General features: G+C 42.8%; 4 protein-coding genes across 6 annotated transcripts; 1 reads left to right on the forward strand and 3 right to left on the reverse strand.

The window, feature by feature from the left end:
- Nucleotides 1-38,435: 38,435 nt before the first annotated feature.
- Nucleotides 38,436-123,468, reverse strand: RPS6KC1 (ribosomal protein S6 kinase C1). The gene is made up of 16 exons (XM_058801544.1): nucleotides 123,364-123,468; nucleotides 118,784-118,819; nucleotides 114,422-114,542; nucleotides 107,426-107,541; nucleotides 105,370-105,463; nucleotides 101,612-101,671; nucleotides 100,458-100,820; nucleotides 86,222-86,340; nucleotides 78,744-78,836; nucleotides 67,983-68,030; nucleotides 66,307-66,439; nucleotides 56,730-58,307; nucleotides 56,369-56,458; nucleotides 45,009-45,091; nucleotides 44,197-44,292; nucleotides 38,436-41,040 (listed from the first exon to the last, which is right to left on the reverse strand). Exons 1-16 carry the CDS (start codon nucleotides 123,466-123,468, stop codon nucleotides 40,930-40,932), a joined length of 3,246 nt encoding a protein of 1,081 aa, XP_058657527.1. The 3' UTR covers nucleotides 38,436-40,929.
- A 5,961-nt stretch (nucleotides 123,469-129,429) lies between these two features.
- On the forward strand, nucleotides 129,430-144,987 carry ANGEL2 (angel homolog 2). The gene is made up of 9 exons (XM_058802152.1): nucleotides 129,430-129,555; nucleotides 131,157-131,593; nucleotides 133,715-133,968; nucleotides 135,195-135,264; nucleotides 137,011-137,432; nucleotides 138,374-138,500; nucleotides 139,153-139,213; nucleotides 141,071-141,234; nucleotides 144,381-144,987. The coding sequence occupies exons 2-9, from the start codon at nucleotides 131,164-131,166 to the stop codon at nucleotides 144,533-144,535; spliced, it is 1,683 nt and encodes a 560-aa protein (XP_058658135.1). The 5' UTR covers nucleotides 129,430-129,555; nucleotides 131,157-131,163; the 3' UTR covers nucleotides 144,536-144,987.
- A 1,044-nt stretch (nucleotides 144,988-146,031) lies between these two features.
- On the reverse strand, nucleotides 146,032-180,700 carry VASH2 (vasohibin 2). Of its 2 annotated transcripts, XM_058802236.1 has the most exons (7): nucleotides 180,389-180,700; nucleotides 175,230-175,318; nucleotides 172,869-172,925; nucleotides 163,732-163,806; nucleotides 154,804-155,185; nucleotides 152,812-152,927; nucleotides 146,032-148,324 (listed from the first exon to the last, which is right to left on the reverse strand). In XM_058802236.1, exons 1-7 carry the CDS (start codon nucleotides 180,698-180,700, stop codon nucleotides 148,255-148,257), a joined length of 1,101 nt encoding a protein of 366 aa, XP_058658219.1. In that variant the 3' UTR covers nucleotides 146,032-148,254. The 2 variants fall into 2 exon arrangements, with proteins under 2 accessions (XP_058658219.1, XP_058658220.1); XM_058802237.1 differs by lacking the exons at nucleotides 163,732-163,806; nucleotides 172,869-172,925 and having other exon boundaries at nucleotides 180,389-180,484.
- Nucleotides 180,701-190,753: 10,053 nt separating this feature from the next.
- FLVCR1 (FLVCR choline and heme transporter 1) lies at nucleotides 190,754-204,913 on the reverse strand. Of its 2 annotated transcripts, XR_009274538.1 has the most exons (11): nucleotides 204,275-204,913; nucleotides 201,105-201,249; nucleotides 200,447-200,587; nucleotides 200,083-200,150; nucleotides 199,737-199,840; nucleotides 198,529-198,639; nucleotides 197,404-197,509; nucleotides 197,078-197,189; nucleotides 196,493-196,560; nucleotides 194,460-195,143; nucleotides 190,754-194,420 (listed from the first exon to the last, which is right to left on the reverse strand). XR_009274538.1 is itself a non-coding variant. In XM_058801347.1 (10 exons), exons 1-10 carry the CDS (start codon nucleotides 204,911-204,913, stop codon nucleotides 195,081-195,083), a joined length of 1,557 nt encoding a protein of 518 aa, XP_058657330.1. In that variant the 3' UTR covers nucleotides 190,754-195,080. The 2 variants fall into 2 exon arrangements, 1 of the variants encoding a protein (XP_058657330.1); XM_058801347.1 differs by having other exon boundaries at nucleotides 190,754-195,143.
- Between the last annotated feature and the right edge of the window lie 13,596 nt (nucleotides 204,914-218,509).

The raw sequence follows: 218,509 nt of genomic DNA on the forward strand, positions 1-218,509 counted from the left end.
TCTGCACCATCTGAAGGCCAGAATTATCAGCGCTCAAGCAGGGACACGTGGTTCTACATAGGAGCACACCAGGAGCTTCAGCCAGCTGGTATCTGCACACACAAACGCACATAGCCGGCAGAATATCCAGATATGATGCAGGTGGCTGGGAATAGGCCACAGAGGTTTCTGAATTTGGAGTACTTCTGAAGGGTCTAAGCAGGGCTGGTATCACTGAATCCACTCACAGTCTGCCCTGGCACAGAAGTTTGAGTGGTGCCTTGCAACCACAGGTATATGCATGCCTTCAAAATAAAATGTTTGGGACAATGTTATGATGTGTAAGGAAAGAAGAAAGGCACTTTTAATGATGTGTCCTCCATCACTCCAGTTGATGTTAGTTAGCACAAATGCAGTAACACACCCCAAACTGTGATATATCCCTACCAGTGCTGCAGAAAAGAATATCTCCCAGAGTACTGTAATTACTAAAATGAAAAGCACAGTCAGCATTCTAAAAAGGGAGTCTTGAGGTTTGAGAAGAGAGCAAGAAATGTAACCTGTAGATGCTAATGATTACATCATTAGCATCTACAGGTTAGATGCTAATGTTTACATCTCTTACTTTTCATCCAAACTGTTCATTTGTTTAGATCAACATCTCCTCAGATCTTTCTGCTGCAAGATGTTAAAGGATTGAAAACAGTACGGGAGGAGAAATTACGGAAATAAATATGATGCTCCTTTCCTCTTTTTCATTCCTCCTAACAAAACACAGCTGAAACCCTCAATAGTAATAATGGGTGAGACATTATTAGTATTTTTTTCTTTTCTGGCAATGGTAGGGCCGCAGTGCTCTCTGGTTCTACCTGACAGAAACACTGCAAGAAGCACATAGAATAAAACTGGAGGATTTATGTAATTTCTTTCAAAGCAGTCCTTCACCTCACTCTGACTTAGAAAAGCAGCACTCCTGAGCATCTGGAAGGCTACACACCACAACAAGCATGTCAACAGCATGTAGGCCTGCCTTAGCAGCAGGAGAGAACAGAGGTGCTGCATGCTCCCAGCAGCACATCCTCAGTGAATGCTGGCCTGGATCCTCTGATCCAGCACAGGCCTCTCAATTCCTGAAAAAATAGCTTTGTTTGAGCACATTACAGCAGCCTGCCCACATGGTGACAGACACACAGGAAACTGCCACAACCTCGTGATACAGGAAAGGGCAAAATCTGAACAACCCAACAGAGAGACAAGAGGTGTGTTCATATGGAAGCAAAGGAGAAAATTCAGCAGAATTAACACAAGATGAATTAGCACTTCTTTCATAGGTTACGCAAAAGGGGCAACAACAATAAATGGTAGTTGGATTTATCTGGGTAAATTTTCCCACTTTATGAAAGGCACCACAGTGCCATGGGCGCCATGTGAAAGTCCTGTTGGGATAAACATTTTCTAATCTGTGTTGTATGGCTCAATCTTTGTTGCAATCCCAATCCCAGCAGCTCAAGTACCCAGACAGTATTTTCATCTTGCTCTACAAAAAACCATTGTAGAACTCTGCAAGAGTTCCAAGAACACCAAATAAATTCCACTATAATATAATATCATCAATAACTCTCAATAACTCCCTTTCACACAACACCTTTATATCTAGAAATTATCAAAATACACTTGTTTAGATTCATCCTTGATGCAACACTACCAGATCTGTCAGCAACAAAATTATATCAGGTGTGGTTTTGGCCCTAGGGCAGCATTCAAGAAAATTTCAGTGCATTGAGGCTTAAATGCACCAAGAGGAGAAATAACCAATCAGCTCCAGAAATTCCAGGGATGCCTTCATCTTTCTGTTTTCCCTGTGCTTTTATAGAATTTTATTACATATGAGTTACAAATGTGGGAAAACATTAAAGTTGAGCCAACTAAAAAATAAGCTAATATCTTGTGTTTTCTAAAAAAATGCAAGCCTAATTAGAGTTTAGGTAATTAAAGCTTTCACAGTTATAAAAAATACAATACATTCATTTATGCAAATCTGCCACTGAGTGTGATTTCAGTAAAATACCATGTAATGCGCATAACGTCAGAATTTTGGTTACAATTGAAACGTCTGCAAAGCAAGTTCTCTTCCTAAATTTCAGGCACATGCACTGTAATTCTGTTGCATTATGGATTTAAAACTCAGATTGCTTTGTCTTCATTTAAAAATGATTAGCAGTTTACATCGGATTTATGTGCTGGCATAGCCTTTGTATCATTGAACAACTACAAGCTGATTTACAAAAGCCCAGATACACTATGTGTATATCTATGTAACTACAAAGTAATATGTGATGGCAGGCATAACCAGCAGACATAATTTATAATTAAGTGATTAGCAATATAAGCCACTATTATTAATTAATGCGTAATGCTGACATTGTGCTTGGGGCTGTATAAACTACAAGTGTAAGGCAATCTCTGCCTTGGAGTGGCAAGAGGCTAAAATGACAGGCGACATCCCCCAGTCCCACAGCTTCCGGAGAGCTGGGAGAAGGCAGGACCCAGCAGGAGTCCTGGAGCTGGTTTGGCACAGCTGGGGGGGCTCAGCCAGACACAGGCCACTGCAGGCTGCCACAGCCACCAACACCTCTGAAATTACAGCAGAGGCAAAAGCTGAGAGTCCTTCTCTCTAGTTCAAAAGCAATGAACACCAAATGCATAAAGACTCTCCAGCCCTTATAACCCTGGAAAAAAATCAGTAAAATTACAGAGAAAGGCAGACCTGGTGTCTTTGCCTCTTCTTGATGGGGAGCAAGTGGGGAGAAGTCTCTTTGGGAGCTGCACTGATGATCTTTTCACCACTCTGTCACTCCAGAGCTGAGATTGACTTGAAAGCCAAAACCTAACCATGCTTCCTAAAAGATCAAGAAAGATTCACAGCATATAAGATCCCCTTAAAACCCAAACACCCAGTTCTCATGAAAAAGCACCAAATGCACATCTGCACAGAAAAATAGTAGTTCAGAAACACAGTCTGAAAAGTGAGATGCCACAACCAGAGAAGCTAATCAGGATATGTAGGAGCACAAGAACAGTCACTAAATATTTGAGGGAAACATGACTTTCCAGGTAGAGCACATATTTGGGGTTGATCCTTTCTTTCAAATTTAGATTGGGATTTTAACAGGAGCAGTACATAAGAGAGCTATTTCTAGTTCACAGCACTCACAACATTGCTCTGGGAGTAGTCAAATTTCCTTGAATTCAGAAGGCCGAACGATATGAAACTTCTTGCCACAAATCAGTACAGCTCCAACAGTGGTAAACACCCAAGAAGGAATAAAAATCCCTTTCCATATAAAGAAGGATAGGGAGAGATTTTAATATTTGCCCTATGAATTAGCCAGGTGAAGTTTTCAGTAACTAAAATTGAGGTTAACATTTTTTTGAGGGTAATTAAACTTTGGAAAACAGGTCTAACAGATACTGCCACTAGTTTTGAAAATCCTCTGCTTCTTTCATGCTTAGCAATCTAAATGGGAAAAAATCCAACTTGGAAGTGTCCTTCATAATTATTTACATAGGGCCTTACCTGCTCTTTTGTTGATAAATCGAAAAGCTGTACTTGCAGCAAAATAATGATAATATCCAGCTGCATGGGCAGATTACGAAAAGCCAAGCAGCCAGACAATTATTTACTGTGCTGCTATAAGACAGGCACTAACTTTCTTTACATCAACAAGTTTTAAAGCTGTCACGCAGCTTTTAATTGCCATTAATAAGGTAGAGATAAAGCCCTCTGGGTCTTAATCCCATCATCATGGTGTCGCAAGTTAATGATATGTTAGCCAGTGCTTTGTATCACCAGCTTACAGAAGGGTCAGGGGGAACATTTCATCCTAGGCCATCAAGACTGTATTCCATGGGTAACCTCTAACCTGTTGGGGCTGTCAATCAGGGAGCACTATGCATGAACACCATGCTCCTGGTAAATCTCCTTTCTTTCACACCTAAGAGTTTTGTCAGTCATCATCCATTATTAACAGTTCTTTCAGTTGCTACACCTAGACTTCAGTTGCCAGATCTTTTTAGGATAGCAGAGGATGATGGGCTATTGATCTTATCTCAGAGAATTAGGGATCTACTCATGGGCTTGGCTAGCTGATGGCACTGTGAAAGGTAGAAGATTGTTTGGCTTGCTTTGAAGGACCTCAGAAGGTTCCAAGAATACAAGAACTGTAAGAAACCTGTAAAATATTGAAAGGGCTATCAAGGAAACAGCTTCAGATGAATTTAGCTAAGAGATGAACTGGGATCATAAATGTCAGGTCATGGAAAGTAGCTGGGCCCCAGTAATGAGCAGGACCTCTAAAAGGTATTGTCACACAGATAATAGAGATCTGCATCCAATCTACCACAAGATTCATTGGCACTTTGATCAGATCTATGTCTCCTGTATAGATAAGGGCAAACAAAGAATCCAAAGCAAAGGCCATTTTCCCTAGCTTGCTATTGAAGTCTTTTTACAGAAAAAAAATACTCTGGAGACCAGGGGCTCTGTTGAATAGTTTTACATAAGAAATAGGACTGGAAGAGTCCTCCCAGGTCATCCCCTGCTACGTCTGACACATCATATCTCATTGATATCACAACATCACAATCTCATTGATAAATTTCTCAAGTTTTTTCTTGAAACCAGGTAGTTTTCTTGCCCCTGTGACTCCTATTGGAAAACTGCTCCAAAACTTCACGTTATTAAAACCTTCATCCCTTTTCCAAAGAACATTTATTCAGTTGGCTCCTATCAATTGTTCCTATGGCATTCAATACACCCTTAATTTAACCAGTTCTCTCTCACCCTTACCCTGATAATATATCTATAGGGAGAAATATATCTCTACTCAGTTTTTGTTTTGCTAAACTAAAGACACAGTCCTTTATCCCCCATTTCCTATCTCAATTTAATTTCCCTTCTTCTGTAGTCTGTCTTTTTTTGGATGTCCCCAGTGTCTTGTACAAAAGTAGTCAGGAATCCCACATGTTTCCTGGATATGCTTCCCCTGATGCAACATCCAGGAGAACATCTCAGGGAGAACTTCCCTTCCCTGCTGTTGCAGAGCCCCAGCATTTGTCAATCATTGGGAGATTCAGCAAAACACTTCTCTCTTACTTCCAGCTGATGAGCCCCCTGCTCAGAGCAAAAAAACATCTGCATGACCTTGTGGTTTATTAGTACTTCATTTTATCCGTTTTCCATTTCTCCTGTTGTCAGGGTCAGTCCTTCTCTTGAACTGTCAAGGCCTCTCAGCTGTTTCTTTATAGACTTGGTATGTGCACAGATTTTCTGCTGCAACTACAAATAAAAATGTTCAGATAGGTCAAAAGACTGATCATTTAATAAACTTTGCTAGTTACTGTTCTTGTCCCTTGGCAGTTCTTTTAGTTCAGTTTTCAGCAATCTTTCCTTAGCCATTTCTTTACATTTATTGTGCCATATCTTCTCCAGCCCAAATAGTTTTCTTCTGTATTCCACTGTATTAAACATTTTATAGAAATCTTGATGAACTAAAATTTCGACTATTTCTCTTGGTCACAAACTCAGGGAAATCTATCATAGCAATGTAGCAAAATTTATCTTTGGTAGGTATCTATTGCTGTATCATTTGTTAATTAATCTTTCTTCCAACAGATCTACACAAAGTTCAGTGTCCATGTATTATACTTCCAAAAAAAGGTCAGCTACCCCTAATCTCAAACTGCTAGAAACAAAGAGCTTAAAAACTTAATAACATTACTCTGTGCAAAAAAAAAGATATAAGAGCTGACTTGCCTTGGAACATGAGCCATTATGTAAACCCATAACAATAAAATAATTTATAGAAATTGAAAGGATTTACCATCTCAAAATTATGACACTATTTATTTAGAATCAAAATAAGTTGAAATGTCCCTCCAGCCTTAGATATGTTTTGAAGTTTATGACAGGAAGTATCATTGGTCACTGTTGTTAAGCTAAGAAAACACCATTTAGTTGCATACAGCTACTTACCCTGGAGTGTGCAAAGAGAGTAGAGCAAAATTTACTGTATTGTCCTACATAATCTCTAACTTTGCCTTAGCAATTCCCAGGTGCCAGTCCCTCTCTAGTTATGACCTTGTGTTCTGCAGGACATAACTTCAAAATTACAAACATGCACTGAGCCCATGCTGCTGTGTGTCTTTTCAGTCTGCTACTCATGATGTTAATGGAAGCATAATAATATGGACAACTGGCTGAAAATTACATTCCTTTGTGAACTCCTCTGTCTCACCAGGTCAATTTAATTATTCAGACAAGATTGACAAAGAGAGGAAAAAGTCCCATCACTAGACCCCAAACCATGTACCAACCACATCCTTCTGCCAGGAGAGAGGATGGCTTTGATTAAAATAGAGCAGAGAGACTTCCAGTGCGATTCTGGATGTCCTTCATTACATTGGGTAAGTCATTTGAGCTCTTTGTGCCTCAGTTTCCCCCCATGTAAAGTCTCCATCATGACAGCACACATAATCACAGACTCATTCTGAGACTTTTAGATCCTTAGGTGAGAGTAGCTAGAAAGTATTATTGCCCCAGTAAGTATGTTCAGAAGTAACAATTCTGATTTTCAGCTGAGTCAATAAGGCTGCCCCTCATATGAAGCTTCAGTATAGCACTTCTTAAGGGTTTAAAGAGCCTGAGTTACAGCCTTGTTGAAGTAGCTTGAAAAAACAACAGCAATGTGCACAACCTAGCAAGTGTTGACACACTTGTCACTGGAAGCCAGTAGATGTAGGTGAACATGAAGGTGACAGCAGACAGATACCTCAAACCTTGACAGAACTAAATGGTAGGAAATGTTTTAGCAAAGGTCTGGCATTTGCCTACAGGCCCAACACTATGAAATGCAGGGCACTGTTTCTATGACAGCCATTCACCTAACCCTCACTACTGATTCACTCAAAGCTGCCCGAACAGTCTAAAACATTTTCCTTACAGTTATACAATTTCTTTATTAAACTTCTCAGACCTGGGCTTGTATGAAATCCAAGTCAAGTCACCAAAAATTCAGCATGTAACCTGCAGACCTGTGCAGTATGCCTGACTGTGTTCCTGCTAGGTGTGCATAACTCCTGTTGTCCAGCCTTCTCTAGAGAAAGAGGACAAGGGGAAAGTTCATTGTTTCCTCAACAATTTGCAAGAATATCTGAATCAAAAAATGAAGTTTTGTCATTTGCATGGCAAAGAGAGCAGGGAAAGAGAGGAAGTATTGTTAGGTATTGGTAATGTAAAAACATAAGTATGCTGTTATTTATGTAATTAGTTATTGCTTTCATTATGGGTGCAGTCTTAATGGTTATAGTATTTATGTATAATTACCTTAATATTCACTGAAATTTCCAAGTAGCTCCCTAATTAACTGTCTCAAATATATAATTACATTGCATCTTTACGCAAGACTTGCCTAATTAATGTAGTTACACCACTTCTTTGTGAATGTGCATTATTAAATGCTCTTCGCATCATTCTTCTGACTTCTTGTAATTCACTCTTTACAAAAATTAAGACCCTGAATTAGAAACCTTCATGAGCAACCAGCTCCAAAAGCAAGCGCCAGATGATCTTTTCTTAACAAAAAACAAATCTTACTAAGCCTCATTACCACTCCTTTCAACAAAAGCTTTCCATCTGGATCTGAAAGAAATCCCAGGTACCATTGTCTTTTAAGAGGGCATAGAAAACATGTTATACATAAATTTAAAGAGAAGAAGACTTTGCTGCCATCAAGGGTCCAAACTCCTGGACTTCTAACTCATCCAACAAGCCCATCTAGCAGAGGGATCAGGTGACTGTTTGATAGCACCCGTATCACTCGACAGTGTTAGGTGACATTTTCAAAATACAAAAAAGTAACAAAAGATTTTGGGAGGCTGTCATTATACTCCAAAACCAGGCGTGACTTGGTTTAAATCAAGAACTTTGAATTCCTTTTTCCTAAGTGCTCCACCTCTGTGCTTGGCACACTGCAAGCCACTCTCAAGTGCCTTGCATGTCACAAATTAGCAGTGTCCCACAGCTTAGGGGCTCTTCTCTTGAATTCAGCGCCCAGCTCCATGCGGAAAGGACTGAATGCCACCATCAACCAACAACACATGTGAAGGGAAAGTTTCTGCTGTGAAGAATTTAATTGCATTTATAGATTGAATTCCTCTGACCCTCAGCATCCTAGGCAGCCCAGGTAGTGACCAGAGAAGAAGATTAAGAAGAAATTCTGGGACCTCTTTCTGTAGCAAGGTTTTTCTCAGGGGTAATTTGTGCCCAGTTTAGGACATTACCAAGCTACTGAAGTGGCAGAGAGGTTAGGCCAGACACAGTTTCTCTAACCAGGAGTAGATGCACAGGGAAGTAGCAGAGCCATGGGTCAAACTTTGGATACATTGCACGCAGAGAATCTAGCTGGCAATAAGAACATGAAAAGCCCTACAATGTCCTCTAGTAGCAATGGACTCAACCATGTTCAGCTGGTTTAAAGGCAGCACATTTTTTACACACTGGGTCTTTTGAATAACAATAGGGTATTCATGACAGACATTTTCCAAGCATGTATGTACTGGTTAGAGTTACTCCAACAGTTGGGATTTAGAGAAAATTTTCCCAAGTGTATTTGTAGACACTGCGAGTGCTTCAGCAAGTGACATCCACCCGTCAAGTGAGTGAAGTGGGGGAAGAAACATGCTTCAAGGACATTTACTCAGAAGATGTTCACCTGCAGAACTGAAGGGAAGGCTGACAGAACTGTGACAAAGATAGTTGCTGTCAGTTCCAGATAACCTGGGTTTTACATTAGTTATCCCTTTCCAATGTGAAATTTGACTTGACACATATTCATGGCAACTGAATCTCAAAGATAAATTGGCAAAACCTCTGGAGCTTAGGACCCAGGCTTATATGTACTTACCTTTGCAAAGTTTTCGGCAATGAGCTGTCAAATACAAGCATTACAGGTATGTAAAACTGAGCAGCTCATCCCATTTCAGCTCCAGGCTCAGTCTCTATATACTAGCATCAGGATACACCACATCTAAACTACACTATACAGGAAGAAAATCTGATCCTGGTAAGTCTGCTTGAATACAGATATAATTACTTTGGTAAGCAAAGAGTTGGCATGGCTGAGCTTTATGAGGCAGGCTGATATTTTCAAGTGTAGAAATACATAGTTAGTCATCAGAAGTCAGAATAAGACCTGCTGTGTGCATCTTCAAATATCCTGCCCTAGGCCTGTGTATTTTGGCCATTTAATAAGTCCTAAACTACCTACATCAGACAAACCTGTGCCTAAACAGGTTCAAGCACTGAACAAATACTAAATCCATGATTGCCAGCAAATCGTTGCTATTTTAAAAGAGCCTCTTGCTTTTCAAAATAGCAGATGCCAACTCATACCCTGAATGGACACAATAATTAAGCCCTTTGTATAGCAGTATTTTAGATAGATGTTTAACATATCAGTTGAACATGTTGCAACCAGCGTGCGACACGCGCATGGAAAATACGCTATCATTCCAACGTGGTGTTTTTCCACTGGCCTTTTTTTTTCAGTTCTGTAGTACGCAAAGAGTTACTGAAATAGCCAGCCATACAACATCTGGGAGAAAAAAAAAAACACACACACAGGAAAATGCAGCAGAAGGGCAAGATTCATGAAAACAGGAAACATTAAGAGGAGAGTGAAAATATGTCAAAACAAAGGAGGTAATAGAGTGTCAGAACGAATGAGTTCAGCAATCGGCAGAAGTTCCTCAAGAGCCTTCAGAGACCAGCCAGGTGACGTCTGCCACTCCTGACACAACAGGACAGCAACCTTTTTAACCTCCATTCTGAACACATATGAAGGATGGTGGTCTGCCCACAGACATGCCCATTCCACACAGAAAGGTCCATTTGCTGAGCCTGTGCCTCTGATAGGAAATGGTAGCATCTAAAGAGCACTGCTAACAGCAAACACAGATGGCCACAGGTGCCCAGCATAGGTGTTTGGACCTAGTTAAAGCACCATTTACAACATGCACATTGCTGAGGCCTTTTGCTTCCAACTGTGTCCATACCATTTTCACTAGTGTTGGCACAAATATCCTTTTATTTGCCCAAAGTTTTGCCAGTGCTTCTTGCCTTCCAGGCACACAAGAGTATTTATTTGCATTCTTCATCTTCCTTCATGTTTCCATTCAGAATAGTTTAGTCCCTCAGATGTTAGTGCTAATATTCTGTGCATTGGGATACCCTCACAACAGAAGAGTAAGTGGTAAATACCCAAAGTGAGCAGCCCTCACTCAGACTGAGAACTGCTCACCCAAGCTCAGGCAATGTTGCATTGACAAATACAAGTGTAGAAATCAGGACATGGTGCAATATGAGGAGCTGTGAAAGCAGAGGCCATTCTGCAAGAGATTACACAGACTTTAAAGCCTGTCAAAGCAAATCTCCCCCCGCCTCTCTGAGGGGACCCTCGGATAGAGGGAGCCTTTGTAAGACATCATCAGCTCTTGAATCTCTATAACTTTAGACAGAAAAGCAGCCAGGTATCATCTGTACAAAGACAAGTTCCTTGTGTGGATTTTCTCAGTCTTCTTATCACAAAACTATCTAGGAGGATTTCAACTGAGGAGATGAGGTATCTCAATGCTTTGTAACAAACCAATTCCCAGCCTGCGAGAAATGAAGGATGGGAAGGCAATTTAAAAAACAAAACAAAAAAAAAGACCAAAAAAAAAAACACAAAAAAACAGTTCAGTGTAGCCTCACCCATTGGCTTTCTTTATCACTTGCAACAGATATGTGGGCTCTACCCATTTCACAGTATTTCCCTCACACACAAAGGCCATTTAGATGTGTAACTCCTGTTGACTTTCAAAAGAAAGTAAGCACTTAAATGCATTTGTGCCTTCAAAAATCTCCCCCTAGTGACACAGCAGTAAAATTAAGCCTCCAAGACTTGCAATAAAATGTGTTCACCAGTGCCCCATGAAACACCCCAAATAAAAATCACACGTACTCATGGGAATGAAAGCAGTGCATGGAACAGAGCATTACTTTTGCTTTTCCAGCATAACTAGCCCTCTGTCTTCACTGACAGAAAGGGGAAATGATCCTGGCACAGGATTTGCCCTGCCCAGGGCAAGGGGAGCCATCAGTTGGGCCCCACTTCTCCTTGGGGCATGATTCTCCTTCCCCTCTGCACAGGGGGAGGAGTGAGGAAACCTTGGGACCAAAGCAACTGTGGGCCATGGGCACTGTGGAAGGGCTGAGGGGAGGACAAGGAGGACAAGGTGGACATTGGCAGCTGTACAACAGAGGTTCTGGCCTAAAAATTCCATCAGCTTCAGTCCCAAATGTTGCCATCTGAAGGGCACACCATCTCCATGAACCTGTATCAACACATGGCCTCTAAAAGGACTACAGGAGACAGGTTCTTTGGAATAGCTGCCCCCACAGGAGCAATGCAAACAGTTGTTAGATGCCAGCCTTGGCAAAAGGTGTCTTCAGTTTATCTCCTTGGAAATTGTGATCTTGAGCTCTCCCTCCAGCACTGCAACTACACTGCCATTGCCATGGGTGTTTCATTTTACTTCAAGAAATGTTAAAGAGTTTCACAATCTCCAATTTTGGCTTCAAAGGTACCCAAAAATCCTGTGCTGTGCAGTCAAGATGCAAACACGATTGCAGAGTAAAGTATTGTTGCTGGGCATCTGTCAGGTTGCAGCAGATGTTGGCCCAAAAGACAAATGACCGCAGACCCCGAAAGTTCATTGTAATCCAGGACCATGTCGTATTACATAAAGACCTGCCCCTCTCTGCCCACAGATGCCCACAGTCATCAGGCAAACAAGGGATACCCCAACTGCCCCAGATGAAAGAGCAGTAGCAGCTGCCAAGGCTGCCCCGTAAATGCACAGAGAGCAGCACACACTTGAGAGCCAGGCATCGGGAGCTGGTGTGACCCCACTCCAGCCCCTGCGAGTGAGCAGTGCAGCGGAGCAGCACCGTGCTCAGCAGGACTCTGGGAAGCGAGTCCCTAACCACACATCTCATTTTTACAAAGTTAATGCTAACCATTACCTGAAAGGCAGCTCTTCCACAAAGTGTTAATCATTCGCAACAACAATGAAACCAGGAAACATTCAGGGGGTTAGGAAAGGAAAAAAAAAAGGAAAAAAAGCCTCTTAATTACATACAGTGCTGCATGACTTCACAGAGCAAAGCTTTTCTTTAAGATCTTAAGACCACCCACAAGCATAACACATGGCCTGGAACCTGAAGAGAATATCTGAACAGGGGTCTCAGCATAAGGATGGGAGGGGGCAGTTTTGCTTGGGCATATGCAAATGTTTGCTTCTATGGGATCAAATAAAAATTAACTATTTGTTGTGTCTGGTTATCATTTGTCAGAGCTGGGAGCTGCTTGGTAAAACAGGGAGAAATAAACCTTTAAAACCTGTGACACAGGAGGATTATTTGTCTGTGCAAGGCTTTAGTCATGGGTTTTGGTGGTTTATGTATGGATATTGTGCAGGAACAGGACAACAAGGGCTTTGTTCAACTTGATCATCTCATCAAACAAGGCTAAAAGAATAAAAGTTGGGATGCAGGACTAAATGGATATGATCTGAATGCATATTTGTGTTACATCTAATACAACTAGCATCATAGATGAACAAGATCAAATAAATGGTAAAACCTGACAAAGAGAAGAATAGATGGTGTGTGGAGCCATCTGTTTTGGAGGACACCCAAATCTGTCTGAATCAGGAAGGCCAAACTACCAGCTATTCTAAGATCCTCCATTCCAAGAGTGGCCTAATACGCAACTACACAATCAGCTTCTCTCACCATCACTTTGGCTGCAACTTTTTTGTGCAATTAAGTAATTTATTCCTTTCTTCATCCTCCTGATTCTAATGAATCCAAGCCACAAACAAGCCCCAGTTGCTCCTATTCAAGGAGTCTGATTGCATCTGGCAGTAATTGCTGAAAATCCTGAAGAGGAAACAGGGAAGGAAAGCATATTGTTTGTGGGGGTAATAGGTGAAGACCTGCCTCTCTTGACCTATAATACATTAGTGTCAGTGAACATTTGGCAGCCTTCAGATGATTAGCAATGAAGATGAATCAAGCAAAAAAAGAGGTAGAAATCTGCCTCATCTGAATCGCCAGAACTGCATAAATTTGCATGTTGATTAGCTGTTCTTTTGTCTGTGCTCCTAATTATTATGACACATTATGTCTTCATCATGCAAGATTCTGATCTGTCTTGTTCAAAATGCATGTAGAAAAAAGTGCTGTTTATTGATTCAACATGTAACTTTAATTTTTATGTTTGCTTTAATTAAATACATATTTGATTGCCTTTGACTGGTGCCTCCGATTTTTTTAACTCTTATTTACTTCATCCTGTTGACAAACAAACAGGTAACCTTTCTTTATTCTCAGATCACTTGCTGATTGAAAACCTCCCCACCCCCAGCCTTGTCTTCACTCACAACAACCTTTGCTTCCTTGTTAGAGCAAAGATTACCAAAAATACTCCTTAGGTGGTGAAGTGTGGTATCTACAGCACTGAGCAGGATTGCAAGGACCTTAAAAGCGTTGACAATAGGAAAGAAGTGCACACACTACAGGGTCAAGGGAATTTTCTCATGCCACAGATTCATCAGCAACAAGCCCAGGGAAGTACCTCAGTCTGCAGACTTTTTGATTCCCAGGATTGGCTGCAACAGGACAGATCCTGCACACACATTTTTCCACTGACTTCCATGGTAGCCAGCTCAAAGTCCAAAGCTCCTAAGCCCAGAGCAAGTGAAGTCCCCACTATTCCATTGACTCTCCTAACTGGTTCCAATAGTTGGAATATTTTTTCTGTTTCTGGGAAGTGGGAAACTTGAAATTGACGTTTATTCCTTCAAGCTTTGTTCAAGGGGCTATAAGCAGCCAAACCTAATCAAAGCCAAATCAAAAGATAATATGCAATCATTAGTTGCTTTGACCTAAAATAAGTTTCCAGAAGTTTTCCTTTGTTAAAAAATAAACATTAGCCAAAAAAAAGCGGATTATACCATCCCGGCAAAAAAATTTATTCACTCAAAAAAGTTTAATGTCTATTTAATCTCTTTCATTTTACTTTTTTAAATAAGCCGGAAGAAATTTTGAAAATGAGATAACATTTGGAGTTGTGAAATCAAAGTGTTTCATTGTAGAACATATTGGAATGTTTAGTAATGCTGAAATGAAACAGGTTTTTGGCCATTTTTTTTACTTTTTTCCCCAGAATGAAGCAACTCCCTACAAGCAGCAAAAATTCATTACTCTCTTTGTTTGACAGAAAACTGCATGTTTTAACCAAGAAATCAGTTTCAGATTAAACGTTTGACCCTCTCTTCTGCTGGCTAATATTAGTTTACCTTCATTACATGTGTGCTTATTGTGAGCTCTGACCTGTTTGTAATAGGGCAAACAATACTTTGCTGGAATTTTTGTTTGTTAAATATAAATAAATATAGTATTGTAATTTAGAAAACTAAATAGCTCACAGATCTTTTCAAATAATTCTTCAGATTCTGGGTCAAATATGAGGATCATCAGCATTGACTGACTTCCTCTAAACATAAACATTAGATTTTTTTTTTTTTTAATTCCAAAATCCACCTATTGGACAAAAATAGTGAACAACCTATTAAATTTTCTCTAATGGCAATCGGAAAATGCCAGTCAATGTATAGATATTAATCAAAGCTGTGCTGATAAAGATGCCTGAAGGTGAAAAACCCTGTATATTCAAGCAATTGATTTAGCTGTTATTTTTTACCATCATACCCTTGCCAAACCAAATGAGATTTGAAACAACAGTGCCTGCCATTTTTCACTGTTAATGGCACAGGATTGGCTGCAAGTGTAATCAGTTGCTTGGTACCCACTAATCATCTTGAAACACAGGTAAATGTAAATCCACATTTATAAGAATATAAACACGTAATTAACATGTAGCTGCAGAAAAAACTACTCAGACATAAAGACTTAAAGGTTTTTACATTGATCCACAAGGTAGGAAGGGAAAAGTTGTTGCATATTCAGGCTCTCTGTGTTTATTTTTGTTCAGTGCCAAGTGCATTTGGTCCCAAGCTGATGGTACACAGTAACCACCCCCATGGATTTCCATTAAATACTGACAGCCAGAAGGAACCAAGGAGCCAGAAGAAATCTTACACATAGGCACAAATAATCACAGGGAGCTCAAATGAGACAGCTAATAGACTTTCTCCTTTCTGTAATTCTCTCCTTGAGGCACTTCAGCACACACTGATCTGCACAGAGGCGCAAGAGCTCTGGGCTCACCCAGCTTCCACAGCAACCAAGCAAAGCCAGAACAACTCAGTGTGCTGCAAGCTGGGGCCCAGTGCAGTGGACAAGTGGCCTTTTACACATGGCCAAAAGCTACCTTCATTTAAAAATCCTAGGAAGTGCTCTGACCCATTTGATTAGAAGGAAAAGTGTTTAGCAGTGTGCTGACAGGACAGGGCTTCTGGCTGCAGTGACTACACCTCAGAACTCCTTCTTGTCCTGGATTTAACCTGGCAATGTTGTCGGGATTCCTCATGCTGCCATCTGCGCAAGATTGTTCCAGAGCCCAGCCCAGAAAGTCCAAGTCTTGAAGAGGGAAGACGGGGAACACCAACTGAGGAATTACTGACACGTTGGGATTTGACTGTCACCTAGCCTTGAGAAAATCTACCCTGCGGACATGAGTTCTTCCAAACCAATATACAAGAGGGTTCCCAACTATCAGGAAATTTCCTACAGTTTCTAGGCAAAGGGCAGCTTGAACTATACCTGCTAAAGGTGAATCTTTTAAATCTGGCACAGTCTGGATTGAAGCCAGGACATGGAACTGGAGCTGTTCAAGTGGCATGGATGTATGACACCCTCCTGTCAGTGGAGAGAGGGCAGGCATCCATCCTCATCCTCCTTGACTTCAGCATTAACCATGAGATATTGCTGTCTTGCCTGATGGGTGGCAGAAGTCAAGGGTAATGTACTAAAACCATTTTGAATCATTCCTGTTGGTACACACCTCCTGACTTGTGAAGAGGTGTTATCTCCAGCACTACACTCCTCTCTCCTGTGGGCTCCTGATCTGTATTTGTTGTGGTGCCTCCCTGTTTCTACACGAAGATGCTGAGTGATACAACATGGACTGAATTGCCAGGTGAAATACAGCTATACCTAAATTTCTCTGTATATACTCACACTGCTACCACAACATGGCAGTGAAAGAAAAACAGCTGGTTAAATACAAGCAAAACAGGGGTAAGACAGATGGGAGACAAGAAAGGTTCTCTAAGACCTTGTCACTTGAGTGCACTATGCGTGGCTGGATGGTGTATTTCCCCAAGTGGTGTGCTGGTTTCGCAATTTAGGTGTGCTCTTGGATTTGCTACTGGCACCAAGTTTTCCCATGGCAACCACTGCAAGAAACACTTCTTTTCAATTGGTTAGGAGGCTCTGTGCCACCCTGGCAGGTGATGACCTTGTCTCTGTTATTCATGGCTATGTCACTTCTCAGCTGGACTACAGTCATTTGAAATACGCAAACACGCAGCATTCATGCTTAGAAAACTTCATTTACTGCTGCAATGCATCTCTTCAGTGACAAAGGCATATCAAACCTGGCATTGGGCCTGGGACCAGCTTCCTGTGGAATTCTTAATTGAGTTCATGGTCTTCATTCTTATAATCCTCATCACATCTAACCCTGCATGAAGCTGCAGCAAAGGAAACATTTGACAGATTCACTCGGTGGAGTGAGCCCTATGAGCTCTCTGCAGAAAGAATCACACACATCTGTCCAGAGCCCGCAGCTTGAACACCTTCAGGGAATGCAAACCTTCACCAAACTTCCCCTCCATCACATGGCATATTTGACTTGCATAAATAACAACATCAGAAACACAGAAACACAATACTCCATTACATCCACTTCTCCCTTGGCAGGAAGGTGGGAGAGGGAATCAATGAGCGACTGATGAATGGACACAAGGCTCACTGTATGGTTCTGGGAGCTGGCTGTTATGAGCATGACCCACATGAGCTCATTCCCCACCAGTACTACTGCCCTCAGCCACCAACAGCACTTTTATAGGCCTCTCTCCCCGTAAAAGTGTCCTTGTTGTGCGGCGTGGTTCCACCAGAAAAGCCTTTTCCACAGTGCCTGTTTCCCATGAGACTCTCTCTGCAGGTAGCAGCAGTCCCACCAGCCATGCCAAAGCTTGGTACAGCTGGCTGGCCTGACCCTGGCACCAGCTGTGCCACCCCTCCCAGGGAAAGGGTGGGCACTCGGGGGGAACCAGTGTCAGGGCACACCTTTGGGTCAGGAGTCCATGTCGGACCTATCGTGCCAGGGAGTTAGCCTAGATCTGACTGGAAAGAAACCAGATCTGTCCCACTCACATTGCATTCACCATTTCTATTTTTATTGGAAATATTGTTCCAGTTCAAATAAGGAGTTTGCATTAATTCTATACTTTGCCAGCTTCTTAGGATGGATATCAGAATTGTTTAAACTGAGAGTTTATACATGCATCTCAGCATATTAAACGTGGTTTTAAAGGATGTTAGCAGGTCATCTGGCCTTTAAAATCATATGCTCTTCTCTGAAGTATAAACTTCAATCCAAATAAGGCTTTTTAAAATTGATTTTTCAAGTGCTGCAGTATTTTTAAAGCATTATTGTAAATCCCATTTCAAATACTGAGTTATCTCTGAGTCCCAAAATCTGAAAAAATCGCAGCAGATGATGGTGAGATAGCAGTCACACTACCAGGAAGCACATGGAAACTATTTACAATACGAGAACTTGTAAATATAATGAAGACCTGCATAAGGGATGAAAGCATTTTGCTTAAAAGCACTTTTCACTGAAATTCACACTGATTAAATTATTGTGGCAACAGTCTCTTGTTCTTCCCACAAGCTTCTTCCCCACAGCTAACTTACAAGTCACTCATAATATGGTTCTTCCTAATATGTTTTTATCTGGGAAACTGAGTACTGTATTGCACCTACTTTTTTTGCTGTAAATAGTCTTTACCTTCAAGAAAGATTAATACTTGTTCCATACTCAGATTTCTACCAATGTAATGGTCAGTTAGACATATTTATTTTGCCAGTGCATTAAAACTGGTACAATTCCTAATGCACACCAAAACAGAGCATTTACGCAGTACAAATCTACTTGTGTTGTAAGTAAGAAATCACTACCGTAAAACATCTTTCTATGAATTAAATTGCTCTCACACAATGGAGGTTGTGTTAATTTAATCAGGCTAACGCGATCTGAGACAGATCATGCAAAGCTTGCTAAAGTCACTGCAGCTACCTGCTTGTGGTCTTCCTTGGGGAGAAGGATCACCAAAGTTCACATTGGCTGGAGCGTTTCCAACTCTTTTTGTTAGTGTGGCTTGCCCAAATCTCAAAATCAAATGAGAGGGGGAAAACAAAAAGACCAAAGGGCCTTTCATCTCAGAGGTGATAAGACCTGTGTTGAAACTTTGGAAAACAGGACTTGGCCAGAAAGTTTGCAGATATGGTCTACCCACTCAGTAGAAGAGAGCTCAGGGTCTGGGGGAGATGGCACTTCCTGACCGTCCGATATCCCTGCATAAGGGCCTTACCTGGTTTTATCTGTCGTTGTGCTGTCAGAATCCCACCATCTCCTGTTCCGCTCTTCTCTCAAAACCTGGAACAGATCAAAGAGTACATGGCTGTTTCAGTCTCCTTATAATCTTAGTGTTTGTTTTTTTTTTGGTTTTTTTTTTTCTGAGGAAAGATCTCCAAAAATCCACACCATACTCCATGCCCTGCCACCCCTGGCCCTGAGGCAGCTGGAGGGGCCCTCATCTCCACCAGGGGCCTTGGCCCCGCTGGGGTTGGGACAACCCAACAGGTTCACCAAACTCCACCCCCCTTTTCTGAAGTTTTGGAAGGAAAGGGAAAAACACAAACCTGAATCTGCTGAATTACCACAGGCAGCTGGGCGGGGCTTGGCTCCAGGGCAGGGGCAGTTAAACACTCTGAGGGACAGACTTACAGACAGAAATATATGCCAAAAAGCGGTTGGCAAATTCCTTGAAAGTGAGGATTTGCAGGGCACTTCAGCTTTTCTGCTCTCATGGGTCCTGGGCAGCCCTGAAGTGAGGTCACTTCAGTGACCCACAGCCATGTCCCCAGGCAGGAAAGTGACAATGGCATGGCTCTTGCCATCAGCAGTGGTGAGAGGAACACCACTTTAGGGTGCGGATTATTGTTCCTCATATTCCTTTGTTTGCCATTGTAATCTCAGCATTCTCCTTGATAAACAAACAAGTGAAAAGATGCAATGAGGTGTAAGAATAGATTTGCACAGGGCAGACAACTGAACATTTAATTTATTTACCTCTCCTAACAGATACCTGGGGTGACATTTATTAATAAACGGCATTATCAGGTGTCTGATATGTAGCTCACAGAAATTAATTACCCAGCCCATGGTAAAACCATAACAAGCCTGCAGTGCTGTAACATTTGTGCTAATTGAAAATGAGATAAGTGCTGTGGGTGCAATTTGCATTCAATGCAGTGTATTAATTATCTTCAGTTCTCTTCATGATAAATATACCTGACTGAACCACTCTGCTAATTTACTGGGTAATAGAGTCATAAGTGGATTCCCTTAGGTGACCAGCTACAGGCATGAGGCTCTTTGGAACATCAAGGCCTTCCCCTTTCCTGAGCACTTACATGGGTTAGCAACCATGGATCGCTTTTCTTGCAGGCTGGGCTGGAAGTACATGGCAGCAAACACTTCTTGTGACCACACAGCTGTTCAGTACAAAATTGGGAAACAACACCCCTCACCCCAAAACTTCTGCACTGAAGAGAAGGCAGTTTGCCTCTGTTGATAACACGCCGTGGTGTCTGATGGCAGCTCCATAAGGAAAGGATTTTCCCACCCTTCTCCTCACTCCCCCCTTCTTCATTTCACAGTCAGGTTATCATGGGATTTAATTACATTTTGTGTGAAATATAAATTAATTGACTCTTGTAATACCCATAATGATCAGGAAAATTCAGATTTAAAGATACTGTGTAGTCCCAGTAGATTAAGGCACTAATTGTTCTGCTCTCACCAACTATGATTTATGTGGGGATCAGGTTACAAAACCAATATGTGCTCAAGTTAAAGCTCTGTGGTACCATACAATTAGGGCTAAAGCTTTTTGTAAATGGGCCCAATAATGCAAAAAAGCTCTTTGCTAATCCTGGTCTTTTAATTCAGAGGTCACGCATTGTCTAAGGCAACCGCTTATACTGTACACAACCACTGTCCTTTATTCACCCTCCCCATGTAGCTTGGGTATCTGAATTTGCCACTAACCTTGGACGTGCTGTTACTAATTTCAGGGTAGGTGATGGCAATGCAAGAAGATCAGGGCCAGCGCTTTGCCGCACTGCCCCCGGAGCAGGCTGGGCACGCTGTGACTGAGAGGTGATATCTGCCTCCCCAGCTCCCCTTCAGTGCGCAGCCCGCCGATGGGGTCAGCCCTTGGGCTCGGCTGTCAGGCAAGCAGACGTCCGGGGCAGCAGACGGATGGAGGTGACAGTCACTCCCACAGCTGACGGGGGCAGGAGGTGGTGCAGGCAAGGAGAAGGGGCAGCAACGGAGGAGGGGGCAGCAACAGAGGAGGGGGCACAGGCCCTGCTCCCCTTCAACCCGCCTACCCCACGGCCAGCAGCACTTTGTAATCTTCATGCAGACAAGTGCTTTTCCATCATTTTGTCCTTGTCCCTGGGGTGCTAAAATTCAGCTCAATTTTCCCTGCTGAGTATTACTAGGACAGCTCTCCATCACTCTCCATCAAGTACTGGATTCCCATGTAGTGAACGTGTGTGTGCTTACAGGACAGGAGGTGGCACAGGACCAGCACATGGTCAGCGTGCCAGAGGAACTGAAAGGTGAGAAAGATCAATTCAGTGCCAGAAGAATCAGTTTGCTTTTTCAACAGATCATCTAAGTAGGAGCAAAAGAACTGGAGATAAGGTGTGTGTCTGACAAAGATGGGTTCACATGTTCCAATGTAAGACAGAGGAAGTTCTCTGAGCTCTTACTCTGTCCATTTCTAAACACACCAACAACAAAAACACGTTGTGTGGCTGCCCAAATCCTCCTTGATTCTTGAGTTTGGTCAATTTAATATGAAAGGAGCACTGTAACATTTTGAAACTATTTTTAAGTTGCTGATATTATCTATGCCAGAGACCTTAGCAGTGACATCTACAAAGGAGGCATCAATTATATCTCTTCATCCCTTTCTTATTCTTTAGTAAAGAATTCTTTGGAAAGATGCAATCAAAGAAATCTTATTTCTTAGAAAACTCTGTGTGTTAGCTTAGCAGTATCACTTGGTTCAAACGATAGCCCCAAACCAGATTTCTTATTTTTCCCTTCAGTAGGCAGAGAAGAGGAAAGCCTGGTGGAATACTGGTTCTCCCAATCCAAGTAATTATCTCACTACAAGGACAAGGGATGAAGAGGGATCTTTTAAAGGTGGAGTACTGGGGTAGTCCTCAACCCAGAGCAAAGGCAGGGTTATCCCACTGACACCAGAGCTGTCTGACATCACGGACTTGTGGAAACAAGCAGGCATGGGACAACATTCACTGCAGACACCACTGCTTTACCATCACCCAGGTCCAAAATGAGTTCTTCTCAGCTGTAACACCTCATATGGACTCCACATTCTTTTTCTGGAGAAGAGAAAAAAGCTCTGAGGGGAAGGAGAGCCACAACACATCTGCAGTGCCTAAGGACCCCAGCACAAATGTCTGAGCTGGCATCCCTGAGTGAGATGTGCTGCAACACCTGCCTCTCTCGGCACCATGCAGCCCGCCTGCATCTTTACCACCATGGAGTCGACCAGCAGCTTCAGCAGTGTCACAGCCCCTCCTGGGGCAAGCAGGATGGCTGCTGTGCTGTGCTGGGAGGGTGTCAGCATCCCCACCCCTTGGGCAAACAGGACACAGCCGAGTGCAGGCACACAGCTTGCCCAGGGGTGCTCAGAGGGCAGCACCAGGGCTCAGGCAATGCCCTGCCCTGCCTCATCCTTGTATTGCTCTCAACATGCCAGACCTCACTGCCTTTGCACAGGTGCAGTGGGTAAAACACTTCCCTGCTCTTTCAGGCAAGCCAGCACTGCACAGAATAGGACAGGAGATGCAATTGAAATCATGGCAGGGAAAACATGAACAAAAAAAGTCTTAACTTTTAGTGTGAAGCACACATTTGCTAAATAGAATCCTAATGGCATTATTGTAGCTAAAAACAGAGACTTGAAAATGCTGTATACATTATTATGTTCATTATCTACCAACTGCAAGAATGCTGTACTGAAACTAACTCAAAACACCTCAGGTAAGGTAATTGCTACTAATGGATTTGAAGTGTGCAAAATTGAGCATTATTACACAGACATCACATTCTCAACTTGGTGAAGCCGTTGGATATTGTAGCTACCAGCTCACTCATCTCTCGATCAGGGAGAGATTTGAGGAAAAGGGCAAGCTCTCTTTCATGTGGCACTGGAAGGAAAATTCAACAACACGATATTGCAGCAGCCTGTTTGCACCTCTGTGGTTAAGAGGGGGTCAGAGCTTGCTTTCTGAATCAATGCTTCAGAAAAACATCTACAAAAATTTGCTCCAGGATTCAGTATCTCGGGAAGGACCTGAAAGTAGACTTTGCATTTATAAACTTTTGCAACTTGTAGGTCAAAAGAAAAGAATAGCAGAGGAGCCTGGAAAATTATGAGGGGATCCATAAATCCTGTGTCATATTCCGATGCAAATTAAGGGCTGGCTCTTCAAGATATTCCATGCCACTATAAAGCCCTCCTGCCTAAAGACAGAAAACAATTTTAATAGACTCCCTGCTATGCTAGGACATGTCTGTGGGTGAATCACAGCAAATCTAAACTTCAGCAAAGTCCAGGTGTGCTTGAAACAAGATACTTGATTCACCTGCTGGAAAAATCCCATATAACAATATAACTAATACATTTCATTTGCTTGATATCTTGGTTTTCAGAGAGGGTAGGATTAATTTTTTTTTAAATTTGTGACTCTGCATAAAAATCTATGATTCCAGTTTAACTGTTTGTAGCTGCATCAGTAGCCCCCAGGTTATCCTCCAAAAGGGCCTCCCAAGAGTTTTGCTCTCTTTCATGAAAACAAAAATTGAACTCTACCAGAGCAGATTATTTTTTCTAATCTTTGAGAAGTTAAGTTGCTATCTTATAAATTATTTTAGTAGTAACATTAAAGCCAAGATATAGTGTTTGGATAAAATTATATAAAACATTGTCATTTCAGTTAATATGTAGAAAATATATGTGGCCAGGAGCTAGTAAGCTTCAATTCCTTCTGATTATGTTGAGAAAAAGAAATTAAAAAGGCCATGTATGTTCAAGATTAAAGCAGCCTCTATCCGAGTACAGAAAGCACAAAGAAATTTGAACTCGCAGCTGCAACCGAAGGCAATGGGAGCTGTGCTTTGAACAGATAACAAACTAAGTCCTCTGAAAAATCAGACCATGCATCTCAGATGGGGAACTTAAAATTAGTGAATACTTTTGTACTTAATCTCTTTCTGCCTCAGTTCTTCATCATGAAATGGGGATAATACTACCACCCAATGCCTCACTGCAGTGCAGTGAAAATAAGTTCATTAATGTTTATGAAACATTCAGTTACCATAGTGATGAGTTCTATAGAAAAGCCCATGTGGAAATTAATATTTCTGTCTTCAGAGCAGGGTTTGAATAGAACACATTTAGTAAGGCCTGGGGCCACACAATGGGGAGAAAAGTAAACAGTAAATAACTTGCCATTGAAAGATAAAAACAATAATCAAATCAAAATGGCCTGTTAAAATATTTTTTAAAGAAATCTTTTATTTCTATAAAGTGAAATTTTATTTTACAAATTTTTACCAATTTCTTGGTAAAAAATCCCAGCTGTTTTGCTTTTAACTTTCCCTACTCTAGTTTTCTGCTTTTGTTTTCCTAGCCTAGGAGAGTTTTTCTAAGGAGATTATTTAAATAATCTTGAAACAATTATCTTCCACTTTTCAAAAATCAAAACTTTTACTGATTTGCTTTGGCAAAATACCGGAAAAATTAGTGACATTGGTGGCCTCAAGATTGCCAAGACGGGTTCCTGAACAATCCTGACCCATTCAATCCAGCAATTCTTCTCATCAAGTTGGGTTGCAAAGTGGGGACTATAGGGTTTATATTTTGAACCATAAGCCCAGGTACTTGGTTTGGATTGGTTGCAGGTATATCAGGTGCTGATTGGGCAATCAACACAATTATCTCTGAATTTGAGTCATTAACCTCTTGGCCATGCGTAAATCACAGGCAAGCACAACCTGACTCTGCATAACCTGTGCAGATAAATGTGTAGATGAGAAGACACCCCATTTTAAGAGAGATGGTTCTGGCAGGAGAAGAGTCTTATCAAGAAACTGTCCCCATGGCCAATGGCAAGTTCCTATGGCAGGTGCTGGGTGACCCGCAGCAAGCACAGATCAGGGATAAATTTGCTCACTTTCCACCATTTCATAAGCTGCTTTTGAAACTAGATCCCATTTTTTCCCTTCAAGCTGTTTTGCAGTCAAAGGCATTGCCTTTCCTTTATGAGAGAACTTTTGCCAAAAAGCAAAGAAGAAAAATCTGAATACACCTACCTTTCATGGAAATCAATTATTTAAGTCTTTCTCCCACCTGTCTGCTTTAGTCATTGCTTTCTCACACATCTCTGCCATTGTGCCCAACAGAAATGTCACAGAATCATAGAATGCTTTGGGTCAGAAGGGGCCTTTGAAGGTCGTCTAATCCAACAGCCCTACAATAAGCAGGGGCATCTTCAGCCAGAGCAGGTTACTCAGAGGTTGGAGGTTACTCAGGTTACTCAGATCCAATGGGATCTTGAATGTTTCCAGGGATGGGACACCCACCACCTCTCCAGGCAACCTGTTCCAGTATTTCACCTCTCTTGTAAAAAAGTCTTCCTTCTACCTCTACCTAATCTGAAGCTCTTTTAGTTTAAAACCTCTACCCCTTGACCTACCTGTCTTTTTAGAAAGTTTGTCCCCAGTTCTCTTGTAGCCGTTTTAGGCACTGGAAGGTGTTATAAGGTCTCCCCAGAGCCTTCTCTTCTCCAGGCTGAGCCCCAACTCTCTCAGGCTGTCTGCACAGCAGAGGTGTTGCAGCTCTGTGAAAATTTTCATTACCCTCCTCTGGACCTCCTCCAACAGTTCCATGTTTTTCCTGTGCTGAATATAGTGGTGGAGCCTTCTACAGCAGCTTCATTTTCATTTAGCAACAATGCTTTTTTCTGAAAAATGAAGTTTCAAAATGTTGTAGGTGACAGGATTGAGGCAGGGATAATAAACTGCTGGAATTATGTACTGTGCTCATTTATTGAATTTGATACCGAGCTGGGTTGCTCACCTGCTTTTTTCTTTCTAATGAGTAACACTGTTGTCCTGTTAATTACCAGTTATTTTAAAGCTATGATTAATAGTTTTTAAATATATAATAACAGAATTAATAGAATACATTTCTAATGTTCCTATGTAGGAAGCAAAGGATCCTGTTCACTCAGAATTTCCACAAAGCCTAACCTCCAAGGAGTGTGGCTGCAACTGCTCTGAAATTCTTGTTGTCCTCAGCTGTGCTGGGAGGTGCTTCTGCTCCCTTCATTAGCACGGGGTGACTCTCCTACCATGCAGGAATTGCTTTGGAGCTGAGCCTGGGAGCCAGCACTCCAGGCAAAAGACAGCATTTCTAGTTAAGCACAGCATCAAATGGGCTTGTGCAATCCCCTGTCACAAAATCCCCTTAAAACCAAGACATTAATGGGATTTTAAAAACAATAAATAAATATTTAAAACCCAATAAATTTTAACAACAGTTCAAGCAGATCTAGTTAAAGCTGTTCAAGTAAACAAAGGTACGATGGGTATAATCTTCCACATTTCAAAGCCAAGTCTGAAACTAATTGGACTTTGCAGGGAACTCCACCTACAGAAAATTATGTCATGGTTCTTTATTATAGAGATGCAATTCTCAGGCAGGCCTGGTGCTGAAAAAGAGTGAGGAGCAGGCACTCAGGGCAGTGAGCAGTGATTTTATTTCAGAGTGCCTATGTTTCTCTATGCCACCTACAGCTGAGGAGGCTGCAGCATCGCTGGTGCTGCGTGTTTGCTGGGACACGCAGGGGGAGAAAGAGCAGCTGTGCCTGGAGCCTTCACTATCCTGTCACAGGAGTGGCTCTGCCTCACAGGCAAGGAGCAAACCAGCCCACAGCTACAAACTTGTCCTCTGAGACAGAGAATCATGCTGTCCTTTTGCACAAACCAGGGGGCTGCACCAGGATTACAGAAGCTTTCAGGTTTTCCTTAGGGAAAGCTCTTCTAAACTGAGGTAGCCTAATTATGAGACCTGAGTCTGCTACACAGAGCTCTTGTACCAGAAATGATGAGAGGGCCAATTGCCAGGAATAAACATTTACTGCATCAACAGGTGTTACATGTTATGCATCAATGAGGTGTACATCACCGAAACATAAAGACCCAGCAAGCCAACAGCACAGCTATCAACCAGAACAACACAGCTATAAAATCCTAATTAGCCTCATACACATGTTATGGACATTTTTATTTATTGACATGGTCAAATTAACAGGCAGCAGCATTTATTTTTAATGATAGCCTTGAAATCAGCCCAGGAAGAAAGTTAGCATTAATGTTCAGAATACTGCATGCCATCCACATTTTTCCAGATGAAGGTATATTTTAAAATAATAATTAAATATTAACACCCTAATTAAGTTACCTTGAGCAGGTGAGAGAAATCCAGTTCCCATTCAATGCAAATCTTGTTTGTCCTGTTCTCAAGCTGTACAGGAAAACTACCCAGCAGGAGAAACTCAGCAAACTCCATGGTTTTAAGTGTGCACTTAATTTAGATGAATGATAAGCTGTGTCTGTAAAGATTTGTGTTGGTCACCACGGAATGGAAGATTCCTGTGAAGCAGACAAGATGTAATTGCCGGTAAATATCAGTGCTAGCTTGGCCACACAACATTCACAGAGCAGGAGGGAATATCTTGGTATATTTGTTATTACAGTGGGGAATTTTGACAGTCACCCTAATCACTCTTTGAGACAGGTAAAGAGAAAGGAACTGGGCGGCAGCACAATTATCAGCTGGGTTAGAGGAAGCACACAGAGCAAAGGAGATTGAAGAGCATTTCACAGGGTATTTTAAACAGGTTTACATTTGGATGAAGATATTAGGAGTTTTTGGATATTAAGCACTTGTGGAAATAAAATAATTGCTTCAGGCATTTAAAATTTACTTGCTAGAAGTGCCTTCACAACCAGACTGCCCACTTTAAAACTTCTGATCTACCCACCTTAAACAAGAATATTCCATAAATTGCAAAGAAAGACTGGGAAATCATCTGTGTGTAATAGCTGAACCAAGCAATTTGCCTGTTTTCATGAATTACTGTAATGTGTTCTGCTTGTAATTTCACTTGTGTACAAAGGATCACAGTTGCAAGAAGTACCAACATGTCATGTTCAAAAGTGATTCAAGAGTCTAATTTCATAGTCCAAAATGCTGAGACACTTAAAAATTAAAAGTTGAAATCATTGTTCTCTTCATTGCACTAGAAAGTTTTGCACTAAATCCTGCTCAGTGGCTTAGATATGGGGTGAAAATTGGAGGAAGAGGAAAGCCCTAAACCAGGACACACTATCAGAGGCTCCTTGGTTCTTTTGACTTGGCATTCACGCATGTGCATGCTGTCTCAAGCTATTAAAAAAACAAAACAAAATAAATACATCAACCCCCTCCCCCCCCCAGAAAAAAAACAACTAGAAAATTCAATTTTCACTGAAAGATTTTGGTTTTTTTCAGGGAAGTAAAGGTCTGTAAACTTACCTGAGAAAAAGTTTCTCAGGTGATTTTATTTTTTTAAAATGGTGATGAATGACCCACATTAAAGGTGGGGGAAGGATCCAATTCCTGCCCACAAGGGAGAAGAGTGAGGCATGGTGGGCATCTTGGACTGCAAGAGCAGGCACAGGATAGGGCATGGGCTCGCAGGGCGGGTGCCTGTAGCTCCTGGCCAATCTCGGCCTCTGTGGGGTCTCTGAGAGGGGCTGAATTATTGTGCCCAGGGAGCTCCCCCCCATCCTGGCCAAGTCAGGATACATTTTTTTAGCCTTTCCTCAAGTGATGGAAATATCTAGGGGAGGGCAAAAAATAGGGGAGGGGGGAAAGGGACGCAGTTTCCAGTATTTGTCATTATTATAGGTTATATATACAGGAAGAAAGTTAATTAAGCTTTAAAAAATCCATCACACATCAATGGGTGCATTTTAATGAGTACAAAAAGTTGAGATGTTTACTGCCAATTAAAGTGGTTTTTAAATAAGCATTAATTAACACGGAAATTCAGAAGAAAGTTATACCTTGTCAAAGAAAGGCCAGTGCAGTCTATGCCCACTTCTGCTCCCATTCATACTCAGATAGTAATTACCACCAACCCTATATTTTCCATAATAATGAGGAGAGGCTGTCATGGCTGTCAAACAAAAACAAAACAAAAAAAAAAACAAAAAAAAAAAAAAAAAAAGAAAAAAAGGTGCTACACAAAAATACTCTCAATCTGAAGTAAACTTTTGTTTTTAAATATATAATAAAAAGCCACAGGAGACAGCAGTGTAGAGCAAGGCAGTGAGGGGGGCAGTCAGGCAGCCATGCCAGGGGCAGCTGCACACACATGGCTCCTCCCTAGGGAGCAGAGACTTTGGAACTTGGGAGGAAGCCTCTCCAGACAGTCCAGCTGAAGAAAGACCCAAGAAAAGCCAAAACCAACCAGTTGTTCCATCCCTAGCACTGTAACTCGTGGAGGAGCTGATTCCCCTGTTAAAGCTAGAGGAGCTGGTTTTTTCCACAAACAAGTGCTGACAGACCAGCTCCATGCTTCCCAAAGTCAGATCAAAGCAACCACTGCAAATAAGTTCAGCTTCCATGTGCACTTCCAGCTGGTCCAACTGGTGACATGGGAAACAGTATGACCCTCAATTCTGTCGCTTCTCCATTCTTAAGGATTTCTTAATAATTGTCAGGAGTTTCAGCTCTATTTCAGCTAGTGTCAAATCCTGAGGGAAGAGCAAAGGAAGTGATTTCTCCCATTGTTAGTCAGGTGAATGTTTAAATATCTTAGGAAAACCTTTCCTCCCCCAAATGAATCTTAGGCACCAAGTAAGATTTTCAAACGGCCTTATTGAGAATGGCTTCTCTCCTCACTTCCCCAGCTGTGGAGAGACAAAAGCCCCACTGCCTTTTCAGCCAGCAGAAGAGGCAGATCCCATTCCCAGTGGCCTAACAAATTTTGGACAAATATTTGGTGTAGTGTTTTTAAAGTTAATTTAAAAAAATATCCAAAAACCCAGAAAAGAAGGCTGTAGATATGCACAGACTCCTGTTCCTGCCCTTCGGCATGTCACTCAGACAGTGTGCAGCCTCTCTGTAGCTTGTGTCTATCAGGGAGTATCTGGGAGCCTTTTACCTACTCCGTGTCCACAGACAATATCTGCAATGAAATAAAAAAGGAGAGCATTAAAAGCCATGGAAGTTTTGTTGAACTTAGCTGGATAGGGCCTTCAGGTCTTGCACTAATCTTTCTAACATACCTGATGGCACTACAGAGGAATATTTTATTGCTAGAAATAGTTGAGCGATTACTTCAGAGAAAGGACGGACGTAACACAAAAGAGTTTCCAAGAGCCGACAGGAAGGAGTGTTGCTCATGCAAAATTCCACATTAGGTGTTACAAAAATAATAAAAAAACCACCGGCCCTTGTGATGTCTGAACTCCCTGACACTGATGTATGGACAGGGGAACAGAGGAGGAAAACGACAGGGAGAGCCAAGCAAATACACCGGGATGCTTATGAACTGAATACAGGAGACAAGTGTCACAAGTTGACCCTCTGTGTTTGCACTGAAATTTGACCACTCCAGACAAAATTCCTTCAGTGGGTTTTACCTGGTTCGAGTTCAGTTGATAATGGCTATTTCTTACAGTATTGTGACATCAATGCTGTTAAATCAAGACTTCAGAGGAGGAGTTACAACTTTAATTCCTAAAAAAGCCATTGTAAGACCTTTATGTTTTCCTTAGAGGGATGTGACCCAGCTCTGATTAAGGGCTGGAATAAATAAGCATTTTGCATAGAGTGGCACACCAGGAACACAGCTTCCTTTGTAACAAATGAGCTGCACACATCCAGGGCAAACACTCTCTCCATGATGACTGCAGAAAAGCCCTGTTGTATTCCATGCTAGAAAATCTCTGACTTCCTGTAGAAGAGCTGGCCAGTGCTCAGGGTGGATGTACTGTACATCATCCTCTGGGACTCCTATGGCAGCAACACCTGGACACCAGCACAGGAGGTTCTTATCATTCAGGAGCAAGGAAAACAAGCAAGAAAGTTGTGGTGGATATAAATCATCTACACCTTTGTTATTAGGGTGAGGGTGGCACTGGGCTGGGGAACATCTGGGAAATATCAGGGACCTGAAGAGAGACTGAAGAGCTCAGTCCCAGCAGGATCAGTGGTACCAAACACTGTGGCTTCAGCCCCAGTGTTTTTTCAGGCCCTCTGATGTGAGACCATTAGAGCTGTCAGTTCTCTGGGGCTGAGAATGTTCCCTCCTTCAGGCTTCCACATGGGTTGGATGAGATTGTAGCATAAAGACAAAATAGTGCTACCTCACTGAAGACAGGAGTTTTTCTCTTATCTATCAGACTTTTGGGTTGGTGTCCTTCTCCAGCTGGTCCAATTCACACTTAGTTGGAATGGGGACTATACAAACCCCACTACTGGCAGGAATTCTTGGTGCTTGGGGTTTTGCATAATAAAAAAAGTTAGCCTCCAGCCAAAAATCCTGTTCAAAAAAACAGTGGCAACAACAGTCATACTATCAACAGCAGGCTTAAAAGATGGAAACCTGAAGAGACCCATTCTGCTTTCAGTCATCTTCTGGACACTGTACTGACCCAGCTCTGAAGGTGGACTCTGAATTCAACTGACTGTCAGAGCTCTGCAGTTAGTCTCTTAAAATGATGAAAGATGAAGGACAGAAAGAAAGCTTTTGTTTAAAAAGGCCTAGCTGAAGGTTGACTTAAGCTTTAAGCTAAAAGGGATTCTAATTCTTCCAAAGCTTCTAATCTCATTCAGAATATTGAGATTTTTTTAATATTTCTCATTCATATAGGAATATTTTAATAGCCACATAAACTTGTACTGCTCTTGGCCTCAACATACAAGCTGTAAGGATGTACTAAAAAGAAGGGAACATGCTTTTAAAATGTTAGAATGGAAAGAAAGCCAGCATTTCTGCAGCAAACCACCCTTTTGGTGGCTAGGACACAAATCAGAACCAAGTCCATCTAGAAAAAGACTAAAAAATAAATGAAAGTAAAAACTGCTGTCATGTGAATGAAAAAACCAACATTCAATGAATAACTTGGTTGCAAATGGAACCCCCTCAGGAGGCACATATATGGAGAGAGGAGGAGGAGATATTCCCTTGGAAGTAATGTAGGAGCTGTCCAGGCTCCTGAGGCTCTGAGTGAGGGTGCCTGGTCTAGCCAATAAGCAAAGCTGTGCCATACTCTTAAGATTGTATTTTATGCTGTTTTGTTTGGTTTTGTTTGGTTTTGTTAAATCAATGGAAAAAACCCCTACCTGTACTCTCTGAAATCAGTGGAAACCTGATTTCTTTGCATGCTGATCTCTGCAGCCTCAGCAGACCCAGCTGGCCAGGTGAAATGTCCTTCCACAGGGCACAAGCATCATGACACAAGTGTAAATCTCAATATAACCAATGTCTTGCACCAACACCAGGACTTAAACCAAAATGAAAACATCAGACAATGTTGGCTTGGCCTGGACTTGCTGGGAAACTGATAAAAAGTCTCAAAACCCAGGAGCATCACCGGGTTCAGCTCCATGAGCAGTTAAAGCTGTAGGACAGACAGCTTGCCTGTACCAACCACTTCAAGCATGCACAGCTTTATTTGTGATCCTGAAAGAAATGCACATGTCCTTCACTGCCACATAAACATAGTGATCCATCTCTCTAAAAACCAACTTGACAGTTCTACATTTTTTGTACAACTGAGCAATAGGTTCCCATTTCAGTGAGGCCTTCTCTTTTGGTCTCCCCTCAATAATGCACCTTTTGATTCAAAAATCACTTACACACCAGAAACATTTTGAAAGGACTAAAGAGATGCCACACTGCAAAGAGGGTCCAAAGAAAATCTCCAAAGACATCTCTCTTTTTTGCCATTGACTGTGTGGCAGGAGCCCTGATTTACACCTCTCTACCTGTTCAAGTGACAAAGGTCAACAGAAAATTTCCAAAACGGAAACAAATCTTTAATTTTAGATACTACATTTCCAGAGATGAGGCAAACAATGTGACAAGATAGTATGCTGGTATGAAGGTGGATATTATTGTGAAATGGGTGGGAGGTCAAAAAGCCACCCCCGAGCTACAGACAGGAGGTGACCAGTAGCACAGGTTCCATATCCCTGTGCCAGAAAAGCCAAACCAAAACATAAATCCTCACGTGCCTTTGCACACGTGCTGCAAACCAAGGTGTGGGACTCCTAAAGGGGTCGTGCCAGTGCTGGTGTCACATCACACACAGGACCTAAGGTCTGCCAAGAGAGCTGCTACCTCCATTGTAAATTCAGCTTGCCAGATATTTTTTATTTGAAAACCAAAAATTATACACTTTCTAGAGGGAAAAAAAAATGAGAGAGAAAAATATTTTTCTAAAATCTAATTGACATAACAAAAAAAATAGAGTACTGTGTTTCCAAGAGAGTCTGAATAAAAACACACCCTGAAAACCTCACGTGAAACAGCTCTGAGCATTTAGAGGTTTCTCATGCATTGTATTGTAAAACAGCAGCTCGTTCTTTTCAGAGCAGCAGAAGTAAGAGCACACAAATGATTAAACAAGCAGGTTTAACTATCTTGCACTGACGAGGAATTTGTCAACACAGGCTCGGTATTTATGCAGCTCTGCAGCAAATACTGTGTGGCTGCAGGAGTCAAACAGCTGTCTGTCAATAAAGCTATTCTCCTCGCTGGAACATAATAGCACAGACTCAACATGACCCTCAGAGGCCTCTTTAAGCTGCCTGGCTGTCTCCTCCTTCTCCATCCCTCCAGAGTCCTTCCCCAGCAAGCTCTGAATTAAAAGGGAGAGGGAAAAAAAAAAGAAAGAAAAAAAAGTATTGGAGTCTTTTCTACCCATCTTAATATTAAAAGTGACTTAACCCTGGGCAAGTCAGTCTACACACACAAGCCTGAGCTAAAGCAAAGTTAGGGAAAGACAGCTTTGATTCACCGCACGTGAAGGGCTACTGACAATCCCTTTTAATAGAGCTTGCAACATTAATGTAGCCAGAGCCACATGTGACACCCATTAGGGCCAGGGAGAGCTCCCACGCATATATTTCAAGGAAGCAGTAGATTCCCCGGTCCCAGAAGCTGTCTTCATTACAAAAGTCTAATGCATTTTTTATTATTCAGCCTTCAGTGGAAATGTCACCTTTCTAAAGCAAGCTGTTATCGTGTGTTTCCCATGCCAAACACATGGCCTCTAAGGAGAGGGTTTTATCTCTACATTTTTAGTGATTTGTATTTCTCTTTCAAGGAGCTCCATGCCTTAAGGCACCTGAAACGCTCACAGCACAAGAAGGTGAGGTTACGCGGGATGCTGCCGACGAGGACAAAAAAACCCAGGGCCGGGAGCCGGCGCAGCTCCCAGCAGCAGCCGCCCCAGCCGATAATTCACCTCCTTTAGCAGATTTAATTATTATCCCTGGTCTTGCTTGGGACCACATCCTCAAAGAAGCAGGGCGCCCACCAAGCGCCGCCACGGCCGCCTGACAGCGCGGCCAGCACCACTGCCCGGCGCCTGCCAACCAGCCAGATGCTGCCACATATTGGCATCTGGGGCCTGGAAAAGCAACTGCGGGCTCCGTTTGGCGGCCAATCCTGACCCCGACAACTGAAGGAGACAAAAGGAAGATAGACGGGAGCGGGGGGCGGAAATCTCTCCTGACAATTTCACTGGTAAAGATTTAGACAAAAACCTATTGTTTCATCGCTCTCCAAATGAATAAGTTTCGGAGAGGAGAAGAAAAAAAACCCACCCGGCATATTCTAAATGCTGTCAGAGTACAGGGTGCAAGGACAAGGGATTATTTATGAAAAGAAATAATGAGGAAACCAGATGCCTGCCTTTCTCAGCCCTCTGTGCTCCAGTCACCCTAACCGGGCTTGTGCAGCCCTGCTCATCAAAGACTTCTCAGCCTTAAAACGCAGGGCAGGCTCTCAGTAACTCTTCCCATCTCTGCCACCAGGCAAAATGCCCTCCCTGTTTTATAGGGAGGCCCCCACAGTAAATCAGAGGCACAGCAAAGGCTGAGGGAAGACTAGCAGACCTCACCCCAGCCAGGGAGAGTAACTGAACTGCCATATTAACTGCACCCACCAGAATAGCAAAGAAACCAAAACAACATTAAAAAAAAAAAAAAAAAAAAAAAAAAACCACAAAAACAATTAAAAAAAATACCCCATGCTTATTTCACTAACACCAGGACTGAAACTGCATGGGTGTGCTTAAAGTAGGAAAGCAAACAAGCTTTCTATACCTGTTTCCAATGAAATTGGCTTCTCTCTGTAATTGAAGGGTAAGCTCCTGACCCCAGAAAAGTCAATGGGAAAACTCCCAGTGAAGTTAATGGGGCTGGGACTTCACACTGTGAGGTTGCTTTACCCTGGGAAGGTGATTAACTCAGGACTCGGCAGTATCCCAGAGCACCTGTCAAGGGCCTGCAAGGAGCCAGAGCAGCCAGGGTCCTTCTCAGGGGAACTCCCCTCTCACCTCACCCTGCTGTGTGCTGGGCCTGGCAGGGGCAGATGGCAGGGGAGTTCTCTAAGGCCAAAGAAGACATGAAGCTGGAAAGGATGGAGACCAAGGCAGCAGAGTAGCAAATTTTAAAATCTGGAGAAAGGGTATGTGCCACTTGGCTCATGATCCATGCTGTTGAAGTAGCTCTTCTCCATGCCTGGTTTGTAAAGGAAGATTATGAGCTGGCAAATGTGAGTCCACAGAGCACTAGCAAGACCCCAAGTGGAGCGTGGCTGGCCAGAGCCGTGCTCTAAATCATGGCACACCACTGGTCTCTCTCATGGAGGCTCCTTCCTTGTTATCCCAGCGCTGCACGAGGTGCCATAAAACTCTCGTTACTCACACACTGCTGGGGGAACCAATTTCCCAACGCTTTTACAGTCCCTGTACTTTCATATTGTGGGAGTAACCCTCTCTCTTTGCTTCACCAGTGCATGGGGATAACAGCTGCATTTAATAATCTGCTCCTGTGTGCCAGCATTTTGGGGCAGCATTTCAGAATCAAGGGCACAGAGAGGGTAAGAAAATCTGTGACCAAGGCTGAAGGATGTAACACAGGACACCGATGGAGAGAGCTAAGGAAACCTAGAAAATACCCTGTAAATAAATGGCTCAGCTCATGGAAGGGAATGGGAGAAACTGGCACAAGTGAGGTTGTATCAAAGCAAAAAGTCTCTTCTCCAAGGCAAAGAAAAAAGAGGTTAGCAAGGCTCTGCTAAGACCACTGACCTCAACAACTGCTCGTTCCTTATCTGGTCCATCTTTATCCAGCTCCACCACTTGGCAACAGCCCAGTCTAGCTTATTACCCTGAAAAGACTTTTCTCAAACTTGCCACCCTTAGGATCTCAGCAGCAAAGCATCAAGGTAACCACCCACAGCCTACCCAAGACAACACCAATTCCTCACTGCCCAGGGCTGCACATGTCCCCAGCCTTCCCACACATCACAGAGCCACTGCAGTCCTCTGGCAGCAGCACTAATCCCTCCTGATGGGTCCCTGGGCCAAGAAGATGGAGACAGAGCAGCCTTTGGAGAAGGAGAGCCTCTGATCTGCCAAGAGACAGTGAGGTCCTGTTGGGGCAGCACATCAAGCTGTTGCCCGCTGCCAGGAGTCTGGAGCATCCTCTCTGCTGTACCCTGATTAGCCTCCTCTGCCCCACAGCAGGGGTGCAGGAGATTTCACTGCACGGCACCAGCGAGCGGTGGGATCACTTCCACCGCTTTGCCACTCACAAGTTGGGATTTTCTTGAGGACAACACAACCTTTGGGCCAGGGCTGCCCAGCTCTGCTCATGCAGATGGCTCAGGCAGGAACCAGCCCTCCACCAGCCCCGCGGCGCAGCAGCCAGCCCTGCGCTGCCAGTCTCAACCCCTGCTGCCAGCAGCAGCTGCTCGGCACCTTTTAAGCAAGTCCCATTTCCCCTCTGGGAGTTGGCTCTGCCACCCCTTCCCAAACGGCAGCTGGAGCCACGCGAGGCACCCTGTCCCAAGGGCTGCCAGCATCCCTGCTGCTGCTGCTTGGCCCTGTCCCTCACTCCCCCCCTGGCCCCAGACCCACTCCCCTAAGCAGGAGCTCACCCCAGCCCGGTGACCTTGCCACAGCCCTGTCCCCGCGCAGCGCTGTGGTGTGACACCCACAGGGGCCCGGTCAGAGGCACAACCACACAGAAGGTCCTCAGGGTGGCCAAAGTCCCAGATCTGGTCCTCACTACACCCTAAGCTACCCTTTGCTGGGGGCACATGCCAAACAGCCACCATTAATGCCTGTGATGCCACAAACTACCACAGGGCAGAGCCCACAGGGCGGGAGCATGGCTGAGGGGAACAACAGGCCCCGGCCACGCAAGGGCCTTTCCAGTGGCATCTCCCACAGTCCCCTCAGGACACCAGGCAGCAAGCACGGCACTCCTCAGGGAACAGCCACTGAGGGAGGGAATGGGCAACATTCAGCAGGACCAGGCAGCAAGGACGGCACTCCTCAGGGAACAGCCACTGAGGGAGGGAATGGGCAACACTCAGCAGGGCGCTGCTGCAGCAAACCAATCCCGCACACCAAACCAAACCTCTCGGGGCCTGCAAAGAGCTGTGGGGCTCTGATGTGAAAGCCACGGGTGGCTCAGCTGACGCACAGAGCTGAGGGCTGGCTGCCAGAGGTGCTGCTGACTGGAGGAAGGGATGGTGCCCAGCCACAGGATGGCACATGCCGGGGCCCAGGAAACAACCCCTTACATGGAGCACAGGATCAGGCAGCAGCCAGGAGCCACAGCACTCAGCCCACAGCACAGCCCTCACAGAAAGCAAAAACCCAAAGAAACCAACAATTGTACTTTTTCATTTTATTGCTAAAATCCCTACCATAAATCTCACCACAGAGGAAGTTTCTGTTTCTCCAGCTTCCTACTCAGTGTCCTTGAGAAAACAAATGATACCACACTCAAAAAAAAAAAAAATTCCTTTAGTGGTTTACTTCGCACTTCCCTGTACCTTGTTATGCTGAGTGCTTCATTTAGAGAGAGCTGACCTCCCCAGCCTTCTTCATCCCAGTGCCCTTCACTGCAGGGACACACCAAGGAACAGGTTAGCACTGGCGAGAGGAGCGGGGTGGATGTTCCGGCACGGGTAACCCTGCCAACTCAGCATCCCAAAGGTGCGCCCGCAGTCAGCGTGACAGTGACTGCTGTCTGCCAGGTGATTTTCACAGGAGACACAGGAGCTGTGCTACAAGAACAGAAGCTGTGAATACAGCCATTCAAAGTTATGTCCCTTGTATTTCATGAGATGCACTTTCTCCTATAGGTCTGGGCAGGGGCCCAGGCTTACCTCACGGCAATTCTACCTAGGGCAAGCCTTTGAACATTTTGTATCCCAGATTTTCTTAGTAGGACACAAAGAATATTACAGGGTTCAACGGGGTGCAAAAAATTACCACTTTGAGGTGCCCCAAGTGTGTAATCTGCTGTACCTGAACATCCAGAGGAGAATAGGAAAATCTATAGGTTTATTTTACCATGTTTTACATAGACTGTAGCTAATTCTTGTGGGGAAAAAAGGCACTGATTTGTTTTGCTGTTAGCTACTAGGTGTAACAGAAGGAAGTGGGAATGAACACTCATCCAAATGGAGGTGTGCATCACAGGGCTTTGTGACAGGCACCAAAAAGAAGGTATCTAGAGCATTTCAACCAATTAAAGCAAAGGACAAGCACTGATAGGTAAGGTCATTCTTCAAGAATGAAATGTGAAGTTCAGAAAGCCAAGGCCTGAATTAGGTTTGAAAGGTTTTGTTTATTAAAGGAATACATGTAAACACCAATACAACATAATACATGTTCAAGGAAAAAATAAAAATAGAAGCAGGATTGGTTTTGTGCAATTAACTCCAGACCGTGCTTCCCTTGATAAACAATTATCTGAGTCAGTGGTAATGTTACAAATACTTGTAGCATCTCAAAAGCTCATTTCTGGCAAGTCATACTGCCATTCCTTCTACTTTCCATGATCTAGATTTCCTCACTACTAACATACTTGAAAAAATATGTTGATGTCATTAACTAAACCGAATGCTTTGCAGTGAGAGTGACTGATCATCTGGTTTCTGCCAGAACAGGGTTCTCCTGCTGCTGCTCACAGAAACCAGTTTGTGCTCCTGTGCTATCTTATCCTGCCTTTGCTTACAGCCAGCACACGAGCACAACCTGAACACAACCGCATTTCCAAGTAACATGGAAAATACTTTTTTCTACCATTATCACCAGGCAAATGCAATGGGACAGATCAACACAGGCAGGGGCATTATCTGATGGCTGGGCTGCAGAGCCCCAGGGAGGGAGGGAGTCAGGTGGCCAAGGGGAGGGAGGCTTTCCTTGAGCAAGGAGCCCTCTCCAGAGTCCCAGCCAGGGCAGTGCTGGGAGGAAGCCGGGGATCAGTTTGCTCTCTGCATTAGAGATTTCCGACACAGGAAGTTGTTCCTGTGGCTCACCTGAGGGAGTTCCTGTTATGAAGCCAGAGGGTGGCGAGTTGAAACGCAGCTTCTGCGGGTGATGTAATCTTGGACAGCCCTGGCTAGGCAGTGATACCAGTGACCTGGTTACAACCTGCAGTGTTGTGACAGCCCCTCTGCTGGCCTGGTGATCACAAGAAAGGGAAGAAAAAAAAAAAAAAAGAGGGGAGTGGAATAATTTTTAAAGGAAAAAGAAAAAGTTTCCAGATTTCCTTTGTTTAAGTGAAGCATTTTCCTTTTCCACTTTATTTGAATACATCGACCTGGTGTCTAACAGATGGAGACTGTACAGATGCACTTTTGGGAGTGCCCATAAAATACACTGCTAAAATACAAATGGAAGGATACCTCTTTTTTTTTTAGAGTTGTAAATTCAGTAATCGTTGCTGTCACCTCACTTTCCCAAAGGAATTTGCCCTTTGTTCTCCGGATAAAGCTGGGCAGAAGAAGAAAAAGGGGGGGAAGAGAGTGCAAGCAAAGGGAATATTTAGGAAAAAACCCACGGATACATAATCTGTACATTGCAGTGTACAGCATTTATACATCAGAAACCCATACAGGCATGGCTGCTTAGCAGCACTAGCAGCACTCAGCAAAATATTCTGCATGTCTTATATTCTTCTCCCATTCTCCAGACATTTCTAGCAAACAAACAGGTCAGCTAATTGGCTCCTACCCATGTCTTACCCACTAGGGTTTGCTCAGAGATGTCACTTAGTCATTTGGCATGAGCAAATCCCAGGCTTCTTCCTGTTCAAGCAGCAGAGTGGGTGAAGGCTTTCTTTGATTTATTAAGACTATTAACAAACAAACTGGGGAGTTCAGAAGCTTCCTCAAGCACAAGAACACGAGCAGAAAGGTTTTTTTCCTGAAGTAGCAGCTAAAAATAGGACACTTAGAGGAAGTAAAGTTCATTAAGTGATAAAGCAGTGGCTGCAGCGATGAAAGAAGAGTTTTTCCTTTTTTATCTATATATTTATTTAGTGTTATGTGTTCTTGCTCCTTATTAGAGTGCTAAAGCAGTGTTTATCCAGCTGAGGAAAAGAAGATTTCCCTTTCTGTAGTGACTTTAACATGTAGCTCACCAAATACAATAGTCAAGAGTTTTAAACAGACATTGCCAGCCAACAAAGTACAACATTTGACAGCATTATTTGCCTTTCATATGCTCTTTCCAGAATGGGAAATGATATGCTATTTTCAAGACACATTCTGCAGTATTATGCAACAGTTTTCTTAATTTTTAATGGATATATTATTTTTAATGTGTCAACTTTTGCATAAAGCATTTTAGTATTTTATTTAGTATTTTCTTTAGCATATACCGTTAATAAATTATTTGCTTTTTCCTTCCCTGCCCCCCCAAGAGCTGCACTTAGCATAGGGAAATGGTCTATTGACACAATAAAAAAATACTTTCAACTGGCACAGTCTATAGACACCTCCATCACCAGACAAAGCACCAGGAGGACATTCCTGCCCCTGCTTATCTGGCAGTGCCAGACATGCTGCCCAGGAGTTGCCTCACAAACCTTCCTTTGATGAAAGGACTCACACACACGTAGCAACCAGCTGTGGTAAAAATAAGCCAGCACCCTGTACAACCAGTGATTCCTGTTAAAAGTGTTCACTTCTGGCTCTGTTGCTCCAGCATCCTTTAGCCATTACATCCAAGTGGTTTGAGACATCCAAAGGAAGTGAGTCAGGGTGCTCCTGTGCCAGAGAAACTTGTCCAGTTGACCTGAGTTTGTTCAGAGGGCACGTGTCTCTCATCTCTGCAGATCTGCCCATTCTATAAGGGCAAAAAATGGATGAGATTTGATGTCTTCAACACCAGCAACGCCAGCACCAAGACGCTCCGCAGGATTAAACTGCAAAAGCTTGACATAAAAGAAAAAAACACATGATTCAGTGAGTAAGAACAAAAACAACTGCTTAAAAGTTCCAGAAAGGTCTAAGGTAAGGGACATCCTACTGTTTTCCTGCTCTATGAATTACTTTCAAGAGTGCAAAAGCATACTTGAAATTCCTAAAATCCAGTAAATGGAAGAAGACTCTCCTTTCCTTGAGTATCAGTCTTACAGTCTTCAGAGACTACTGATCACAGCATGCAATTCCCTGAAGCACTGCACACTGGGACTTCATTTCAAGTGTAACCTCATTTTAAAAAGAGACAGCAGCAGCCAGAGCCTGCATCAGTAGAACTCTGGACGCTGCGTTTGCTTCATGTTAACCTTTGCTCACACCACTGTGTTATGGCTACATCAGGGACAGCAGTCTGTAACTTTCCGTTTCATAAATTTTGAGCTGATCCTAAAATATCAGGATAACATAGCCAGCTCTCCATTTCCTAAAAAGAAAAAAAAAAAGTTTTAAAGAGTCCTACAAATGGCCTAAAACTGAAAAGTCAAAACCCCAGTGAAAGAAACAAAACAGCCTAATGGCTTCATGGAAATTTCCTGAAACTCAGCACCTCATTTGCTTTTTAGTTGTACATCACATGCTGAATTCATGTGAGAAGGAAATCACAATATTTACATCTGTTTAAAGATACCAATCCATATAAAAGGGAATGCAAAGGTAAACTCCAAAGAGACTAATAAAGACACACAAACATATTTTGCAGTTTTCAAGAAGTGTTTATACTCTATTCAATTACAGCCAGTACAAAGGCAGGATCTCTTGCTTGCTTTTTCTGCAACAGCTAATAGGATAACTTCTCCCAGTTGTCACTTGGAAAAATGTGTATTCATATCTTGATGCAGTCAACATCTAAGTGAGCCTACATCCATAAACATAGGAATTTACACATTTTAAGATGGCTCTGCTATTTGCAGTCACAGTGTCACACAGTAAAAGTAGCTTGCTGACAGTGAATGGCGCTGCTCTGGTATCTCCCACAAGCCACAAATGCAGCCAGGGTGTATCAGTCTTCCCTGGAAATACAGGCAGCACCAGCACAGGAAAATCACGCATGGTCACTTATTTTCTGGAGTCTGTCCTTCCAGAATAACTTTAATTTCAGAAAACAAATGTAAACTGAAACAGACACCTATTGAAAAGTCACATTGCATGTTTTGTTGGTAGTAGAACTTGAAGGTTCCTGAAAACAAAAACCTGAGTGCAAAATTCCTAACGAACATAAAAAAACCACTTTATCTTTCAGCAGAAATAAACAGATCTCTGTTTTTCAGATGCTGGCTAAATGAAGATGATGTTTACAATGAAGTCACCTGGACTGGATGCCACAGCAGGAGACAACTCCTGACACAATTTTCTGTATAGCTGAACACTGATCCCGGAGAGTTACTCTGTGATGTTTTGACCTGTTTACCCTTGGCAGTGGGGGGAAGGAAAGTCGCAATGACAAATTGCTATCCATGCCAAGAGAGCTCTCTTCCTTTTCCTGACAAGGCTTCCTTAACAATGAATGGCAGCTTCCTTGGATAGTCACACAACAAAAATGTGATTTACTGCTTCATATAGCCAAACCTCCACCAGATAAGTCACCACCCTACACGAGACAGCTTGATCTAACAGGCACTGGGGAAACTGTTCTCTGAACAGACATGGCCTTGTAACACAGCTGTGAGGGGCAGAAATACATTTGCCACTTAAACCCACCAGTGGCAAAAGAGACATTCTTTGGCATATGTGAAAATAGGCAATACATCAGAATTATACTAATAGTAGTACTAATAATACTATTAGTACTTATAATACTATATTAATTAGTATTAGTCTACATCCAAAAACAATCCTGCAATGGCAGGGACACATGGACTGGACGACTTCATTTGTCTTCTAGTCTTAATGGGAGAATTCCCTTCATTAAATGTGATTTTGCTTTCCTCCAGCTATTTGTCTCTTATGGCGTAAAAATTTGCTACCGTCCAACTATATAAATGCAGAATATATAGAAATGGATTTTTCTTTAATCATTTCCCTTTCTACCTTTGCCAGACATGAACTTTCACCTTCAGTGACTTCATGTCACTTAGTCAAAATAGGTGGTGTCCAAACATACAGTTCCATTTCCACTAATCATTTCACAGTAACAGCACAGAAATCAATCTGTCACTGGATCTTCTCACTCACTGAATTTTCAAATTCTGTTTCCTTTGTTTTCTTCAAGAAATACTTTTTCCACTTTGCTCTGTTGAAAACTACATCTAAGTCATGCCACTATTTATGCACCCACTAGCAAGATCCTCTTCAAAGCTAAACAGCACAATTTGCATATGTTGTTGCTTCTTCTCAAGTGGAACAGGTCAGATCTAGGCACCACATCCACAGCTATGTCAAAATTAACTAGCAGGAACATTGCATTAATTGAATTTCAAGACCCTGAACCATATGTGCAGTTATGACTACCTAAAGTTAGAGTAAACTAAACCCATCAAACAGTACTATTCCCATTAATTTTAAAATGGTGTATCAGTCTGGAAGATTGTCTGTATCTTACAATTTTGCCTTTTGTCCAACCTACCCACTTATCTTCTGACTACAAAAGTCATTGGATTCACCATTTAAAGTACTTTTCTTTAAAAAAGTACATTTCTTTAAAATGGCATCCAGAAGGTTTCCTGGAGGAGAGCTACACACTTTCAACCACAGCAAGGTCATAACTTCAAATCAGTGTGCTACAGGTTTCGTAGCACTTTGAGCTATTCTGCTGAATTGGCATCAGCATTTTTACTTTATTTCACTACAATGTTTCCACGAACATTTAGGGCAGAATTCCTAAAATGTTCGTGCATCACCAGCAGGTGTTTCCAAAGCATTTGCCAAACTTGTTCTTTGAAGAAATAGCAAAGCACTCCAGTTTTCTACAGACCCAGCTGGCAGCAGAAGTCAAAGTTTGCAAATGCAACAAGACAACTGGGCAAAATTCATCAGTGCTGACAAAAGGGCCATCCACGTTCCTACCAGCAGCTTACTGGTTTTACATTTACTTCACCAGAACAAATTAGGTAGGTAAGTATTTGTCCCATCCACACATGCACATAGACAAAACAAATTCTCCCCTCACCTACCTGCTGAATCAGTGATCTGGCCTCCTTCGATACATGGTCTGGTATATTCAAAGAAGTATGAGTGTTTATTCCTGATGGATGGCACTCAGCCAGAGACTGGAGGAGAAAAGGAAAAACGGATAAAATAAATCAAAGCAGGAAGGCATATTTATTGATTTCAAAACTGCAGTGTTGGATTATCTCCTACTATCCATGCAAATTTAACACACAAAGCCAAAATTCAGTGCTTCCTAGTGTGAAGTACTGGTTCTGGGAAGAATGTCTACAGGTGCTGAGGAGCTCCCTGAGTTAGAGCTTTAGAACATTTACATCTTAAAGCTTCTGTTCTATTGCTCAAATTTGAAGAGCCTGGAAATTTGGTGGACTTTGCTTTCTTTGTGCAGAGCCGTCAACCAATCACCAGTTTGATTTGGTCGATCACTCTTTGCCTCAAAATACTGAATTAATGTGTAACAACAATATATGGCTTCTACACAGTCTCAGGAAATACTACTGGAAGTATTAGGGCAAAAGTTTTGTACATGTACAGATGGAATGTTAGAGAATTTGGATTTCACTGCAGCTAAGAGGGCATCATGGTTTTGGTTATTTTTTTCAGTCCTTAGTTTGGTACAGCTCTATTAAGTTGTTCTGCTGAAGGCTGAACATGTTTTGTTTCTCTGGTCCCATGCAGACTAAGCAAATTGAGAGTGCTCAGGTTGGCAAAGCTCATCAGAGAAATACAATCAAGGGAATCACACCTGGGCACATCACTGGTAAGAAACTACTGGCCAAGAAGTCACTTTTATGGAGTCACTTGCCCCCAGCCCTACCTTCCCAGTGAGGAGTTCAAAAAGAATGGCACCCAGGCTCCACCAGTCACAGGCTTCTGTCTCTTCTAGGATAGCACCAACCTCTAAACATGAGACATTTCAATTAATATTAAAAAGGTCAGTTACACCTTCAAAATTAACATATATTTACAAGGTGACTGTTTAATGCTGACAGAACATATACTAAACACCACAGAGCTTTCATTATGCCTGCAATTTAGTTAGCCCTTTAGCCACCTACAGATTGCATTGTTCAAGCACAGCAACACCATACATTTCATGCATAATTTGTATTTTCCATGCACACATAGGCACTTTCAAGACTTGTAGGCATTACAGTTATGATTTTTCTATTCTGGACAAAACTGAACAATGACAGACAGTAAAACAAAGCATATTTAGAGAATTTACCCTGGCCACAAGAGCTGGACACATCAGAATGGCCTAATCCAGAAAAGCAGCTCAAAGGAGGGTGCAGTAGTTTACTGCATACCTTAGTTTTGCCTTTGAGGGTAGGATCTGTCTCATGGAAAACCCACACCATTTACTGAGATCCCCATGGGAGATCTCCATGAGCTTTTGACAATGGTCTCATGGAGAGATATCAAATCTGCTTCAAACAGCATAACCACAGCCAGTAACCGTGTATTGCTACAGCCCAGCCCAAACTGTACATTGGTATAAAAAGTTGTTTCCCCTTGCATCCAACCCAACAGTGCTATTGCTGCACAGGCACAAGGGACAGCAGGGAGGGGAGAGGGGGGTGACAGTCCCTGGCCATATACACACACCTATTCAGTGGCATGATGCATGCAGAAAACTTGGCCTTCACTGACTCAGGCTTTAAACTGCAAAAATTATTAAATACAAACACACCACACTGTCTGCCCTAAAACAGGCAGAAAACCAGATTGCAATGAAGATGAAATCTTCATTATGACTGTCAAAAAAATGCAGAGGCTGCACTAAAATAGCTTTGGTGGCAAAAGCCACACCAGCTCCCCAGCAGAGGACAACAATTAGCATACAGTCACATAGCTGTTGCTGTGAAAAGCAGTGCAGCATGGGCAGAAAAATCCTGCTCATCATTTTATGGAGCTTAGCATGAGCATGGCCAAGAAGAGCTCCAGATGAGTCCCAGCCCAGGGTCAGGGAGAGGGAGGTGTCACCCCGGAGCTCCCCAGAGGCAGGGAAGCACAGCCACACTGAGCTCAGGGATGTGCAGCTGCCACACAGCTGGAAGAGGCTCAGCACCTCCCAGAACTAAGCTCAGGCTGCTGTTGCAAGAGCAACAAGGAGGGATGGCTCAGACATTGTCTCTTGAGGTAGCACATCCCTCACACTGAAAAGTTTACTACACTTAATGGCCTTGGAACGACCAATACATCACTGTAAGGGTGCCACACAGCAGAATTTATTCCTCTCCTTACAGATTAATGCTCCTATCAGCACCAAGAAACTTTTACAAAGATGGAACAGCAACTATAAGAGGAACTGTATCAGGATAGTTACATCCATTTTTAAAATGTTTTAAGATCCCATGTGAGCACCAGGATGAAGCTGAAGTTACAGTAAACTGAGAGAATTTGTGTAAAAATCAAAATGTGTTCTTGCAATTTAATTTTAAAGTCCTTCAGAAAGTCTAACCTTCTAGGTAACTATCCTTTAGAAAAAGAAAAAGAAAGAAACCCCAAAGTTGGGCCTTTCTACACAAACCAGCTGGTGAAAGGTATTCAGAGCAATTCTCAGTGAAACCTACTACATGGAATTGCCTTTTCAGCTCAAGGAAGATTTCTTCCCAACAAGTGAAGATTTTTATTTTTAAATTAAATTACACACTTATTACAGAATAAGGACAACAAAGCCAAGAATTAGTAAGATTGACTACTACATTCTCAGTTCCACTAACTATCCCATATTGACACACCTTAAATTTTAGAATAATGCCACAGAAGGAAATAATTCAATTTTCCCAAAGGTGTTTAGTGGGAATGGGCCTTATGAGTTACAGCCCAATTGAAAAAAAATTACCTAAATGTGAAAAAAATACATCATTCAGAGTACAGAGAAAAGAAATTCTAAAAAACAAATTTTACTCAGTTTTGGTGCTATTTCTCTTTATGCTGGCAATCAGAGATGCTGATCCAGTTTTCTAAAGAACCAAAGTCACAGTGCCTCCTTTCACAGAACTGTTCATTACAGGAAGCAGCACTGATGAAAATGGACATATATAGAATAAGAGTCAAAAAGCAAACCAGAGTCCACTTCCTCAAAATCCAAGCTCATATTTTCAACTGGAAGAACACTTTCAATATATGCCAAGCCAAAACAAATGTCACTGCAGTTCTCTGACAAGAGCAGCACTGAACTGGTCCATCCACTTTTGGCCATCACCAAAATGACATGAGTGGAATAAATTAAGAACAGGCAAGTAACACGGATTTCTCCCAGGGCTGAAGGGCTCTGCCTGGGTTCTCATGCACAAGCAGAAGCTGCATAACAAGTCATCTGAACCAACACAGAACACAAAATGGAAGACTCAGCTGAGGGCAACACCTGAGTCCCCTTCTTTACAAAAACTAAATTTTAGCTCAACTTTTTTCCTATTATGCAATGTCTGCCTTCCAGCTGCTTTCCCTATGTTCCGAAGTTTCCTTATTTCATGTTAAAATAAACGTTTTCCTTTAAAAAAAAAAAAAAGAAAATTTAAAAATCACTGTGTACACTACAAATAAACATATGTTGTTTACATTTCCTTCCTTCAAACAGGTCTCATGATTTCTGATGCAATACTGATCATAATAAGTCCAGGATACCACATCAGTATTACTGCATTTTATCTTGATTAAACATCATGGAAAATTTAGAAACTGTAGATTATGAAGTGCTTTTGAGGGACACAGAGTAGCTGGCTAATGTAATATACACACAGGGCATATGCTTTTTTTAAAGCTTCAATATTGCAATAAATCTGAACTACAATATCTGCCTTCACTAAGAAAACATTTTCATCTCAATCCATCAGCAAAGTAATTTAGACAATAAATGGTAGTGACACATAAGCTTAAGTGAATAACATGGGGATATTTGTGCCAAATCTTTCCTTCATGAACCTTGAAATCAAGGACCTTACCCAGATTTGTACAAAAATAAACATGTGTACACATGTACAGTGTTGGTGCTTCTAGGACTGGCAGAACAACATTTGCAGAAAAAAACATTCCTATCATCCTCAAATAGAAAATCAGAGAAATAATAAAGTAGGGTGAAAAAAAGTTAATATCTCTTTCAACTCTACTGCAATTTCATTAAAGAGAGAGCTGTCCTCTTTCTCCCTCCCAAAGCCATGACATCCAGCAGCACGAAGCACAAGTCAACAGCAATGCTAAATTCCTGCACAAAGCAATTCCAACGGCAGCCACTGGGATAACTGAAGGGAAGGGGATTTGTAAAATGCTGTCAGGTTTATACAGAGACAGATGGTGCAGGTAAACACCTTCACTACCCTGCACTGTCCTCCTTCCAGAGCAGCTGGTCTCAACTGAAAGGCCCTTTCTTTATGGTTTCCATACTTATCTCAATATTTGCATTACACACAGCAATACCTTACTTCCTGATAAGGGAGACATAGCTGACAACATTTTGTATTTTAAACAGAAGTGCCAGTTCTGAAGAAAAAGCAGAACTTCCCTTCTCCTGAACACACATTCTCAATAAAGCTATTGATGGCAAACCAAGGCTTTTCTCATTCTTTACACAGTAACTTGAAATCTATACCCTATATATACCCCTCTTGCTGAAGGATTTCAAAAACTGTTACTACAACACCTGCCACATTTTCTTCCAAACACAGTTTCCTCCAGGGCTGACAATAATGCCTCATGACCAGCACAGGCAAACAGTAGTTAACATGGAAGAAGCCAGGCTTACAGGAGGCCTTAGACATTCTCTGTGCAACTCAGGCCAGATGGCTCATGAATCACCAAGAACAAAAACTTCATCAAAAATTTTGTAGGACAAGCAGTAATTAAAAAAAAAAAAATTTAAAAAAGCATCTCCAGTCAGCTCACAGAAAAACTGGCGCTAGGTGGATGTAGTGCATCCCCAGACACCCAGGAGTCAGGAAAGGCTTACCCCTTACGCCACACTGCAAGCAGGAACAGCATACTCTCAAGTATCATTTCTGCACTGATAGGAAAATAGGGAGACTCATCTGAACTACCATCAGGTGTCTGAAACTGTTCATGAGGAATTGGACTTGTTCAACATCCTGAAAATAAATACAATGTTTTCCCCTTCTGCGGCCATTAAGATAAACATTGCATGAAAAACCATTAGAGACTCTGTAAATTCTATTTACCTTACACTCACTTAATTTTAAAAGATTACTGTTTTATCATCTTTTGATATCTATATATGTAAAGAAACATTTGCAGAGAATCAACTAAAATAATTCCAACCTAATTCACTCGCAACAGACTCAGTCAGCCAAGATACCATAAGATACAGTCACTAAATAGAACATCCCACAAGCAATCTGGCCATAATGCTTTGCCTAAAATGCTTCAGCAATTTATAAAGCACAGTATTGAACCATCTATATTTAAGTATAAGAAGTTTATCATGGTATTTAAACAATAAAGTAGTGAGGCAAGTCCAATGGACATTTGCTAAGATCAAATGGAGTATGAAAATAGGAAGTTTCATCTAAAAGTTATTCAAAAACACAAGCATCTGTGCTCTTCTTTGGGAAAAAAAAAAAAAAAAAAAAGAATAAAAATAGAGGGAACTGTATTCTTTCTTTCTTTTAGTAGCCCAAGATGGAATCAAAACTTCCTCTAAAATAATCATGTGACGAAAGAGACAAAGTTTTATGACTGTTCTGTTATCAAAACAAAGCAAACATTAATTAACCTCACAGCCAGCTCCGTTTATTTTCACAAGGCATCTTGTATGCTATCTTCAAGGTTTAGTCCCATCTGTAATGTTAATACTACTAATAACAACAGACATAAATAAACACAGGTAAGTACAGTTTCTTCTGGAGTTAACAACTGGCATTTATGACAGCCAGACTAAAATATCAAATTTTTACAAATCAACAGCTTGGTACATCTTACTGCTTATTCTAGTTACAGAGTCTAAGAAAAACCACAAGACCATGTGCTTCACCTGAAACACACTGTGTACTTACAACAAGCCTGGGATCAGATTTTTTTCAGAAAGTACCTGATGCTCTCCCCAGACCTATGCCTTCAATTACCAACTCCAAGTTCATGACATTTTGCTATTCAGGGAGCAGTCAGTTGTCACTGTTTTCTGTGGGACACTCTGGGGTCTCTAGAGAGCTGTCCCACTCCAAATAGTTGCTGAAAAACTGCTACTCCCAGCTTCACAGGAATCAGTACTTTTTCTGCACATTCAGACCTTATTCACACCAGCCATTTATTTTTCATGCTTGTGTTTGATCCTGCTTCCTATTGCCAGGGTTTTTCAAATCTAGCTCATCCTTCTGATTTTGATGTCCAAAGCTCCTTCACCTATCCAGATATTTTCTTTTCCTTTTTGGATAATCCTGAGACATCATCCTGAGACATTAATGTCACACAAAAATCTAGGACAGAGTTAGAGGCAAAAAGCAGGAAGTTCAGTCTTACACTATAACTACGAGACCAGCCCACCCCTCGACACATCTCAGGGTCAATGGCACTTTAATCCACCACAGTTATTTTGCTTCTTAAACAATCTACTCAAATTAAATTACTATAATACAGAATAGCAGATTTAATGAGTGTCTGCAAACTCCTACTGAAAAACACATACACAAATAATATGCAGGTTTTTCTGCATCAAATGTCTATTTGGTAAACAGAGGCAAATAATCTTTTTCCTTATTCAGTAAATAAAAATTATAGCATGCAGGCTAATAATATCAACTAGCAATTTTTATTTTCATGCCATCTATTTTAGGTGACCAGCTGCACTGTATTTTCAATTGTTTAAGAGCAAAAGTGACATCTTTATTTGGGAGTACAAAAATCAGGTTGTACATTGAAACATTTTTGTCTTTTTTTTTTTTTGGAACAAAATCCTTTACACACAATTCCTTCTTTTTGCTTAGGTTTTGCACTGTGCACAAGTAACAGCAGGTTACATAAAGCCAAATTCACCATATATTTATTTGTAGGCTTCTGTGAATGCTACTTTGTGTAAATAAGACTTGATTATAGCACACAGCTTATGAAAGCCTCAGAATAATATGAAGCATTACTGATGGCCAGTTTCCTACTTACATTTTCTAGGAAGCTAAGCTCCCTTTGGCTTTAGGATCTCAAGTAGCAAATCTCCAGTTTTTAGTAAACACAGTCTGGTGAAAACTTGTTTAAACAAGAAAGAAAAAAGACTCTAAAGGCAGCCCAGTTCTGAAACCTTGTCCTCCAAAAACACTACAGGGATGCAACAGAAAGCATCCCCGCTGCTGGAACAAGAACTCGGGGAGTGTAAATAAAACATCTCATTCACACATCATATTTACACAAGATGTCAGACCAGCAAGCTGCTTCTACAAGGTTCACAGGTTAGACTGAAAAAGTACCTTAAAGATTTCTCTTCATGAGAAAATCCTCAACTTAATTCTGCTTTACCCGAAGATAGCCTTGACTAGGCAACGGCTGTAGACAATTCTGTCTTTCTCACAGGTATTCTCATACTGAGAATGGCTTTTTACAAAAAAAGTTACCAATTTTATTTTTTAAATTGTGACTGTCACGGATGGAATACAATTATTATTGTATTTAAATGTTAACAACTCTTTATATTTAAGATCACAATGTTGGCAAAACCAATACTTAAAATAACAGAAGGTGATAATTTGCATTTCAAAATTAATCTATCTTGCTTTTCTCTCAATTAGACCAAAACATGTTGATTCACAGGTTAGTGTGTATGTGTGTGTGGGTTTCTTTTTTAAACTTATTTATAGAGCAGAATAATGGCCCCCCTGCTAGGCTGGCATTTGCTCAAGTTTCTGTCCATGTAAATTGAATCTGTTACTGGAATTTTCCCCCCTTCAGAATACCAAGGCACATTAACCAAGAGATAAAGAGATACATTGCTGATACTATCAGCCACCAGGCAGGTGGATAAAGCAAGGGATTTTTTGTTAGTTTTCATGGGGATTTTTTGGACAAATATGTGATAAGAGTTCTCAGGGGGCATGGAGAGCAAAGGGCTGTTTAAACAGAAGTGAATCATTCTCATCTGATCTGCTAATAACTTTGTATTCAGACATCAGCTGCTCAGCGCACTTTAAAATGTTCAGAAAACAAAATTACTACAAAGAGGGGGAAAGTTAAAGGAAACAAAACACATAAGCCTCACTATAGTCACCTTAGCCATATTAACACAGCAGAAATTCTCAGTTACAAGTGCTTAATTTCTTCTTTAAAAGCAAATAGGTCATTCTTAGCCAAACCTCCCACAGTTTTGTTTGAAGTGGTGTTGAGTTTATACGGTATGATTTATAATTTAACATTTCCCTTGTAAATTAGAGAAACAACATTTGACTTATCATAGGTGAACAGCAAAGATTTTATTTGGGCATTAATCAAAGCATAGCACAGACACTACTTTGAAGCATCTGCAGACAGCTTTGCTGGTGCCAGAGCTGGTTCAGGAACTTTTGGGTTTTTTTATATTGAGCAGAACTGTACAGCAGTAAAGAGTAACCCAGCCACACCAACAGATCCGGCAGCACCGTAACACACCACCAGCTTACGAGCACAATTCTTGATGTGCAAATCATTACAAATGAGCCGCATCTTCCGTCTCCAGTTCTTAGGAGAAGTTAAGCAAACGAGGGGCAGCCAGGGCGACAGCGGCATGCATTAATGGTACAATGCCACCTCCCGTCGGCAGCGGGGAAGTGCCGCTCCTGCAGCACACGCAGCCCCGCTCGGACTGAGGCACCATGCGAAATAACCACTGCTATTTCACACAGAACTAATCATACTGCTCGCAGGGAGCGCGACGCAGCTTTTCAAACTGTTCCCTTCCCTCGTCCTTTTGACACTTCTGCATTTATAGTCGTTGCATTTTATATATGCACTGCATAATGTCTTTTTGCCTCTCCACCTCTCCCAGGACAACAGGAGCTGAACAAGCCCCTGCTCTTCAGGGATCTGATCACTGCTGCTGTACCCACTCTGCTTTGCTTTACCTCAATGCAAGGTTACACTCTGGTGCACAGAAAGCCTTAAACACAAAATCCTACATCCCACGAGCAAGTTTCACACAGGTGGACCTATTATCCCTTGGCCCTGCAAAGCTTCATCACTAATACATTACTATCCCTAGCCCATCCAGCAATTAGTTTTCAATATATAAATTGCAGAATTTAGATTTTATGGTTTTTTTCAACAAATAAAACAGCTTAAGATTTAAATACATCTTCATGCACTTCACTGCAAATCATTTTATAACTTACACTGTAGAAAAACAATACCTGAAACCTCAACAACTGAAAAGACACAACTGTTTCAAATACATTTAAAATTTTCACGTAATTCTCAATACAATTTTCTACCTCTTTTAAACTGAAGATATCCTGCAATGTGTTTAAATTTCACATTCATCCTCCCCTTTTTCTGCCTGCAAAATTTGCTCCTCAAAAATCAATGCAGAAAAAAACTGCAGCCCTAAACTCATCTGTTCTCAGTCTCCAACAGCAAACTCTAAAAAGTAAAGTTTACTGATAGACACCTTCCCTTTCTTGCATACTATGAAAGAGTGCACTAAATTGTTGAAATCAGGTAGAATGCAAGTTATCATATCCAAACCTATTCTGTCTCAAACTCTGTTAAAAGCACACAGCAAGCCAAACACAAAATTTTTACAAGACAAGTTTCACTGCATCCTTCAGCAGGAGAGAAAAGGAGAAGGAAGGCTGACTATCCAGAGACAGGGCAACACAGCACATAATCCTGAAAACACCAGGAAAATTCAAAACGAGATAAAGACTCACTTTGAGTCACTTATTTTAGACACTGTGTTTTACTACAGTGAGAAATCATAAGACGTGATAAAATTCTGTGAAGATAATTGTTCACTTCTACAAAACTACAGCATTTCCTTCAGGAAAAAAAAAAAAAAAAGGCAAAACCAGACTGTGAAAAACACTTATTAAAAAGAAACTTAAAAAATAATATTGAAACCTCAAAACTTGTTCCTAGTGTACTGAACTGAAGGACAAATATAATTTCAAAATCCTTATTGGAAGAAGCAGCTTGAGGAGAAATGCTTTCATGATAAAGGGGTTCTGGGACATAGTGCACTCCTCAAAATGAAAAAGCTATCATTCAAATGAAGTTTTTTTTTGCCCCCAGTAATATTGGAACCTAGAGAAAGGTTATTAACGTGATTATTTCTTTTAACACTGCTCAAAAGTTCTAAAACATTTACCAGCAGCAGTAGCCCTAAGAAAGCTACTGTGGACACAGCTACACACCATTACTGAATCATTCTTCATAAAAGAATGACACTTGAATTAAAAATATATTTTGTGCTGCAAAGTTATACCAATTACTCTCCTACTAAAAATTAACATGTAACAGTTACACTAAAGTACCAGCATGCTTCACAGAGGCAACATTAAGATCAAGAAATCTGAAAGGCAAGAATCATGGAGCAGTACCAATTCATCCACCTTGAATACATCTAATACTTGCGTTTGCAAATCCTCACCTTGCAGACACACAAAGCAAATGCAGCCTGGGGTAGGGCAGAGAGGGCAGAGAGGGGAGGGCAACTCCAGCAAAAAAAGCCCGGATGGGTACCACACCTGTGCTGTGAGGTGGAAATAATGACGGTGTGCAAAACTTCATTCCTGCATTCGGGGACTTCTAAATATTATTTCAACTGCTCCCTAAACACTTAATTACTGCAAGAGTTGGCTGGTTGGGGCTTAGGGGGCAAAAAGCACCTCTCTTTGGATCCTCATTAAAGTACAGAAAAATTAAGCTTTGACTTTCACAGCTCATTAATGATGACAGGGTGGGAAAAGGCTGCACTTCCATCTTTGCTGGAACTCGACTGGGGAGCGCTCTGTTCGTGGCTGCATTAGGGAGGCAGGAAAACACCTCTCTAACAGGTTGTCACACAAGTTGGCCTCCAGGACAGCCATCTATTTAACAAACACAGTAATTGCTGGGATCCCCAATTATCTTGTTCTTGAATAAAAGTGCCCTGAGGGTAGAACGAAGGTGTTGGATTTACTTTGATAGGTGAAAAGAATTATTTTCTGTGATACCTGCCCTTTTGACTTGCATAGAAAAGATTTTATTTTTCACTTATCTCAAGAAGCTGACATTCAAAGTTTGTTGAGACCCTACCACCTTTATTCACAGAGGCAGTTCCTTGCAGCATTTCACTTGAAGAACAAAAACACAGAAGAAACACCTAATGCCAAACTAAATTCAGAACTTCCATGGCTGGTAACTCTTATTCTAAATTTTTCTAAACACACATTTGCAGACTCTGAGCTTGAGGACTACCTGCATGCCAAGTTGCAATGCCTGGCCAGACCATGCACTCTTCAGAAAGTTATGCTGGCATTTCAAGGTTGGAATGAAAACGTAGTAATCTCCAGTCTAAACATAGTTTTTATAAGTTAACTATGAAATTTTAAAAATATTAAGCTGTACATGAAACACCTGATTTTTGGCTGTCACTGCCAAAAATCACAGACCACTGTATTAGCAGAAAATAAATTGGAAAAAGGAAAAGAGGGAGGGCTCAGTTTCAAGTGCCATCCTTGCTTTAAGATCCCAAGAGATATTGATTTTATCACCCTCATGATTGATGAAAGCAGTTCTAAGGAAAGAGCTCTCTAAACTATTTCAAAGCCCACTGTAGCTCATCAAAAATGTCAGAGGCATCTCTGAGCCTATTAGGGTTGTATTTTTCAAACCTCTGTGGTTCTCCCCCACCACCCATGTCCTTTGCATGTATAAATTTTTATATTTTTAAGGGTCTTAGCACCACTTTTTCAGCCTCATTTGCTCTTTTCATTTACCAAGATGTACTCACACACAGGAAATAACTAGAAGAAAACAGAACATTCCTAACTTGCTTAAACAAGACATTCAGTACAATTACACGTTATGGAAATGACATAACAAACACCACCACAGTTCAACAATAAAGCAGTTATGAGCCCTGTAGCTTTTTAAAACATTAAGAAAAAGAGACAAAGAAAACTCAGATATCGCATGATCTCAAGCTGTATGCTACAGAGACTACAAGAGAAAATGAAAGCTGCTAATCTACTTTCCAAGTGAAACATTGTAGGTGATTGCTCTAACCTGGGGCACAGTACATTCTCTCTATGGCATCGTTGTCACAGGAATCTTCAACCTCCCTCCACCTGCTAAAATACGTTAGCTGAATGTGTCCTAAAAACAAAACGACAGGAGAAATCAAAACATTTTTCCCTTCCATTTTCTGCAGAAGTGAACTGTAATTACTCCTTTTGTAGCTAAAAACAGTATCATTAAGAATAATGGCATCATTAAGTACTAGAAGCTATTACTGGGGGTGAATTTGCTGCACTGATAATGAAGCTCTAGACAGGAAATGAAGATACTAATTACAAGATAAAACGCCTACTCAGTTAATTGGAAGCAACAGCGAATAAAAAGAAATGCATTTGCAAAAGTTCCTGACCTCTATCATTCAATAAGATGTTGTTTGGGTTCAAATCGCGGCACACAATTCCTTCTCTATGTAAAGCATCAAGGGCTACCACCATTTCAGCTGCCCATCTTTGAATGCAATCCTCTGGGATATTAAACCTGGAGGTTAGCGCTAATCTTTCGTCGAGGTCCTGAAAAATTTGATGTATTTCCTTCTGCCCTGCTCCTGCTATTTTGTCTTCCTTCTTTGGTGCAGTCTTTTTACTTTCAGCTGCTGGTGACATAGCTGAGTCTGCCTCCTCTTTTCTGCTGTCTTCAGTTTGACTGGAAAACAGCGACACTCCTTCATTCCTTAGCGTGTCTGTGTCCCAGCTAACCTCTGGAGCACCTGAGAGCGGGTTGGAAACACGTGAAGTTTCTTCTTTGCTTGCCATGTTTAAGGAGCAGGCCCCAAGCTCTTGGAACAGAGCCCCATCTTCTGAAGCACCTACCTCTTGGTCAGATGAAAAGAGGGTCCCAAGAGCTCCCTGAGTGACACCACTTTGCTCATTTTCTTCCTTGTGGGCAGGATCGCCCACTTCTGGTGCCACATGATTTGGCTCTTGATCAAATGCTTTGCATGGCTCTGCAGAATTATTTAATTGCAAGACATCAGGTGTTTCCAACAACTTTACTTCTGACACGTCCCTATCAGATTTTGTAAACTTTGCCGGCCTTGACACAGCTGGCTCCTCTGTTTCATCAGACATGCCTGGTAAGTTTATTAGGAGATCAGGCCTTCCTTCATCAATGCTATTCACATCATCAAAAGCAGCATCCTTAAAGGAGATGACTGGCACAGAGTCATTTGAACCCCTGCTCACAGTGTCATGAGCTTTCACACCCATCTTGCTCTCCAGGGCATCCAAGCTTCTGTCATGATCTGGAACAGAAAACAATGGCTTTAAAGGCTCTGATTTCAGGTTATACAACTTTTCTCCAAACTCAAGCCCCAGGAGCTCACTAGTGCTATCTTTGCTGTCTATCCTGAAGAGCTCCATGGGGCTGTTCTTGGATCTAGTCAACGAGTCCAGTATCCTAGTAGGGCTGGCTATTTCTGACTCGGCATCGTTGATGAACAGCTTTCGTTCCTGAGGCGCAACTTGGGAGGTGAAGCTGTCACTGCCAACAACGCTGCACCTCTGCAAGGAACTCCTCTCTTTGGTGTGCAGCCCTTCACTCTCTGCTTTAGCCACTGGTTCCTCACTTAGGGAGCCAGAGTCAATTTTTTCCTGCCCATATTCATTGCACAACGTTAAATAACTAGTGGTGCACTCTTCTTCTGAGCTGGATGCCGAGTCCATCCACTTGGAACTCTCCTGACCATCTTCCTGGGTGCTGCTGTCATCCTGAGAGCTTGGTGTCAGGCTGCTCCTCAGTGGCACCACCTTCAGCGTGCTCTCTCCATAGCTTTCTCTGGAATCAGTGCTGCTACCAGTTTCTTTAGGAGTTGGTGTTGGTTGCTCCAGGTAAATTTTAGTTGAACTGGATGTTCTGGATTCAGGAATTTCAAAGCTCTCTTCAGGACTTCTGTTCAGGAACTTACTGACATAAGACCAGAGTTTACCTCCTGAAAAAAAAAGAAAAAAGGGAGGGGTTAATTTCACTCAAAAATAGAATTATTTTTTTTTATGAAACAGGAAAATATCCTCACTGTCACTGTACCCTTACATCCACAGAGTTATTTGGATCTGCTACCCCAGCAGCAAATAATTTCAAGGACTACAACTTGCTTTTCACGTAGATTTGTATTATTACATAAACATTTAAAGAGCTACATCTGAGATTCAGATGCTGCTTTTTTGTTTCTAAACTTCAGTAAAGTCTCATTACAGAGCATGTCTCAAGTTGCAAAGTGGTCCCTACTCTCCACCTGCTGCCTCAAAAGAAGCAAAAACCAGGAAAGATCAAATTGTTCAGTGCTCATCACCATCTCTATCTACCCTGAATAATTCTGTAACCCAGCTCTAAACTCATCAGCAGCATTAGTGGAAATGGACTGAAAACTAAACAGCAAGTTCAGTAAGGGAAATTACCATATTAGCTGGATATTTTAAGGGTCTGTGTCTCTCTTTGAAGAAGTTGGGGATTTTAGTTAAATACTGATATAATTCTTCTATTTACTTTAGAATTTCAAAAAAGTTTTTTATGCTTGGCTGCACCAGACAAGAATTTATCAATACTTTAATGTACACAGGCAAAAAGCTCCTTCACAGCATCTAAGAAAGCGGTATCTCCAAAAATAAGTTACATTTAAAAAATACAAACCAGGACTCTTCATCTTTCCAAATGCTGCACACATTAAAAAAGCTCACAGACTTCAAAACGTAATTTTAGCAAAATAAATCAGGAAGTTACTGTACCTCTTGTATGTGCCAAAGAATTTGGCTTAAAGCTAGCATGTCTCCTTTGATAACTTAGGGAGAAATGCAATGTCAAGACATTTCAACTTCAAAGACTGTACAGAAATTCTGGAAAATGCAGGAGTTTGAACAAAATCTTTGTAAAAGAAATAAGTATCCATCCCACTGGGCATCTGCAAAGTTGGTGGGGTTTTTGTTGGGTTTTTGTTACTTATTTGGATAAACCAGAGTTTTATATTTTTCCAAAATACATTCTTTAATAGCTTGGGGTTCTTAACACTCTCTTTATAAGGCAAAATTCCTTTAAAAATTACAATAAAAGAAGAAACTATTTATCATTGCCTAGGAACAGATTTGCTATACTCCCAGGTATTTCAAATAAAACTTACCAAAGACAGAAAAACCTTGACACTTTAAAAAATTAATTTGAATAATATAATGTGAAGTTTTCCTGCCCTCCATCCCCCTGGCTAAGACAAGACTTGTTTTTCAAGGGGAAAAAAATATCTCACTGGTTGTGGTGAAAGTAAGTATATTAAAAACACTAAAAGGGAATTCTAACAGCTTGAGTCCAATGGTAAAGATGAAAATTTAGGTCTGTTAATCACCCTGGTTTCTGCCCAAAGTACAAACAGAGCTAGCACCAGGTCAGGATGACTCTTGCCACCTTCCAGAATGCGGTGAGAAAGGATGCCAGGTAAAGCAACAGGAGCAAAGGGAAGCAATGCTCACAGAGAGAGGAACAAGAACTGCTATAGTGACCACTGTAAACAAAAGCACTTCAAATTCTTACCCAGAGGTGCATTCACAATATGCACCCAAAGTGTGCCCTGCCTCAGCAGCAAGCACAGCCCCTGGGTCCCTCCCAGCACAGCTGCAGGGCAGGGACTGGCTCCGAGCCTGCCTGGGCACAAGTGACCCCAGGCCCTGTGCTGGTGACACCGAGGGCCCTGGCCCTGCCAGAGCTGCCTCACAGGAGGATCTCAGCCCTGTGAGAAGCAGGGAGCCCCTGCAGGCTCTTCAGGTGAGGCCTCTTGCTTTAAACACAACAGGTCACACAGCGGCGCAGCAGGGCGAAGGCAGCCTGCCCTCGGAGCCCTGCAGCTTGCACAGCAATCCAGGATTACTGCAGCTGATTTAGTGAATAAGAGTTGTCCATCCCATAATCACCAGCAGTTCTTTTCTAATGTTATACTTCTACATTTATTCATATTTTTGCTATAAAACGGCAGGGAGATTAAAAAAACAGAAAAGTGAATGAGAAAGAGAGTGAGAACATACATAATTTTTACATATGTGAGAGTTTGTCCTCTTTTCACACTTTTATCCAGAAGAATTAATTTCCTTTAAAATTTCAATTAAATTACTTCAAGTACTTTACCCAATTTAATAAAATAACTATTTTTATTATAATTTATTTTTAATAAAATAACTTTGCCCAGTTTATTAACTAGGCATGTAATGATTCATGTCCATTTCATACAAAACAATAAAATCTAATTTGAGAACTACCTACTACATTTAATAAAACACACTATCTAATAAAAAAATTATATAGTCTCCCCATCCCACTTTAATTAATGATTAATTAGTACAAGCTAAATATTTTCATCTACATATTACTAGTGTTTAGTCACAAATTTATGCTGAAAACACAAATCTCAGGTGTCAAAGCAGGTTCACAGACCATGAAGACTCACATAAGATATTTGGAGTTTTGGGAAGTGCCTGGCACAACACCACCTCAGCCTCCAGGTATGGCTTTAATTCAAGTATGAGCATCATCAGTGCTTCCCCTGAAGGAAGTTGTAAAAGGTCTTTGTAACAGAGGCCTGCCTTGAGCTTTGACCTAGGGAGACAAAGCTCAAAACCGTCTTCCTGTGCTCTTTTGTCACATCTTTTTCCTGTGTCATTACTGGACACCAGGTGGGCTTTTACATGTGACTCCTGAATGGCTCTCACTGACCCAAATGTTTTGTACCCCTACACTGGTAGAGGGTACAAAATAAGATAAGAAGGGGCTGGGCTGCCCACAATATGAGGAATGCAAGAGTTATCTGTGCACAACTTAGGTTTTTCACCTATTGAGAAGTTCAGCTGCTCTCAGGACAAATCCTGTCTGCTGCTCCCTCTGCCTCACTTCATGGAAGATTTCATGCAACCTCCACTAGATTTGGACTTCTACTTGGATTACTGCAGCTTAAAGGAGACCCAAGAAAGATTAAGGAAGGAAAAAGAGACATGTTGGGATCAATACTTCAAAAATCCAATGAAAAATCACTGGCAGATTTGAGAGGTTCAGTAAACACAGAAGTTGCAAAAGACAAAAAAGAAATCTCTTTATTTTTACAGTGTTCAAGAATTCACCACTGTCCACTTGTGAAAACAGGAAGAACTGCAACAATTCATTTATTTTTGCAAATCTATTATCTTAGGTTTTCAAAAAGAAGTTGTTCGTTATTCATGACTTGTATTCTTGTATTTAAAAACCACACTGGAAATGACTACTTATTGCAACTTCACTTAAGAGTTAAACACAAGTAAACAAAACAAAACAAAAATTATGTCCAAATATGTTAACATACAAATATTTCAAGACTGGCCTCCTGGTCAAGTGGAAATACGTAAATAAATGTCATGCAATAATTGTGTTCTATAGTGAAAAACAATAATTTCATTCCTTTTTGCAAACATTCAATCCAGGGTCAAACAAAAGTGATATTTGTATCTGCGTATGCAATTATGCCTTTATGAATGACATACTAATAATCTTTCCCCCTCTCCCCATGTGTTGTGTAAGATCAAGAAAACCCATTAGCAAACCATGCTAATATAGTATCAGGAATCTATAAAAACTAAAATTATAGAAATCAATCCAAACAAGTAAGCTTCAGTCACTGTCAGATAGTCCAACAGACTAAATAACTATAAAAGCTACAGTATTAAGCTAAAGTTTATTAGTGTTTAATGCAATTTCAGAACTCTACTATTAGCATAACTAATTATTATGTTTGTTTTCTTCTACCATGAACTGATTCTACAGTCAGTCTAGTTCAGTCTTTCTGGTTTTATAAGCACATGAAAATCATCAAGTTTCACATTCTTCTGCAGTTATTCAGTGAGAAATTTCTTATCAGCAGTGCTATACTTAACCACATTTCCAGTATTCTGGAGCTTACACCTTTGCTTCTAAAGGCAGAATCTAAAAAGTTAGTGTCCAAAATAAGCAACAGAAAATTCAGCATAAAGTGACCAAGTGATGAAGCTGACTAGAAATCTTTTATATTCTTTCAAACATTTCTGCAGCTTTTTTATTAATAGCACTTGATGTAGGAACACCAAAAAGAAAATACAGAGACTATAATAGTACATAAGACAGAATGAAACGAAACCTAACAGATCAGCACATTTGTCTCCTAAACATGTTTTTTGTTCCAGCTGACAAGAAAAATTCATGACCAGTTGGATTCTTCTTTACCCAGTTATCAGACACTTCCCATTTCAGTTTCACATCCTGAAAGACTGCCTGACTAAGGAGATAATATTCCAAAATAAATCAATCGCTTTTGCTACCTTGGTCCATGAGATTATTCCCAATAAGTACTGGGAATAATGTTCTGCAATTCTCACAGAACTGGAAGGCAGCTAAGAATGTAGCAGTCACTGTATTTAGGAAATCCCAAACAAAGTCAAAGTGAACAACCCAAACTTCCAAATAATTGTGATGTGATAGGGAAGAAAATAGTACTGAAAGACATATGCCTGAATTATTCTCCAAAACTGGGCCCAAGTCTCTACATCACCACATAAGGATTTGTATATGGCCAGGACTTTCAATCCTAAATCATGCACCTCACGAGAATTATTAGCCTTCCTTGCTGGGAAAGGAACAATTTTATGGTTTTCAAAGAATCACTGTCCCCCTTTTGAACAGAGACATGCCCTGGTAAACTTCACCATCTTAACGCAACAGCTACAAAAAGTGGGGCTTGCACAGTTCCTAGGCCAAAAGCAAAGCAGACACACAGGCACTGCCATGGCACAACAACAATATTCCACAGCATCCCGAAGGCACGCACAGTGGAGCTGCAGCTCCACACAAGCAGGAAGCTGAGCTCCTGCCTAATCTCCAACATGACAGTAGTTACAAGCACCAGAGTCCTGCATCTGCAGTCCTGTACTTCCAGTGCTGCTGGTGAATCTCTGCTGCAAGGTTTGCTAGTTTAGGCAAAGTTCCAATGCACTTGGAGCAAAAGCTACTATTCCAAAGCAGCCTCCTGAAAAAGTCACTTGCCAAGGAGCGTATCACCTTCCCTGCATTTTCTGATTGCTCTCAAATATTTACAGCTAGCATTATCTCCTCTCCTAACAACAAATCCCCAGCTTTGCAAGCCAGAGCGCTGCCGTGGTGTTGTCTATCAATTGCTGCGTGCGGCAAGCCTCTTCAGCAGGAAGTTTCTTGAGTGCTCTCCAGATTGATAGGAACTCCAGCTTGTTTATGCTTAAAGAGATTTGACAGCTTCTAACAGCCACTTAAACTTTGATGTCCCATGGAAGCCCCCCAGCCTATTTTGAAGCATCTGTTTCTAAAATTTCAGTTGTTAGTAGTGCCAGGAAGAAGCGAGGCCTTATTAACATCAGATTGGCTCTCTCCCACACTAGAACTTGGCAAGTGCTTTCCAAAAAAGCTACAAGATAACTTTATGGACTTTTGTGCTTCTGATGCTTCTGTCACTGCGGAGGGGAGAAAAATCTCTAAAAGAACCCAAGACCTCACTCACCAATTCTAGGCATGTTACACCATCATGATTTACAAACCAACCAACCAAGGCCCTCCTCTTGAGTCAGTGGTCAAGCTTGCAGAATTCCACACAAAACCCAACAGTGCTGCTCTTAATAATATAGATAAAATCTACTATGAAGCAGTGAGCACCTTAGCAAACATATATTGTCCATTCATAACATTAAAACCTTTCAATTTGCTACTATACGAGCCGCTACCCATTTAAAGTAGTATATAATGGGTATACTAAATACACATTTGGTATTTTACCCTTCAAACTCACAGTGGTGGAGCTAACATACCTAACATCATAAATCAGCACCACTTACAAATTTGACTGGCACAATCTCATTGCTTACAAGAATTACCTGGAGTATGAATATTTAGAGCATTCATAAGTCATTAAATAAAATTTCAAGAGACTATTACTTAAAAAGTACTGTCTTAGAAATTTTTATCTTTTCCCAACATCAACTACAAGCACCTTCTCTATTCATATCTACTCTGAGATGGACAACATTTTAAGATAGGTTTGTCTATAGGGATTCCTGGTGTTATTATCCTTGTAATTTAAAGAATGAGTACTACTAACATAAGACTGATCAGATCAAGACCATCACTGGGGTGAGCAAGACTACTCTGCAAATAGTGCAGCATAACTTCAGCCCTATTTTTATTTATCCTTTATTCACACAGAGTTAGAAGCCTTTCTCCTGAATCTCTTCCCAGCATCAGTGTCACAGCAGGGTGAGGAGCAGTGGCCACTGCCCCAGTTTGGGATTTGGAATCAGGCCCTACATCTGCAACACACTTATTGAATACATTCTCAGGCAATTTACTCATCACTGTGTACCCCAGCTACCACTCTTTACAGCAGAATATATCACTCTTCTATTCCCTTTGTGTGCTCTGAGCCCAGACAGTAGGTTCTTGAAAATGAAAGAACTCTGTTCGTGCAATGTCTCTATTTTTCTTATTGTTATCACAATAAAATTAACAATTCCAGAAGATTGCCATTGTAAGCTGCTCACATTAGGCCTTCCTTAAAACTTGTTCTTACATCTGACCACTTCTCCCACAAATATCACGACTACTCCACTCACTTTTCCATCTGTCTCAAGGAAGAACATTCTTCCTAAAGGGAAGACCAAAACTGTAGGACTTCAGAAACTGCAGAAGTATTAGGAAGGCTTTTTAAAGTTATGTAATTATGCTAGTTTTAAGGGCAGCTGGTATCTGACAAAGGTTATGGGTGGGATTTTGTGTTTGGTTTGGAGCTTCTTTGGTTATGGGTTTTTAAAAATACTTTTTCTCTAAACAAAATATAACAGCTTATATGGAGATTGCAGCCCAGGTGAGAATTTCCCAATTATTGTGTCTATTATTATATACACACCTCAAAAAAACTGCTGCACTGTACAGACCAGCACTGTAAATTCCCAAGATCACCATCAGGCACTACTGCAATGTGAGGCTTTTCTTCCTGCATCAGTGCTCATGGCAAAACCAAGTCACACATTGCAGAAACATTCATTCCTGTTGCAAAGCTAACTTTAGCTGGCCTCATTAGACAAATTGTTCATGAAAAAGCCAAAATCTAAGTTATTAAGGGGGAAAAGAAATAATATTCAATGTAATAAAATTATCTTCTCTATCAGCCAGCTTAGTTTCTTCACATCATCCATTCTGTCTGAGTTATTAACATTTCCTAAAAAAATAACTATTAGCAACCCCAAAATTTATATTCTGTACTCATTTTAAACAAATATGGGTAATTACATTTACGGAATATTTAAATCCAGGTGTTAGACAAAAAAATCAAAATGTAATTATTTTGTGCCACCTGTTCCCTGTACATTTAACAGGAATTTTATAAATAGTTTGAAGGCACAACTCTGTGGTTCTGCTTTGAACTCCTGTGTGATGCCACTAGCTATTTTCTTAAAAATCTAGATCAGAGCAATATTAATCAACAGGAAAATGTTCATGGTTTTTAGCAGAGCTATTAAATTCTTGTGCAAATACTTGTCATTTTAATTAGAAGATGCTAAAAAGGTTTACTAGTTAAAGTTTACGAAAGTAGCCAAAGAATTTATCTATGAGAGCTAAATGTAAATAATGCAGATCGTTGTTGCAGTCAAAGCACTCCCTCTCCTGTAGAAAATAAACAGTTGGAAGCCTTCGATACTGCTACAATTCAAGGATTTGAGGCCATTTGAAGCAGGAATCAGATTCACTGCGGAATGACAGGCGAAAAGGGAGGGACAGAGGAACAGAGTAGGGTGTCTTACATGACACCTCTCTGCCACACTAAAATATTTTAACTGGATGTATGAGAGATTCATTTGACAATGAAGTGCACCATTGATTAAAACTAAAAACCTTTGACTCTTTTCAACAATATGCTTAAAGGAGAGACAAACCTTCTGCGTGCTGCAGCACAAGGAAGACAGACTCGTCGGAGATGATGTACTTGTGCAGACACACCATGTTGGGCACGCAGCGGGGGATGATGGTCGTTCTGCTCCTGCTGCACTCACTACTTTTCCTTAGACCCTGACAGAGAACAAAAAGGTCAGTTGTACCCTCAGTTGCCTTTGGAGCCTGCTGTGCTCTGTGTTTATCAACCAAACTAATCTATCCGAGTTACTCTGGGCTTCAGAGAAACCACTCATCTGCTGCTCTATGCCCCTCGGTCCCCCGAGGCTGTGCTGATGGCATCTGGCGCGTTTCCAGAGAACAGAAGATGGCACAAAGCTGCCATTAAAATCAATTACATGGGTCAATGTTTTTATTAGAATCTCTCTCAAACTAAGTCATCAGGATGACACTCAGTTATTTCCCTGTGACCTTTTTTTAAAATTTTATTTTTGCGTGTGACCAAAAGACACTATTTAAAAAATTCAATTCAAGTCTTAAAGACAAAAGAATGCCTTAGCCTCACAGGTAATCCTCACACTTCCATTTTACTTTACTAAAGACAGCAACCACCTCAATAAAAAGGAAAGGAAAGGATTAGTCTCCTTGAGAGGCAATGATTTTTGGGAGGGATGAAGTTGCCAGAAGTGAAAAAATTGATGTGGGAGGGTGGAAGGGAGGGGAGAGAGAAAGAGAAAAAAAATTATGTCAATAGTGTGACCTATTACAATATTGATAAACATAGGCAGTTACATGGGAAATTCAATGTTACCCTATCTGCCAGTAGATAATGTGAGGTTCTAATATAAAATATTCACAAATGAACCTTTATGAGAAACAAACAGGTTTGCTGTATCCTGCACATACAATTTCAAAGGCCGATGCACGAAGTTAAGGTGGGTTGTAAGCCAGATCTGAAGCAAAGTCACAAAATGTTAACAAGTAATTAAAGCTTCATGTTTGGGACATAGCTTTTTTTCCATCCTTCCTGCCATTAGCAGTGGAATTCATGTCAAGGGGAGCCTGAAGTAAATGGCCACAAAAACAATACTCATAACTAAACCAATTCTCAGCATCACAGATGCTCTTGAGTACATTGGGGTCTTGATCTGAACACTTACTGAAACATAAAAGAGTAATGCAAAAATTTTATGCTGACCAAATAACTGTACAGAAATGTAGTGGGTTATCTCAGTTATCTCAGACTATTGATGTAAAACATAAGGAAACAAATTTGAAGAAGGTCAGTTGTACATTTCATCCAGAACCCACTTAGGCCAGCAGGATATTCCTCAGCTACAAAAGACCAAACACAAAGTGCAGTGAATGTGCTTGGATTAAGGAGAATTTTCACCTTTGTCAGAAGTCCTGAGCCACCAAGGCTTCAGAGATGTTTTAAAGCAGCACATGAAATGTGTGATTTTTTACCAAAGTCTGCAAAAGTGTTGGCCTCAATAACCAGAAGCATCTCAGGTGACTAAACCAGCACATCTGAGCACTAGGGATGTTAGAAATAAAAGGAAAGGAATGCAACCAAACACTGACAAAAAGAATTCCAGAGCACTTAAAATGTATTACCATAAAACAATATATTGCAGGGATACCTCTATAAATTACATACAAACTGATCTTTGTGTGGTGGTGTAATTTCAGAGGCCATAAAATAAAAGATTTTACTCACCTTCAATATAAAAGTCTGCTGTGTTCTAGTGTCCATTACAAGCAAAACCTAAGCAAAAAGTAATCAGAATTTATTTAGGATTCACAGGAGTAAGCGAACATAACTTCTAGTTATAGTTCCTAAATCTAATGCTGAACACTCTTAAAAAGAAATTATATAATCAATTTAAAAATTAAACCCCTGCAGCATACAGACTTGACAACCAGTCTTCTTTTTTTTTAGCAAAAAAAATGACTGAGGATATAGGTCTCTAAAATTAGGGTAACAACAACAAAAAAGAGGATTTATTTAGAGAGAAAATAGTGGATGGGTTTGCTGCAGAGACAAGAACACCTACAGCTGCAAAGAGCATCTCTTCTAGCAGTGCATCACCTCAACTGAAAGCACGTTAAACACAACAATGAGAAAAGCACTAAATAGCACCTATACTCCTAGCAAGCTCCATTTGGTTATGTGTTGAAAACAAACAAAAAAAAAAGATACATGTGTATATAAATTTAGGAAACTGCATCTTTAGAAAGCTGGAACCCTCTGCCTTCAAGTCACCCTGCTCAGGAATTAAGTGTTTTCAAACCCTAAGAATACAGATGTGCTTGAAAAGCACCAGCTGCAAGACAGCCACATGAGCAGCACAAGCACAAGCTCAACCCTCCTCTAGGAACAAGTGTGCCCTCATTGTTTATTTACAGCAGACATTGTAAACTTCCAGTATAAATATTCACATACAGTTATAGCAAAATATTTAGGCTGTAAAATCAAACTCCTAAAGGGCTTCTCTCCTTTGCTGGCACTGGGGTTACCCAACACTGGGTTGAACGAACAAGGAGCAGTGAAGATCAAGTCAGAGAGTCAAAGACTTCTTGCAGAGGAATGACACACCAGGAGCAACAAGGCTTCATCAGGTGGCAGAAGAATCCACCCAGCCTCTCTGAGCTCCCTGCTGCAAGGGGCAGCAGTGCAGCCATGCTCTGCTGTCTCTGGATGGCAGCATCCAAAACCTACTTCTCTCCCCATTGCATCTCGAACATCAGAAGGAGACCTGAAGTATTTTCTAATCATTTCACTCTCACGATATTTCACCAAAGTAAACGAAGTCACAGACTCGTCCCCATTTCAAAGACCTCCTCATTTACTAGGGTTGCAGACAATTTTAAAAGCTTTCTGTATCTTTGAGGGGGAAAAAATATCAACAGAAGTTGGTGCTACTGAGATTCTTTTAACAAAGGAATGACACACAGTTTCCATTTCAAGGGCATGGTAAGGAAAGGCAAATATTCCCAGTCTTTTGAGTTTGCCAAACAACTTTTTAGGCCTCTTACATAGGGCTTCCAGAAACAGAGGAAACCAACTCAATAAATAATAACTGCAAAACTGGTTTTGTTATCCTTGCTTAACCAATAGGTGTAAAATTAAAATTTAAGAAAAACACAAAACCACACCAACCAACCAAAGAAAATCAACAGAACAAGAGAAAATATAAAAGCCACTTTACAAGAAGATGCCAAAAGAAGATAAAAATGGTTTGGAAACATGTATGTGTTTACAATCACTCTCCTTCCTCTTCTCCCAAGTTTGTTTGCAACTAGACACTGTTCACACTGAGGCAATAAATACGAGAACATATGTGATTTTTTTTTTTAAATGTGCCCTTTGACTGTCAATATCTCCCAAACAGGTGTTGGCTAAATGATTATAAATTGGCCTCTGGATACACCTCTTCAACTGAGCCGTACAGGACTGGCGATAATATAATTAGACCTAAAAACATCAGGCTGGTGAATGCTTTCCATCTGTTTGGCAATAATGTTTAGTTAACAATAGTCTTTAAAAGAAGCACCTTCAACTTCAGTTCTTAAAGTTATTTATAGGGCCATTCTTAACACACCAGCACTCTTGCTAACAAGAGCTTTAGCCACTTGGAAATTATTAGCCATACGGCTGTATATGAAAAGGAATGGCAGCATTTAACATCTGTATCTCTCCAGATTTACAAGCATCAACCTCATTTAAAGTCATTTCTTAATGAACAGTTCCGTGGTCTGTATTAATATTATAGTTGCATGCACAAAGATCATAAGGAGCCAAACATTTTTTTAATACCAACAGTAGGCCAATCAGTAATGAAGCTGTCAGCATAAAGGACAGAATAATAGCTTCTTTAACCCTCAAACAGGATTTGTTCATTTGTAGAGTAGAAGACACCAATTTAAAAACTGCTCATGGGTTTGCTCACCTTTATAAAGACAAAAATCTAATTTGGTACTAATTTGATACAATTGTCTTTCCAATAAAAGCCTCCTAAAGCCATCTTTTATTCCATGATAAAACAACTGCTATAACTAAAACTGTCATGAAATAATTACCTTTGATAGCATACCTTATTGCACAAATACAATTAATGTATTCCTCCCTTTCATTTTTCACACTTGCTTATCAGCACTGTATTAGCATATGGTGCAACAGAAGAGATTACTGAGCCCTCTCCCCGTAAGTTGAGGTACAGAACCACCACCACCACCAAGGCCAATAAAGCAGGCAGCAGCTCCCTGTAGGGTAACTTCACCTGCTGCTATATTGCAGCATCAACACAACTGCAGCAGCTACACTTTTATACTTGCAATAACAGCAACTAATATCCCTGTGCCTTTGAGGTTAACTACCTGCATGGGCTACCCAGTCCAACTGACCAGCTCCTCTCTTTTTGCTTCCTATCAAGCATCCTCCCTTCCCCGAGTGACTAACACCTCATTTACAGCTCCACTTCATCTTAGGGACAATTATTTCTTTGTTGATTCAGTACCAACCTTTGGCAAGGCTGTTTACTTCAAAAGGGACTTCAAGAAGCCCATGAAGAGCCTTGGAAGTAACTTCAGAAATTCATGTAGTGATGGTCCACTTCGCCCTGGCAGACTGCAGACTTTACAAATCAAAAACTTGTTTCAAGGGAAAGCAGCCTGCACACATTATTACAAAGATGTGGTTTAACCAGATTCTCTCAAATAATTAAAGGACAACATGAATGGTGAAGTCTAATCAGAAAGCTATTTGAGGAAGGGGTAAGTCCAGGAGAGAGAGGGTCACAAGTATATTTGCTTGAATTTTTATCCCTCACCCAGAGCAGAGAAAGGTCAGCAGCTCTTGGATGCATTGCAACAGTGCTGCAGAAGGGCACAACTGACCCAGGTGCCAACTTACTCTCCTCACCTCATGCTTTACAGCCAATTTATAGACAGCAGTGCACCAAGTCTCCTGTTTGCATTCCTTCCCACTTGCTTCCCGTGGCAAAAGTGTTTTTGTAATTCTAAGATTCCTTTTTAAAATGCAAAGTGACAAGTCCTCATCCTAAAGGCAGGATGGGACAAAACAGGATTCCACAGAGCATTCCCTGGGACAGAGCTCTGCTGTTCTCCAGAGCAGATCACACAGAGATGCTGGCATTAGCCAAGGCTGCTTCCAGCTCACAGAGCTGACAGAACCTCTTTCACCATCTAAGTTGCAATATTTAACTTCTCCTAAGAACAAACTGCCAGCTGTAATATTCAGCATCCTGTCTCAGAAGAGGGAGAAGAAGGCGCAGCAGGCCACTCCTGGGCACTGAGCAACTAGACTGTGACACAAAAGGAGACAAGGCAAAATCCTATTTGTAATACTAATGGAGGAACAGAGTCAAGGTCCACATATCATGCTGGCTCTTACAGCTCTGTTGCTTACTCATTCTTTCTCTATTTTTTTGCACTAATGACAACCTCAACATGGCCAAAAACACTGACACACAAATAGCAATCACCACAAATAAATATCTAATGTAAATAAGTGTCTTCAGCAGCACAGACATCCTAATTTTGTACAAGTACTGGAGCTCTCAGGAACATCCCAAAAAACAAGTGAACACAGCAGCACTGCATGACAGCATCTCAGTAAAGTGCAGACAGCAAAACCCCTCCATGATGCCAAATAGGATTTCCTACTTGTGAATCTTTTTTCCTTTCCTAAGTCAAGAGTTAATTCTGATGCTGACAGCAGCTACTTAAAAAAATTAGCGTCTTAGATTTGATTTACAGTGTACCCAACAGCTTAGAGGAAAATAAATTCAATTGAATTCAATATAGTAGGTCCAATTAGTTGGAGAAAAATAAAATAAAACCTGCTTGGTAAATAACCATAGTCTAGCTTTAAGAAAACAGTTCATTTTAAGATCCTCTAAATGCACAGAAATTAGCAAATGTTTCGGTATGCTAATTTTTTTTTAATTAAAAGATATTTCTGCAGTAAAAGCTCTTTCATATGCACTACTGATTCTTCATCAAACGTTAAGTTTCCAACTTAACACCAGTATAGCCGGTGGCAGCCTGAAGGTTTACCATCTGCTGCCACCCAAAGTCACGGTGGCCACCTTCAGAACATATGCATCAAAGCCCTGAGATAAGAGGCTGAAGGAATACTGCACAAGTCAGCAGAAGGGGGAGCACAGAGCCAGGGGCAGGCAACAGGCAAGGCACCAGGAGAAGAGAACATGGTGAAGCAGCAGTCACCCAGCGAGCAGCCAGCCAAGGTCACGGGGGACAGCTCTGGAGAAGGAAGGGCTGCTCTGAGCGCTGCTCTCCCGCCGCTGCCTCTAACACCAGCACACAAATCCCAACACACATTTGCTTCCCCAGTTCTCTCTCCTTTTCTGGAATTGTTCTTCTTCCCTTCCCTGCCTGATTTTTTCCCTAGTTTCTGTTCTTCCATAGCACAGAACACACCTGTGCTTTTTATTTACCCCCAGCTTTTAACACTAATCAAAACAAACACATCAACACACTTGCTTACAAAAATGTGACTTTAGGTTCACTAACATAAGTGAAAAATAGCTCATGCCTGATCAAAGAAAATTGAATAAGATCTCTTACTGCAGAATCAGACAGCAGAAAGGTTTCCAAGACAAATCACAGCTAAGAGATTACTTTAAAACCAGCTCCATTTTGTTATTAAATTGCTGCTTTACACTGAAAACACGTCATGTAAATGTTGCCACCAGTGGGCCATCTATGAACTCTGGTCCTTATCTTATGTAAACAAATGTACCCTTATCATAGGATAGATACTCTAGCAAAAGTCCTACAAACTTGAATATGTATCAGATGATCATCTAGGATTTCTTCTCTTGTGTTTACCCCACCAGCTGGAAAATGCTGTAGTGAGAGATGACAAGGAAGGAGACAAGTCATCCACCTGATCCCTAGCACGAGTATTTGGGACTGCAAGAAAACCTCAGCTGGGGCTGGAGCTCAGCTGGGTGCTGCACTCAGGACACAGCTCTGTTGATGGGCAGGAGCAGGGGTGCAATTCCTCCTGCTCTCCTCAGCTGTGCCGGCTGTCACAAGGCTACCAGGATTAAAAGATCTACTTAACACAGATTTATTCTTGTCACTTTTCAGATTACACCACCCAGACTCTTACTCATCTCCCTCTGTCGTTACAGAAAGAGATTACATTTGGCTAATATGTATGAAAAATGTGATTATTCCTTATCCTTGTACCTGTGCAATATGAATTATCTTCAGTTTGCAATTATTCCTCCTTTCAAACCATTATTCTAAGGAACTTACAGCCTGTATATTCTATGACTTGGAATAATAGTGTACTTATAAGACAAATGGTGCAGCTTTAAATAATGAAAATGCTAAGAAAGCAGCAAATATTCAAATTCGAATTTTTAAATACTTTGAGTCGGTTGATAACAGAGAGGAAAGTCCATTTTCTTAAAGTAAACTAAAAACTGGCCAATAAATTACAAATGGTGAAATATTAACCTAGAAAATATATCTGGCAGGTTTTACTAATGAAAGCATTTTACAATATGAAATGCCACTGGCATCCCAGAGTAATTGCCTGGCACAAATTATGTATTAAGCAACTCAGTAACAATTAGGAAGACAAACTTATATAATCTTGGTTTAAAAGAAAATATCTCAATAATTTATTTCTTTCTGAAGGCCAGAAGACATACAGTACAACCTGTAGAAGAACATTCAACAATGTAATTTCTTTTTTTAAAGGCAAGGGCAAAATTTGCGTTACTCTACCAAATCTCACCCAAGTCAAAAGAAATTTTAGTGAGACAAACAGGAAAGAAGCTAGAAAGAAACAAGGGTCACAACCACAAACACTGAGAAATGCTCAGATTTGTGTAAATGGAAGGATTTCAGGAAAACAAGTGGCAGGTGTTTGGGGGCAGGGAAGAAGGGACAGGACCATTTCTAGCTGGCAGAAAGACTAGGTTTTAAAGTTGAGCAAGCTTTGTTAGTTGGGCTTGAAATCTGACAGTAGCTTAGGAATAATCCCACAGCAGTAGGGAAAGGAAGGTGGTGAGCCAAGAAATCACTTTCGACAATAACTCTGTAGCTGGTTTGATTTTGTAGGACTTGGCAAGCCCCTTAAGAAACTAAAAGGTTATCAAAACATCAAACCAGCTCTTAAAAGTTTATTTGTATGAATAGTTACTATTATTACTCAGTTTCAGATTTTCAACGTTTTTCTACTGCTATTTTCCATTCTGCCCTGTTTGTTTGTACATTCCAGCTCCCTTTCCCCCACACCTCTTAGGCACACACAGCCACTCAGTCAAATCTGTAAGATGATCTAAAGGTGCTCACAGAGCGCACCGGAGAGCCAGGGGAGAGAAAACATCTGCTACAGTCAACTCAGTTTCACAGCTGCAACAGTCTTTAATCTCACCTGACAATAAAACGCTGAATATTTAAGTTCCTAACAAACACTAACAGGACATAGTTAGCTATGTCTGTTACTCAGGCACAACACCACACATGCTGCCATAAGTAGGGACTATTCCTCCTACCCCTCTGATTAAATTTCATTAGAACTAGCCATAACCTGTTTGAACTCAACCCTGGATCTGCAGATTATGCCTGTGAAGTTGACATATATTCTACCTATTTTTGCCTTTTGGCACTTTCACTCATTAAGCAAGACAAGTAGTGATCACACTTTATAAATAATTAATAATATTAATTTGGTTCTCTTGCGTATTTTTTAAGTCACTTCACCAACATGTACAGCCACCAGAATTAGGAGTTCTCAGGACAGCATGGGAGACACAAAAACCCCTATACCCGCAATTAACAAAATTGCTTCCATTTTCTAAAAAATGTTATCTATCTCAGAAACTCCAAAAATAATTTTACCACAAGGCCCTGATGAGAGTATGTGATTTTATTAGGTTTCATAATAAAGCTTAACAGTGTATTGAACAACAAGCTGAGATGCATGGACAGCTGTGAAAGAACTGAACACAGCCAGTGCCAGTACCAACAGTGTGCCTTGATGGGGAACAGGGAGGGGATAGAAGAGACATAAAAGACAGCCATTGGTTACAGAGGCATAGTTATTACTTAATGCACTCTGCTTTCAAGGTGAATCTTTAAATTGAATGAATCTAAATAACAGAGGGTTCTAAAGAATAAGAAATTGGGTTTGAAGCAGCATTGTGAAGGTATCCAGCAGCACCATAACAAAGTCGTTTCTTTAGGGGCTGGTTGCAGCTTCAAAGGACAGATTTGCCTAGGGCAGAAACTCAGCACAGAACCTGCAACCTTGATTTTTAATTAGGCAAATTTTGAAAGCAAAACTCTTCCCTATTCCAAAAAAAAGAAGTTTCCTACTTTAAGGTACATGAGATGATAAAGTAATTGATCATTTGTAGTTGGTGATAACAACAGCTACAATATTTAGCTATTTGTTTCCAATGCCGTACCTCTGGTAACATTAATAAGAGCCTTGCTGCCCAAACAGCAGCACCTCACATTTCACAAGGTTTGCAGGACAAAAGCCACCTTTACAATTAGATTACACCTCCATTTTCAGAAACCTACTCACGGCAGGCTCTTTACATATTAAACATATAAAATACCTGCAAACACCACCTCGTTACCTTTTGACACCATGAAGTGAGCAAACACAGCAGCAGCAGAACTCAAAAAAAAAGAATGGCTTCCTCAAGGAAAATATAAGTTCACTTTGGTCTACTAAAATAGTTAGATTTATACTACAGCCTTTACATGAAAGGAAGACAAGGCACATATGGGCATACTTCCCTGAATTCTCATTATAATTTAAGGAGCTTAATAATGCTAAGATCTCTAACTCTCACATTTAGCAGAAAAGGGCCAAAGCAACAAAAATTATTGAGGTGACAAGGAAGGTGAGAGGGCAGACAGGGAAAGAAAGATTGCATATTGGGAATAAACTAGGCTAAAATTAAATATCTAATCATTCTGCCTAGTCTAAAGCAGTTTGAAAAACCCAGAGTTTCAGGTAGCAACAAGCATTTTGTCCATGAAAATGAAGCCAATTCAAAACACTTGAAGTGGCTTCAAAAGAAGAACAAAGAGTGACATTAGTCTAAGGGAAAGCACTGAACCTTTCAGCATTTGAATGAGGGAAGGTTAACAGCTGGTTTTCTCGAGGCAGCGCTGCAGCAGGCAGACACCATTCTGGGCTTCAGCAGTGGGAGAACAAGTCAGCAAACCAACCAACACCATTTTAAGTCTGTGTGTTTAAGCCAGTCTTGCACAGGGTTAGTCAAGCCAGCAGTTACAATGCCAGTGGCCCATTACTACCCACACCTATTTTCTGCTGAAACCAAAGCAGCTACCTTAGGGTTAGAATGGAAGATTATTCTCAGGCAAAACTCTGCATGGTGCTGAACCAGTTACAGCCTTGTGCCCAAAAGCATGGCATCTTCAATGCTGGCCCTGAAAACCAAAACCCATTGTCAGGAACAAGCACACTATGTCATCTACTTGGCTGCAGCAAGGATACTTACACATTGATTGGATTTCTCCATGATGAGAGCTTTAGGGCATATGGAAGCAGAGAAGGAGGGAAATGACAGTGATGGTGAGGAAGGAAGGGAGATGGTGCTTTAAACCAAAGACAGGGACATCATCTCCAGCCCACAGACACATCTGCACACTTTTGTTTCATATTCACATGCATTTTGTGTATGCATTATAAAACCAAATAAAATATTCTCTGGGCTTAGAGTGGGTTTTCATTTGCCTCCCAACTTTACAGATCCCTAAAAATATATGCTAAAAAGCAGCATACTCAGATAAGGCTAAGATTGTGACGTGAGAATCTGGAAGAAGGAAAGCAGAGTACAAAGACACCTGAAAGAATCTGGCTCCCTTTTCTACACAGTAATTAAACATGAACTCTGAGCCCTATGATACTGCTTACACAGGAGCATTCGAGCTGTGTGCACAGGCCTGCTACTCCTTGCATACATCTTCAGCTCAGACAATCCTGTGTTTTTGTCATCATGAGAACCCTGATTCTCCCCGGTTCTCTTTCAAAGGTCTGGACATGTTCAGCTCACACCTGGGATGCTTACTGAAACTGCTCAGAGAGCTAAGGAGACCTGGTACCACCAAGGACTGCAAAAGCTTCACTCTGGTCAAGCATCTTTTCCAGTAGCTGTTCATTAGCACTACACAAGAATGGAGATATTGAGAAAATCTTTCTTGATCCATTTCCAGCATTTCTGCAGGCTCACTCTGTCTGAATAATTCACAAAATCCATGCACACTGCATCCATTTAGTGGCTACTAACTTAGTTAGCACCTACTACCAGGTGCTACAGATAGGTGGTCTTTCCAACATGTCTCTCTGATATGTGTACAGAGTGGAATACAGGCTAAATTCTGTACTTACAACTGAGGAAAGAAGATACAATGAATATGAAGTCAGAGTTTAGAAAACCTTGTGTGCTATAAAAACAACGATAATACCTATGTATACAGCCACCTAAGGAGAAGTTATCAACTTATGCACACAATTACAACGGAACAGGCAAAGAAAAACAAAAACCAGTCCCAATAGCTAGGTTCAGTCCAACAAGAAAAAGCAACCAAGAAATACAGACCTCAAGGGATGAGCCACAGGTTTTTGATGCACGTTACAAATGCATAAATTGACCATGCATCAGTAGCTCATGCACAAACTACGGACTACATGAGGAACTATCAAAAGGCACAAGGGATTTGGCACAGCAAAAAGGAAACGAGCCATTACAGTCTGCATTAGCCACTGTCACACTGCTGAATAATGCATCATCTTAAAAGTATTTGGTAAGGTGGTAACTAATCAGCATTATCAAAACAACCCAACAATTCTTCTGGTCTCTTAATTAGGCTTGCAAAAAAATCCGTATGGTCCTTTACTGTTTACAGATGGGTATTATCCTGGGATTCTGGAAGACATTATTTGCATGACTCCAAAATAAGCTTGGCTTCATTGCTGCATCTCTGTCTTGGCAAGGGATTTCAATTCTGAATTCTCAGGGAAGGAGAACAGTCGTGTGTGTCCCCAGCTCCCATTTCAAGTAAGAGTTCAAAAGTAAGAATTTCTACCCTTCTGTATTTTCAGTGTCCACCAGACTGTTCAACTGAAAACACATCAACTTGTCCTTACCCCAGAACAGCAACCATGATTGCATTTTTGAAAAACAGGCCCCATCCTATTGAATGCTACCAAACATGTACCTCATCCTTTAGCTCAAATACATTTTGCATGACCTTACATGAATTGCTTAGATAAAAGCCTTTTTTTCTTCTACTTTTGTTATTTTAAAGTGCAGATGCATTTGAGTCATTTTCCCCTTTTGTTTCATATCCTTAAGATCCGCAGCTTCAAAGACAAAATGTCAGCATGCAGTCGATTTATGACTGAATTCTTGAAGAGACACTGAAGAATTACCTTGTCAATCACCCCAAGGACTCTGAAGGTCTTCAGTTCCTCGGCAGGGCTCCTTAGGTTCCAAGAGGGCCTTGAACTTAGTGATCCTGGAGGCTAATGGAAGATATCAAAGATTATACATCAATCAGGGTGGTACTTGAAGGAAGACTGCCTGCTGAAGCAAATGCCAGGCCGAAGGAAACTAAATTTATCATAAATCAGAGAGACTGAAGATGAAAGGAGAAGTTTTCTGTTTGTCCTTAGTGGGGGGAAAAAAAAAACAACTTGCAAGTAAATAAAAGTCAAGATAACACTGAAAACAAAAATTTAAAAAAGAAAAAAGCAATGAATTTTTATATTTTCTATGCTTAATGGAACCCAGAAATTGATTACTTAGTTCTTACCACATAATAATAATCAATCAAAGCCTTACAGGTATTCTGGGTACAAAATAATTCAGAGATCACTGAGGAGGAGAAAGCAAATTAGAGGCTTTTTAAGCCTGAAGAACATAAAATATAGAATTATAAATGGGGTTCTCTTGCTCTCTAGTGAGCTGTATGAAATCTTTTTAATAATAAGGTGCACAACAGAAATTATTCCTAAAGCTGCCTTAGAAAAAAAGTAACTAACTATGGATCATTAATCTAGAAATTAACACCACAGCAAGGAAATTGACAGGTGCTAACTATTCAAGTAGTTAACATGCTAATATACATAGATATTTGTCCATACTATGTTTTGTAGTTTCTCAGAGCAAATTCAAAGCTTGCATGCCAGAGGGGGAAACAACATTTCAACTGGAAGTCTTTTGGGACAAAGATCAACATTTTAAGCATCCCATATACCTCTGGCATGTCAACAAATATTTTCAGCAGTTTCTAGTTGCCAGCTGAGAGAATTTATTAGATCTTCCTCCAAAAATTCAACATGTAGCTTCTAGTAGAACCGCAGACCTGCATCTCTTCCTCAAAAATAAGGTAACTTCATTTGCAGAGCTGCTGAATGCCAAAGTCCTTTGAAGCATAACCTGGCCTCCCCAAGTAGATTTCTATCTCACAAAGGTGCAAAGGAAGAGGGAGGTCAGAATTCTGAGGCAATATTTAACTACTATGTCACAAAGGAAAATGGTTGGTAAGCAAATACACTGTGGATTAAATTCTTAAGTATCAGGAAAAATCAAAAATTTTTCCTATGTGATGAGAAACTCCAAGATCCTGGCAATTTCCTGCCACCCTATTTTTCCCCCCTCAGGCATCCTTACTGCGCTACCTTCCAAGGCCAAAGCAACTCCTTGAAGCCTTCCCCATTCACTCAACAACACTCTTTCCTTCCAAATTCTTTCCTAAAAATCAGTATTTATTTAAGTACTGATTGCCCGCAAAATCCAAAAGAAAGGACCATAGATACATGTTCAAAAAGCTTCGAGAAAAGTGTGCTTTTCTGGGCTCCCAGTGTTTGGGAGTTTCTTAGTTACCTTCATTTTTTTGTATGGATCTGGTAATTGTTTTGTCACGTAAACCCTGCCAAGCAGGAACACCAATACCAGTTAAGAGAAAATATCCCAGATTTTACAATCTAAAACTAAAGGCTTTAACAAGAAGAAGAATAAAAAAAAAGAAAACTGTACATGAACTTTTTTCTCCAAACCTAATTCCAGTTCCACATTTCAGTGAGCTGTTGAAAGTATTTTGAGAGTAGGCAATTTTTCTGCAATAATCAAAAACTTCCTTTGAAACAAAGAGTTGTGCTAACACAGTTTATTCATGACAAGATTTCAAAAGCATTCTAAGGAAGACATTTAAAGGAAGAGAACATTTCCTAATCCCCTAGACTACTATAAAAGACTTTCACTTCTATCTGCTTGCTATTACATTTTATAACCATTCCTCAATAATCACACTTTTAATATTTTCTCTTATGAATAACATTTCAACCATGAATTAAGTTCATACATCTCTGCAGAAGTTAATAGTTGTCTAATAATGCTATACAATCAGATTTCTGCACCCATCCTGTCCAAAGAGCCAAAAAGCCCCAGTATATATATTTTAGGTCCTTCTCTAAATGTGACCAGTGGTGGCACAGTTGGTAATAGTGTGTATACACACTGATTTTTATAAGTGTGCTCTACAGTTACTTCTTACCTTAAAGGGATTTACAATCACATCCACAGCTCCCAGCAGGCTCTCCATTTTTATCAGTTTTGCTCTTTACAGTACTTTGGTTTCACTGTTTCAAAAGTCTAACAGAAGAGCCCAATGATGGGAAGGCATCACATTCTGTTGTGAAGCAGGCTGGAAGCAAACTCTAAATTCCCAGAACAATTCCCAAAACTACAGCAATTAAGCACTCTATGAAACAGCCTGCTCCTCTGAATAGAGTAAAAATCCAAGCTCAGCATCTAGGCAGCAAGAAGAAAAACAACTAAAAACCCTCACTCTCATCAAAAAACAGAGGAACAAAAAAAATATAGGAAGGAGGATAACAAAAAAAAAAGCTTCATTTGCCTTTAGAAATGAGACAAATATTCAGAACAAACTGTCAGGCTACCTCTGCCTGCAGAAGGCCTTCAGCAGCCTGGCCAAATGCTCAGCATGCTGCTCAGGTATCCCTGGATCTTCTCTGTTGTGGTCATGCCCTCTCTATTTCCAGGCTACACTCTGAGCTGCACAGCTGGATTTATCCAGATTTAGGACAGGCATCACCAGATCCTCTCCCACCATCACCTTTTACACCATGTGCAGATTTCAAGAGGAAAAGGCTGATGCTGATTGTGATGCTCCTGTGGCCACTGCTGGCCTTTGGAAAGCTCTGGTTCTGTAAGCTACACAAGGAACATGGGCAGAGCCCTTGCCTCAGCTTTGGCATCACTGCCAGCAGGAGAAGAGCAGAGGGAGGCAGAGAACTCCACCAGCCAAGTAAGAGAAAGGGCATTCCATGTTAACCTCACTTAAGGCAAGACCACTATCCCTAGCCCAGTGACACAAACACCATTTGATGGGAAATCATGGAATATCCTGAGTTGGAAGGGACTCACAAGGATCCAGCTCCTGGCCTTGCACAGGGAAACCCCAAAAGCCACACCATGTGTACATCCCAGGCTGGGGGCACCCCAGCATCTCTGGTGGGGTTCCTTGCACCCTTTTCCTCCTGGGATGCAGTGAAACATGAGGAATGGTGAAGTCCTGGTCCTTCCTTGGCTGCTCAAAGCAATCCACGTGCTCAAGCAGTGATGCCCCTTGCACTGGTCTCTCAAAGCTTTCCCAACACAACCGCTATTTTCCCTGGATTTCCCTCTAATTAAATATTTGATCTTTATTTTCCCCTTTTCATTCTTTCACCCAGAAAGCTCTGCTAATTTAGCTGCTCATGCTGCCACCTTTGACATCAGTCACCACAGATTCTCAGGATAAGAAAAGAGAACTTTCATGTACACCAGTGCAGACCTGCACATCAAAATGCAATCTCCCTTTGCCACTCAGAGATCTGAGTCTGATATTTCAATATCTGTCTACCTGTAGCATAGCCAGATCTTCACTTGCAGCAAGGAGATGCCTTGTTTTGATGCAGATATACTAGAATCTGCCTCATGGCTGTGACAGTGCTTCCAGCTCTCCTGGTATGGCAAACATCCTGGCTTCTTCCTCTCTCTGCACCAGGAGAAAACCAGGTTGGATTTCTGCATCTGGACCAGACAGAACTACAGTGTGCTTCAGGAGGCCCTCAGTGAGCACCAGCTGGGGAATGCACTCTTCCTGAAGCTGGGACACACCTTGGATGTGATCCTAGAAGTTGAGACTGAATCTCTTATGTTAAATTTATATCTCACAGAACTACAGCAGTGCATTTTCTTTACACTTCATGTAATTTTCATGCACATTTAATGAGAATTTTAGGAAGATATCTTATGGAAACCACAAAGACTGCTTCTTCTGTTCAGGCATCAGGCTTGCATTATCTCTTGTTACTAAATTGCTTTGAAAAATCAAAAATAATTGACATTGTGAAAGACAACAACTTTCATAATGGTGAAAAAAGAAACAACTCTGAATATGTGAAGTTAGCGTAAGTAGAATCAGAACTAATTTCAAAAAGGGAATAAAAATATGCTTTATAAAAACTACCAAAGTTAAAACTGCCCCACAGCCTGTACCAGCAGCTGTGCTGGGCTTTGCAGCTGACAGCTATGCAACACTCCAGCTTTCTGATGGTCAGGCCAGTGGGATTTAGAGGCTGTTGCTGCAGCTCCCACTCAGGCTTGGAGATGGCTCCCCAGAAACACTATCAATAAAGGGGCAGAGGAGAAAATGCAGCTTGAGAATCTCCAAAATGACCCAGTGCTGCTCTCACACAGTGCTCTGCAGCACTTGTCCAAGAGACAGCCCTTGAGGCTGCTGTGCTGCACCAAAGGAAGAAGAAGAGGACAGCATTTGCTGCAGGTTGTTTTTCCAGAAGGTTCATGTGCCTGTTTAAAAGCTCCAAAAGCTGTCTCCACATCTCTTACTCTTATGGGTCACAGCAAGGCTTTTCTCAATGTTTACAAGACACTCAGATGAGCTCCCAGCTCAAGGGCACAGCTGAGTCAGTTCCCTATGTTTCTTTTAAGCCCTCTACCCAAAACCTTTCTTTAACAATGCCAAGGATTCTCCAAATACCATCTTCTTGTGCTCCTCTCTCGACCACTTGAACTTGCAAGCAGCAGGGTGGTTGCTAAGGGTGCTATCCTTGAGAACTGCACTGCTGAAAAGTAACAAAGTAGTTGTTCTTCATTTGGTTTCCATGACATCAAAGGAAATTTTGCTTCTCAGCTCTCAAATACCAGACTTTTGCCTCTTTAGGGAAATCTGGTTTTGGAAGAGGCGAGGGCCTGGCATTTCCAGCCATGAAAGAATGGCTCACTTCCTCCTTGCCTGGGCTCCCAGAGAAAAGCCAGGCTCTGTGCTTTATCTTCACAAGGTGCTCAGATGGCAAAGGGCACATTTAGTGGGCACAATCTTTTGAGACTGCTGCAGGGGGCTCAGCACATGGCTCAGCACACAGCTGGCATCCCAGGCCTTTGGGAGATCTGACAGGCTGAGAAGTGCAGGACAATAACTGAACCTGCACTTCTGAGCTTGCCCCTTCCCTTGCTGGACAGGTCTCTGGCCTGGTGGAGGAGAAGGAGGTAAAATTCCATGTGTAAGAAGGACAGGTCAGCCTAGTCCTGATGCCCATGACTGCTCCTTTTAAGGGCACCACAGGAAACACAAAGCCACCTCCAGCAGACAGGGGTGACAAAGCAGTTTTGCCCTGTGACACCAGGTCATGAACAAGAGCACTTTGCCTTAAATGCCCACACCCACTCACTAGCCAGACCTCTTCCTCCAAGGTGCAAATGCCCAAGACATTCCCTGCAGAAAACCATGCTTTCCATAGCAAAACTGCACTCTGCCACTCCTAACAGGGGCCCAGGTACTGCACTAACTTTGACCATCATGCACTTAATATCTTTAGGAGAAGGACACAAAGTATGTGCAAGTTGCCACTGGTATCTCCCAAATGCACTTATCACTGTCCATATGGAGTGGAATAATTCATGCAAACTCCAATATAAACTATCTTGGGAAGTAAAAATAATAAGCAGTAACTAAAGTGCAACAATTCAGGCCTGCTCAGCGGCCAACACATGGGAACAGTCACATTCCTTATTTTCCTTAAGACATTAAGCAAAAGCACAGAGCATGCCAATTATTTGTGGTCCCTACCACTACCCTCACATAATTTTGGGAGTTAAGTTCTTCTCCCAGGTAACTTTCAGCTATGAACAAGAGACAAGCTGTTTCTCACCACAACTATCATGACCCATAAAGACCTTCTGCCCTCAATTTCAGCAAATTCCAAAATTCTAATATAAAAGTAAAATTCATGCATTATGAAGAGCAGCAAATAAAGGACATTAAAATACATTTACAAACTTAGGGAAAAAAACAAGGCTAAATCATGGCTGCATGGCCTTTTTTGTAAACAGGAGAATCACCAAGGTGCAACACTTTGTACAAAACAAGATTTGCCATGATTGTCAATTTTGAGTCTCAACACAGGAGAAAGGTTTTTTATTCTGTCTGCTTTATTTTTTCTTGTCTTATCCCAATTAAACCTGCTTTTCTTTGGATCTGCAAAGAAGGCATGTGTCTTACTCAGTACAGCATAAAAGAGGAAATACTTTACCTCTCAAGCTCACACAGAAAAATGCAACCTATTTCTTCCTCCTTCCCAACCACAGTTAGTTTTTAAACTTATAAAAAGGCAAAAATAGGTTGTTCGTGGTTTTTTTTCTCTTGTTCTTCAGTTTCCAAACACACTGAGGATTCCATTCAATACAGCTTCTTCCCCATTTTCAGGGGTGTTTGACCCAAAGAAAGAATACCTAGTAGGAGTTCGTATCTGTCCAAAATATTAAATTGTTCAAAGTACAGTTCATAGCAACAGCAAGACTCCAAGCCTCACAAAATATATCCCATTTGGAACATCCTCAAAATTGTACTTGTAGGCTCTCAACATGAAATAATCTACCCTTAAAAAATCAGTGTCTTTGCTTTTTAAATTTACTTATTAGATAGACAGCTTTTAGAAGGCTTTTAGAATTTTTGCAGCAGTTGTCTCCTTAAAACATTTTTAGATCTGTGCAAAGTAAGAAGCAATAATCTTCTATCCCTTTTGTTATCCCTTGATATTAGAGAGTCAGGAAGTTTGCAGCTTTTATACTTACTGCAATAGGGCAGTCATTGACAATAACACAGTTTAACATGACTGCAGTAAAAGTCTAAAGTAGAAACAGATAAATCCTAAAGGAACTGTTTAAGCAAGGGCAAGTTAGATATTTATGGAGGGTGTCTTAGAACAAGCTTTGTTTGTCTTTTGTACAAGCACAGATAAAGGTGTTCTGCTCAAGAAATTAGCACAAAAACTTCTCAAAAATCAAAAAGGAACTGATCCCACAAGCATATCCAAGAGAGACATTTCAAAGGATCAGGAAGAACCTTTGCTCTGTTAAGGACTTGTTCTGTGGAAAATTAATTTGATCCCCTCTACTCTGTGCTTGACTCACTTGTGATACCTCACTATGTGCCAGGCTAAAGAAATCAACAGGTTTCTCCCTCCCTACAGGACCAACCAGCATTCTCATGGAAAAGTCAAATGAAATGTTACACTCTAGAGTGATTTTTTCCTTTACCTTTAGATTCTTCAGCATGATGAAAAATGTCTACATCATCAACCATGAGCAGTAGGAAAGCACATGAAAAGCAGTCCTGTGTTAAACCAAGCACTCCTCGTACAATTATGAAGAATCAGAAAGAATGGCAACTTAACAGAAACACAACATCAAAATACTCCTCCAGCCTCCCAAAAGAGAAATTCTAGACAGCTTTTGAACCTTAAGCTAGAATATGCTTTGCTACTTAATTATAACAAATTCTGGAAAAAAATAATTCAGAAAAAAATTAATTAAAGCCTACCATAGAAACAGATGTATCTTCAGAGGTTTTATGGTAGAGACTGGAAATTTTTTCAGCACGCATAAGGTATTCTGCAGTCTTCCTTTTCACTGCTTCTCGACGAGTTGGACTTGATTCACCTCAATGAAGAAAAAAAAAGTCATGTTTTCTATAAAGAGAGAGGTACTAAGTAATCAAAGCACATGACTACTTTGATTCTACCTTTTTGATTTGCTTTGGGTTATTCCTAATCAAACCTAAAGATATGCATCTTCTAAAAATCTAGTACTATGATCTCAGAGTTCTACAAAAATAACAAATTAAGCCTTGCTATAGACTATGGTAAATAAAAAGCGTTTCCTAATATTTCTGTTATTTGGTATATGTTCCCATGGTAACATAGATAAGAACTGAAACAAACCACTGATCCAAACCCTGCATTCCAAAAAGGAAAATCAATTAGGAAAGACAGAACAAGATGATTACAACAAAACAACAAATTTTTCCTCAGGCTGTCATCCTGTTCTTCTAAAGTTCTCCTAATCCTTCTGATGTTTACATTTTTGTAATAGAGTTTCTCATACACTTTTCATCAAAATAATCATTATTTTGCATTACTTTCTAGAAGAGGAGAGAATTAGTAGACTGTTAGTTTGACCAGTGTGGTTGGAGAAGTAGCAATTTCATCCTCAAATCCATAGTTACTTTTAGAATTCTATAAATATCAAAGTCCAAAAATAAACATGCTTTTTTGCCTTAGACATCCCAGCATGTGAGTGTCATTCATTTCATGTCATATTGCGACATCAAGCGTCCAGTATGGACTCTCCTAATTATACATGAAGCCTAGAAATGCTATTGAAAGCAAGAAGGCAACTGAGGAGAGGCAGTAAGAACTCCTGCTCTCAGCTTTTCTATGCTAGACATTCCTTGCCTCTTGTCTTGGGGTAACATGAGAAGAAAGCAATAAGCACTTGCACCAACTACTTCACTTTCCAGATGGCTAAACAACCACTGCATTATTTCTGATCTAGCCAAACTCTTGGTGAGAACCACATGGCACCACACAAACACTGAATTCACTCTGAAGTTTTCAGTCTGGTTTAGGCATTCACATCCTGAGTGATGTATTGCTGTAACAGACTCAACCTGTGATGGCAACACCCAACCAACCTCAACCAAGAGACTGTGAGACACAATTGTTATAACAGAGACATGAGAAAATTATGCTGAAAAAAGACAGAGACAACTGTCCCAGAAGAAGACTGAAGGACAGCAGAGACTTGATATGGCCCTGACAGTTTCTCCCAGCCCTAACTGAGGCCATCCAAGACTCGCAGAAACAAAGCCTTGACTGTGACAGGCTCTGCACTGCCAGGTGCAAGCAGCACCTCTCAAACCGATGCTCAACAGGGCAAGGAACTGCAAGGATATCTGTCCAACAGCTACTCCACATGAAAGACAAGGCAAGGAACAGGAGAGGCAATAAATTAAACACACAGATACACAAACCCCAACCAACAGCAGATAACAGATATTAACAAAGGCGGGAGCTCGTAAGACACCGATCACCGGGCCATGAAAGGAACCGAGTGTAACCTTGAAGGAGTTCAACCAGAAACTTTGTAACTGATAAGAAAAAAAACAGGATTATTGTGGGTTATCAAGAATCAGTCTCATAAAAAAGGGCAAGCTTATTATGGAACTTCTGATAGAGAACTTACTGTGTGAATGCCTGCATTCAGAAATTACTGCAGGAGGTTTTCAGGGGGCAATTGTGGCAATGTGTAAGACATTGTGAGATTTTCAAGGACAGAATGAAAGGCAGGGGTCAAGGTGGATTGTTTTAAAATAGAGACTCCCATTCCTTTCATATCACGACTAGAGACTACCCAAACACACAGAACCATCACACCCAGACTCCATCAAGAGTAAGCAGAAGAGACTTTGGGTCTACTCCAAGTTCTGAGATAAGTGGTCACTTGTAAATTTTACTATTCACCTCACAGCAGGGGGAAAAAGTGATTGTTCCCTCCCTGAATATAGACACGAGACTGCTCTGCTAAAACCTTTGTCTACACTTTGTTTGAGACAGACAGAAATTCAGTGCACTTTCAGCATACGAAATTATGGCTATTTATCAATATCTCAGTAATTTCTCTCATTCTAAAGACCTCAGGAAATCTTGGTTAAAAATTGCCTTCCTAAGACTGCCAGTCTTATTCCCACTTAGGATAAAAACAAAAAAATAGCATCACTCAACTCTTTGAAGTTGAAGTTGGCATTATCAAAAGAGAATAGATACACAGTATTTTTTTTCAATAAGCCTGTGTTGCAATTTCCTAAAACAGGACTAACTCTGGCTTTCATCTCTGCAGGTAGTGTGAAAGCACCACCAAACTTCGTCGTGCTGCTGCACTGGTGAGCACCCACGTTCTCTCAGACACACCAAGTGGCAGCTGCTCGGGGAAAGCAAGACATCTGCACAGCAACAATAAACTCTGCAGCCAGCATTTCCTTCAAGCTGCTAGAAAACTGCTAGGTCAGTGTCTAAGGCTATCATAAAAGTCAAGCTTACTGCTTAATTGTTAGTTATGTGTATTTAGTTTGGATGTTTCTTGCTTTTTTCCAATGCTTCAGTAATTTTACAGTAATTAAGGCAAACCAGCTAGGATGTCCCCTCAGAGCTGTCTTTGTTCTCCCTACTTTCACAAGACATTAATTCCAGTTTTCCTTCTACTTTTCCTTCCCGAGTAATTTGTTAAATAACCTTTGCAAGCTGTTCCTCTCATTAAAATCTTCAGCCATAAAAAAGGGTGTGAATTCAAAAAATAACATTTATTCAACAAGTTCTCATATTGTATTTGTGGATAAGATCATTAACAGTTCAGTCTCTGAATACTTTAACAGGTGGATGACTGAGAATTAGGTTCATGGAAATAGGATTTTGGCTTTTTATTTTTTTGCATTAGTTTAACCAAGAAAATGTAAAAAACTACGTTGCAATACAAATTCCCATTTAAACAGCCAATATCTCACAAAAATCTGTAAATAAATACAGGATATAAATTTAATAAACAAGTAAATGCTACTTAAAAAGCCTCAAATACAGACAGTAACAATAAAGACCCCATTAAGCTAAAAATAATCTTTAGCATTTGTGCCAAATTCGAGGTCATAGAACTGTTCACTTAAAACCAAATAAATCACTAAAACACAGTACTAGAACAAATCCTTATATCTGACAGATGTCAAAGCTGTGATTCAGACTCCATGGGTTTTTCTAAATGCAATGTTACATTTTGTCATGAAATATTGGTTTTGGTTAAGCAAAATGTATTTTCAAAAGCATCAATTTAATTTTATAATAAATTAGGAATAATCATTTATTCCTAGTTAAGAACTTTTGATTTAAATATTGTGTGAGCATATTGAGCTCCTATTTCCACTCTGTGGTTAGCTCACAATAATCTAAAGAGGTATCTCTCTAATTACAATTTAAACTTGAAAGGCATTTTTCTTAAAATGCCAGCAAACAGGAAATGTTTAAACTGTGTCAAAGCCTTTGATGAATCTTTACAACTGCTCATAAAAGCTCATCCTGCTTTAAATAATATTGATTTTTCATTTATTTTCCTAGATACTAGAAGATTTATGTTTCATCTGATCAGGATCAAAGCTTCTCCCCCCTCCTGAACACTGGGATTAAATCAGCAATGTCATTTTACACTTTTAAAAACTACACTGCTAAAGCAAGATATAAAAGTGCAGCAAGGCTGATCATAGGGACCTTAGAATAAAAACCCCTCAAGATTCCCCATTTCTCTCTCTCTGCTTTTGCTACAGAGCAGCTGTGCCTCACACAGATTCACATGAATGAAAATATTAAGGCGAGAAACCACCCACTTAGTTTATTTTCCATATGACTTTCCTGTAATTATTTTGTAAACTGTTCACACAACAATATATAAAAACATCTGCAAAAACAGGTAATTAATGTGTCAAGCTAAACTAATGCATTTTTTATGGTGTCCATGCTTCGTCAACTGTAATTATAACTCTTTTTAAGCAAATGATGATGTGTTTGTTGCAATGTGCAAGTGGTTATTTTAGATGCTCTGTTTACTATTACTGCAAACAGAATATAAAAACTCTACAGCTACTTTGTTACACATATAAGCCTTCATCCACACACAGAAACACAAGCAGGCTGCTTCCTCATTTTCCAAAGGCTTTGCCTATTTCAAAGAAGTAAAAATATCCTAAAATGAAAATTGGCTTTGGAAAGGCTGACCAGGCCACCCGCTGACCAAAGTAACAGTAAGCCAGGACATTAGGACAGCAGCCAATGATTTAAAATTTGTTCCTTAATTTATATTTCTAAAGACAGCTCAGCTACAATATATTTACAAACACAGATACTCCTAACAACACTCAAATGATTTTGAGGGTTCGACAGAGGAAAACCACAAATATTGGAATAATTGTGCCAGTGAGTTCTTCTGAGACTTGTCTAATTGTCTGCCCACAGTGCACTGATTTGAATAAAAAACACAAACAAGGAGCACTTCCATAATGTATAGCAGTGGCATCTGGAAAACCAGCAATATTTATGTTTGTCTTCTGCTCAGAATCTTCACTCACACTTCACAGTACCTCAGAAGAGGACACAGCTTGGAGAGATCAGCTAACTTAATGCTCAAGTGTTCAGCTCAGGTAACTGCTCATTCACACATCAAATCTTCTGTAATTCTATCATATAGTAAAACTACCAATGCTTAGGTAGTAACAGCAAAAAGCTATTGAAAGGGGGCCATATTCAATAAACTTAGACAAATAAAAAAAACTGGGTCAGTAAAGACTGTGGACAAAAATCTGTCCCTTTTCCTCAAATAATCTGGGATACTACAAGGGGAACACATCTCAGACACACAGAAGTGCTGTCAAAGTTGCTCTGGTGTGTAACTATTCTCTTCCAAGGATCCAGGAGGAAGTCATGGGGAAGATCTGTTTCCCTCTGGATGACAAAGATAGTTCTAGTTGCCACTTGCTACTAACATATACAAAAAAACCCAAAAATCATTAAATCATTAAATGTAGCACCCACCCAGGAATTCTAGATATCCCTTCCTTTCTTTGTGCCTGACCAGTTCCAAATCATACCCCTTAAGGTGTTAAGAGGTTTTCCTCAGCAAGAGTTAATCTGTCAGGGCAACACAGGTGCACTCCCTACTTGAGTAGGTGGGTGGCCAGGACAGGAATACTTTCAGAGAAAAAGTAAGGCCATAAAGTTAATATTACTTGTCCCAATCCTCTGTGACCTCCTCTTCCTGCTTTTCTCTCAGACTTACTAAAAATATATGTGGGCTGCCTTCCTTTAAAGAAGATATCAGAAGAGATTTGCTCCAGGAAGGAATATCCTCTTGCAGAACAAGCTACAAGGAACTTGTACGAGACTGCCTGTTGTGCCAGCCCCAAACTCCACAATTTAAACAGTAAAACTTTCTCTAAATACTGAAATCTTCAATGAAACATTTATAATTGCCAAATCTAACAGCTATAATACCATTTTTTATTTTTTAAAGTTTCTTTATCTTCTTCACAGTCTTCCTGCACATATCACCCAGCTGGATTGCTGAATTTTTCAAAGAATTGCTCTCTATAAAAATGCAAGGGAGTAAGCCTTAAAAGATTTATTTCTTCTCACAATGAAAAGAGGTTTAGCAGCACCTTCCTTATTAGTGGGTAGCCCAGCTGTTATTTTTGCCTAATTGGTTCAAGAGGACCTCTGTTCTTCTTAGGGCAAACACTTCTTACATCATGTGAAGCAGACTCCTTTGTCCATATTAGCCAAACAAAAGCTCAGGCACACCATAAGTGACAATGCGACTCATAATCCAGCACGGGTTTGTGATGACTTTGGACACTGTTTTATAACCCCAAAATTTATTTCAGGAAGGGGAAAAGCTGCTGATTTTGGAACGAGTCTCCACCAACTTTCACAGGAGGGAGGGTAACCTTTAATTCTCAAACAATTACTTAAGTGAAATGTGGCAGGTGCCGGGGTAGACGGATACTGCAGCATCAAGGAAAGAGCTATAGATTTGAGCAGCAGGTGGGGCTTGGAATTGTGAAATAAGACCACTACCTCATCAGCTCTAGTATGCTTTACATTATATTAACAGCGAGTTACTTTGAGGTGCTGATCAAATTCTGCTGCTGAAAAAAACCTGTAAATATTAAATAATAAGACAAAGGTTAAGCCCATTATGATAAAACAGCTTGAAGTGATCTTTTTTCTTCTTTTTATTTTTTCTTAATGTTTTGAGAGAGACAGAATTTATTAAGATGCAACACATTTATCAGAACCATTCTTTCTTGCTTTTCTGAAGATTCAGGACAGTACTGCACTCTATCAACCAAGAAGAAAAGCCACTTAGAAGTTAAACCTTTCACACTAAAGCACAAATTTGTGACCGTGAGTGAATGCCTACAAATTCTTCTTCCAACTTTCCAGTGTGCTGGTAACTATTATGTCCGTATGTTACTTACATCATCTTCACTGCAGGTAGCCTGAGACCCCTAGAGATCTATATTTCCTAGGAAGTTGCCAGTTCTACATCCTGTAGAAAACCTATGGCTGGCTACACACCTGTCATGTAAATGGCTAGGTAAACATCTCTCTAGGGAAAAAAAAAATGTTGGCACATTTGCCAAAGTTAAAATTACACAGAAGATGGTGTGGGTGAAATGTGTTTGAGTGACCAGTAAAGGAGTCAGTAACACTGAAGATGTTGTAACTTGCCAGAAATATTAACCAACAAACATCTGCTTCTAGATAAACTCTCATGTTAAATCCACAAGGTGGTGGTAGCTTTTCATGTACCTGGGAAAAATAAAATTAATGGTCACAGCATGCAGCACTTCAGGGAGGAAAGTCTTAACTTCCCATCTATCTGCTAATACTTGTAGTCTTAACTGTAGGGTATTTTGCCCAAATAAGACTTAATATGACAAATATTCTTGAATGTTCTTCCATAGAACTACACTCTAAGTGTTTCAAGACAGAAGGACAAGCAGTGACATTCTAGCACAGAGGAGGGAACAAAATGGTGACAGCAGCAGCAAGTCCTCCAACACAAGCACCAATGGAACAGGGGAAGAACACTGACAGCCAGGGCAAGGATAGATGTTATCCAGGCCACCACCATGAGTGAGAGGAAATTTCCAACTTCTCTGCACTTCTTGACTAAAAGGACAAGTTCAAATTAGAACCAGCATCCACAAACTTCCTTGCTTCAGAGCAGAGGGAATCCAGGCACACAGACACCTATCCCTTCAAGTAAGAACAGTTTAGTGCATGGGAAAAAAAAGAAAAAGGCAGATTAAAAAAACCCAATTATGAGATTCATAAATCCTGACAGTCTAATATTACTCCTATTTATGTATTAAATGCAATTCATATGTATTTTTATATACTGCTATGGGAAACGGTATTTTTCCCCGAGCACTCACAAGAATCTCTAAAACAGAAGACCCAGCAGCAGGCCTTAAAGAGATCAAACCCATACTAGTCCTAGACAGCTCTGAAGCTAAGGAGGCTATTTTAAGATACCGGAAGAGTTAAGAGGAAAAGAGGACAGTAAAAGAGAAAAGGGGGATGTGAAAAGAGAGAAGCTGTATATGCAAGAACTGTTTGGGAGAGAATCAGAGCACTGATTATCATGCAGCATCATGCCCTTAAACCTATCTATGCAATTTTTCTATTCCAGTAATTTGCCTCAATTCACCTACAGTGCCTAAGGCATTGAATTCTGCAGCCAGAGACTTCAAATTTCTCACCTGCGGACAGCAGCGGCACTGCAACCTAATCAGTCTGCCCTGTCTACCCTGCATGCTGCAAGAACTGTGGCAGCCCTACTGCGTCTTCTGATGGGAGGCAGAAACCCCACACAGCTACAGTCAAAAAAGATTCCTGCACTTTGCAGCTAAGTGTTGTGGCTAACAACAGCTGAGATAAAAGGCAGTGCAGGCTGGAAGAGATGTCTGTCAAAGAGGCCAGGCACAGGCAGCAGCCTGGCAAGGAACTGCTATGAGGAAAGACTCCAATCTTGGAAAGGTCAGAACAGCACCAAGTCAGTGGAGCTAGCTGTGTCCCAAGAGGGAAGGAAAATGAGATTTCTAAGGCTCACCTGGTCACATATTTATTAATTCTTTAACAGTTACCTGCTAAGTAACCACATTCAGAGTCATCTCTGCATCACACCCTACACACTGGCTTGCAGGTATTGCTACAATTCACTTTTACATGTATTGCAAAGCTCTAAGCTCTGCAGCATGTACTGAACCTCACACCTTTATCAGCCTCCTGGTGCAGACAAGTCCTGCAGTTTAAATGGAACTCTGCCTTAAGTGTTCCTTTACATAGCCAAATCTGGCTGTATTTATACAGTAACCAGTTGCTGGCATTAACTACATACATTAACCATACTTTACTGGCACACACTGTATTTTACTGCTTTGCCACAACGAGGTGTCTAAACCCAGCACTTCCACATAGGCAATGACATCACTCAGGGTAGTCCATGCAGCACCTACTGCACAGTGAAGGATCTACAGCACTGATCTGCTCTGAAGCTCTGTATGGTCTGCAATGGGCTTGGAGACAACACATTCCAATTATGAACATACCAGCATGTGTTTCAGCATCACTGGTAGCATGGTGAAATGTGACTTTTTTTTCTTTTAACCAACCACAGTATTTCCAGCATCCATTCTTAATCCAGCTGCTTATCAACAGACAAGTCCTGTCACACACTTTTCTTCTGAAGCAGCAGCTGTAATTTCAAGGTTGTATGAAGCACTAGAAGGGAGGGAGCACTTTGTAGCATTGCTCAGAAAGCTCAGCCCAAACAGCTCTACAGCAAACAGGTTGAGTGATAACACACCATAGGAACACAGAAGCCTAAGGTCAGGGCAGGGGGAATGACACTTGCATCAGTCATCCCATCACCAACCTTCCCTGTGGAGTTCAGCACAACTCTGAGGGTTTCCCTGCAGACATCAGCTCACACCCCAACTCACCTTCTCAGAAAACAGGTCTGTTGTTTCCTTAAAGACACTGCCACAGCCAGACACATCTGCTGGACAGCTCAGAAACTGTTAACAATCAATGAAGAACACTACTCAGAGGCCTTCACAAGTGAAAGGAATTTAAAATAGCTACTGTGGTAACAGAAGTTGTCTTCACAAGTGCCATTCAACAAACAAGCAAAGGAAGCCAGAAATGCGCTGGTGGAAGGCCATGGCTGTTTCCCTTTTCATAAAGTACTGTCTTCTTGGCATTCTGTCAAGCATGCTCCTGTTTGCATCCCTGGCTCCATCACAAGTTCAAATCATAGCCCATCATAATCCCAGTAATTAGGCACAAGTTGGTTTGTTTTCAGTATATCCAAAAATATCGTCTAGTTGTCCAAAGTATTCCCAGCATTTCATTGTACATGCATTTCTGGGTTAAAAGTCAAAGTCATTTTAGCAAGGTTCCAGTAATTTGTGTAATTTTTGTTCCAGCTCTGTTTACTGGATAAACATTAAAATAGCAAAGAGCAGTGCAAAACTGACATTCACAGCCTGCTTTCAAAGACACCAGCAGCTTATTCAGAACTTGTGGATCCCTAACACAAAACAGAGATACCTGAAAACAGCTTGTGCTGCTGACACTCCAGAGGCATCACATACTTCATGCAACAGGGTTCATGCTGCCTGAACTAAATCAATATTCATTCTGCCCAGCCACAGCTGCTACACACGTGAAAACAAACATCCCAAAACTCCGATGGAGTAAATGGGTCGTCTCCCTTCAGATGTTAATGTGCACATGGACAGACCAGCAATAAACACATTTGGTTTCTAAAACACATTGAAGAGATCCTGTACTTTTCTACATGAATTAGGCTGGCCAGGTTGTGTAGCATTCTTGCTTCTTCACATGCCTGTGTTACTGAAACACAGCAATAAGCAGCAGTGTTAACTCCATTTATCACACACCTCAGACTGCCCAGATCCATAATGGATATATCTAAAGAAAGGCTGCTGTTGTAAAAAGAGAAGCAGTCTATACAAACAGGACTCCCTTCTTTATTACAAAAAAAACTCTATATAATTTCAGTCTCGTGATCTGCTTCTTCCTATCATAAACTATGCCCTATACCAAAGTCAGGGAATGCACTGCTTTGCATAAAACAGAGTTAACTTCCAGCTGGAAGTTGGTGGCTTGCTATTGATTAGTGCATTTTTTTCCATCTCTAGGCCTGAAGCAATGCACTGACCTCAAAGTGCTCTGACATACTAACAAAACAAAGGAACAGTTATAATTGTCAGCCAAAGTTTCTGTTAGTTCGCATACTCAGTATGCTTAAAAAGGCAGAAAACCTTGAATTCTAGGTTTCAGCTCCTAGAGAATTGTTGAACCATGCTACACAACCTGTCTTACAAGAGCTTCCAAACCCAGCACGCAGCAATGCCCAGAAAAGACAAGAGGAGCAGCAGCATTAGTACATATTCAGAACAAAAAGGAAATTATGGCAGCTACTCCCTGTCACTGCAAGCAAGGCAGCTCTGGTATATATGAAACAGGAAGGCACAAAAGGTGCAGTTCCAGGGCTACACTGCCAGTCCAAGATTTCATTCTTCTTCCCACTGACAACTGGTTAATACTAAAGATGAGTATGGAGCAGAAGTAGGCCAGACATGTATAAGGAGCAGATCCCAGAGTCCAAGGTATACGCCAGTCTCTGAGCACGCAGTCTTTCCCCAAGGGACACAAATTGGGTCTCTCGGCAGGACTATAAACAGGACATGAAAGGATTTAGTACTAAACTCTGCAAGAGACTAGCAAAAGAAAATACTTGTGCACCTTGCCCAGAATAATTAACACCACTGTACATTTGAGAGCATGTGCACAGAGCTGAAAACAAAGTCAAGATGGCCATTTCTCAAATACACAACACCTGCCTCACCCAACACTAGTGCCAGCAGCTCAGAGAGCTGGAAAGGCATCGGGAATATAACAGGCTCAAGTGTGCTCAACTGCCTGTAGGGAAGCACCTACCTCAAACTAACCAGCAAGGTCTATAAACCTGCAGCACTGAACCTTCCCGTGCATGGTTTTGTCAAGAAGATCTTGGGCTGAGCCTAAAGGAGTGACTGGTGCCAGACACAGCCTCACCCCTCAGACCCACCAAAGCAGCTCACATTATATACTTTTACTTATAGGAGGGTCATGAATTTTCATTCTGATAGCAAAGGAATTTGTAATTTGTTGTAGACATGGGTGTCAGAAACAGGCGCTGCACCTGAGCGAGTGCTCTGCTCAAAAGCCAAGCTGGAAGCACAGAGGATGGGCGGCATTCCTTCCATGTCCGGGCGCTGCTACAACCGCCCGATTCCAGGTCTCGGGTGGCAATTTCTATTTCCTTGCCGCCACCTCGTGGCCACGGTCTGTATGTATTCCTGTGTCACTGCATTTCCAGGGAAAAAGCCACCTGCAGCCCGTTCTGCAGAGGCTGTGCACAGAGACAGCGGCACTGCACAGGTGAGTAAGGATGGATGAACACTGTGTTTCACTCTCAGCTGTTACAAAGTCTTATTTACACTGAAGAGGTGCAAAATAATCAGTGGCAGACGACCAGAAGCATTTTGTAATAATTGCACCATCCTTATCTTTGAAAGGAGTATGTGATTACCCGTGTGAAATACATAACTTGGGGTGTTTAAATAACAAGTAATTAGGTAGAAGCTTTGTGGGTTTTTACTGAAATATACATTAAATGTTCACGTATTTACGCTAAACACACTGCCTTCACAAAGCAGCTAGGTTAGAAAGTTTTGTTTGGGGTTTTTTGGTTTTTTTACTGCCCTCATAGATCAGGAGATGGCACGTTTTTAAGAAGACGTTTGGATCAGCCCTGCCATCATGAAGAGGGCAACAGTGTCTGTCTGCCAGACTTCATAAGCTTCAAGGAGAATGGGACAAAATTAGGTGGATCTACCCAAATCTAGTGTGAATGCCCAGAAGAGAAGTAATATTCCTTCACAGCCATGCAGGGGAACATAGAGAAATGAAAAATTAGCTGGCTGCTAGGAACTACCCTGTGAAGAATCATCCCAAAGGATAAGATGCCACCTAAAATGCAACTCATTCCCATTACTCCCTCTTGTGTGCAATACAGATACAATGCCAGGGACTGAAAAGAGAAAGGTGCTGGTGGTGGTTACATGTTTCCTCATCCATCAGGAGCGCTGACACACCACACAAGTAACCATCACTAAACATTTATTAGCAACTCCCACTGCAGTGAGTGGCATCAAGAAAATCAAGCAGAATATCACAATTTTCTAAGATCCCTTGAATTTCTTCCTAGCCTGAAAAGCAAGGATAAGTGGGTGATAGAAATGGATTAACAGTTTTCTGAGGCAGCTGGAAGAGAGCCTAGTCAACAGCAAAGAAGAAAAAATCCTTGGCGGAAATTTTGGTAAATATAAATAAAAAGTTCAACCTACTCTGGTTTAACAAGTTCATATGCATAAGCAAGTCACTTATATGCAAAAAGTCTTTCATAACTTTAAAGCAAATGTATTACCCTAAGAATTACCATGAATTCAAAGCCAACATGTTTAACCACTGCCACAACGCAAGTATACACGGTAATTACCACAGCAAAACCGATGGCAATAGACTGACTTGTTTTCATGCCCTAACAGTTTGAAACTATTTAATAAAGAAAGCTTTTGAAGTTGAAGTTTGAAATGTCAGTTCAAAACAGCATCATGGCAGCCTTGCATCATGGCTGGCCGTCAGAGTGTTTATGACAAAATAGGATATCCTTCAGAAGATCACAACTGAATGGCCCACAGGTCTATGAAAAAGTGTACTTGCAAAGAAAGAATAGCTGGGCTCTCCAAAAGAAGACTGCCAGCATATTCAACACTAAGAATGAAAAACATTTTGACAACACAGGCAAGGAAAGGAAGGATGCTATTGAAAAGCCACAACAAGCAGCAAAGCAGCAACCCTACTGACATCACTGAGACTTGAAAAGAGGTGGATTTACTTTTGCCAAAAAGTATAAGACACTTTAAGCAAAGGCTAAGCACATACCTTGGCTCACACCTCTAGTTCTCATCAGTAACCTACCCATTATTTTTTGCCAGGCCCCATTAAATCAGCTCAGCAGGTAATTTCCATTGCTAGAACTGTTCAGAAGGTCTGGACCACCACTGTGCATCCCACTGGGATGCAGCAAAGGCTTCTTGCTTGTGTGTGTTTGGTACATTCATGTCTAAGTCCAGATCTGGAAGAGCAGAATGCACCTGTGCTGTACACTGTCAAACAAAGGCACAATTCTAATCTCACTCATTTGATCTGTGTGGGACAGAAGCACAATACACAGACCCTGAATTCACTCCAGGAAAGAACAAATCTTTCCCTGTACTTTATAGTTTTAAGCCACTGTTGGACAAAACACAGATTACATGAGGTTATCACTTGAGATTCTCAAGAAAGAGAAAGGAAAAAATTTTCTCCCTTACTGACAAGGTGCAAGGAGGAAGAAGTTTGCATGTAGTTGCATCCAGTCTATTAACAACAGCTTTTGCAGACATATATTGACAGACCAAAGTCTTTTGAAAAGGTAAAAAACCCTGTTCTCCTCCAGCAATGCAAGCATTTAAGTTTCTATGCATCCTTTAGCTAGAAAAGGAGAATAGTTTAATGGAAGAAGCAAGAGGCTGTGAGACAAGAGCAATTCTAATCCTTTTGTGATTGGGAAGTTAACCTGAGTCTGCCTCTTCCCAAGCGTAAAATGGGGATAATTAATCCTCACTTAACCATGTAAATTAAATAATGTTTCAACAGTGCTGCAAATGCCACATATTAATTAATGGCTAGGCAATAAAAAGGAAAGAGGCAAAAGTGGAGTACTTTGCTACTTACCTGCAAGTTGAAGGTTGTGCTGCAATTCTAACAGAGGAGATACTGGGCACTTGGAAGATGAGACCCTAAATTATCATTCAGTCTTAGAGAGAAAAGTTTCTCTCTCACACACACACACACAGCTATCAAGTACATGAAAGCCAGGCACGTGTAACTCTGCATTTCAGATCACTTCTCTACAATGCAGTAAGCTGATGTTAGCCATGGAAATGTCATAAACAAACATAACCAAGGAGAAGACAAACAGCATGAGAAGATCCATACCTTGAACACCTTCCAGAAGCAGATCAACCCCCTTTCTATAAAAGCTTAAGGCAGTTTCATAATCTTCCTCTTCCTCCTTCTTCAAGGCCAGTTTTATTAACTCGCCTGCTTTCTCCAAGTAATCTTGTTTGCCTGGCTTGGATTTTAAGCTTCCAGTAAACAAACCATGGCTTTCCTTTTCTCCTTCAGGTTTGCTCCACTCCTGCTCAGATGCCAGCGTGCTTTGGACTGGGGATTCAGAAGTGACACAAAGGCCAGCAGCTCTACTGGGAGAACTTTGGTTAGATGCCATTCCATCATCTACCTCGGCGAGAGAATCTACATCCACTGTCAGAGAGATCAGGTCACTGTCACTGGAGAAGCCTGGAAGTCAGAAAGGCATCCATTACTCTGGATTGCTCACATACCTTAGAAGCCTTCAAAATTCCTTAGCCCATGCAAAGATTTCGCTCTTTTCACTTATGCAGTTTCCTCAGAATACCCACAGAAACTCCCTGATCGCAATGCTGCCTCTAAAAAAATTTTTGTACCTATAGAAACATAATTTTAAAAATTAATGACAAACTCTGCAGAACAACCAGTCTTCATTTCAGTACTGGGAATGAAGAGACCAACATCTAACACCCAACTTAAACTTCCAAAGCAGCTCACCATTGGGCTCCAGGAAATTACAAAACTAAACCTGTGTGACAGGAGCCAAATTACTGTTGCAAGAAATCCCAACATACTGTTTATAATCAGCAAGATGAAGCATCATCAAAACAGTAAATTAGGAGTTTGAATTAACACAGAGTTACTGTCAGCTTATGCATCATGCAGCACTCAGCTGACATGTAATACATATAATCTTCCTTCATTGCTAACACATGGTAAAATAAATTACTTAGCACCTCTTTCATCACTCAGATCTGAGCTAACACATTTTATTTTACATTTGCCATAAGTCACTACACCCATACTGCAAACTGACCTTCAGTATCTAAACCACAGGTACTTTTCACATGGTTATTTGGGAATAAAAGGCAACAATGCTATTTTACATATATACCATTTCATTCTGTAAGGATTATCATCCATAAAAGGCATTCATTCAATTAGGGTTTTCTAATGATTTAATTTCCACAAATGTAATGGAGACAACTTCTAGATCTCACCTCCACATTCCGACTGGCTTGTAAGTGTCACATCATCAAGCCCACTTAAATCCCTTCGAACTGAAAAGAAGGACAAAAATGTTTCTGACACCCATGTGTACAACAGATTACAAGTTCCTTTGCCATCAGAATGAAAATACATGACCCTCCTATAAGTAAAAGTATATAATATGAAACTGCTCTTTGACTGGCTATCAGAGATACCCATTTCCTACCACACCATTAAAAATAGGTATTAGGTTTGCCATTTCTGACTGCTTCCAAGATTTAAAAAATAAAACACAGGTCTTGCTTGAACAGGGGATTATTTGAACCTCACACGCCACCTCATTTCAACAACAGCAAGACTATAGTCCCTATCTCTCACTGCTCTGACGATTTACAGCTAAGGAGATGTAAAACAGGAAAGTTTTCAAAGCTGGGACCTACACACAAGGGAAAAAAAAAAGCCAGCTTTCAGTCTCAAAAACGTCATTCCAGAACAGTACTCTGCATGAGACATATGGAGCAAGCCACAAATTTGGCAGTGCCACCTGGATATCAAGTAGCAGTTTGTTTTATCACCTTGGCACATGTACCCACTGAGGCAATAAAACAGGCAACAAGGTCAAGACATTTAGCTGTTTGCATGCACAGAGAAAGTAAATTCTGAGCTCAAACCTGCTGTCTGCTTTCTCCTATATATTATTGTCAGAGTGATGAGTTTAACCACATTTCCAAGTAACATATTCTGACTTATTTTCAAAAAGTATATGGCAGCAGCTAGAAGCTGACTCAAAGGCAACTAACTCCCAACTTTCTTTTACATTTTGCAGCTGTAAAGTTACAGGAGTTTACAATTTATGGAAGAGGAGTAAGAAGGCACTGCAGAAATACTGCTTTTCCAAAAGCCAGCAAGTCCTTAACATGAGTGAGAGGAAAAAGACATGAAGGACAACAAATTACCAGCCACCCTTTGTCTGAAAAGCAAGGGACAGTGATACTTAGGACACTATACTACTTCAGAGGAAGGGACAGGGTGCACAGGAGACAATGTTCCTGATCTTCTCAGGGAAGGGCCATTAAGGGAAGTGTACAGGCAGAGAAGAAAACTGTGTAGCCCCCAGTCCTGCAAGAAAAGAAAACTCACAACAGAAAAGCTGGAGGAGGGCAGAAGATTCATTAACTAGCATAATAATAATAATGGGCCATTCACCTGCTCAATTTAGGGGCAGCAATATCAAATTTAGGGGTGGAGAACTGAGCATTTATTAAACATCATTTAGAGGTACCAGGTGATGAAAGCAGATCTGATTGATGGACAAAGAGTGCAGAGAGAAACCATGAAAGGAAAAGCTGGGGGGTTTGGAAGGGTGTTCTGGTCATCCAGATGAGATGAATCAGAGCCCATCCACACAGCAGATTTCACAGAGACTCAAGTTCCTTTCCCTACAGGCCAAACAAAACCACGTTTGCTCTTGTCTGGTAGCCAAGTGGACCAAAAGCTCTATGAACACAGCTAGCATGGCACAGAGCCTGAGCTAATAAACTTTTCTTTAGGTCAGGCTTAGAGTCCAGAGCTGGCACCACACAACTATAGTCATGGGGTTTCCAGTCAGCTTATGGGGTAGAAAGCATCTCAGGTGCACAGGATTATTTCTGGAAAGATAATGTGTACATGGTAAAACAGGAGAGAGGAAAAAAGAGAATGAAAATAAATATATACTTCCTGATGAAGTTCTCTAAAGAATCTGGTAAGTTAATTAATATAGAAAGATTTATGATGAGCAAGTGGGACATCTGAACATCATCCAGTGTACTCAGAGAAGACAAAGTGACTGTTTATCAGGAATATAAAATGAGAATAATGATGCTGAAATTGAACACAAATCTCTGTACTAGTCTGAAAAAGATATCTGAAAAGGAAACACAGTTTCCAAAAACTGGTGGAAAGCCTGGGTAACCTGGCCTCTTGAAAAGCAGATTCCTACAAAAGCATGAACTGCCAACCTCCTTTAACAAGCAAGATAATTGTTGCTTATTTTGGTACAAAAACATTCCTACTACTGTCAATTTGCATCTTCCACCATTAATGTGCACACCTTCTGCAAAATGAACTTTGTCTGGAAAGAACAGATAAAAGTGAGAAAACACAACCCACCCTCAAAAGCAAACAGCAGCACCTGTTAAGGGATGGATTTGCTACTTCTCAGCACCACAGCTTGAAGGAGCAGTGCCCACCTGGAGGCCCTTGCATGCCCACAGAAGGTGACAGAGTGAACCAGGCACAGTTAATTGCCATAATCAGACTGGGAAAAATCAGCTGCAGGCAGGAGCTGTGAGGAGAGTCAGGGAGAGGACTCAGGGCCGAGTGTTGCCACTGCCATCTAGAGGTTTTAAACACAGACGTTCCTTCTGTCCACAGCCTCCTGCCCACCAAAATCTGCTTTCAAGCATAAGACAATGTGAGCTGGAAGACACATAGGTTTTTAGAAAATGTAACTCCACAAAATTCACATTCAGCACATCCAACTCCTGTGCTCATAGCTGTTCCAAGGATCCTGTAAAAGCCCTCCAGCCGATTCAGAAGGGTATCAAAGAATTTTTCTACTTTACAGCATTTTTTTTCTTTTCAGTATTTTATCTGACATAAAGGAAGTGGTTTTCTTCTGCTAAAATGAGGCCCTTGTGAATAATGAATAGATACGTTCACATTAAGCACTTTTAGAAGCAGTCTATTTTATAGGGCACAGTGTAAAGTGAGTGCATTGTCAGAATCTGAAATGTTAAATTTCACAGAAATCATTAAAACCCTTTAACACTAGTTAGTGCTATTTATCATAACTGCCCTCTTCAACTAAACAATTACATATAAACATATATGTTTATATATAAATATATATGTTTATATATAAACATGGCGTTTTATATAAACATAAATCTAAATGGTTTTATATATAAACAACAACAACTTCTATACTTTTCCCTTCACAGAACAAAATATTGTGGGGACATTAGTTCATTAACATCTTAGAAGGTACTACAAAATAAAATGCAAAACTCACTTCCTATGTAGAATATATTGTACAACTAAGTCCAAAGTTATTTACACAGAGATCCCAGTGCAAGTCATACAACCTCAAGTGAAAAAATTAACCAACCACTGTCAGAAGACAAAACCCATGTTTTGTCCTGCAAGGATTGCTTTATCAAAGCAAATTCTAGGCCAGAATGATCAGATCCCCTCCTAAGTAAGCTTAAGAAGTGTTTGTATAATAATGTGGATTTATACATGAGTGCTAAGCAATTCCAAAGGAAAACTTAAGAGTTGAAGAAGAATTTCATGGAAATCACAAGGACCAAGAATAACTCAGAAATACATAAATATCTAAAAGATTGCATGGTACACAGAAATGCTTCACTGACTCAGCCTAGAGGCAGGCAAGAAGCTCCAGTACAGTATTTATTTGGGCTGACTGACCCTTCCTTACAGCTCTACTATTTTTTAGTGCAAGTGAACTGCCCCTAAAAGTGCCACTAAAATTACTCTACACATGGTATCCAAGTCAGCATGTACACCTTTAGAATAAAACTTCCAGAGGTGCAGACAGCTCTGCTGAGCCCAATTTCTCTCTTGCCAATCCCAGCTCAGCATTTTTGCCACAACAAGCAAACAGAAACTGGAGGCCAATGCTCCATGAAGAAATCTGCCACTTGCCATTTATGAGCTGCTTTAAAACAGATCATGCTATGAGGTTATGTGGGAAAAGAGAGCAAACCTTCAGAGCTGCAGTCAGACAGGTTGTCAGTCAGAGAGTCAGACAGAGGCTCAACAGGACCAATCAACTCAGAGCCATCATGCACCTCTCCACCCTGAAAAAAAAAAAGAGGCAAAGGAATTACTCAGCTGCTGTGCTCTATGGAAATTCTCATTGTACAGAAGTGATAGCCAAAATGATATTTTTTTTTCTTATCAGTGAGTGCTCCATTACTTTAGAGTTAATGAATTGAATTAAACCATATAAGTCTGCAAAATTAAACAAGAACTTTCAGTTAAGCTATATTTGGTTGCCACAGACTGACTAGATATCTAAATATTTAGCCTACTGCAGTGTCAGAATTTTGAACCACACAGACCTGCACACCCAAGTCTAACAGGGAGAGAATAACAATGCTCCTGATCTATTGTGTCACATATAGTCTGTGCCCTTCAGTGGTGCTCCCAAGCACAGGACTGTCCATCAGACTAATGTCCCACCCATGACTCACTATCTTGAGTTCAATCACAGCTGAGACTTTACAAAGATACAAGGAGGACATTCCTCTCCAAGCCTGAAAGGAATCAAAGCTAAGAGAAGTAACAATAGCATTAGAAACCACCTAAATATTTCAGTATTTTCTTAAATTTCTGCTTCACATACAGGTGCACACTTTCCATGCCACTTTAACAAAAAGTGCACCATTTTCAAAATCATATTACAAACAGGCACTGCTAATCTGTCTTGAACCAGCCCAGCACATTTTCACACAAGCCAGCTCATTCTTCTGGAGTTTATAGCACATAGATGATCAGAACACTCCCTTCAGATGTTTCTAAGAATTCATTGTCCAAGACTCTCTCTCTACAGCCACAAAAATCTGAAAAGGAACAAAACCACCCATGGGTAGAGCTAAAAGCACACAGGCTGAGCTGGTGACAGACCAAACCTAAGGCTCTCTTACAGGAAAGCATGACACGACATCAGCTAACAAATGAGCCTAAATTATTGCATTTGCATAACCCCCCTTGAAGACATAGTTTGTCCTAAAAAAACACTGGTTTTCTAGTTTTATTCATTTCCCTGCAAAGCCAGAAAAGATCCATTGGGAGACTAAAACTAACACTTTCATTAAGCAAAGGAAGGAAAGAGAGGTCTGAAAAACTACCCAAAACCACAGAAGTATTTCCAAAGAACTGAAAAAATGCAAATAAACCAAAAAGTAAAATAGTCTAAACTCGGTCTCCCAGTCATTTATTGACACCAAAGCTTAAAAAAATATTATTTTAAGTATTTTAAAGAACACTGCAATAACTCCATCACGAAAACAAGTGAAGAATCTTAAGCTTTGATAAAATTTTGCTCTAGCATATAGATATCATTTAAATATATTAAACACATTCATATGTTTAAGTCCCATCTCAGCCAGATGAACATTTCCTTAATTCCAGAGGGTTACTATCATGGGTCCATGTAAATTTATGCTTACGAGTTTGCAGTACATTAGGCTAAGCTACTGAAAATAAAGAGGTTTGAAGGAACTATTGAACAGAAACTGCTTCAGCTGTAATAAAGAGCAAGTCCATATCAATGTACTGTCCTAAAATTTGTTATGGGGACTGGTTCTCACAGCACTGTACAAGCAGCAGATTGGACCAGTTACAAGACAAATTTGTTGCTGTGGACCTGAGTCCACAAAGACCATAAGGAAACAGTGTAAACAGTCTTCACTCCTTTGGTTTCAAACTATAAACATCTACTGAAAATATAGGAACAGTGACAATATTTTTATTACTTCCCACTGGAATTTATCATCACAAGTTCTGCTCATCATTCATTAAAAAAAAAATTTAAATCTCTTCACCTGAAGTTCCTGTAAAACTTTCCACCTTGTAGAGGTGTGGCATGGGGTTTTTTTAAAGCCACAATTCCAGAGTGAGCGGAAAAGCCCCAGTCCCATCCCAAAGCATGTCAGAGCAGCTCACTGCCATTCCGTGGTTTATAAAGTAAAGCAGAATCAGCACTGCACTTCAGTCATGTCGGTAAGAAGCAAATACTTCTGCAAATACTAACCAACCTTAAAAAACTCTTCCAGCTGTTTGCTGTTATAGAGAGCAGGGATATTGGCAGAAAACTGCAAGAGATCTTCAGCACATTGCCTTCTTTCTTCAATCACAGTTTCATCAAATCGCCCTGGAACAGACACACAGATTGACAGCTTTAGAAATAACCACACATTTATTTTGCAATAACAACTACAACGAAAGAAAACAAACGAGACAAAAGCAACCTTCTGGAGACAATGCCCTGAGTCTATGAAAGTCACTCCAACGCTTCAGGAGAACATAGCAAATCTTCAAACTTCCTATTCTCAATTGTCCCTAGAGTCCCATCTTCTGCAATCCGCTCGGCAGATGAAAGCTGGCAGCTACGACAAGAATCCTTCGCCCTCTCATCGTAAGAATATGTGAGGCAACACTCTTGATTAGCCAAGAGACACTAACGGATGTCCAGTGTTATCTGACAATAAATGATACATGCACAATTTGACAATATGCCAGTCAGTGTCAGCCTTGATTATGGCCCAAATCCTGTAAGGAGCTGAGCAATCTTCACGTATTCTCAAGAACAACGCACAATATGAGTGGGTAGTAAACAAAGTATTGCTAAAAGCCCCCAAACAGATCTTCAATTCCAAGGTGCCATTTATGGAGGAGACAAAGTGTAGGGGAGATGGTGAAGCCCTGCTACCAGACACTGAAGCTTTCCTCTGAAGTAACTCCATGCAGACAGGGTCTCATCTCCTTCTGGATTCAAGAGGTAAACAGAGCAGGAAGCAGCTCATTTACTAAAATGTATGATCATTCCTTTTTCTCTACTCAGCACCCAAAACATTCCAATTAGAAAAAACATACTTAAAAACAATCCCACAGTTCACCTGAAGAGATTTGCTTCTCAGGAGAAAACCCTTGGGTTGCTACCTTAAATTCACATCCTTCACAATTGCACACAACTTATTTTAGCTTTTTATATCAACATCACTTTGTTGTTGAAATAGTTACAAGTTTACAAAAGAAAAAGGGTAGAGGTTAACAGTAATAATTGGAGGAGAATAGAGCAGATATTGCAACAGCTATACAGAGGGGAAAAAAAGGACTGGGAAGACAAGTTCAAGAAACAGTACTGCTGTAACAGCATGACCAGAAAAATAAGAACCACCTGTGACAGCTCTGTGGCATTAACCTTTGAAGAGGACAAAAGAAACATTGAATACAAAAGCAAAATTCATTTATACTTAGAGCAAGCAAAAAAATAATCCCAGAAGAAAGTATCAAAGCAGGATTCTTTCCAGAAATTCTTCAAGTAAATAGCTCCTGCCCATGCGGTATCAGAAAAAAGAAAATAAAACTAAAAAGACACACACATACTCACAAGATCACAAACAAAGCTTTTAGGGCTTATTTTTCCCATGAAAGAAAAGAAAAGACATCATTGGGCTAATTTTCAGCTGGACTGGTTCCGTGCCTTGCCCACCCTGCCGTTTCAGCTGTACAAACAGGAGCAGCTGCACAAAAGAGTGAGCAACAAGCAAGCAGAAAGAAGGCAAAAGCAATACTACCACAGTGAGTGGGAACATTGAAATCAGGCCCCATTAAACTGCTCACAAACTTCCTAAGTCTTCAGAGCAGCACTGGGGGTGCATTAGGGCTCTTGGCTCATTACATGCAAAACTGGACGTCATGGAAAGAAAACAACTTCCCTCAGCAAAGCACAGCAGCATGAGCCAGCTAAATGAATCTACAAATTCACACAAACGCTGTTACAATGCAGTAGGAAATCAATGGTGAAGAAGTAAACACCTAACAATACCAAAACCAGAAAACTTTTGCAAGAAAAAAATTCTGTAAGATATTTTTCCTCATTTCTCAAGAATTTCTCCCTGTTTCATTTAATCAAGCTCAATAAAAACAAAGTTTGCTTATTTACATCTTCTCAGTATCTCCACTGGGCACCAGATAGGGCACATCAGGACCAGCCCTGTCAGGCTGGCCAGTGTGCATTCACTGATTGCCAGGCAGCTGCAAACCTCACCGGTATGAGCTGAGCCTGCCTGGCCCTCAGCAGCACCAAAACACATGCTCTCTCCTTACTCAGCTGCCATTCCATTTCACAGACTTTGCAGAGGTATAACTACATTTGCAACCCCTTCACTCTCAAATTTAGCTGGCATTAGCCACATCAGTAAGGGGTTTGACTTTCTAAAGGCACAATTACACAAGCCTTAGCTTCTTAGGACACTGAGCTAAAAAAACAGAAATACATGTTAGAACAGAACTGCTGAAACATTAGTCACCGTCGCATTTTCCAGTCCATTAGCATCATGATAGCATCAGGAAAACTGCTTCTAGAACTAGAGGGCTTTAGGGGAAGGAAGAACATTATTCAGTACTGGTTCAGTTCACAGACCTCCTGGCATCTTGCTGGCAGTTTAATTCCCAGGCAGCCCTGCCCACCTCCTTCCTCCTTTTCCTTTTTTTGTACTTTCAAGCAATGTTGTATTGCTCAACACTTTCATTGTCACTCTTCTCAAGGAAATGCTCAAAGGTGCTTACACAGCCAGCTGACTCTTCCAACATTTCTATCAGGATGTCATTCTGCATCTAAATCAACATTATTTCTGCTAGTCTTAATTCTCAGACATACACGCACTTCATTATAGGGATCACATCTTTCTGATATTTTTAAGAAGTGTCAACTACAACTTCAGCATATAACACAGTTCTTACTCCTCCAGCAATGATCCATTCAACGTTTCCTATTTACATAAAAACTAAATGTAAGTTCCTGTTAAAAGAATCCACAATTAATTTTGTGGAGCAGACCTGAACAACTAAACACCCAGCAAAGTGTGTGTTTATGTTTCAATCAACTTCTCACAAGACTTCCTACTGTACATGGCACCAAATTCATAAACACATTACCTCATTCAGTGTCTTCAAATACACAGAGCACCCTTATGTGAGCTTTATAATGGAAATCATCTTTCTGACTCACTGCTAGCAAGTTATCAATATCTGGGGAGTTTCTGTTTCCTTTTTGGTGGGTTGGGGGGGTGTAGCATTTTTTTTATACTAGATACAATACATACAGATTTACCCATATTTTGGTAAAATGCCATGTATGGTCAACAGATGGAATTACTACCAATGTCCAACAACAACAAAAAAGAAGTAGCTTAAAAGTACTGGAAAACATTGTGTTAATGCATACTAGGATAGGACAGTAATCATGTCCCAGATAGAGGTATCATAATTTCAGCAGCTGGTTATGTTAGAACATTTTAGATTTCCATGATCAAGTTCACTGAGGTTTTTCCTACAAAACAAGTGGAAAATGTTCAAGTGAAGTACAGAGAAAGTCAGATGATTTCTTTCTCCCATCCATAGGATTTTTCTGCTTTGATACAAGCAGCTCTACTACAACAACATAAAAACACACACACTTTGTGGCAAGTCCTTAGTTGCATGAAGTATGGAAGCACAGCATGACACATTTGTTTTTAAATACATCTCAGTTCTCCACACCATCTCCTGAAACTCTCAATGCTGAACTGGAGATGCTCCTCAGCTTTAACAATTCTACTACAACTAAATTCAACTGTCAGAGCCAACAATGCACATTTTGCAAACTGCACCCTCTGCAAACAACAGGTACATACATTATTTAAAGCACAGGCATCCAAAAAAACCCCAACCAATCAAAACAAAACAAAAAAGGGACAAAAAAAAATCACAGAAAAACCCCCCACCAGTTGCCAACAATTCTACTCACAAGTTTAATTAGAAACTAGTCTAAAAGCTGCAACAATTGTAACATTGCCACAGGGAAGCAATACTACAGAAATTGTCCATCAAAGCAGCATGGAAACAAAAGATCTTGAGAGAGATGGACCTTGCAGGTCATCCCTAACAGAATGAGACTGAAAACGAGTTTTTCAAAACCTTGTTATCTATAAAGATTGCATTTTTCCTCTAGTACAAAAAAACCCTTAGGATTTTTATTTTAAATTAAAATAAATCATATGGCAGCTACTATGTGCAGAATTGCAATGGAAGGATGCACAATAACATTTTATATTGTAAATACAAAAATAATTCTTAAATCAGAGAGTCAAATAGGGCTGTTCCTTTCAGATATGTACCAATCATTTAAAATTTGCTTTTACATTATTCCACTTTTCTGTATTCTTCTGTGTCTCAGCTTCATCTAAATGTAGGGGGGTTTGTTTTCGTTTAGTTTTAATTTCAAAGCACTTTTCAATAAATAACTGCATTGAATGTTTCTGTGTATTTCCTTCTCTCACAAAGTACATTTCTGTCACTTTTGTTCACTAAATACAATAGAAGGAGGATGTTTTTCAGAAGGGATTTCACTCAATTCTTCCCTTGCTTACAGAGCTAGTGTAAAAAGAATTAATTTGCATTTATAGCAATTTTAAATTATTTAAGACATTATTAAGGACACCTATACTCTCTTCCACCCTGATTTTGTTTTACCCCTCCCCTATTCTCCCCTATGAATAGCTATCATATCTTCTACCTGAAGTTAAATTATGCTCTGCAAATACTAGCTTTGTAAATAATTTGTCCAGTGAGATCTCTACTTGGTAAATCAGACTTAAAATAATCTCAGAATGAAACTAATACTATATGCTTTATTTAACAATTATTGCCCATGCTCTGACATAGCACCAAAACTTACCCCACATCCAACTTCTTAAATAAGCAAAAATAAAATTACATGAAACTTGGATACAATTTGGCTATGTGAAATACAATTTAAACCAGGAATTTCACCTAGCAGAGAGGCACAAAATCTACATCAGAATTCAGCTTCATAGATGCAGGCCAACAAATGTGAAACATACTGGATGCTAAAACATACCAATCTAAGCCACACAGAAAATTTGGGAAAATAGCCTCTAGATGACTGCCCAACACTGCTAAAAAATGCCACACAAAGAAAACCTGCAAAAAGCAGCACTAGATGTGCACCAAATAAACACCAAATACTGTCTGGGTGCTGAAACGTGCACAATACATCCAAACCATGCAAAAACATATATGGCAATAAACACAAAAAACAGACACAACACATGGGAACTGCAAATACACAAAGCATGTCCTAGAGGTGTGGTAAAAAAATGCCAAACAAGCTCAACACTAAAAATGCTAAAAATATGGGAGGGGAAAAAAAAAGGATGTGGTAGCAGAATGCAAAAGAAAAAAAAAGGCAAATCCATGCTGAAGTGTGCTGTATGTTTAAAAAAACACCAAAACATATCCAAAACACATGGCACTGGAAAGCAACGCTGCAGCAATGCCTAAGAAATAAAAGACTATTTTTTAAAAGTGCAAAAACTTAGCAGAAAAAGAGCACGTTGGAAATTCACGCCAAAAGATTCCAAACATACTGGACACCTGAAATACCACTGCAATAATGCCGAACATACTGGGACAACACTGTAAGAACCAAAATCCACCCCAAAAAACACACAGAAATCCCAGTCCAGAAACAAGAATATATGGCAGATGCATTTTAAAAAATGCCAAACATCCTGGACACTAAACCCCATACAAGGTGCACAGAGAAACCATGAACACAAATGAATGCTAATTAAAAAACAAAACAAAACAAAGGAAAAAAACACCAAACTAAACCAACTTGTAAACACCATAAAAAGGATTTAATATGCCCAAAACGCCTTAGGTTCTGAAAAGGATTTAATAAACCCAAAATACACCTCAGAAACTGAAAACCTCACCAAAAAGGATCTGGTGGATGCAAGCCAAAAAAACCACCAAACATGTTCAAAGATTAAAAACCATTAAAATGCCTAATTGTAAATTGCACATGGCAAATTCATGCTAAAAAGGCCCAGCAAATATACTGGACACACGAAAAAATTCCACTGGATAACTCATAAAATAACACACTGAAAAATCATACTGTGTGTGTATATATGCAAAAAGAACCCACTAAAGAAATCCTGGACAGAAATAACATCTTAGCCATGCCCGAGGGACCAAAACCACACCTAAAAATAGTCCACACTGGAAACCTTTCAGCCCAAAAGCTCATGCAAAACCAAACCAAATGTGTAAACAAATGTCAAACACTTTTTAGACACTTTCAAAATACAACTTTAAATTTTTTGGGAAAAAGGTTTCAAATCAGGTGGTAAATGTACACCAATAGCAACAGTCAGCAACACTTTAGAAATGCCTCAGAAACACTTGCAGAGCAAAAAAGATACCAAACATGCTGAACATACTAAAAAATTGTTGAAAAACACTTAAAAACACAGTGGACATTGTGTGGTGATATATATGTACACAAAAACATAGCTCCAGTTTGTGCTGAACATGAAGAACATACACTAAAAAAAGGTGATTTTATAAACACAACACTGCTAAAAAAAGTGTGGCAGGTGGAATTCTGTACACTCACACCACTTCACTGGAAGTCCATCTACAGCTCATTCATGAGAACATACACATCAGGATCAAGTTAAGACCTATAAGAGCTAATTTCCTTTTTATCACCTGTTTCTCTGGCAGATTATTTTGGTGAAATATGTAAAACTGATCTCAAAAGCCTAGCTAGATAAAACTGACAATTGCAATCGAATTGCCATAATATTTTTTTCTGTAACAACCATTTAATACTTTAATACAGCTCATCACTAAAAATCAGATAGCTCATATTTAAAACATTTTTTTTGCTGTTAAAGGTAATACAGACTTTATGCTCCTGAAAACAGGGAATGTATGTGGTAAAGATACAGAACATATACATCAATAAATATCTCAGCAACTATGTCTAACTTGGAGGCAAGGACATAAACTCTTATCCATTACAAAAATAAATAAAAGCATCAAGTTATGATACCAGCACACCTACGAGTAGGAAAAGCACAAGGAAAATTTTTCATCCAGCTACAAAACAAGATGTATTTATAGATATTGAGTTATCAAAGAATTTCAGCAGGTCAGGAAGAAATTATGCTTACCAAACACTATTGCTTTGGCAAAAGGTGGAAAGAGCTCTGTGTGTCTGCATAGGTTTTTATGAATTTGCCAAAGATCTTTGTGCAGTTTCTTAAAGTCACTGTATCTCTTCCAAACGATTATCTGAAGCAGAGAAACCAGAGAGAAGCATTAGTGAGGTTCATTGTTCATATTACATCACACCACAAATCCACTGGGTTAATCACATCAGACCACTAACTCCAGCAAATTTGTTTAACAAAAATATACAGTCTGAACTGCCAAGTGTAACAAGCATAAAAAAGGCCATTATCTGTCCCCAACCCACATTGTGGCTAGCAACACTTCAGTGCATAAATAAAAACTGAGTAAAATCTCAAAGGAGGGCAAAGGAAGCACTGCTTCAGTCATTCTGAGATCCAGACCTACACAGGGAGCCAGTAAGAGAGAAAAAAATGCTGAACAGGAGTTTTGCACTATCCAACATTCAACAGCACACTGTGCCTGGTGCAGCTGCAGGTGTGGAGAAGAGACAACAGCAAAAGAGAAAACCAGGGAAGAGAAATCCCAATACAAGCAAGGGATTTTTAGGGACACTATATTGAGCATCCAGGACTAGAAAACAGCTCCTAAATTGTGTATGTAAAGAGGGGACCAGATGTAAATGCTAGCCTCCATCTTAAAAGTTTTCTTGTAATAACACAAAAAAACCCCCACAGTTTGTTCCTTTTGTAATCTAGACAAAAAAACTCCATTTTAGGAATATAAAGATCAGCTATTCCTGATGCCTCCTTTCCAGAAAGTAGTCATCTCTCAGTCAGGTATCTACTTCAGGTATCTATCCTTCTTCCATCCCATTCTTTCTATTCAAGAAAATAGGAGTACCCAGTAGGAAAATCAAACCAATGAAAGAAGTAAACAATAACATTTACACTTGACTGCTACTGGATTTGTTATCAGGATGAAAAGATATTAACACAGATTTTTTTTATATCCTGACCTCATTTTTGGTCAGACTCACTAAGCCATCACAATAAACCTCAACACTGATGTAAAGTGATTAAAGTAGAACAGAAGGGAAAAAAACAAGGAGAGTGCATGCATTCAGCAGTTGATTCCACAGTTGCACCAGTCAAATATCTCAATTAACTTAATACAACTAACTACAGCTTTAAATATTCCACAATATTTCTGAATGATTTACCAGGTTGCCTTCTCATGAGCCATCATAATTGATTAAGTTGAATGTTTTTTCAAGCAAACCAGATTTTGAGCTAAGCAAAAGGTTTCAATTTAGAACATTTTTGTGCTGTTGTTTCTCTGGGTTTTTTTAATACTGCAATCAGAGGCCTTCTAAGTTTCAGCAGATGCAAGTCCTACCTCCAGAACAATGCAGATATAAGGTAAGAGGTTTGTCAACAGTGGACATGCAAAGCTTTAGTGTGGCAACACATTAACCACCTTATAAATTTAGCTATATTTAGCAACCACCAGTCCTGATTTTGACTCCCTTATTGGCACACATTTTCATTACTTAATTACAGCTGGTACTCCTCACACACAAGTGAGGAATCTCAAGAAGGCAAACCAGTCATTTTGCTATCAGAAATAATATTTTTTCAATGCTGTACTTTTATCTAATCCAATAACCAGAGAGTGCATGATTAGCACTTCTTGAGCAGTGTGCATATAGAACACAAAATTGCTTAAGACGGTGAATTCTTTAAACATTGAGTTACTGTATTGTTAGTACTTGGAAACAACATGAAAAGCTGCCAGAAAATAAGAGCATGAGATTTCATTCCACTAAAAAGCATCATTTTTCACTGCTACGATAAATGTCCCTAAGTAACTCGCATAGCAAAAGCAGCCAAAGTTATCCTAAAACCTTCCAGAAGCTCATGGAAAACATGCCTTTGCATGCATGTGGCCCAGCAAAGTTAGCAAAGTTCTACCACCCTCATTAGACATTAGATTTGGAGGAAGGACACATTGTACTTTGAGGCCCAATGAAGCACAGCAAGTATATCATAAAACATATGTTAGACTTGTAATGCAATAAGGTGCTTGTCATGGCAAGAGCCAGTAGATCTCTATTAACTCATGCAACTCATCTGTTCCACAATGAATAAGCCTTTCTCCTAAATGAAAAGGAAAAAAAGAACCACAGGACTACCCTAGATGCAATTGCCTTACACACCACATTTCCACCATCAGTCCCCAGAAGCAAGGACATTAAAGTTAGGTCCACTGGCCTTTCTCCATCTGCTATCCCCACACAAAACTTCACATTAATCTATTTCATTCTTTCTAGAGGAAAGCCCTTACAAGGTTCTCTTCCTTCCTGCCCCAACAACAACAGCTGGGATTACCCTGAGCTCTAACTGGCTGCAGTAGTAAAGGTTTGTATCCCAAAGGGCAGCCAAAAGATGTGACAGAAAACTGGCAAGTGGAGTTGAGGTCACAGCACTCAGCCTTACGAGCAGCTGCACTTATGTAAAGAATGCATTCACATCACAGCAGTGGCACTAAGGGACACCTGGAGGAGGAGGCAGGCACAGCTCACTGGTCCTACATGGATGTGGGAAGCAGGCTGCATGAGACACATCCTAAAGCCATGAGGTGGTCTTGTGCACAAAATTTCCTATTTAATTCCTCATTCAGCATTCTGGAAAACTGAGGTAAATTTATTTTCAGTGGGAGCAGGTTAAGGGCATATTCTTTTTCTTCCAAAGACTGCCCACAATTCTTTTTTTTTACTGTACGAGGCCATGTAACAGAAAAGCTCTCAACATATGAGGGTTTCTGACTACAATTCCCCCTTATGTCAACTAGCATTTAGGATATTCCTTGCAATAACCAACTATTTTCAGATAATGCTTATAACAGATTCACCCTGCATCTAACATGCTATCACATGCAGAATAATTAATAAGGTACAATGCAGGGTGGAAAAGGACAACTATTAAAAGTTCATCTCATATTTATGTCCTCTTATTGTCGAGAGCATGTGAAACTCTGCATGGGTAACCTATAGCCACAAATCAAAGCAACAACTAAAAGATATGGTTTTGCTATTGTGTCAAAACTACTTAACACATATTCATGCAATACTCTAGCTGAAAGACACTTACAATATATTTTTCTGATGAATGGACTCATCAACAGCTCTTATAAAGTGCTTTTCCTCACAAATGAAGATTAAGGTAATGGCAGAATGTGCTCATGGATAGGTTCAATTCAGGAGTCTCCCTGGAAAAGGTGAACATCAAGCTACAAACTACAGTAATGCAGTTCTAAACTAGATCCATGATCATCTCTGATTCTGATAGGTTATTTTAATCTCCTAGAGATTAAAAAAAATGCAAAAAGTACCAATGTTCATGCTTGCCTGATTCTCAAGATTTCAAAGAAAGATGCAATAAAGGGGTGTTAGATGTATTAGCCAATTCAATGATGCAATAAATTCAGTTATGAGCTCTTCTTTCATCAACTGTGCAGGTTCTCCTTGGCTGCAGTAAGAGACTACACCAGAAACTGAACATATGCATGTGTTACACAGTGTTTGAAAAACCATAAGGGGAAGATTTTGCAGGTACATAGTATAATAGTAACCATGTCAAGTCACTAGTCCAGGAAAAAATCAAGGCAGGGGAGGGGGAAGATTTCCTAATTAAAAAGAAAAAAAATCTACAATGCACATACATGTGGTGTATTTTTCTCCCTCAACAAATGACTTCTGTGACAGACTTCTGAGATATTTAAGATGCACAAGAATAGATCAGACCCTTATTCGTAGACTCATCAGAAGAGGCAAATAAGTAGTTTTAAAGTTCTGTCAAAGTATATCACTGGAAAATACTAAAGGAGCCTCAGAGAGATAGGCATAACATTTATGACTTGCAGTCTAATCTCTCTCAACAACTCCTAGACTCCTCCATTCTCCCTCTTCACTAACAGACAGTAATGGTGTAGGCTTTTCAGTGAAGCATTGGTTAAAGAGGAAAAGAGTACCTACAGCTGAGACCTAAGACTTGAATTGTGGACTGATCTCTAATTTTACCAGTAGGAGTTAAGTAACCATCAATTTGCCAATTCCAGCCCCAAGAAAAGAGTTTGTTAAGTTATCAAAGCAGTTTTGTCATCAAAAGACACTTTAGTCCCTAAGACTCTGTTTCAAGTCACCATTCATCACTGAGGGATGAAATGCATCATGTTACACTAGCTACTGTTTTTAACTATGAAAGCTAAAGACAAATGGAAACACACGAAAATTGTTGGCTCAATTACAAGGACAAAACACACAGAAACTGCTAAATTACATCAAAGATGCTTCAAAGGATAGTGTGATTCATAAAGACATTTGCACAAGTTTAAAATGTTACCTCCTGGACATCCTCTGGATTTTTTCTTGAAACAATCTGAAAGGCAAAACAAAAATGAAACCACGTAAGTCCTTGGATTTTCAGTTTGGAAGTTAAAGAGTAACATACAACGATTTGTTGCTGAAGAGAAAAGTCTGGGAAAAGGCAAATAGCTGCATGGTCCTGTGCACTCAGGAAGTTTTGATTTAGTTTTAGAGAAGTCAAATACCCAAAGACAACACAGTGAGGGATTTCAGCAGCAGTCAGTTGTGATTACACATCAAGACAGACGTACATTCTAGGCAGAATGGCACAAAAGGCATCTCTCAAAACAAAGCTACACTGAGCACATCTCCTATCATCTTTCCAGTCTCTTCCTATTAATTCATATTATGGCCACATTATTCCCAATAAGAAGAGCTCACTAAGACTACTTGGCTTAATATAAGCTGCAAACAACCTCACTGAGAATGTGAGGATTTGTATTTAGTAAGACAGTATTTCCACTTTACTTACAATCACCAGAGCGCAAACACCTCTGACTATCCTGGCGTATTTGTTTGTCCTTAAAAACTCTTGGCCCAATTAATTATAAATGACTTAGTCCAGGGGAAAATTGCAGTGAAAATCAGGCTTGGCTGCACACCATAAAGAAGCCTGTACTTCATCAAGATTTGTTTTTCTTCTTTAAATAAATATCGATCACAAAAGCCTTTGTAATCCAAGTTTTGTTCTGGTCCTATAAAGAGCAGTAAGAGCGTATCCCCACAAACACACAAACCAATCAGACACATCTTTAATTCATAACTGCAATTATCTTGTGCAAGTCACTATATCCTTCATCACAAGAGCCAAAGCTGTTTAACAAAATAATTAGTCTATTGTTAGCTAAAGCAAAATAGGGCATTCCCAATGCAACTGGGACTGTCCCCAGCACCACACCCCGGAATAATTGATGCCCTGAGGAGGTGATGCGTGCAGGGAAGCGCAGGGAGCCCACGGCACGGGCACCCCAGAGACTCACACACCGTCCCGCTGCTCCGCAGGCATCACGCAGCTGCTGCTGAGATGGAAGCCACTGAATCCACACTCTCCTCTTGCTAAGTGACAATAGCACACCTCTTACATCTCCCACAAACTCAGCTCTCTTCCTCACTTCCATTTTGCAAGAATCCTTGCCAAAGCCTCCCAGATTTTGTACCATCCGTTTACTACAGCCCAGCCGGTCATCTCTCACACATTTTGGAGGAGACAAGACGGAAAAGAGAAGTGTTTCCTTCTCTAGCAATCTCCCAAAGACATGAAACGTTTTCCTTCACAGCTCCATGTTCTCTCTCTCTCACCTTGCACACCAAAGTCCTCTTCTTCCAGCGTAGTCTACATTGACAAAACCCTTCTCAACTTTTCCTCACTCTTGAGTAATCTAACATTTGGTAACTTTACCAAATGTTAACCTTGGTGGCTGTTGCTCTTTCATTCACTACCAGGCAGTTTATAAGAGCAATTGGTGAAATAATCCTAACCTCCTTTTCTAATAGCTGGCGTACTTGATGCAAGGAGTCTGTAGAGCTGGGGAAAGAAAATATCACAGGGAACACCAAAGGGCAGACACCAACTGCTCTGCTTTGCAGTTCACCTTTAACTAAAGCCTTGCAACAGTTTTGGCAGCTAGGGAAGTTACCAGATGGGCAGAAGGAGACCCAGAGAGATGAGTAATTACCCAGCCAGTTAGTAAGAATCTGGAATAAAACCCAGAGGCCCTGTTTCACACTTGTTCTTATGTTACATCGCCTTCTATATCTCCCAGCCATGCCAACTTTAAGTCAGTATGTAATAATTTATGTGTTGTCCTACTTTGTTCTTCATATCCTTTTCTGAAGGTCAATCTCACAAGAGGTCTGCCCCTTCCTCCCAATCTATAGTCAACCTAGACACTTGGCAAAGATGACCCAAACCCCTAAATTTTCCATGTACTTTTTTTAATCCTTCCCCAAGGATCAATGCAGTCAGTTCCTTCTGCAAATCTGTAACACAAGCCTATTTACACATCTATAACCTATTTTCAAAAATATCATCAGGATACCCACCAATGAGCTAAGCAATGTGTAGTTACTGCACCAGACTCCGGAAACAGAGATATTACAAGGACCCTCAACATCGAGAAAAGCATTTCAGATTACCTCATTCTTCATCTGACCTGCAGGTATCCAACATAACTCATTAGAACTTTAATTATCATTAATGATTTTAACCTTCCAAATTCTCTAAACTTTTATTAGTGGCCTATATTTTCAGGTATTGTTAAAGAACACTCCTCATCACAACTTGCTAATATCTATCTGTTTCTTTGCATTTGGAAACGGGTATTGAAAAGCTAAAATTCATTTAAACTTGTCTGCATTTAAAATTATGCTACAGTTTATGAGAAAATACATATTCTTTGCTATACAAACAAAACCTTTAAGAAAAAAGCTGCAATAGTGATATTAGCACTCAGCAGAGACTGCATGGGTAGTTATGCCTTGGGCCAGATGTTTAGGACACACTAATACAAGTGCTTTCTTATCCATGATTATTTATCTACATTGCTTAGAAAGTTCCTTCAACTTCATTTCACAAAGGATTCTCTCACATACTGCACTAAGGAGCCACAAATCTCCACTCACACATCCTGACTACCCTAGATCTCAGCCAGAACACAACACAACAGGAAGGCCCACCTCACTTCTTTCCTGGCGGTCCCCCAAAGTTGCTGAGCTGATGCTCAGCAAATACAGCTGGAGTGCTGTGATATCAACCATGGAGCCAGATCACCACAGGAACAGGAGGAAAGAACCAGAAAGGGTACTTGATATGTACACTGAATCCTTTTTAAATCATTTTATTCAATTTCCCAAATCCTCACTTCAAGTACTATACAACAGATTACCAGACAGAGCCCTGCTGAAAAAAAAAGTTATTCATATTTCTGCACTTGGGAGTCCAAAGCATCCTTTACTGCAAAAAAAGGGAATAATTTTTCCCTTTGGTGATTTTAGCTATCAAAACACCATAAAAAACTAATGATCTCTGGTTCAGTCAGTTGAATTTGGACAGCTCACAGACTGATCAGCTCCTTGCTCTGAGCTAAATCACGCACACCAGCTGATTCTGCACTGTCTCACTTGGAAAGGTACCAGAGTACTCTCAGTTTGCGGGACAAGGAGAATGACATCCCCAACTAGCCAGCCACAACTCGATTTTGAACAATTCTACAGAAACCAAAACATCACAGAGAAATTTAAATGGCTTTGGCTGGTAAGAACAAAGCACCAGAGCAAAATAAGCAGCAGAAGTCTTGGCTCATTCCTATTAGTCCTTATTCCACTGACACAACGTTTTAGTACACACACACACACACTTGGGCCATCAAGAACAACTGCAGAAGATGTGACAGTATTATCTTCTTCTCTGCATCTATTTCAGGAGAGTCTTTTTAAATTGCAGCATCATAGGAAAAAGCAGCTCTTTTTTTCCTATTCACAAATACTACATTGTATTGGACAAAAAAGAATAGTTTAAACCTATTTGTGTTTGGTGAACTTGGAGAGGTAGGTAGGTAGGTAGGTAGTTGACCAAAATTTTTTTTTTTAATTTTTAATTTTACAAGTCATACAAACTGATCGTAGGCTAACAAACTGACATTACAATCTCTGTACATATCCAGGATGTTGCATTTGAATTAAGAGGAGGGTGCTTACAAGCATGCCTTGCTCACACAGGCAGGATGCCTACGGCTGCAGCAGCTACAGGATCACGGGTCATTTAAGGGAACTCTGTCTCTCTGTGACACCCCTACTGATGCTCTCACTATATCCCACCACACCTGTGAGCTAAACTGCCACTCCTCTTGAACCTCTCTCCACATACTTACTTACTCGCCTCCCTTTTTTGGTTCAATAGGAAAGTGGAAGAGAAAGCAAGGGATTTCCCTGGGAGAACACGCGGAGCTTTCATCAAAGCCAGCAACACCTCAGCAGCTCTCCCAACATCTGCAGCAGCTTCCCAGCCTCTGGTGCTAGGCCCGAGTGACCCGGAGCGCTGTGCCCGCCGTGCTGGCCGCTCCTGGGCAGGCCGAGCCTCCGTGTGTGGCTGGGGCCGCTCGGTGCTGCCGCCGGGGGCGTGCAGAGCCCCGCACCCCGCCCGCTCCCGGCTCCTCCCGGGCCCGCCGCTGCGCTGCGGGGCTGCAGCAACGCTGGGCAACCCCACCGCCACCCACACACCGCATCTGGGCCGGAAGAACGGGGAAAAGAGAAGGAGCCGTTTGTTTTTAAGCTGCTCTCGCACGCCCTGCCACGCGCAGCGAGGGAACGGAGAGTTAATCGCAAAGCGCGTCTGAGGCCATTGCAACGTTGCGAGGCTACAAGTTTGCAGGAGGCGAGCGGGGCTCGGCTCGGGAGGGGCCGCCTGTTCCACCTGCCCTCCCTCCCTGTCTCCCACCCGTGTCCCTCACAGGGGCTGGCACGGCAGCCGCGGGTGCTGCTCCGCACCCAGCGGCGGCTTTGCAGGCCGGGCGCGGGGAGCCGCGGGGGCGAGGGGCTGGGCGGCGACCGCCGACTCACCCGCGCCGTGACCTTGTAGACGGTGTGGCCGCGGGGGTGGCGGCGCGGCTCCGTCACGGTGTAGAAGCGGGCCAGGTCGGCGCCGCGCTCCCGCGGGCTCAGCATCCTGCTGCTGCCCCCGCCGCGCCGCCCGGCCGGCACAGGCGGAAGCGGCGCCCGGGAACGCCCCGCCCCGCCCGGGCGGCGCCGGGGCCCCGGCCCGGGGAGCCCCGCCCGGCTCCGCGGGATGCTCGGATCCCCGCTCGCGGTGTGTCCCCGGGGCTGGGAGCCCGCGCCGCCGGGATGAGGCCGAGGTGGCGCGGCCCAGACGCGGCAGGAGCGGCCCGGCGGCGGTGCGGCCCCGTTCCAGGGGCTCGGCAGGGCACGGCCGTGGGGATTTACACTCGGCTGGGCTGACCGCCGAGCCCCTCACTCACACAGGCGCCCGTGGCCTCTACAAATCCGTAACGAGCCCCCGGTACGCCGCTCCCAGCGTCTGCCGTGGGCTATTTTAGGCTATGCTGCCCTAAATCCATAGGCCTGTAACGCAGAAATGACTCACGGATTTTAAAGAGGAATGCTACCAGAAAGGCAAGTTAGATTGTTACCGAGTCACCATGCTTTGTGGGTTGTGTCTCCTCCGGGTTCTTTAGGCTGCACCTGGACTTCTCCCTGCGGATGGGCTCTCTGCGTGCACAGGTCTGCGGGACACTTTGGTGTTAGGAAACCCTCCAGGGTTTGAGGGGCATTGCTGCAGTTCTGAAGAGCTTAACTCTGTGCCACAGGACCCTGTCCTTTTGTAAGATTACCTTCAATTTCTTGCCTGTAGTGGGGTCTGTACCAATGTAGATCTCACACCTCAGATCATAGAAACTCGATTTTTTTTAATCACTGGGTGTTCATTCATTTAATTGTAGATGTTAAAAAAACAGCTTTTCTTTACCAGGTTATTAATATCTCTGCTCTCATACAGATTTTTGACATCAAGTGTTTAACAATACTTAACCACGTGTCTTTTTGAAAGATAAGAGTTTCTTGTACTGAAGTTCGTAGTAAGCACGTGCCTCTCCTTTGAGGAACATTTTCTTAAGGAAGAGAAAAAAAGAGGACATTGGTTTTTAGCAGCTCACTTGTCACTCTCCCTTATTTTCTGAGAGGGGAAGAACATGTCTTTTACATCTTGTGCTGGTACACAGAACTGCATGGATGTTCTACAAGTTACCAAAAGTTCGCAAATTCAAGTACTTGGGGGAGAAAGTCAGTGAGTAACTAAAGAGACAAACACATCAGGCTTAGGAAATGCACGGAGCTGAAAACAGCAAGAGGCAGGGAGAGTGTTCATTTGAAGTGTGCCCAGCCCCTGCACATTTCTAGGCATCTGCTGCTAATAACGTTTAGAAAGCAGGAAACTGAGCTCAGTGGACCACTGATCTGAGCCATCGTGGCTGTTCTTATGTGCAGAGTAATCAATCAAAGCATCCCTCAGTGAGTCAGTAGCCTCCATTCACTAGGGAGTTTCAAAAGCTCAAATGACTCATAAAATAATTTGGCTTCTACTTACAAATCAGAATTTGGAGATATCTAATTCTGCAGAATATCTTTTCACATGGTATAGCCAACACAAAATAATAATTAGACAGGAATAAAAACCCCACAATTAAGTGTTACTGGCTTATTTAGACTTTTCTAGGTCAAGGCAAGAAAATCTAGCAACACTGAGATGAGAAACAATTTGCATCATATTCACAGGCTAATCTTTTTCTTCTCTTTTGTCTATTACACAACTTCCATACTTTTCAGCACATCTTCATTTTCATTAAAACCCAAAGCTTCCATCATCAGCATCATTACTGAGACTACTACTATGTAAAAACCTTTGAAGTGACAGATCAATTTGGGTGTCCCTGTGCAGGTCACATATAGAAAATACAGAAAATACAGAAAATAACTGCATGTTATGTGTAGATTCTGCTCCTAGAAATAACAGCAGTTGTTGTTGCTATAGCTATGGCTTACTGTCTTCTCTCCTAAAAATACATCTAAAAGATAAGAATACAAAAATTCAGAAAAGAACAAACCACCAAAACAAGATGGTCGTGAAAATGCAGCTGGGAGATCCTTTACTACACATGTGTTAGCAGTTTCATTCTCACATGGTAAAGAAACTAACAGAAAATGGATGGGTATTCTTACCTCTCACCAGTAAGTTGTGTCCAAGAAATGGAAAACCCAAAGTGGATCTGACACATTGCCTAACTAGCATGCTCATCACTGCATTATTTCAATTCCAGTCTTCCCTACCACTCCTGGGAAAACTTTGTTATTTAAAGTCACTTTTATGACAGATATAAAAGGAATGCAGAGAAACAGTATTTTACTTGATTGCAGTTCCTGCACAGCATCTGCACTATTCAGCACTATAATTTTTCATATGCATTGTGCTACGTTTCCTTACAGTAAACAGGGCCAGCATTTCCCCTGTCCTCAGAAGACCTCCAGAAAGCGTTCTGAGTGCTTATTCAAGCAGCATCAGCAGAGGCAGAGGATTGTTGCTGCAGCTGGTAAGCAGCGGTGGGTCTGTCATTGGGGCTGCAGGGCAGACAGGTCTCCCACCCTTCTCTCAGGCCAGCTCTCCTCAGCAGAGCCCCTTCAGCTGCATTTTAACACCTGACAATGTTGAAATACTCGCTTGGGTGAACGGGGTTTCTGCAAACACTAAGCATCATGATGCTGCCCTGGAAATATACTATGGCACCTTGAAATATACGGCAGCTCTTTCCCGGCCCCTTTGACCCTGCAGGAGCACGCGGTGGTTCCAGGGAGAAGACCACTTATGGAAATTATCACAGAATATGCTGAGTTGGAAGGGATCCACGAGGATTATCAAAGTGCAACCCCTGGCCCTGCACAGGACATCCTCGAGGGTCACACCACGTGCCTGATAGCGTTGTCCAAATGCCTCTTGAATTCTGCCAGACCTGGTGCTGCGACCACTTTCCTGGGGAGCCTTTTCCAGTGCCCGACCACCCTCTGGGTGAAGAAACTACTGCACTGTGAAAAGTGCATATTATATGGCTCTTTGCAGATATTTACTATATGTATTTTGCTGTATTGATTATAGTGCTATATTAACATTTTAATAATATGATAAATGTAGTCTTGTAATTTAAAAGGTAACTTTTGTAGTTAAAATAAGAACTATGTGAGGTTTTTTTAAGAAAGGAATGAAGCACTCGCACCAGATAGCAGCCACAAGACACCTAAATCTTTCAGAGAAAAAGGAACTTATTGTTCTCTTATCAGAAGAAACTGAATTCCTCCTGCCTAGCTAAAGATCGAAGGAGCCTTAGGATTCCGAAGAAGTTGACACTGACCAGACCGAATCCTTTGTTTGAATAGAATTTATGCATCATGTAAGAAGTGTATGAATATGCAACAGGCTATTGTTTTTAAGGGTTGATCCTCTGTTATCGTGTGTCCTTTTTCGGGCTGCGCTGCCCAGAAAAAGGTACTCAGACGTCCGTAACTCTGTCTCTATTGTCCCGTATTGTCACAGAATCACAGAATCACAGAATCACAGAATTTTCAAGACTGGAAGAGACCTATAAGATCATCTAGTCCAGCCGATGTTCTAACTGTTCAACTAGATCATGGCAGCAAGTGCCACATCCAGTCTTTTTTTAAATTCTTCAAGGGATGATGCCTCTACCACCTCACTGGGTAAATGATTCCAGTTTCTGACCACTCTTTCTGTGAAGTATTTCCTTCTTACTTCTAACTTACATCTAGCTTGACGCAACTTGAGACTGTGTCCTCTTGTTCTATCCGTTGTCGCCCGGAGAAAGAGGCCGACCCCCAGCTCACTACAGCCACCCTTCAGGAAGTTGTAGAGAGTGATGAGGTCACCCCTGAGTCTCCTTTTCTCCAGGCTGAACAACCCCAGCTCCCTCAGTCGCTCTTCATATGGCTTGTGTTCCAAGCCCCTTATTAGTTTCGTTGCTCTCCTCTGGACACGCTCAAGTAACTCAACGTCCCTCTTAAAGTGAGGGGCCCAGAACTGGATACAGTACTCCAAGTGAGGCCTCACCAGTGCCGAGTACAGGGGAAGAATGACCTCTCTGTTCCTGCTGGCCATACCATTTCTGATACTGGCCAGGATGGCATTGGCCCTCTTGGCTACCTGGGCACACTGCTGGCTCATATTCAATCGACTGTCAACCAGCACCCCCAGGTCCCTTTCCACCTGGGCACTATCCAGCCACTCCATCCCCAGCTTGTATCGGTACAGGGGATTATTATGGCCGAAGTGCAATACTCGGCACTTGGACTTATTGAAGTTCATCCCATTTGATTCTGTCCATTTGTCCAGCCGTTCCAAGTCTCTCTGGAGAGCCCTACACCCCTCTAGTTGATCTACACTCATACCCAATTTGGTATCATCAGCGAAACTACTAATAAAAGACTCTAAGCCCTCATCCATATCATCAATAAAAATATTGAACAAAACTGGTCCCAACACAGAACCCTGAGGGACACCACTGGTGACTGGTCGCCAGCTAGATGTGACACCATTCACCAGCACTCTTTGGGCCCGGCCATCCAGCCAGTTTTGAACCCAGCAAAGGGTATTCCTACCCAGACCACGGCCAGCTAGCTTGTGTAGGAGTATGCTATGGGAAACAGTGTCGAAGGCCTTTCTGAAATCCAGAAAAACAACATCTACAGCCTTCCCTGCATCCACTAGCCGGGTTACCTGATCATAAAAAGTGATCAGGTTAGTTAGACATGATCTACCCCTCCTAAATCCGTGCTGGCTAGGTCTGATACCCTGGCCATCCTGCAAGTCTTGCATGATGGCACGTAATATGAACTGTTCCATTATTTTGCCAGGTATAGATGTCAGACTGACTGGTCTATAATTGCCAGGATCATCCTTTGCGCCCTTTTTGTGAATAGGTATCACATTGGCCAGCTTCCAGTCATCTGGAATCTCACCAGTAATCCACGACTGTTGGTAAATGATAGAGAGTGGCTTTGCAATCTCACTCGCCAACTCTCTCATCACCCTGGGGTGGATCCCGTCTGGTCCCATAGATTTGTGAATGTCCAGGCATTTCAATAGTTCTATAACTGCCTCTTCCTGGATAATGTGGGGACCATTCTGTTCCCTAAAACCATCTACCAGTCCAGACGGACGGGAGTCTTGAGGGCAAGTTATCTTCTCATTAAAAACCGAGGTAAAATAGGCATTGAACACTTCTGCCTTCTCCTCGTCTGTAAATACTAAATTACCACCTGTGTCCATTAAGGAACAAAGGCTGGTCTTACCTTTTTTCCTACTATTAATATATTTATAAAAACATTTTTTGTTATCCTTGACAGCAGTCGCTATCCTGAGTTCAAACTGGGCTTTGGCCTCCCTAATTTTTTTCCTGCATACTCTAGCAGCCCTCTTGAATACATCCTTGGAGACCTGACCCTTTTTCCAACTCTGATACGTCCTCTTTTTATTCCTAAGCTCTTCCAAGATCTCCTTACCCAGCCAGGCTGGACGTTTGGCCCGTTGACTGATCTTTCGGGATAGAGGAATGGTTTGTTCCTGCGCCTTCAAGATCTCTGCCTTGAAGTAAGCCCACCCTTCCTGAACTCCTTTATTTTTAAGGGCGGCTTCCCAAGGGACACTCTGAATTAATCTCTTAAACAGGCCAAATTCTAATTCTAATTGTCCAAATTATTATTACTATTACTATATACAATACTATAGTATACTATTGTATTTCTATTTTTATAACCATTTTATTGCTATTAAACTTTTAACAAATTTTAAAAATAAGTGATTGGCGTTTTTCACATGCACGAACCCCGTGTTACCCCCATCTAAACGCTTCCAAAGCCCCAGGCGGGTTCATCAGCGCTCCGGAGCGGGCGCGGCCCCCGGCGGGGCGGGCAGCGCGGGCTGGGGGCGGGCGTCACCTGCCCGGGGCCGGCATGGCGGCGGGGCCTGGCGTCGCTGCCCGCGCTAAACATGGCCGCGGGCCCGGCCCCTGGACTACAAGTCCCAGGAGCGAGCGGGAGGGCGCGGGGCGGCCGCAGCCCGTGCGGAGGATGAGGCGGCGGCGGGGCGGCCGGAGCGCGGCGGCGGCCGGAGCTGGCGCTGCCCTGGGCTGACCCCTTCGGGGGGCGCCGGGGCTGCGCGGGGCCGGCAGCGGGGAGGTAACGGGGGCTGGGGGCGCTGGCGGTCAATGCCCGCCATTAGGCCGAGCAGGGCCGCGGTAAACACAGCGCGGCGTGGGGCGTGCTGCTGCCGGGGTGGGGGCGCCGGGGTTGGGAGGGAGCAGTTTCTCAGTGTTTTTCTGTAAAACATGTGTTTCAGGGGTTTTCTGTAAAGGAGTGATGCCTCTGTTTGCCCCACAGTAATGCTGTGATGTCCGGGAGGGTGTTTTGTTTTTGCCTCTGCCGTACTACATCTGGTGCGCTATGGCGGAAAAGGTTATTTGAGGACAAGCGAGTTTTGCTGAAAGTTGTGTTAGAGATTAGAGGGTGTCCAAAGGAGGGCTACGAAGATGGTGAAGGGCCTTGAGGGGAATCTGTGTGAGGAGCGGCCGAGGTCATTTTCAGCCTGGAGGAGACTGAGGGAGACCTCATGGCAGTCTGCAACTTCCTTAGGAAGGGAGGAGGAGGGGCAGGCACTGGTCTGTGCTCTCTGGTGACAGGGACAGGATCCGAGGGAATGGCCTGAAGCTGTGTCAGGGCAGGCTTAGGCTGGGCATTAGAGAAAGGCTCCTCACCCGGAGGGTGGCTGGGCGCTGGAGCAGCTTCCCCAGGGAACAGCACCAGGCAGGCTGACGGAGTTCAGGGAGCCTTTGGACAAAGCTCTTGGGCACATGGTGTGACTCTCAGGGTGTCCTGTGCAGGGCGAGGGCTTGGACTCAACGATCCTTGTGCGTCCCTTCCAACTCAGCATATTCTGTGATTCTGTATTTCGGCTTATTTCCTGGGCTGAATGGCAGCTGGGAGGTTCTCACTTCAGCGCAACTTCAACATACCAAGCTTTGATATCTTTTGCTTATAGGCTCAAAATACACCTTATTTAAACAGTGAGGAATCTGAGACATCATTGTTACTCAGCCTAGCTTCCTGTGATTTTGTTGAGAGACAGATTTCTTTCTTCTAAAGAAAAAAAAAGAGAAAAAACCCCACCTTTTTCATGGCTTTAGTTGCTAAGCTGAGATTTGCTCTCCTGGAAAAGAAGTAAGAATACAAATTTAGTCTTAAGCTTAGGGATAGGTACAAGGTACTAAGCCTTGAGACTTAGTACCTTTATTTCCCTGTTGTGTTGGCATTGGGATTTGAGCCCAATCAATGGCTTTCCAAACAAAGTCCTGACAGCTTGCAGGAAAGTGGTCCTCTCATTCCTTACAAATAGCCTTATGATGAAGTTAATGCAGCATGCAAAAATGACCTTTTGTAAAGGTCATTCCTCTGAGCGATTGAAAGATCTGACACTTGAATTCAACAAGGCAGAAAAGAAATTTTAAATTGTTACTGAGAGAGATAGGGTTTGGACACTAAATGGCACTTGTAAATCTGAGGGGGGAAAAGGATGCAAGATCACTTTGTAAAGTCCCATTTTGCATATCATTTAGACAAATGTTTAAACACCTTGTATTTAAGTGTTTGAATATCTTGTATGCATTAACTTGTGGAAGAGAGAGTGTATTCTGTAAGTGCTGACCAGGATGACTTTGCCTCCACAGCTCTCTACAGGCAGATGTAGCTGTGTGCTAGCAATGACACTTGTGCTTTTTTGGTAGACACTCCATGCTGCCCCGCCATGTGCAGAGGCTGGGCAGAGACTGGATCACCCACTGGAATGGCTCCCAGATCCTGGCCTTGAACAGCCCAGTTTCCAGCTGTACGAGATGGGCCGGACACTATCCTCCCTGGGCCTCCTTTCCACTCCCTGTTTCAGCTGATTTTTCAGCAAACTGGAGATTCCCTCCATTTTTTGGACCTTGGAGGCAATTTCAGAACTCTCATTGGCATCTTGATAACTACACACAAAGTTGTTGCTTTCACCTCCCCAACCCCAGTATGAAATCTGACGGAGAAGAACCATTGACAAAGAAGAGAAAACTCAGTGGCCAGGATAATACTCCAACTCCTGAGCAACAAACAGACTTGTCTAATCAGAAGGAAGTATGTTGTCTTTCTGTAGCACAGAATGAAGAAAAGCATGGCAGCAAGAAAGGTAAAAGATGCTCTTTGCTTATTTGCTGTGTTTATTTGTAATGCTGAATACACCAAATAAGGTTAGAGACATGAGCAGTGGTGCCTGCTCCTTTTGAGTTATTGTTTTTCTTGGCACCCCTCTCAGGAAAACGTGTCTTTAAAATGCTCCAGTTTTGTAATGCTGTTTAGTCTGGAAACTTGTATTTTGTGCTGTCAAACAGTACCAGAACTAGGTTCACTGCACTTGGCAGTGGAACACAGGCAGTTGTGTGAGGGATTGCCCAACCTGGGGAGTCCTGAGCTTGCTTCAGACTACACTCTCATGTCTCTGTCACCAGGTCATGTCTGGTAACCTGGAAGCTCTGGAAAGCAAAAAGGTTTGGCTGACTTGCTGTAGGGCTGAGCTGGACTGGCAGTTGTGTAGCTTCATTCCTTGTGCTCTACCTGAGCTCATGGACCTGAACTGGTTTCCAGACCAGTTGTGTTAGCTGTGACCTAGAAAACTGAGAATGAATGCACTGAGTTTTAATGGTGCACGCTTCCAGTGTGATTTTGTTCTTACAGCTGTATTCTGCCACTGGCATGGTAGCAAGTTTTGTGTCAGATCACGTCTGACAGAGCAGGCAGCATGTGTGCTTATCCAGATAAATACAGGAGGAAGTGCAGAGTTGTCTACTGGGCTTACTAACAAACTTCCATGAAACTTCAAAGTGTCTGTTTTAGCTTGTTACAGATACAATCTCCTACATAGCATCCAAATATTTTACTGAGTCTTGTGTATATTTACAGTTGTGTCTTGTGTGAGACAAACAGGGGGACACAGTCAAAATTGTTGCCCTCTTGCATAAATCACTTCCTTAGCAAAATAAACTGGAAATTGTATTATGACTAAAAAGAGCAACAGATGCTATCAGCATCCCAAAGGGATTTTTGGACACAAATACCCATAAGGCTTAGAACATCATATTCATCTTCAAGAGCCAAAGGAGGGGACTTTGTGCATTAATTGCAGAGTCTTCTGTTAACCCTGCTTGCCTTTTATCAGATAGCTTTATCTGAGCGTGAGGTTGGCACTGTGGTCCTTCCCAGTCACCCTTTGGAAGGTGATGCTAATTAAAGATACCTGCTGAGGAGCAATGTGACTTCTCTCCCACCACAGAAACATAATTTAAACCTTTGCTGTAATTCATTGCAAACACTGTAAAGTACTGAATAATCTAAGCACAGCAATGAAAATGACTCCCCAAATAGGACAGATGGTAACAGCTATAGCTGCAGTCTGCCACTGGTTGTTAGCACAGATAACTGGACCTCAGCTTGCTCTCAGATGAGGTCAGATATAAAGGGTGAAAAGCATCTCTGTGAGCTTTTAAGTGGAGAAATACATTTCTTAAAAAGTAATTGGATGCTTAGTGATGGGCAGATATGTTATTATGAATTTTCCTACTAATACTAAGTATGAAATTAAAAATGGCAGAAAGGTGAAGGATGTCTTTTCAGAAGTTCTTGGTAATTCTGAAACTTAATAATTTCTTGATTTCTCAACTCACTGAGGAAAATTGGGTTCATTATTTGCTTTGGGACTCCTGTACAAGGCCCTGTTGCAGGTTATGGCTGAGTTTTACAGACTGTTCACGTGGTAGAGGTGATTGCTGGATTCCTAACCCTTTGTTAGTCATGCAGACAGAGATCAACAGGGTCCCATATGCTGCCCTGAGGAGTGTATCCAGACTGGCATACAGCATCTTTGCTGAAGAGGCAGTGGCACAAGGCAGTGTGAGACTCCCAACAGACTGGATTTGGCTCACCAGTTATACAGCCTTTCTACAGGAGCAGGGGGTGCAGTCTGGTTGCAACAATCTCCTTAGAACAGGCCAGTTCCCCAATTTCAAAGCAGATGGAATTCAGGGCATGTAATGGTTTTGTGCTGTTTGGTTTGGTTTGTTTGATTTTTATTTTTTTTTTACTGATGCTTATCTATCTTAAACAGAGGGTCTGAATCACTGCTAATTTAATAAACTTTTAGAATTATTTAAGAGATTTGAAAGACAAATAGTTGTCAGTAGAATGATTTCCAAGAGCAGTAAGATGCCATATGGTCTATAACATAACTTTTTTCTGCTTCATATGTTCTTAACAGGAACCATCAAAAGACACTGGGAATATTATTGTCAGCAGAGTAAAACAATGAAAATAGCTAAAAATAAAGGATCTGACCAAAGCAGCACAGGAAGTGAGGCAACATTTGATTTTACAGTCATGTCCTACAACATTCTCTCACAGACTTTGTTGGAAGGCAACTCTCACCTGTACAGGCACTGCAGGCAGCGATTGCTATTCTGGACATACAGATTTCCCAACATCCTACAAGAAATCAAAGACCTGGATGCAGATGTGAGTAGAAAATGAGCATGTGGATATTTCTTAAGAACTGATAAACTGAAATAGCAAATTCTGCTACTCTGTGCTGGGATCTGAAAAAACACCTCTGTGGTTTTGGTTGGTTGTAGAGTTTATTGTTTGTTTTTAAAGACACATAAATTATTTTAAGTCTTAATCAGGAAGTCAAGTCAGTAAAATGTTGCTTCAGTCATTATTTAGAGCAGCAGAAGTTCAGTGATAGAATCCATCCTGTTTGTGTCAAAAAACAGTACTGAAAAAATAGTTCTATTGGGGAAGCCACAGAAAAACAACCTTGTGCCATTTATGTTAGTTATGTTAGTAGTAGCCAGGAATCTGGAAATGAAAGTCCCTTCAAACCTTTTCCTTTCTTCCTAATAAATTTATACATCCTGTATGCATGTATCTTTACAACGAGATGCCTTGGGTAGCTTTCTGAGAGGAGCAGCTGCTCTCACACCCTGGTAGGTGCAGGTGTCCTTTCCACGGAGAAAGTTCTTGCTAAAGGACATAGATTTTTAACTGTTTCATTGGTTGGAACTGTAACCTTAAGAGAAGCAGAGATTTTGGAATGTTGCTTGAGATTTGACTCTCCCTTGAGAGCTTGACTGAGCTGATGACAGCTGGGCAGGTGGGATGTGTTGCTGCAGTTGAGCAAGCAGGGGTAGCTTGTTCCCCTTTGGGAGCTCAGTCCTTTATTCCAGTGGTGGCTGTAGATCTGTGTTCCTGCAGCCTGCTGGGGGAAGGCTCACAGGAACTCACAGCTGGAGTTGGACTCCATGATCCTTGTGGGTCCATTCCAACTCAAAGTACTCTGTGATTCTGTGAACTCTCTTAAATGAATATTTTGAGTTTCAGCTTTGGTTCAGGTTCTTATAATATGGAAGCCTATTTTCCACCCTGTAGTGTGCCATTTGCCTCCTCATCCCTTCTCCCTGAGCCTTCCCCTGAGCTGCTGGGAATGTTGGAACGAGTTACTGTTGTGATTAAATTGAATCTCACCTCTGAAAATGTCTGCCTGAAAAAGGAGGAACTGGGGCCTTCTTCATAATCTTAGGGAGCATTTTCTATAGAAGAGTGAATTCTTTTGTGGGATTATGGAGTCAAAATGCTTCTGAGTTTGCTTTTTTAATACCTGTACAGACTGGCCAACAGAGATATGCTGTAGTAACATTTTGATGTACTTACTAATACATTTTAACTGTAAACCTTTGCCTTAGGTGCTCTGCTTACAGGAAGTCCAAGAAGACCACTATAGAACAGAGATCAAGTCAAGTCTGGAATCCCTGGGTATGATGAAACTCTTAGGACCAATGTATTGTCTTCTTCCCTGCAGGGATAACTTGTTACCCTTTGAGAACTGAGTTTCCTCAAAAAAACTCTTATAGAATCAAGTCTTTTGCTATCATATGCAACAATGTTGTGTATCCTCTTTTTTGAATTCATCAAGTGCTCTCTTGAAACCACCTTAATCCTTTTTACCAGTGTTCTTGTTGGGCAGCTCTTCAAGGGCATGTTTTTTCTGCCTTGAAACCTTCCAAATATTAGCAATAAATGTTACCCATGGTCAGTCTATATTCATGAGGTTTTTATACCTAATGAATATATACAGCATTATAGTGCTGTCAGTCAGTCTGAATAGACTGTCCTGCCACTATCCCTTGTGATTTTATGCAAGGAATGTGTTGCTAAGGGTTGATTCCATGGTGGTTTAAACTGATCTGAATCTTTTATGCCCTGCACCACCTTCCAGTCCCAGGGCCCCACTTCCATCCTGGCACTGTTCTTGTCTGATGCCAGGAGGACATGGTAAAGGAGCAGCCCTGGACTGATACTTTTTTCTTTTTTGGTTGCTTGAGGTAGTCTAGCTCCCAGAATTGAGTGTTTGCAAAGAAGAGGGTAATGGCAGTGATTGAAATCCACTTGAAATGTGAAAAAACATTGTGAGGCCAGGCTTGTGGGGGCAAGAGAGATTGTAACTAGTGTAGAGGAGGATCTGGAGCTTGCTTTAGCTCTTCCGTTCCCCATCCCTAGCTCCCAGATGCATGTCCTGCCCCTTATCCTGGGATAGTTTTGGCACTCACTGGTTAAATCCATCAGTCCAGCAGAATACTATCCAGACTAATTTTATTTCTCTGGGTTAGTTTTCTGTTAGCTTACTGAGTTAGCACTAAGTGCCACAACAGGTGGCAGGAGCAACATGGCCTGAATCTGGGAGAGGGGAATGGGAATCCCCTGTCCAGCACTGGTGTGAGATCAGGTCAGCTCACCTTAGTGCTGTACTTCATGAATTCATATGGTCTGGGCAGGGCAGAGAACATTTAAAAATGGCAAAAACTAGATACTGTTTCAAGATCTAATTTTTTTCCTTATCTATATAAGGTCTTGTTTAAATCACCTCTGCATAAAATGAAGAAATTGGCAAATCACTATTTCTAGATGGACTTGTTTGAACTCCAGTGCTGTCATTTGATAAGTGTCTCTGTTTCCTTGGTGAAAGCTTGCCACTTGCTGCTCACTGGATAATTCATAATTATGTAGATACATTTGAGACCTTTTTTCCATGAATAATTTTAGACATTGACTAATGACTTAGCATGATTAAGGCTTTTGATTGGTAATGCTTCACTGGTATTACTCCTAAGCTATTCTTGTAGCATCCAGAAAAAACTTCAATGCACAAGGCCACTTTTATGTGCCTTGTGGGAGTTTCTTTGTTGTTTTGGTTATGTTTTTTTCCAGATGAGGAGATAAGAACATGACTGGTATCTTAGAGTATGTAGATGTTTGCACATTGCATGAGGTATTGGACCATGTTTGCTGTCCTGCCTTGCCTCAGCTCAGATTAGGGCAGAAAGAAAAGAGCACAAGTCTCTGTGAACTTCACACAGACTTTGGTACTTCAGACTGGGGGTTGACTCTGATGTGAGAAAGCAGCATGAGATCTTCCTGATTTTTTTTTGTTTGTTTGTTTGTTTGTTTTAAAATCTCTATTTATACAATAGTATTTTATGTTCTTAATTGCCTTTCTTGCAGGGTATCACTGTGAGTATAAAATGAGGACAGGCAGAAAACCTGATGGCTGTGCCATTTGCTTCAAAACTTCCAAATTTAGCCTGATTTCCTCAAACCCAGTGGAATTTTTTCGCCGTGATATCCCACTCTTGGACAGGGACAACGTTGGACTGGTGTTGCTGCTGCAGCCCAGATTTCACTGCAAAGCCAATGCTGCCATTTGTATTGCCAATACACACCTGCTGTACAACCCAAGGAGAGGGGACATCAAACTGACCCAGCTTGCAATGCTCCTGGCAGAGATTGCCAGTGTTGCCCCTCAGAAGGATGGCTCTTTCTGCCCAATTATCATCTGTGGGGACTTCAATTCTGTTCCTGGCTCTCCTTTGTACAGATTTATAAAGGAAGGAAAGTTAAATTATGAAGGACTTGCTATAGGGAAGGTAGGCTGTGCTTCTCATTTCTCACCAAAAAATTGGTTAATGCTGATTAAAGAGAAATATTTGGGTGGTGCTGTGATTGTTTCCATTGCAGTTACTCTCTTAGTGCCCTGTCAGCAGCCTGCAAAGCAAAAGTTACTGCAGTTAAATAAGCTTGGATATATTAGCTGTGCCTTAGGGAATATTGTGTCCTCTCCCAGCATTCTGAAAGAAAAAACTTACGAACAATCATTCCTGAAATTTAGTTAATCCACAGAACAATTGGATCACTGTGTTTGGATGATTTTATCACTGTTTAAGTGTCCCAGTATTTAAGTAGGATAAAATAGCCACTTAATCAAAAACCTCCTGTGTGCTCTGTGGGAAGATAACTCTTACTGCAGATAAACTTGGTGGCTGCACTAATTGTAAAAGCAAAGCTGCAATTAGATGCGGAGTCTCAACTGTTTCATGATAAAAGATGTCTTGTTGTGAGCTCTTGTATGCAGCTGTTGGATGACTGAACTACATAAAATGAGGAAACATGACCAAAACAATAGCCCTGCTGGGTGTTGTTTGCTAGTGGGGACTTGATTCAAGCCCCCCTTTGACTTGACCTGCTCCCAGAAGGATCAGCATCTTGCAGCTGATCTGGGTAGCTCTGTATGCTGAGCCAGGGCTGTCACACTGCTAAAAGTGTCCTTGGAAGTGTGTCAGTGTCACAAGAACCATCTAGAAAAATTGGGTACCTGCAAAGAACTTGCCACAGATAAACAGAGTGGATGTACATAAAGGCTGTTATTTTTACAGGGATTTGACTCATTATAATTATTCCAAGGGGCTGGGCCTTTTTCTTTAAACTTTACAAAAAATGTTCACTTATTTCAGGTTTGTTTGGTGGGTTTTCTTTTTTTTTTTTTTTAATAATATTTTTTTCTGAAAAAAAAACTTGTTGTCTTTCTCAGGTCTCTGGACAAGAACAGTTTCCAAGGGGACAAAGAATATTATCTATTCCAATTTGGCCCAAAAAATTAGGTATTTCACAAAACTGTGTATATGAAATAAAACAGCAACCAATGGAAGAAAATGCAGGTCAGTTTTTGAATTAATGAATTTTTGTGAGCCTTTAAAAGTGTCATTCAGCTAGTACTGAAAATCATACACTCTGTTTTAGTGGGGGAAAAACAGTGGGCTCATTAGAGTGTAAAGTGATTTATTCACATAAACTTTGCAAATTTGAACTTTATAAGATAATAGTTTGAAATTTTCCTTCAGGAATTGGTGTGTAATGTTTAAACTCCTGTGTTTGCATCCTAAAAGCCAGCTGTGCTGTGACTGGGTGAGGGAGGAAGGAATGCAGCACATGGACATAGAGTGTGGACCTGCATTGTGCCTCAGTGTTTGTGAATTATAGTGTTGGCACTTCATGGAACAGTTGGGAAGAGCAAGTGATGTAGCAAGATTATGGCTACATCTTTCATCCATTATTTTTTCCTTTGACAGAAAAAACAATCTTAAATGAATGGGACATAATATAAAAGAGTCTTTAGAGGGGATGTTACTAATGGAACAGAAGAATTTAATTCTGCTGGGTGAATTGTATCTTGTCTGCTGTAAAAAAATAACTGTACTTAAAGATATTTTTTTTTACTGTAGCTTTTCTGCAGCTTTTCTGTAGCTCTTCAGCATTGGTCTCACTTATATCCTATTTTAAATATAAATGGAATTTATTTTTATTTTGCAGGAGAAAAATTGGAAACAGAAAAACCAGACAACACTCAGGAGATTGTAATAGCATCTAAAAAGTATGTATTGGGGAAAAAAGTGGAAGCCCTTGGCTGGTTACTTGGGGGTTGGTTTTGGTTTTAGACCAAACTTATATCTGATTCCAGCTGTGGGTACCTCATAATCACCCAGTCTGCCCTTTTGGCAAAAACAGTACATTTAAACATGAAAAGGCTGATCAGACAGCAAAAGACTAGAACTGGCAATAATGGAATGTGTGATCTTCCAGGAACTTGCAGATATTTTTTCAGAATGCAGGGCTCAGGTGTCAGTGCTGTCTAGAGGGTACTTTCTGTCTGCTCATTAAAAGAATGCTTCTGGCATTTTTATCACTTCTTGACATAAACAGAACATCGTCCTCTGAAAGGACATTACAAGAAACATGTGAACTTGAGTCCAGTTGCAGAAGCCATGTTTTTAAAAGAGGGAGAGAAAAAAAAAATAAGCCAGTGTTGTCCAGCTGCTGAAGTATTGGCACTTCAGTCTCTTTTTATTTTTTTTGATACACTGTTTTATGGATGTATAAAATCTTATAATACAGTGTGAAACTGGGATGAAGGAGGGAAAGGAACTGGAAAGGTCCTAACATCTTCCTTGTCATGAGTTCTGTGGGAGTGTTTAAGTTCTTTGAGTCTGAGAAATGTGGAGTATTATGGATTTGGTAATGCAACTTTCACTCAGAAGGAGGAAGCCATGGCTAGAATGCTGAGGAGGAAAATGTAACTGCTTTTTGAAAGCAAGAATATATTTGCATTTACTAAACTGGTAAAGGCATATAAAGTAAGGCATAGAAGAAGGAAATTGCCCTAAATGTATGTATGGGATAGTAGGCTCCAAGTCAGCTATTTCTTACCAGAAATGAGATCTTGGCATCACTGCAGATGGTCATAGTAGAACTCTTGGTGATGAAAAAGATGTCATGGCATTTCTGACAGAAGAAGTATTTAACAAACAGGAGGCCCTATGCTATGGTTTAAATCCATAGCATGCTGAATGCTTCTTGCAGGGCTTTTCCCCTCATCTTAAAAGGGATGTCAGGTAACAAAACCAGAAATTACTACTTGCCTGCGTTGTACCAACTGGCATGTTTGTTTCTGTTCTGAATCAGGCAAGGTAACATGCTGATTTTTTTTTCTTTTTTTTATTGCTTGTGTTTCAACCAGAACACATTGCAGCCTAGGTTTAAAATGCAGGATGAGACAGGTACCAGCTGAGGGATTGATGATTTGTAGAGATGATGGAAGCAAAACTCCTGAGAGACAGGAGTTCTTTTGCTAAAAGGTGCAGTTTTGCATTTTGCTTTCAAGATTGAAAAGACATGTGAGACAAGATGGGCTGAACTGAAGAGGAACGGACAAACGATAGGGAGACAGAAAATGGGAGCCTGAGTGGAAGAAAGACATAAGCATAGCCTAACTTGGAACTTGATACCTCTAGCTTGGGGGAGGATAAAACATCTAAAAATCTGAATTTCTCTTTATGCTGAAGGGTCTGGTTAGATGAGTTTGTGTTTTGTTGCTTTCATATGAGCTGCTTTCATGGACCTTTCTGCCTACGTGTCAGGGAGAGATTGCTGAGTGAGGACATGTGAATGCTTACAGAATGTATATGGAGTTCAAAGCTATCTATTAAGTAAAGTGTCAGCTAAACCAGTTCTGATCAGCATTTTACTTGAAAATGCTGCCTGCATTTTGCCTTCAGAGTTTTGGACCTCTCACACAAAAGACTACAGGATGGCTTGCAGGAGAGACACACTAGTTTGCATGTCCAGATAATTCATTTTGTTCGTAACCAGGAACTATTTGGTATTTCTTCATTGCTTATTCCTTCTTGGTAATGGAAGAAAATAAAATTTCTTTTCTTTGATGTCTCTTTAGGTCGTCTTCAAAATTGCGGCACCATTTTAAATTGTCTTCAGTGTATTCTCATTACTTCCCTGAAACTGGGATTCCAGAAGTGACAACTTGTCATTCCCGAAGTGCTGTCACCGTGGATTATATCTTCTATTCTGCAGCAAAAGATGATACTGCTGACCAGCCAGGTAAAGACACCAACTTTTCATTTTCATATATGCTAAACAAGAATATTTGTTTGCTGTAGTGATGATTTCATCCATGTGAAGTTCCTCAGAGGTTTGTGGTAGTGCTTTGAATGTCAGCTGTTACCTGAGAAACATGGTAAGCTCACCACAGCTGGACTTGTAGTGCCACACAGGGCCACCCTTTTCATCTGAGTGAACATTTCTGTTGTTCCTGTCTCAGCATGGGGACAAGCTGGAGGTACAGGAAAGCAGCAGTGGAAGTACTGCTGTCAGTAATGCAGGCCAGACCTACAGCAAAGCAGTGTTCCCAATCATCTGATCAACACAATGAACAGCAATTTGTGGTGTGCATTAAAACTGATAAACGAACATTTCCTGGCAATTTACTTCTCAGCTTGTCTTGCAGTAATTTGTGCCAAGTAACAGGCCTTTGCTGTGAGCACGGTCACTGGCTCGGGCCCAGCTGTCACTCTCCGGTTTGCAGTTGCAGCTAAAAGTCACCAGATGGTGCAAGAAAGTCGCGGTACCTCTGTGGGAATTTCGTGATGGGTATCACAGTGTTTCTCCAAGCTTTACTGCCCTGGGACTCGCTCTGTGGGTGCTTCTGTGCAGTTTGCTTTCCATGCTCCCATGAGTTCTGTGTGTCATGCCATCAACAAACATCAGTGCAGTGCTAGCACATTCATGACTCTGCATTAGAGCAAAGAAACCTGGATTCCATTGCTGTAGAGTTTTTATAAATTAATTTTTATAAATTAACATTGTTTTCAGTATGTGGCATAAAACACCACCTTCATCTCTTGTAACTTAAGACTAAATTGTTAAAATTTATTGAGTCGATTCGCAGAAGTCTCACTTGTCATAATGTGCACAGTAAATGCTACCTTAATATAAAATGGCAAATACAAAAGCTTTGACTGAAAAACCACAATATGGGAAGTATTTAGATTACTTCTGAATGCCATGTAATTTAATGGAGTGCTGTGTGATTGCAGAATGCATCTCTGCACAGAATTTAATCCTGATTCACCTGTTTCTGTATTTTTTGCACCATCATTACATATTTTTTGCATCATTAGCACCATCATTGCTCTGGCAGAGATACAGCACTTTTTTCTTTTTGCAGTTGTTTTTCAAATAGATTGTTGTCACATCAGGGCACAGAATGGAACCAAACTTGAATTTTCCAACTACTTTAAACTAGTATAGTTTTTATTCATGAGCTCTTAGAAATTAAGCCATGGTTTGGATTTTCAGTTTTCTAATGACCTGGGCCTCCATATTTAAAGCTGCCAAAGTCTGTACAAGAATTTTAAATGTGGTCTAGCCTCACAGATTGGGTTTTTCCATTTAAAGGGTTTTATTTTGAAATATTCATGCTTTATTCTGTCATGTTTATATAAATATTTGGTATTAAAAAATCTACCTGCCAGGATTTCCTGTAATCAGGGTTCAGTATCTACCTGAGTCCTGCAGGGCTGAGTTTTGCTGAGTGTTCTGAGTGACATTAACCACTGCATGCTGACCAAGTTCTCTGTGGCAACAAACTGCTCCTTTGTAGATATACAGGTGCTGATAAATGATAAATTTGTCTCAAGACCTGGTGGACATGTGCTCTAGAGCTGCCAAGAAATCTTTACAGTAAAAAAAGCTTTTCTTTAAAGCAGCAAACAGCTGCTGGGTTGTTGAAGGGCTGGAAAGCTGGCAGATGGCAAAGGATGAAGCTGTTGAACTTTCTGAGGAGTTCAGAAGTTGCTGGATAGTCCTTTAAAGTATCTCTTGGGAAGCCAGAACCAGGGTCAGCCAGGAAGCTCTGAATTTGCTGAGAACTTTCACACAGAAAGTATTTCTGTCACAAGTTACAGCTGCAGTTTGTACTGGTCCTGAAAGCACTCAACTTGCCCAGGATCACCTCTGCACTCTGAAAGCAAAAGGCAGGGTTGCTGAGTAGTTGTCCAACTTGAATACATAGCTCAGGAAATCTAAATTTTACACATCATGGAAGGATTTCAGTGAAATTTCTCCACCTGAGCTGAGAAGCTGATTGCTCTTTGATGATGGGCAAATCATGACTGACAAATACAGTGGCCTTGAGTGGCAGAGTTACAGTAATTGTGGAAAAGGTAGAACAACTGAACATCTCCCTGGGCTTGTGCAAGGCAGCTGACATGGTCCTGCCCAGCAGCTGGAGAGATGGATTTGGTGGCTGCACCACTCCATGAATTAGCTGGAAACAAACAGCTGCCATCAATGCCTCAATATCCAGGTGGAGACAAGTGGCATTCCTCAGGGGTCAGTTCCTCATTCCTCAGGGATCAGTACTGGGACCAATGCTGCCCCATCCCTGGAAGTGTCCAAGGTCAGGCTGGATGGAGCTCTGAGTAACCTGCTCTAGTGGAAAGTGTCCTTTGCCCATGGCAAGGGGATTGGAACTTGATGGTCCCTAAGATCCCTTCCAAGCCAAACCATTCTACGTAAGTGTGTAGTGATTGCAAGGCTTGAGTTGTGTTCCCTCTTGCATGAGCAGTGTGGTGTTCCATCTGGGGAAGGAGGTGGGAGTGGGTTCCTTAGGTTATAGGAATTATAGGAATATAATTATTAGTTCCTTAGGTAGTTGCAGGAATAGGTAGCAGGAGATAATGGAGATCCCTTCTTATGATGAAAGGGAATAGAAAGCTAGAATACCTTCATCCTTAGGAGCAAAAGTGTCTGTATGACCTGCCTGCTGGGGAACTGTGTGCTTGAGGATACAGAAATAAAATGTTACGTGGACCAGTAACTAAAAAGATATTTACCTTCACAAGTGTCAGCTCTGTTTAGCAATGCCGTTGTCTAAAGTAATGGACTGGATTATATGAGGCATTTTCAGGGGAGTTACAATGAACAAATAAATGCATTTTCCTTTTTATTTTTATTTACCCTTCCACAAAATAGTGTCCTTAGGAATACTTGGAGCTCTACTGCTGAAACTCTATTTTGAGAATCATGAAAGAATTTCTGAACTGTCATATTGGTGATTTTGCATGGAACAGTACCAACTGTGCATTATTGCTGCCATACTGCTTTCCTCCTTCTACATCTGTATGAACATGTGATACTTAGCCCACACTGATTAACATTGCCTTTTGGTTTGTTTTTTCTAACAGGAGCAGAGGATTCTTCTTGTGGAGGTCTGAAACTTCTTGGCAGGCTGGCACTTGTAACAGAGAAAGATCTTTGGACTGTTAATGGTCTTCCCAATGAAAAGAACTCTTCTGACCACCTGCCACTGCTAGCAAAGTTCAGGCTTATTGAACGGTAATATCCAAAGGACTTCTCTCTCATGGGATGATTATTATTATTTTTTTAAAATTCAAGCACTGCTGGTCCAGTTTAAATAAGTTTGCCTGCATGCTGATTTATTAGTGTTGTGTGAAGTAGACTTTCTAAAGGGACTTGCTTTTTTTTAAAAAAAAGGTGGTTAATTTACTTTACCAAGTCTTTTAGGGAGAAAAAGGATTTTACATTAGCTTCCTCTTTGATAAAGGAAAACATCTGTGCCAGACTCCAAATGGCATTATTTTTCATGAATATGTTGTAAATGATTTTTATTGTAAATCACAGTAAAAAGGACTATTCTGAGAACTGTGTGTTTCTTCAAGCAGAGGTGAACGTGTCTTTGTGCCTGCAGCATTTTAAAATGAGTTCAAAATAATGTTTTACTGTAAAGGTGCTTTGTGGTCACTTCCATCTTAATACTTCTGCAAATGAATTTACTCAGTGTTATCAGTGCAGAGGCTGCAAGACTGAACTTTCAAAGGAAGAAAAGCAAATACTTATGCTTTAAGAATTTGCTGCTTAAAATTCTAAGGGCATAAATATAGGTAGCAGTCACTGAAATCTTTTTTAAAATATCTGAAATAAAGCTAAGCTTAATGAGCACACCACATCACAGGAAACTTAACTGATCTATATAGGAGCAAAAAAATTAGCCCTTGACATCTTAAGGTTTCATACCTTAAGAACTGGTGACAGGGTGGGGTTTTTTTCCATTTAGTTATTAAAAAGATCTGGTTGTATCTTGAAATTACAGATCCTGAGGTTATTAAATTATCATGGTTTTATATTTACTCTCACGATGCACTCATAAACATTCTCTGTAAAATACAATTTACAAAGTAATTAAAAAACAACCAGACTGCCTGAATAGGAAATGTGGAGGGGCTGGAAACAAATCTTGTAACTTGGTCAAACAACACATGGATGTGTATGTAGAACCAACTTTGAAGTAAGATTTGTCTTTCAGTGTAGTGCTGGAAAACCTGCACCCATTCAGACACATTTGTCTCCCAGAAGCACTTGTGGAATTTTCATCTGTGTTGCCTTTCCCTGACTACAGACAACTGCAATTAAAGCTCCTCAGTCCATTACAAACTATGAGCACCTGCCAAAACATTCAGCTTACATTGCTGAGAATTTGGAGGGGGCTACTTTTGTCATAGTCAGAGGTAGTTGTAACTGAAGATCTTTCTTCTGCCTGTTAACAGTGAGATTGATGCTGAGGATGACAATCTGTTTGATCCTGGATACTGTCTGGCTTCAAGCATCTGAGTAACCTCATAGATGCCAGCATACTTAGAGGCAACAAATTTCTGGGTACACCCACATTACAGGTAAAAACATTGTTCAGTTGTAGCAACCCTTGCTAAGAGCAAAAACAAAAAAGAAACCACACATAAGTCATAGAAAAAGACTACCATGATACTTTTATTGAAGTTTCATGCTGTGCATATACAAGAGATGAGAAACAGCCCAAAAAGTCATGCATGTTTTTCTATACTATTTGACCACTTTGCTGTCACTTGAACCACACTTAAGATAAATGCCATCATAAGCAAGTTTCAAGAGAATATTTCAGCAGAATTTTAAACAACGATCAAGAGCAATTTGTCAACACACCTCTACAGCATTAAAAAGCTTCAGTATCAGTTAAGAGAAAATAAAGTGTGCTGGACAAGGGTAGAAACTATATTACAACCATTATTTGAGCTGAAGTAAACCATGGTTTCATAGAAAAAAGTTGCAACATATCAGGTAACATTGTGCTATAGGATACAGCTGATCAAGTTTTTCGACATCATTTTATCCATGAGAAGTCATTAAAAAAATTATTTAGGTCACAAGACACTGGGCAGCACAAAGTTTGAAACCAAAACTCTGCAGCTGATGTCAAATTACACAAGAATTTCTACCAAAAGAGTATTTCCCTCTCTTCAGCTTCACTCCTTAAGCAAAAAAATCCTTGCTGTGAACACAGGAGTGGAAAAGTTTAAAGAAAGAGGGATGGGAAAGGCCTTCCTGATATTGATATGATAAACTTGGATAAAGAGGTGTCATGCTTTTGAAAAGTTCTTTTTCTAGAGCTTTTGAACTCTTAATCAGTAGAAAGCCTTTCATTGGCTGTAGAAGGTTGCTGGGTCTTGGCTTTCTCTTCCTGTCCTAGGCAGGTGAAATTCAGTTTTTTGAGCAATGAGGTCTGTGAACAAGCAATTCTTTCCTTTTATATTCCTTCATTTTCTGGCTGATGGAAGTGTCCTCGGAGCTTACATCATTCCATTTGAATAAGCATTACTGTCAGTCTGTAACAGCGTCCATCTTCAGCGAAATCCCAAAAAAGTAAGTACCCAGGAGGGGAGGTACACCGGGCCCATGGCAGCATCATCTATGAGCACAGCACAAAGGGTAGAGGCTGGACATGTACAATAATCCAGTTTATATTTAGGCACCTAATGAAACAATTCCACGAATCCAGCACTCAAATGCTTCCAGAGAACTTCACCAATCACAGGTCCTTAGCCAAGTCTTACAACAATACAACTGAGCAGGGAGGAAGCAGACAAGCTTGATTTTCATCTATTTCAGTCATACTTCCTTATTCAAGTCTGACTAAGCAGTTGTTACTACAACATGTGCAGGAAAACTCCCTGCACAGCACGGCAGGTTTGACTTCAGCCCGCCATGCCTGATTTAATACAAGGTGTCAAGGCACCACCATCAGAGACTGCCCAGCCTTTCAAAGACAAGGTTCAAATTTGCACATAAATATGTGGAGAGAAAAGCACATAGACTCAGGTTAGCAATTCCCACAGTTTTTCCATTATTCCAGGTACTATATATATGAGAAAAAAGCTGACTTGTCTCTACAAAACAGCAATCTCTATGTTTTGTGCTTCAGCGGTGTAGTTCAGAAAGACTAAAAGCTTGTGACAAAAGTATAAAAAAAATTATGAAAGTTTAAAAATTCATTATTCATCAATTATCATCATTTAAAAAACCTCAACCCTTGTATCTTGCCTAACAAGATGTCAGTGTTAAGAATACAGTTGCATATTACTATTACTTAACATCTTTCGGCAACACACAGAAAATAACAACAGAGGTGGCAGTAAAACATCCAGTGCTGTTTTAATACTCCCAGTAATGCTGGGAAACAGTACAAATCGGTTAGAAAACGACAATACTGACAGTTTTGCATATCTATTAAGTCTAGTGAGGTAATACTGATACTTTAAAAACTTATGCCACTTCTTCACTGCTTGCTTTTATTGCTGAATTAAAGATTAATAGTGAATATGATTTTTTTTTAATTGCACTGCACCCCAGCACATCTTAATACTAAGAATATGATTTGTTAGTTACTCCAATGCAACCACCCAGCACAAGGCCAAGTTCAATTAACACTTGTACAGGGAAATTATATTTGAAGAAACTCACACCACTGAAGTCACCTGCTACATGATGGGAGAGGAAAAAAAATCTCATATCCTGGCAAATCTAATTTTAGGTTCTCTTCACTGATGCCTTTTCTGTAAATTGAAATAAATACTGCCACCAAAAACAATTACCCCCTATTATCTAGGTCAAACTTTTATTGTGAGAGTACATAAATTAAAAAGCAGTCCCATTCCTTTTTCCTTCCGAGGGGGTGCAGGTAAAGTGCAGCGGCAGCAGCGGGAAGCCCTCAGGAGCCCGTGGCACGGGTCAGATGCGGAGCTGGTAGCCGACCTCGTTGAGTGCAGCCAGGTCTCCCTTCTTGTCCAGCACCGCCGGCCTGCGCACAGGGGAGGGAAGAGGGCGCTGCTCACCAGCGATCCCGCACGGCCGTGCAGCTGGGGGGAGCTCAGCAGCCACGGGGACGGTGGATAGAGCCAATGTTGTCATCTTAAACACAATCCTGGTCAATCTGCTGCAGGACCTACTGTGATAGAGCTATCTGTGTGTTGCCTCTGACAAGCTGTGCCTGGGATTTAGGATGCAAACCTGAAGCACTCCCTCCTACTGACTTGAGAGAGCCCTAAATGAGTAGCTCAGACTAGACACACCCCACCTGTCATCCACCCCGGAGCAGGACTCCAGCTTTTAGAACAAAGCCAAAACAGCTGAGAGCAAACAGGCAGGGTCTCTCACACGGGCACTGCATGTTGGCTCAACCCCAGCCTGCCCCTCCTCCTGGCTGGCTCTGTGTGAAAGGCTGGAGCCCACCAAACAGAAAACACAGGGTGGACTCCCTTCAGCCTCCTGGCATCCAGCACTCTGATACCACTCACCTGAGCAATCACACGTGGATGCTGTTGGACCATTTCAGTATTCCAACAGCCTGAACCAAAGGAAACCTTGAGCTATCAGTCTCTCTTTTTAGCAAGCAATGGAAAAGGTCCTGCAACAAAGTTGTCAAACCAAAACTATTCAGCTGATTTATAGTCTGGAAGTGTCTAATCTGAGAATCTATTGCAGGCTCTTGGCTGCTTTCACACTAAGCCATGTGTTTGCTTTTCTGAAGACATACATTGTTTAAAGCACACATTTCTCTAGTACTCCATAGCATGTCTGCTTCCCTGCAGAAACACAGCTAAAGCCCCAGCAGTACAATGGGAGGCTGCTCCAGTGCTTTCAGCTCCTCAGCCCTGCTTTCCAGCTCTGTGTGCTTATTACTCTTTGCCCCCTCTGCAGCAGATGTGACCCCTGAGTTTGCTCAGCCAGGCTGGCCCTTATCTCCCTGCTGCAGGCTGCCAGCCCATTCCCACTGGAGCAGCTCAGGGCCGGCAGCAGTGCCACAGGCAGGCTGGAAACCAGGGAAAGCCCAGCCCTGGCTGTGGCACACTGCTGGGCACACACAGGGAAGAGCTGTACTGCTGCAGCCCCAAGAACTGAGAGTGTATAGCTCACACATGCATGTGTGCAACAGAGCCTCTGAAATATTTTTTAATTGCTCAATTCAACAAGGATTTTTTTTTTTCTTTTTAAGAGTTAACACCAGATGCCTGCTGAGAATCTTCACAGCATTTGAGGCATCTAATGCCCTTCTGCCTACTGGCACATTGAATGAAACCTGTTGCTTTGCCATTTATCTAAGCACCTTTCATAATAACCTCACCATCCTCACTGCAGTACTGCCCTGCACCATGCCTTGCGTTTGTCTCAATTTAAGTAATTCACAAAAGAGAAGAAGTCTTCACTGGTCTCTCTTATTTGCAGGAAGGGATCACACAACAAATCACTGTAAGATAGTTTGCATTTTTTCCTCATTATTCCTTCAGAGCAGATGGGATTTGACTAACCAGTAAACAAGCTACAAGCTGCATCCCTCAGAGCTTGTGTAGGAGTCAGAGATCAGCAAGAGATGCACTGTATGAGACTTCCAGTGTCCTTCCTTTCCCCTTCATTCCAATTTAGGGACTCTCTTCACACCTTTTCTCCCTCCCTTTAATTAGGGTCACAATATGGTTTTAATTAAAGCATGCCTGGATGGTAGTACCTTCTCTGATTATCCAGGAGGGATGGGGAGTCACTGTACACCCATGGTGACATGAATATTTCCACCCATCCACAACTGTCTGCAGCTTTTAGCTACAAACAGACTGTCCTCCATAAGTTTCAGGAAAAGACAAGACTTGGACCAGAGGCACCACAGATCCCATTCTCCTTGGTGCCACATGACTATGCCAGACATGCCCTCTGAGGCCAGGGGCCTCTGCTTTACTGGCCCATCAGATCACACCTCCTGTCCAAGGCACCCTGACCACAAGCAGGTGAGCAAGCTGTGCCCAGCTGCTGGGCACACAGCATTCATGAGCTCTCTGCACCTGAGCTGCCTGATTTGATACATCCTGATGTACTCCTGCCCCCTTGCACACCCTGATAAAACAGACTAGCAGAACTTCCCTTTCAGCAGCTACCCTGGGCTGGAAGCACACAAGGCCAGTGTTGCCAGCCAGTCACAGAGCATGCATGTTAAGGCTCAACATGAAATTGAAAGGAAATGGATCTGGTGAGCTCACATTTAGGAGCAGAGATTCTCCAGACTACTGCATGACCCTCCCTTCCAAACTCATAGCAACTCTCCCAAACCCCTCCAGCTCCAGGAGCTCCTAGTGAGGATGAAACTCTTCACTGCCTGTTCCAGCACAGGAATGCAATTTACTGCACCCTGCTGCTTTGGGACTTCAGAGGATGGGCAAGTGGACACAGTAAAGCTTCAGACTCACCAGAGAGATTGACACTGCCCTATCTAATGTTCTGTATCCATGCAGGATCACACCAGCTGTGGGCTAAGAGCACAGGGACTGCTCACAGCTCAGTTAATAAGCTGCAATTTGCCTACACACCAGCCTCCTAGCAGGCATGCACTGGGTACTGCACTGCCACCTGCCCTGCAATGTGCCCCACCTGCCTTGCAGCTGCATTTCCAGGCTGAAAGGCTATCCTGAGCTTGCTGGCAGCCACCACTAACATTTACCTAACAAAGCTGAAGGGGGAAGGATGAGAAGTTAAATGTTTGTGTCTGTGAAATCCTCTTCCATCCTTAAGAACAGTTTCATCCTTTGTCCTTCAGAAACAATCCATCCAAGATACTCTAGTTCACACTCCATATCCTTCAGTGGGAGATTTCTCCCAGCAGGCCCATATAATTTTACTGTTGAAAAAACCCAAGCTGTAATAACAGCTTGTCATCAGCAGGTGAAGCCTTTCAAATGAATGTGTTATTCTGCCCCTGCCAGCTCACACTGGAGCAAAAGGTTTCTCTCCCCCTCCCCAGCCAGCTCAAGAAAGCTGTAATTAGAGCATGTGAGTAAGAGATCCACAAAGAAACAAAACAGTGTTGATAAGCACAGCCATTCTTTAGCTTGGATCCCAGCCCAAAGCCTAGCAGACCTGACTCTTTCCTATTCTGTGTGTAACACAAAGGCCTCTCACTCCATCAGGTTCTCAGAGATTCACCAATATGGAGAAGAGAATACCCCATTTCTCCTCTTTATTTCTCACCTTACGTCAACCGCTGCATGTGTTGAGATTTGTCATTCAGCTCATCCCTGACCTGGGGATGCCATTCCCCCTTCAGGGCTCACAGCTCATCACACTGTGTCTGAGTCCTACATCTTCTGTCAGGGTGACCCAGGGTTTATTTCAGAGTTACATATAATTTGCTCTTGATGCAGAGCAACAGAGCAGAACCACTGAGCAAGTAACAGGTGCTGAAGCCACTGCAAGGCCACCTGTACACTCCCTGCCTTTCTGTCCTGGAAAAGCAAAGCTGCCAAGGAGAGATCAGTCACTGCAGAGCAGCCACATGCCCAGCAGCTTTTTCAGGAAACCACCTCAACTGGAGAGTCTCCAAGCCCAGTGACACTCATTCCTCTCCAGAAATACTTGATCCACTCCAGCAACTCCGAAGCACTATTAGAAACTCAAAAATGAAACTGTTCCCCAAAGAGAATCTAGGAGGAGAAGCCTGAAGCAGCTGAGCCCATCACAACTATAATTATCTATGCACTAAACAAGGAGCTCTCAGTGACGAAGTCCAAAGCACAGCATCGTGGATTGCGTGTGAAGGAACGTGTAAAAATAAAAGCTTGCTGTGAAATCATCTGCTGCTAACGTATCTTGAAGTTATCTTTAGAAGGTTAGTCTAATGTCTTTGTTAGGTGCTTTAAAATAAATAAATAAGTGCTGAGACAGTAGTCTGGGAGTCTATTTAAAAAGCAATGATCATAAATATGTGACTAATCTGGGTTACATATAGGCTTTCACAGTTGTCAGCTTCCTGGCATGGAGCACCACAGCTAGAACTCAGCTCTTCCACATCTAAGGTAGGGGAGTCTGAATTGCCAGTGCCTGTAAAAGGCCTGTGGATCTGGAAGCACAGTTTTATCCATTTAGAGGTATTGCATCCATCCTTCCCCACACAGCTGAAGAACAACTCCTGGCTACGACACACATGGAAAGAGGCCTGGGGTTTTTCTGAGGTGATTAAAATCAAAAAATACAATTCAAGTGATGTTGTCACTTTGGAAAGACAAGTGTACATTTCCCCTGTCTCTGTAAGCTGCACAGTGCAAGGACCCTGCATGGAGGGGCCACCAGGCAGCAGGAAGCACTGGAAGCAATGCCAGGACATCAGCAGTGCCAGCAGCTTCTGGAGCCCCTCTGCTACCAAAGGCACCTGGTGCAGTTTGTGCCAGTGAGCACAGAAGTTGTGTACAGCAAAGTACCAGCAGCAGCCTCCCCTGTGCCAGCAGGGATGGTGGCAGGGATACTCACGACTTGTCCCTCCTGCAGGCCCGTCTCTGAGGGCTGCCCTGCCTCCGGCGCGGCGACAGCGACTTTCCCCGGGGCCTCTCCTTCATCGGAGAATGGGCACTGGACGGCTTCAGAATCTGTGGGAGATGGGGGAGGGAAGGAAGTGCCTTCAATAAAGGCAATGATTCACTGCAAATAAAAATTTAAAATAAAGGGCCTCATACAGTAGCAGGGATGGCACACAAAGAGCCTTCAGTCCCTTGGGGCTTATTCAAACCCTGCCCAGGTTAAGAGGAACTCAAAGCTGTTATCATGTGATAGCTGTTCAGGGGCCCCCTGCAAGAATTAGTTGGTGTCACCAGTTCAATTCCCAGGTGAATACTGTCTCATCCACAGCTTTCTTCAGAGCTGGCAACAGCAAGAGATAAGAAAAATGGCTTTGAGCCTCAGCTGAAAGAAACTCAGGCAGCCAAATCACCCTCTCAGCTTTTCTCTCAGCAAACAGAGGTGACCATCTCTCAGGCTGGCAGCTGAACTCTGACAGTGAGGCTTTTCAGTAGGTCTCCAGCTTGCCCCCATCCTCCAGGCCCTCCAACATCAGAGGGCAATCAGCATTACACTCACACTCTGGACAGCTTTAAAGACCTGTTCCTCCAAACCCAGCCCACTCACAATGGAAGCCCTCTGAATTCTGTAGTAACTTGAGGGAAAGATCAGATGCAGGGCTTTCAGCCTTCAAGGGTTCAGGGCTGTGGTCCTGGCCCCGAGGCACTCACTGGGACAAGACCCAGTGTCACAGCTCAGTGCACACAGAGAGCTGGGCCCTCTATCAAAAACAGTAGAAAATTCAGTCAGTCATCCACCCCTGTGGACTTCTTCAACTCAAGCCTGTTTGCTCTCTGGACAGCATTAAAAGCACATGAATAGAGAAGGACAAAAAACCCCAAACTTATATTTGGGTAAGGGGTTTTGAGGTTACATCAGTAATCAGGCCCATATGCTTAAGCATGGTACAAGGTGGCCCTCAAACTCCTTGGCAGGGCAGGGGAGATGGCAGCAGAACATCAATGCCACTGGCAGGGCTCACCCCAAGGTCAGGGCAAGGGGCAGATGCCCCAGCCAAAAAGGCACGTGGCTGCCACGTAGGAGCCGTCCTTTAGTGGGGAAGGGGAGAGAACCCAGAATAACTTGGACACCATGCCACATACCTCTGCACAAGAGCCAGAGCCATTCTTAGCAACACACCTGCTCTGCTCTCGCTGCTGGCAGCCAGATGGACAGGCACCAAATCTGCTTCCACCACGACCACAAAGAGCTCCTGGCCCACGCCAGGCTCAGAGGCACGGTCAGGGACACCCCTCATGCCCAAGGGCAGCCAAACCCTGCAGGCCCCTGGCAGCCTGCCTTGTCTCCCCATTGTTTCCCAATGAGCTCTTCAGTCCAACCAGCCAGCAGGGAAGTCTATCAGGGAGTTGCTTTACTTGCCTGTCCCACATAACCTACTCTGTGATTTAGCTGAGACAATCAGCCCTCTGGCATGTCCTGCAAGTGTTATAATTAAAAGAACCCAGCCCCGATTCAACACAAATTGAACACCATTTATAAGAGGCAACTACTGACACAGATTTCCCATGATACCTCCTGCAGTTCAGGTGGAAAACACAGACCCCCTACCTGCAACCAGGCCACTCTTCCCAGCAGTTCCAGCCCCAGCTAAGCTGATTCTTCCCAACCACCTTCTTCTGGAGTCACTGAGGAAAGCAAACTGGGCAGCAGCTCCCTGACAGCCAGTGACAAGTATGGGTTCAAGTGTTTCCCAGGCTAAAGGGGAGATCCTTCAACTAAATAGCTGTAAGGGCTTGAAAGCACACCAAAAAGAGAGATGCAAGCACCCCCTCAGCACACCTGCATGATCTCAGGCTGACACACAGCAAGGGACAAGGGGGACAAGGATGCAGGATGGGACAAGGCACAGCTGCCTCCTGAGCCCAACATCCAGGTGCACAGACCTACCTTCATCCTCATATCCCTGGCAAACTTCTCCAGCTCCTTCCTGACGTCCGTGCGCATCATCTTGGAGACGTTGAGGACCAGCTGTTTCCACTCGATGGGCTGGAAGCTGTGCGGCTCGTGCGGCACGTACAAGCCGATTTTCACTTTTTTCACCGAATGCAAGTACTTTTTATAGGAGTCTTCGAATTCGAAGATGAGGTCGCTCAGAGTCCGGTACGTGAGAGGTTTGTCCATGAGATCCGAGCGCCTGCTCATGCCCAGCGAGCCGTAGCGGCCGTTGCAGTAAATGCCAAGCACCACGTGATGGAAATAGTTCCCTGAGAAGTGGGTTTTAAAGCTGATGGGGAATCGCTCCACCGAGGGCTGCCCGTTGGTTAAGTAGCTGGGGTGCACTGCATCAAGGCAACAACGGTGCTGGGAGAGCAGCAGCTACAATTACACCTGGGAGACTTCTTCAGCGGGTTTGGGGTTTCTAACTGCCAGGCAAACAAAAATAAGTTTGTTTCCTGTAAACAAACTTATTCTCACTGTGTGAGAATTCATTCATCTCACATTCATCTCTGTGCCCAGATACAGCCAATGCTGCCAAAGCCCATTTCACTGCTTGGAAAATAAATGACTCTTATTCACACTGAGGAAAAAGATAAAACCACAACACTGTTCAGGTCAGCACGACCAAAGACAGACCACCCTCCCTAGATCTGGGGAAGCTCCCCATTTGATACCTACATCAAACTCCCACACTTCCAAAGGGAAAAGTGTTTACCTCCCTTTCTGGAGGGTTTGATACAACTTAGTTTACTGAGCCTCATTTTCTCATGTCTTCAAATAGTATCAAGAAATTTGGATTTATTCCTCGCCAAGATGACAGTCTGTCTTTCTTTCTGTAAACTGGCCATTGACATTGCACTCCTCATACAGAGTGTTTCAGCATGTTACCCTTGTAACACCTTGCTGAGAGGAACCAAAGGAAAGGTCCAAGATGAATAATTAATTAGATAAGTACAGAGGTATGGTCAGAAACACTCTTAAAAAGCAAACCCTGTCCCTGGAATCACAGACTGGCCATTTCAAAGGTACCACGTGCAGAGGCCAGGACCAAGCTCTGTGCCAGTGCAGTGTGTGAGCTCAGAGGGGAGCTACATGCAGGTCACCTCCAGGGAGGCTGCTGGCCCGTGCCAGGGAGAGGACAGGCTGAGAATCCCTCACGAGCAGCTCTGCGTCAGCACCTACGTCGCACGCAGCTCCCTGCTGCTAATCCTGGGACAGCTGAAACTCAGCCGGGCTCCACGTGCTGGCACCTGGCCCTGGGACAGCAGGTGCCTTCCCCTCCACAGCTGAGGCCCCCACCCACGCCTGGGCATGGAGCAGGGATGACCAGAAAAGGCTGCAGCAAAACGCTCCAGCCTGGGGCTACTCCAGCCAGAGGCACCTGCTGGAACCCTGGAGCCATCCCTTGAGTCAGCTGGTCATGGTGCTGCCACTACAAAATACCCCACCCAAAAGGCAGCACTGCCAGAATAGTGTCAGGGCATCTTGACAGATGGAGGAGTGGGCTCAGTTCCCACTGAAGCTGCAGGAACCTGCTTTGTCCAGGATTCTGCTCTGGGCATCACCAGCATCCCCTCTTCTCCATGCCTCATGCCCAAAAAGGAGGTATTTAACAGCAGTGAAACAAGAGCCACCACACAGCTGAGAGATCCTGGAATGTTACTGTGACCAGCCTTCCTCCCCTGCCTGCACAGCACGGCTGCCAGACAGCTGCTGGGAAACAGAGCACAAAAAAGCCTTTGTATCAAGACTGTAAAACAAAATTTGCACTCTGTTCTGGGTTCTGCCCAGCTTGACATGCCACCACCTCACCACCAGTGTGACTCCCTGGGATGCTGACCCCTGCCTGCACCCCACATTTCACCTCTTCTTTCTATAGGGTTGCATGAAAAGCATCCAGTGGCTCTCATCTCTCTCTAAACCATTTTCTCAGGGGGATATTTCACCCAGTGGTTGTTGAATTTCACAAATTCAAACTTTTGGATTCTGGATAAATGCACAAACCAACTAATAAGAGGTCCATGAACTGCCCAGAATCTGAAGTCAAGAGCAAGGAGTTTCACAAACAAAAAAAAAGTCAGACAAGAAAACCACATTGACTCAGAACTTTTGGAACAGCCACAGGGAAGATTTTCAGTTCCATGTCAACATGTTTAGCTGTATTCAGTGCTAGATGTCATCAGCTTCAGCAGCCTGGAGAAAACGTATTAGAGGATAAAGGAACAGACAACACTGTGGGCTCAGCTCATGCTGGCTGTATGACCACGAGTCTGGAAGACTGTGCACAGCAGAGCACAGACCTCTCTGCCACACACATCTGTCACCCAGGCAAGGCCACATGCACCCACCTCCTGCCCTACTGCCACCAAACACAGACACCCTGCAGCGTCAATGCCCAGCCCAACATCACCCACACAGAACAGAAACAGCTCTGTTTGCCTTAGATGGTCTCACTGGATCACTGCTGCCTTAGGACTAGCTTCTCCAAGAAAAATACCTTCACCCCACTACCAGTAGATGATTTATAATTAAAGATTATAAATACACTGCAAGGGCAGAATGGGGCCCAGCGCCATTATGTCAACTGGAAAACTCAGCACACACTCACCTCATTTAAAAGGTCACCTTGCTTTGGTCCTTAAAAGGTGCATCCTGTGTACATCAAAGTCATGTTACAATCATTTGTGTCCTACAGACTGATTTCTGCAAAAGCCCATTGTATTTATCATTCTGTGTAACTGAAAAAGCACTACCTTTTATTAACACCTAGGAAGCTTTCAAACACCACCACTATTTTCCCCCCTCATTATGAAAGGGTTTTCACTCTGCTCCCCAAGTGCCTTTCTGTTAAGTCCATACAAAGCTTTGGTGGCCACCTGCCACACATACACACTTCTGCCACAAGGGCTCAGAGAAGTTGCAATTTAATCTCGTTAAATACTTAGTAGGAGTAAAAGAATCTTTTGAGGGCAGAAATTACCCACCATCAAACAACCCAGCAACAACTGCTGTGGAAATTAACCTTTAGGTATGGGTTGCTTCTGCTGAGGGACTGGTTAATGAGAGTCCCCACCCGAGATGAAATACACAGCAAATGGGCTGGAAAGGCACGTCAGATCTTCCCCTCTGTCCCTGCATCATTATTACAGCTTTCCTTTCTGCTCTGCCCAAGGAGAGCTGTATTGTGGCAAACAAAAGACAAGCACACAGCAATGCTGCAGCTGTAATCACACTTCTGAGCTGGGACTGTGACTGCAGATCCAGAGTCAGGGAGTGAATTACATGTCACAATAGAGAAGCAGTGCAGAGCAGGAGAGGGCAAAAGCAGCTGCAGCAAAGCTCAGTGGCCTCCTAATCCTAGGTCTCCATGACAGTCAAGATGATGGAGCTGGGCTCTTCTCAGTGGTGCCAACCAACAGGACAAGAGGCAACGGGGCAGAAACTGAAGCACAAGAAGCTCACAGCTCAGGCACAAGAGAATCCTGGAGAATTGGTAACATCAGCCCAGAGTCCAGTCACCAGAGGGGCTCTGCAGGGCTCCATCCTCAGCCCAGGACTCTTCAACATCTTCATTATAACATGGACACAGAACCCAAAGGAAGTTTGGGGACAGCACTAAACTGAGAAGAGCTGTTGACTCCTTCAAGGGCAGAAAGGTGCTGCAGAGAGACCTCAGCAAATTGGAGAGATGGGCAACCACAAACCACACAAGGTTTAACAAGAGCAAGTGCTGGAATCCAGCCCTGAAAAGGGGCAGTGCTTCATGCCTCAAGAGCCCAGCAAGGGTGTTTTTGCTGAAGTCTGGTCAAGATGAGCACAGAAAACTACAGGGTGCCTGGCTGCCCCCTCTCCTGCCACTCCCAAGGGCTGGGGCCACGAGTAAGTGCCACTGAGCAGCAGTGAGCTGGAGGGATGGCAGCAGGCTGGGGAGCAAGGGAGCAGCTCTAGGTCTTAGCAATGCTGAACCTGCTAGCACAGAGCAGCATGTGGAGCAGGAGGAAAATAAATCTCAAAAACATCAATAAGGCTTCAGTAAAACCAGAAGAACTGGTTTTCCAAGCAACTGCTCAGAGGACCCCCAACCACCAGCAATAAACTCTCAGAGAGGTTTCCAGCTGGAGTCAGATAGTATTTCCCATGGGCTTGGGATTGTTTACTGTGAGGCAGAGTGCTACTGAGCCCACAGCTGGATGCTGTCTACAGAGGGCCCAGAGTTCCCCCTGGCAGCTCCAGGGTCCATGTAGGAAAGGCTCAAGCAGCTGGTTCAGCTTCCCCAAGCAGGACTGCCAGGGTGACATCCCTTAGACTGAGAAACCTGCTCTGCAGTGCCTGGCTACAGTCAGAGGAGGGACTACCTAAAGATTAGACCATGACAATGTAAGCAATTAAAAGCTCTCTCCCAGCTCTTCACAGCCACCACACGGGCTGCAGACATTCAGCACCATCTTTCTTTCCCATATTTCAGTTAGCAAGTGGGTCAAGCTGTAGACAAGCATGCAGGAGGCAAAGAGGAGCACTACACAGACATCAATATCCTGCAATGACTGCAATAAATTCTCCCCCTTACTGAAAACCCTCACTTGCAGCCCAGGGATGTATACCTGTTGGCCTGGAGGAGATGGATGGACCTAGGCCTCCAGTGGTGATAAACACCATCCACAGACTGCATCCACAGAAGGAACACTGCAGAAGCTACTGAATGATTTCTCACTCCTGAGATACTTTTGCTCTTCTCTTCCTTGTTTAATGATATTATTGGCCAGGGGCTCTAATACCCTGTGTGGGTCTGAGTGTTACCTCACATGAACTGGGAGAAGGATGCTGAAGGCAATGGGAGTGATTGATGTGATTTCTGTGATTTATGCTCAGCCAATGTGGACACACTCTGCAAGACTCCCCGAGGAGGAATGCAGTGTGCAGCTTCCTTCTCCTCCTCTGATATTCTGCTCTCTATGTTTTAATAAAGTGAATGCAGCACAGATAAAATTCCCTTGGCACTTTCTGGTTTACTATTCCCTTTCATGAGCTCAAATCAATTGGATCTTTGCTCAGAAAGAGTGGGCTGAACGCACCATTACTCAGCTGATTTACAGCTGAACTGAGCAATGCCCTGGGGAAGACAGCAGGAGGAATGCTTCTGGTTAGGCTCTGACAAGCAGATCATGTAAGCAGAGATATGAACCCAGTTCAGACAGCTACACAGAGAAAAAGAGTTGTGCAGACTGCTGCAAAATAATACAGGAAGATCTGCTTGAGCTTTCAGTCATCTCAGAGCAGCTGCTTCCTTGGTGTGTGCAGACAGGGTACCTCAGTGCCCTATAAAAACACTCCAAGATCAAGTGCACAGGCAATTATGCAAAACTTAATTCTGCACCAAGAGGGATTATAGAAGCATTTTATTAGAAGTCACACAGTAAAAGGCAATTTTAAAAAAAGCCAGCGAGCAGCTCCATTAAAGCGACATCTCGCTAAGCCGCTCTGCGCCAGGCGGCCTTTGAAGGAAGGCTCACGCCGAGGGTCGCTCAGTGGGCTGAGCTTTTCCAGTATCCAAGCAACACCCAGGGCCTGCCAGCACACAAATTACAGCAGGACCTCACTTCCAGACACATGGAATGGAACCAGAGGTTCACACACACACAGGGCTGCTCAGCTGAGGCCTGTGTGAAGGCACTGGCTGGGAACTCAGGAGAGGGTAAGCACATCTTCACTGGAAAGGACCTGACCTTGGAACGCTGCTGGCCTCACCATGGCTGCATCCAGAGCGCAATGCTGAACATCAAAATCTCATGGCTGCCAAAAAACAGCAAACTTCCCTGTCACAGATGTATTTTATGAAAAATCCTTTCGGTAGCATTTTTTCTCCAGAGTCTGAGACAGTTGGACTGTGATTGGCCATTAATTAAAAACAACCACATGAGACCAATCAAAGATGCACCTGTTGCATTCCACAGCAGCAGATAATCAATGTTTACATTTCCTTTCTGAGGCCTGTCAGCTTCTCAGGAGAAAAAATCCTAGCAAAAGGACTTTTCATAAAATATGTCTGTGACCTGTCATGCCAAAGATGCCTCCCAAAACCCCTCATGCTGCACGTGCATCACAGCACTGCAGAGTTCCATACTGGCACAGGCTCTGTTCCAGCCACCTCCCAGACACACAAATTCAGGGGGCCCATCCCCTCACCACTGCTACACTCTTTGTGTACCCACATCTCAAGCAAAATACCTGGGGTTTATAGTGCATGAATCTTGTAAACCTACATGCTTCTGTTACTGCACCACCAGCCAGCAGACAGTCCCTGCTCTCAGACAGAGACTTCCAAGACTGGATGCAGAAGTCCTAGCAAGACAAGCCTGTCCCATACACTCCTCTGGTTAAACCTTCTAAATTTAAAAAAAAAAAGTTTGCCCTAAGTTTGGAGTTTTTTAATTAGCATCTAGAGACAGAAATATTCGTACACATCTTAAGTCTGAAGAAACTTCAAATGACAATAAATTGTATAAAATACAGCTTTTGATTATTTTGCTTCCTTCACTTCTCAAAAAAAAAAAAAAAAAACACCAATGCAGAAAACACCAAACTGAACCCATAAGTCAGGCTTGAGGCAAGCAAAAAACCAGCAACAACACTTTCAGGTTATCATGGTTATCCATAGGCCATTAATCACCCTTTGCTCCTGTGATGTGTGGAATAATCAGTTCACTGCTAGAAATACAGACTACAGAGCAGCATCAACTCCACCTGGGGATTATTGCCCCCATTCCAATAGTTTGGAACACAATCCTGACACTAGGGCAAGTATAACAGATCCACTGACATCACTTCAAGGGAAATCAGTTAATATAAACTTTTTGGGCTTCAGGAAAGCTTTCAATATTGTTACTCCCAGTATTCTCCTGGACAAAACATCCAGCATACAGCTAGAGAAATACAGAACACAATGGGTAAGGAACAGGCTCATGGGTCACACACAAGGCTTACAGCAAATGGGGTCACACCAGGCTGGCAGCCACTCACTAGTGGGCTTCAACAGGGCTCCATTTCAAGGCCAGTACAACATCTTGACAAATTACTTGGATGCAAGACTCAAAGGTATGCTTCGTAAGTGTGCTGATGACACAAAATTGGGAAGAGCTGCTGACTCCCTCAAGGGCAGAAAGGCCCTGCAGACAGATCTTGACAAAATGGAAAGCTGGGTGATCACCAACCTATGCAGTTTAACAAGGGAAGTGCCAGATTCTGCATCTGGGACAGGGCACACCCAGTTGTGTGGACAGACTGGGGAATGAGAGGCTGGAGAACAGCACCACAGAGAGGGAACATGAGCCAGCAGTGCCCTGGCAGCCAGGAGAGCCAGCCATGTCCTGGGGGGCATCAGGCACAGCATGGCCAGCCAGGCAAGGGAGGTGATTGTTCTGCTCTGCTCTGCCCTGGGGCAGCCTCACCTCTGGTGCTGGGGCAGTTCTGGGCGCCACAACATAAAAAAGATATAAATCTATTAGAGAGCATCCCAAAGGGGGCAATGAAGATGGTCCTTGGGGGGAAGCCATACACGGAGTGGCTGAGGTCACCTGGCTTGCCCAGCTTGGAGGAGACTGAGGGGAGACCTCACTGCAGTCACACCTTCATCCTGAGGGGAAGAGGAGGGGCAGGCACTGGTCTGTGCTCTGTGGTGCCAGTGACAGGACCAAGGGAATGGCCTGAAGCTGTGTCAGGGTTAGGCTGGATATTAAGGAAGGGTTCTTCACCCAGAGGGTGGCTGGGCACTAGAACAGGCTCCCCATGGAAGTGGTCACAGCACCAGGCAGCCTGACAGAGTTCAAAAAGCATTTGGACAACACAGGGCCTGAACCTCCATGGTTTTTGTGGGTCCCTTCCAACTCAGGATATTCTATAATTCTATTATTTCTCCTTCTGGAAGGGCTTTGAAGGGGGTTTGAGTCTCTTGTTGACATCAAGCCCCCAGGACCCCAATCCCTCCAGCTCATGCAGAGCCTGTCAGCATTCCCAGGGAAACCCTGTGAGCCAGAGCCACCTCTCAGTCTGCAATCCAAGGCCTATCCGTGGCACACACTGCCCAGCCCATGCCCTTCCCAGCCCCAGCAGCCATGGATTCTCACAGGCACCACCTGCCAGGCTCTGCCAGCTCCCTGTCCCACGGGAGGGGGCAGCAGCAGCCAGCACAACACTGCAGAGACATCCCAGGAGATGGCTTGCTCCAGGGCTTATTTTCAGTTGGGATTTGTTTTAAGTGAAACTTGATCATTTCTGACAAGATGTGTCTGGCAATCTGTTCCTGCAGCCCTGCCTTGCCCTCCTCCAGTGTTTGAGGATGGTGCAGGCTGATTTATCAGTGACAGCACCAGTGGGTGGAGAAGCAATCAGTGTCTAAATGACTGAAGAGTGAGTGGGAAGCAAGCATTATGTGAAGGGGAAGCTCCAATGTTTAACTGTAACACACACATGTTTCTGCACAAAGCACAGCTGCAGGTTCAGAGACAAAAGCTCAACATCAGACAAACACAGAACAGAACCCACCTCCTCGGGTGCTACCAAGCTCCAACAACAACCAACAGAGAAATGCTAACAAAGAAAACAAGGATTGTGCAGAAAGGGACTTATCTGGGCACTTTGGGTCAGATCCTGACATTATGCAGATTAGCAGGGCAGGAGGCAAAGCCTGCATGAGCCGGCACACAGCATCCCAACTTGCACCTACAATTCCAGGCAACTCAGCACCTTGGTGATGACTACCAGGGCAGCTCCCCAAGCTGCTGGCACTCACCTCAGGCTGCAGCCCTCTCAAACACCATCTGTGAGGGGCAATGCATTCAGCAGAGCTGCAGTGGAAAAAGGCACAGGCACAAGAAAGGATACATCCCCAGGATAACTGCTTCAAGGCATTTGATAGGTAAGGACTCCCTGGTCATTTCTCTTGCTGTCTCCATTAACCTAGAACAAAAACAAAACAGTTTTCAGTCCTTCCAGCTAGAGCAATTGACAGGAATCAAAAGGTCCTCTCATACACCAAGAGCCAGGCACCTCCGGTTCTCATCTCAGCAAGAGCTGGGGAACTTGATTCTCCCCTTAGTGACTTGTTGGAGTCCTGTTAACTTCTGGAGGATGACTGGGGGGGAAAAGAAAAGGAAGAGGAAAAAAAATATTTGAAGGTGAATGGGAGGAATGTAGTCCTCTCTGCATCTGGCAGCAACTCCCTGAGCATCACCTCAGACTGTAACACAAAGCCCACTGAACTGCATGAGCTGGCAGTCATGGAAATCCCAGAGCAGGACTGAGTTCAGCTTATTTTCAAAATAATCCTGGCTCTCCTCTGCAGGAAAAACAAACAAACAAACAAACCAGGAGAGAGAGAATGGTTACTGGCCCCCTAAAAGCTACAAATGCCTGCATAACCCCATAGCTACAGCTGCAGACCAGAATTTATTGCCTTTTTATCAAAGCCTGCAATGCAGAAAGCTCTACCAACACAGACACTTCACATCCCTGCAAACTGAGTTATTGTCTTGCTGCTGCCCCACATCTCCTGTGGACAGGGAAAGTGGCAAAATCCACAAAATTTCCTGCAGGAGTGCAGGAAACTATACATGCCCAGGATTTTGCAAGTTCCCAAAGTTTAGGCACAATCTAGACACCATCTCTGGAGTACAATTATTTGACAGGGACAGCACTGTGACAAGCAAGCTCAGGTCAGCTGAGAAAGCTGCTGTGCCAGACTGACACTGCACTATTAACCTAGCAGGTAACCCATACCCTTCCACAAACAGATCCTGAAATCTTGGACAGTTTGAAAAAAAACAAAATAAAATGGAAAAGCCTAAAAAAGGCCAGAAGAATCACATTCAATGCCACACCAAAAAAATGCCCCCCCCAAAAAAACACAGCTGAAAACTCAGCCAGAGGATAACTTTTCTTTTGCAGTCTTCTCTATCCATATCCTTTCTCTGGGAAGAGCTTTGTAAACAGATCCCTACTCTAAGGAAATACAAGATTAAATGACAAAAATATTTGTATTAGAGAAGATTATGAAAATACGGATCTGAAACCATCAGTCTGTTCCCCCCCTTTCTGATTCACCCACCTCATGCATTTTAAACCTTGTGTTGAATGCAAGTGACAACAGAGCTTCCACTGCTATTACAGCCTGTCACAGCCATTTCATGTCCCATTTATCCAAGTTAGAAATTATCTTTTCATTTGTAAACAACCACCCCTTACACTGCCTGCAGTTCAGAAGACTAATTAGAGTTTGCCTGCCTCCTCCACACTCACAATCAGGCACAGAACCCCAGAGAACTGCTGGGAGCACAGAGCAGCCCTGGGGAGGGCACACAATGGGGCTCCTTCATCGCCCACAGAGGCTCCCACTGGTCATTGCAAAGCCCTGTCTCTGTCTCAGATTTGTTATGTGCAGATGAGGCATGGGAGGTATCCATAAACAAGATAATCCACTGGATTTCCTATCTTCTAACCACAAGGGAGTCACAAAAAAAAAAAAAAAAAAAAAAGAAAAAAAAAAAAGAAATTATTATTATCAATGTTCATCATGAGTTGTAAAAGCATTTACCTGCAAGCCGCTTGGTGTGACCTGTGCCTGGTTCACACAGTCTGAGGGGCAGGGGCAGAGCCAGCATCCCCTCCTCAGGCACACCCAGCAGCCTGCACCTGGATCCAGGGATGCAGGGGCACTTGGCAGCTCAGAGACACCAGTGGAGCAGGACAGTGGGTGTCAGGGTCTCTGCTGGTCAGAGTGACTCTGAGAAAAGCTGGAAAGTCTCTTTTCTTAGCTCAGCGCTTGAAGAAGGAGTCAGGGCTCTTCATTTCTCGGTCTCAAGGTTGTTTATTGTTTCTTGTCTATAAAAAATTTTCTCTTGCTCTGCTGAGGTCAGCTCAGCAAGAAGGTTTGAGGCACTCTGTTTTCCCCCAGGGTGGTGTTATGTCTTCATACTAAAACTACGTATACAATGTCTACAATTACTTCCCAATACCTATCACCTATGTTAGACAGTGAGCTTCTACTCTAAACCAATCTGTAAGTGCCAACATCACAGCAGAAGATGGAGGCCAAGAAGAAGGAGAAAGGCTGGACACACCCAGTCCCTTCCATCTTGCTTCTTGAACTCTCATACCAAAAACCCTAAAATCTACTTTTCTACTCCATGATAACTTCACTATTATTCTACTTAAACTGTTGTGGCTTGCTGATCTTTATACAAGGTTGGTAACTTGCTCCACGGGTCATAATCAAAACCACAGGTGTTTGGGGCTCTGTGCCAGGGTCTCTGAGCCCCCTGGCAGGGGTCTTGGCTGCTCAGGACAGCCAGAGGGATGTCCTGGGTTCCCACAGGTGGGGAGGGTCTGTGAGAAGGGAGCATTGCTCAGGAGGCACCACCAGCTGTCAGCCAAGCAGCAGCCACTGCACTTCTGGGCAGGCTGTGCCCTCACACACAGCCCCCCTGGAGCCCTGGGAGCACTCTGCAAACAGTTTGCTTTCTCTCTGCATTTCCAGCACAGACCTCAGGGTTTGTGTGCATGACCCAGTTCAAGAGCCACTGAGAGTTCTTCCACTTTTAACAAGCTTGAGTCAAAGCATGGCCTTGAACCCTGTGTTTGCATTGGAAGCAGAGCCCCTGGAGGATCCCCAAGCCACTGCTCGGCCCAAGGTAGCACAAGCCAAATCTAAATCACTCCCCATGGATTATTTTTCAGTCTGCTTTCAACTGGCTTCTCAAAAGCCTGGGAACCCACCAGCTAATCTATCCTATACTTAACCTTGCCTCTAAGAAGGTCCCCTAATGTTTAAACTAAATCCTTCCATTTTTGCAAATCAAATCAGGAGCTGTTTTGGCTCTCCACAGTGGGCATGGAGACCATTCATCATCTCTCCTCTTGCTACAGACATTTGTATATGCAAAAGACTGTAATCTACCTTCCCCTCTGTAAAAATAAGAAAGCAGACACCAATTTTTATTTAATTCCTCTCTCACTCCCCCTGAGGTTATGATTTTAGGACAATGTTTGTTTCTTTCAATTTTGGAATCCCTTCAACCAACTCACTTCTCACAGTCCTTTGGCTAAGCCCACAACAGTACAAACAGACCAATTTCCTTCTGAATCCATCTTTCAGTGCATATATGCAACCAAGCCAGCATGGTGTTGGCTTTTCTCTGTTGGCCCACACTGAATCGGGTTCTGGTGGTTTTTTGTTGGGTTTTTTTGTTGGTGTTTTTGGTGGGGTTTTTTTGTTGGTTGGTTGGGAGGTTTTTTTGTTAGGGGTGGGGATTTTTTGGCTGGGATTTTTTGGTAAATTTTATTTGGTTTCTTTTTTTCTTTTAAGCTCATCTTCTTCTTTGCCAAACTCCACTTTTGCTCTCCACAGCTGGCTACTCCCAAACTCTCCTATTACATTTGTCCTCACTAAATTATCTCCCATTTGTTCCAGCCCAAGAGATCACTCTGAATATCCCAGTTCCACTTGTCAAAGCCTTGTCACCTTGTCCAGCCTGGACTGCAAATCATCCATCATGATACAATTAGTCCTACCCATACCATTAAGGAAAAACTGAGCTGGGACAGACACTGCACACCTCTGACAATCTCTGAGGTGAGAGATTGCAAAGTGCCACTTTACCAAGATCTCTGAGGCAAGATTGGTAAAGTGCCACTTCCTACGTGCTGCTTTCCACCAAGTTGGGTCCTTCCATTAAATAGTTTTATTTAGACTCAAGGTCCCTGCCTTATCTGCAGAGGTAAGATGTGGCCTTATCAAAAGCCACACTAAAACAAGGAGTTATTACATCCACGTCTTCTCCCTTGTTTGCAAAAGCTCATAGAAGGAAATTCTCAGAAACGAACAGCGGCAACGCTATTAATGTTGCCTTTCCCTTCCCTTGAACTGCAGATAAACTCAAAGTTCCTAGACTTATCTTTTCCCTTATTCTTTTTAAAGGCTGCTATCTTTGCCTTCCCCAGCACCCACCCTCCCCACATTCTCTAACACAAATATTAATAGTCAAGGCTGCATGTCAGCTCTCTAAGGGATCTATGACAAACAACTTATGGCAAATGACAGAGCATTCAGCTCATGTGAAAACAGCACAATTCAGGTGCTCTTTGATTTGTCCTTTCCCTCTTTTCCCTCACTCCTAAATTCCTATCACATTGTCTCAGATATTAATAGTGACCAGAAACTCCGGAGTTAAACTTGTGAAAGGAGATTTAAGGAAAGCAGAAAAGAATTAAAAAACAGCATCAAGCATTTCAATTCCCTGCCTTAGCAGAGTTTGCTTCTGGGATTTTCTTTAAATCTTGACAGTTACCTGAAAAGAGCCCCATATATAGCTATTCTTTATTCTTATACATCAGACAGCTGGGAATTAGCCCACAGTTACCCTTTCCCAACACTCCAGTGAGCACTGGGGGCAGCCCATCTCTTCCAGGAGAGACTGCTACAGCCAAAGACAGCACCCTGCAGCTCCCCTCCTTGTGGCATTGACACCACTCTCTTGATGTCTGCCAGGCACATCTCTATTCCAGACCACAGTGAACACTTCTGCCTTTTAACAAATGTAGCCAACAGGAACAGGCTGCTTGTTCCTCCCTCAAACCTAGTCCTTGGCAGATAGTGATACTTCCTTGTTAATTGATTCAAATTTCTTTCAGTGTTTTCAGGAGCCAAGCAGGACTATCTCCCTTGCTTCCTGCAGTAACAGAGGCCCTGAAAGGAGCTGACTTTGCTTCTTCAGGATGCTTTCTGTTCAAAATGGCAGCGCCTAAATACAGCTCACACAAATCATTCATTCCTTTTGCTTCCAGATTTTTCTCTTGGGGCACCCAATTTCATATACAGGTTAGAAAAAGCTTAAAACCATTCAGCATGCCCAAAACTGGAGGATCTCACCAGCTGGCACTGATCACACTGGAGTCCCTTCAGGGATGACCATGCTTAGGAGAGGCTCCCCATTACCTTCACCAGAAAGACTCCTACAAGACTGAATAATTTTTTTATTAGTGAGATCCTCCAGTATATTTTTCCACAAGATTCTCCTTGCACAGACCCATGTATTTGCATGAGGTCTATAGAAAAACTTGGGAGAAGGAGATTTTAAGGTTCCTGACAGTTTCATTCATGATAACGAAGCCGAGAGAGAAGTGAAAGGCACCAGCAGGAGTAAAAGGAGATAAAACAGCAGAGCAGATATGGATCTTGTGAATCCTCTCAAAAACAGTGTTGCAACAGCAAAAGCATTTCCACCACATGCTGAACACCCTACCGTATCTGTAACATCCCCTTTGTGAGAGAGAGAAGCAGATGCTCAAATGCCTTCTGCAGCCTATTGTCTGGAAATGCTATGAGCCCATTTTTCTTTACAGCCCCATCAGTGTTCCTTAATAACATGGTGTGTGGAAACAGAATTATTCCCCATGTCCCCTTCCCTGTTATTCAGTTGCGTTGTTGCCACGTGACAGCTCCTGTCGTGCTCCTTCCCTGCAACTGATCACACATCATATCTGCTGCCACTGAAGGGCTCTCCCTCCTCACAGAGCAGCTTCTGGGCTCCAATTCCTCACAGAGCACAGAACCCACCCAAACACCAGTTTCTGCCTCAGCTGCAGGTCCCCCTGTTCAGCTGGCACTTACTGGAGGGAACAGAACAACACTGCACCTCCCCTGATCCTCTGTGGAGGATAAAGGGATTTGTTCCTCATCGTGCCTCATGCCTGCATCCTAGAACAGAAGCTTCCAGAGGGCTTATCTCTCCTTGCAAACCCAGTAGTAACAGCTTGTTGACATTGAATTCACAGTTACAGATATTACTAGATATCCACACATACACTTTTTTCCTAAAGCTCTTACACGATCCAAGCCTGGAAGTTTTAAAAAGAAGGACTATGTCAGTCAAATGTATCATTTTTGATCAGACTGGTCATAACAACAAAAGTCTAATATAGGTTTAGCCAGCATAATCCTGCATGGGAAAAGGAGAACCAGTCCTACTGGTGTCTGAAACATTCATATCACATGCATACATACACGGATCAGCAGAGCTGAACTTCACAGGGTGCCCTTTACCTATTCAGTACAAAAAGGCACATCATGAAGCCTGTGAAGGGCACTCTCCCAGGATACTGTGTAAGCAAAGCACTCCTACAGTGGATGTAGCGACACCCATAAATTTGGATTTTATGCAAATACAGCCAACTCAGGAGAGGTGAGACCCAGGCACATTTTCAGACACAGTTTGCCAGCACAACAAGAACAGCACACCAAGTTTACAGGTTCACAGCTCTGCCACCCTGACTCACACAGCTACGCCAACAGAAATCTAGCATTGCTGAAAGTGCTATCTGTAGTCTAGACAATCCACGTGGTGGTCTGGCACTCTAAAATTCAAGTTGATAATAAGAGTAACTTTCTTTAAAGAGACTGTAAATACTGAGTTATAGCAAGACTGTATCCCTTAATGAGCACACATAGATAATTTATGCTGTTCTTCCTATGCTCAGCCACACATTTTTATTTTGTCATACATCACATTGATGCTGGCAGTAAATCTCTACAATATCTAGTCCTCCCTCCATAATAGGAAAACTCATTAATATGCCCCAGCTGCTTTAGGACACTTTGACATGAATTTATGAATATTCAATTTCCATCTAGTACTCAGCTTCTTTGTGTCCAACCACTGCTGTCTTGAGGAGAGGCTGCCAAAGATTTCGTAACACTTTGAGCCCTCGCATTATGAAATCAGCAATATGTTTAGTGTCAATAAAGCCCTGGGAACAGCCTCATTTTTCAAGAGCCAGTGGCAATTGGAGGCCTTCAGCAGCTTGCCCAAACACTGTGTTGCAGCAAGCGAGACCTTTCACACCACAAAAATTGTCACCTCAGCACAGGACACCTGTCATTGCCACGCTGGGAGCAGATTTCTTGCAAAGCAGAACACACCTCCCAGGAAAAATAACTTGGAGGTGTGAGCGATTTTTCAGCTTTGATGAAAACTGGCCAGATGAAGGAAAGGGAAGCTTTTGTGCACACCTCAATGCATTATTCACAGAGAAACACCAAAGCTGGGGTTGGAAGGGACCTCCAGAGACCATCTGCCCAGCCCTCCTACTAAAGCAGTTTCATTTAGAGCAGGTTGCACAGGTAGGTTTTGAATATCCCCACAAAAGGAAACTCCATAACCTCTATGGGCAGCCTGTTCAAGTGCTCTGTCAGCCTCAAAGTGAACATTTTCTTCCTCACACTTAGATAAAACTTCCAGCTTCTGCCCATTGCTCCTTGTCCTGTCACTGGGGACCACTAAAAATAGTCTGGTCCCATCCTCCTGACTTGGCCAGGTAAATTTTAAAAGATATGAAATCTAAACCAGAAACTGTAAGTTTCATAAAAACAACTGGAATTTTGGTTTCATAAAAATGACGAACTTCAGACAGCTTTGCATGCATTCTCCTCCTCAAAACTGGAGAAACCAAGCCCAGGCAAGTGTTAGAGCCTACAGCAGAACAGCAGATCTGGGCAGCAACTCGTGCTCCTGACAGCTCCACTCCTCCCAGCACTCCCATCCACCCAATCCAGGAGCAAAGCAGCACAGCCCTTCTTAGGATTTAACACTGTTTGAGTCAGCACACACCGTGCTCAGGCAACTGTGCCTGGAGAGCTGGCAGCCCCTGAGGGGTTGGACACTTCCAGGGGCACCATCCTTAACCCCACAGAAGTCCTGCCACCCCATTCCAAGCAGTTCCCAGCAGCAGCAAGAGAGGAGTCAGACACCGGCCCCCAAGCAATCACTAAGGCAGATAAACAGAGGAAATGGCTCCACTTGGGAGGTGATTCAAAGCCACAGGCACATATCCAGCTGTGAGCACTCTATCTGTTCCCTTCTAGGAAAGAGCACCATCCTCTAAGCCAGGCTTTTATCCAGCCCAGGAAGACAACGACCTTTTAAGTGGTAAGTGCTGAGCATAATTCATTTTCATCCTTCACTTCCTTTGAAAAAAGTAATGGGACAAATTTAAAAATGAGTGAGCAGCTTGAAAATTGGTTTAAGCTTCTGTAAACTCATCTATTATTCGAGGCACAAGATTTGTTTTAAACAAGTTCCACCAGACCAGTGAACATTAGATAAAGGAGGTGAGAAAGATTGCTGTCAGCAAGATGAAAACCTGAAGCACAAAGCTGAGATGGGAACTGGAATTTTAGAGTGAGGGACCATTAGTTTATTGACAGAGAAATGGAAAGAGCTAGGGACAGAGCAGTCTATGGGAGTAATTATACTCTGCTTATCTTAATTTCACCCTAAAATAAAACCATAATGCTGTCAACACCCTTCCTGCCCTAACCTGCTAATTTATTAGGTTCTGTTAAAGAGCTGTCCCAAGTATGATGCAGTTCTAACACACAAAAGACCCCAGCTCTCTGCCACCAGGCTCCCTGGGCACATGTTCATAGCTCCACTGCACAACTCATCACCAGCCAGCACAAACCCACCACATGGACAAAACAGCAAGATAAGCAGCAAGGCAGAAGCACAGACACAACTTAAACAGTCCATTGTGAGCCTCCAGGGAAAACTGCTGTGCCCAGGATGTCCAAACTCCTGCTGCACTTCACACAGCTAATCCCTTCCTACACCTGCAAAGGGCATTTCAGCACAACCAGAATATCAGGACTTACTCAGTTTCCAGAAAAGCACCCAGCCCTCCCAGCCCAACACCAATAAGCAGAGAGTTTTCCCAGCCCTGTGCATGCAGCTCTGGCCTGCAGCCAAGCAGCTCCCACACAGCTGCTGAGTAAGAGCAGCCCTTCCACTCGATGGTCCTTTTGGCACCCCGCAGCAAGCTGGGACACTCCTTGCAAAGGCAGCAACAGAGGCAGCTTTGGCCCTGCCACAGGAGCACAGAGGACACAGCCCTCCCATGCCATGTGCTGCAGTGCTGCAATGCCAGCTGATCAGGGACAAGGACCCCAGAGCAATTCCAGTGGCACTTACCCACTCAGAGGTCTGCTCTTTCTGATCTCGAAGAACTGTGTTCCCGTGTGATTGTATCTGCATTTTGCCTGTTAAGGGAAAGGAACTGGAACAGCCAAGCAATAAAATAACACTGCTGAAAAGGTGAATTTCAGTTCTGAGGTCCTGCTGAAACACAAAACAGACAGTAAAAGCTGTTGACTCTCAGATATGAAACATATGGCATGTAAAATAAAGCAAAACTTGTCACTTGTCTTTTTATATGACTTATTAACAGCAGTAGGTGCAGAATCATATATTAAGGTTGACCATCTAAAATGACACTCAAACTCAGCATTTGAAGGTTTTAGACTCTCTTTTGCACTAGGTCCTGCTCACTACTAGGTTGCAAGTTTGGAAAAAAGTCTCCCATATGGGCCAGAGAAAGCTTTCATAGCTTACCCTAACCAATCAACATAATCCATGGTCTGAAAAAACTTATTTCCTTTAGAAGTCTTTTAACTCCATCAGCCTCATGGCTCACTGTGACCTGTCAACCAAAATCATTGCAGGTGCATCCCTTCACACTTAGAAAATAGAAACCATTCTCTAAAAACACAATGCTCTTGAAATGAAAACAACCAGCTACGTGCAAGCCAAGGTCATTAGTTAACACTAATTGCAGAAAAGTTCATCACAAAATGATGCCAGCAGACAGTCAACCAAATCTCAGCACCACCTTCCTAGCAGCATCAACAGAAGCAGCCTCTTCCCTGCTCCTTGTGTATTTCCGTCCAAGCAGCAATGCAATAAATCAGACCAGGAAAACAATCTGTTCAGTAAAAACAAAAACAAAACAAAAAACCCAATTAAGTTTTGTAAAAAAAAAAAAAAAAAAAAATCACACTGCCCTTATTTTTGATAGGTTACTTTTCCAGTTGAATCTCCTTCCTAACCTAGTATCTAGTACCTAAATTCTATTCCCATCAGAATGTTCATGCCAGTAAAACTGATGCTACCAGGGCACTAGCAGGTGACCCCATGGAAGCTGAGAGTTGCTTGCAAAGTATAAATAGCACAGCTGCTGTATGTATAACCATAGCCTAAATAAAAACTCCAGCTCTCAGCAGGATGCTTGAACTGACTTCAATTAGAGTTCAGAGCTTTCCACAAACAAGGCTTTACTTCCCTCCTGCCTTCAAAACTAACTCATGAGGCCCTCTCAGGGTGCTCTGCACAAAGCACACGTCCTGCAGCCCTCAAAGGAAGCCCAGACGCTGCTCCCCAGCCCCGCTTTGAAGTTTTTCTGAACACAGACCCAAACCCTGTGCCTAAGGCCTGCTCCTGCTACACAGCAGAATTCAGGATTTCAAATCCACTGTGGGGGGAGGTGGGGGATAATGTCATTTTTGGAGCTCTGTATGGCACGGTATCCTCTCTGGCACAATCCCAGGGAGCAAGAAGCCTCCTGTCCTGGCCCAGTGGCTGCCATAGAGAAGAGAAATGCACCATCTCCCTGCAGAGCAGGCAGGCCCAGGCTCCCTGCCCAGGGCAGCTGCTGCAGCTCCAGGCCTGCCTTGATCCCAGCCACGACTGCCCCCGGCTCACCACGCCTGCTATTTCTGGATGCTCTTCCAGCTGCCTCGCGTATCCTTCTTAATCCTTACCAGCACTTCACACTCATTCCTCATCCCCCCAGTTTCCCCACGTACACAGAAAGGCAGAGTTTAGGAAAAAAGGGAAACAGAAGAGCAGCATCTGGGCCAGCAACCTTCCCTGAAATTATCTGTCAGCAATGGAAAGGCAGGAATTGGGCGTGAGGCAGTGACAGACAGGCTAGACAGATGTGTAGATCCCTGATGAATCCCCAAGCAAGGTGGAACATGTGGAAGGGAGATGCCTTTGGTCAGTTCCTGTGTCACAGGCAAGCCTGCCCACCTTGGGGTCAGGACAGCTGCTTGTGCCCCCCACCCCAGTGACAAGCACTCCCTGCAGGCTGAGCACACAGGCAATCCTCAGGGGCTGCCCAGGCACAGGGAGAGAGGGTTTGACATAACACTGGCTCCCTCTTAGTGGCTTTATGACAAGATACCATATTATTTCTCCAGGCATCATGATCCAATCATAATATCCTCATACATCAACTTCAAAATAAGCACTTCTATTCCCACCAATGTCACTCCAGTTAAATTTTTCAGTATAATTTAAAGCTATTACATCTCCCAGAGGACTGCTATGACAAGCTCAGTGCTGCTGGAGCTATCACAAATCCCTGGAGGCATCCCTTTACCCCCAAATGATCCCAAGCCCTTGCAACCAGCTAAAGCTTCAGTAGAGCTCTGTTAATTCACACCAGGCACAAGTCAGCCTTCATTCCAGAGAACACACACAGGAGAAGGATACTGCAGCATCTTCATGTAGGTCTGTATTGCCTGGAGCCATTCTGGGATTGACATGGAGAGCTTGTAGTTTGGCACTGGCGGCACTGAGGGCTGGACACGAGAAAGAAGATGAAGAGGTTAGACAGGCAGGGCTCCCTGCAGAGCAGATAAGTGATTTACTGAGCAGTGGCATGTGCTCAGTGCAACACCACGCTGCAGCACAGATGGCTTAAGCCCCACGTGAGCTCAGGCATCAGGCAAAGTCATCCTGCTGACCACGGGGGCTGCCCCAGCAGCAGAGCCAGCCCTGCCCTGCACAGAGACCGTGGCAGGCTGATCATCAGAGCATCCCTCAAACAGCCCCTATGCAGGCAGGCAGTGCAGCACAGAAAGCCTCTGCTTCCCATTCCCATCCCCCAGCACAGGGCAGTTTGGATGAGCAGAGTCCCAGCACTGACTCTGCTGTGCTCCCTCCCCCTGGAAGCCATTTCAAGTCTCATTTCTGGCCTCCTTTACCACAAGAGAAAGATAAAAGGAGACAAGGATCCTGGTCTGCATAATTTCCCATCTGCCATATGTCTGCAGCACGCTTGCTGGGGAGGGAGAGCACAGCACCCAGAAGACCACCTGGGACCCAAATATTTAATGACATTAAGACACTTAAAGATATAGACTGGCAACATAATGGGATTTTTCCAAAATCTCATAAGACATCTGCTTGTGCCTAAGCATTTTAAGAAGGCAGGCCCTCAATCCACGTTTAATCCCCACAGCTATTTGGCTCCTGAGCCTGCAGCCATGCAGGAAAGGGGCACAACCTTGTCCCAAGTCCACTTATTTCAGGGGTGAAACTGCAAAATATGGGGTCAGCAGATATTAAAGTAGGCAGCACGACTAAAAAGAAGTCAGCACAATTCTCACAAACACAGTGGAGGAAGCAATTTGAATATTAATGCAGACTCAAATTCAGGAACCAGCAATTTGGGCAGCTGTGACAAGGTGCAAAGAAAAGTGTCTGTGGGACCACACTGGTGTAACCAGTTTAAAGCTCATAAAGTGACATATCACTGTCCTTAATATACTTCAAGTCAGCAATTACTGATAAGAACAGCAAGCTCAGGTGGTATGGGGCATCTTTGCCACAAAGACTGTCCTCTCCAGTACCCATCTCTGTTAAGATTGTGTGTTTGCTTTCAGAGAATGAGCACTGGTAATCCCAAGGCAACAAAACACAGAATTTACTACACGCAGCAAGTTACTACAGCAAAGCAGTAAATACATCTTGGAGAAGGAGGGAGAAAACACCAAACCAGAGACTCCTACACTCCTGGCACACAGAAACAAACTGTAAGTGGCAAGCAGATGGCAAGGCTTCCAGCTCGCCCCCGCCATCCCAGTGCTACATGGTGGCTGCACACATGGGCTGTCTCCTCTCACCACTGGGAGTTATGAGCAAGACTCATTAGCACTTCTTAATCATGATTTTCATGCCTAAGCTCTTCATTAGAGGAATTTTCTTTTGGTTCCACAGGTTCCTTTCCCACCCAGCCCCTTTGGGCTGGATGAATTATTCACCTGTCCCTTCCAGCACAAAGGCCTCAACACACCAGATAAGGCTCAGGTTCCAGAAGCAGCAAGAAGCTGACAAAGGTAACTCTGGCAGGGCTGTCACACCTCCCTGGGAGGGCCATTTCTGCTCCAATACACTCAGTCCTTTGCTTCAAGGAATACAGAAGCTCTAGGTGCATGCCTGCACTTACACAACACCCGAGCAATGGGAGCCCCAGCCAGAGAGGAGCCTGCAGAGGTGGGAATTCCATCCTTCTCCCAGCCCTCACCCTGCTGTGGGAGCCAGGACAGCATCCCACAGGGACAGCAGCAGTGTGGACAGACACAGCCCTTCCTGAAACCCACAGAGGCCACCCTCACCAAGGGGACAGGTTCACACTCCAGGTGAGGTGCTCCCCATCTCCAAGGTAGGCGATCACATTATCCAAGGAGGTTGATGGTGTCAGATACCAGAGCACAGCCTAGAAAAGAGAACCAGGGTTTTCCCACTGGCTAGAACACATTCCAGTTACCTCAGCAGGCCTGCTGGGCCAGAAGGCTCAAGCTCCTCCAGATCTCAGGCAAGAAGGGAGCAGCATCCATAAGCCTGATGCCACACAGGGCAGCACTGCTCTCCTCTCTCCACGCAGGGCAGGCAGGACACACACCATGCTGCCAGCCAGGCCAGGCACTGGGGAGCCACACACCACTCCCACTCCCTCCAAACATGTTTCCCTCCCTGATTCTGCCCCAGCTGCAGAAGGACTGATCTGGGCACCCACTCAGCATGGAGCAGAAGCCAGGGCTGCACGATACAAGTGCAGAAAAGCACAGCTCTGTTTCCATTGAGGATGCAGCCCTCCAGCTCCTGGGATGCATCCAGAGCAGCAAGGAGCAGGCAAGAGGTCATGGATGGCAAGAGGAAATGCAGACACAGCACTACAGGCCATGAATTTGAAAAGCAAGTGAAACTCAGAGGCAAGTCAGATGAAAAGCCTTGACCTTATATCAGTCTTTCCAAGGAACTGCAGCTCCAGACAGTGGAGCTGCTGCAGTGCAAGACCACGTGGCAGAACTGGAGGCTCATCCCATGGCTGGAAATGCTGTAGTCTCACTTTACCACAAACATCCTGTGTGGAACTCCTTTTGCCCAAATCCACTGTCTCACTTAATGACCAGAAAGTCATTTTCTACCAGCTCCCCCTGCAAGCACTCTGTTACTCAGCACAGATGAAGCTGACAGGCATGAGTTCTCAAAGCTGCTGAGAGGTTTAATTTATTACAATCTCCAAGTACCTCCAAGATCACAGAACAAGTAAAGGATTGCACAGCCCTTCCAAACCGTGAGCCTGCACTATTTGCAGAGCTCAAGCCAACAGCCAGAGGTGGGGAGCCCACAGGTTCCAAAAGAGCCCTTGCAGACAAGCCAGCTTTGTGTAAGGACTCTGCCTCTGAGAGACATGCAGCCCTGCACCTCTGCAGCTTGCATTCATTGCAGTAAGGACAAACCTCACAGACACAGTCAGAAGCTACTTACACCCTGCGTGTATGATTGCTGAGACTAATGCCAAGATGATTAGAGCAATCAAGCGGAGCTTCTTGGAGAGGGGATGAAAACTCTCTCCCATCACTAGGGATTAGGAACAGATCAGATGCAGAAATGGAGCAGTTGCACATGCCACTCACTCAGCCTGAACCAACTACCCATGCAAGCAGATTACAAATCATCTTCTCACAGGCATGAGTTTCCCTCATAATTCCCAAACAGCAGCACCTGGTCTTTTGCAGGGTGACACACACCCTGCAGCACAAGCCAATTAAAATAATTTGTACCACCATTTAAGGAACAAGTCTCCACTCACATTCCTACTCTGACCCAGAAATTACCATCACAACTTTGGTAATCCACTATCACTTTGGCAAAATACCCCTAACCTTCATTTGCTCACCCGAGCTCTGTCTGCCCTAATAAGGACCAGACAGTCCTCAAACTACTTTCTGACCCCAGAGGTGCCACACTCAGCCAGCAACAGCTACTTAGTCACAGAGGGCACCAGGTCCTCCTGCCCCTGAAGAAACTAATCACTGTAACAGAGATTTTGCATCCAGGCACTGCTGGAGGAGTACAACTCCTATAGCACTGGGCACTGAGCATCAACATCAAATGATGTGGCAAGGCAGATTTCAAAACATTTTTTTTCTGCACAGCTTACACAGATGCTACAGAGAGTGATCCCAGAGCTGTGGCACTGAGGAAGAAGCCATGGGCAGTGCTCTCTGGGACATTCCCACAGGAATACAGTGTGCAGGCCAGACATTGGAGCCACTGGCATGTCGTCACCAGATGCTCTGTCAGTCACCAAGGGTGTCTCCTGTAAAAGTTACGTGCTCTGGAGCTGGGAAGTAAAGGATGAAAGTCAAGTCTAGCATGTGCTTTGCCATCTCTTAACACCAAGTGGGCTTGCAGGCCATCTGGACTGGCATAAGCTGGTCAGGCTGCTGGAACAAGAAGTTCTGCCCAGTCCCTGCCCCTTCATTTCCACCTCAAGTGCTTGTGTAAGTACAAGATGAACCACAGCAAGGAACCACAAACTCAGCATAACCTGATTATTCTTTAGTTGGATGTGCTCCCCCAGCCAAACAAAGGCTGGTTCCAGCACAAGGAGAGCAGAGAGGAGAGAGATAGTCCCTTCTGCACCTGCACTAGACTGAACATTGCAGAAGAGAGATGAAAGGCCTTCTCAGCCCGCAGCTTATTTGACAAGCACCTTCTCAATACAGCCCTACACAACAAGATTTCAACTTCCCTGTGCACAGAATTTCCTTTCTACTCCATGAATAGAACAGGCATATGGTTCATGTCAGTATCACTGACAGCTTGGACCATGACAGCAGCAGCCCAACCATCTCACCCCAACACACACAGGGGTATGAACCAAGCCAGACTCCAGCGGTCAGCTCACATTAATACTGCCTGATGTGAGCAGTGAATCAAGCTCAAAATCTGCCAAAGCAGAGAGTGTTAAAGACATTGTGAGCACTAATGCAGCACAGTGTCAAGAAGCCTTGGAACAGCAGCAGACATCAACATTTTATTTGCTGTCTGGAGGAAAAAGACTTGGGTGAGGCAGAGCTGTTTGGGGCTTGTACTGAGGAACATATCAGACAAAAGCATTTGGAATCTTTCCACATACTGGAAAAGAAATGTCTGAGTTTTAAATCCCTTGTTACATTTGAGGAGCAACGCTGTGTTTAAGGAAACACCTGTGTTCCAAAAGCAAAACAAAAACCTGCTTGAAATTGCACAAAATGCTTCACTCAGTCCCTGAAGATTTAACTTTTGTTTTCTGGTTTTTTCTCCCCAAGCTAAAACGAGGAATTTTCTTCTTGCTTGTTCCCCAGGACACCCAGCGCATTCCCTAAGCACCCGCAGCCCCGTTCCCCGTTCCGGGCGCTTTGGGACAGCGGATACCCCGTCCATCCCCGCAGTGTCCCAGAGCATCCTGCGGGCAGCGGTGTCACCCCCTCCGAGCCGGCCCCGGAGCGGCGGACCGCGGCAGCCGCAGGACGCGGCCCCGGGGCTGGCTGTCACCCGCCGCCCCGCACGAGGGACGCACGGCGGCTCCGCCTTACCCGAGCCAGGCGGGCGGCGCTCCGGATGGCCGCGGCCACGGCCCCGCCGTCGGGGTGCACCCGCTCCACGTGGCCCCACATGCGCTCCCAGGTCTGCCCGTCCATGGGGAAGCCGCTCTTGTTCACCAGGAAGAGCGAGCCGCCGTCCCGCTGCTGCTCCTGCTCCTCCTCCTCCGAGCCCCCGCCGCTCCCGCTGCCGCCGCCGCCCGCCGCCCGCGGCTGAGCGCTCCGCGACCGGCCGCCCTCCTTGCCGGCCGCCGCACGCCGCCCGCTCCCGCGGCAGCCGCCGCCGCGGCCCGCCACGCCCGTCATGGCCCCGCGGCCATGCCCGGGACCGGCACCGGGACTAGGACCGCTGCCGGGATGCGCCCCACGGCCTCGCCGCCGCCGCCCGGCCGCTCTTTGTATGTATGTATGTATGTATGTATGTGTATGTATGTGTGTGTGTGTGTGTGTGTGTGTGTGTGTGTGTGTGTGTGTGTGTGCGTGTGTGCGCCTGTGAGGGGCGTGCGGAGGAGGCCGGGCGGGGGCGGTCCCTCGCTAGCGACGCCGGCCCGCTCGCTCCGGGCGCCCCATCCCGACCCCGGTACCGGCCGCGGCCGCGCAGGGGGCGCGCCCCGCGCCGCGCGCCATGCCGCGCGTTACCGCGCGACCGGCCGCCCGCCCGCCCGCGGCGCGCTCCCATTGGCCGCCGCAACAAAGAGGGGCGGGGCCAGCGGGGCGGTGCGGGCCGCCACTGGCCGGGACGCCGCCGGGAGGCGCCCCCTGCTGGACAGCGCGGGGCACCACAGCCGGGCGGCGCAGCCCGAGCGCTTTCGCCCTCAGCCGAGCCGGACCGAACCGAACCGTAGCTCGTGCCAGGTCGAGCTGAGCCGAGCCGAGCCAGGTCGAGCCCAGCGCAGCCAAACCCAGCAGAGCCGAGCCCGGCCCCTCCGAGCGCGGCGATCCCCTGAAGCCGAACCCAGCCCAGCGCAGCCCGAGCCCAGCCGTGTGTCCCTGTCCCCAGTGCGGGATGGAGGCCGGAGGATGGAAGTCCGCCTCGGAGAGAGCCGGGCTGTTCGCTCTTCCCAGCAGAGCTGGGAGATCCCTGTTAAGCACACAGCGGTGCGGTGGTGGCAGTGAGATCCTGAAGGCAAAGCGCCTGTGAGGGGAGGGCAGAGGAGCCCCAGGCCCGGCACAGACCGCCCTGGCCGTGCTGCCCGCTCCGGCGCCCACCGTGCCCTGATGGCTGGGGCCAACCTCGGACGGGAATTTTCAGCTCTTCCTGTCAAGCACAACAGTGTCAGTGTAATAATGCATCTGCTAGAACTGTGAGTGACTCCCATCAGATACAAATAGTGTGAAAAACATTGCTCCCATCCCCTGACCATGCGCTCAGACACTGCTGCAGCTCTGATCTGCCCTGCTCCCAGTCAGGAATACATTTCTGCCGTCCCTAATCAGCTTCCCAAGGCTCTCAGGAGCCAGGAGTGCATGATGAGTTGCTAATCACTCTCCACAGGAGCCGGTGTCTCTGTGAGTCCTAGCAGTAATCCTCCCTGCTGTCTCCTAGCCACATGGCATGCCAGAATCTCACCAGGGACTTTAACAGAAGGGAGGACAGCGAAAAGCTGCTCCATCAGCTAAAGCAAATCAAGGGCTTCAGCTTACATGGCTCCCAGTGTCAGCTTTCAACCCAGTGTAGAGACCCCCCAAACTGAATGTGGGGCTCTGTGTGTAAGTGGCAACACAATCCGGGGGAAAGGGGCAAAGGTCAGGGTGGATTTAGAGCTGCTGTGAAGTCTTCAACCTCTCCACTATGTCCTGCATTTCCCTAATCATCAAGCAAACGCTGCAGATGGAGGGAAAATGTGCATCCATGCTGGGCAGAGATGATACACACGCCTACACCCTGCTGGGTTTGGAAGCAGGATCCCAGGGGAAGCAGTCTCTCCTTCTGGAGCACAGATGATGCCGAACATCAGCAAGATGTGAGGGCACCAAGAGGAGTTCCCAATGGGAGGTGATGAAACACAGAGACCCAGAGAGGCTGCAGATGGCTGCAGACACAGAGGAGAGGGCTCTCAAGGAGCCAAGGGAGGCTCAGGCAAGACAGTGCAAGGGAAGGAAGGCCAAGAAAGCCTGTGAGGTCACCGGAGCAGAGCCAGGGGAAAGTCTGAAAAGTCCTTCAGACATGGATCTTAGAACTAATGGGACAGTGCAGGTGGTGGCATCCATGTGTGAACAGCTGAGGGGCACACTGCATGTGCCGGAGCCTGGAGTGCTGGGATTACACAGCACAATGTCACCCTCAAGGATGCTCATACACAAGCTGGCTGTCATGTATATCCCAGAGCCTTGCTCCCTGTTGGAACAGGCAACCATGCTGAGGCTGTCACAGCCCTGCTCAGTGCTGCTTCACTGCCCAGAGCAGCCAGGAACCTTCAGATCATATTTCACTACACCCACCCTGGGAGGGTGAAGATGAGTGATGCCACGTGCTTTGTCGTCAAAGCCTCCTGCATCCACCATGTCAGGGCCTGCTCCATGCCAGAGGGAAGGACTCTCCCTGGCCAGACAGGTCAGGGGCTTGGCAAGGTTTAGACACCACAGCTCTGCTCACAGCAGTCTGCAGCATCCAGACCACTTCCAATCAGGACTGAAAGAAAGAAAATTCTTACCAGCTCCTCCCTGATGCTCAGGTGAAGAGTGACAAGTTGAACTCCCAGAGGTCAGTCAGTGTGTCCAAGGCCAGCTGTGGGCTGGACAGGCAGGGCAGAAGTTACCTGGTGTCCTGGAGCTAAAGGCGACTTCAAAGCAACAGCCTAAGGAAATAAAAGTAGAGTCCCTAAGTCCCTACAACTAAGGGAGAGCCTTAATAACCCTCTCACCAGCTACAAATGAGGTGTAAAAATAGAATAATGCTGCTTTGGATTAGCCAAAGCTCTCCCTGGTATTAGTTATGAACAGATACTCAAGATGAGTAAGGGCAGGATGGGATATGCATCATGCCCCCAACTTTCACCTCGTGGGGCCACTTAATTTTGATACCGTGACTCTAGGCAGAGCTGCCTTCCTCCCTGCTCTGTTTGCAGGTCTTCCTCTTACACCAGGCTCCTGCCCAGCCTCTGTCCCAGTGTGCCAGACCCCTTTGACTTTGAAATTCAGTCCCTTTGTATGGATGTACCTTTCTAAAGCTAGCTCTGAACAGCACTTCCATCTACAGTCCTATTCCTAGTGCAGAGCTCATTGCTACCACAGCTGCTTTCTGGGTCAAAGGAACTAATTTGATCATAGAATCATCATGTAAGAGGGTTTTAACCTTCATTATTTCCAATTGCAGACTCATTTAAATACAGCATTCAAAAGGCCCTGCAGTGCAATTACACAACCAAGTGCAGGAAACCTAATAGCTCTTAATTTGCACCATGGCAGCAAGGTGATAGCATTGGCACTTTTTCCAAGCAGGCTTCTTCTCCCAAGTGCCCCCCCCCCCCCCCCCCACAAGGAGTCCCACCATCCTGTCCCTCTGAGAGCAAACAGAAGTGAATTCAGCCTGGCCACACAGCAAACTCTCACTGCCCTGTGCTGTTGAGCAGAGGAAGTTCATTCATGTATTTATTTGGACTTGTCTGGGAAAGCACTTCCTCTATTACCCATTGTTTCCAAACAGCCCTTCTGGTGCGAGGAGCCAGCAGGAGAAGGCTTTCATGGGCAGCAGCTCCAGCCTGGCCTGGCCTCAGAAGAGGGAGCTGCAGCCAGGCTGGGGAGGGATGACTGGTGTCATTTGCTGTCCCATGGCCTGTGAGTTCTCATGCTCCTGCTTTGCTGCTTGGATATTCAGTGGTTTTCTGCTCTGCAGATCTTTTGCCAGCACAGCTCCAGCCTTTTCTAAGATCTTTGTCATGCCTTGTCCAGACTCTACTATCAACAAACCTTGTAATGTGAAAACACTTCTCACTGTGAACGGGAATGCCTCTCTGTGCTACCAGGGCCACAAGGGGGGCAACAAACCCAGAAGTGAAACAAGACTAGCAGCAGCACTGCAGCAAAGGATGGGCTGGTCAGTAGATTGCCCTTGCCCCTGCCCTGCCTGACCAGCCCCAGCTCTGCAACCTTGGAGCCCTCCAAGCCAGGCCATGCAGCAATTCCCCGGGTCCCAGTCCACAACAGGACCATTCTCAGAGCCACAGCACACAGCTGGCCCTGGTGCGTTTGCTTTGATGCCTCTGCAGGCAGGCAGAGGGCAGCTGCTCCAGCCCAGCCAGCAGGGGCAGAGGACACGTTTTATTCCAACCCTCCTAGGAACAGATTAAGTTTTCTTTTGTGCAAGAAGGGAGTGTTCAAATCTGGTGCCATCCAAGGCAGTGCTGGGAAGCAAAAGCTTGTTTATCTTTTCCTCCTGTGAAAAATGCCAATCACTTGTTTTTAAAATTTTTAAAGTTTAATGGTAATAAAATGGTTATAAAAATAGTAATACAATTAGAGTAATAATAATTTGGACAATTTCAATTAGGACAATATGAGACAATAGAGACAAAGAGTTACGGACGTCCGGGTACCTTCTTCTGGGCAGCGCAGCCCGAAAAAGGACACCACGTTAACAGAGGATTTCCCCCTTAAAAACAACAGCCTGTTGCATATTCATACACCTCATACATGATGCATAAATTCCATTCAAACACAGGATTCTGTCTGGTCATCGTCAGCTTCTTCCTCTGAATCCTAACAGCACCTTCGAGGCAGGAAGAAATTAGTTTCTTCTGATAAGAGAGCAATAAATTCCCTTTCTCTGAAAGATTTAGGTGTTCTGTGGCTGCTATCTCACTGCAAGTCCTTTCTTTAAAAAAACCATCCTACATAGCATAGTTTCTATTTTAACATTTTTTATAACCTAAAACTATATTTAACACACTACTTAAGAAAATTAATGCAGCATTACTTTCTAACATAACACATATAATATTCATTTTAATATTTGTGAAAAACCAATCATAAAATATACATTTTTTACACTCCTTCCTTCCATCAGATGGTAACAGGACAGATCCAGACCTGGGCTGTTTCCCAGGTCAGTAAAAGTGGACACCAGCGCTGTACCAGTATCAGTTACTGGTGGAGCAGGAAATGTGCCCAGCACCTCCAGCTGGCAGCACTCAGTGCAAAAGCCTGAAGCCTGGATACCTTCCCAGTGAGAGGAAAGAGTCCTTACAAACAATTTTACGGGTGAAGGTGTGGACGCTAACATCTCTGAAAAGGGGCTCAATGTCTCTGCTAACTGTGGGCAGCAGGTTCCTTGCAGAGCCCTGACAGCTCAGCTACTGAACCAAACAAGTGGGGTCTGCACCAGCCTGAGTTTCTGAACTTTGGGGTAAAATAGCAGGTTCAAGGGGGGAATATGTGGTAAGCATTTAGTGAAGGCTGTGCCTTCCTAGTACCTCAGCCAATAAGGAAAGGAAGGGAGAAACATGTAGTCGGGAGTTGAGGATAAAAGGAGGCTGCACCCTCCAAAACCTCGGGAGAGAAGGGTTTGTGGGCTTGTGCTTCAGTGGACTCTCTTCCTTTATGCAAGTAAACTTGCAGGACTCCTCTGCCTCCTTTTTGGACATAAACCTCTGGTGTTTATGGATTTTTCTGGCACCAGCTTGGGCACACTGTTCTGCCAAAGCCAGGCCGAGTGACCTCAATGGTTTTCTCTGCACTTAGCAGCCAGCAGAGCGGCTGCAGGCCACAAGGGATAATCCTACAGGGGTGCTTCAGCTTTGCAGAGGGCAGCAGGAAAACACAGGTCAAGAAAGTTTGCCTGCTTAAAGTAAATTGCATTATTGCAATGCAAATATTGGCCCATTTCCTGAAAAGACCATAGTGACCTCATTTGATCCTTTGAAAGGAATATAACATTTGTTTATTTGGGGCTTTTTTCCTAAATTGAACATTATGTTGGAATGGGATTCTTTCAGTGATGAAATGAAAGGTCAGACTGTGATAAGGATGTAACCATGGCAATATGGGAATGGCATGGCTGTTGGTAGACGTTTGCAGGAGCGATTTGCGTAACCAATAAACTTTCTGTACTCATAGAATTTCCCTGTGATCACTGGGAAAATAAATATCTAAAGCAGACTTTAAAAAACCCAAAAAAAAAACCAAAAAGAGGCAAGCTATAAAAGAAATGCCTGAGGGTGTGCTTCCTTGGAGTGTTCCCCAAGGTAGCCCTTTCTGAAAACTCTTAAGCCACTGTTTATTTTGCAATGGTCTAGCAGAAAAAGCAGCCATCAGCTGCTTTGGCTGCCCCAATGAAGAACTTCAGCAGCATGTTTTGATTTCTGCCTGAGCAAGTCCAGGATGTCCTGCAATAATCCTACTGCAACAAATCATTACAGTGTTTATTTTGGATGGGGCTAGATGGACTCCAGTTGTTCTCAGACTAGTCCAACAGGCAAGCTTTTCTTTCATTAAAAAAGATTTTTAAAAGCATTAAAAAAATTCGAAGTGTCATGAAAAGCCTATAAATCAGACCTTCCCCAAAACTGGTTTGCAAATTTTCACTTTCCACTCCCTATTGCAGATGATCATGTCCTAGTAACCTGACTGAGCCTTTGCTGATGGTGAAATAATCTTTTCCATACTTCCTACAGTCACCTCACTCTGGTCTACAACTGATGGCATCAGATAGAGGTGAAACTGTTAGTCCTGAGTGGTACAACATCAGCATCCCAATTAGCCTCCCTTACTCCTGTCTTGTTCCAAAGTCTCAGTCTCAAACATTGCAGTAGCTTTAGAAAATAATTACATCAATACAGTTTTCTCTGAATGTCTTACTTGACACCATATCACATGATTTGTTCTCTGCAGCAAGCTCTGCTTACAAAAAACAAGAAAACACTAATGTAACCTTCCATGAATATTGGCTTCTTTTTTTTTTTTTTATTAATTACTTCTTTAACATTTAGTCACAGGGTAAATTACCCAGCACTTTTTTCTTTTTTTTTCCCAGGGGAGCTGCATAATAAAATACAGGCAGTAAAGAACAGCAGTAGCTGAAAAAATCCGCTCCCTAGAAATGAGATTTCTTTTCAGCAATCATCAGCACCCACAGACCTTGTCACAAAGGAGCTGCCAGTGGTGGCACCAGAGGTGAGAGTCAGGACTTACCTCCGCTGCCAAGTGAGCACCTGAGTCATCCCTGCCTTCCTGGAGAGAGAAATGCGCTGCAAGAAACCCCTGCCTGCTTGAGGTTAGAAGCACAGTTGTTGTTGCTGATCAGAAATAAGTTAAGCAGTCTAGCTGTGCTATGGGATAACCTGTGCCCTCTAGGAACAGTGTGATGCTGGTTAGGGAACACTGACCAAATGTCCTCCTTATTATTAAAGTTCCTCAAATGCATTTTCTTTCCAGGAAGGAAGAAAAGCAGACTGGAAAAGTTATTAAGCCTAGCAATAGAATGTGTCACAAGCCCAAACACCAAAAGCCTTTGAATTGAGATGCTGTGTGAAACCTGCAAAGAGAAATGTGTGATTTACTGTTCCCAGTGCCATGGTGCTGCAAGGTGTCATGACGACACAGATGACTTCATCAAACAATTTTTGATCTGAAGCATCACTTCAAGCATCCCTGGGAGACAGTGCTCTGCAGATTGAGTTCCCCTTTCCAGAGAATGATTGAAGGGTAATCAAAATGCTGCAGAAGCACCTGAAGGTGACAGTAAAATTCAAATATCACAGTCATTTTAAAAATAAAGCTCTTAGAGGAAATGCAGTAATCTGGAGCAAAATTACTTTATTTATTTCAGCCATCTTCATTATTTGCCATGACATGAGTGATAGTAATCTTCAGAGCAAACTGAAGCCTACAGAGCACCTTCTGTCTTTGGAATCAAACTCAGGAATGCTATGTAATCACACAAGCTGTGGACTTGGAGTAGACTCCTTAATGCTCTCAGTGCATGCAGACATTTCAACTCTTATGAGATTCTCGCATTCAGAGCAGATGAAATAAGTCAGAGAAAAATCACACTGACCATGGGGCTTTCTGTTCCCCAAAAGCTGGGGGACCTCTGTATCTCCCCTGGTGACAGGCTGCTTTGGACAATTTTGTCAAGCTTCTGAGCCTTTGAGGCCTTCAGCCCCTTTTGAAGCTTCAGTGGGGCAGTGACAAGATGAGAAATCATGATTTCAGCAAACAAGGCTACACTTTAGGCAGTAGCCTCCAAGTGATTTTTTTTTTTTTTTTTTTTTTTTTTTTGTTTAGCATGAGGGCCTGAAGAAAATTCAGTTGTTCAATTGTGAGCAGAAGATAACACAAATTCAAGTCCCCTGGAGCCAGCTAATGATCTCTGGGTGAGTCATTCTCACTCCCGTGGGACAGAGCCTCTTCATTCCACACAGGATGTACATTCTGTCTAATGCCTGCAGGGTTGTTCAGAACCAGCTGATGAATTATTCTGAGAAAATCAAGTTGCCTTCCAATATTTAGTGGAGAAAATGCCATGCAGAGCCTTGGAAGCTGCACTGTTATATTTTAACTTCTTTTTTTCTTGGCAGCAAGCTGGACAATTTGATTTATAAAAGAATAACTGATTCTGCAGTCAGCTGCAGTCCCTCTATTACCTTAACCAAGCTAGTGATCAACATCTAAAAAGCCTTAGGACTGCCCCATTCTGAAAAAGAAACCTCTCTGGTTCAGCCTAATGCAGGCTAGAAAAACTTCTGAAGCCTTCAATACTTCCCCAGGATTTTTCTATCTGCATGGATTTTGTAGCTTTTGTAGAATCTTGTCTCTGTTTCTGGAAACTCATAACACAAGGCCACAATACTGACAGTGCCCTTTAGATTTACTGCCTTTTTAATGGTCTAAACACTGTTACAAGCAGAAGCAGTTTATTGAGGAATCACTGAAAGTTAGCATCCTAGAGGCTGAATTTTCATCCCTGACATTAAGCAGATATAAGCTGGTTACTCACAAATATATAATTACTCACAAATCAGTAATTATGCCTAACCAGTGCCAATACTTAGCCTTTGTGACATATCTGCTGAAGTCCTTTCTACAAAGTTCAGGATATTATTGTTTTGTTTTCTCAAAAGTTGTTTAATAGAGCTGTAAATATTGATTTAGAGCATGGTCAGATAGGGTTAGTTCATTGTGAAGCACAGGCAGAAGGAAATCCAGCAGACTTCTAAGGGGCTTCTCCTGGGCTTCTTTCCAGCCCAGGAAGCAGCAGGACTGTTAGGCATCTGCCTATTTTATCCATACACAAACCACATCACTTTCTGGAAGAGGTAATAATTGTTAGCTTTGGATCACAGAGCCTCCTCCTAGATATAGAAATAATTATCTGACTAATAGGCAGGATGGCTTCACATTTCCCATTTACCTGATGAGGTTTCTAGTGTTTTCTTTGAATGACTGAGAATCTAACCAGAAAAAAGAAATAAAATTACCAACCCCAAAACTCCAATGCCAAAGAAACTTTAGACAATAATGCTTTTCTGGGATTGTTCCTTCCTAGCTGTGGGAATGTTTAAATTACAGTGCTAACTGGGGATATTGCCTGCAGCTGTCATAGAGGTACCATAAGAGGAACATGACCTTGTGGTCCTGGTTGTAAAACAAAGAACTCACCTGAAAGTTCAACCCAGTGTTGAACTGCATCTCAGTGTTGCTTCATGACACAAGGCTTGTGTTTGCTGTGCTCTGCAGCACCTGCAGCCACCTAGCCACCTTCTGTGGAGCATCTCCTATACCAAAATAGCTGAGAGAGAATTCCAGCTTTGTGGAAAAGTGAGATAAAAAAAAAAAAAGAAACATTTTCTTACCATGACTCTGCATTTTTTGAAGCAGGTTCTTCAAATTTTCCTGGCTCACACCTGGGCTAACTGCCTGAGGGTAGGTGACAGAACCTTGCAGAGTGCTCACAAGGGTTCTGCAGTGCTCCCACTGAAGACACCTCTGATTCTAGCCATAACTGAATGTAATGTCTCCCTTCTATCCTGTCTCAGAAGTTATCCTACCCTCTCCCCCAGATAATCTCTCAGCAACCAAGTGCTTTATTAAAATAATGTCTGCACTACCATCAAGAAGCTGCCTTTGGATTGTTCTGCTTTAGGGGTTAACTCGCCCTTTCATTTCCTTACAGACCTCTTCCAAAGCCAAGGAGAATTCTCTGTGCTAGAGCAGTACAACTTGACTACCAATGCTAGTACTTTAATTCTATGCCCCAAGAAAATGTCTCTGGATGCCAATACTCTTGTGCAAAATAAATTTCTATACCCTGCATGTACTCTGCATGTACATGTATGTTTATTAATGTCACAGTAAGTCATACACTTACACATTTCCTACATTAAAAGGCAGGTTCTAAGGAAAAAAAAATAATCACTTTCAGATTAGCAGCTGTATTGCCAGCTGTCAAAAATGTTACCCTTGGCTCCAATCAATTTAGGCATTATACACTTTATTAGTAACATAGAATGGTAAGGAATGATGCCATCCACATATACACATACATACAGTATTGCAATCAGAGAATATTCATTAAGAACTTTTAATTTTCTCTTGAAATAAAGAATTGGACATTAACAAAACCAAAATATTACAGTAAAACACATTTGTTATCTTCATGAGTAGAACAAAGGCATAAGCAGTAAACAACATGGGTCTTACACAGAAATACATTTCTCTTAGGAAATTTTTTTGCTTAATTCATTCCAGTTCCTGCATTAACATCACTTCTTCCTTCTTTACAGAATTCAGACCGAATGGTGGGGCTGGGGCAATCACACATTATTGTGTGCAATGACAGCTTGTGCTCCATGAAACATCAATAGCCTGTAACACTTGGGATTGTACATACATGTATTGAAAGACAGCAACTGTAAAGGTCACACACTCCCATTCACACAGAAAAACTAGTGAGTTCACAAAATGGAAAAGGAAAACAATAAATGTTTACATCTCAACCAAATTTCACTTGGTTGTAGATGCACAAGGTAGTACAAATATTTCTCAAAAAACCTTTTTTTCATTAGGCAACATAGGTTGGCAGCTCTAATTACACACTCCACTGATTGTCTCTGAAACAACAGACTGCCTTGAACAAAAGAGATAACCAAGAGGCTGAAGTTAGAAAAGCCCTATTGATGCCTTAAGCTTTAGCTTTGATGTTTTCCAGATTCTGTACTGCATTAGTGTATAACTGTGAAGTTCATACGAAGTGTTAGCAAATTCTCTTCACAGTTTACTTTGACAAAACAATCCTTTTCCAGCCTGAGAACCCAGGACACCATTGCAGTTTTGGGCCCAAAAGAGATAACTGAGGAGAGCAATCTGGGAGGATGGGACTTCATAACCTGAAGCCGTAACTGGACAATTAACCCCAATATGTAAATGGACCAAAACTTACAAAAGTGTGAAAATGTGTGACCCATCACCCATCTTGGGTGTAGCCCTGGCTGGGCTCTTGTACTGCCCAAGGTGTTTCCTTTGAAGGCCTTTTTAACAAATACCTACTTATTTACTTTATTCCTTTTACACTGTCTAGCTTCTGTTCTAGGTAGCCTCTCAAGGCATCACTATTAATCTGAAATTATTCCTATGTATTGTTGCTACTTCCTCCCTTGTTCTTTCTTCCTCACAAACCACGGGCATTTAGCAAGAGAAAGAGATGTTACTGGGGGGCAGTCCCCTTGTTTATGTTCCCTACTGTGTGCCTTGTGTGTGTTCTCTTGCATCCTCCAGAGCTCTCCTGAAACACTCAGAAAAAAAGCAAATTGAAAAGCAGAAGCTGATGCATGGGACTGGGATGCCTGTTCTCACTTGGTTTCTTGCACCATCCTCTCCTAGCTGATGTGCAATTCCATTCATGATGCAATTACTTTTTTAAACAATTAGGATTTTTAGTCCCCAGCTCTACTCTTGCTGGGGGGCTGAGCCAGGATCTGAAAGCTAAGAGTCAGAACCCCTATTTGCAATTCCAGATGCATGTGGAATTTCCAGGCTAAGAAGGTTGCATGGAGAACTTACAGCAACCTTCCATTATCTGAAGAGAGACTACAGGGAAGTGGGAGGGACCGTGTCAGGAATTGTAGTGATAGGACAAGAGGAAATGGGTACAAACGGAAAGAGCGGGAATTTAATTTAGGTATCAGGAATAGATTTGTTACTGTGAGGATGGTGAGGCACTGGAACAGGCTGCCCAGGCAGGTTGTGGACACCCCAGCCCTGGCAGTGTCCAAGTCCAGGTTGGATAGAGCCTGGAGCAGCCTGGTCCAGTGGGAGGTGTCCCTGCCCATGGCAGGGGGATTGGGACCAGATGGTCTTTAAGGTCCCTTCCAACCTCTTAACATTCTGTGATTCTATGTTTGATTGAGTGGATGTTTTCCGCTAAAATCCAAAAATTAAAAGCAAAAACCACAAAGCCTCAACTACTCCAAATTTATTTCTGCCATGATCTAGAACTTTAATTTCTTGACAGATGATAAGAGTATTGCATAAAAAATACTGATTTGTTCTTTATTTGCTCTTGATTCTGCTGCTGAGCCTTACATTTAAATACTTCATCATTGCCTGAAAATAGCTCATAGGTTTCCAACTTTCAAGCTTCTTTTAGAAGGGGAATATTAAATCCAGGATGTAATTAAGCCTTCATTATTAGGAATATTTTCTTTTCAGGGACCCAGCAGGGTTTCCAACCAGCTAAAATCTTCTTTCAACCTTTTCAGAAGGTAGCCAAGTATCTTTGGCAGAAGCAAAAAGGAGCTTCATGGGGGAAGCAGAAGCTACACACATAAGCAAGGAAAAACAAGGAATTAATTCACTGCTTCCCATGGGCAGGTAGGTGCTCAGCCATCCCCAGCAAGTGCAACGGCTAATTGGGAAGAAAACACCATCACTCCAAACCTCCCTCCCTTCCTCCTTCTGCCCCCCAGACATCACTGAACATGATGTCCTATGGTCTGGAATTTCCCTTTGGTCAGCTGGGGTCACCTGTCCTGGCTGTGTCTCCTCCCAACATCCCAGGCACTCCCAACTTCCTCACCTTTTCTGACCTATGAAAAGCAGAAAAGGCCTTGGCTCTGTGTGAGCCATGCTCAGCAAGGATAAAACATCTCTGTATTATCAGCCCTGTGTTCAGCACAAATCCAAAACACAGCCCCCTGCCAGCCACTGTGAAGAAAATCAACTAGCCCAGCACAGAGTCAAATAATTCCCCATCCCCAGCTGTAACAACCTGTGGAAAACTTGGAGCAGGACTGCACCTTCTGGATGGCACTGCATCTGTGGGAACTCAGAGACACAGCAGCACTGATGCCACTGAACTTGCAGGCTCACTGTGCTGAGCTAAAAATGAAATGTTTCCAAAAAGTCCACTGACCCAGGTCTGACTTTCCCAGCAATAATAGTATTGTAGTGCTATCAGTTCTGTGGGTGTGTACATAGAGCACAAGGTAAAGGAGAAAATTTTCAAAAGCACTGAACTGAAAAAACCCCATCCCAAATACAGAAAAATGAAGTAACAAAAAGTTACTGTTAATAATGTCTGCTCATTTTGCAGCTAAAATGGTATAAAAGAAAATAATTGATCAGAAATAGTGAAAATATCACTATTTTCTTTTCAGTCATCCTTACAGCTTTTACCTAACTGTAAAAGACATGATTTCAGTTACACGAGCACAAGAATTTCACACGAGACAAGTGATACAATTCATAAAAAGGACAGAACACATTTTCTGATACTCCACAAATATTCAGAGGTTTAACACACAAAATGGAATTTCTTCAGCAGCACTGATTAAACTCAAGATGAGGCAGGGATCTTCTTTACAAAGTAAAGGCACTGGCTCTTTGTAAACACGTACTTCTCTCTCTTTAAATGAGAAAGCACTCAAAATATTCCGTGGAGGAAACTTGTGTGGTAGTGTTCCATTGCTTATAAATATTTCATAGCAGAGATATCAAAGGCCTTTGTCCTCCTTTTTACTGTATTTAATAAGAAATGTTTTGTCTCCAACTTATCTAGTGAGAAACTTTTTGAATCTCCCCAGAAATGCTACTAGCATGAAGCTACTAGCATTTGTAGCAGAAATGCTACAAATGAAGCTATAGCAAAAACAGTGTTTTCTCTTATCTGCCTTTTGATACCTATAAAGAAGTTTCAAGGCAAAAGAAATGTCAGATGCCAGTATGAAACACACACGTCATCTCTCGTTTTCAGTATTGTGCTATCACTTTCCCAGAAGGAATCATTGGCTTATATTCAAATACAGATACATTTAAAATAAAAAAATGAACTTGTGAACATCCTCCTGCTGTGCATTTCCCTACTCTTTGACTTTTCAAATGCACCAGCAAGAATGAAGCATAAAAGATGATTAGATACTTCTGATCATGACAACTGTACTTCAAGACTCCTGATTTTTTTCAAGTATGCATCCTGAATGCACATCTCCCTACTTTGGAGAGTGTTCACACAGTTCTTTACTAATCAAACTGCAAGACTTGAAAATGTTAAAATAAATATTCCATACAAAGGTGAATTCTTTGCATCTTCAGCAAAATGAACTGAGCATTTTCATAGCTTCCAGTACACAACTACCACCAATATCAACAAACACATGTCACTACTCATACACACAAATCCAGTGATTACACTAGCTCATATCATTCCATATCTAACCAAACTTGTGCATTTTTGAGTCACCTTCCTTCAGCTTCATAAAGCTGACTGAATCTTTAATGTAGTGCTTTCAGGTTCTACGGGACTGTCAACTGGTACCTGAAGAGGAAGATGAAAAAGTAAAAACACAACAGGAATTAGGCTGTTATTGAACAGAATTATTCTCAAACTCAGTATTCTTGGGTAATTATTAGGTTAGGCTCCAACAGTATATGTAGTTAATTAGCCCAGTTAAGCAAATTATATGAAACCCTATTTTCTTTTATTTTTGTAATAAGAGAGCCCAAACATAGAATTTAGTTTCTTAGTATAACTCTGAAGTATCTGTTTACTGCATATAAGTATCTGTCACATGAAGATTAATTTCCCTTTTTTTTCTCTGTTACATTTAACCACAGTAGATTCCTGATCAAGGTTCAGCATCAAAGTGATACTGAATATTATTAACACAGCCAGGTCTCAATCATGCATGGCAACATCAGGGCAAGGACTGCAGCTTTTCTGACACCCTGGCTAATATGAATGAAGCCGGGTGATGATCTAGGCTAATTAACGAGGTGATAATGGAAAGCAGATAAGTGATGAACAGCCCCAACCCCGGCTGGAAACCCACACTGAGCACCTGCAGCTGCCAGCAGGTTTCAGGTTCAAGTTGGCTCAGGCAGCACCAGCTCAAAGTTTCTGAACCTCATACAGACACTAAAATTGGTCACAGATGATCAAAAGCTGCTGGGCATGCAAGACACCTACACAAAAATAAGCATGGCAGAGGATCCTATGATGTCTGACTCCAAAAAGCTGTCTCATATTTTGATCCAAGCAATGAAAAACCCACAGCATTTAAAAAACTTTCTACTGAGAGCTTTATTTCTACTAGTAACTGTAGTAGCTTGGAAAAACTGCTGAAACATGGAGCCTTATGATGATCAGAAAATGCTAGGCTCACTCTTCCTTTAAATTGAGAGTGTCAGCAGAAGAACAAACCCAGCTCTTTATGCAGCACTGCATAGAAACTCCAGCATGGCTTCTGTTTATCAGACACTGACTTCATCTGAAGAGACTGCAGGTATTTTAAATAAAATATATAGTATACAGGATGGCCTCACAACCCAATAAACAAAAAGGCTTCACAATTTAAAATGCTTCCCCGCTATTATGAAAACACAAGATTCAAGCAATAAAATAATATTATTTGCCACTTAAAACTCAAATATTCAAAAAATTCAAAAAAATTCTGAGAGCAGAAGTTTTTTCAGTTTTTTTCACGGGAGTTAAGGAGAAAAACAGATATGTGAGAGCAGCATGCCATGTGGCTTTGTTGTTCAATACGAACATGGAACCAGCCATAAGACCTTGTCAAGTACTCTTTTGCAGCTGGTATTGTTCTGCCAGTAGAAGTCAAGCATTCAAGTAGGTAATACAATCATGGCAAAAGAGTCACCACTTACAGCTTTAACGTCCAAGTTCATAATCCCTGAATTTACATTGTGTCTTCGCAAATCTGATTTTATTAAGGCTGAGAAAAGAAGGAAAAGGAAAGCTGGTTGACACCTTTGCAGTGATATGCAATTCAAGGGAAATGTTTGCAGGGTGCAAGCACACAGAAGCTGCTTTCAGCACATTTTCAAAATAGCCCTATTTTTTCTTTGCAATTTGAACTCACTGATAATTTGAACTTGCTCCTCACAAAGCACACAAAGAAGGCAATGACAATAAAATCTTTTAAACCACAAGCACTTAAAGAAAAGCTTAATAGTTCAGCACTTTCAGCACATTTGTGAGTCAACATGTATAAACACTGGCACAGTTCCAGAGTGCATCAGCAATTTCTTGCATTTGGAAAACTGCAAACTGCCTCCATTTGTGCATTTGTTTCTATTTCTCACCCCGCTCTAGAGATGGACATCTGTCTCAAATTCAGGACATGTCTCAAGAGATGGTGGTCAGATGGCTGTGCATATATTAGCAACATCATCCTAAAAGCACCTATGTTTTTACATTAAATAAAAGCCAATACTTGTACTTGTAATTACCTGTTAAAATAATGCCCACAAAAATCCAAGCACAAAGAAAGATGTTTCCTGCACGAGGACTGTAGTCTGTTGTGAGCTTTCCTTGAACAAGTGTAAAGACAATTCCAAATATCTATAAACAAACAAGTAATGGCATCAGGATCACACAGAAAAGAGTAATTTTGCCTTTAAAAGTTCCAGGTCACATCTTATAGAAATCAAATTTTAAAAAACCAGGACTGTAGCAACAAAACAGAGACTTAGCAAAGTCTAAGAAAGCCTTCCTAGACTTGAGCATAGTGGCATTCCTGAACATTACTTCACTTGAAGAAATAAAATGCTGTAACCTGTGCTGATGCATTGAGGAGACCCGAGGAAGTGCCTTCAGACTCTGGATATGTAATTTCCACAGCAAATTCAAACCCAAGTGGAAGATAGCCAGTCATGAAGAACCTGTTAAAGAAGAGAGTAAGAGGATGACAGGTGGGGCCTTCATCTGTTACTAGAGCTAAGAAAACCTAACATACACACATGGTGTTATGAATTAGCTGGTATTCTGAATTGTCATGGGTTCATGACTTAACAGAATTCAGTAATTCCAAACAATAGTGACTGCTTCATTCCCTCAGCATGGTCCAAGAATTTTAGCCACACATCTTTCTCTTTAGGGCAAAGCTGCTAAAATATGTTTGTCCTATTTCCCATAACCACCATACATATGAAACAACCTTTGCAAAGGAGTCTGCAAGCCACTCCATACTTGAAGCCAATTATTTTCATATGAAAGCCATACACAAACATTATCATTTGATCAGCCCAAATATCCATGGTAGAGGACAAAAGGAGGCCATGAGTAGGGAGTGAGTCTGTACACTTGAACACCTGCTGGAAGCTGCTATGGAAGAAGCTGAGGGGACCAAAGAGAAAAAGCTTAAAATGCAGCTGAGGTTATTTGGTTTTTAGACTGAAACTCTCAAGACATTTCTGGTTTCATCTTGACTTCTGTGTCTGAATACAGCAACATTCCCTCAGCCCCTCTTGAGGCTTTTAGATTGGGTATCTATGAGCACAGCAAACAAAGGAACCAGCATGTTGCTTGGACTGTCAAAGCATAGATTGATGAAAATGCAGAGAAGGCAGTCTTCCTAGACCTGCTCAAACTCTGATCACCTACACACTGCTCAAGAGAAAGCTTCAACTTCACTGCAGACAGCTTTTTGAATAGGAACCAGACAAACTGATCACATAGGGACCTCTCTTAGGTCCATAAAATGGTAAATGAGATTTACTGAAAAGTGACTTACTTTAGCTTTATTCTGATGTAACAGAAGCTGAAACCCTATCTGTACTGTGAGCTAAAGGCATAGGCTGAGACCATGGTGACAGAATACACAGAATCATCTAGGTAAAACATTTAAATTTGTTTCAGAAGAGAACTGCAGTAAGTCTTGCAGTGCTCTTTTATTGCTCACCCAAGCACTCCTCCAGTCACAAACACCACTATAAGGTATCCGAGGTCCAGGGTGAAGGTAAACACCAGCAACCCAATGAAAGAGAGAATGTAAACAATCAAAGTAGTTTGCCTGCAACCCAACAACAAAAAATTAACATTGTTCATAGAACGCCATAGCACATTGCTGAAGCATAGAAGGATAACATGAACATTACATAAGCCATTCTAAAGCTATAAAATTTGCTTCATGTAATCCTGTCTCAAACTTAGCATGCAGCGAGCACATACCCATTCCTGAACCCTTCATTGTCTGGCTGCTTCACTCCAGGCTAAGGACACTGACTCAAACGCTCAAAGAATGGACAATCACAGCACATATTACCACCTTAAGACTATTTTAGTTCTCTGCTATGCTGTACCTCTTGGCCATTCTGCAGTGCTGCCCATTACACAATATATCAACACAGGAGCAGCTGAGTCCAACACTATTAGCAATAAAAGTCAGCCTACAAGAGGCAAGTCAAACAAATCTCATTGCAGTGTTCTATTTATTTTCAATCTGGAAGAAGGGATCTCTTCCAAATTCTAAAAACACATGCAGAAACAAAGCCAACCTACAGCATTAACATCCATTAGGCTTGTAGAGGCACATAATGTACTGAGTCACAGGGGAGAACTATTCCATCACAAACAGTGCTCCAGGGCAGTGCTCGCTCCTGGGGGCACCACACCATGGATGATAGACCCAGGAGCTCCTGCCCCAGAAGAGAGCTCTGCTCCATGGTCACCCCCTGAATTAAAGCAAACATTACACTTACTAATAGGATCAGGAGTAGCATAAAAAATTGAGAATCCATCAGCTGGCCATTTTACAAAACAATGCAGGGCAGGCTTTGAGACTTTATGCTTTCCTAGGAGAAGCAGCCCACTGGGCCACCTGTTCACTGTATGTAGGACCTACAGCGCTTTCCTTACACTCCTAAAGAGACAGGAGTAGATGACAAATCCCTTTGCATTGTGCTCCCTCATTTCTTTTGGCCAATAACCAGTGAGAGTCTCAACCTTTCTCTGTAGCTGCAGAAACTTCTCTCCATGCAGACCACTAAAAGATCAGGGACCGACTGCATTTCATCAGCCAATCATTTCAGCCCTTATGTTGGAGTATTTTCCTAATGCAATTGCACCACTCTCCTACCCCTAGCCCCACACATGCCTACCAACACTTACTTGTATGTTTTAGTGTAATCCAGCCACAAACCACAAATAATCGAACCCACCATTCCTGCCACCACCAGTGTCAAGCCAATTCTCCCAGCGTTCACTTCTTCTCCCTTTCAACAAATATTTATATGGTGCTCATTAATAATTGCTTCCATTCAGAGTCAAGTTCAGACCTCTTGGCAGTCATAAGTGCAAACAAACATTCCTATGACTCCCACAGCTGTATGGCACAAGAAACTGTACAGAGGTATAAAAGAAACCAAATGTCTGAGCACACATAGCACCTACAAAATAAATATCACCTCTGCAAATGCACAGTGAAAAAGAGAAAGATAAGATCCAAGAAACTTACCTCATAATGAGTTACTATCATCTGGTTTAATAATGTGGAGACAGAGTAAAATGCCCCAGTCATAATACCTGCAGTACCAAGAAAAAAGCTTCAGTCATTACAAGTGCAGACATGCTGATTTGTTACCCTAAAGAATTCATCTTCTGACATTTATGACTCACAACACAAAACCTTTTATGTGCCAGGTAAAATCTGGACCTATAAGCGATATTTTGCATCCTTATGGACTTTCCAGCACTGGCACCTGAGTAAATGAAAGTTTGACACTCCCTCCCCCTTAAAAAACCCCACAACAAAAATTCTACATGCTTCTGGCCCACATTTGAACCCTTCTGCCAGAATACAAGCAGATAGCACCACTTACCATAACTGATTAGCAAAAGTATAAATGGAATATTTCTGAACAAGTTAATAATGGACTGCTTGTAGGAGTAATCCTCAGGAGGTTTAGTTTGCAGGACTGCTTGAGAGTGGCTGGGAGGGTATTTGGGCTTTTCTTCAAACACTGGGGAAAAAGAAGAAGGAACAATTTTTGATTAATCTCTACCAAACTAATATGCAGGGGGTTTTTTTAGGTTTTTGGAAGTGTTTCAGCTTGATGAATTCCAGGAAAGTGACTTGTAGTTTTAACAACTCCATGAAAAAAAAAAAAGTCTAGATTTTCTCATGGAAGAACTGAGTCACATCCACAAAGGATGTGTTATGTGGTCACATCTACCAAAATCTGCAATATGTCAGGACCTTTGTATACAAATTGTAAGATGAACAGAGTGAATTCACATTATAGCATAAGTCCTTGCAGCAAAGAAACTAAGAGAACTAAATATTCTAAAAGAAATCACCCCATGTGAAGCATGACATTCAGTGAATTGGCTGTTGCTTAACCCTGGCACAACACCTAAGTGAACACAAACTGGAAAAATTGTGACCTCACTTACTTTGAGCAGGCAGCTGCTTTAAAGCGAGACATTGTAAACACTCTCTGTAGCCAGCACATAAATCCCAGTAATTTGAACACTTACCAACTCCTGCTAAGAAGAACAGAAGTGTGGACACTATCGCTGTTCCATAGAACATGATGCTGATGTTGTGTGCCATAAGACCAATGTCATTCGGTGTATTTGGGACCAAAACAGGTGGCAGCAAGAAGCCAATTGCAGTACCAAGCTGTAAAGCAAGGAGAGAAAAAAAAAAAAGGCAAAATTAATTTCCCTCTGCACATACAAATCAACAGAAGTGAAAAGTCTTACCAGGTAAAATTCAAAATTGTTATCATAATAAGCATTGATAAAACTTTAGTATCACACTTCTGAGCCACTTGCTCTCGATGTTGTTTTACAACCAGATCTTCCATAACCCAGGTTTAACCTTTCCCCTTCTCAATTGAGCTACAATACCACACTTGGTGTATATATTTACACCACACTTAGTACTTGTACAAGAATCTTCATACACATACAAGAACTTTTCACAGGAAGTGTAAACACCACGCATGAACATAAATTTGTATCAGTCATCCTGCAGCTGAAGGGCTACAGATGACACAAGATTCCAGCTACTCTTGCAGAAATGCTCTTCATTTGATGTCATGCTCCTTCCACTACAGCAAAGCCTGACTGCAAGGTTCACTGAAGAACCGACAGAGCAGAGAAAAGGAATATCCTTATTAAGAGCAAACTCAACAATTATTGCTAAGGAAATAAATGAAAATCACAGAATGAAGAAGTAGTGGGTTTGTGTGTGGAGTAAATGCCAACATAACAACTGCTTTTGCATTAAAGAGACATAAAAAGACTGAAATTTTAGGTACATATGTAAAGCATTTTAAAACATGAAGGAACAAGTCTTGGACTATTCTCCTATTTCCCTCTTCTGCTCCCCCAAAACTTAACGGCATTTTAAAGTGTTGGAACATTTATTTTAGGTAAAATTAAATGAAAAAAGAGCACCAAAGACTGTTACAGTGGCAAGTCCAACAATCAGAAAGCACACACATTAGAGGTGTGCCACTGTGCTTACAAAACACTCTTTGTGCATACCCTGATGAGAGTTTTGCTAGTTTTTTTTCTTCCCAGGCCATCATATTGACACAGTATCCAGAGGTCACAGGAAGAATTTGTCTCTTTTTGTCCTCACTCTTCATTATATGAACCCTACAAACACGAACTGAGCACACAGTTACTTTTTGTCTTTAGGTATATTTTTTCCTCCCCCAAGAGGAGCCGGTGCAGTACCCACAATGTCCCAAGAAAGTCGAGTGATACCATTTCCCATAATTTACATCTAGAGAGGTTAGGGCCAGAAGAAAGTGTTCCAATGAGTTTGGCATGCCTCACTTACGATGGTAAATACTTGTGGAGATCTGGCACTCCAAACAACCCTTGGCAGGTACACCACTGCATTCCCACTGATTTGTGTTCCAGCTGCAAACGATCAGCATCCCAAAGGAGTGAGATCTACATTTTGGTAACTGCTCTGTTCCTCCCCTGCCGGCTGTCCCTGCCGACCGCTGCAGCTCTGAAGTTTCACACAGTCTGAAGCTGTGTGATAAGCAATCTGATAAGGAATTGGATGACCAGCAGCTGGGTGGGTTATAACAACGTGTTCTATGGCACAGTTCAGGTTGTGCAATTGCCCAGTACAGTGAGTGTTCTGTTACACAGTTCATGCTGTGCAGATATCAGGACACGGAGACCCAGCAGGAATGTATATGCAGAAGGGAACTGCAGTGGGATACACAGACATTACTGCTAACTTCCAAGTGCCTAAATTCTTGCTACTTTTTCAATCTAGCCTTTGAGAGGTTTTAGGGGTTTTTTTAAGGAAATAAAATGCGAGAATAGAGAAATTCTGTTGTTCTATTAACACACTTCAACAGGCACACTGAGATCAGTCCTAGCTTCTGGAGAGGAATACACTCCAGAAATATCCACGGCTTATTCTGTTCACCTCCTGATCCTGTTTCCCTTGTCCATCCTTCTCGTGGCTCCCATCCACACAGTCCTGCCCTCCTGCTCCTGTCCTGCACCACTTCAATCCCACATCTCAGCATCCCAGTGAAGCATCAGTTTCGGGCTCCAAGCTGGATACTTGACACTCTACTGCAGAACTGAAAACCCAGTAACTCCTTGCTACTGGGAGGACTGGTGCATGTCAAAGAAACCTTTAACCTCATACCAGGATACAGATCCAAAATTTTTGCCTCACTGCTGAAACCACACCAACAATTTCTGAAATCTTCAGTCCAAAAGAGACAGTTGACTTGCCCACTGGAAACCTCCAATGCAAAAAAAAAAAAAAAAAAAGTTTTTGAAGAACTGTGAACAGCCAGGTATCATCAGCTAATGAGGAATCGGCAAGGTGTAGGTACACCCTCACTGTAAATATGTAAAATGAATGCCACTGCTGTCACAATCCAAAGTGCACAAACATAAAATCATTAGACTCACAAGATAAAAAACAAATTCCTCATTATCTTAACCAAACTCTACCTATGACCTCAGCCTGCATCAGTGATGCTGATTTGAATCTCAGCCATTTTTTTGCCACAGGAGAAAAAAGGAAAAAAAAAAAAAAAAAAAAGAAAAAAAAAAAAAAAAAAGCTGGGACAGTGGCAGGAGGTGAGAATTAGGCTATAGGAGGAAGAAGTATCATACCTGCACCTGTGCTTTCAGATGCACCTGTTCCAGCTCTCTGAAACTGGCCAGGACCAGGGAGCTTGAGGAAATCCGTGACTCAGTTATCAGCTCCCAACAGTGATGTGAACTATCACAGCGTTACACAAAACTTCAGGAGTCACCAGGGTATTGACTACTGGCACCTGGCAATTAGAGGCCATATTTTAAAAAGTAGAAACCAATACATGTCGCTGGGGCTCTTCATGAAAGTTCACGTAGTTCATACCCCTCCAACGGGGGTGGATTCAGTCAAATGAATCCAAGCGCCAAAACGAGACAGAGGAAGTGGGGCAGGACCACATGTGAGTGAGAAGGTTCTCTCTCGGCTGCTGCGCTGCCGGCAGCTGCTGGAACTGCCACATGGCCCGGGGCAGCCCCGCTTCCTCACCCGGCCGCTCTCCCGACACCGCATCCTGCAGAAAGCTTCTCCCACTCAAGCACCACGTTTCCGACTCGATGCCGAGCTCCAAGGCAGCCCACTCCTCCAAGCCCCCCTCGCTCCCCTGCGGCCCTACCTGGTTGCCCAGCACGGCCACGGCGCAGGCGGTGGAGACCTCGGTGGGGCCGAACCAGACGGAGGCGATGCGGGAGGGCAGCCCCAGGATGAAGACCTGTGCCACGGCGCACACGGCCTGCGCGGCCAGCGTGAGCGGGTAGCGCTGCGGGGCCAGGCTGCCGCACTTGAGCCAGGCGCCCAGCGCGTTGAGCCCCGCGCCCAGCAGCGCCGTGAGCCGCAGCCCGCGGGCGTCCAGCAGCCAGGTGGCCGGCAGGATCAGCGGCACGTAGGCCACCATGTACACCATGGACAGCCAGTCGATCTGCGTGAAGGACACGCCGTAGAAGCCGGCGAAGACGTTGCTGAGGATGCTGTACTGGATCCACTGGAAGGCGTTCACCAGCGAGTAGCAGCTGAACACGGCGAGCACCGCCAGCCGCCGTCGCGACAGCCGCGTCTCCAGCCGCGCCTCCCGCCGCTCGCCGCCCGCCGCCAGCATCTCCTCGGCCTCCGGGGCCGCCGGGGCCGCCCGCTGCCCGCCGCCCGCCGCCTCCTTGCCGGGCAGGAAGCCATTGCAGCGCTGCTGCTGCTGCTGCGGCGCCGCCGGCACCTCCCCGCTCTCCCCCTCCGCCTCCTCCTCGCCGCCGTCCTCCACCATCTCGGCCGTCTCCGCACCCAGCTTCCCCGGCGGCGGGCGCAGCCCCGCTCTGCCCGCCAAGGTCACCTGGCCGCCGCTCCGATTGCCGCCCCGCCCCGGGGCCGGGCCAGAGCCGAGCCCGAGCCGAGCCCGGCGGGCGGAGCGGGAGCGGGAGGAGGCCCCGGGAGGGCGGGACCGGCAGCGCTGCCCGGGGCGAGGGGCTCCGGGGGCAGGGACGGCAGTCCGGGCTGCTGGAAGTGCTGGGAGCGCGGAGATAGATTAGATAGATAGATAGATAGATAGATAGATAGATAGATAGATAGATAGATAGATAGATAGATAGATAGATAGATAGATAGATAGATAGATAGATAGATAGATAGATAGATGTTTTGTTCACACCTCTGCTCCCATTTTCTTTGTCCATCTGTCTCGTGGTTCCTTATCTGCACAATCCCTGCACTCCTGCTCTGCTTCAATCCCCACATCCCAACATCTGTGCTGTATGTGCACACACACACACAGACTCACACTTCTTGAAGTCTTTTAAACTGAACTTAAACACTGTGTGACTTTAGCTGGCCGCATGAGAATGATGGGGCGATAGTAGATGTCACCCTGATTTTTTTTAAGATTTTTCTAAGCCTTCTGATGTTTATATTCTTGTAGCAAACTTTCTCACACACTTTCTGTAAATAACTTATTGTTTTGCGGGTTTTTTTTTGGAGGAAGAGAAATTTGATAGACTGTTAGTTTGTCCAGTGTCATTGTGAGGTGGCACTTTAACCCTCCAATCCACTGTCACTTTTGGTAAACTACAAATGCTGGAGTCAGAAAATAAACTTCCCTTTTCTTCACCTTGAGAGCAGCGGTGTGTATGCTCGTGTTGTTTCGTGTCCTATGGTGACAAGTAATGATGTGAATCATCCCCACAACATCTCCAAGGAAGGAGCAGCGCCACCTCCTTCCTGTAACCTTTTTGGTGGCTGGTGTGCTGGGTGGGCACAGCCTGGTACTCTGTGGCACATCCCTCACCTCTCCTCCTGGGCACAGGCAGGGCACCTCGGCTGCTGCTCCATCTGAGCAGGGACACATGGGCCACACCACTTCCAGCACATCCTGGGAAAATCCAGGGCCTTCCCTGCCCTGTTAAGATTTGTCTCTTTGCAGTGGTGATACATAGAAATGTGCTGAAGTGATAAGAGACAGATGGGCAGAGGCAGAGCCCAAACTGCAGCAGAGGCTGCCAGTACAGCACATTGTCAGGGCGTGTGCATCCACCCCTGTCCTTCACTGCCTCCAGAGCCGCAGGCAAAACATTCCTTGTTTCCACTCAACCTCTGAAATTGGATTTGACACATATCCCAGAAAACTGGCCCTCTGGCTCATGTGGATATCACTTCAGTAAGCAATCTTCCCCCAGACCCTGCCCGGTCCATGTCTGCACAGGAGCAGTGTCTGGCAGCCCCTGTCACTGCTGGTAATTCTGCTGCTGCAGACAGTGTCCCCTAATAAAGAGACAGATTATTCTCCAAAGCATAATAAGAAAATACAGAAATATTTTAGTTTGCTAACAATGTTAATAGTATTTTACTGGTTTCTGTGGGAAATAGTTTGGAACATGTTCAGCAAATAACACACTGCACATTGTTCATGGGTAGGTCAGAGCCTAATCAGATCTGTCTGGGCTGTGGATACACTCAGCCACCAGTCCTAAGTACTCTCACTAATTAGGAGTTGGTATTTTACTCAAGACCTGTTGACCTATGTAAGCCACAGTTCCTAATCTTATTTACAGTATGGATAATAATATGAACATGTGCTTCAAACTATTAATTTGCCTATGTTTGCTTTCCCTGAGCACGTAGCTGAGCAACAGCAGGGATGATTGCAGGCACCATGGAATTTTAGAGACTACTGCAAGTAGTCCTGAATTTGCAGGTAGGAGGTGTGTGCAAGAAATCTGCTCTTAAAAATAAAGCTACCTATGTCAGATTCAGGCCCTTCTTGCCTCTCTCATTCCTGCCAAAAAAAAAAAAACAAACCTGATTTATTTTTAGTTTTCCTCTGTAAGATCAGGTGCTTGGTAAATTTCTCTCAGTTTCTCTATCTGACTTGTTCTAAGTACTGTAGTAATAGAGCTTTTTTCTTTTTAAACAGGACCTCAAGAGGAAGAAGTATATTGGGAACTGAAACAAACATTGTCAAAGCAACAGAATAACTGGCTTTCACTTTAGGAGTGTATATCCATATTGCACATTGTGGGCTGAAAACACAGCTGAGACTCTGTCAGTGCCAGTGCTTGGCCCTTCATGAGCTCTGGCACAGGCTGTGGTTGCCCTTGGGGTCAGGGAAAGGGCTGGGACACTTTGGCTGGTGGAATAGATGCAGTGTTAGCATCCTAAACTATTCTTGTTCTTTTGGAAGAAGGTGCAAACACTGATCTACAGCTGACTTCATTTAACATTTTTTCCCCTCGAAATTTGGGTGATCTCAAAGTCCATCCAAAGACAGCATTTACTCCTTAAAACCAGATGAAAATAGGCTCTGTTCTCCGATTCTTCCTTTCCCTGCTGTTGCGTCCTTGCCTGCTCTCAGCTGCTGCCAGCTAACAACCTCAGAGAAGGGCTCAAACTCTTCCTGTGCTAAGAATGGCCGGCACATCTTGGCTTTCACCACTGCCATGCCCACAGAGCATCGTCTGTCCTTGCTATCCAGCCACTGCTCGGCACACTCGCTGTCATGGGCTTCCTGCACGGAAGCAGCAATGAGACACCAGGGAACTGCAGGGACAAGGAAAGAGGCCCTGGATGCAAGCCAGCTCCGGGAAGGAGACTTCTTCCAGAGAGAAGCAAGTTTATTTACAGCAGATGGACACAGAGGCAAATCCACCTTTGCTGCGCTGCGCTGGTCTCAGTGAAATCAAACCCAGAGTTTGATTTTGGTGAGGCACAACCAATGCCTTTGCATCCTGGGGACATTTATCTCCAGCAGCACCTTCCTTAGAAAGAAAAGAAAAGACAAAGCAGATTTACAACATGATGGCTGTGAAAAATGGATATTTTATGACTGGATTTTTGCAAATATTAAAATGAATATTATATGTGTTATGTTAGAAACTTGTACTGTATTAATTTTTTTAATACTGTGTTAAATGTAGTTTTAGGTTATAAAAAAATGTTAAAATAGAAACTATGCTATGTAAGATACTTTTTTTAAGGAAAGGATTCACACCAGATAGCAGCCACAGGACACCTGAATCTTTCAGAGAAAGAGAATTTATTGCCCCCTAATCAGAAGAAACGAACTTCTTCCCGCCTTGCTCAGCCATGAAGACGCCATTTAGGATTCAGAGGAAGAAGCTGGCACTGACCAGAGAGAATCCCCTGTTTGAATGGAATTTATGCATCATGTATGAGATGTATGAATATTCAACGGGCTATTGCTTTTAAGGGTTAATCCTCTGTTAATGTGATGTACTTTTTGGACTTATGCTGCCCAGAAAAAGGTACCCAGATGTCCGTAACTCTTTGTTTCTGTTGTCTCATATTGTCCTAATCCAAATTGTCCAAAATTATTATTACTCTAATTATATTCCTATTTTTATAACCATTTTATTACTATTAAACATTTAAAAATTTAAAAACAAGTGATTGGCTTTTTTCATAGTGGCAAAGCTTTGATATTTATCTCCTGCTGTATTTCATAGGTTTCACGAGCATTACTTCTGGTTTATAGCCATTTGTTCAAAAAGCAGGGCCAAGGACAAAGTTGCCCAGCAAGAGAAAGTTAGCCCAGGAGAAACATCCATTGTAGCATTTCACTTAAAATGCGAGTCCCTGGATTTCTGCATTTCGTGGACAATTTATAAAGCTAAAAACAGAACACTGATATCAAGGTTTACAGCACAGTTTAGCTTAAAATTGCTATCTGTTTTAAATTTACCCTCTAACTGAAAACTTAGGCTCCCCTGAATACTCCTATTTGTGATAGAGCCAGAAATTTCTCACGTACACTCAAGCAGTAACAAAGTTATTTTCCTGAATGCTCTGAAAAGGCCAAAATGCATCTTATGTATCAGCCAGTGACTGGGAAGTATGTGATACAAATTTACTCCACAAAAATTATTTCCTTGTATCCAAATTCCAGAAGGCAGGCAGGGACCTAACACTTAAATTTTTATGCTGGAGAAGGTTCAAAAGCAATTAGAAATGCCAAATCCTTCCTTGCAGTAGTGGTTTTGTTCCTTCTGTAGCATATGTGCCATTGAAAGAGGAGTGTATCTTCACAATTATTTTGAAACTAAAAATTCATCTTGCAGCTACTGCATGTTTGTGCAAAAAAAATGGCTCAGAAAGAGCCTTTTAAATTCAATCCAGGGCATTTCACAAAATACAGAAACTCAGCTGTAGAGTGCTGCTTTCAGGGTGTTATTAGCTTTTGGACACCCCTAGCTGGGTATCTCAGTCATATCAATTCCTAGTTATGTCCTCCTTCCAAACCTCAAAATGGTATCTAAGCCCCCCATAAAAACCCCACGAGACCATCCATCTTTGGAAAACATGAGGCCAAGGTTAGGAGTCTGAAATGGAGATTGTAGAATCTTGCAAAAAATTCCAGCAATTCTAAAAAAACCCTAAATAAATTTTATGTACATCAGACACACAGTGAAAAGTTCCAGATCTTCTGGTTTTAATGTTTCAAACCATGTATCAGTCTGCAAGAAAAAAAATTAAACTTTATTTTACAATGCATTTGTATCTTGGTTATGATGGTCAGTGCAAAAGCTGATCTCTCCATGCAAAGAAAACCTACACGGCAGGAGAGCACCAGTCCTTGTCTCCCAGATGAGTTGTTTAAAAAAGAAAACCACAGCAGCTCAAGAAAGGGATTTCAGAACAAAAAGATCTGAAGTTCCAACTGAGCTAGAAATGAACAATTTTAGCTGGATATTAAACAAAGCTCAATAAGCTGGACTTGAAATAAAGAGTTGGCAAGTCACACGCCTAAATGTCTTGGTGGAAAGCTCAGAGAGAATTCAGGGGAAAATGTAAACATCCTTTTCCTCCTATGCTGTCCTCATTCCAACTACATTTGCCAGGTGTCCCCACAAGATAAAGCCAGAACCCTCAACTGCAGAAAAAGCATTTGCAACTCAAGGTATTTGCCTGAAATTTGGTTGTAGCTCCACGAGTTTGCCTGGCCACCCCAGTTTGGGAATATGACTGCCCACAGCAGGCATGTTTGCCAATGACCTGGATTCAATTTCTGATGTACTGACAAGAATATATAAGTGCAGAGAAAAGTTCTGAATTTTAAAAAATGGGTAATTAACTTCTCTACCGTAAACAATAGAAATTTGTGTTCCTGATCTCGATCCATACAAAAGATGCAGAAATGTACATCTGGCACTTCTGTTTCACTGCCATCTGCTTTTATTTTTGTAGCTAGCTATCAATTTCATATATGTAATGGAATTTTACCCCTGAGTTTCCTAGCAAAACAAGCAGGGGAAAAACTACTGACACAAAATAATTTTTTAATGCAAAAAAATAATCATGTCAACAAATATAGTTGGCAAAATTTATTGGGTTCTTATTCTCCAAGATTAACAAGCTCTTCATATATTACAAAAAATGTAACTTTCATTTGAATTCTTTATGCACAGTAAGAAAAGTGTAAATGCCCACTAAAAAATATTGATGAAATGCATGATCTGTAGAAGGGTTGTCTTAGATGAACATTCTCATTTTTGATCAGCACTCATTCACTGGGAGGTTATTGAATCTGGGGAAAGGCTTGGAGGCCTTTTCAGTGGTGCATCACAGATTGCCTCCACTGATACACCAGCACAGCAAGGTGCTCTCAGGAATCCTCATGCCTTGGGTTCCTTTCCTTACTAAGAGATCACCAAAAAGTGACAGGTGGCACCAGCCTGGACCATCAGAGGGCTGTGGAACAGGAGGGATGGAGAAGCTGTGCAGATGCAGCCGGAGGCATCTGGGTGTGCTCCCACAGTGAGGAACTGCTGGGCTGCAGCTCATCCCACCCCAAACACACGCCTGGAGTTGTGTAGGACTCCGCCAACACACTCCACTCAGCAACTCAGCTTACAAGAACTCAGCAATGTGGGAGTTTGTCTGTAGGCTGCAGCAGGACCACAGGTGACTAAGTCAGAGGGAGCCCTCTGTGGATGCAGAATATCCACTGAGAGCTCCTGCACACACCTGCATAGGAATGGTGAGCAAGCAGCTGGTGAAACCACCTTTCAGAGCAGCAACAATAAAATCTTCACTTCTAGGATGTCTCAGAGTTACAAAAAAAAAAAAAAAAAGCACCTTGCTCTTGAAAACCCATGGTGTAACTCTCCTTCACTACCTGATTCATTACACTTTACCTGCCCGTCCACGCACACAGATCCTTTGAAAACTAAATGAAAGGGACATGTGATTTTGGAGCCACAAAGAGCCTGGTATGAAAATGTGTCTTATAGGCAGATTGCTCACCCAAGCTTGAGAAACACTGCTACTTTTACTGTTGAGGAAAACCAAATATTTAGTAACAGCTTGAAGTTCCCAATTCCCCTCTGAAGAGGTTATCAGCAGGAAGAGAGCCTCTAAAGGTCTACATGCATTCCATGGGGAAGATTCTGTCTGGCTGACCTCAGCTTCACTAAAAACCAGCAGGATTTTTCTTTGTTTAGACTGGGTAACAATAAAAGATTCCTGCCCAGGACCCTGGCTGTGAGAGTGCATTATGGAAAATACATTGATATTCCAGCAAGGTTAATCATTCTAAAAGGAAGTCAGACAGACAGACACCAGGGACTCTCCTTGTTGGATCTCCTGTGTTGGGAAAGCACTCCAAGAGTTCTCCAAAGACCCTTTTGAACAGTAGCCTTTTGCATCACAGCTACAAGATATAAACTCTTTCAGATTAGCTGCAAACCCACAATCTTTCACAGAAAACTCTCTCTCTTTTACTGTCAGGGGAGACAAACTTAGTGCCCACATCAATCAGTGGGCAGCTCCTGTGGCAGGACAACCCCAGAGCAGGCAGAATTTCTTGCATGTGAGTGACAACACCTACTCCATCCAGATGTTTAGAGACCTTGGCCTTCTGCTCCCACCTCCAGCCTGCACCAAGCCCAGCTCAGCTCCAAGCCCAGCTCCTGGTGGCACCACAGGGCATGGAGGGCACTCAGCTCCTCCAGCAGTCACCCAGCTCCTGACACCCCTGAGTGCCCACAAATACATTCATCAGTGTGTTTCACTGGAGCAGCAGTCAGACGGTATCAGCCCAGCTGCTGCAGTGTTGTGGTGGTGCTCACAGGGGTCCCAGCATGAGGGAAGAGATGAAAGAACTTGACTCCATGTTTCAGAAGGCAGATTTATTATTTTATTATACATATCATATTAAAAGAAAATGATATATTAAAATTATACTAAAAGAATAGAAGAAAGGATTTCATCAGAAGGCTAGCAAGCAAAGGAATGGAATGAATAATAAAATCTTGTGACTGACCAGAGAGTCTGAGACAGCTGGACTGTGATTGGCCATTAATTAAAAACAATCTCATGAGATCAATCACAGATCCACCTGTTGCATTCCACAGCAGCAGATAATTATTGTTGACATTTTGTTTCTGAGGCCTCTCAGCTTCTCAGGCAAAAAAATCCTAGCAAAAGGATTTTTCATAAAATAACATGGCAACATAGTGTCCACGTAAAAACTGTTTATCTTTCTTGTGAGTACCCTGTGGCTCTTAAATGTAGGATGACAGAATTTATTTTGGAAAAGATCCTTGAGATCATCAAGTGCAACTGTTAACCCAGCACTGCCAAGTCCACTACTAAACCATGTCCCTTGGTGCCACATCTGCATGTCTTTTAAATACCTCCAGCATGGTGACTCCAGCACTTCTCTGAGCTGCCTGTTCCAACACTCAAAAACCCTTTCAGCAAAGAAGTTTTTCTTAATATCCAATCGAAACCTCCCCTGGTGCAGATTGAAGCCATTTATTCTTATCTGCCCCAGTGCAGGCAGGGATATAAACATGAGAGAACGGCCCATGAGAAGCAGTCTCACTACAGCAATCCATACAGCAACATGCAAAATACATCCCAGCTCTGCCAGAATGGCATTCAGACTATTTAAGCCTTTGGAGATAATCCTACAACTCCAATGAACTGCAAACACAGGGTGAACAGAGTATTTGTGTCCCCTAAGACCCCAGACAGTACCAACAGTTCAAAGCTTTCAGAAACCTTAGGAGGGGAATGAGGTGGAAATAACTTGGGTCCTGGGAATAACTGTGCTCTGAGTGCTCTCTCCTCTCTGCTGGCTGTGCAGCAGCCCTGGGAGCTGTGCTCAGGACAGAGGTGGTGTTGGGGGCCAGAAGGCAGAATCAGAGCTGCTGGGAGGCACAGGGCAGCTTCACACCCTGGAGAAGGACCATCAGAGCCAGGAGCTCAGGGACAGAGCCTGTCCCCCAGAGCGCCGTGCTCAGGGACATCCCTGCATCCCTCCTCCCAGCCCAAGGGAAGGGACAGGGACAGCTCTGATTGCCTCCCTCACCCAGGCAGATTTGGCATTCTTGGTGACTCCTGTCAGCCCAGCTGCTGCCAGGATAAATGTCAGTGCTGGAAGCAAAAGCCTTGTTCCCCTTCCTCAGAGCATTGGGAGGGGATGGAGCAGCCAGAGCCTGGGGCAAGAGCAGAGCTGGGAGATGTTGGGATGGATGGTGCTGAAGGTGAAGCTCCCGCTGTTCCCTGACAAGGGCTGCATTTATTGAGGAACTGAAGATACCCACATGTTTGGGAAATTTTATTTATTTACAAACACCAAACTGTTTCACTGAGAATGTCATACTGAGCCTTCCCTTTAGAAGTGTGGAAATGTTCATTTTTATCTGGAGAATACTGAAAAATAAATGTGCCTCTAGTTTCAAGGTGGGCAGGTTTTTTTCAAAACAACAGCTTATAGGAGGCTTAGCTTCAAACTGATATGTGACTCATCTTTCTCATTGGGTTTTTTTCCTTCCAAAATCAAAAAAATCCCACTGTCTCATTATCACTCCAAAGGGAAACATGGGCATTGATATGTTTAATGGCAGCCCCAGCCAATTCCTCATCCATGCTAGTATTACTTTTCCTTTTACATTGATTCAGATACTGGAAAACGGTATTTGCAAGAGAGAGAAAAAGGTGAAGGCTCATGCAATCTAATTATAACCCTGCTAAAATAACTTTCAGGAACTCTGCAAGGATAAACCTGATCCAGCCTTGTAATGGCAAGAGGGAAAAAAATTAGCAAGAAAATAATAATAATAAAATAATAAAAGAAAAATAATAACCTGCTTGTCCCTTTTCTAGGATGACAGACTGTGTCTCACCAAAGTTATGGAGCAGCATGTCCTGAGCACCCACAGTGTACCTAGGAAAGCCAGGGAGCTGGGATCAGGCTGCAGAATTGAGCAGCCCAAACCCTGTGTCTCAAACTTCCTTATAGCAGGATGAGAATACTGAAGACTTTAAGCAGAACTACAGCCACTGAAAAATGCAGAGCTTGGATTTGTTAACCCTGCCCTCCATATGGTGAAATGGCTGCTGAGATTCCCTCAACCCACTGGTAGGTGGGCAAGGACAACCAAATTGACTTACCAGCCACCAGAGGAGTGGCAATGGGCACATTTCTCATTTAGCACCTTCCTGGTCCCAAATGGGACTTGCAAATACAGGAAAAGTCTTTGTTGCAATTGCTCAGCTGCCTCTCTTCCAGGTTCAAGGCACTTTTTTCTGTCCTGTTGTCTTCTGTCACGTTTTATTTTAAGATATTGTTTTTCTAATGAGTGGAAAGGATGTCTTTTTCCCCATCAAATGAGTAAAAGTTGGCATATACATATCTGCTTAAAATAGAATAGGGAGAAAAAAATACCTCACAAAATAATACTTTCTTCCATAATTAAAAAAAATCCACTATACTGGGTAATGCTGTGGCAGTGGCTCCACTACCTTCACCACTCCTCCCGAAAAGTTACAGTGCTCTCCTTGGTCCCGGTTTCACTAATTTTCAGGTGTATTTTGGGATTCCTTATGTTACTAGGTCTGTACTAACCAGCACCCTTGAGCCTCTGAGATGAGTAACCATAAAAAGAAGTCTCCTTTGGGAGAGAGAATCTTGAGGAAAGGGCTAGGAAGTCTGCCACGTCCTCATCAGAAGCTCAGCTGGAAAGGGACAGTTTTCCAGTTGGCTTTTGGCAAAGACAGCATGCTCCTAGATGTAAGTGCTCACAAGTATGGTTATCTTTTCATCTCAAACCACTGAACACTTAGATAAACTTCAAAACAATCACCAGTGCTCCTTAGGGGATGCCTGTGGATCTGTGATGCAGGAAACAGGTGTTGAGCCTCGTTAAAGTCCCACGTACAAAGGAGACACCCTGAAAGGTTCTGACTCCTCCAGGCAAGTCCAAGTCCAGCTGCTTTGCTGTGCCAGGGGCTGCACAGGGCTCTCTGCTGCTCCTCACATTGCTGAGCCATGGACACAACCCATGGAGTGAAGTCCAGCCCAATCCACACAAAAAGTCATCTAAAAGTCATCTTTGTGAAATGTGATGAACTTCAAAATGGGGGGATCTAAAGCTTTTGCCAGCTTCATTTTCTCAGGAGAGTGGCAGAAACTTTTATCAGAGAATAAACAGAGCAGCAGACAGCATCCTTCAGAAGACAACAAACCTTGAAATATAGTAACACATAAATAACAAAAATCAAGAAAAAGTGGTAACAGCTGCAAAAACACTCCTGGCACAGATTAAAGCAGCTTCAGTAGATTCCCTACAATGTCTCCATTGCAGGAAGACATTAGCATTTCAGACATCTATCAATATGCTCCCTGTGTGGGGTTTTGCAATTTTCATTTTACTCCTGCATGGATGTTTAGCCAAGAAAATGAAGTTTTGGGGTTTAATCTTAACTCATTTCATATCTGTCCATGCAGAGGGGTGTAAGCAGTCAGAGGTTACAATGAGTTAGCTTCAGACAGTTTCCACACAGCCGAATCAAGCACCCTCTGGTTCTGCAGAAATCAGAGCAGATTGCCTCACCAATGGCCTCCAGCTTTATCTTTGTGTTTCTTGAAGAGCAGGACAGATTCCATGGCCTGTAATAAACCAGCTGAGCTGTGGCAAACAAGGCCACAATACAAAACTGTATTATGACACAACTTGAAAAGCAGACCATGAAAATGACTGTCCAGGACAGAGGCTACCAGTCTCCTGTGCTGCTGACAGCTTCTAAATAACCTAATTACCCAGCCCTTTGAGAACAGAATTAAAAGATGAATTCAAAGGAAGTTGGAGGGATGTTAGTCCAGGTAACTCTGCTAGTGAGCAAAGAAAGGCCCCATTCTTGGTCTTGAACTGAGCCTCGTCTTATAAGTGCTGAGAAACCTCTGAGAAACCTTTTAAAAGGTCTCTGGCAGCTGGTCCTGTGTCCTTTCCAGAGGAAAGGCAGTGGTCAGTGCCAGGGAGCAGGTCCTGCTGAGCCACCCTCCAGCCCAGCCCCACAAATCACTGCCTTTTCAGCCAGCCCTTCATCACTGTGGGCTGTTGTGCTGGTTGGGCTGGGCTTGAGTTAACTTTCCTCAGAGGGCCTGGTACAGGGCCGTGTTTTGGATTTGCTTTCTGCACAGAGCTGTAAATAAATCAAATACCTCGACTCTGTGTGTGGATTGGCCTCTTGCACACAGGGTGAAATAAAGTGTAGGAAACCATTTTGGAACAACAGCAGCCTACATGTGCTGGTCAAGAAATGCCATCTTTGGATAAATGTCACACATGTGGATTGTCAGTGAATGTGCTGCACTCACCAGGAGCACAGGAGGGATTATTTTGGACAGTGCTGACATCTGCTTGTGCACATTATACACCCCATTAGCCCACAGCATGTGCACCCACCATTGCTTCAACCCATCACAGAAGTCCTGTGTAGCACAGAGCTGAGTTTCCACCCTGACTTTTCCAGGCAGGAATAATGACCCTAGAGAAACGGGAAATTACCTGGTGATGTTGTGACTGGAGCTCCCCACATGGTGCTCCATTTAACTTGTTCCCACAGCACTCCATTTGTTTGCTTCCTCACCCTTTGTTGTGTGTCCAGAAACGATCTGAGCACAAAAACATTCTCTCTATATGGTTACAACAATAAAGGCAGTGCCAAGCAGCACTTCAAAGCTGCCCTCTCCACTTCAGAAAGACAGACCTTCCTGCTAGATAACCCCAGGTCCATTCCACAGGTTCACCAGTGCTCATAGGCTGAGCAGACCTAGGAGGCTCCAAGCAACAGGTCCAATTCCGCCCAGGAGATGCAGCATCCCATGCACACACATTTCTGTGGAATTCATTTAACATGCTGACCCTTAGTCCACATCCACAGCTCAGAGGTTTTTTATAATGGTCAACAAATTCTGGCAGAGAGACAAACGTCTTGGAGGTACAAAGTCCCTAGAAGGTTTGTGGCAGTTTGTGGACAGGTAGGTGACACTGTCCCTATTACCTCTTGTGGCCACCAAGAGGAGTCACACACCCTGTGCTGAGTCTGATGCCAGCACTATCCAAACATGACTAATATCCAGACTAAGCTTGCCTAAATGACAATCTAACAGTCTTGGGGCAGGCACCACGGAAGAGACATGGGAATTACAAGGAGATGACAGGGACACAGAAGAAAGCCAAGGTGATGTGACAAGCAGAGTCCAGAGGGTACATGGAGGAGCTGGTTGTACCATGACAGAGTTTAGGGGGAAACACTGGGAGGAGGAAATGCAGCCCTGGGATTGCTGGGCTGTAATGGGAGCATCACAGGACATGGGTAGGAGATTGGGATCGCTGTGGTGAGGAGATCATAAATCCCTGGGGGAAAAAGAAGCATTATTGGTTGTGCTGGTTGTGAAACAACTTCTATCAATGTTGCATCATGTACTTTAAGGCGTGATTGGGCACCAACAAGGAACCCAGCACACATTTGCACTCTTGGTGACAAAGCACACAGCCCTGGCACAGCCAAAAGGGCAGATGCAAAGCCCATATGGGAACACGAAACAATTTAAACCCAGTGTCCATGCTCTGCTGCAGAAATACAAAATATATGTGGGCTGGACTGTGGCACTGCCCATCTGCTCTGCTCTGAGTGGGATGAACCCCATCCCACACAGGATGGAGTCAGGATGCCCTTGGAGGGCTGAGGGAGCAGAGACACGTCAGCTGCTATTCCCTGCAGCCAGGGCAGCCCAGTGCAGTGCAGGCAGGCAGCCACGGGGACCTCGCAGCACATGGAGAGAGAGGAGAGAGGAGAGAGGAGAGAGGAGAGAGGAGAGAGGAGAGAGGAGAGAGGGAGAGGAGAGAGGAGAGAGGAGAGAGGAGAGAGGAGAGAGGAGAGAGGAGAGAGGAGAGAGGAGAGAGGAGAGAGGAGAGAGGACATCGGCCACGGGGAGGGAGGGCTCTGCCGCTGCTCAGGCACCAAGGGCTCGGTGAGAGGGACTGACAGGGTGGGGAGCACAGAGAGCTCTCCCTGCACTGCAGGCAGGCTTTAACAGCCAGGCCAGGCACAGACCCAGCCT

The sequence above is a fragment of the Ammospiza caudacuta genome, chromosome 3 (genome assembly GCF_027887145.1).
Source record: "Ammospiza caudacuta isolate bAmmCau1 chromosome 3, bAmmCau1.pri, whole genome shotgun sequence".
Taxonomy (NCBI): Eukaryota; Metazoa; Chordata; class Aves; order Passeriformes; family Passerellidae; genus Ammospiza; species Ammospiza caudacuta.

Bases quoted from the DNA above. Each gene is read 5' to 3' on its own strand.
- RPS6KC1 (XM_058801544.1), bottom strand. From the start codon at position 123,468: ATGCTGAGCCCGCGGGAGCGCGGCGCCGACCTGGCCCGCTTCTACACC. The intron at 56,459-56,729 runs GTCAGGAACTTT...TTTTGTTTTTAG, and splicing joins CATCTTATTGAATGATAGAG to GACACATTCAGCTAACGTAT. The intron at 41,041-44,196 runs GTAGGTGAGGGG...TTTTATGTCAAG, and splicing joins CCAGATCACTGATTCAGCAG to CTTTTGCAGTTTAATCCTGC.
- ANGEL2 (XM_058802152.1), top strand. From the start codon at position 131,164: ATGCTGCCCCGCCATGTGCAGAGGCTGGGCAGAGACTGGATCACCCAC. The intron at 131,594-133,714 runs GTAAAAGATGCT...TGTTCTTAACAG, and splicing joins AAAGCATGGCAGCAAGAAAG to GAACCATCAAAAGACACTGG. The intron at 138,501-139,152 runs GTCAGTTTTTGA...TTTATTTTGCAG, and splicing joins ACCAATGGAAGAAAATGCAG to GAGAAAAATTGGAAACAGAA.
- VASH2 (XM_058802236.1), bottom strand. From the start codon at position 180,700: ATGACGGGCGTGGCGGGCCGCGGCGGCGGCTGCCGCGGGAGCGGGCGG. The intron at 172,926-175,229 runs GTATCCTTCTCC...GGCAAAATGCAG, and splicing joins ACCTACATGAAGATGCTGCA to ATACAATCACACGGGAACAC. The intron at 148,325-152,811 runs GTGAGTATCCCT...CCCTGTGCGCAG, and splicing joins GCCTGCAGGAGGGACAAGTC to GCCGGCGGTGCTGGACAAGA.
- FLVCR1 (XM_058801347.1), bottom strand. From the start codon at position 204,913: ATGGTGGAGGACGGCGGCGAGGAGGAGGCGGAGGGGGAGAGCGGGGAG. The intron at 198,640-199,736 runs GTAAGTGTTGGT...GTTGGGTTGCAG, and splicing joins GATTACACTAAAACATACAA to GCAAACTACTTTGATTGTTT. The intron at 196,561-197,077 runs GTAATTACAAGT...TTCTTTTCTCAG, and splicing joins TGTGGGCATTATTTTAACAG to CCTTAATAAAATCAGATTTG.